The sequence below is a fragment of the Emys orbicularis genome, chromosome 10 (genome assembly GCF_028017835.1).
Source record: "Emys orbicularis isolate rEmyOrb1 chromosome 10, rEmyOrb1.hap1, whole genome shotgun sequence".
NCBI classification, from domain to species: domain Eukaryota; kingdom Metazoa; phylum Chordata; order Testudines; family Emydidae; genus Emys; species Emys orbicularis.
This window is the reverse complement of record NC_088692.1, coordinates 33,868,836-34,152,233: the sequence shown is the minus strand read 5'-3', so window position 1 is coordinate 34,152,233 and position 283,398 is coordinate 33,868,836. Positions and strand designations below refer to the sequence as shown.

The following is a 283,398-nucleotide window of genomic DNA, read 5'->3' as shown; positions in this document are numbered from 1 at the left end:
ACGCAGAGCATCTGTGGCAGAGCTGGGAAATGACCATGGGTCTCGTGGGTCCCAGGCTGCCACCTTCTCTTCCATCCTCCTGCCCCCTTTGTCCCTGGTTCAGTGTAAGCTGTGAGAGCTCTCTGGGGCACAGGAGCTGGCTGGTGCCCAGATGGAACTACATTGCCTATTGCACATATCTCGCTTTTCCCGAACATTGAGTCTGCTGCTACAACCATACCAGGGCCCGCCAGGATCCTTGCAGCTGGTCAGTGCTAAGTTTTGAAATGTGCTAAGTAGGGAAGACAAAATAGATCTTCCATCACTAGCGCAGCTCTGTGTTACTGGGGACTCACTGCTGGCTCAACCCAACCAGCCCTCCTCACACAGAGCCTGTAAATCCTCCAGCCCTGCTGTTCTCCTTTGTATTTCGGCAGTGCCCAGAGGGCTCAGTCCCTGATCAGGGCCCTGCGGTGCTAGACATTGTACACACACAGCCCGATTCCCCCCACGCAGGGTCTCCTGAATGGCTCCTGCCCGAAGGCGGGACGGCTCTATTCCTCACCCAATGTCTCCTGCTGGCAGAGATGCTCAGAGAGACGTCTACGCTCTGGGTCTCTGGGCTTCCCGGGCTGGGAGGCAAGCGTGGCTGTCTCCGGGCGGTTCTGCTGACTCTCCAGCAGCTGTACTTCAGGTGTCCTAATGCAGCCCTAGTCCTCTCCAGCGCTCAGGGGCACTGTCCTGGCATCGGACTGTCCTGGTAAATAGAACAATGGCTCCTGGCACCCTGAGAATGCCTGTTCCCCTGGCAACCTCAGTGCCATTTCCTATGGAAGTGATGGTGTCAGTAAAGGTGATGGAGGTGGTCAGGCCTAGTGGTTGGAGCTGGACTCAGGGGGCGGGGCAGGGCATGGGTGGAGCAAGGCTGGAGCGAGACCAGGGCTGGAGTAGGACTAGGAACAGGGCTGGAGCAGGCTCAGCCTGTTGCCTATGTCAGGCAGGAGCGAGTTCCTGGCCCTGGAGTGATGTTGAGCAGACTGAGCTGCTGCTGTGAGACTGATATACCTGCTCTGGGAGTCACAAGGCCAGTTCCTGGCTTGTGGATTGGCTGGAGCCCAGCACAGGAGGGAATCAGCACCTTACAGATGGCTCCCGGGACGCTTGGCTCCCGGCCCCGCTGGGTATTGACATGCCAGGTGCAGGGGGCGAGGTGCAGCGCCAGGGATTTGATTGGGGAGGCAGGAGCACTGAGGTGGGGCTGAGCGGGCAGGTGCTGAGGCGCTGCGGCTGGCTGGCCAGCAGAGAGGAGGAGCAGCAGCTCGGCTCTGGAGGGCCCAGCTGCAGCTCCACACAGGGCGCTGCCAGAGCCTGGCAGGCGTCTGGCTGAAGTGGCACTTTGTGATCTGGCACGGGCGGGAGCTAGCTCCCCACATCTGAACGCTCCGCAGCGCCGGTGGATTCAGCTCCAAACCAGGATCTGGCTCCAAATTCACAGCTGGCCCCTTCCCCCGATCTGGAGCGGCCCGCACCGTGTGGGGGTGGTTGATTTCACAAGAGAGGGGGCTTCCCACAGACTCTCCAACTCCCTCACTGTGACAAAGTGGGACTGTTCTTAATGTTTCCTCTGAATACTGTAGGGGTGCCTCAGTTTCCCCTATGCATTTCTTAAGTCTCTGGGTGGGGGGATAAAGGCCAGTGTGCATAAATGGCCAACACTCTGTCTCCTGGCAACTAATGTCCGGGGCCCTTCCCCCATGCAAGGGGATAGCTAAAGGTGTTGGAGAACAAAGATCAGGTGACCTCCTGGCCCGGGAAAGAGACAAAGGCCAGAGAGAAGGGGCTGGAGAGTTTCAGTTTGGAGCTGCCTGGGGACGAGGAGTGAAGTGCAGATGTGGGTGTCTGGCTCACTGCCCCCCAACTCCCTCACTGTGATGAAGTGGGACTGTTCTTAATGTTTCCTCTGAATACTGTAGGGGTGCCTCAGTTTCCCCTATGCATTTCTTAAGTCTCTAGGTGGGGAGATAAAGGCCAGTGTTCATAAATGGCCAACACTCTGTCTCCTGGCAACTAATGTCCGGGGCCCTTCCCCCCTGCAAGGGGATAGCTAAAGGTGTTGGAGAACAAAGATCAGGTGACCTCCTGGCCCGGGAAAGAGACAAAGGCCAGAGAGAAGGAGCTGGAGAGTTTCAGTTTGGAGCTGCCTGGGGACGAGGAGTGAAGTGCAGATGTGGGTGTCTGGCTCACTGCCCCCCAACTCCCTCACTGTGACGAAGTGGGACTGTTCTTAATGTTTCCTCTGAATACTGTAGGGGTGCCTCAGTTTCCCCTATGCATTTCTTAAGTCTCTAGGTGGGGGGATAAAGGGGCACTTGGTAGACATGCGCCGCCCAGCCAGGAGCTCGGGGAAGGCTCGGTGTGGCTGGCGATGCAATGGAAAAGCAGAGGCGGGCAATAGAAGATTCTCCTACCTGGAGTCAGGAGTGGGCAGAAGCCAGCGTGTATATGGGCCACCCACTTTCTGCTACCAGTGGCGGAGCTGAAACGGCCGGATCAGCTTTCCCAGCGGCACGTGCCAGCTCTCGCTCTGCCAGAGCCTAGCCTGGCAGTGAGGGGATGAGGCTTTGGCAGCCAGCAGGGGGCGTGTCACAATGGGCAGGCGAGTCACAAGCCAGCCAATGTGTGACTGCCCAGCCATGGGATGCCCCAGCCCAGATTACTTTTGGCCTGACCGGGGCTTTAGAGCCTGTCCTTCCCCACCCAGAGCAGCCTGTCAAAGGCCAAACCCCTCTCACCACCGGCTCTGTAGCTCCCCCTTGCTTTTGGTCTGTCTTAGGCACCATCCTGGCCCTCATCCCCGTGGCATCAGAGCACTGCCCAACCTCGATTGCATTTATTCTAACCGCCCCCTGCAGGGCAGGGCCTGGCTGCTACCCCCACTGAACAGACAGGGAACTGCAGCACAGAGGGAATAAGGGATTTGCCCAAGGCCACGCAGAGCATCTGTGGCAGAGCTGGGAAATGACCATGGGTCTCGTGGGTCCCAGGCTGCCACCTTCTCTTCCATCCTCCTGCCCCCTTTGTCCCTGGTTCAGTGTAAGCTGTGAGAGCTCTCTGGGGCACAGGAGCTGGCTGGTGCCCAGATGGAACTACATTGCCTATTGCACATATCTCGCTTTTCCCGAACATTGAGTCTGCTGCTACAACCATACCAGGGCCCGCCAGGATCCTTGCAGCTGGTCAGTGCTAAGTTTTGAAATGTGCTAAGTAGGGAAGACAAAATAGATCTTCCATCACTAGCGCAGCTCTGTGTTACTGGGGACTCACTGCTGGCTCAACCCAACCAGCCCTCCTCACACAGAGCCTGTAAATCCTCCAGCCCTGCTGTTCTCCTTTGTATTTCGGCAGTGCCCAGAGGGCTCAGTCCCTGATCAGGGCCCTGCGGTGCTAGACATTGTACACACACAGCCCGATTCCCCCCACGCAGGGTCTCCTGAATGGCTCCTGCCCGAAGGCGGGACGGCTCTATTCCTCACCCAATGTCTCCTGCTGGCAGAGATGCTCGGAGAGACGTCTACGCTCTGGGTCTCTGGGCTTCCCGGGCTGGGAGGCAAGCGTGGCTGTCTCCGGGCGGTTCTGCTGACTCTCCAGCAGCTGTACTTCAGGTGTCCTAATGCAGCCCTAGTCCTCTCCAGCGCTCAGGGGCACTGTCCTGGCATCGGACTGTCCTGGTAAATAGAACAATGGCTCCTGGCACCCTGAGAATGCCTGTTCCCCCGGCAACCTCAGTGCCATTTCCTATGGAAGTGATGGTGTCAGTAAAGGTGATGGAGGTGGTCAGGCCTAGTGGTTGGAGCTGGACTCAGGGGGCGGGGCAGGGCATGGGTGGAGCAAGGCTGGAGCGAGACCAGGGCTGGAGTAGGACTAGGAACAGGGCTGGAGCAGGCTCAGCCTGTTGCCTATGTCAGGCAGGAGCGAGTTCCTGGCCCTGGAGTGATGTTGAGCAGACTGAGCTGCTGCTGTGAGACTGATATACCTGCTCTGGGAGTCACAAGGCCAGTTCCTGGCTTGTGGATTGGCTGGAGCCCAGCACAGGAGGGAATCAGCACCTTACAGATGGCTCCCGGGACGCTTGGCTCCCGGCCCCGCTGGGTATTGACATGCCAGGTGCAGGGGGCGAGGTGCAGCGCCAGGGATTTGATTGGGGAGGCAGGAGCACTGAGGTGGGGCTGAGCGGGCAGGTGCTGAGGCGCTGCGGCTGGCTGGCCAGCAGAGAGGAGGAGCAGCAGCTCGGCTCTGGAGGGCCCAGCTGCAGCTCCACACAGGGCGCTGCCAGAGCCTGGCAGGCGTCTGGCTGAAGTGGCACTTTGTGATCTGGCACGGGCGGGAGCTAGCTCCCCACATCTGAACGCTCCGCAGCGCCGGTGGATTCAGCTCCAAACCAGGATCTGGCTCCAAATTCACAGCTGGCCCCTTCCCCCGATCTGGAGCGGCCCGCACCGTGTGGGGGTGGTTGATTTCACAAGAGAGGGGGCTTCCCACAGACTCTCCAACTCCCTCCCTGTGACAAAGTGGGACTGTTCTTAATGTTTCCTCTGAATACTGTAGGGGTGCCTCAGTTTCCCCTATGCATTTCTTAAGTCTCTGGGTGGGGGGATAAAGGCCAGTGTGCATAAATGGCCAACACTCTGTCTCCTGGCAACTAATGTCCGGGGCCCTTCCCCCCTGCAAGGGGATAGCTAAAGGTGTTGGAGAACAAAGATCAGGTGACCTCCTGGCCCGGGAAAGAGACAAAGGCCAGAGAGAAGGGGCTGGAGAGTTTCAGTTTGGAGCTGCCTGGGGACGAGGAGTGAAGTGCAGATGTGGGTGTCTGGCTCACTGCCCCCCAACTCCCTCACTGTGACGAAGTGGGACTGTTCTTAATGTTTCCTCTGAATACTGTAGGGGTGCCTCAGTTTCCCCTATGCATTTCTTAAGTCTCTAGGTGGGGAGATAAAGGCCAGTGTTCATAAATGGCCAACACTCTGTCTCCTGGCAACTAATGTCCGGGGCCCTTCCCCCCTGCAAGGGGATAGCTAAAGGTGTTGGAGAACAAAGATCAGGTGACCTCCTGGCCCGGGAAAGAGACAAAGGCCAGAGAGAAGGGGCTGGAGAGTTTCAGTTTGGAGCTGCCTGGGGACGAGGAGTGAAGTGCAGATGTGGGTGTCTGGCTCACTGCCCCCCAACTCCCTCACTGTGACGAAGTGGGACTGTTCTTAATGTTTCCTCTGAATACTGTAGGGGTGCCTCAGTTTCCCCTATGCATTTCTTAAGTCTCTAGGTGGGGGGATAAAGGGGCACTTGGTAGACATGCGCCGCCCAGCCAGGAGCTCGGGGAAGGCTCGGTGTGGCTGGCGATGCAATGGAAAAGCAGAGGCGGGCAATAGAAGATTCTCCTACCTGGAGTCAGGAGTGGGCAGAAGCCAGCGTGTATATGGGCCACCCACTTTCTGCTACCAGTGGCGGAGCTGAAACGGCCGGATCAGCTTTCCCAGCGGCACGTGCCAGCTCTCGCTCTGCCAGAGCCTAGCCTGGCAGTGAGGGGATGAGGCTTTGGCAGCCAGCAGGGGGCGTGTCACAATGGGCAGGCGAGTCACAAGCCAGCCAATGTGTGACTGCCCAGCCATGGGATGCCCCAGCCCAGATTACTTTTGGCCTGACCGGGGCTTTAGAGCCTGTCCTTCCCCACCCAGAGCAGCCTGTCAAAGGCCAAACCCCTCTCACCACCGGCTCTGTAGCTCCCCCTTGCTTTTGGTCTGTCTTAGGCACCATCCTGGCCCTCATCCCCGTGGCATCAGAGCACTGCCCAACCTCGATTGCATTTATTCTAACCGCCCCCTGCAGGGCAGGGCCTGGCTGCTACCCCCACTGAACAGACAGGGAACTGCAGCACAGAGGGAATAAGGGATTTGCCCAAGGCCACGCAGAGCATCTGTGGCAGAGCTGGGAAATGACCATGGGTCTCGTGGGTCCCAGGCTGCCACCTTCTCTTCCATCCTCCTGCCCCCTTTGTCCCTGGTTCAGTGTAAGCTGTGAGAGCTCTCTGGGGCACAGGAGCTGGCTGGTGCCCAGATGGAACTACATTGCCTATTGCACATATCTCGCTTTTCCCGAACATTGAGTCTGCTGCTACAACCATACCAGGGCCCGCCAGGATCCTTGCAGCTGGTCAGTGCTAAGTTTTGAAATGTGCTAAGTAGGGAAGACAAAATAGATCTTCCATCACTAGCGCAGCTCTGTGTTACTGGGGACTCACTGCTGGCTCAACCCAACCAGCCCTCCTCACACAGAGCCTGTAAATCCTCCAGCCCTGCTGTTCTCCTTTGTATTTCGGCAGTGCCCAGAGGGCTCAGTCCCTGATCAGGGCCCTGCGGTGCTAGACATTGTACACACACAGCCCGATTCCCCCCACGCTGGGTCTCCTGAATGGCTCCTGCCCGAAGGCGGGACGGCTCTATTCCTCACCCAATGTCTCCTGCTGGCAGAGATGCTCAGAGAGACGTCTACGCTCTGGGTCTCTGGGCTTCCCGGGCTGGGAGGCAAGCGTGGCTGTCTCCGGGCGGTTCTGCTGACTCTCCAGCAGCTGTACTTCAGGTGTCCTAATGCAGCCCTAGTCCTCTCCAGCGCTCAGGGGCACTGTCCTGGCATCGGACTGTCCTGGTAAATAGAACAATGGCTCCTGGCACCCTGAGAATGCCTGTTCCCCCGGCAACCTCAGTACCATTTCCTATGGAAGTGATGGTGTCAGTAAAGGTGATGGAGGTGGTCAGGCCTAGTGGTTGGAGCTGGACTCCGGGGGCGGGGCAGGGCATGGGTGGAACAAGGCTGGAGCGAGACCAGGGCTGGAGTAGGACTAGGAACAGGGCTGGAGCAGGCTCAGCCTGTTGCCTATGTCAGGCAGGAGCGAGTTCCTGGCCCTGGAGTGATGTTGAGCAGACTGAGCTGCTGCTGTGAGACTGATATACCTGCTCTGGGAGTCACAAGGCCAGTTCCTGGCTTGTGGATTGGCTGGAGCCCAGCACAGGAGGGAATCAGCACCTTACAGATGGCTCCCGGGACGCTTGGCTCCCGGCCCCGCTGGGTATTGACATGCCAGGTGCAGGGGGCGAGGTGCAGCGCCAGGGATTTGATTGGGGAGGCAGGAGCACTGAGGTGGGGCTGAGCGGGCAGGTGCTGAGGCGCTGCGGCTGGCTGGCCAGCAGAGAGGAGGAGCAGCAGCTCGGCTCTGGAGGGCCCAGCTGCAGCTCCACACAGGGCGCTGCCAGAGCCTGGCAGGCGTCTGGCTGAAGTGGCACTTTGTGATCTGGCACGGGCGGGAGCTAGCTCCCCACATCTGAACGCTCCGCAGCGCTGGTGGATTCAGCTCCAAACCAGGATCTGGCTCCAAATTCACAGCTGGCCCCTTCCCCCGATCTGGAGCGGCCCGCACCGTGTGGGGGTGGTTGATTTCACAAGAGAGGGGGCTTCCCACAGACTCTCCAACTCCCTCCCTGTGACAAAGTGGGACTGTTCTTAATGTTTCCTCTGAATACTGTAGGGGTGCCTCAGTTTCCCCTATGCATTTCTTAAGTCTCTGGGTGGGGGGATAAAGGCCAGTGTGCATAAATGGCCAACACTCTGTCTCCTGGCAACTAATGTCCGGGGCCCTTCCCCCATGCAAGGGGATAGCTAAAGGTGTTGGAGAACAAAGATCAGGTGACCTCCTGGCCCGGGAAAGAGACAAAGGCCAGAGAGAAGGGGCTGGAGAGTTTCAGTTTGGAGCTGCCTGGGGACGAGGAGTGAAGTGCAGATGTGGGTGTCTGGCTCACTGCCCCCCAACTCCCTCACTGTGACGAAGTGGGACTGTTCTTAATGTTTCCTCTGAATACTGTAGGGGTGCCTCAGTTTCCCCTATGCATTTCTTAAGTCTCTAGGTGGGGAGATAAAGGCCAGTGTTCATAAATGGCCAACACTCTGTCTCCTGGCAACTAATGTCCGGGGCCCTTCCCCCCTGCAAGGGGATAGCTAAAGGTGTTGGAGAACAAAGATCAGGTGACCTCCTGGCCCGGGAAAGAGACAAAGGCCAGAGAGAAGGGGCTGGAGAGTTTCAGTTTGGAGCTGCCTGGGGACGAGGAGTGAAGTGCCGATGTGGGTGTCTGGCTCACTGCCCCCCAACTCCCTCACTGTGACGAAGTGGGACTGTTCTTAATGTTTCCTCTGAATACTGTAGGGGTGCCTCAGTTTCCCCTATGCATTTCTTAAGTCTCTAGGTGGGGGGATAAAGGGGCACTTGGTAGACATGCGCCGCCCAGCCAGGAGCTCGGGGAAGGCTCGGTGTGGCTGGCGATGCAATGGAAAAGCAGAGGCGGGCAATAGAAGATTCTCCTACCTGGAGTCAGGAGTGGGCAGAAGCCAGCGTGTGGAAGTGGGACCGCTGAAGCATGTAAATGGAGTGGAGATTAAGGATAATCTAGGCATGGCACAATATCTAAATGAATATTTTGCGTCGGTATTTAATAAGGCTAATGAAGGGCTTAGGAATAGAGGGAGCGGGATAGAGGGGAATAAAGGAGGGGCGATTGACATTACAGTATCAGAGGTGGAAGCCAAACTTGACCAGCTAAATGGGACTAAATCGGGCGGACCGGATGATCTCCATCCTAGAATATTGAAGGAGCTGGCGCGAGAAATTGCAAGCCCCTTGGCGATAATTTTTAATAAATCTGTAAACTCGGGGGTGGTACCGGTGGACTGGAAAATAGCTAATGTGGTTCCTATTTTTAAGAAGGGGGAAAAATGTGACCCGGGTAACTACAGACCTGTTAGTTTAACTTCTGTAGTATGCAAGGTCTTGGAAAAAATTTTGAAGGAAAAAGTAGTTAAGGACCTTGAGGTGAATGGCAATTGGGACAAATTACAACATGGGTTTACGAAAGGCAGATCGTGCCAAACCAACTTGATCTCCTTCTTTGAGAAAGTAACAGACCTTCTAGATAAAGGAAATGCGGTGGATCTAATTTACCTTGATTTTAGTAAAGCGTTTGATACTGTCCCACACGAGGAATTATTGGTTAAATTGGAAAAGATGGGGATCGATATTAAATTCCAGAGGTGGATAGAAAACTGGTTGAAAGGGAGACTGCAGCGGGTAGTACTGAAAGGTGAACTGTCGGGTTGGACGGAGGTCACCAGTGGGGTTCCTCAAGGTTCGGTTTTGGGTCCGATTTTATTCAATCTATTCGTTACTGACCTCGGAACCGAATGTAGGAGTGGGCTGATAAAGTTTGCGGATGACACAAAGTTGGGAGGTATTGCCAATTCGGAGAAGGATAGGGATATTCTGCAGGGAGACTTGGATGACCTTGTAAATTGGAGTAAAAATAATAGGATGAGATTTAATAGTGAGAAGTGTAAGGTGATGCATTTAGGGATGACTAATAAGAACTTTAGTTATAAGTTAGGGACGCATAGGTTGGAAGTGACGGAGGAGGAGAAGGACCTCGGAGTCCTGGTTGATCGTAGGATGACTATGAGTCGGCAATGCGACGTGGCTGTGAAAAAAGCTAATGCGATTTTGGGATGCGTTAGGCGAGGTATTTCTAGTAGGGACAGGGAGGTGCTGCTTCCGTTATACAAGGCGCTGGTGAGACCTCATTTGGAGTACTGTGTGCAGTTCTGGTCTCCTATGTTTAAAAAGGATGAACTGAAACTGGAACGGGTACAGAGAAGGGCCACTAGGATGATCCGAGGAATGGAAAACCTTTCCTATGAAAGGAGACTCGAGGAGCTCGGTTTGTTTAGCCTAACCAAAAGAAGGCTGAGGGGGGATATGATTGCTCTCTTTAAATATATCAAAGGGATTAATACCAAGGAGGGGGAGGAATTATTTCAGCTGAGTAGTAATGTGGACACGAGAACGAATGGATATAAACTGGCCGTGGGGAAGTTTAGGCTTGAAATTAGAAGAAGGTTTCTAACCGTCAGAGGGGTGAAATTTTGGAACAGCCTTCCGAGGGAAACGGTGGGGGCGAAAGACCTTTCTGGCTTCAAGATTAGGCTTGATAAGTTTATGGAGGGAATGGTTTGAAGGGATTATGTGATTTTAGTCAATTAGTCATTAACGTGCCATCGCGGGTAAAATGAGGGTCCGGCTGTAGAATCTTGCCTGTATGCTCGGGGTACTGCTGATCGCCATATTTGGGGTCGGGAAGGAATTTTCCTCCAGGGTAGATTGGCAGAGGCCCTGGAGGTTTTTCGCCTTCCTCCGCAGCATAGGGCAGGAGTCGCAGGCTGGAAGATTCTGTTGTGGGTGGGTCAGCTTTTGTGGCCTGCATCAAGCGGGAGGTCAGACTAGATGACCATATTGGTCCCTTCTGACCTTAAAGTCTATGAGTCTATGAGTCTATGAGTGTATATGGGCCACCCACTTTCTGCTACCAGTGGCGGAGCTGAAACGGCCGGATCAGCTTTCCCAGCGGCACGTGCCAGCTCTCGCTCTGCCAGAGCCTAGCCTGGCAGTGAGGGGATGAGGCTTTGGCAGCCAGCAGGGGGCGTGTCACAATGGGCAGGCGAGTCACAAGCCAGCCAATGTGTGACTGCCCAGCCATGGGATGCCCCAGCCCAGATTACTTTTGGCCTGACCGGGGCTTTAGAGCCTGTCCTTCCCCACCCAGAGCAGCCTGTCAAAGGCCAAACCCCTCTCACCACCGGCTCTGTAGCTCCCCCTTGCTTTTGGTCTGTCTTAGGCACCATCCTGGCCCTCATCCCCGTGGCATCAGAGCACTGCCCAACCTCGATTGCATTTATTCTAACCGCCCCCTGCAGGGCAGGGCCTGGCTGCTACCCCCACTGAACAGACAGGGAACTGCAGCACAGAGGGAATAAGGGATTTGCCCAAGGCCACGCAGAGCATCTGTGGCAGAGCTGGGAAATGACCATGGGTCTCGTGGGTCCCAGGCTGCCACCTTCTCTTCCATCCTCCTGCCCCCTTTGTCCCTGGTTCAGTGTAAGCTGTGAGAGCTCTCTGGGGCACAGGAGCTGGCTGGTGCCCAGATGGAACTACATTGCCTATTGCACATATCTCGCTTTTCCCGAACATTGAGTCTGCTGCTACAACCATACCAGGGCCCGCCAGGATCCTTGCAGCTGGTCAGTGCTAAGTTTTGAAATGTGCTAAGTAGGGAAGACAAAATAGATCTTCCATCACTAGCGCAGCTCTGTGTTACTGGGGACTCACTGCTGGCTCAACCCAACCAGCCCTCCTCACACAGAGCCTGTAAATCCTCCAGCCCTGCTGTTCTCCTTTGTATTTCGGCAGTGCCCAGAGGGCTCAGTCCCTGATCAGGGCCCTGCGGTGCTAGACATTGTACACACACAGCCCGATTCCCCCCACGCAGGGTCTCCTGAATGGCTCCTGCCCGAAGGCGGGACGGCTCTATTCCTCACCCAATGTCTCCTGCTGGCAGAGATGCTCAGAGAGACGTCTACGCTCTGGGTCTCTGGGCTTCCCGGGCTGGGAGGCAAGCGTGGCTGTCTCCGGGCGGTTCTGCTGACTCTCCAGCAGCTGTACTTCAGGTGTCCTAATGCAGCCCTAGTCCTCTCCAGCGCTCAGGGGCACTGTCCTGGCATCGGACTGTCCTGGTAAATAGAACAATGGCTCCTGGCACCCTGAGAATGCCTGTTCCCCTGGCAACCTCAGTGCCATTTCCTATGGAAGTGATGGTGTCAGTAAAGGTGATGGAGGTGGTCAGGCCTAGTGGTTGGAGCTGGACTCAGGGGGCGGGGCAGGGCATGGGTGGAGCAAGGCTGGAGCGAGACCAGGGCTGGAGTAGGACTAGGAACAGGGCTGGAGCAGGCTCAGCCTGTTGCCTATGTCAGGCAGGAGCGAGTTCCTGGCCCTGGAGTGATGTTGAGCAGACTGAGCTGCTGCTGTGAGACTGATATACCTGCTCTGGGAGTCACAAGGCCAGTTCCTGGCTTGTGGATTGGCTGGAGCCCAGCACAGGAGGGAATCAGCACCTTACAGATGGCTCCCGGGACGCTTGGCTCCCGGCCCCGCTGGGTATTGACATGCCAGGTGCAGGGGGCGAGGTGCAGCGCCAGGGATTTGATTGGGGAGGCAGGAGCACTGAGGTGGGGCTGAGCGGGCAGGTGCTGAGGCGCTGCGGCTGGCTGGCCAGCAGAGAGGAGGAGCAGCAGCTCGGCTCTGGAGGGCCCAGCTGCAGCTCCACACAGGGCGCTGCCAGAGCCTGGCAGGCGTCTGGCTGAAGTGGCACTTTGTGATCTGGCACGGGCGGGAGCTAGCTCCCCACATCTGAACGCTCCGCAGCGCCGGTGGATTCAGCTCCAAACCAGGATCTGGCTCCAAATTCACAGCTGGCCCCTTCCCCCGATCTGGAGCGGCCCGCACCGTGTGGGGGTGGTTGATTTCACAAGAGAGGGGGCTTCCCACAGACTCTCCAACTCCCTCACTGTGACAAAGTGGGACTGTTCTTAATGTTTCCTCTGAATACTGTAGGGGTGCCTCAGTTTCCCCTATGCATTTCTTAAGTCTCTGGGTGGGGGGATAAAGGCCAGTGTGCATAAATGGCCAACACTCTGTCTCCTGGCAACTAATGTCCGGGGCCCTTCCCCCATGCAAGGGGATAGCTAAAGGTGTTGGAGAACAAAGATCAGGTGACCTCCTGGCCCGGGAAAGAGACAAAGGCCAGAGAGAAGGGGCTGGAGAGTTTCAGTTTGGAGCTGCCTGGGGACGAGGAGTGAAGTGCAGATGTGGGTGTCTGGCTCACTGCCCCCCAACTCCCTCACTGTGATGAAGTGGGACTGTTCTTAATGTTTCCTCTGAATACTGTAGGGGTGCCTCAGTTTCCCCTATGCATTTCTTAAGTCTCTAGGTGGGGAGATAAAGGCCAGTGTTCATAAATGGCCAACACTCTGTCTCCTGGCAACTAATGTCCGGGGCCCTTCCCCCCTGCAAGGGGATAGCTAAAGGTGTTGGAGAACAAAGATCAGGTGACCTCCTGGCCCGGGAAAGAGACAAAGGCCAGAGAGAAGGAGCTGGAGAGTTTCAGTTTGGAGCTGCCTGGGGACGAGGAGTGAAGTGCAGATGTGGGTGTCTGGCTCACTGCCCCCCAACTCCCTCACTGTGACGAAGTGGGACTGTTCTTAATGTTTCCTCTGAATACTGTAGGGGTGCCTCAGTTTCCCCTATGCATTTCTTAAGTCTCTAGGTGGGGGGATAAAGGGGCACTTGGTAGACATGCGCCGCCCAGCCAGGAGCTCGGGGAAGGCTCGGTGTGGCTGGCGATGCAATGGAAAAGCAGAGGCGGGCAATAGAAGATTCTCCTACCTGGAGTCAGGAGTGGGCAGAAGCCAGCGTGTATATGGGCCACCCACTTTCTGCTACCAGTGGCGGAGCTGAAACGGCCGGATCAGCTTTCCCAGCGGCACGTGCCAGCTCTCGCTCTGCCAGAGCCTAGCCTGGCAGTGAGGGGATGAGGCTTTGGCAGCCAGCAGGGGGCGTGTCACAATGGGCAGGCGAGTCACAAGCCAGCCAATGTGTGACTGCCCAGCCATGGGATGCCCCAGCCCAGATTACTTTTGGCCTGACCGGGGCTTTAGAGCCTGTCCTTCCCCACCCAGAGCAGCCTGTCAAAGGCCAAACCCCTCTCACCACCGGCTCTGTAGCTCCCCCTTGCTTTTGGTCTGTCTTAGGCACCATCCTGGCCCTCATCCCCGTGGCATCAGAGCACTGCCCAACCTCGATTGCATTTATTCTAACCGCCCCCTGCAGGGCAGGGCCTGGCTGCTACCCCCACTGAACAGACAGGGAACTGCAGCACAGAGGGAATAAGGGATTTGCCCAAGGCCACGCAGAGCATCTGTGGCAGAGCTGGGAAATGACCATGGGTCTCGTGGGTCCCAGGCTGCCACCTTCTCTTCCATCCTCCTGCCCCCTTTGTCCCTGGTTCAGTGTAAGCTGTGAGAGCTCTCTGGGGCACAGGAGCTGGCTGGTGCCCAGATGGAACTACATTGCCTATTGCACATATCTCGCTTTTCCCGAACATTGAGTCTGCTGCTACAACCATACCAGGGCCCGCCAGGATCCTTGCAGCTGGTCAGTGCTAAGTTTTGAAATGTGCTAAGTAGGGAAGACAAAATAGATCTTCCATCACTAGCGCAGCTCTGTGTTACTGGGGACTCACTGCTGGCTCAACCCAACCAGCCCTCCTCACACAGAGCCTGTAAATCCTCCAGCCCTGCTGTTCTCCTTTGTATTTCGGCAGTGCCCAGAGGGCTCAGTCCCTGATCAGGGCCCTGCGGTGCTAGACATTGTACACACACAGCCCGATTCCCCCCACGCAGGGTCTCCTGAATGGCTCCTGCCCGAAGGCGGGACGGCTCTATTCCTCACCCAATGTCTCCTGCTGGCAGAGATGCTCGGAGAGACGTCTACGCTCTGGGTCTCTGGGCTTCCCGGGCTGGGAGGCAAGCGTGGCTGTCTCCGGGCGGTTCTGCTGACTCTCCAGCAGCTGTACTTCAGGTGTCCTAATGCAGCCCTAGTCCTCTCCAGCGCTCAGGGGCACTGTCCTGGCATCGGACTGTCCTGGTAAATAGAACAATGGCTCCTGGCACCCTGAGAATGCCTGTTCCCCCGGCAACCTCAGTGCCATTTCCTATGGAAGTGATGGTGTCAGTAAAGGTGATGGAGGTGGTCAGGCCTAGTGGTTGGAGCTGGACTCAGGGGGCGGGGCAGGGCATGGGTGGAGCAAGGCTGGAGCGAGACCAGGGCTGGAGTAGGACTAGGAACAGGGCTGGAGCAGGCTCAGCCTGTTGCCTATGTCAGGCAGGAGCGAGTTCCTGGCCCTGGAGTGATGTTGAGCAGACTGAGCTGCTGCTGTGAGACTGATATACCTGCTCTGGGAGTCACAAGGCCAGTTCCTGGCTTGTGGATTGGCTGGAGCCCAGCACAGGAGGGAATCAGCACCTTACAGATGGCTCCCGGGACGCTTGGCTCCCGGCCCCGCTGGGTATTGACATGCCAGGTGCAGGGGGCGAGGTGCAGCGCCAGGGATTTGATTGGGGAGGCAGGAGCACTGAGGTGGGGCTGAGCGGGCAGGTGCTGAGGCGCTGCGGCTGGCTGGCCAGCAGAGAGGAGGAGCAGCAGCTCGGCTCTGGAGGGCCCAGCTGCAGCTCCACACAGGGCGCTGCCAGAGCCTGGCAGGCGTCTGGCTGAAGTGGCACTTTGTGATCTGGCACGGGCGGGAGCTAGCTCCCCACATCTGAACGCTCCGCAGCGCCGGTGGATTCAGCTCCAAACCAGGATCTGGCTCCAAATTCACAGCTGGCCCCTTCCCCCGATCTGGAGCGGCCCGCACCGTGTGGGGGTGGTTGATTTCACAAGAGAGGGGGCTTCCCACAGACTCTCCAACTCCCTCCCTGTGACAAAGTGGGACTGTTCTTAATGTTTCCTCTGAATACTGTAGGGGTGCCTCAGTTTCCCCTATGCATTTCTTAAGTCTCTGGGTGGGGGGATAAAGGCCAGTGTGCATAAATGGCCAACACTCTGTCTCCTGGCAACTAATGTCCGGGACCCTTCCCCCCTGCAAGGGGATAGCTAAAGGTGTTGGAGAACAAAGATCAGGTGACCTCCTGGCCCGGGAAAGAGACAAAGGCCAGAGAGAAGGGGCTGGAGAGTTTCAGTTTGGAGCTGCCTGGGGACGAGGAGTGAAGTGCAGATGTGGGTGTCTGGCTCACTGCCCCCCAACTCCCTCACTGTGACGAAGTGGGACTGTTCTTAATGTTTCCTCTGAATACTGTAGGGGTGCCTCAGTTTCCCCTATGCATTTCTTAAGTCTCTAGGTGGGGAGATAAAGGCCAGTGTTCATAAATGGCCAACACTCTGTCTCCTGGCAACTAATGTCCGGGGCCCTTCCCCCCTGCAAGGGGATAGCTAAAGGTGTCGGAGAACAAAGATCAGGTGACCTCCTGGCCCGGGAAAGAGACAAAGGCCAGAGAGAAGGGGCTGGAGAGTTTCAGTTTGGAGCTGCCTGGGGACGAGGAGTGAAGTGCAGATGTGGGTGTCTGGCTCACTGCCCCCCAACTCCCTCACTGTGACGAAGTGGGACTGTTCTTAATGTTTCCTCTGAATACTGTAGGGGTGCCTCAGTTTCCCCTATGCATTTCTTAAGTCTCTAGGTGGGGGGATAAAGGGGCACTTGGTAGACATGCGCCGCCCAGCCAGGAGCTCGGGGAAGGCTCGGTGTGGCTGGCGATGCAATGGAAAAGCAGAGGCGGGCAATAGAAGATTCTCCTACCTGGAGTCAGGAGTGGGCAGAAGCCAGCGTGTATATGGGCCACCCACTTTCTGCTACCAGTGGCGGAGCTGAAACGGCCGGATCAGCTTTCCCAGCGGCACGTGCCAGCTCTCGCTCTGCCAGAGCCTAGCCTGGCAGTGAGGGGATGAGGCTTTGGCAGCCAGCAGGGGGCGTGTCACAATGGGCAGGCGAGTCACAAGCCAGCCAATGTGTGACTGCCCAGCCATGGGATGCCCCAGCCCAGATTACTTTTGGCCTGACCGGGGCTTTAGAGCCTGTCCTTCCCCACCCAGAGCAGCCTGTCAAAGGCCAAACCCCTCTCACCACCGGCTCTGTAGCTCCCCCTTGCTTTTGGTCTGTCTTAGGCACCATCCTGGCCCTCATCCCCGTGGCATCAGAGCACTGCCCAACCTCGATTGCATTTATTCTAACCGCCCCCTGCAGGGCAGGGCCTGGCTGCTACCCCCACTGAACAGACAGGGAACTGCAGCACAGAGGGAATAAGGGATTTGCCCAAGGCCACGCAGAGCATCTGTGGCAGAGCTGGGAAATGACCATGGGTCTCGTGGGTCCCAGGCTGCCACCTTCTCTTCCATCCTCCTGCCCCCTTTGTCCCTGGTTCAGTGTAAGCTGTGAGAGCTCTCTGGGGCACAGGAGCTGGCTGGTGCCCAGATGGAACTACATTGCCTATTGCACATATCTCGCTTTTCCCGAACATTGAGTCTGCTGCTACAACCATACCAGGGCCCGCCAGGATCCTTGCAGCTGGTCAGTGCTAAGTTTTGAAATGTGCTAAGTAGGGAAGACAAAATAGATCTTCCATCACTAGCGCAGCTCTGTGTTACTGGGGACTCACTGCTGGCTCAACCCAACCAGCCCTCCTCACACAGAGCCTGTAAATCCTCCAGCCCTGCTGTTCTCCTTTGTATTTCGGCAGTGCCCAGAGGGCTCAGTCCCTGATCAGGGCCCTGCGGTGCTAGACATTGTACACACACAGCCCGATTCCCCCCACGCTGGGTCTCCTGAATGGCTCCTGCCCGAAGGCGGGACGGCTCTATTCCTCACCCAATGTCTCCTGCTGGCAGAGATGCTCGGAGAGACGTCTACGCTCTGGGTCTCTGGGCTTCCCGGGCTGGGAGGCAAGCGTGGCTGTCTCCGGGCGGTTCTGCTGACTCTCCAGCAGCTGTACTTCAGGTGTCCTAATGCAGCCCTAGTCCTCTCCAGCGCTCAGGGGCACTGTCCTGGCATCGGACTGTCCTGGTAAATAGAACAATGGCTCCTGGCACCCTGAGAATGCCTGTTCCCCCGGCAACCTCAGTGCCATTTCCTATGGAAGTGATGGTGTCAGTAAAGGTGATGGAGGTGGTCAGGCCTAGTGGTTGGAGCTGGACTCAGGGGGCGGGGCAGGGCATGGGTGGAGCAAGGCTGGAGCGAGACCAGGGCTGGAGTAGGACTAGGAACAGGGCTGGAGCAGGCTCAGCCTGTTGCCTATGTCAGGCAGGAGCGAGTTCCTGGCCCTGGAGTGATGTTGAGCAGACTGAGCTGCTGCTGTGAGACTGATATACCTGCTCTGGGAGTCACAAGGCCAGTTCCTGGCTTGTGGATTGGCTGGAGCCCAGCACAGGAGGGAATCAGCACCTTACAGATGGCTCCCGGGACGCTTGGCTCCCGGCCCCGCTGGGTATTGACATGCCAGGTGCAGGGGGCGAGGTGCAGCGCCAGGGATTTGATTGGGGAGGCAGGAGCACTGAGGTGGGGCTGAGCGGGCAGGAGCTGAGGCGCTGCGGCTGGCTGGCCAGCAGAGAGGAGGAGCAGCAGCTCGGCTCTGGAGGGCCCAGCTGCAGCTCCACACAGGGCGCTGCCAGAGCCTGGCAGGCGTCTGGCTGAAGTGGCACTTTGTGATCTGGCACGGGCGGGAGCTAGCTCCCCACATCTGAACGCTCCGCAGCGCCGGTGGATTCAGCTCCAAACCAGGATCTGGCTCCAAATTCACAGCTGGCCCCTTCCCCCGATCTGGAGCGGCCCGCACCGTGTGGGGGTGGTTGATTTCACAAGAGAGGGGGCTTCCCACAGACTCTCCAACTCCCTCCCTGTGACAAAGTGGGACTGTTCTTAATGTTTCCTCTGAATACTGTAGGGGTGCCTCAGTTTCCCCTATGCATTTCTTAAGTCTCTGGGTGGGGGGATAAAGGCCAGTGTGCATAAATGGCCAACACTCTGTCTCCTGGCAACTAATGTCCGGGGCCCTTCCCCCCTGCAAGGGGATAGCTAAAGGTGTTGGAGAACAAAGATCAGGTGACCTCCTGGCCCGGGAAAGAGACAAAGGCCAGAGAGAAGGGGCTGGAGAGTTTCAGTTTGGAGCTGCCTGGGGACGAGGAGTGAAGTGCAGATGTGGGTGTCTGGCTCACTGCCCCCCAACTCCCTCACTGTGACGAAGTGGGACTGTTCTTAATGTTTCCTCTGAATACTGTAGGGGTGCCTCAGTTTCCCCTATGCATTTCTTAAGTCTCTAGGTGGGGAGATAAAGGCCAGTGTTCATAAATGGCCAACACTCTGTCTCCTGGCAACTAATGTCCGGGGCCCTTCCCCCCTGCAAGGGGATAGCTAAAGGTGTTGGAGAACAAAGATCAGGTGACCTCCTGGCCCGGGAAAGAGACAAAGGCCAGAGAGAAGGGGCTGGAGAGTTTCAGTTTGGAGCTGCCTGGGGACGAGGAGTGAAGTGCCGATGTGGGTGTCTGGCTCACTGCCCCCCAACTCCCTCACTGTGACGAAGTGGGACTGTTCTTAATGTTTCCTCTGAATACTGTAGGGGTGCCTCAGTTTCCCCTATGCATTTCTTAAGTCTCTAGGTGGGGGGATAAAGGGGCACTTGGTAGACATGCGCCGCCCAGCCAGGAGCTCGGGGAAGGCTCGGTGTGGCTGGCGATGCAATGGAAAAGCAGAGGCGGGCAATAGAAGATTCTCCTACCTGGAGTCAGGAGTGGGCAGAAGCCAGCGTGTATATGGGCCACCCACTTTCTGCTACCAGTGGCGGAGCTGAAACGGCCGGATCAGCTTTCCCAGCGGCACGTGCCAGCTCTCGCTCTGCCAGAGCCTAGCCTGGCAGTGAGGGGATGAGGCTTTGGCAGCCAGCAGGGGGCGTGTCACAATGGGCAGGCGAGTCACAAGCCAGCCAATGTGTGACTGCCCAGCCATGGGATGCCCCAGCCCAGATTACTTTTGGCCTGACCGGGGCTTTAGAGCCTGTCCTTCCCCACCCAGAGCAGCCTGTCAAAGGCCAAACCCCTCTCACCACCGGCTCTGTAGCTCCCCCTTGCTTTTGGTCTGTCTTAGGCACCATCCTGGCCCTCATCCCCGTGGCATCAGAGCACTGCCCAACCTCGATTGCATTTATTCTAACCGCCCCCTGCAGGGCAGGGCCTGGCTGCTACCCCCACTGAACAGACAGGGAACTGCAGCACAGAGGGAATAAGGGATTTGCCCAAGGTCACGCAGAGCATCTGTGGCAGAGCTGGGAAATGACCATGGGTCTCGTGGGTCCCAGGCTGCCACCTTCTCTTCCATCCTCCTGCCCCCTTTGTCCCTGGTTCAGTGTAAGCTGTGAGAGCTCTCTGGGGCACAGGAGCTGGCTGGTGCCCAGATGGAACTACATTGCCTATTGCACATATCTCGCTTTTCCCGAACATTGAGTCTGCTGCTACAACCATACCAGGGCCCGCCAGGATCCTTGCAGCTGGTCAGTGCTAAGTTTTGAAATGTGCTAAGTAGGGAAGACAAAATAGATCTTCCATCACTAGCGCAGCTCTGTGTTACTGGGGACTCACTGCTGGCTCAACCCAACCAGCCCTCCTCACACAGAGCCTGTAAATCCTCCAGCCCTGCTGTTCTCCTTTGTATTTCGGCAGTGCCCAGAGGGCTCAGTCCCTGATCAGGGCCCTGCGGTGCTAGACATTGTACACACACAGCCCGATTCCCCCCACGCAGGGTCTCCTGAATGGCTCCTGCCCGAAGGCGGGACGGCTCTATTCCTCACCCAATGTCTCCTGCTGGCAGAGATGCTCGGAGAGACGTCTACGCTCTGGGTCTCTGGGCTTCCCGGGCTGGGAGGCAAGCGTGGCTGTCTCCGGGCGGTTCTGCTGACTCTCCAGCAGCTGTACTTCAGGTGTCCTAATGCAGCCCTAGTCCTCTCCAGCGCTCAGGGGCACTGTCCTGGCATCGGACTGTCCTGGTAAATAGAACAATGGCTCCTGGCACCCTGAGAATGCCTGTTCCCCCGGCAACCTCAGTGCCATTTCCTATGGAAGTGATGGTGTCAGTAAAGGTGATGGAGGTGGTCAGGCCTAGTGGTTGGAGCTGGACTCAGGGGGCGGGGCAGGGCATGGGTGGAGCAAGGCTGGAGCGAGACCAGGGCTGGAGTAGGACTAGGAACAGGGCTGGAGCAGGCTCAGCCTGTTGCCTATGTCAGGCAGGAGCGAGTTCCTGGCCCTGGAGTGATGTTGAGCAGACTGAGCTGCTGCTGTGAGACTGATATACCTGCTCTGGGAGTCACAAGGCCAGTTCCTGGCTTGTGGATTGGCTGGAGCCCAGCACAGGAGGGAATCAGCACCTTACAGATGGCTCCCGGGACGCTTGGCTCCCGGCCCCGCTGGGTATTGACATGCCAGGTGCAGGGGGCGAGGTGCAGCGCCAGGGATTTGATTGGGGAGGCAGGAGCACTGAGGTGGGGCTGAGCGGGCAGGTGCTGAGGCGCTGCGGCTGGCTGGCCAGCAGAGAGGAGGAGCAGCAGCTCGGCTCTGGAGGGCCCAGCTGCAGCTCCACACAGGGCGCTGCCAGAGCCTGGCAGGCGTCTGGCTGAAGTGGCACTTTGTGATCTGGCACGGGCGGGAGCTAGCTCCCCACATCTGAACGCTCCGCAGCGCCGGTGGATTCAGCTCCAAACCAGGATCTGGCTCCAAATTCACAGCTGGCCCCTTCCCCCGATCTGGAGCGGCCCGCACCGTGTGGGGGTGGTTGATTTCACAAGAGAGGGGGCTTCCCACAGACTCTCCAACTCCCTCCCTGTGACAAAGTGGGACTGTTCTTAATGTTTCCTCTGAATACTGTAGGGGTGCCTCAGTTTCCCCTATGCATTTCTTAAGTCTCTGGGTGGGGGGATAAAGGCCAGTGTGCATAAATGGCCAACACTCTGTCTCCTGGCAACTAATGTCCGGGACCCTTCCCCCCTGCAAGGGGATAGCTAAAGGTGTTGGAGAACAAAGATCAGGTGACCTCCTGGCCCGGGAAAGAGACAAAGGCCAGAGAGAAGGGGCTGGAGAGTTTCAGTTTGGAGCTGCCTGGGGACGAGGAGTGAAGTGCAGATGTGGGTGTCTGGCTCACTGCCCCCCAACTCCCTCACTGTGACGAAGTGGGACTGTTCTTAATGTTTCCTCTGAATACTGTAGGGGTGCCTCAGTTTCCCCTATGCATTTCTTAAGTCTCTAGGTGGGGAGATAAAGGCCAGTGTTCATAAATGGCCAACACTCTGTCTCCTGGCAACTAATGTCCGGGGCCCTTCCCCCCTGCAAGGGGATAGCTAAAGGTGTCGGAGAACAAAGATCAGGTGACCTCCTGGCCCGGGAAAGAGACAAAGGCCAGAGAGAAGGGGCTGGAGAGTTTCAGTTTGGAGCTGCCTGGGGACGAGGAGTGAAGTGCAGATGTGGGTGTCTGGCTCACTGCCCCCCAACTCCCTCACTGTGACGAAGTGGGACTGTTCTTAATGTTTCCTCTGAATACTGTAGGGGTGCCTCAGTTTCCCCTATGCATTTCTTAAGTCTCTAGGTGGGGGGATAAAGGGGCACTTGGTAGACATGCGCCGCCCAGCCAGGAGCTCGGGGAAGGCTCGGTGTGGCTGGCGATGCAATGGAAAAGCAGAGGCGGGCAATAGAAGATTCTCCTACCTGGAGTCAGGAGTGGGCAGAAGCCAGCGTGTATATGGGCCACCCACTTTCTGCTACCAGTGGCGGAGCTGAAACGGCCGGATCAGCTTTCCCAGCGGCACGTGCCAGCTCTCGCTCTGCCAGAGCCTAGCCTGGCAGTGAGGGGATGAGGCTTTGGCAGCCAGCAGGGGGCGTGTCACAATGGGCAGGCGAGTCACAAGCCAGCCAATGTGTGACTGCCCAGCCATGGGATGCCCCAGCCCAGATTACTTTTGGCCTGACCGGGGCTTTAGAGCCTGTCCTTCCCCACCCAGAGCAGCCTGTCAAAGGCCAAACCCCTCTCACCACCGGCTCTGTAGCTCCCCCTTGCTTTTGGTCTGTCTTAGGCACCATCCTGGCCCTCATCCCCGTGGCATCAGAGCACTGCCCAACCTCGATTGCATTTATTCTAACCGCCCCCTGCAGGGCAGGGCCTGGCTGCTACCCCCACTGAACAGACAGGGAACTGCAGCACAGAGGGAATAAGGGATTTGCCCAAGGCCACGCAGAGCATCTGTGGCAGAGCTGGGAAATGACCATGGGTCTCGTGGGTCCCAGGCTGCCACCTTCTCTTCCATCCTCCTGCCCCCTTTGTCCCTGGTTCAGTGTAAGCTGTGAGAGCTCTCTGGGGCACAGGAGCTGGCTGGTGCCCAGATGGAACTACATTGCCTATTGCACATATCTCGCTTTTCCCGAACATTGAGTCTGCTGCTACAACCATACCAGGGCCCGCCAGGATCCTTGCAGCTGGTCAGTGCTAAGTTTTGAAATGTGCTAAGTAGGGAAGACAAAATAGATCTTCCATCACTAGCGCAGCTCTGTGTTACTGGGGACTCACTGCTGGCTCAACCCAACCAGCCCTCCTCACACAGAGCCTGTAAATCCTCCAGCCCTGCTGTTCTCCTTTGTATTTCGGCAGTGCCCAGAGGGCTCAGTCCCTGATCAGGGCCCTGCGGTGCTAGACATTGTACACACACAGCCCGATTCCCCCCACGCAGGGTCTCCTGAATGGCTCCTGCCCGAAGGCGGGACGGCTCTATTCCTCACCCAATGTCTCCTGCTGGCAGAGATGCTCGGAGAGGCGTCTACGCTCTGGGTCTCTGGGCTTCCCGGGCTGGGAGGCAAGCGTGGCTGTCTCCGGGCGGTTCTGCTGACTCTCCAGCAGCTGTACTTCAGGTGTCCTAATGCAGCCCTAGTCCTCTCCAGCGCTCAGGGGCACTGTCCTGGCATCGGACTGTCCTGGTAAATAGAACAATGGCTCCTGGCACCCTGAGAATGCCTGTTCCCCCGGCAACCTCAGTGCCATTTCCTATGGAAGTGATGGTGTCAGTAAAGGTGATGGAGGTGGTCAGGCCTAGTGGTTGGAGCTGGACTCAGGGGGCGGGGCAGGGCATGGGTGGAGCAAGGCTGGAGCGAGACCAGGGCTGGAGTAGGACTAGGAACAGGGCTGGAGCAGGCTCAGCCTGTTGCCTATGTCAGGCAGGAGCGAGTTCCTGGCCCTGGAGTGATGTTGAGCAGACTGAGCTGCTGCTGTGAGACTGATATACCTGCTCTGGGAGTCACAAGGCCAGTTCCTGGCTTGTGGATTGGCTGGAGCCCAGCACAGGAGGGAATCAGCACCTTACAGATGGCTCCCGGGACGCTTGGCTCCCGGCCCCGCTGGGTATTGACATGCCAGGTGCAGGGGGCGAGGTGCAGCGCCAGGGATTTGATTGGGGAGGCAGGAGCACTGAGGTGGGGCTGAGCGGGCAGGTGCTGAGGCGCTGCGGCTGGCTGGCCAGCAGAGAGGAGGAGCAGCAGCTCGGCTCTGGAGGGCCCAGCTGCAGCTCCACACAGGGCGCTGCCAGAGCCTGGCAGGCGTCTGGCTGAAGTGGCACTTTGTGATCTGGCACGGGCGGGAGCTAGCTCCCCACATCTGAACGCTCCGCAGCGCCGGTGGATTCAGCTCCAAACCAGGATCTGGCTCCAAATTCACAGCTGGCCCCTTCCCCCGATCTGGAGCGGCCCGCACCGTGTGGGGGTGGTTGATTTCACAAGAGAGGGGGCTTCCCACAGACTCTCCAACTCCCTCCCTGTGACAAAGTGGGACTGTTCTTAATGTTTCCTCTGAATACTGTAGGGGTGCCTCAGTTTCCCCTATGCATTTCTTAAGTCTCTGGGTGGGGGGATAAAGGCCAGTGTGCATAAATGGCCAACACTCTGTCTCCTGGCAACTAATGTCCGGGACCCTTCCCCCCTGCAAGGGGATAGCTAAAGGTGTTGGAGAACAAAGATCAGGTGACCTCCTGGCCCGGGAAAGAGACAAAGGCCAGAGAGAAGGGGCTGGAGAGTTTCAGTTTGGAGCTGCCTGGGGACGAGGAGTGAAGTGCAGATGTGGGTGTCTGGCTCACTGCCCCCCAACTCCCTCACTGTGACGAAGTGGGACTGTTCTTAATGTTTCCTCTGAATACTGTAGGGGTGCCTCAGTTTCCCCTATGCATTTCTTAAGTCTCTAGGTGGGGAGATAAAGGCCAGTGTTCATAAATGGCCAACACTCTGTCTCCTGGCAACTAATGTCCGGGGCCCTTCCCCCCTGCAAGGGGATAGCTAAAGGTGTCGGAGAACAAAGATCAGGTGACCTCCTGGCCCGGGAAAGAGACAAAGGCCAGAGAGAAGGGGCTGGAGAGTTTCAGTTTGGAGCTGCCTGGGGACGAGGAGTGAAGTGCAGATGTGGGTGTCTGGCTCACTGCCCCCCAACTCCCTCACTGTGACGAAGTGGGACTGTTCTTAATGTTTCCTCTGAATACTGTAGGGGTGCCTCAGTTTCCCCTATGCATTTCTTAAGTCTCTAGGTGGGGGGATAAAGGGGCACTTGGTAGACATGCGCCGCCCAGCCAGGAGCTCGGGGAAGGCTCGGTGTGGCTGGCGATGCAATGGAAAAGCAGAGGCGGGCAATAGAAGATTCTCCTACCTGGAGTCAGGAGTGGGCAGAAGCCAGCGTGTATATGGGCCACCCACTTTCTGCTACCAGTGGCGGAGCTGAAACGGCCGGATCAGCTTTCCCAGCGGCACGTGCCAGCTCTCGCTCTGCCAGAGCCTAGCCTGGCAGTGAGGGGATGAGGCTTTGGCAGCCAGCAGGGGGCGTGTCACAATGGGCAGGCGAGTCACAAGCCAGCCAATGTGTGACTGCCCAGCCATGGGATGCCCCAGCCCAGATTACTTTTGGCCTGACCGGGGCTTTAGAGCCTGTCCTTCCCCACCCAGAGCAGCCTGTCAAAGGCCAAACCCCTCTCACCACCGGCTCTGTAGCTCCCCCTTGCTTTTGGTCTGTCTTAGGCACCATCCTGGCCCTCATCCCCGTGGCATCAGAGCACTGCCCAACCTCGATTGCATTTATTCTAACCGCCCCCTGCAGGGCAGGGCCTGGCTGCTACCCCCACTGAACAGACAGGGAACTGCAGCACAGAGGGAATAAGGGATTTGCCCAAGGCCACGCAGAGCATCTGTGGCAGAGCTGGGAAATGACCATGGGTCTCGTGGGTCCCAGGCTGCCACCTTCTCTTCCATCCTCCTGCCCCCTTTGTCCCTGGTTCAGTGTAAGCTGTGAGAGCTCTCTGGGGCACAGGAGCTGGCTGGTGCCCAGATGGAACTACATTGCCTATTGCACATATCTCGCTTTTCCCGAACATTGAGTCTGCTGCTACAACCATACCAGGGCCCGCCAGGATCCTTGCAGCTGGTCAGTGCTAAGTTTTGAAATGTGCTAAGTAGGGAAGACAAAATAGATCTTCCATCACTAGCGCAGCTCTGTGTTACTGGGGACTCACTGCTGGCTCAACCCAACCAGCCCTCCTCACACAGAGCCTGTAAATCCTCCAGCCCTGCTGTTCTCCTTTGTATTTCGGCAGTGCCCAGAGGGCTCAGTCCCTGATCAGGGCCCTGCGGTGCTAGACATTGTACACACACAGCCCGATTCCCCCCACGCAGGGTCTCCTGAATGGCTCCTGCCCGAAGGCGGGACGGCTCTATTCCTCACCCAATGTCTCCTGCTGGCAGAGATGCTCGGAGAGACGTCTACGCTCTGGGTCTCTGGGCTTCCCGGGCTGGGAGGCAAGCGTGGCTGTCTCCGGGCGGTTCTGCTGACTCTCCAGCAGCTGTACTTCAGGTGTCCTAATGCAGCCCTAGTCCTCTCCAGCGCTCAGGGGCACTGTCCTGGCATCGGACTGTCCTGGTAAATAGAACAATGGCTCCTGGCACCCTGAGAATGCCTGTTCCCCCGGCAACCTCAGTGCCATTTCCTATGGAAGTGATGGTGTCAGTAAAGGTGATGGAGGTGGTCAGGCCTAGTGGTTGGAGCTGGACTCAGGGGGCGGGGCAGGGCATGGGTGGAGCAAGGCTGGAGCGAGACCAGGGCTGGAGTAGGACTAGGAACAGGGCTGGAGCAGGCTCAGCCTGTTGCCTATGTCAGGCAGGAGCGAGTTCCTGGCCCTGGAGTGATGTTGAGCAGACTGAGCTGCTGCTGTGAGACTGATATACCTGCTCTGGGAGTCACAAGGCCAGTTCCTGGCTTGTGGATTGGCTGGAGCCCAGCACAGGAGGGAATCAGCACCTTACAGATGGCTCCCGGGACGCTTGGCTCCCGGCCCCGCTGGGTATTGACATGCCAGGTGCAGGGGGCGAGGTGCAGCGCCAGGGATTTGATTGGGGAGGCAGGAGCACTGAGGTGGGGCTGAGCGGGCAGGTGCTGAGGCGCTGCGGCTGGCTGGCCAGCAGAGAGGAGGAGCAGCAGCTCGGCTCTGGAGGGCCCAGCTGCAGCTCCACACAGGGCGCTGCCAGAGCCTGGCAGGCGTCTGGCTGAAGTGGCACTTTGTGATCTGGCACGGGCGGGAGCTAGCTCCCCACATCTGAACGCTCCGCAGCGCCGGTGGATTCAGCTCCAAACCAGGATCTGGCTCCAAATTCACAGCTGGCCCCTTCCCCCGATCTGGAGCGGCCCGCACCGTGTGGGGGTGGTTGATTTCACAAGAGAGGGGGCTTCCCACAGACTCTCCAACTCCCTCCCTGTGACAAAGTGGGACTGTTCTTAATGTTTCCTCTGAATACTGTAGGGGTGCCTCAGTTTCCCCTATGCATTTCTTAAGTCTCTGGGTGGGGGGATAAAGGCCAGTGTGCATAAATGGCCAACACTCTGTCTCCTGGCAACTAATGTCCGGGACCCTTCCCCCCTGCAAGGGGATAGCTAAAGGTGTTGGAGAACAAAGATCAGGTGACCTCCTGGCCCGGGAAAGAGACAAAGGCCAGAGAGAAGGGGCTGGAGAGTTTCAGTTTGGAGCTGCCTGGGGACGAGGAGTGAAGTGCAGATGTGGGTGTCTGGCTCACTGCCCCCCAACTCCCTCACTGTGACGAAGTGGGACTGTTCTTAATGTTTCCTCTGAATACTGTAGGGGTGCCTCAGTTTCCCCTATGCATTTCTTAAGTCTCTAGGTGGGGAGATAAAGGCCAGTGTTCATAAATGGCCAACACTCTGTCTCCTGGCAACTAATGTCCGGGGCCCTTCCCCCCTGCAAGGGGATAGCTAAAGGTGTCGGAGAACAAAGATCAGGTGACCTCCTGGCCCGGGAAAGAGACAAAGGCCAGAGAGAAGGGGCTGGAGAGTTTCAGTTTGGAGCTGCCTGGGGACGAGGAGTGAAGTGCAGATGTGGGTGTCTGGCTCACTGCCCCCCAACTCCCTCACTGTGACGAAGTGGGACTGTTCTTAATGTTTCCTCTGAATACTGTAGGGGTGCCTCAGTTTCCCCTATGCATTTCTTAAGTCTCTAGGTGGGGGGATAAAGGGGCACTTGGTAGACATGCGCCGCCCAGCCAGGAGCTCGGGGAAGGCTCGGTGTGGCTGGCGATGCAATGGAAAAGCAGAGGCGGGCAATAGAAGATTCTCCTACCTGGAGTCAGGAGTGGGCAGAAGCCAGCGTGTATATGGGCCACCCACTTTCTGCTACCAGTGGCGGAGCTGAAACGGCCGGATCAGCTTTCCCAGCGGCACGTGCCAGCTCTCGCTCTGCCAGAGCCTAGCCTGGCAGTGAGGGGATGAGGCTTTGGCAGCCAGCAGGGGGCGTGTCACAATGGGCAGGCGAGTCACAAGCCAGCCAATGTGTGACTGCCCAGCCATGGGATGCCCCAGCCCAGATTACTTTTGGCCTGACCGGGGCTTTAGAGCCTGTCCTTCCCCACCCAGAGCAGCCTGTCAAAGGCCAAACCCCTCTCACCACCGGCTCTGTAGCTCCCCCTTGCTTTTGGTCTGTCTTAGGCACCATCCTGGCCCTCATCCCCGTGGCATCAGAGCACTGCCCAACCTCGATTGCATTTATTCTAACCGCCCCCTGCAGGGCAGGGCCTGGCTGCTACCCCCACTGAACAGACAGGGAACTGCAGCACAGAGGGAATAAGGGATTTGCCCAAGGCCACGCAGAGCATCTGTGGCAGAGCTGGGAAATGACCATGGGTCTCGTGGGTCCCAGGCTGCCACCTTCTCTTCCATCCTCCTGCCCCCTTTGTCCCTGGTTCAGTGTAAGCTGTGAGAGCTCTCTGGGGCACAGGAGCTGGCTGGTGCCCAGATGGAACTACATTGCCTATTGCACATATCTCGCTTTTCCCGAACATTGAGTCTGCTGCTACAACCATACCAGGGCCCGCCAGGATCCTTGCAGCTGGTCAGTGCTAAGTTTTGAAATGTGCTAAGTAGGGAAGACAAAATAGATCTTCCATCACTAGCGCAGCTCTGTGTTACTGGGGACTCACTGCTGGCTCAACCCAACCAGCCCTCCTCACACAGAGCCTGTAAATCCTCCAGCCCTGCTGTTCTCCTTTGTATTTCGGCAGTGCCCAGAGGGCTCAGTCCCTGATCAGGGCCCTGCGGTGCTAGACATTGTACACACACAGCCCGATTCCCCCCACGCAGGGTCTCCTGAATGGCTCCTGCCCGAAGGCGGGACGGCTCTATTCCTCACCCAATGTCTCCTGCTGGCAGAGATGCTCGGAGAGACGTCTACGCTCTGGGTCTCTGGGCTTCCCGGGCTGGGAGGCAAGCGTGGCTGTCTCCGGGCGGTTCTGCTGACTCTCCAGCAGCTGTACTTCAGGTGTCCTAATGCAGCCCTAGTCCTCTCCAGCGCTCAGGGGCACTGTCCTGGCATCGGACTGTCCTGGTAAATAGAACAATGGCTCCTGGCACCCTGAGAATGCCTGTTCCCCCGGCAACCTCAGTGCCATTTCCTATGGAAGTGATGGTGTCAGTAAAGGTGATGGAGGTGGTCAGGCCTAGTGGTTGGAGCTGGACTCAGGGGGCGGGGCAGGGCATGGGTGGAGCAAGGCTGGAGCGAGACCAGGGCTGGAGTAGGACTAGGAACAGGGCTGGAGCAGGCTCAGCCTGTTGCCTATGTCAGGCAGGAGCGAGTTCCTGGCCCTGGAGTGATGTTGAGCAGACTGAGCTGCTGCTGTGAGACTGATATACCTGCTCTGGGAGTCACAAGGCCAGTTCCTGGCTTGTGGATTGGCTGGAGCCCAGCACAGGAGGGAATCAGCACCTTACAGATGGCTCCCGGGACGCTTGGCTCCCGGCCCCGCTGGGTATTGACATGCCAGGTGCAGGGGGCGAGGTGCAGCGCCAGGGATTTGATTGGGGAGGCAGGAGCACTGAGGTGGGGCTGAGCGGGCAGGTGCTGAGGCGCTGCGGCTGGCTGGCCAGCAGAGAGGAGGAGCAGCAGCTCGGCTCTGGAGGGCCCAGCTGCAGCTCCACACAGGGCGCTGCCAGAGCCTGGCAGGCGTCTGGCTGAAGTGGCACTTTGTGATCTGGCACGGGCGGGAGCTAGCTCCCCACATCTGAACGCTCCGCAGCGCCGGTGGATTCAGCTCCAAACCAGGATCTGGCTCCAAATTCACAGCTGGCCCCTTCCCCCGATCTGGAGCGGCCCGCACCGTGTGGGGGTGGTTGATTTCACAAGAGAGGGGGCTTCCCACAGACTCTCCAACTCCCTCCCTGTGACAAAGTGGGACTGTTCTTAATGTTTCCTCTGAATACTGTAGGGGTGCCTCAGTTTCCCCTATGCATTTCTTAAGTCTCTGGGTGGGGGGATAAAGGCCAGTGTGCATAAATGGCCAACACTCTGTCTCCTGGCAACTAATGTCCGGGACCCTTCCCCCCTGCAAGGGGATAGCTAAAGGTGTTGGAGAACAAAGATCAGGTGACCTCCTGGCCCGGGAAAGAGACAAAGGCCAGAGAGAAGGGGCTGGAGAGTTTCAGTTTGGAGCTGCCTGGGGACGAGGAGTGAAGTGCAGATGTGGGTGTCTGGCTCACTGCCCCCCAACTCCCTCACTGTGACGAAGTGGGACTGTTCTTAATGTTTCCTCTGAATACTGTAGGGGTGCCTCAGTTTCCCCTATGCATTTCTTAAGTCTCTAGGTGGGGAGATAAAGGCCAGTGTTCATAAATGGCCAACACTCTGTCTCCTGGCAACTAATGTCCGGGGCCCTTCCCCCCTGCAAGGGGATAGCTAAAGGTGTCGGAGAACAAAGATCAGGTGACCTCCTGGCCCGGGAAAGAGACAAAGGCCAGAGAGAAGGGGCTGGAGAGTTTCAGTTTGGAGCTGCCTGGGGACGAGGAGTGAAGTGCAGATGTGGGTGTCTGGCTCACTGCCCCCCAACTCCCTCACTGTGACGAAGTGGGACTGTTCTTAATGTTTCCTCTGAATACTGTAGGGGTGCCTCAGTTTCCCCTATGCATTTCTTAAGTCTCTAGGTGGGGGGATAAAGGGGCACTTGGTAGACATGCGCCGCCCAGCCAGGAGCTCGGGGAAGGCTCGGTGTGGCTGGCGATGCAATGGAAAAGCAGAGGCGGGCAATAGAAGATTCTCCTACCTGGAGTCAGGAGTGGGCAGAAGCCAGCGTGTATATGGGCCACCCACTTTCTGCTACCAGTGGCGGAGCTGAAACGGCCGGATCAGCTTTCCCAGCGGCACGTGCCAGCTCTCGCTCTGCCAGAGCCTAGCCTGGCAGTGAGGGGATGAGGCTTTGGCAGCCAGCAGGGGGCGTGTCACAATGGGCAGGCGAGTCACAAGCCAGCCAATGTGTGACTGCCCAGCCATGGGATGCCCCAGCCCAGATTACTTTTGGCCTGACCGGGGCTTTAGAGCCTGTCCTTCCCCACCCAGAGCAGCCTGTCAAAGGCCAAACCCCTCTCACCACCGGCTCTGTAGCTCCCCCTTGCTTTTGGTCTGTCTTAGGCACCATCCTGGCCCTCATCCCCGTGGCATCAGAGCACTGCCCAACCTCGATTGCATTTATTCTAACCGCCCCCTGCAGGGCAGGGCCTGGCTGCTACCCCCACTGAACAGACAGGGAACTGCAGCACAGAGGGAATAAGGGATTTGCCCAAGGCCACGCAGAGCATCTGTGGCAGAGCTGGGAAATGACCATGGGTCTCGTGGGTCCCAGGCTGCCACCTTCTCTTCCATCCTCCTGCCCCCTTTGTCCCTGGTTCAGTGTAAGCTGTGAGAGCTCTCTGGGGCACAGGAGCTGGCTGGTGCCCAGATGGAACTACATTGCCTATTGCACATATCTCGCTTTTCCCGAACATTGAGTCTGCTGCTACAACCATACCAGGGCCCGCCAGGATCCTTGCAGCTGGTCAGTGCTAAGTTTTGAAATGTGCTAAGTAGGGAAGACAAAATAGATCTTCCATCACTAGCGCAGCTCTGTGTTACTGGGGACTCACTGCTGGCTCAACCCAACCAGCCCTCCTCACACAGAGCCTGTAAATCCTCCAGCCCTGCTGTTCTCCTTTGTATTTCGGCAGTGCCCAGAGGGCTCAGTCCCTGATCAGGGCCCTGCGGTGCTAGACATTGTACACACACAGCCCGATTCCCCCCACGCAGGGTCTCCTGAATGGCTCCTGCCCGAAGGCGGGACGGCTCTATTCCTCACCCAATGTCTCCTGCTGGCAGAGATGCTCGGAGAGACGTCTACGCTCTGGGTCTCTGGGCTTCCCGGGCTGGGAGGCAAGCGTGGCTGTCTCCGGGCGGTTCTGCTGACTCTCCAGCAGCTGTACTTCAGGTGTCCTAATGCAGCCCTAGTCCTCTCCAGCGCTCAGGGGCACTGTCCTGGCATCGGACTGTCCTGGTAAATAGAACAATGGCTCCTGGCACCCTGAGAATGCCTGTTCCCCCGGCAACCTCAGTGCCATTTCCTATGGAAGTGATGGTGTCAGTAAAGGTGATGGAGGTGGTCAGGCCTAGTGGTTGGAGCTGGACTCAGGGGGTGAGGCAGGGCATGGGTGGAGCAAGGCTGGAGCGAGACCAGGGCTGGAGTAGGACTAGGAACAGGGCTGGAGCAGGCTCAGCCTGTTGCCTATGTCAGGCAGGAGCGAGTTCCTGGCCCTGGAGTGATGTTGAGCAGACTGAGCTGCTGCTGTGAGACTGATATACCTGCTCTGGGAGTCACAAGGCCAGTTCCTGGCTTGTGGATTGGCTGGAGCCCAGCACAGGAGGGAATCAGCACCTTACAGATGGCTCCCGGGACGCTTGGCTCCCGGCCCCGCTGGGTATTGACATGCCAGGTGCAGGGGGCGAGGTGCAGCGCCAGGGATTTGATTGGGGAGGCAGGAGCACTGAGGTGGGGCTGAGCGGGCAGGTGCTGAGGCGCTGCGGCTGGCTGGCCAGCAGAGAGGAGGAGCAGCAGCTCGGCTCTGGAGGGCCCAGCTGCAGCTCCACACAGGGCGCTGCCAGAGCCTGGCAGGCGTCTGGCTGAAGTGGCACTTTGTGATCTGGCACGGGCGGGAGCTAGCTCCCCACATCTGAACGCTCCGCAGCGCCGGTGGATTCAGCTCCAAACCAGGATCTGGCTCCAAATTCACAGCTGGCCCCTTCCCCCGATCTGGAGCGGCCCGCACCGTGTGGGGGTGGTTGATTTCACAAGAGAGGGGGCTTCCCACAGACTCTCCAACTCCCTCCCTGTGACAAAGTGGGACTGTTCTTAATGTTTCCTCTGAATACTGTAGGGGTGCCTCAGTTTCCCCTATGCATTTCTTAAGTCTCTGGGTGGGGGGATAAAGGCCAGTGTGCATAAATGGCCAACACTCTGTCTCCTGGCAACTAATGTCCGGGGCCCTTCCCCCCTGCAAGGGGATAGCTAAAGGTGTTGGAGAACAAAGATCAGGTGACCTCCTGGCCCGGGAAAGAGACAAAGGCCAGAGAGAAGGGGCTGGAGAGTTTCAGTTTGGAGCTGCCTGGGGACGAGGAGTGAAGTGCAGATGTGGGTGTCTGGCTCACTGCCCCCCAACTCCCTCACTGTGACGAAGTGGGACTGTTCTTAATGTTTCCTCTGAATACTGTAGGGGTGCCTCAGTTTCCCCTATGCATTTCTTAAGTCTCTAGGTGGGGAGATAAAGGCCAGTGTTCATAAATGGCCAACACTCTGTCTCCTGGCAACTAATGTCCGGGGCCCTTCCCCCCTGCAAGGGGATAGCTAAAGGTGTTGGAGAACAAAGATCAGGTGACCTCCTGGCCCGGGAAAGAGACAAAGGCCAGAGAGAAGGGGCTGGAGAGTTTCAGTTTGGAGCTGCCTGGGGACGAGGAGTGAAGTGCCGATGTGGGTGTCTGGCTCACTGCCCCCCAACTCCCTCACTGTGACGAAGTGGGACTGTTCTTAATGTTTCCTCTGAATACTGTAGGGGTGCCTCAGTTTCCCCTATGCATTTCTTAAGTCTCTAGGTGGGGGGATAAAGGGGCACTTGGTAGACATGCGCCGCCCAGCCAGGAGCTCGGGGAAGGCTCGGTGTGGCTGGCGATGCAATGGAAAAGCAGAGGCGGGCAATAGAAGATTCTCCTACCTGGAGTCAGGAGTGGGCAGAAGCCAGCGTGTATATGGGCCACCCACTTTCTGCTACCAGTGGCGGAGCTGAAACGGCCGGATCAGCTTTCCCAGCGGCACGTGCCAGCTCTCGCTCTGCCAGAGCCTAGCCTGGCAGTGAGGGGATGAGGCTTTGGCAGCCAGCAGGGGGCGTGTCACAATGGGCAGGCGAGTCACAAGCCAGCCAATGTGTGACTGCCCAGCCATGGGATGCCCCAGCCCAGATTACTTTTGGCCTGACCGGGGCTTTAGAGCCTGTCCTTCCCCACCCAGAGCAGCCTGTCAAAGGCCAAACCCCTCTCACCACCGGCTCTGTAGCTCCCCCTTGCTTTTGGTCTGTCTTAGGCACCATCCTGGCCCTCATCCCCGTGGCATCAGAGCACTGCCCAACCTCGATTGCATTTATTCTAACCGCCCCCTGCAGGGCAGGGCCTGGCTGCTACCCCCACTGAACAGACAGGGAACTGCAGCACAGAGGGAATAAGGGATTTGCCCAAGGCCACGCAGAGCATCTGTGGCAGAGCTGGGAAATGACCATGGGTCTCGTGGGTCCCAGGCTGCCACCTTCTCTTCCATCCTCCTGCCCCCTTTGTCCCTGGTTCAGTGTAAGCTGTGAGAGCTCTCTGGGGCACAGGAGCTGGCTGGTGCCCAGATGGAACTACATTGCCTATTGCACATATCTCGCTTTTCCCGAACATTGAGTCTGCTGCTACAACCATACCAGGGCCCGCCAGGATCCTTGCAGCTGGTCAGTGCTAAGTTTTGAAATGTGCTAAGTAGGGAAGACAAAATAGATCTTCCATCACTAGCGCAGCTCTGTGTTACTGGGGACTCACTGCTGGCTCAACCCAACCAGCCCTCCTCACACAGAGCCTGTAAATCCTCCAGCCCTGCTGTTCTCCTTTGTATTTCGGCAGTGCCCAGAGGGCTCAGTCCCTGATCAGGGCCCTGCGGTGCTAGACATTGTACACACACAGCCCGATTCCCCCCACGCAGGGTCTCCTGAATGGCTCCTGCCCGAAGGCGGGACGGCTCTATTCCTCACCCAATGTCTCCTGCTGGCAGAGATGCTCGGAGAGACGTCTACGCTCTGGGTCTCTGGGCTTCCCGGGCTGGGAGGCAAGCGTGGCTGTCTCCGGGCGGTTCTGCTGACTCTCCAGCAGCTGTACTTCAGGTGTCCTAATGCAGCCCTAGTCCTCTCCAGCGCTCAGGGGCACTGTCCTGGCATCGGACTGTCCTGGTAAATAGAACAATGGCTCCTGGCACCCTGAGAATGCCTGTTCCCCCGGCAACCTCAGTGCCATTTCCTATGGAAGTGATGGTGTCAGTAAAGGTGATGGAGGTGGTCAGGCCTAGTGGTTGGAGCTGGACTCAGGGGGCGGGGCAGGGCATGGGTGGAGCAAGGCTGGAGCGAGACCAGGGCTGGAGTAGGACTAGGAACAGGGCTGGAGCAGGCTCAGCCTGTTGCCTATGTCAGGCAGGAGCGAGTTCCTGGCCCTGGAGTGATGTTGAGCAGACTGAGCTGCTGCTGTGAGACTGATATACCTGCTCTGGGAGTCACAAGGCCAGTTCCTGGCTTGTGGATTGGCTGGAGCCCAGCACAGGAGGGAATCAGCACCTTACAGATGGCTCCCGGGACGCTTGGCTCCCGGCCCCGCTGGGTATTGACATGCCAGGTGCAGGGGGCGAGGTACAGCGCCAGGGATTTGATTGGGGAGGCAGGAGCACTGAGGTGGGGCTGAGCGGGCAGGTGCTGAGGCGCTGCGGCTGGCTGGCCAGCAGAGAGGAGGAGCAGCAGCTCGGCTCTGGAGGGCCCAGCTGCAGCTCCACACAGGGCGCTGCCAGAGCCTGGCAGGCGTCTGGCTGAAGTGGCACTTTGTGATCTGGCACGGGCGGGAGCTAGCTCCCCACATCTGAACGCTCCGCAGCGCCGGTGGATTCAGCTCCAAACCAGGATCTGGCTCCAAATTCACAGCTGGCCCCTTCCCCCGATCTGGAGCGGCCCGCACCGTGTGGGGGTGGTTGATTTCACAAGAGAGGGGGCTTCCCACAGACTCTCCAACTCCCTCCCTGTGACAAAGTGGGACTGTTCTTAATGTTTCCTCTGAATACTGTAGGGGTGCCTCAGTTTCCCCTATGCATTTCTTAAGTCTCTGGGTGGGGGGATAAAGGCCAGTGTGCATAAATGGCCAACACTCTGTCTCCTGGCAACTAATGTCCGGGACCCTTCCCCCCTGCAAGGGGATAGCTAAAGGTGTTGGAGAACAAAGATCAGGTGACCTCCTGGCCCGGGAAAGAGACAAAGGCCAGAGAGAAGGGGCTGGAGAGTTTCAGTTTGGAGCTGCCTGGGGACGAGGAGTGAAGTGCAGATGTGGGTGTCTGGCTCACTGCCCCCCAACTCCCTCACTGTGACGAAGTGGGACTGTTCTTAATGTTTCCTCTGAATACTGTAGGGGTGCCTCAGTTTCCCCTATGCATTTCTTAAGTCTCTAGGTGGGGAGATAAAGGCCAGTGTTCATAAATGGCCAACACTCTGTCTCCTGGCAACTAATGTCCGGGGCCCTTCCCCCCTGCAAGGGGATAGCTAAAGGTGTCGGAGAACAAAGATCAGGTGACCTCCTGGCCCGGGAAAGAGACAAAGGCCAGAGAGAAGGGGCTGGAGAGTTTCAGTTTGGAGCTGCCTGGGGACGAGGAGTGAAGTGCAGATGTGGGTGTCTGGCTCACTGCCCCCCAACTCCCTCACTGTGACGAAGTGGGACTGTTCTTAATGTTTCCTCTGAATACTGTAGGGGTGCCTCAGTTTCCCCTATGCATTTCTTAAGTCTCTAGGTGGGGGGATAAAGGGGCACTTGGTAGACATGCGCCGCCCAGCCAGGAGCTCGGGGAAGGCTCGGTGTGGCTGGCGATGCAATGGAAAAGCAGAGGCGGGCAATAGAAGATTCTCCTACCTGGAGTCAGGAGTGGGCAGAAGCCAGCGTGTATATGGGCCACCCACTTTCTGCTACCAGTGGCGGAGCTGAAACGGCCGGATCAGCTTTCCCAGCGGCACGTGCCAGCTCTCGCTCTGCCAGAGCCTAGCCTGGCAGTGAGGGGATGAGGCTTTGGCAGCCAGCAGGGGGCGTGTCACAATGGGCAGGCGAGTCACAAGCCAGCCAATGTGTGACTGCCCAGCCATGGGATGCCCCAGCCCAGATTACTTTTGGCCTGACCGGGGCTTTAGAGCCTGTCCTTCCCCACCCAGAGCAGCCTGTCAAAGGCCAAACCCCTCTCACCACCGGCTCTGTAGCTCCCCCTTGCTTTTGGTCTGTCTTAGGCACCATCCTGGCCCTCATCCCCGTGGCATCAGAGCACTGCCCAACCTCAATTGCATTTATTCTAACCGCCCCCTGCAGGGCAGGGCCTGGCTGCTACCCCCACTGAACAGACAGGGAACTGCAGCACAGAGGGAATAAGGGATTTGCCCAAGGCCACGCAGAGCATCTGTGGCAGAGCTGGGAAATGACCATGGGTCTCGTGGGTCCCAGGCTGCCACCTTCTCTTCCATCCTCCTGCCCCCTTTGTCCCTGGTTCAGTGTAAGCTGTGAGAGCTCTCTGGGGCACAGGAGCTGGCTGGTGCCCAGATGGAACTACATTGCCTATTGCACATATCTCGCTTTTCCCGAACATTGAGTCTGCTGCTACAACCATACCAGGGCCCGCCAGGATCCTTGCAGCTGGTCAGTGCTAAGTTTTGAAATGTGCTAAGTAGGGAAGACAAAATAGATCTTCCATCACTAGCGCAGCTCTGTGTTACTGGGGACTCACTGCTGGCTCAACCCAACCAGCCCTCCTCACACAGAGCCTGTAAATCCTCCAGCCCTGCTGTTCTCCTTTGTATTTCGGCAGTGCCCAGAGGGCTCAGTCCCTGATCAGGGCCCTGCGGTGCTAGACATTGTACACACACAGCCCGATTCCCCCCACGCAGGGTCTCCTGAATGGCTCCTGCCCGAAGGCGGGACGGCTCTATTCCTCACCCAATGTCTCCTGCTGGCAGAGATGCTCGGAGAGACGTCTACGCTCTGGGTCTCTGGGCTTCCCGGGCTGGGAGGCAAGCGTGGCTGTCTCCGGGCGGTTCTGCTGACTCTCCAGCAGCTGTACTTCAGGTGTCCTAATGCAGCCCTAGTCCTCTCCAGCGCTCAGGGGCACTGTCCTGGCATCGGACTGTCCTGGTAAATAGAACAATGGCTCCTGGCACCCTGAGAATGCCTGTTCCCCCGGCAACCTCAGTGCCATTTCCTATGGAAGTGATGGTGTCAGTAAAGGTGATGGAGGTGGTCAGGCCTAGTGGTTGGAGCTGGACTCAGGGGGCGGGGCAGGGCATGGGTGGAGCAAGGCTGGAGCGAGACCAGGGCTGGAGTAGGACTAGGAACAGGGCTGGAGCAGGCTCAGCCTGTTGCCTATGTCAGGCAGGAGCGAGTTCCTGGCCCTGGAGTGATGTTGAGCAGACTGAGCTGCTGCTGTGAGACTGATATACCTGCTCTGGGAGTCACAAGGCCAGTTCCTGGCTTGTGGATTGGCTGGAGCCCAGCACAGGAGGGAATCAGCACCTTACAGATGGCTCCCGGGACGCTTGGCTCCCGGCCCCGCTGGGTATTGACATGCCAGGTGCAGGGGGCGAGGTGCAGCGCCAGGGATTTGATTGGGGAGGCAGGAGCACTGAGGTGGGGCTGAGCGGGCAGGTGCTGAGGCGCTGCGGCTGGCTGGCCAGCAGAGAGGAGGAGCAGCAGCTCGGCTCTGGAGGGCCCAGCTGCAGCTCCACACAGGGCGCTGCCAGAGCCTGGCAGGCATCTGGCTGAAGTGGCACTTTGTGATCTGGCACGGGCGGGAGCTAGCTCCCCACATCTGAACGCTCCGCAGCGCCGGTGGATTCAGCTCCAAACCAGGATCTGGCTCCAAATTCACAGCTGGCCCCTTCCCCCGATCTGGAGCGGCCCGCACCGTGTGGGGGTGGTTGATTTCACAAGAGAGGGGGCTTCCCACAGACTCTCCAACTCCCTCCCTGTGACAAAGTGGGACTGTTCTTAATGTTTCCTCTGAATACTGTAGGGGTGCCTCAGTTTCCCCTATGCATTTCTTAAGTCTCTGGGTGGGGGGATAAAGGCCAGTGTGCATAAATGGCCAACACTCTGTCTCCTGGCAACTAATGTCCGGGGCCCTTCCCCCCTGCAAGGGGATAGCTAAAGGTGTTGGAGAACAAAGATCAGGTGACCTCCTGGCCCGGGAAAGAGACAAAGGCCAGAGAGAAGGGGCTGGAGAGTTTCAGTTTGGAGCTGCCTGGGGACGAGGAGTGAAGTGCAGATGTGGGTGTCTGGCTCACTGCCCCCCAACTCCCTCACTGTGACGAAGTGGGACTGTTCTTAATGTTTCCTCTGAATACTGTAGGGGTGCCTCAGTTTCCCCTATGCATTTCTTAAGTCTCTAGGTGGGGAGATAAAGGCCAGTGTTCATAAATGGCCAACACTCTGTCTCCTGGCAACTAATGTCCGGGGCCCTTCCCCCCTGCAAGGGGATAGCTAAAGGTGTCGGAGAACAAAGATCAGGTGACCTCCTGGCCCGGGAAAGAGACAAAGGCCAGAGAGAAGGGGCTGGAGAGTTTCAGTTTGGAGCTGCCTGGGGACGAGGAGTGAAGTGCAGATGTGGGTGTCTGGCTCACTGCCCCCCAACTCCCTCACTGTGACGAAGTGGGACTGTTCTTAATGTTTCCTCTGAATACTGTAGGGGTGCCTCAGTTTCCCCTATGCATTTCTTAAGTCTCTAGGTGGGGAGATAAAGGCCAGTGTTCATAAATGGCCAACACTCTGTCTCCTGGCAACTAATGTCCGGGGCCCTTCCCCCCTGCAAGGGGATAGCTAAAGGTGTTGGAGAACAAAGATCAGGTGACCTCCTGGGGAGGCAGGAGCACTGAGGTGGGGCTGAGCGGGCAGGTGCTGAGGCGCTGCGGCTGGCTGGCCAGCAGAGAGGAGGAGCAGCAGCTCGGCTCTGGAGGGCCCAGCTGCAGCTCCACACAGGGCGCTGCCAGAGCCTGGCAGGCGTCTGGCTGAAGTGGCACTTTGTGATCTGGCACGGGCGGGAGCTAGCTCCCCACATCTGAACGCTCCGCAGCGCCGGTGGATTCAGCTCCAAACCAGGATCTGGCTCCAAATTCACAGCTGGCCCCTTCCCCCGATCTGGAGCGGCCCGCACCGTGTGGGGGTGGTTGATTTCACAAGAGAGGGGGCTTCCCACAGACTCTCCAACTCCCTCCCTGTGACAAAGTGGGACTGTTCTTAATGTTTCCTCTGAATACTGTAGGGGTGCCTCAGTTTCCCCTATGCATTTCTTAAGTCTCTGGGTGGGGGGATAAAGGCCAGTGTGCATAAATGGCCAACACTCTGTCTCCTGGCAACTAATGTCCGGGGCCCTTCCCCCCTGCAAGGGGATAGCTAAAGGTGTTGGAGAACAAAGATCAGGTGACCTCCTGGCCCGGGAAAGAGACAAAGGCCAGAGAGAAGGGGCTGGAGAGTTTCAGTTTGGAGCTGCCTGGGGACGAGGAGTGAAGTGCAGATGTGGGTGTCTGGCTCACTGCCCCCCAACTCCCTCACTGTGACGAAGTGGGACTGTTCTTAATGTTTCCTCTGAATACTGTAGGGGTGCCTCAGTTTCCCCTATGCATTTCTTAAGTCTCTAGGTGGGGGGATAAAGGGGCACTTGGTAGACATGCGCCGCCCAGCCAGGAGCTCGGGGAAGGCTCGGTGTGGCTGGCGATGCAATGGAAAAGCAGAGGCGGGCAATAGAAGATTCTCCTACCTGGAGTCAGGAGTGGGCAGAAGCCAGCGTGTATATGGGCCACCCACTTTCTGCTACCAGTGGCGGAGCTGAAACGGCCGGATCAGCTTTCCCAGCGGCACGTGCCAGCTCTCGCTCTGCCAGAGCCTAGCCTGGCAGTGAGGGGATGAGGCTTTGGCAGCCAGCAGGGGGCGTGTCACAATGGGCAGGCGAGTCACAAGCCAGCCAATGTGTGACTGCCCAGCCATGGGATGCCCCAGCCCAGATTACTTTTGGCCTGACCGGGGCTTTAGAGCCTGTCCTTCCCCACCCAGAGCAGCCTGTCAAAGGCCAAACCCCTCTCACCACCGGCTCTGTAGCTCCCCCTTGCTTTTGGTCTGTCTTAGGCACCATCCTGGCCCTCATCCCCGTGGCATCAGAGCACTGCCCAACCTCGATTGCATTTATTCTAACCGCCCCCTGCAGGGCAGGGCCTGGCTGCTACCCCCACTGAACAGACAGGGAACTGCAGCACAGAGGGAATAAGGGATTTGCCCAAGGCCACGCAGAGCATCTGTGGCAGAGCTGGGAAATGACCATGGGTCTCGTGGGTCCCAGGCTGCCACCTTCTCTTCCATCCTCCTGCCCCCTTTGTCCCTGGTTCAGTGTAAGCTGTGAGAGCTCTCTGGGGCACAGGAGCTGGCTGGTGCCCAGATGGAACTACATTGCCTATTGCACATATCTCGCTTTTCCCGAACATTGAGTCTGCTGCTACAACCATACCAGGGCCCGCCAGGATCCTTGCAGCTGGTCAGTGCTAAGTTTTGAAATGTGCTAAGTAGGGAAGACAAAATAGATCTTCCATCACTAGCGCAGCTCTGTGTTACTGGGGACTCACTGCTGGCTCAACCCAACCAGCCCTCCTCACACAGAGCCTGTAAATCCTCCAGCCCTGCTGTTCTCCTTTGTATTTCGGCAGTGCCCAGAGGGCTCAGTCCCTGATCAGGGCCCTGCGGTGCTAGACATTGTACACACACAGCCCGATTCCCCCCACGCAGGGTCTCCTGAATGGCTCCTGCCCGAAGGCGGGACGGCTCTATTCCTCACCCAATGTCTCCTGCTGGCAGAGATGCTCGGAGAGACGTCTACGCTCTGGGTCTCTGGGCTTCCCGGGCTGGGAGGCAAGCGTGGCTGTCTCCGGGCGGTTCTGCTGACTCTCCAGCAGCTGTACTTCAGGTGTCCTAATGCAGCCCTAGTCCTCTCCAGCGCTCAGGGGCACTGTCCTGGCATCGGACTGTCCTGGTAAATAGAACAATGGCTCCTGGCACCCTGAGAATGCCTGTTCCCCCGGCAACCTCAGTGCCATTTCCTATGGAAGTGATGGTGTCAGTAAAGGTGATGGAGGTGGTCAGGCCTAGTGGTTGGAGCTGGACTCAGGGGGCGGGGCAGGGCATGGGTGGAGCAAGGCTGGAGCGAGACCAGGGCTGGAGTAGGACTAGGAACAGGGCTGGAGCAGGCTCAGCCTGTTGCCTATGTTAGGCAGGAGCGAGTTCCTGGCCCTGGAGTGATGTTGAGCAGACTGAGCTGCTGCTGTGAGACTGATATACCTGCTCTGGGAGTCACAAGGCCAGTTCCTGGCTTGTGGATTGGCTGGAGCCCAGCACAGGAGGGAATCAGCACCTTACAGATGGCTCCCGGGACGCTTGGCTCCCGGCCCCGCTGGGTATTGACATGCCAGGTGCAGGGGGCGAGGTGCAGCGCCAGGGATTTGATTGGGGAGGCAGGAGCACTGAGGTGGGGCTGAGCGGGCAGGTGCTGAGGCGCTGCGGCTGGCTGGCCAGCAGAGAGGAGGAGCAGCAGCTCGGCTCTGGAGGGCCCAGCTGCAGCTCCACACAGGGCGCTGCCAGAGCCTGGCAGGCGTCTGGCTGAAGTGGCACTTTGTGATCTGGCACGGGCGGGAGCTAGCTCCCCACATCTGAACGCTCCGCAGCGCCGGTGGATTCAGCTCCAAACCAGGATCTGGCTCCAAATTCACAGCTGGCCCCTTCCCCCGATCTGGAGCGGCCCGCACCGTGTGGGGGTGGTTGATTTCACAAGAGAGGGGGCTTCCCACAGACTCTCCAACTCCCTCCCTGTGACAAAGTGGGACTGTTCTTAATGTTTCCTCTGAATACTGTAGGGGTGCCTCAGTTTCCCCTATGCATTTCTTAAGTCTCTGGGTGGGGGGATAAAGGCCAGTGTGCATAAATGGCCAACACTCTGTCTCCTGGCAACTAATGTCCGGGACCCTTCCCCCCTGCAAGGGGATAGCTAAAGGTGTTGGAGAACAAAGATCAGGTGACCTCCTGGCCCGGGAAAGAGACAAAGGCCAGAGAGAAGGGGCTGGAGAGTTTCAGTTTGGAGCTGCCTGGGGACGAGGAGTGAAGTGCAGATGTGGGTGTCTGGCTCACTGCCCCCCAACTCCCTCACTGTGACGAAGTGGGACTGTTCTTAATGTTTCCTCTGAATACTGTAGGGGTGCCTCAGTTTCCCCTATGCATTTCTTAAGTCTCTAGGTGGGGAGATAAAGGCCAGTGTTCATAAATGGCCAACACTCTGTCTCCTGGCAACTAATGTCCGGGGCCCTTCCCCCCTGCAAGGGGATAGCTAAAGGTGTCGGAGAACAAAGATCAGGTGACCTCCTGGCCCGGGACGAGGTGCAGCGCCAGGGATTTGATTGGGGAGGCAGGAGCACTGAGGTGGGGCTGAGCGGGCAGGTGCTGAGGCGCTGCGGCTGGCTGGCCAGCAGAGAGGAGGAGCAGCAGCTCGGCTCTGGAGGGCCCAGCTGCAGCTCCACACAGGGCGCTGCCAGAGCCTGGCAGGCGTCTGGCTGAAGTGGCACTTTGTGATCTGGCACGGGCGGGAGCTAGCTCCCCACATCTGAACGCTCCGCAGCGCCGGTGGATTCAGCTCCAAACCAGGATCTGGCTCCAAATTCACAGCTGGCCCCTTCCCCCGATCTGGAGCGGCCCGCACCGTGTGGGGGTGGTTGATTTCACAAGAGAGGGGGCTTCCCACAGACTCTCCAACTCCCTCCCTGTGACAAAGTGGGACTGTTCTTAATGTTTCCTCTGAATACTGTAGGGGTGCCTCAGTTTCCCCTATGCATTTCTTAAGTCTCTGGGTGGGGGGATAAAGGCCAGTGTGCATAAATGGCCAACACTCTGTCTCCTGGCAACTAATGTCCGGGGCCCTTCCCCCCTGCAAGGGGATAGCTAAAGGTGTCGGAGAACAAAGATCAGGTGACCTCCTGGCCCGGGAAAGAGACAAAGGCCAGAGAGAAGGGGCTGGAGAGTTTCAGTTTGGAGCTGCCTGGGGACGAGGAGTGAAGTGCAGATGTGGGTGTCTGGCTCACTGCCCCCCAACTCCCTCACTGTGACGAAGTGGGACTGTTCTTAATGTTTCCTCTGAATACTGTAGGGGTGCCTCAGTTTCCCCTATGCATTTCTTAAGTCTCTAGGTGGGGAGATAAAGGCCAGTGTTCATAAATGGCCAACACTCTGTCTCCTGGCAACTAATGTCCGGGGCCCTTCCCCCCTGCAAGGGGATAGCTAAAGGTGTTGGAGAACAAAGATCAGGTGACCTCCTGGGGAGGCAGGAGCACTGAGGTGGGGCTGAGCGGGCAGGTGCTGAGGCGCTGCGGCTGGCTGGCCAGCAGAGAGGAGGAGCAGCAGCTCGGCTCTGGAGGGCCCAGCTGCAGCTCCACACAGGGCGCTGCCAGAGCCTGGCAGGCGTCTGGCTGAAGTGGCACTTTGTGATCTGGCACGGGCGGGAGCTAGCTCCCCACATCTGAACGCTCCGCAGCGCCGGTGGATTCAGCTCCAAACCAGGATCTGGCTCCAAATTCACAGCTGGCCCCTTCCCCCGATCTGGAGCGGCCCGCACCGTGTGGGGGTGGTTGATTTCACAAGAGAGGGGGCTTCCCACAGACTCTCCAACTCCCTCCCTGTGACAAAGTGGGACTGTTCTTAATGTTTCCTCTGAATACTGTAGGGGTGCCTCAGTTTCCCCTATGCATTTCTTAAGTCTCTGGGTGGGGGGATAAAGGCCAGTGTGCATAAATGGCCAACACTCTGTCTCCTGGCAACTAATGTCCGGGACCCTTCCCCCCTGCAAGGGGATAGCTAAAGGTGTTGGAGAACAAAGATCAGGTGACCTCCTGGCCCGGGAAAGAGACAAAGGCCAGAGAGAAGGGGCTGGAGAGTTTCAGTTTGGAGCTGCCTGGGGACGAGGAGTGAAGTGCAGATGTGGGTGTCTGGCTCACTGCCCCCCAACTCCCTCACTGTGACGAAGTGGGACTGTTCTTAATGTTTCCTCTGAATACTGTAGGGGTGCCTCAGTTTCCCCTATGCATTTCTTAAGTCTCTAGGTGGGGAGATAAAGGCCAGTGTTCATAAATGGCCAACACTCTGTCTCCTGGCAACTAATGTCCGGGGCCCTTCCCCCCTGCAAGGGGATAGCTAAAGGTGTTGGAGAACAAAGATCAGGTGACCTCCTGGCCCGGGAAAGAGACAAAGGCCAGAGAGAAGGGGCTGGAGAGTTTCAGTTTGGAGCTGCCTGGGGACGAGGAGTGAAGTGCAGATGTGGGTGTCTGGCTCACTGCCCCCCAACTCCCTCACTGTGACGAAGTGGGACTGTTCTTAATGTTTCCTCTGAATACTGTAGGGGTGCCTCAGTTTCCCCTATGCATTTCTTAAGTCTCTAGGTGGGGGGATAAAGGGGCACTTGGTAGACATGCGCCGCCCAGCCAGGAGCTCGGGGAAGGCTCGGTGTGGCTGGCGATGCAATGGAAAAGCAGAGGCGGGCAATAGAAGATTCTCCTACCTGGAGTCAGGAGTGGGCAGAAGCCAGCGTGTATATGGGCCACCCACTTTCTGCTACCAGTGGCGGAGCTGAAACGGCCGGATCAGCTTTCCCAGCGGCACGTGCCAGCTCTCGCTCTGCCAGAGCCTAGCCTGGCAGTGAGGGGATGAGGCTTTGGCAGCCAGCAGGGGGCGTGTCACAATGGGCAGGCGAGTCACAAGCCAGCCAATGTGTGACTGCCCAGCCATGGGATGCCCCAGCCCAGATTACTTTTGGCCTGACCGGGGCTTTAGAGCCTGTCCTTCCCCACCCAGAGCAGCCTGTCAAAGGCCAAACCCCTCTCACCACCGGCTCTGTAGCTCCCCCTTGCTTTTGGTCTGTCTTAGGCACCATCCTGGCCCTCATCCCCGTGGCATCAGAGCACTGCCCATCCTCGATTGCATTTATTCTAACCGCCCCCTGCAGGGCAGGGCCTGGCTGCTACCCCCACTGAACAGACAGGGAACTGCAGCACAGAGGGAATAAGGGATTTGCCCAAGGCCACGCAGAGCATCTGTGGCAGAGCTGGGAAATGACCATGGGTCTCGTGGGTCCCAGGCTGCCACCTTCTCTTCCATCCTCCTGCCCCCTTTGTCCCTGGTTCAGTGTAAGCTGTGAGAGCTCTCTGGGGCACAGGAGCTGGCTGGTGCCCAGATGGAACTACATTGCCTATTGCACATATCTCGCTTTTCCCGAACATTGAGTCTGCTGCTACAACCATACCAGGGCCCGCCAGGATCCTTGCAGCTGGTCAGTGCTAAGTTTTGAAATGTGCTAAGTAGGGAAGACAAAATAGATCTTCCATCACTAGCGCAGCTCTGTGTTACTGGGGACTCACTGCTGGCTCAACCCAACCAGCCCTCCTCACACAGAGCCTGTAAATCCTCCAGCCCTGCTGTTCTCCTTTGTATTTCGGCAGTGCCCAGAGGGCTCAGTCCCTGATCAGGGCCCTGCGGTGCTAGACATTGTACACACACAGCCCGATTCCCCCCACGCAGGGTCTCCTGAATGGCTCCTGCCCGAAGGCGGGACGGCTCTATTCCTCACCCAATGTCTCCTGCTGGCAGAGATGCTCGGAGAGACGTCTACGCTCTGGGTCTCTGGGCTTCCCGGGCTGGGAGGCAAGCGTGGCTGTCTCCGGGCGGTTCTGCTGACTCTCCAGCAGCTGTACTTCAGGTGTCCTAATGCAGCCCTAGTCCTCTCCAGCGCTCAGGGGCACTGTCCTGGCATCGGACTGTCCTGGTAAATAGAACAATGGCTCCTGGCACCCTGAGAATGCCTGTTCCCCCGGCAACCTCAGTGCCATTTCCTATGGAAGTGATGGTGTCAGTAAAGGTGATGGAGGTGGTCAGGCCTAGTGGTTGGAGCTGGACTCAGGGGGCGGGGCAGGGCATGGGTGGAGCAAGGCTGGAGCGAGACCAGGGCTGGAGTAGGACTAGGAACAGGGCTGGAGCAGGCTCAGCCTGTTGCCTATGTCAGGCAGGAGCGAGTTCCTGGCCCTGGAGTGATGTTGAGCAGACTGAGCTGCTGCTGTGAGACTGATATACCTGCTCTGGGAGTCACAAGGCCAGTTCCTGGCTTGTGGATTGGCTGGAGCCCAGCACAGGAGGGAATCAGCACCTTACAGATGGCTCCCGGGACGCTTGGCTCCCGGCCCCGCTGGGTATTGACATGCCAGGTGCAGGGGGCGAGGTGCAGCGCCAGGGATTTGATTGGGGAGGCAGGAGCACTGAGGTGGGGCTGAGCGGGCAGGTGCTGAGGCGCTGCGGCTGGCTGGCCAGCAGAGAGGAGGAGCAGCAGCTCGGCTCTGGAGGGCCCAGCTGCAGCTCCACACAGGGCGCTGCCAGAGCCTGGCAGGCGTCTGGCTGAAGTGGCACTTTGTGATCTGGCACGGGCGGGAGCTAGCTCCCCACATCTGAACGCTCCGCAGCGCCGGTGGATTCAGCTCCAAACCAGGATCTGGCTCCAAATTCACAGCTGGCCCCTTCCCCCGATCTGGAGCGGCCCGCACCGTGTGGGGGTGGTTGATTTCACAAGAGAGGGGGCTTCCCACAGACTCTCCAACTCCCTCCCTGTGACAAAGTGGGACTGTTCTTAATGTTTCCTCTGAATACTGTAGGGGTGCCTCAGTTTCCCCTATGCATTTCTTAAGTCTCTGGGTGGGGGGATAAAGGCCAGTGTGCATAAATGGCCAACACTCTGTCTCCTGGCAACTAATGTCCGGGACCCTTCCCCCCTGCAAGGGGATAGCTAAAGGTGTTGGAGAACAAAGATCAGGTGACCTCCTGGCCCGGGAAAGAGACAAAGGCCAGAGAGAAGGGGCTGGAGAGTTTCAGTTTGGAGCTGCCTGGGGACGAGGAGTGAAGTGCAGATGTGGGTGTCTGGCTCACTGCCCCCCAACTCCCTCACTGTGACGAAGTGGGACTGTTCTTAATGTTTCCTCTGAATACTGTAGGGGTGCCTCAGTTTCCCCTATGCATTTCTTAAGTCTCTAGGTGGGGAGATAAAGGCCAGTGTTCATAAATGGCCAACACTCTGTCTCCTGGCAACTAATGTCCGGGGCCCTTCCCCCCTGCAAGGGGATAGCTAAAGGTGTTGGAGAACAAAGATCAGGTGACCTCCTGGCCCGGGAAAGAGACAAAGGCCAGAGAGAAGGGGCTGGAGAGTTTCAGTTTGGAGCTGCCTGGGGACGAGGAGTGAAGTGCAGATGTGGGTGTCTGGCTCACTGCCCCCCAACTCCCTCACTGTGACGAAGTGGGACTGTTCTTAATGTTTCCTCTGAATACTGTAGGGGTGCCTCAGTTTCCCCTATGCATTTCTTAAGTCTCTAGGTGGGGGGATAAAGGGGCACTTGGTAGACATGCGCCGCCCAGCCAGGAGCTCGGGGAAGGCTCGGTGTGGCTGGCGATGCAATGGAAAAGCAGAGGCGGGCAATAGAAGATTCTCCTACCTGGAGTCAGGAGTGGGCAGAAGCCAGCGTGTATATGGGCCACCCACTTTCTGCTACCAGTGGCGGAGCTGAAACGGCCGGATCAGCTTTCCCAGCGGCACGTGCCAGCTCTCGCTCTGCCAGAGCCTAGCCTGGCAGTGAGGGGATGAGGCTTTGGCAGCCAGCAGGGGGCGTGTCACAATGGGCAGGCGAGTCACAAGCCAGCCAATGTGTGACTGCCCAGCCATGGGATGCCCCAGCCCAGATTACTTTTGGCCTGACCGGGGCTTTAGAGCCTGTCCTTCCCCACCCAGAGCAGCCTGTCAAAGGCCAAACCCCTCTCACCACCGGCTCTGTAGCTCCCCCTTGCTTTTGGTCTGTCTTAGGCACCATCCTGGCCCTCATCCCCGTGGCATCAGAGCACTGCCCAACCTCGATTGCATTTATTCTAACCGCCCCCTGCAGGGCAGGGCCTGGCTGCTACCCCCACTGAACAGACAGGGAACTGCAGCACAGAGGGAATAAGGGATTTGCCCAAGGCCACGCAGAGCATCTGTGGCAGAGCTGGGAAATGACCATGGGTCTCGTGGGTCCCAGGCTGCCACCTTCTCTTCCATCCTCCTGCCCCCTTTGTCCCTGGTTCAGTGTAAGCTGTGAGAGCTCTCTGGGGCACAGGAGCTGGCTGGTGCCCAGATGGAACTACATTGCCTATTGCACATATCTCGCTTTTCCCGAACATTGAGTCTGCTGCTACAACCATACCAGGGCCCGCCAGGATCCTTGCAGCTGGTCAGTGCTAAGTTTTGAAATGTGCTAAGTAGGGAAGACAAAATAGATCTTCCATCACTAGCGCAGCTCTGTGTTACTGGGGACTCACTGCTGGCTCAACCCAACCAGCCCTCCTCACACAGAGCCTGTAAATCCTCCAGCCCTGCTGTTCTCCTTTGTATTTCGGCAGTGCCCAGAGGGCTCAGTCCCTGATCAGGGCCCTGCGGTGCTAGACATTGTACACACACAGCCCGATTCCCCCCACGCAGGGTCTCCTGAATGGCTCCTGCCCGAAGGCGGGACGGCTCTATTCCTCACCCAATGTCTCCTGCTGGCAGAGATGCTCGGAGAGACGTCTACGCTCTGGGTCTCTGGGCTTCCCGGGCTGGGAGGCAAGCGTGGCTGTCTCCGGGCGGTTCTGCTGACTCTCCAGCAGCTGTACTTCAGGTGTCCTAATGCAGCCCTAGTCCTCTCCAGCGCTCAGGGGCACTGTCCTGGCATCGGACTGTCCTGGTAAATAGAACAATGGCTCCTGGCACCCTGAGAATGCCTGTTCCCCCGGCAACCTCAGTGCCATTTCCTATGGAAGTGATGGTGTCAGTAAAGGTGATGGAGGTGGTCAGGCCTAGTGGTTGGAGCTGGACTCAGGGGGCGGGGCAGGGCATGGGTGGAGCAAGGCTGGAGCGAGACCAGGGCTGGAGTAGGACTAGGAACAGGGCTGGAGCAGGCTCAGCCTGTTGCCTATGTCAGGCAGGAGCGAGTTCCTGGCCCTGGAGTGATGTTGAGCAGACTGAGCTGCTGCTGTGAGACTGATATACCTGCTCTGGGAGTCACAAGGCCAGTTCCTGGCTTGTGGATTGGCTGGAGCCCAGCACAGGAGGGAATCAGCACCTTACAGATGGCTCCCGGGACGCTTGGCTCCCGGCCCCGCTGGGTATTGACATGCCAGGTGCAGGGGGCGAGGTGCAGCGCCAGGGATTTGATTGGGGAGGCAGGAGCACTGAGGTGGGGCTGAGCGGGCAGGGGCTGAGGCGCTGCGGCTGGCTGGCCAGCAGAGAGGAGGAGCAGCAGCTCGGCTCTGGAGGGCCCAGCTGCAGCTCCACACAGGGCGCTGCCAGAGCCTGGCAGGCGTCTGGCTGAAGTGGCACTTTGTGATCTGGCACGGGCGGGAGCTAGCTCCCCACATCTGAACGCTCCGCAGCGCCGGTGGATTCAGCTCCAAACCAGGATCTGGCTCCAAATTCACAGCTGGCCCCTTCCCCCGATCTGGAGCGGCCCGCACCGTGTGGGGGTGGTTGATTTCACAAGAGAGGGGGCTTCCCACAGACTCTCCAACTCCCTCCCTGTGACAAAGTGGGACTGTTCTTAATGTTTCCTCTGAATACTGTAGGGGTGCCTCAGTTTCCCCTATGCATTTCTTAAGTCTCTGGGTGGGGGGATAAAGGCCAGTGTGCATAAATGGCCAACACTCTGTCTCCTGGCAACTAATGTCCGGGGCCCTTCCCCCCTGCAAGGGGATAGCTAAAGGTGTTGGAGAACAAAGATCAGGTGACCTCCTGGCCCGGGAAAGAGACAAAGGCCAGAGAGAAGGGGCTGGAGAGTTTCAGTTTGGAGCTGCCTGGGGACGAGGAGTGAAGTGCAGATGTGGGTGTCTGGCTCACTGCCCCCCAACTCCCTCACTGTGACGAAGTGGGACTGTTCTTAATGTTTCCTCTGAATACTGTAGGGGTGCCTCAGTTTCCCCTATGCATTTCTTAAGTCTCTAGGTGGGGAGATAAAGGCCAGTGTTCATAAATGGCCAACACTCTGTCTCCTGGCAACTAATGTCCGGGGCCCTTCCCCCCTGCAAGGGGATAGCTAAAGGTGTTGGAGAACAAAGATCAGGTGACCTCCTGGCCCGGGAAAGAGACAAAGGCCAGAGAGAAGGGGCTGGAGAGTTTCAGTTTGGAGCTGCCTGGGGACGAGGAGTGAAGTGCAGATGTGGGTGTCTGGCTCACTGCCCCCCAACTCCCTCACTGTGACGAAGTGGGACTGTTCTTAATGTTTCCTCTGAATACTGTAGGGGTGCCTCAGTTTCCCCTATGCATTTCTTAAGTCTCTAGGTGGGGGGATAAAGGGGCACTTGGTAGACATGCGCCGCCCAGCCAGGAGCTCGGGGAAGGCTCGGTGTGGCTGGCGATGCAATGGAAAAGCAGAGGCGGGCAATAGAAGATTCTCCTACCTGGAGTCAGGAGTGGGCAGAAGCCAGCGTGTATATGGGCCACCCACTTTCTGCTACCAGTGGCGGAGCTGAAACGGCCGGATCAGCTTTCCCAGCGGCACGTGCCAGCTCTCGCTCTGCCAGAGCCTAGCCTGGCAGTGAGGGGATGAGGCTTTGGCAGCCAGCAGGGGGCGTGTCACAATGGGCAGGCGAGTCACAAGCCAGCCAATGTGTGACTGCCCAGCCATGGGATGCCCCAGCCCAGATTACTTTTGGCCTGACCGGGGCTTTAGAGCCTGTCCTTCCCCACCCAGAGCAGCCTGTCAAAGGCCAAACCCCTCTCACCACCGGCTCTGTAGCTCCCCCTTGCTTTTGGTCTGTCTTAGGCACCATCCTGGCCCTCATCCCCGTGGCATCAGAGCACTGCCCAACCTCGATTGCATTTATTCTAACCGCCCCCTGCAGGGCAGGGCCTGGCTGCTACCCCCACTGAACAGACAGGGAACTGCAGCACAGAGGGAATAAGGGATTTGCCCAAGGCCACGCAGAGCATCTGTGGCAGAGCTGGGAAATGACCATGGGTCTCGTGGGTCCCAGGCTGCCACCTTCTCTTCCATCCTCCTGCCCCCTTTGTCCCTGGTTCAGTGTAAGCTGTGAGAGCTCTCTGGGGCACAGGAGCTGGCTGGTGCCCAGATGGAACTACATTGCCTATTGCACATATCTCGCTTTTCCCGAACATTGAGTCTGCTGCTACAACCATACCAGGGCCCGCCAGGATCCTTGCAGCTGGTCAGTGCTAAGTTTTGAAATGTGCTAAGTAGGGAAGACAAAATAGATCTTCCATCACTAGCGCAGCTCTGTGTTACTGGGGACTCACTGCTGGCTCAACCCAACCAGCCCTCCTCACACAGAGCCTGTAAATCCTCCAGCCCTGCTGTTCTCCTTTGTATTTCGGCAGTGCCCAGAGGGCTCAGTCCCTGATCAGGGCCCTGCGGTGCTAGACATTGTACACACACAGCCCGATTCCCCCCACGCAGGGTCTCCTGAATGGCTCCTGCCCGAAGGCGGGACGGCTCTATTCCTCACCCAATGTCTCCTGCTGGCAGAGATGCTCGGAGAGACGTCTACGCTCTGGGTCTCTGGGCTTCCCGGGCTGGGAGGCAAGCGTGGCTGTCTCCGGGCGGTTCTGCTGACTCTCCAGCAGCTGTACTTCAGGTGTCCTAATGCAGCCCTAGTCCTCTCCAGCGCTCAGGGGCACTGTCCTGGCATCGGACTGTCCTGGTAAATAGAACAATGGCTCCTGGCACCCTGAGAATGCCTGTTCCCCCGGCAACCTCAGTGCCATTTCCTATGGAAGTGATGGTGTCAGTAAAGGTGATGGAGGTGGTCAGGCCTAGTGGTTGGAGCTGGACTCAGGGGGCGGGGCAGGGCATGGGTGGAGCAAGGCTGGAGCGAGACCAGGGCTGGAGTAGGACTAGGAACAGGGCTGGAGCAGGCTCAGCCTGTTGCCTATGTCAGGCAGGAGCGAGTTCCTGGCCCTGGAGTGATGTTGAGCAGACTGAGCTGCTGCTGTGAGACTGATATACCTGCTCTGGGAGTCACAAGGCCAGTTCCTGGCTTGTGGATTGGCTGGAGCCCAGCACAGGAGGGAATCAGCACCTTACAGATGGCTCCCGGGACGCTTGGCTCCCGGCCCGGCTGGGTATTGACATGCCAGGTGCAGGGGGCGAGGTGCAGCGCCAGGGATTTGATTGGGGAGGCAGGAGCACTGAGGTGGGGCTGAGCGGGCAGGTGCTGAGGCGCTGCGGCTGGCTGGCCAGCAGAGAGGAGGAGCAGCAGCTCGGCTCTGGAGGGCCCAGCTGCAGCTCCACACAGGGCGCTGCCAGAGCCTGGCAGGCGTCTGGCTGAAGTGGCACTTTGTGATCTGGCACGGGCGGGAGCTAGCTCCCCACATCTGAACGCTCCGCAGCGCCGGTGGATTCAGCTCCAAACCAGGATCTGGCTCCAAATTCACAGCTGGCCCCTTCCCCCGATCTGGAGCGGCCCGCACCGTGTGGGGGTGGTTGATTTCACAAGAGAGGGGGCTTCCCACAGACTCTCCAACTCCCTCCCTGTGACAAAGTGGGACTGTTCTTAATGTTTCCTCTGAATACTGTAGGGGTGCCTCAGTTTCCCCTATGCATTTCTTAAGTCTCTAGGTGGGGAGATAAAGGCCAGTGTGCATAAATGGCCAACACTCTGTCTCCTGGCAACTAATGTCCGGGACCCTTCCCCCCTGCAAGGGGATAGCTAAAGGTGTTGGAGAACAAAGATCAGGTGACCTCCTGGCCCGGGAAAGAGACAAAGGCCAGAGAGAAGGGGCTGGAGAGTTTCAGTTTGGAGCTGCCTGGGGACGAGGAGTGAAGTGCAGATGTGGGTGTCTGGCTCACTGCCCCCCAACTCCCTCACTGTGACGAAGTGGGACTGTTCTTAATGTTTCCTCTGAATACTGTAGGGGTGCCTCAGTTTCCCCTATGCATTTCTTAAGTCTCTAGGTGGGGAGATAAAGGCCAGTGTTCATAAATGGCCAACACTCTGTCTCCTGGCAACTAATGTCCGGGGCCCTTCCCCCCTGCAAGGGGATAGCTAAAGGTGTTGGAGAACAAAGATCAGGTGACCTCCTGGCCCGGGAAAGAGACAAAGGCCAGAGAGAAGGGGCTGGAGAGTTTCAGTTTGGAGCTGCCTGGGGACGAGGAGTGAAGTGCAGATGTGGGTGTCTGGCTCACTGCCCCCCAACTCCCTCACTGTGACGAAGTGGGACTGTTCTTAATGTTTCCTCTGAATACTGTAGGGGTGCCTCAGTTTCCCCTATGCATTTCTTAAGTCTCTAGGTGGGGGGATAAAGGGGCACTTGGTAGACATGCGCCGCCCAGCCAGGAGCTCGGGGAAGGCTCGGTGTGGCTGGCGATGCAATGGAAAAGCAGAGGCGGGCAATAGAAGATTCTCCTACCTGGAGTCAGGAGTGGGCAGAAGCCAGCGTGTATATGGGCCACCCACTTTCTGCTACCAGTGGCGGAGCTGAAACGGCCGGATCAGCTTTCCCAGCGGCACGTGCCAGCTCTCGCTCTGCCAGAGCCTAGCCTGGCAGTGAGGGGATGAGGCTTTGGCAGCCAGCAGGGGGCGTGTCACAATGGGCAGGCGAGTCACAAGCCAGCCAATGTGTGACTGCCCAGCCATGGGATGCCCCAGCCCAGATTACTTTTGGCCTGACCGGGGCTTTAGAGCCTGTCCTTCCCCACCCAGAGCAGCCTGTCAAAGGCCAAACCCCTCTCACCACCGGCTCTGTAGCTCCCCCTTGCTTTTGGTCTGTCTTAGGCACCATCCTGGCCCTCATCCCCGTGGCATCAGAGCACTGCCCAACCTCGATTGCATTTATTCTAACCGCCCCCTGCAGGGCAGGGCCTGGCTGCTACCCCCACTGAACAGACAGGGAACTGCAGCACAGAGGGAATAAGGGATTTGCCCAAGGCCACGCAGAGCATCTGTGGCAGAGCTGGGAAATGACCATGGGTCTCGTGGGTCCCAGGCTGCCACCTTCTCTTCCATCCTCCTGCCCCCTTTGTCCCTGGTTCAGTGTAAGCTGTGAGAGCTCTCTGGGGCACAGGAGCTGGCTGGTGCCCAGATGGAACTACATTGCCTATTGCACATATCTCGCTTTTCCCGAACATTGAGTCTGCTGCTACAACCATACCAGGGCCCGCCAGGATCCTTGCAGCTGGTCAGTGCTAAGTTTTGAAATGTGCTAAGTAGGGAAGACAAAATAGATCTTCCATCACTAGCGCAGCTCTGTGTTACTGGGGACTCACTGCTGGCTCAACCCAACCAGCCCTCCTCACACAGAGCCTGTAAATCCTCCAGCCCTGCTGTTCTCCTTTGTATTTCGGCAGTGCCCAGAGGGCTCAGTCCCTGATCAGGGCCCTGCGGTGCTAGACATTGTACACACACAGCCCGATTCCCCCCACGCAGGGTCTCCTGAATGGCTCCTGCCCGAAGGCGGGACGGCTCTATTCCTCACCCAATGTCTCCTGCTGGCAGAGATGCTCGGAGAGACGTCTACGCTCTGGGTCTCTGGGCTTCCCGGGCTGGGAGGCAAGCGTGGCTGTCTCCGGGCGGTTCTGCTGACTCTCCAGCAGCTGTACTTCAGGTGTCCTAATGCAGCCCTAGTCCTCTCCAGCGCTCAGGGGCACTGTCCTGGCATCGGACTGTCCTGGTAAATAGAACAATGGCTCCTGGCACCCTGAGAATGCCTGTTCCCCCGGCAACCTCAGTGCCATTTCCTATGGAAGTGATGGTGTCAGTAAAGGTGATGGAGGTGGTCAGGCCTAGTGGTTGGAGCTGGACTCAGGGGGCGGGGCAGGGCATGGGTGGAGCAAGGCTGGAGCGAGACCAGGGCTGGAGTAGGACTAGGAACAGGGCTGGAGCAGGCTCAGCCTGTTGCCTATGTCAGGCAGGAGCGAGTTCCTGGCCCTGGAGTGATGTTGAGCAGACTGAGCTGCTGCTGTGAGACTGATATACCTGCTCTGGGAGTCACAAGGCCAGTTCCTGGCTTGTGGATTGGCTGGAGCCCAGCACAGGAGGGAATCAGCACCTTACAGATGGCTCCCGGGACGCTTGGCTCCCGGCCCCGCTGGGTATTGACATGCCAGGTGCAGGGGGCGAGGTGCAGCGCCAGGGATTTGATTGGGGAGGCAGGAGCACTGAGGTGGGGCTGAGCGGGCAGGTGCTGAGGCGCTGCGGCTGGCTGGCCAGCAGAGAGGAGGAGCAGCAGCTCGGCTCTGGAGGGCCCAGCTGCAGCTCCACACAGGGCGCTGCCAGAGCCTGGCAGGCGTCTGGCTGAAGTGGCACTTTGTGATCTGGCACGGGCGGGAGCTAGCTCCCCACATCTGAACGCTCCGCAGCGCCGGTGGATTCAGCTCCAAACCAGGATCTGGCTCCAAATTCACAGCTGGCCCCTTCCCCCGATCTGGAGCGGCCCGCACCGTGTGGGGGTGGTTGATTTCACAAGAGAGGGGGCTTCCCACAGACTCTCCAACTCCCTCCCTGTGACAAAGTGGGACTGTTCTTAATGTTTCCTCTGAATACTGTAGGGGTGCCTCAGTTTCCCCTATGCATTTCTTAAGTCTCTGGGTGGGGGGATAAAGGCCAGTGTGCATAAATGGCCAACACTCTGTCTCCTGGCAACTAATGTCCGGGACCCTTCCCCCCTGCAAGGGGATAGCTAAAGGTGTTGGAGAACAAAGATCAGGTGACCTCCTGGCCCGGGAAAGAGACAAAGGCCAGAGAGAAGGGGCTGGAGAGTTTCAGTTTGGAGCTGCCTGGGGACGAGGAGTGAAGTGCAGATGTGGGTGTCTGGCTCACTGCCCCCCAACTCCCTCACTGTGACGAAGTGGGACTGTTCTTAATGTTTCCTCTGAATACTGTAGGGGTGCCTCAGTTTCCCCTATGCATTTCTTAAGTCTCTAGGTGGGGAGATAAAGGCCAGTGTTCATAAATGGCCAACACTCTGTCTCCTGGCAACTAATGTCCGGGGCCCTTCCCCCCTGCAAGGGGATAGCTAAAGGTGTTGGAGAACAAAGATCAGGTGACCTCCTGGCCCGGGAAAGAGACAAAGGCCAGAGAGAAGGGGCTGGAGAGTTTCAGTTTGGAGCTGCCTGGGGACGAGGAGTGAAGTGCAGATGTGGGTGTCTGGCTCACTGCCCCCCAACTCCCTCACTGTGACGAAGTGGGACTGTTCTTAATGTTTCCTCTGAATACTGTAGGGGTGCCTCAGTTTCCCCTATGCATTTCTTAAGTCTCTAGGTGGGGGGATAAAGGGGCACTTGGTAGACATGCGCCGCCCAGCCAGGAGCTCGGGGAAGGCTCGGTGTGGCTGGCGATGCAATGGAAAAGCAGAGGCGGGCAATAGAAGATTCTCCTACCTGGAGTCAGGAGTGGGCAGAAGCCAGCGTGTATATGGGCCACCCACTTTCTGCTACCAGTGGCGGAGCTGAAACGGCCGGATCAGCTTTCCCAGCGGCACGTGCCAGCTCTCGCTCTGCCAGAGCCTAGCCTGGCAGTGAGGGGATGAGGCTTTGGCAGCCAGCAGGGGGCGTGTCACAATGGGCAGGCGAGTCACAAGCCAGCCAATGTGTGACTGCCCAGCCATGGGATGCCCCAGCCCAGATTACTTTTGGCCTGACCGGGGCTTTAGAGCCTGTCCTTCCCCACCCAGAGCAGCCTGTCAAAGGCCAAACCCCTCTCACCACCGGCTCTGTAGCTCCCCCTTGCTTTTGGTCTGTCTTAGGCACCATCCTGGCCCTCATCCCCGTGGCATCAGAGCACTGCCCAACCTCGATTGCATTTATTCTAACCGACCCCTGCAGGGCAGGGCCTGGCTGCTACCCCCACTGAACAGACAGGGAACTGCAGCACAGAGGGAATAAGGGATTTGCCCAAGGCCACGCAGAGCATCTGTGGCAGAGCTGGGAAATGACCATGGGTCTCGTGGGTCCCAGGCTGCCACCTTCTCTTCCATCCTCCTGCCCCCTTTGTCCCTGGTTCAGTGTAAGCTGTGAGAGCTCTCTGGGGCACAGGAGCTGGCTGGTGCCCAGATGGAACTACATTGCCTATTGCACATATCTCGCTTTTCCCGAACATTGAGTCTGCTGCTACAACCATACCAGGGCCCGCCAGGATCCTTGCAGCTGGTCAGTGCTAAGTTTTGAAATGTGCTAAGTAGGGAAGACAAAATAGATCTTCCATCACTAGCGCAGCTCTGTGTTACTGGGGACTCACTGCTGGCTCAACCCAACCAGCCCTCCTCACACAGAGCCTGTAAATCCTCCAGCCCTGCTGTTCTCCTTTGTATTTCGGCAGTGCCCAGAGGGCTCAGTCCCTGATCAGGGCCCTGCGGTGCTAGACATTGTACACACACAGCCCGATTCCCCCCACGCAGGGTCTCCTGAATGGCTCCTGCCCGAAGGCGGGACGGCTCTATTCCTCACCCAATGTCTCCTGCTGGCAGAGATGCTCGGAGAGACGTCTACGCTCTGGGTCTCTGGGCTTCCCGGGCTGGGAGGCAAGCGTGGCTGTCTCCGGGCGGTTCTGCTGACTCTCCAGCAGCTGTACTTCAGGTGTCCTAATGCAGCCCTAGTCCTCTCCAGCGCTCAGGGGCACTGTCCTGGCATCGGACTGTCCTGGTAAATAGAACAATGGCTCCTGGCACCCTGAGAATGCCTGTTCCCCCGGCAACCTCAGTGCCATTTCCTATGGAAGTGATGGTGTCAGTAAAGGTGATGGAGGTGGTCAGGCCTAGTGGTTGGAGCTGGACTCAGGGGGCGGGGCAGGGCATGGGTGGAGCAAGGCTGGAGCGAGACCAGGGCTGGAGTAGGACTAGGAACAGGGCTGGAGCAGGCTCAGCCTGTTGCCTATGTCAGGCAGGAGCGAGTTCCTGGCCCTGGAGTGATGTTGAGCAGACTGAGCTGCTGCTGTGAGACTGATATACCTGCTCTGGGAGTCACAAGGCCAGTTCCTGGCTTGTGGATTGGCTGGAGCCCAGCACAGGAGGGAATCAGCACCTTACAGATGGCTCCCGGGACGCTTGGCTCCCGGCCCCGCTGGGTATTGACATGCCAGGTGCAGGGGGCGAGGTGCAGCGCCAGGGATTTGATTGGGGAGGCAGGAGCACTGAGGTGGGGCTGAGCGGGCAGGTGCTGAGGCGCTGCGGCTGGCTGGCCAGCAGAGAGGAGGAGCAGCAGCTCGGCTCTGGAGGGCCCAGCTGCAGCTCCACACAGGGCGCTGCCAGAGCCTGGCAGGCGTCTGGCTGAAGTGGCACTTTGTGATCTGGCACGGGCGGGAGCTAGCTCCCCACATCTGAACGCTCCGCAGCGCCGGTGGATTCAGCTCCAAACCAGGATCTGGCTCCAAATTCACAGCTGGCCCCTTCCCCCGATCTGGAGCGGCCCGCACCGTGTGGGGGTGGTTGATTTCACAAGAGAGGGGGCTTCCCACAGACTCTCCAACTCCCTCCCTGTGACAAAGTGGGACTGTTCTTAATGTTTCCTCTGAATACTGTAGGGGTGCCTCAGTTTCCCCTATGCATTTCTTAAGTCTCTGGGTGGGGGGATAAAGGCCAGTGTGCATAAATGGCCAACACTCTGTCTCCTGGCAACTAATGTCCGGGGCCCTTCCCCCCTGCAAGGGGATAGCTAAAGGTGTTGGAGAACAAAGATCAGGTGACCTCCTGGCCCGGGAAAGAGACAAAGGCCAGAGAGAAGGGGCTGGAGAGTTTCAGTTTGGAGCTGCCTGGGGACGAGGAGTGAAGTGCAGATGTGGGTGTCTGGCTCACTGCCCCCCAACTCCCTCACTGTGACGAAGTGGGACTGTTCTTAATGTTTCCTCTGAATACTGTAGGGGTGCCTCAGTTTCCCCTATGCATTTCTTAAGTCTCTAGGTGGGGAGATAAAGGCCAGTGTTCATAAATGGCCAACACTCTGTCTCCTGGCAACTAATGTCCGGGGCCCTTCCCCCCTGCAAGGGGATAGCTAAAGGTGTTGGAGAACAAAGATCAGGTGACCTCCTGGCCCGGGAAAGAGACAAAGGCCAGAGAGAAGGGGCTGGAGAGTTTCAGTTTGGAGCTGCCTGGGGACGAGGAGTGAAGTGCAGATGTGGGTGTCTGGCTCACTGCCCCCCAACTCCCTCACTGTGACGAAGTGGGACTGTTCTTAATGTTTCCTCTGAATACTGTAGGGGTGCCTCAGTTTCCCCTATGCATTTCTTAAGTCTCTAGGTGGGGGGATAAAGGGGCACTTGGTAGACATGCGCCGCCCAGCCAGGAGCTCGGGGAAGGCTCGGTGTGGCTGGCGATGCAATGGAAAAGCAGAGGCGGGCAATAGAAGATTCTCCTACCTGGAGTCAGGAGTGGGCAGAAGCCAGCGTGTATATGGGCCACCCACTTTCTGCTACCAGTGGCGGAGCTGAAACGGCCGGATCAGCTTTCCCAGCGGCACGTGCCAGCTCTCGCTCTGCCAGAGCCTAGCCTGGCAGTGAGGGGATGAGGCTTTGGCAGCCAGCAGGGGGCGTGTCACAATGGGCAGGCGAGTCACAAGCCAGCCAATGTGTGACTGCCCAGCCATGGGATGCCCCAGCCCAGATTACTTTTGGCCTGACCGGGGCTTTAGAGCCTGTCCTTCCCCACCCAGAGCAGCCTGTCAAAGGCCAAACCCCTCTCACCACCGGCTCTGTAGCTCCCCCTTGCTTTTGGTCTGTCTTAGGCACCATCCTGGCCCTCATCCCCGTGGCATCAGAGCACTGCCCAACCTCGATTGCATTTATTCTAACCGCCCCCTGCAGGGCAGGGCCTGGCTGCTACCCCCACTGAACAGACAGGGAACTGCAGCACAGAGGGAATAAGGGATTTGCCCAAGGCCACGCAGAGCATCTGTGGCAGAGCTGGGAAATGACCATGGGTCTCGTGGGTCCCAGGCTGCCACCTTCTCTTCCATCCTCCTGCCCCCTTTGTCCCTGGTTCAGTGTAAGCTGTGAGAGCTCTCTGGGGCACAGGAGCTGGCTGGTGCCCAGATGGAACTACATTGCCTATTGCACATATCTTGCTTTTCCCGAACATTGAGTCTGCTGCTACAACCATACCAGGGCCCGCCAGGATCCTTGCAGCTGGTCAGTGCTAAGTTTTGAAATGTGCTAAGTAGGGAAGACAAAATAGATCTTCCATCATTAGCGCAGCTCTGTGTTACTGGGGACTCACTGCTGGCTCAACCCAACCAGCCCTCCTCACACAGAGCCTGTAAATCCTCCAGCCCTGCTGTTCTCCTTTGTATTTCGGCAGTGCCCAGAGGGCTCAGTCCCTGATCAGGGCCCTGCGGTGCTAGACATTGTACACACACAGCCCGATTCCCCCCACGCTGGGTCTCCTGAATGGCTCCTGCCCGAAGGCGGGACGGCTCTATTCCTCACCCAATGTCTCCTGCTGGCAGAGATGCTCGGAGAGACGTCTACGCTCTGGGTCTCTGGGCTTCCCGGGCTGGGAGGCAAGCGTGGCTGTCTCTGGGCGGTTCTGCTGACTCTCCAGCAGCTGTACTTCAGGTGTCCTAATGCAGCCCTAGTCCTCTCCAGCGCTCAGGGGCACTGTCCTGGCATCGGACTGTCCTGGTAAATAGAACAATGGCTCCTGGCACCCTGAGAATGCCTGTTCCCCCGGCAACCTCAGTGCCATTTCCTATGGAAGTGATGGTGTCAGTAAAGGTGATGGAGGTGGTCAGGCCTAGTGGTTGGAGCTGGACTCAGGGGGCGGGGCAGGGCATGGGTGGAGCAAGGCTGGAGCGAGACCAGGGCTGGAGTAGGACTAGGAACAGGGCTGGAGCAGGCTCAGCCTGTTGCTTATGTCAGGCAGGAGCGAGTTCCTGGCCCTGGAGTGATGTTGAGCAGACTGAGCTGCTGCTGTGAGACTGATATACCTGCTCTGGGAGTCACAAGGCCAGTTCCTGGCTTGTGGATTGGCTGGAGCCCAGCACAGGAGGGAATCAGCACCTTACAGATGGCTCCCGGGACGCTTGGCTCCCGGCCCCGCTGGGTATTGACATGCCAGGTGCAGGGGGCGAGGTGCAGCACCAGGGAGGAGATTGGGGAGGCAGGAGCACTGAGGTGGGGCTGAGCGGGCAGGTGCTGAGGCGCTGCGGCTGGCTGGCCAGCAGAGAGGAGGAGCAGCAGCTCGGCTCTGGAGGGCCCAGCTGCAGCTCCACACAGGGCGCTGCCAGAGCCTGGCAGGCGTCTGGCTGAAGTGGCACTTTGTGATCTGGCACGGGCGGGAGCTAGCTCCCCACATCTGAACGCTCCGCAGCGCCGGTGGATTCAGATCCAAACCAGGATCTGGCTCCAAATTCACAGCTGGCCCCTTCCCCCGATCTGGAGCGGCCCGCACCGTGTGGGGGTGGGTGGTTGATTTCACAAGAGAGGGGGCTTCCCACAGACTCTCCAACTCCCTCACTGTGACAAAGTGGGACTGTTCTTAATGTTTCCTCTGAATACTGTAGGGGTGCCTCAGTTTCCCCTATGCATTTCTTAAGTCTCTAGGTGGGGAGATAAAGGCCAGTGTTCATAAATGGCCAACACTCTGTCTCCTGGCAACTAATGTCCGGGGCCCTTCCCCCCTGCAAGGGGATAGCTAAAGGTGTTGGAGAACAAAGATCAGGTGACCTCCTGGCCCAGGAAAGAGACAAAGGCCAGAGAGAAGGGGCTGGAGAGTTTCAGTTTGGAGCTGCCTGGGGACGAGGAGTGAAGTGCAGATGTGGGTGTCTGGCTCACTGCCCCCCAACTCCCTCACTGTGACGAATTGGGACTGTTCTTAATGTTTCCTCTGAATACTGTAGGGGTGCCTCAGTTTCCCCTATGCATTTCTTAAGTCTCTAGGTGGGGGGATAAAGGCCAGTGTGCATAAATGGCCAACACTCTGTCTCCTGGCAACTAATGTCCGGGGCCCTTCCCCCCTGCAAGGGGATAGCTAAAGGTGTTGGAGAACAAAGATCAGGTGACCTCCTGGCCCGGGAAAGAGACAAAGGCCAGAGAGAAGGGGCTGGAGAGTTTCAGTTTGGAGCTGCCTGGGGACGAGGAGTGAAGTGCAGATGTGGGTGTCTGGCTTACTGCCCCCCAACTCCCTCACTGTGACGAAGTGGGACTGTTCTTAATGTTTCCTCTGAATACTGTAGGGGTGCCTCAGTTTCCCCTATGCATTTCTTAAGTCTCTAGGTGGGGGGATAAAGGCCAGTGTGCATAAATGGCCAACACTCTGTCTCCTGGCAACTAATGTCCGGGGCCCTTCCCCCCTGCAAGGGGATAGCTAAAGGTGTTGGAGAACAAAGATCAGGTGACCTCCTGGCCCGGGAAAGAGACAAAGGCCAGAGAGAAGGGGCTGGAGAGTTTCAGTTTGGAGCTGCCTGGGGACGAGGAGTGAAGTGCAGATATGGGTGTCTGGCTCACTGCCCCCCAAAATGGACCCAGCTGAGGGGTCCTGTTCTCTGTACCTACAAGCTGTTTTAGACCATGTTTCTATCATCTAATAAACCTCTGTTTTACTGGCTGGCTAAGAGTCACGTCTGACTGCGAAGTGGGGGTGCAGGACCCTCTGGCTTCCCCAGGATCCCACCTGGGCAGACTCGCTGTGGGAAGCGCAAGGAGGGGCAGAGGATGCTGAATGCTCCAAGGTCAGACCCAGGAAGGTGAAAGCCCTTTGAGCTTCTGGCCCAGAACACAGTCTGCTCACAGAGAGGAGACTTCACCAGAGTCCTGACTGGCTTCATAGGGAGCAGCTCCAGAGCTTTGTCTGGGGACTCCATGACACACACCTCTCATGCTTCTTCCCATTTGCCTTTAATCACCCCCACATGGCCCATGTTGGCCACCAGCTACCTCCCTGTCTGGACCCTTACCTGGCCCCATCATGGCAGTGGCTGAGCACGCGGGTGTTGTTGTATTTAGCCTCTCAACCCCCCGCATGGAGCAGGGACGTGCTCTCCCTAGTTTGCTGAGGCCCAGAGCAACAGGGACTCACCTGATCTCACACAGAAGACTTACAGCAGAGCTGGGAACTGAACACCGCTCTCCTGAATCCCAGCCCAATGCCTCATCTACCAGCCTGTGTCGCCTTCCCGTGCCCTGCCACCAGCCCCGCCAAACCCTCCTCCCTGTCTCCGTCCCCTCCGGGCTGGACTGGTGTGACCCCTTCTGTCTGGCCACCGCAGACTCCCTCCTGTGCGCATGCCACTGCCCACTTCCTCACTGGCACCAGGCTAGACAGCCGGCACCGGGGCACTTGGTAGACGTGCGCCGCCCAGCCAGGAGCTCGGGGAAGGCTCGGTGTGGCTGGCGATGCAATGGAAAAGCAGAGGCGGGCAATAGAAGATTCTCCTACCTGGAGTCAGGAGTGGGCAGAAGCCAGCGTGTATATGGGCCACCCACTTTCTGCTACCAGTGGCAGAGCTGAAACGGCTGGATCAGCTTTCCCAGCGGCACGTGCCAGCTCTCGCTCTGCCAGAGCCAAGCCTGGCAGTGAGGGGATGAGGCTTTGGCAGCCAGCAGGGGGCATGTCACAATGGGCAGGCGAGTCACAAGCCAGCCAGTGTGTGACTGCCCAGCCATGGGATGCCCCAGCCCAGATTAGTTTTGGCCTGGCCGGGGCTTTAGAGCCTGTCCTTCCCCACCAGGGTCATGGGAGGGACCTGTGATGGGTTGGATCACAGAAACCCCCCGGGAGCTGCCACCTGATGTGCCAAGACTACCTCTGCTCCTGTTTTCCCTGCCAGCTCAGGACTCCAGCGCCCTGTGTTGCTGAGCCAGACACTCCTGTCTGCTCCAACAAAGACCCAGGGTCTGAATTACTTGCACCAAAGCTGCAGGTTTACCTGAAAGCAGCTCACAGAAGTGTGCTTGTCTTTAGCACTCAGATGCCCAACTCCCAATGGGGTCTAAACCCAAATGAATCCGTTTTACCCTGTATAAAGCTTATGCAGGGTAAACTCATAAATTGTTCGCCCTCTATAACACTGATAGAGAGATATTCATAGATTCATAGATTCTAGGACTGGAAGGGACCTCGAGAGGTCATCGAGTCCAGTCCCCTGCCCGCATGGCAGGACCAAATACTGTCTAGACCATCCCTGATAGACATTTATCTAACCTACTCTTAAATATCTCCAGAGATGGAGATTCCACAACCTCCCTAGGCAATTTATTCCAGTGTTTAACCACCCTGACAGTTAGGAACTTTTTCCTAATGTCCAACCTAGACCTCCCTTGCTGCAGTTTAAGCCCATTGCTTCTTGTTCTATCCTTAGAGGCTAAGGTGAACAAGTTTTCTCCCTCCTCCTTATGACACCCTTTTAGATACCTGAAAACTGCTATCATGTCCCCTCTCAGTCTTCTCTTTTCCAAACTAAACAAACCCAATTCTTTCAGCCTTCCTTCATAGGTCATGTTCTCAAGACCTTTAATCATTCTTGTTGCTCTTCTCTGGACCCTTTCCAATTTCTCCACATCTTTCTTGAAATGCGGTGCCCAGAACTGGACACAATACTCCAGCTGAGGCCTAACCAGAGCAGAGTAGAGCGGAAGAATGACTTCTCATGTCTTGCTCACAACACACCCGTTAATACATCCCAGAATCATGTTTGCTTTCTTTGCAACAGCATCACACTGTTGACTCATATTTAGCCTGTGGTCCACTATAACCCCTAGATCCCTTTCTGCCGTACTCCTTCCTAGACAGTCTCTTCCCATTCTGTATGTGTGAAACTGATTTTTTCTTCCTAAGTGGAGCAATTTGCATTTGTCTTTGTTAAACTTCATCCTGTTTAACTCAGACCATTTCTCCAATTTGTCCAGATCATTTTGAATTATGACCCTGTCCTCCAAAGCAGTTGCAATCCCTCCCAGTTTGGTATCATCCGCAAACTTAATAAGCATACTTTCTATGCCAATATCTAAGTCGTTAATGAAGATATTGAACAGAGCCGGTCCCAAAACAGACCCCTGCGGAACCCCACTCGTTATACCTTTCCAGCAGGATTGGGAACCATTAATAACAACTCTCTGAGTACGGTTATCCAGCCAGTTATGCACCCACCTTATAGTAGCCCCATCTAAATTGTATTTGCCTAGTTTATCGATAAGAATATCATGCGAGACCGTATCAAATGCCTTACTACAGTCTAGGTATACCACATCCACAGCTTCTCCCTTATCCACAAGACTCGTTATCCTATCGAAGAAAGCTATCAGATTGGTTTGACATGATTTGTTCTTTACAAATCCATGCTGGCTGTTCCCTATCACCTTACCACCTTCCAAGTGTTTGCAGATGATTTCCTTAATTACTTGCTCCATTATCTTCCCTGGCACAGAAGTTAAACTAACTGGTCTGTAGTTTCCTGGGTTGTTTTTATTTCCCTTTTTATAGATGGGCACTATATTTGCCCTTTTCCAGTCTTCTGGAATCTCTCCCGTCTCCCATGATTTTCCAAAGATAATAGCTAGAGGCTCAGATACATCCTCTAGTAGCTCCTTGAGTATTCTAGGATGCATTTCATCAGGCCCTGGTGACTTGCAGGCATCTAACTTTTCTAAGTGATTTTTAACTTGTTCTTTTTTTATTTTATCTGCTAAACCTACCCCCTTCCCATTAGCACTCACTATGTTAGGCATTCCTTCAGACTTCTCGGTGAAGACCGAAACAAAGAAGTCATTAAGCATCTCTGCCATTTCCAAGTTTCCTGTTACTGTTTCTCCCTCTTCACTAAGCAGTGGGCCTACCCTGTCTTTGGTCTTCCTCTTGCTTCTAATGTATTGATAAAAAGTCTTCTTGTTTCCCTTTATTCCTGTAGCAAGTTTGAGCTCATTTTGTGCCTTTGCCTTTCTAATCTTGCCCCTGCATTCCTGTGTTGTTTGCCTATATTCATCCTTTGTAATCTGTCCTAGTTTCCATTTTTTATATGACTCCTTTTTATTTTTTAGATCATGCAAGATCTCGTGGTTAAGCCAAGGTGGTCTTTTGCCACATTTTCTATCTTTCCTAACCAGCGAAATAGCTTGCTTTTGGGCCCTTAATAGTGTCCCTTTGAAAAACTGCCAACTCTCCTCAGTTGTTTTTCCCCTCAGTCTTGATTCCCATGGGACCTTACCTATCAGCTCTCTGAGCTTACCAAAATCCGCCTTCCTGAAATCCATTGTCTCTATTTTGCTGTTCTCCCTTCTACCCTTCCTTAGAACTGCAAACTCTATGATTTCATGATCACTTTCACCCAAGCTGCCTTCTACTTTCAAATTCTCAACGAGTTCCTCCCTATTTGTTAAAATCAACTCTAGAACAGCTTCCCCCCTAGTAGCTTTTTCAACCTTCTGAAATAAAAAGTTGTCTGCAATGCAGTCCAAGAATTTGTTGGATAGTCTGTGCCCCGCTGTGTTATTTTCCCAACATATATCTGGATAGTTGAAGTCCCCCATCACCACCAAATCTTGGGCTTTGGATGATTTTGTTAGTTGTTTAAAAAAAGCCTCATCCACCTCTTCCACCTGGTTAGGTGGCCTGTAGTAGACTCCTAGCATGACATCACCCTTGTTTTTTACCCCTTTTAGCCTAACCCAGAGACTCTCAACACTTCCGTCTCCTATGTCCATCTCTACCTCAGTCCAAGTGTGTACATTTTTAATATATAAGGCAACACCTCCTCCCTTTTTCCCCTGTCTATCCTTCCTGAGCAAGCTGTATCCATCCATACCAACATTCCAATCATGTGTATTATCCCACCAAGTTTCAGTGATGCCAACAATGTCATAGTTGTATTTCTTTATTAGCACTTCCAGTTCTTCCTGCTTATTACCCATACTTCTCACATTTGTATATAGGCATCTAAGATACTGGTTTGATCTTTCCTCCCAGTTTTGTCCTGACCCTCCTTTCTATCTGCCAATATAGCCCACACTCCCTCTCGTTTCCGACCCATCTCCCAGGTCTCCATGTTCCCCACTTACCTGCGGGCTTTGCTCACCTGTCCCCGTCGAACCTAGTTTAAAGCCCTCCTTACTAGGTTAGCCAGTCTGTGTCCAAATAGGGTCTTTCCCGTCCTCGAAAGGTGAACGCCATCTCTGCCTAGCAGTCCTTCCTCAAATAGCATCCCGTGGTCTAGGAAGCCAAAGCCCTCCTGGCGACACCATCTTCGCAGCCAGGCATTCACCTCCATGATGCATCTGTCTCTGCCCGGGCCCCTACCTTTGACAGGAAGAATCGAAGAGAATACCACCTGCGCTCCAAACTCCTTCACCCGTACTCCCAGAGCCCTGTAGTCACTCTTGATCCGCTCAGTGTCACACCTCGCAGTATCATTTGTGCCCACATGGATGAGTAGCATGGGGTAGTAGTCAGAGGGCTGGATAATCCTCGACAATGCCTCCGTAACGTCTCGGATACGGGCTCCCGGCAGGCAGCATACCTCCCGAGATGAAATGTCAGGGCGACAGATGGGCGCCTCTGTCCCCCTCAGCAGAGAGTCTCCGACCACCACTACCCTACATTTCCTATTCGCAGTGGTGGCAGCAGACCTCCCAGCCTTAGGGGTACGAGGCTTCTCCTCCTTTACTGTAGGGGGTGATGCCTTCTTTCCTGTATCAAGAAGAGCATAACGGTTACCTATTACCACAGCGGGAGGGTTCGGAGCAGGGGTGGAGCACTGCCTGCTGCCAGAAGTAACCAGCTGCCAGTGTCCACCCTGAGCCATCTCCTCCTCCACCAGTGGTGTATCAGCAGTCCTGTGTACTGGGACAGCTACCTCAGCTGTCTCCACATGGACACTGTCCAGGAATTGCTCGTGGATTCGGATGCTTCTCAACCTAGCCACCTCCTCCTGTAGCTCTCCCACTTGCTGCCTGAGAGATTCCACCAGCAGGCACCTTTCACATTGGATGGTCCCCCCAGCCTGGATATCAGTAAGTGGAAATTGCAAGTTACAGTCTCTGCAAAACCACACCAGGATCTGGGTAGAAGCATCCATGCTTAGGCGCTCTGTCTGGCTACAGGCGTAGGTGGAGGAGACAGAAGCAGTGCTGGCACAGGTGTTGCGGGTCTTCCTAACCATCGTAAGCCTCCCTCTGTCAAACTCCCGTCTGCAGCCCCCTGTCTGCCGAAAGGGTTGTTTAAGCAAGAAGTTTTAGGTTTTAAGGGGAATAAAGGGAAAACAGATAGAACCGGCAAGGGACCTGCGCCCCTTCCCACTCCCCTTGCGAAACTCCCTTGCGAAACTCCCTGTTAGCAGCCCCTGTTCGCAAAAGCTCCCTGGTCGCTTGTGCGCTGCTTTATAAAGCCCTGGCCTGTATGAATGCCCTGCCCACTGATTAAGGCTCAGCCAATTACCAGAGTAGGGTTACCATACGTCCGGATTTTCCCGGACATGTCCGGCTTTTTGGGCTCCAAATCCCCGTCCGGGGGGAAATCCCAAAAAGCCGGACATGTCCGGGAAAATTGGGGTGGGGGCCGGGCCGGCGGTGCGGTGCCGGGCCGGCGGCCGGGCCGGCGGTGCCGAGCTGGGGGCCGGGCCGGGGACCAGGCCGGCGGTGCTGAGCCGGGGGCCGGGCCGGCGGTGCGGTGCCGAGCCGGGGGCCGGGCTGGCGGTGCCGAGCTGGGGGCCGGGGGCCGGGCCGGGGACCGGCAGTGCTGGGCGGGCCGGGGGTGCTCAGCCGGGGGCCCGGGGGCCGGCAGTGCTGGGCGGGCCGGGGGTGCTCGGCCGGGGGCTGGCCCGGGGCCGGCACCCCAGAGCCCGAGCCGACCCAGGCTGGAGACGCCGGGGGGGCCAGACTGGGCCGCGCCTCCTCCCCCCACACCCCTCTTACCTGCTTCAGGCTTCCCGCGAATCAAATGTTCGCGGGAAGCAGGGGAGGGGGCAGAGTTGGGGCGGGGACTTTGGGGAAGGGGCGGAGTTGGGGCGGGGGCGTGGGCGGGGCTGGGGCGGGGCCGGGGCCCCGTGGAGTGTCCTCCTTTTGGAGGCTCAAAATATGGTAACCCTAGTTCTGGCCCACTCAAGGTAGCATTTGCTCAAAGGTCAGGCCGGTTGCTTGGTAGGGGGTTAATTGTAACCGTGCTTTGTGAGCATGCTGGGGGTGTACGGAGTGGGGTTTGGGAGTGTTGGGGCGCTGGGGGGACATGTGCCCCATTACAGGTATACACGGCACCTGGACTCCACCCTCGCTTCACAATGCTCAGAAGGCAGGTTGCTTATCCGGTGCCCAGTGGAGCTTGCTCCCTGTCATGCCCCAGAGAACCTGGCTATAAAAGCCAGCAAATTTCCAGGCCTGGTGTGATTTAGGCTGCAGCTAGAGACAGGTTTATGATGCATGCTGCTGCTGCTGCCGCCAGGGCTGAGCTGATGCTCTCAAAGGGCTTCGCCGGAGTCATAAATGGAGAGAAGCCAGGAGGGAACCCTGCCCCCACAGGATCCCAAACGGCTGTATTGGTTTAACTTGGCTGCATTTCCTGCCAGCAAAAGGGGCCAGGCTGGCACCCCTCGGCACTTCAGCCACAGACGAGTTAAGACCCGAGCATGCAGCAGGTTAGGACCAGAATTAGGGACAGAGCTCCTGGCTCCCAGGCCCCTGCTCCAACCACTAGGTAATACTTCTCTAGGGAGTATCTGGGAGGGAACTACATAGAGTAAATCCCCAAATGGCAGAGGCACAGAGAACAGTCCCAGGCTCCTTCCATCCTTGCGGGACAAAAGGCAGCGCATGCAGTGGGCGAAGCAGGGGACTAGGAGTTCCTGGGTTCAGTTTCCATTTCTGCCGCTGACTTTGGGTGTGACTCCAGGCGGGTCGCTCGATCCCTGTGTCCCTCCTTTAACTCCTCTGGAGAAGGGGAGAAAAACCCGAGGGAAGGGCGGGTTTCGTTCTCTGTAACAACTCATGAGCGCTTTCCCTCTGCAGATCTCCACGCAGGGCAGCACCGTTATTTCCAGGGAGCAAATGAGGGAAACGAGATGGTGGGGAAGGGACTTGAGTTTTTCAAGGCCCGAGAGCCTGGGATGGAAGGGCTATGGGAGGCTGATGATGGTGATTGACAGTGAAGTGTGGGGTGAAATATACAGACTGCCAGCATGTCCACCTCGGGCACGCGACTAAAATTAAGGCAGCAGAGGATCATCTTTAGCAGCCATTGGCCTCCTTGTCAGCTGATTACGGCAGGTCTAGGCAGCAGGCGGATGCTGAACGGCCAGGAGATTTTATCCACGGGACGAAGGGGTTGGTTCGTCGTCGAAAGACATCGTCGCAGATATACATGGCTTCCTTTACCAAAGATATCTAAAGAGTTCATTTGGCCTGTGTAACAGGGCAGCTTGCCCTGTTAAGGGCTGCAGGCCTGTGGCCAGCTGGCCCTGTTCACTAATAAGACCTAGCTGAGGAGAGACAGGTGCTTAGTTCACTCTAAGGAGGGGCAGGGAGGTGGGGTCTGCAGAGAGATGTTGTAGCAAAGGACAGTTGCTTGCAGGAGCCGCTGGAGAGAGGCCCTAGGTGCTGTGGCTGGGTAGAAAGCCCCAGCTGGGGCAGTTTTGTTTTCCTGGGGTGAGTTTGTGGTTGTTGGGATAATAAATGGAGCCCAGAGGGAAGGGACTAAGGATGGGGGCATCAGACCTTGTCCTCAGCGTTGCTTATGCTTTACGCAGTTACCCCCGGGTGCAGGAGCGCGTGTGAAATTGCTGCAAGACAGGCCAGCACGCGGTAATTGAAAGCTGACTCCTATCAATCCCTCCCCCTCCCCACAGCCCTCATCAGGCAGGTGCCCTGGCAGGCAGAGACTCGGGTTGGGCCCAGGTGTATTCCAGGGAGGGGAGGAGTGCCTTGTTGGGGAGCCCGGCCCCGGGGAGCCCCACTCTGAGGATCAGGCGCCAGCTAATGTCCCCTGCAGTGTGAGTGTCCCAGGAGCAGCGCGGCCTCCCGGCCGTCGGGGCCCAGCCTGTCATCACTGTGGATGGTCTCCAGCCACGCAGTAACCTCAGGTGTGATGTGATCTTTAGCCCAATGGCTGGGACTCTCCGGCTGTCACTGTCTGTAGCAGCTGACGTGTCTTAGGCCTTTGCCTCATCCCCTAGCCAGGCCACGCTGCTTCCCCCGGATTGAATCTTCGCCGCCTTGTTCTCAGCTTGGCCCCATGAAAGCAAACCCAGCACGCTCCGTGGGTGGGATGACAGAGGGACACGAGCTGTGTGTCCTGTGACACCCTTTCCCCCAGCCTCCCCCGCTATCTCCGATCCACCTCCACATACACGGCAGGCGCAGGATGGGCAGCCGCTGGGGAGCAAACCCCCAGCACCATCCCCCCAGGCTGTCGAGCAGAGGGGTGACTGGATCTGTTAAATGGCTGGAGAGCATTTGGATTGGTTTGCCTTGCAAAATTGCCCGGCGAGCATCATTTCCCAGCCCTCCCCGCTTCCCGGGGCTCTGGGTCCTGCTGCGGCAGAGGAACAAGTGGAGACGTTTGTGCAAGACCCTGCTTTTGTTTTGCTTTTCCTGTCTCTGTTACTAGGGAGCCGAGAGCAGTCCTGGGCCAAACAGGGGGCAGGTAGGTGCTAGACAAACCCCACACACCCAGCCCTGACCTCCAGCTCCCCTGCTATCCCAGCCAGCAGACCCCCAAACACAGCTCTGCCACTGCCCCTCAATCCTGACCTGCAGCCCCCAGACTTGGCAACGCCTTGGGGCCAAAAAGCAGCAGAGTTTGAATTTGCGCAAACTTGGACAAATGTGCATGAAATACTCCCTGGCGTGGGGGTGGGGACACTTCCAGCCTCTCCCTAAATGCAAATGAATGAATTCTGTGCCCAGCCGTGACACTTCACACGGGTACCCGGGGTTGGGAGGCACCTTGCTACAACCTGCCCTTTGCATGTGGGAGCCTTGTCTCTGCCCACCGGGGGTCAGCTCCTCACCTCCACTGGCACCCCAGGCCCTACCCTCTAGGCCTCTGCAGGTCCTGCTGTCACTGAAGGGTTAGCAATTGGCACACGCCAAGAGGACACTGGGAGGTTGGAGTGTGCTGATCGCTCACTGAGTGTTCCCAGGTTCGCTGCACCCAAAGCAGCTGTATACCACAACCCCCACAGCTCCCCAGTCCCACCTCCAATCGCTGCCCTGCTTTGCACACACTGGGTGTATCCAGAGGGACACACGCAGCAGTTTATTTGATGCAGATCGTGTAGCACGTACAGGACGCTCCCTGTTATCCGAATAGCAGGCGGGACACGGATTTTATTTGGATAATCTAGCGGGCAGGAGCCACTCAGCAGCCGGGTGACCTCTCTTGCAGCTAGGGCTTGTCTTTCTCCTCCTCCTCTCAGTCCTGGCTGGGGGTCTCTGCGCTGCTCCGCTCGCTCCCTCCCCTGACAGCAGGGCAACAGAGGAGCTCTATTGTCTGAACTGCTGTGTTAGCCAGCCTGTCTTGTCGCCCAGCATGGGAGACGTGCTGTGGGGGGCGTGTATTGGAAACCAATGGTTACATACAACGTAAAATCAGAGCGCGCATTCTAGAACCTAGACTCAATACTTTCATGTCGTACAGAGCAATGCTCACCCCAAAATCCTTCCAACCTTTTACAGCCTGTGATCCTTGTTTCATGAGACAAGTCATGCTGGCAGCTTGCCTCCTAAGTAAAGAAGCCCCCAGTGTCTCTTTTGCAGCCCAGGCTATCTCAAAACAGTCCTTTGATCTTTATTCGTAACCCAGACCCCCTGGTGCTAATTGCTCCTCCTGGTAGGTTTCAGAGTAGTTGCCGTGTTAGCCAGTATCAGGGCCGGCTCTGGCTTTTTTGCCGCCCCAGGCAAAAAAGCCTCCGGCCGCCTCCCCCCCCCCCCCACGGGGGGGGCGGAGCCCGGGGGGGAGGGCGGCCGGAGCCGGGGGGGAGGGTGGCCGGAGCCCCGGCGGGGGCTCCGCTCTCCCCCCGGCGGCCGGGGGCAGGGCGCCGGAGGGGAGGGCGGCCGGAGCCCTGGGAGGAGGGCGGCGAGCCCCGGCGGGGGCTCGGCTCTCCCCCCCCGGCGGCCAGAGCGCCGGGGGCAGGGCGGCGAGCCCCGGTGGGGGCTCGGCTCTCCCCCCGCCCCCCCCCCCTGGCGGCCAGAGCGCCGGGGGCAGGGCGGCGAGCCCCGGCGGGGGCAGGGCGGCGAGCCCGGGGGGGGGGAGGGCGGCCGGAGCCCGGGGGGGGGGGAGGGCGGCCGGAGCCCCAGCGGGGGCTCCGCTCTCCCCCCGGCGGCCGGGGGCAGGGCGCCGGAGGGGAGGGCGGCCGGAGCCCTGGGAGGAGGGCGGCGAGCCCCGGCGGGGGCTCGGCTCTCCCCCCCCGGCGGCCAGAGCGCCGGGGGCAGGGCGGCGAGAGGGCGGCGAGCCCCGGCTGGGGCTCGGCTCTCCCCCCGGCGGCCAGAGCGCAGGGCGGCGAGCCCCGGCGGGGGCTCGGCTCTCCCCCCGCCCCCCCCCTGGCGGCCAGAGCGCCGGGGGCAGGGCGGCGAGCCCCGGCGGGGGCAGGGCGGCGAGCCCCGGCCGGGGCTTGGCTCTCCCCCCCCCCCCCGGCGGCCAGAGCGCCGGGGGCAGGGCGGCGAGAGGGCGGCGAGCCCCGGCTCTCCCCCCGGCAGCCGGGGGGAGGGCGCGGGGGGAGGGCGGCCAGAGCGCCGGGGGGAGGGCGGTGAGCCCGGCTGTGGTCCCGCTCTCCCCGGCGGCCCGAGCGCCGCGCCGCCCCCCTCCAGGTGCCGCCCCAAGCACCAGCTTGGTTGCCTGGTGCCTGGAGCCGGCCCTGGCCAGTATCAGCAAAAACAACGAGGAGTCCTTGGGGCACCTTAGAGACTAACACATTTATTTGGGCATAAGCTTTCGTGGGCTAGAACCCACTTCATCGGATGCATGGAGTGGAAAATAGAGGAGCAGGTATAAATACATGAAAGGATGGGGGTTGCTTTGCCAAGTGTGAGGTCAGTCTAACGAGATAAATCAATTAACAGCAGGATACCAAGGGAGGGAAAATAACTTTTGAAGTGGTAAGAGAGTGGCCCATTACAGACAGTTGACAAGAAGGTGTGAGTAACAGTAGGGAGAAATTAGTATTGGGGAAATTAAGTTTAGGTTTTGTAATGACCCAACCACTCCCAGTCTTTATTCAGGCCTAATCTGATGGTGTCCAGTTTGCAAATTAATTCCAGTTCTGCAGCTTCACGTTGGAGTCTGTTTTTGAAGTTTTTTTGTTGAAGAATTGCCACTTTTAGGTCTGTTATTGAGTGACTAGAGAGATTGAAGTGTTCTATTGGTTTTTGAATGTTATGAATTCCTGATGTCAGAGTTGTGTCCATTTATTCTTTTGCATAGAGACTGTCCAGTTTGGCCAATGTACATGGCAGAGGGGCATTGCTGGCACATGATGGCATAGATCACATTGGTAGATGTGAAGGTGAACGAGCCCCGGATGGTGTGGCTGATGTGGTTAGATCCCTATGATGGTGTCCCGCGAATAGATATGTGGACAGAGTTGGCACCGGGGTTTGCAGCAGGGTTTGGTTCCTGGGTTAGTGTTTTTGTTGTGTGGTGTGTGGTTGCTGGTGAGTATTTGGTTCAGGTTGGGGGGGCTGTCTATAGACGAGGACTGGTAGATTTTGCAGTCTCTTGTCAATTTTGTAATCTAGATTAGTTGCATACTGAGCCACAAGCTAGACTCCTGTTGTGAAGGGACTGTACACAATACAGACAAGGACCAGACGGGGAGATACGTGTCTGTAACCCCTTCCCGAAAGGAACCTGTCTGAGATATGTCTCCTCCTGATTACCTGCCACAGCTCCCGAGGCTTTAAGAACATAATTTTAAGTATAGAGACATAATTCCTTAAATATTATCCATGCATACATTTCAAAATGATTGTGATGACCAGCGGGCTACTGGCTGTTGCTGGAGACTGTCTTCTGGAGTACTAACGTGCATAGAACTGACCCAGGAGAGCCTTGTAAAACCCCCTGCACCTGCTGTGCCAGTTGGCATCAAGAGGTCACTGGGTCACAGCAGCCCCACAGCACTTACTAATGTGCTCCCACATTTCCCCACATCAGCTCTGTGCCTCCCCATCAGTCTTGTGCTCCTCTAGCTGCCCAATCTTCCCCAGCTCCCCCTCACTGCTGAGCCCCTCCCCCAGCCCCACATTTGCCCCTCTGCTCCTTATGCAGAGGTTCTTCATCCCCCCCCTCAAGCTTCCCCTGCCCCAAGCGCCGCCCCCGCAGCTCCCATTGGCCGGGAACCACAGCCAATGGGAGCTGCAGGGGCGGTGCCTGCAGACAGGGCAACATGCAGAGCCACTTGGTTGTGCCTCCGCATAGGAGTCGGAGGAGGGCATGCCACCGCTTCTGGGAGCTGCTTGAGGTAAGTGCCGCCTGGAGCCTGCACCCCTGACCCACTCCCCGGCCCCAACCCCCTGCTCCAGCCCTGATCCTCCTCCTGCCCTCAAAACCCCTCAGTGCCAGCATGGAGCAGCCTCCTAAACCCCAAACCCGTCATTCCCAGCCCCACCCCAGAGTCCTCACCCCCCCCTGCACCCCAACCCCCTGCCCCATCCCAGAGCCCCCTCCCACACCCTGAACCTCTCATTTCTGGCCCCATCCTGGAACTTGCACCCCCAGCTGGAGCCCTCACCCCCTCCCACACCCCAGCCCCCTGCCCCAGCCTGGTGAAAATGAGCGAGTGAGTGAGGGTGGGGAGAGCAAGCAACAGAGGGAGGGGGGGATGGAGTGAGCAGGGGCGGGGCCTTGGAGGGGGTGGGGCAGGAGGTGGGGCAAGGTTGTTCGGTTTTGTGCGAGTAGAAAGTTGGCAACCCTAGGGTGGGAGGGAGATGGGGAGAAGCGGAGGCAGGATCCCATCCCCGTTCACAGGAGAGGATAGGGGGAGCCTTCCCCAAGGGGTGGGGCAGTAGGGAAGGCAGCCAATCGGAGGCTGATTTCCCTTTAGACTGATGGGCTGTGCCCCAGATCTGTAAGAGGCTCTGAAACTGTGGGAGTGTTGGCAGGTCTGTTGGCAACCGCACCCCGTGTTATTGCAGCCCTGGGTGTCCCCCCCAGCTCTGCCAGTGCCCCCAGCCCCCCTGGCTAGTCCATCCCTGGGCCTCTCCTGTGTAAATATGGCCGGTGCCATGGCATTGTACCAGCTGACGAGGTGGTTACCGTTAATTGGTGCATATGCAGGGACTGTGCCTCAGCTCTGTGCTTCTCCTTAATGCCCACCCACAGACCCTTCGAGATCATTATCCTGATGACCATCTTTGCCAACTGCGTGGCGTTGGCCGTCTACCTGCCCATGCCGAACGATGATACCAACGCTTCCAACTCCAGCCTGGTAAGAGACAGCCTCGTCCTCGTGTTGTACAAACCCGCCCGGCGCCGCCTCGCTCACGGCAAAGCCCCCGAGGCAAACCTTTTTCTTTCACTTGTGTTCCAAACTAACCTTTTAAAAATAGCCTGGGCATCAAGTCGAGGCAGCATGAAGGGGCTGAGCCCCTCGCCCACGAATGTTAGCGCCTGCCTGGCACTGAAATTTCACCCTCCAAGCCACCAGCACGTGAGCTGCATGATCTCCAGTTATGTAGTCGTGAAATTTGCACCTGAGCCTCTGAGTCCATAAGCAGGAAGGGAAGCTGGGACCCACAACACCAAGATACAGGCCTCTGCTCCCTGTTGCGTTGGGATGGGAGTGGCTGGCCCCACAAGTAAGAAGCTGTTTAGGGGGCTGAAATAATTAGGGGGCTGGGGCACATGACTTACGAGGAGAGGCTGAGGGAACTGGGCTTATTTAGTCTGCAGAAGAGAAGAGTGAGGGGGGATTTGATAGCAGCCTTCAACTACCTGAAGAGGGGTTCCAAAGAGGATGGAGCTCGGCTGTTCTTGGTGGTGGCAGATGACAAAACAAGGAACAATGGTCTCACGTTGCAGTGGGGGAGGTCTAGGTTGGATATTAGGAAACACTGTTTCACTAGGAGGGTGGTGAAGCACTGGAACGGGTTACCTAGGGAGGTGGTGGAATCTCCATCCTTGGAGATTTTTAAGGCCAGGCTTGACAAAGCCCTGGCTGGGATGATTTAGTTGGGGTTGGTCCTGCTTTGAGCAGCGGGTTGGACTAGATGACCTCCTGAGGTCTCTTCCAACCCAAATCTTCTATGATTCTATGTTAATAAAACATCTCTGTTGACTGTTAACAGCACTAAACCACTCCGTTATCCCCTTTGACCCGAGCAGCTACTCAAATTCTGGGGCCCTGCGGGTTGTCCAGTTGAGAACAGAAATTGACGATGGAATCTGAGATTATCTTCAATCGATGCAGTCTTGTGTGTTTGTCCCTTCCTTGTAAAGTCCTGCGTCCCTGAACACAGGAGGCACCAAAGTGGCCTCACTCATAGCACCCATTCAGCCAGCGCCCCACAAGCCCTCTCTAGGCTTTTTCCAGGGGGTTGGGGTGCAGGGGGTGGTGAGGGCTCTGGGGTGGGGCTGGGAATGAGGGGTTTGGGGTTTGCCGGCTCTTTGCTCAGCATCCCTCTCTTTCTTGTCTCTCATTCTGCTCCTCTCTGTCTCTTCCCCCGCCCCCCAACAAACAGCTCCCAGTACAACCCTCTGCCCCCGTGGTGCTAATTTATGGGAGGGGGGGGCTACCCCTTAGGTGGGGGCTTGTGAGTAATTCATTTTAAATGAAGGCTGGTGGTGAAGCTTGTAACCAGTCTGTGTGGGCCAGAGGCTCATGTCAAGTTCCTGGTCACGACTCCTATTCTAGCAACCATCTTGTAAGGCTTTCATCTGAACCATTTCCCATATTCGCTTTAGCTCTAGAGCCTTTTCTAGGGGAAAACCCTGCTTGACGGTCTTTTAGATCAGTGGTTCCGCAACTTTTTCCATCCTGCCCCCCCTTACCCATAGTGGAACCTGTCCACATCCCGCCCCTGAGAACTGGAGCTGAGGCCGGGGCCGGAGCTGGGGCTGCAGCCGGGAGCAGAGCCATGGCTGGGGTCGGGAGCGGGGCCATGGCTGGGGCCCGACCTTCAGCTGGGGCTGGGATTGGAGCCAAAGTGGAGCTGGGGGCAGAGCGGGGCGGGGTGGCATTCCCCCCCCCCTGCGCTCTGCCCCCCCCAAATGTTCCTCTGTGCCCCCCTCAGTTTGGCCACTTAAGAACTGCATAGTTGTCCCTCTGTTTCACACCGTGAGCGCTTAGAATTTCATAGTGACGGCGGGCTCCTAATTCAGATCATCTTGCTTCAGAAAGCCCAGGCCCCTACTTTCAGAGCAAAATGAAAATCTCCATTAGCTGTAAGCAGAGTAGGGGCTTGGGCACACAGTTGAGCAGTTGTGATTGCATCCAGTAGAGGGCAGTGGTCTCTCTCTCTCTCTCTCACACACACACACACACACTTGCTGCACCTGCTGTGTGGATACAAAAGAGCGAAATCCCCGGAGATCTCAATCCAGCCGCTAGAGTCCCATGAACCTTGAAACAAGAAAAGGAATCCACACGCTCCTCTGCCTGCTCAGACCTCCCCGGAGATGATAGAGTGTCAGAGCCAGGGGCACGTGCAGGGGCTGCTATTGTTGCTTTTAAAGTGAATAAATAACTGGTAGCTGACAGTCCTGCAGCCTACCTCGGGGATCTGAGCGGGCAGCTAAGTTATGGCTGGGGGTCCCGTGTAGGTCCCAGAGTTAAGGCCCCGCTGACAGGGTTACAGAGCCCAGCCCTGACGGAGAAAAGCGGCAAGGTTTATGACTGGGAGCTAAGGAGTCCATAAAGGGAAAGGCTCCTTATCGGAAGTGGCACCTCCACTCGCTCAGCTCCCAGGGAGAGTTATTGCTGCGTTGCAGCCTGTCTCAGGAGCCCTGGGATTCATCAAGCAAGGCCCCGTCACTTGTTTATGGGAGCAGAGGAGCAGTGGATGAGGGGGCCAGAGCTCTGGGGAAAGCTGAGTGTACAAGCCAGGAACTGGTCCTCAGCTCTTTCCTATGTGTTCCCCTGTACGCATTCCTCGCCGAGATACCCCGTGATCTGCGTAGGGAGCCGTTCGAACAGGCAGCCTTCCAGCCGGGGTCTCCTAGCATCGAGAGGCTGTCTGGGTTGGAAATACTCCCCCTGGGTTCCCGCCTCCTGGGCACCGTTGGAAAAACGTCCGCCACGTGCTCTGGACCTAATGCCTGGTGCGTCCGTTCCTGCACTGGGAGCAGGGGATCAAAACCCGCTGTGTTCTCAGGCGCCACCCTGGCCCGCAGTGGAACTTAGAGCAATCTCAGGGCTCTGTGGACTTGCATTCTGCTTCTAGTGCCTCCCTATGGGCCCAGGGAAGCAGAGAATAGCTGTAGTGCAGTGCTTGCGGGTCACTCCCCGACATGCTCCACATCCCCCCCATGCCGGGCCCTGGGGAGCTGGGAGCAGAGCCTGTATAGTGAGCCAGCTCTGCCCTGGCTGGCGAGGGAGTCCCCGTTCCCATCACCCACGGCCCCTTGGCAATGCCAGACCAGGAGCTGCAGTCCGTGCCCCGGAGAGCTGACAGTTTAAGCTGTTAGGTTTGTTCACAGGCATCCTGGCAAAAGAGAGTGTTGCGGAGGGACATGAAGGAGAAGAGGGAGCTTTGCGGGTGTTTACAGGGAGCTCCGCCCCAGCGGGAGAGGAAAGCACAAAGGGGCTTGTTAGAAAACGTAACAGGAGGGCGATGGAGGCTGCCGTCATGTAGGGTGACCAGATGTCCCAATTTTATAGGGACAGTCCCGATTTTGGGGGTCTTTTCTTATATATGTAAGCGGGGGAATGGTCCCGCTATTGTGGGGAACTTTCCTGGCTTCTGCACTACCCCGGTGAAGTGGGCTAGCGAAAGGATCTGAGTCCTCGCTCCCACTTCCTTTACCCAGAGGCCTCCCTGTCCTTGAGGACTCCCCTTCCACTCTCCTGTCTGGCAGAGTCCTCGTAAACCCCGACAAGGCTGGGCCCATGATTCCTGGGGGGCTCGATCCCCAACCCTGCTGTGGTCACCCAGGCCAGGGGCTAGGGTGTCCCCACTCCGGGGTACTCTCTCTGCTCTGGGCACCTCCCTGACCCACTGATCATTTCATACAATTTAAAGCAAATACAAGTTGTTTAATTAACAATTAATTTTAAAAAAGAATAAGGAAAAATGGGAAAGGTTAAAGGAAACACATCACCCTGCTCTGTAGCAGGGAACATCACAAACAGTGTCTCTGGAACGTCAGGGCAGTTCACAGTCTGTTCCTTGTAGGTCCCAGGTCTCCTTCTCAGGCCCTGGCTGTGCTGCAGAGACGCTGCGGGTCGGACATTTGCTCTGGCGGTGGCCACACGCTCTCAGGCTCTAGGTGGCAGGACCCTTTTTCCCAGCATTGCCCCTGCCCTGACAGGGTTACGATCCCCCTTCAGGGGAGGGATAGCTCAGTGGTTTGAGCATTGGCCTGCTAAAGACAGAGTTGTGAGTTCAATCCTTGAGGGGGCCATTTAGGGATCTGGGGCAAAAATCTGTTTGGGGATTGGTTCTGCTTTGAGCAGGGGGTTGGACTAGATGACCTCCTGAGGTCCCTTCCAACCCTCATATTCTATGACCCAGAACCCATTGCAAGTCTGGCCTGCAGAGCCTCTTGGCTGAGGTGTCTCCCTGCACTGGGCCTGCTGCCCAGGGTCCTGCTCACCGCACCCAGCTCCACGCTGCTGCTGCTCTGCCTTCAGCTCCCTGGGTGGCCTCTCTGGCTCTGGTTGCTACAGGTCTGCTCTGCAGGCTGCTTCTGTGACTCTGCTCCCAGCTCTGACCTGCTTTCTGGCCCCTCTGGCTTTTGGGCTGCAGCTCTGCTTCCAGCAGCTTAGCTTGGGCCCCTGCTTTCTCCTTCGCTCGGCCCCACTCTGTCTGACTCGGCAATTCCAGTTCACACGGAGGACAGGACCCCTCCTGGCCTCCTGACTCTCTGATTAGCCTGCCCGCCCTGTCAATCAGGCTGATCTGGAGCATTGGCCTCTCCCCATTGTTCCTGGGGACTGTCAGTCTCAGGCTCCTGATTTGCCATCGACCCTTCCCCTTTTAGTGCTGGGAGCTAGCCAACCAAAACACCCCACTGAGTGTTAGTAAGGGGGCAACAGTCCCCTTACATATAGGTTCCTATTACCCCCCACCCCTGTCCCGATTTTTCACATTTGCTGTCTGGTCACCCTACCGTCATGGTCCAGTCGGAGGCAGGAGTCGCCGTCTGGAATCTCGGGAGTGGGTGAGAGGGAGGGTGGGGAGAGGCCCTGGGGCCGTTGCCAATGAAGACAGTTAGCTTACCTACGATGCAGTAGAGACGAGGGAGGCAAAGAGAGGGGCAAGATGGCCCAAATGACGAGCTAGGACAGGGGTGGGCAAACTTTTTGGCCCGAGGGCCACATCGGGGTTGCGAAACTTTATGGAGGGCCGGGTAGGGAAGGCTGTGCCTCCCCAAACAGCCTGGCCCCTGCCCCATCCGCCCCCTCCCACTTCCTGCCCCCTGACTGCCGTCCTCAGAACCCCCGACCCATCCAAGCCCCCCTGCTCCTTGTCCCCTAACTGCCCCCTTCCAGGACCCCCCGTCCTAACCACCCCCCCGGTACCCCACCCCCTATCCAATCCCCCTGCTCCCTGTCCCCTGACTGCCCCGACTGCTATCCAACTTCCCCCTCCCCCCAGCCCCCTTACCACACCGCTCAGAGCGGCAGGAGCTTGCAGCTATGCCACCGCGCTGCCCAGCTGGAGCAGCGGGCCAGAGTGCTGGCGGCGCAGCACGCTGAGGCTGCGGGAGAGGGGGGACAGCGGGGGAGGGGCCGGAGGCTAGCCTCCCGGGCCAGGAGCTTGGGGCCGGGCAGGACGGTCCCGCAGGCCGATGTGGCCTATGGGCTGTAGTTTGCCCACCTCTGGGCTAGGAGGTGATCTCTGCAGCAGCACTCTGCATGGACGTGAGCAGGGCTGGAGGGCATAGCTGGGAAACGCAGTGGCCCATCTTCTCAACCACTCTGTCCGCTGTGGGCCACTGGCCCCCTACAGCTGGGCTGAGGGGCCCTCTCTTTATCCTGATTCTGTAAAGTCCCTGCAGGTCTCCCCTCCAGGGCCTGCCTTAGCTTTGCATGTGAGACCCCTCCCAGCTCTGGGTGCTGAGGCTCCAGGAAAAGATGCCAGGGTCTGGTTCTCCTCTCGCTCCCCATTCACACCGGCGTAATCCGATTGGTGTCACACCTGATTGACAGTGGGCTGAGTAAGGAGCACAGGACCATGCTGTCCACAGACGCTCCTATCCTATCCCAGCTCTGCCACTGCGCTGCTGGATGCCCTTGGGCAACCTGGGGGTTGCAATGCCATTCACTGACATGGCCTGCCGCCCCCCTGTGCTGACAGATGGCGTTGTGACCTGGCACACAGGGCGTCTGTTGCTGTGCCGTGGAACACAGGGGAGTCCACCAAGAACTTGACCCCTGGCAGCACTGGCTCATACACTGTGTGGGTCAGAAAGTGGGGAGACTTCCCAGCCGAGGGAGACCCAGGGTCCCTGCAGGAGGAGGGGGTGGGATGAGCGGGGACTGGAATTTACACCCCTCCCCAATATCTGAACTGCCGTCACTGCTAGAGGGGCATTTTGAGCTGAGGTGCCTGGCACAGACTGGCAGGTTGGTGTGACTCACACACCCAGGGGGTGTGTTGGCCTGGCAGGAGGGATGCTTACATGTGTACTTGACACATAGGACGAATGGGTATCAGAGGTGTGAGGGTCTATCCTATCTATGCATGTCTGGATCCTGCAGGTCAGCACTCTGGCTGCCAGATTTAACTGGGCCATGGCCCATGTATGAGCAATTCCCTGCATACATCCTACCCTGGAAACCCCAATGCCTGCAGTGTCACCTACCTCCCTGCCTTGTCCCCTGTGTGTTGCCAGCGTGAATACTGTGGCAGAGGGGATAGTAGTCCACTGGCAGTAGGAGGTGTGGCCTACTGGACAGCTATGAGACAAACATGTGCCACATGGCTAGCCAGTGTTGGTCTATAAGACAGTACTTCCTTGCTACATGGAGTGTATGGGCTGTGGTACAGACTCAAAGAGACTTGTAAAAAGCAGAGCCGGGGAGGGGACTCTGCTCTGCTTAAAAAGACTATAGAGACAAGGCGGGTGAGGGAATATCTTTTATTGGACCAACATCTGTTGGCGAGAGAGACAAGCTTTGGCGCTACACAGAGCTCTTCTTCGGGTCTGGGAAAGGTGCTCTGTACTAAATACAAGGTGGAACAGATGGTTTAGCATAAGTAGTTAACACATTCACCCACCTAGTCTTGCACATATTCTAAGGGACCATTCAAGGTGAAGTGGCCCGTTACCACCTCTGCAGTCATGGGACAAACAAAGGGGGTTAGTGCGCGGAGTCAAGAGGTTTGTCAAGCAGGCGTCCCGAGCTCTTTTGAGCTGGGGTTTTTATTAGTAATTAGATTAAAAGGCATGAGATCATAGTTACTTGTAACATATTGATTGGTTCACCCATAGCCATCTCCCCTTGTGCAATAAATCATGATTGGTGAAGGGACTACGTGAACTATTCAAGGGGACTACGTGAGCTATTGCCTAGTCTATGCTTAATCAATAACCTGAGCATAGCTTTACCTTGCATTGCTTTACCTTGAGAATAAGCCAGGAGTAAATGTAATAAACACGTGTGTGGTTTGCCAGCACAGCATGTTTCACTACACCTCCCCCTTTTTGTTTTTAAGCAATTTGCAGGCATAATGAATGCTCTGTTTAGTATTAAGTCGTTGCCAAGGGCAGCCTTGGACAAATAGGCTAATAAGGGAAGGAATACACTGTAATATGCAACAACAAACTATTAATCCTATAACTATAACAATAACATATGCAAACATTTGCTTTAGCCAGTATAGGTCTGGCAGCCACCCAGTAAGCCAGTCCCAGAATCCTGAAAAACCAACATCCATTGTAACTTCTTTTGTTAAAGTATGTAGTTTTACAATTTGGTTGTCCACTGCTTTTTTATTATTGCTTAGGTTAAAGCAACACATACCATCCAATTTTTCACACCCATAATGATGTTGCATTAAAAGATAATTTATGGCCGCTCTGTTTTGCAAAAGTCCATGTCTTAATTTGCTCTGTTCCTCATTTAACAAGGCTAGAGCTCTAGAAGTTGTATTTAAGGCTTTTACTGCTGAGCAGGTTTTTCCAACAGTTGTTCAGCCTGATTAGCTAGGTTCTTCACTTGGCCCCATGTGGCAGGTGCATTTCGTTGGCCCCCTCGTTTTCGGCCCGTTGTCACTTTTCCTTGTTCATCATATAAGTGTATGTTGAAGTCAGGGATGGGGTTGCTCAGTCCCTGATGCCACGCCATCCTTGTATGGTCGAACGTATCGTGCAGGTACCCAGAGCGGGCCGCTTGGTGTTGATACAGCTGCGTAACCGCGCCCCCAGGTGATTAGTGGCACAGGTTCGCTCCACTCCGGGCCAGGTAGCTGACGATAGGTTACCTTTGGAGCAGGAAGAACTTTGGTCGTCCGATAATGCCGTTGTGCCCTGGTGAAAAATTGAGAATTGAAAGGTAATAGATTTAAATGATTGAGTGTAAACAGTACTTGAGCCAGCCATTCTTCCTTTTCTGTCAGGCTGCCGGGGACAATTCCCCCTTTTTGTTTTTGCCGCAGGAGAGCGTTTTTTAATGTGCGATTAGCTTGTTTTACAATGGCTTGTCCTTGGGAATTGTATGGGATGCCAAAGGTATGCTTGATTTTCCATCGCGTGCAGAACGCTGCCATTGCTGAAGAGCAATAGGCTGGGCCGTTGTCAGTTTTTAAAGCTGATGGCTTTTCCATCACTGCAAAGGAACGAATGAGGTGATTACAGACGTGTTTTGCCTTTTCCCCTTTTTGTGGCGTTGCCCATATATATCCAGAATAAGTGTTTATGACTACATGCAAATAGGACCAGGGAGCTAATGGTGGGAACCGAGTGACATCCATTTGCCACAATTGGTTTGCACCTAGCCCCCGAGGATTTACCCCGATAGCGGGTCCTGCGAGGTTTCCAGTACACTTAGGGCACTGCTGAATAACAGCTTTTGCATCAGATAGTGGTATGGAAAATTGCTTGGCCAACGCCCTAGCATTTTGGTGATGTAAGGAGTGACTTTCCATAGGAGAGCAGGGGAAAGCCTTTAAGGCGTTATCAGCATAGGCATTGCCTTGCGAGATTTTTCCGGGGAAAGGCTGATGACTTTTAACATGTGCGATAAAAAATAGATGTCGTCGGTGACGTAATATTAGTTGTAGGGAAAGAAATAAACCAAGCAAATTATTATCCAAAGATGCAGTAACACAACTAGAAGCAATATTACTAACAACATTTGCAGCATACAAACTGTCTGTTATGAGGTTAACTGGTTGATCAGAAAATGTGTTAAAGGCAAGAATTAACGCAGCTAGCTCCGCACGCTGAGGAGAGCGTTGCGGTAAGGTAAACTGGGATTGCCACTGGTCATTTTTCTTTCAAGCGACCACCCCTCTGGAGGGGCCACCATCGGTGAAAATGGTAAGAGCTTCTTTTATGGGAACGGGAGATACCAAGTAGAATACTTTTAGTGGAATATGTTGAGCAACTTGGAGACGAGGATCCTTTGGAGTATGGTAAGTTACGCACCCAACATAATTGGCTAGTGCTATTTGCACCTCCTCCGAGTGCATGCATGCAACTTCCCAGGTGGCGATGGGGATGGGTATAATAATGTTTACTAAATTCATGGCAAACAAGTTTAATGCTCGATTGCGTCCTTTAGTGATTAATTGAGCAATCATTCCAGACAATGGGACGAGTGTGTTTTTGTGTGTGTGTGGTAAATACATTCACGCGAGGATAAATTTTTTTTTATTTGTATGTTGAAGTAATGCCCCCATGAATTGCTTAATGTCCCCAAGAATGATTAAGGACGGGGGCACATTAGGTACTGCTCTATTTACCCACCTTTTTGCCATGGCTTCGTTGACCTTATGCACTACCTCCTGTTGTTCGTTTGTCAGTGATATTATGTCTCCCGGTTGCTTTCCTAATTTTTGGGCATTAAACAGTGGAGTTAGCATAGATGTGGGAATCTTGTAATACGGTCTTATCCAATTTATGGATCCCAGAATTTGCTGTAGCACTACATATGTTAATTTTTTTGGCAAGGTAAGTTTTGGAAGTATGGGCATGGAGTATGCTGCAAGCATTTTATGACCTAAATATTGAAAAGGTTCGGCTTCCTGTATTTTTTCCGGGGCTACTACCAGACCCGATTGACTTAAGATATCCGTTAACTTACTTTTCCATGTGGTGGGTAGGGGCCTACCGGCTATTAAGATATTGTCCATATAATGGTATACAAGTAGCTTTTTGAACTTATTTCTGAAAGGTTGAAGAGCAGTGTTTACAAAATACTGACACATGGTAGGGCTATTTAACATGCCCTGGGGTAACACTTTCCAATGATAACGTGTTGTAGGTTGGGCATTGTTTAGGACTGGCACTGTGAATGCAAAATATTTTTTATCCTTTTCCTGTAATGGTATCGTAAAGAAACAATCCTTTAAATTAATTATTGCTACCTGGTAGTCATATGGGATTAAATTTGGATTGGGGAGGCCACACTGCAGGGGGCCCATTGGTTCTAGTATTTTATTAATTTCACGCAAATCATGAAGGAGCCTCCATTTTCCTGATTTTTTCTTAATTACAAAAACAGGAGTATTGTACGGGCTTGTAGTATGCTCAATGTGTTCATCTTTTAATTGTTGCTCAACTAATTGCTGCAAAGCTTTTAATTTTTCTTTAGGTAATGGCCATTGTTCTACCCAGACTGGCTTATCAGTTTTCCACTGTAACGGAAGAGCCTGAGGCTTACTCATCTTCCAAAACCAGTTTTGCCCCTATCTGTTCTAACAAATCTCTTCCCCAAATGTTAAACTGTAAAGGCAATATGCAGGGTTGAATATATGCTATTATGGGGCCTTGTTCCTGGGATTTTACAGGTAACCATTGAGAGCTTTTTTGAGATGCTTGGCTTCCTCCTACCCCGAATACCGCAGGGGCTAGCTCAGAAGGCCATGTAGGCTCCCAATCCTTTTCAGCTATGACAGAAACATCCGCCCCTGTGTCCAACAAACCGGTCAGCCACTTACCTTGGAGTATATACTTACGTTGAGGTTTTTGCAGGGATATTCGGTGTACCAATGCTGCCACCTGTGGGTGAAAGGAAGAATCGCTGTCGCCTTCAGTACGGGTGGATCCGAATCCTCCTGTGCGTGTTACCTGTGATTTTTCTCCAGGGAGCTCATATGGCAACAGTATCATCTGTGCCCAGGAGTCCCCTTGTCTTAAAGTAAAAGGCAGGTGACTCCAATACTGAACATATATTTTTCCCTGATAATCAGCATCAATCACTCCTGGAACTACCATAATTCCTTGTTTACTTGCTGATGACCGAGGGAGTATAATGCCCACCGTCCCTTCAGGAAGGGGCCCTTTCAGTTGAGTAGGCATTAAAAGAACTTCCCCCGGTAAGAATGAGGATTTTTCTTCTTGATTATACAAGTTTATTCCAGCACTGCCGGTCGTTGCCGGTTGTGCCCTAGTTAATTCTTCCGCCCCCGTTGTTTTTCCGGGGCCCGGGGAGGGCCCGATTACTGGTTTTCCTGCCCTAGTCCTGATCGACATTGATTTGCCCAATGATACCCCTTGTTGCATTTAGGACATTTTTTGGAGGGCCTACCCCCTTCCTGGGGTCTTCCTTTATGTGCTCCTCCCCCGGGTGCCCTACACTGGCTTTTAAAGTGTCCCGGTTTTTTGCAATTAAAACAATTTCCTGCTGGTTTATTACCTTGTCTTATAGCCCCCGCCAAAAGAGCCATAGCATGGGTTTGACTACCGACATCAGCGCAAGCCTGAATCATGTCCGCTAAAGTGTACGAGGGGCGATGTATTATAGATTGCAGTACTTTTTTGCAATCAGCATTAGCCTGCTCATAAGCCAGTCGCCGTAAAAGCTCTGTCTGTGCCTCCTCGTTATCGATCTGCCGCTGTACTGCTTCCTTGAGCCTATCTATGAACTGCGGATACGGCTCTGTAGGCTGCTGCCGGGTGGCTGTGAAAGACCTAGTCGGTTTCCCACTTACAGGAACCCTTCTGAAAGCTCTCATAACACTAAGTTTAGTACGAATATATGTGTCTGGGTCTAACTCCAACTGTCTCTCTATAGTGCTAAATTGGCCTGCTCCATAAATCTGGTCGGGTATGGCAGCTGGGGTTGAGTAACCTACAGCAGCTAACCTGAACTCACTATCCCACACCATATACTGGGCGGGGGTCAGCACCATACGAAATAAGTCTTTCCAATCTTGTGGAGCCATTGTGTAGCCATTTCCAATTCCTTCTAAGATGCCTGTCACGAAATTAGACCTGATGCCTGTCTCCGTGATAGCTTTTCTCACCTCCCTCAGTACTGTATACGGTAGCGCCGTCCACTGTCTGGCGGCATTGCCCTGTGCATCGACTTCTGCCGTTATAGGCATTAGCATGGGCAACTCCCCCTCCCACTGATGTTCTTCCTCCAAACTTAATTCCCCTGTCTCACGCGCCAACGCAACCGCCGCCCGGACGCAGCCCCCACGATTCCCCCGGAAACAAGGCTGATCAGTTCCTTTATCAATGGGGGGATCCGAGGGCCGCTGCCCCGTATCCGACACCGCAGGCGCTGGTGGTAGCACCCGCGGGTACGGAGGCGGTGTCGTCAGCGTGAGAAGCGGGGCGGCAGTGAGAGACGCCTGTAGCCCCAGTTTTCCCACTGCCTCAGTACAGCGCTGCCACATGAGCAGGTGCTGCACTGCTGCTCTCGGTTTCTCAAAGAGCTGTGTTCCTATTTTTTGCCAATCTTCTTGCTGCAGGGACCCCTCTTCGGGGTACCAGGGGCATTGACATTCTATTTCCTTAACAAAATCCTCTACATGCCGCAGCGTAACCGCTGGGCAACCGCTCCCCTCAATGAGCTTAAATAATTCCTTAGCATGAGCCTTTTGTGGCACTGATAAATCACCCCCCATACTCACGAGTGGCTGTTTCCAGCGGGTGCACCTAGACTATTCCAGTCGGATGAGCAGGGGTCCTCGGGATCCGGTGAATCACGTCGGGGTCACCAGATGTTGGGATCAAGGAGACGCGGAGTCAAGAGGTTTGTCAAGCAGGCGTCCCGAGCTCTTTTGAGCTGGGGTTTTTATTAGTAATTAGATCAAAAGGCATGAGATCATAGTTACTTGTAACATATTGATTGGTTCACCCATAGCCATCTCCCCTTGTGCAATAAATCATGATTGGTGAAGGGACTACGTGAACTATTCAAGGGGACTACGTGAGCTATTGCCTAGTCTATGCTTAATCAATAACCTGAGCATAGCTTTACCTTGCATTGCTTTACCTTGAGAATAAGCCAGGAGTAAATGTAATAAACACGTGTGTGGTTTGCCAGCACAGCATGTTTCACTACAGGTTAGTGGGTAACAGATTGTTGTAATAAGCCATAAATCCAGTGTCATAGAATCAAAGACTTTAAGGTCAGAAGGGACCATTATGATCATCTAGACTGACCTCCTGCACAACACAGGCCACAGAATCTCACCCACCCACTCCTGTATCAAACCTGTGTCTGAGCCACTGAAGTCCTCAAATCATGGTTTAAAGACTTCAAGATGCAGACAATCTTCCAGCAAGTGACCCATGCCCCACGCTGCAGAGGAAGGCAAAAAAACCCCAGGGCCTCTTATTAAGATGGTGATTTTTGGTGTCTAGCAACGTTATGAATTTAAGCTCCCAGGCCTGGTCTACACTGGGGGGGGTGTCGATGTAAGATATGCAACTTCAGCTACAGGAATACCGTAGCTGAAGTCGACATATCTTATTCCAACTTACCCCCCGTCCTCACGGTGCGGGATCGACGGCCGCGGCTCCCCCGTCGACTCCACTACCGCCGCTCACTCCGGTGGAGTTCCGGAATCGACGGGGAGCGCGTTTGGGGATCGATATATCACGTCTTAACGAGACTCGATATATCGATCCCCGATAAATCGATCGCTACCCGCTGATACGGCGGGTAGTCTGGACGTACCCCCAGGCTCGTCTTTTGAAAGCGTCGTGCAGGTTTCCTTTGAGGTCAACAACTGAGAGGCCAGATACGGAGTGGTCGTTTGGTGAAAAGTGTTCGCCCGCAGGTGATTGGGTGTTTTTGTTTTTTATCATTTTACTGTGCAAATTCATTCGAGAGTGTAGTGATTGTTTGGTTTCACCCACATAGTTGTTGTTGGGCACTTAGTGCACTGGGTGAGGTACACCACTTGTTGTGATAGGCATGTGTAGGACCCATGGATCTTGAAAGGTGTGTTGTGTGGGGTGTTGGTCATCGCAGCAGTGGAGCTATGTCTGCAGGTTTTACATCTGTTGTTCTGGCAGTTCTGGTGCCACTTTGAGTCGGTGTGTCCTGGTCTGTGGGGAGCTTGCTTCTGAGGATGAGTTTGGAGAGGATGGGGGGTTGTTTGAAGGCCAGAAGAGAGAGTTCAGGAAAGCTCTTTCAGGATGTGGACCCCATCGAGTATAGGTTGTAACTGTTCGATGATGTCCAATGATATGGGTTCCAGTGTGGGGTCGTTCCTTGATGTGATCTGTTTCTCTGGTGGAGTGCCCTTGTTTGGTGAAGGCAGTTTTAAGTTTGTAGCCCAGACTTCATAGATTTCCACCACACCTTAATCCATTCTATAAGACCATGTTTTCAGTATATATACTTTGGTCCTGCTTTGAGCAGGGGGTTGGACTAGATGACCTCCTGAGGTCCCTTCCAACCCTGATATTCGATGATTCTATGATTCTAACTCCTTACATAATATCAGTACATACATCTCACAATGATATCAATAACCAATGTGACACCGGCTTTCAGTGGAGACCTCTCATGACATTCTTGGGTGAATGAGAAGGTGCATACTGGCCTCAGGGTACACCTGTACCCCTCTGTACCTCCTTGTTGGTTGGCATTAACAGGTTCTCGGGTCACAATATGGAATGGGGCTGCTAGCTATAAAGTGATACCTGGCATGTTCGCTGTGTGTGTGGGGGTGAAAAGGGAGCTACGTGGGCTTTGGCCTGATTTCTTGCACTGCACCTAGAGGTGGGAGATTTCAATCCTGGGTCCCATCCTCTATTAGGGTGAATTCGCTCTTTCAGTTCTGGCATTTTCTAATCTACCAGTCAAATGAATACTTAGGAAGATATGTGTGGGCCAAACCTGGCATGCACCCCTATTGATGGCAGCAGGAGATGGGCATCTGTCTTAGAGTCTGGCCCCGAAGAGCATTCAGGGTGTAATTCCAGGTGGGGTCAGGATTTCAGCGGCCCCCAGAGCAAACTGAAAGTGGGGAATCTCCCTGCCCTGTTATTGTGGGGTGTGAATGTAAAAACATCAATATAAATACCCCCCCCCCCCATATCTGGCTGGTTCTAAAGTATTTAAATCCTGACCTGGAAGAGGCCCCAGCAACAGGCAGTGATTAGCGTCAGCTGGGGTGATGGACAGGCGGCCGGCACTGCTGTGCCCGGTGCAAAACGCAGCAACTATTCTGGGCCCTGATGGCCGCAGGCAGCTGCGCTGAGTCAGCTGAAGCGCCAGACAGCAAAGCCTCTGGACGAAGGCAGGAGAGGAGGGGGGCAGCATCCTCTCTGCCCAAATGGAGTTTAAAGTTCTCTCCCCTTCCCCTGGTTTGCCAAACCTCAGTTTCCTGCCACGAGTGGCAAGAGGGGCTCACAACACAAAGGGAGCTGGAATTAGGGTGACCGGACAGCAAGTGTGAAAAATCAGGACAGGGGGTGGGGGGTAATAGGTGCCTATATAAGAGAAAGCCACAAATATTGGGACTGTCCCTATAAAATCAGGACACCTGGTCACCCTAGCTCAAACCCATCAAGTACAGCCATGGGCAAAACCAGGGTTCAGTTTGGGTTTCGATGGGAGCGAGGGGCCCCACTGATGGGAAACTGGCTGAAGTGGGGGAAAGGGGCTCTGCTGGGGGGCCTGGCCAGAGTGGAGGTGAGGGGCCCAGATGGGAGAATTGGCCTCAGTGGGGCTGGGGGCAGCTGGGGGGACTGGCCGCAGTGGGGGTGAGGGACCCAGCTGGGGGGACTGGCCAGAGTGGGGGTGTGGGGCTCAGATGTCATATTCAACTGTACTTAATAAAGAGGGACAAGATCACGGTGGAATGGATCAGAGGGGGCCGGGCTCAGGAGGGAGACAGAGGCTACTTCTGGGGGGATTCTGCACCGAAATTTTAAAAATTCTGTGCCAAAATTTTAAAAATTCTGCATATTTTATTTGTCAAAATGACACAATATAATCACTTTAGTTTCAATTATTTTGGTAATTTATTTCAAAATACCTGTCAACAAGTATGTCAACAAAATACAGACAACAGCAAAAAAGATTCTCCCAGGAGTAGAGAATTAAAGAAACCCCTATGATGACCCAGTTCCAGTTGAGGGGTGCTGGAAGGAGTTGTGTGGGGCCCCCCCAGAGCCCAGACACCTGCACTCCCATCCCCCCAGAGCCAAGCCACACTGCACCCCCTGGCCCAGACACCAGCACCGCCTCCCCGCAGAGCCCAGCCGCAGCGCAGGGCCGTCCTTAGCCATAGGCAGAACAGGCAGCTGCCTAGGGCACCACTCTACCTGGGGGCACCGTTCTGCCCGGAGCCCGGACAGACGGGAAGCAGTGGAGCATGTAAGAGCAGGGCTGCTGGGTCCTAGAGAGAGCCGAATGCAGCACAGTCTGAGGGAGGGAATTGGCTGCTGGGGTCTCTGGGAAGGGAAGGGGAGGGGTGGGGGAAGGAACTCACCTGTGATGTGACTCTTTCCCCCGGCGTGAGGTGAGGCAGGCTCGGCAGCTCTGGCACCAGTATCCTTTGTTGTCCCCCATAATGTCCATTCTTCTCCCCCCTCCCCACCCCACGGAGCACTCCCCCTTTCTCCCCCCCCCCAAGGAGCACCCTTCTCTCTCTCTCTCCTCCCCTCCGGCAGGGCTGGGTTGGGTGAGGTGCTGCAGGGGGAGGCTGTCTGGCTGCCTGCTGAGGAATGAAAGTGAAAGTAACTCACTTCCTGGGCAGCCAGCCAGGATTGGAAAGGTCACGCGTGGCTGGGCTGGGGATAGCCAGATAGCATGTGTGAAAAATCAGGACAGGGGGTTGGGATAGGGTGAGCAGATGTCCCACTTTTATAGGGACAGTCCCAATTTTTGGGTCTTTTTCTTATATAGGCTCCTATTACCGCCCCCCCCCCCCCGTCCTGATTTTTCACACTTGCTGTCTGGTCACCCTAGGTGTGGGTAATTGGTGCCTATATAAGACAAGGCCCCAAATATCGGGACTGGCCCTATAAAATCAGGACATCTGGATCTGGTCACCCTAGCTGGGGAGCGCGTCTCTCCCCCGGGCTGGCAGCGATCCATCTCATCCGGGGGGAGCTGCGCAGGGCAGGATGAGCTGCTGTGGCTCCATGGGTGCCCCGTCCCTGAGATCAGATGCTGTGCTAACTTCACCATGGTCCGTGGGGCTGGCGGTGGTGCCCATTGGCGTGTGATTGGACCTGAGGGTTTGCTGCTGCTGTTGCCACTCTGCACCCCAAGAGGTGGATTTTGGGGTCCTGCAGTTTTCCACCTATCTCCTCCTCTACTGCAGCTGTTGGACCAGCAGGCTGGGGGGGTGAGCCAAGCATGAAAGCAGTACTGTGTTGCCATTTAGATTGTCATTTAACAACTTTGTTTGCCAAAAATGCTTGCTAACAATCCCTGAATTCAATTTCAATATTTTTTTTAAAAAAATCAATATCTTAGCCAAAAACAGAAAATTAAGTTGTTGACAATTATTTGTGACAAGTTTGGTTTGGGGCAGGGAGTGGGCCAGTTTTCATCAGAGAAACAAAAAATGTTGACTGACTTTCCTATAGCCCTGTTACTGCTAAATAGAGCCCTCCAACAACTGTAATATGCTCATCTCCTTACTAGTGTATAGAGCAGGGGCCGGCAACCTACGGCACACGTGCCAAAGGTGGCACACAAACTGATTTTTGATGGCACGCCGCGGCGGGCTGAGCGGCTCAGCCCACCACCGCTCTGGGGTTCCGGCTGCTGCCCCATTGCCAGCCGGGGTCCCAGCTGCCGGCCCCACTCAGCGCCTGCTGCTGGCCTGGGGACCCCCAAGGAACCCCAGGCTGGCAACGGGCTGAGCAGGCCTGCGGCTGAGACCCCGGCTGAGCCGCTCAACCCGCTGCCGGCCTGGAGTTCCATTCACTCAGCCGGCAGCGGACTGAGCGGGGCCGGTGGGGGGCTGAGCGGGGCCGGCGGCTGGGACCCCGACTGGCAAGGGGCCGGCAGCCGGAACCCCAGAGCAGCAGCAGGCTGAGTGCTGCTGGCACCCCAGACTGGCAATGAACTGAGCCACTCAGCCCCCCCGCCGGTCCCGCTCAGCCCGCCACCGGCCCACTCAGCCTGCTGCCGGCTGAGTGAATGGAATCCCTGACCGGCAGTGGGCTGAGTAGGGCCAGTAGCTGGACCCCAGACCGGCAGTGGGCTGAGCGAACCCCAGACAAGGATCCCAGGCAAGGATCACACTAAATTGATAAGATCTGCATTTTAATTTGATTTTAAATGAAGCTTCTTAAATATTTTAAAAACCTTATTTACTTTAAATACAACAATAGTTTATATAATATAGACATAGAGAGAGACCTTCTACAAATGTTAAAATGTATTACCGGCATGGGAAACCTTAAATTACAGTGAACTTGGCACACCACTTCTGAAAGGTTGCCGACCCCTGGTATAGAGTGACCATATGTTGTACTAAGATTCTCTTGCTTTTTTTCCCAGTGAGTCAGTATAGCTTTTGCCAGCCCAGAGGTTGGGCAGCCAATGTCTTACGTTTTCACAATGTTTTGTCCAACTTTCATAAAGTAAATACATGGTTAATATGAGTTAAAAAGGCCAGGGACACTTCCTTGTGAAGAATCTGTGTAGCAGATCATGCTAGAGCTGTGAAAATGTCAGTTTTTGATGGAACTTTAGAGGCAGTGATTTATCATGTATTTCTGGCAGTGCCCAAAATGTGCTGCTATTGCTAATGTCTTTCCAAACAAAAATGAGGTACAATAGGATTTCTGTAACATTTCTGTGCTACCTTAATCTAGATGAGATGATTCTGTGCTGACTTCATTTTGGTCACTTTGTGCTTTACCTAGGAGTAAAACTAGGGGTTATATTTCCCCACTGCTTGGAAACCCAGCTTGTTAAACTGGATAATGCCATTGATCTATTTACAGTAGAAGGTTGATATAGAGTTGTAACTAACATTAAGACTGATGCCCACTATACATTTAAAACTAAAAAGTGGCTTTGTAAAAATGACATGGGTTTCCAACTCTATTGTGTCTCAGTCAGGGCGGAGCGCCTTGTGAGGTGTCTTCACACTAGCTCAAGGTCACAGCGCAAGAACCTAGGGTATGTCTACACTACGAGAGTAGTTCGATTTTAGTTAAATCGAATATGTGGAATCGATATTACAAAGTCGAACGTGTGTGTCCACACTAAGGACAGTAATTCGACTTTGTCAGTCCACACTAACGGGGCAAGCGTCGACATTGGAAGCGGTGCACTGTGGGCAGCTATCCCACAGTTCCCGCAGTCCCCGCTGCCCATTGGAATTCTGGGTCGAGCCGCCATTGCCTTCTGGGTAAAAAAATGTGTTGAGGGTGCTTTTGGGTAACTGTCGTCATCCAACCGTCACTCCCGCCCTCCCTCCCTGAAAGCGCCGGCGGGAAATCAGTTCGCGCACTTTTCTGGTCAGTGACAGCGCGGACGCCACAGCACTGCGAGCATGGATCCCGCTGTGACCATCGCTGCAGTTGTGGCCGTTGTCAACGCATCGCAGCTCATCATCGACCTTTCACTGAGGCAGATAGAGAGAAATCAGGCGAGGAGGCTACGGCACCGGGGTCAGGACCTGAACTCCGAGAGTAGCACACGCCTGTCTGAAACCACGACACCCAGTGCCGAGGACATCACGGTGGCAATGGGTCTTGTGGATACTGTGGAACGGCGATTCTGGGCCCGTGAAACAAGCACGGACTGGTGGGACCGCATAGTGCTTCAGGTCTGGGATGAATCCCAGTGGCTGCGAAACTTTCGCATGCGGAAGGGGACTTTCCTCGAACTTTGTGAGTTGCTGTCCCCTGCCCTGAAGCGCAAGGACACCCGGATGCGAGCAGCCCTGACTGTCCAGAAGCGAGTGGCCATAGCCCTCTGGAAGCTCGCAACGCCGGACAGCTACCGGTCAGTCGCGAACCAGTTTGGCGTGGGCAAGTCTACCGTGGGGGTTGTTGTCATGCAAGTAGCCAAGGCAATCGTGAAGGTACTGCTGTCAAAGGTAGTGACCCTGGGAAACGCGCAGGCCATCATAGATGGCTTCGCCGCGATGGGATTCCCAAACTGCGGTGGGGCTATAGATGGGACTCACATCCCTATCCTGGGACCGGACCACCAGGCCAGCCAGTACATCAACCGAAAGGGCTACTTTTCAATGGTGCTGCAAGCACTGGTGGACCATAAGGGACGTTTTACTAACATCAACGTCGGATGGCCGGGCAAGGTTCATGACGCTCGCGTGTTCAGGAACTCTGGTCTGTTTAGAAGGCTGCAGGAAGGTATTTACTTCCCGGACCACAAAATAACTCTTGGGGATGTGGAGATGCCTACAGTGATCCTCGGGGACCCAGCATACCCGCTAATGCCCTGGCTCATGAAGCCCTATACTGGCGCCCTGGACACAGAAAAAGAACTGTTCAACTACCGGCTCAGCAAGTGCAGAATGGTGGTGGAGTGTGCTTTTGGCCGTCTCAAGGGGAGATGGAGAAGCTTACTGACTCGCTGTGATCTCAGCGAAACCAATATCCCCATTGTTATTGCAGCTTGCTGTGTGCTCCACAATCTCTGTGAGAGCAAGGGGGAGACCTTTATGGTGGGGTGGGAGGTTGAGGCAAATCGCCTGGCTGCTGATTACTCCCAGCCAGACAGCCGGGAGATTAGAAGAGCCCAGCGGGACGCACTGTGCATCCGGGAGGCTTTGAAAGACAGTTTCCAGACTGAGCAGGGTCACCAGTGAATTTTAAGTTTGTGGACTCAGAACCTGAACTTGCCACCGTTTCTTTACCCAGTTACCGTTGACTATCCTCTCCAGTTACATACCCCCTTCACCCCCTTCCCAAAAAATAAAATCTGTTCTGTTTTGTTAATGAACACCGTTGTCTTTATTACTGTTTTCGCGGGAATGTTTTAAACCTGGGACGCAGACTGTGGCGGGGTGCGGGTTTACTGTTGTGATGCAAATGATGCTTCTAAACTCCAGGAATGACGGGTTCCGCAGTGGTGGACTGGTTGTTTCAACAGAGCCTGCCAGCCCTCCTGGGCGGGACAGCGTGTATGTGTCGGCTATGTGACTGTCTGGCAGGGGGAGGAGGGTTACAGCTCCCCTGCTGCGGGGCTCTGTGATGCATTAGATCTGTAACTGCCCTCCCCCGCCACAAAGTCACAGAGCAACCCCCCCCCCCACAGAACATGAAAACCACCTCCCAGATTGAACAGGGTCACTAGTCACTGCACTGGGTATGTGTCCTGATCCTGGACCTGACCCCGCCTCTGTACCCTGGTAAAGGTGACTGTCCTGTCCAATTACCATGCCCCTTCCCCTCGTTCAGACAGACTCTCCTCCAAAATAAAATCATGGAAACAGTAATTAACAGAAACGAATATTTTATTATGAACCAGACATGAAACGTGGGGGTTGAAACTTGCACGGGGGCTTCTGTGAGGTGTGTAGGAAAGGACTTTTAAAATTTTGGGGAATGAGAGCCTTCTAGTGCTAGAGCAGTCTGCAGGGGTTGACTGAAAGTTTTAACGGCCCTTGCCGCCCCTCCTTCTTTGTACTTTGGGTGAGGGGGGGTGTGGGACTTGGTGGCGGGGGAGGGCGGTTAGAGATAGACTGCAGCGGGGCTCTGTCCTCCTGCCTCCGGTCTTGCAGAACATCCACAAGGCGCCGGAGCGTGTCCGTTTGCTCCCTCAGAAGTCCAAGCAGCTTTTCAGTAGCCTGCTGGTCCTCCTGACGCCACCTCTCCTCCCGTTCCATGACTGCTCGGTGCATTTGGGACAAGTTCTCCCTCCACTGTGTCTGCTGGGCTGCCTGGGCTCGGGAACAGCTCATTAGTTCTGAGAACATGTCCTCCCGCGTCTTCTTCTTCCTCCTCCTAATCTGCGCTAGCCTCTGGGACTGTGCTGACAGGCTGGGTTGGGAGACAGTCGCAGATGTGTCTGTGTGAATGGGAAAAATGGAGTGAATTCCTGAGACAGATAAATGAAGTTGTGTACAAAGAACCTAGTCTTTCTCTGTGAACAAGACCATGCACTGCACCTCTCACATGCGCACTCAGGACAAGGTCGAATTTTCGGCCATCGTCTTCAGTGCCTGGGGTCCTGCAGTGGTCTTGCAGTTATCTGAGAAGCGTGGCAGGACACCTGAACTTCTGTAGCGTGCAATCATGGTAAGCCGTAGACTTCTGGCTGCTTAAAACTGTACTAATAGCACTGGCCTCCTTTCACATTGAAAGCAATGCCAGTCTCTGCTGCCAGCAATCAGGACAGCATGAACTATGCCCCTGTCCCACCCCCTCGCGGCTGTTCCAGGGAAAGATCCCTGTATGCTGCCCCTCTCCCTCCACCGCGTGGCTGTAAAGCAGTCCCAATACTAACATTCCCCTCCCTAATTCAAAGCAGGGCGTAATGAGCGACATCACCCTGCTGAGGATCTCGGAGTCCCAGAGGGAAAGGATGTTTCGAGAAAGCCTTCAGAAACCAGGGCCGTTTGCCGCTATGCTCTGCAGGGCGATGATACCAGAGTATCTGATGGTGTCGTGGCGCGGTAACGTGTCCTACCACGGAGGGCCCACTAAGATCGCCCTACCCAGGAACCTGATGAACAGGCTGGAAATTTACCTTCATGAGACCTACGAGGAGTTCTCCTATGAGCATTTCGCCTCCATCCCCGGCCATATTGACCGGATTTTCGCGTAGGTGCACTGGGACTAAAGAGTGGAGCGTCTTGGGCAGCATAATCATGACTTACCGGACATTGTAAAAAAAATTTTAAATACTTGGGACTAAATTGTGAAGAGCCTAAGGCAGACAAATCATGAAAAACCCTTTGTTACTATTGTAAATATTCCAGTTTTTTTGCAGATAATTGTTTACATGTTTAAGCACTTTAATAAACAGCCATTGTTAATATTATAAATATTCCAGTTCTTGTAAAAATAAATGTTTAGATATTTAAAGCACTCACTGCTTGATCCTTCCCCTGATTCTGTCTCCGGGGTAAGGGATGGGGACGGTTGGTAGGGGATCTCGGTAAGGGTGATGAAGAGCTCCTGGCTGTCGGGGAAATCAGCGGTGCCAGCGCTGTCGACTGCCTCGTCCTCCTCATCTCCTTCTTCATCTTCCCCGTCCGCTAACATGTCCGACGAGGAACCTGCCGCGGACAATATCCCATCCTCAGAGTCCACGGTCAGTGGTGGGGTAGTGGTGGCGGCCGCACCTAGGATGGAATGCAGTGCCTCGTAGAAACGGGATGTGTGGGGATGGGATCCGGAGCGTCCGTTTGCCTCTTTGGTTTTTTGGTAGCCTTGTCTCAGCTCCTTGATTTTCACGCGGCACTGCGTTGCATCCCGGCTGTATCCTCTCTCTGCCATGGCTTTAGAGATCTTCTCGTAGATCTTTGCATTCCGTCTTTTGGAGCGCAGCTCTGAAAGCACGGACTCATCGCCCCACACAGCGATGAGATCCAAGACTTCCCGATCAGTCCATGCTGGGGCCCTCCTTCTATTAGATTGCACGGCCATCTCTGCTGGAGAGCTCTGCATCGTTGCCAGTGCTGCTGAGCTCGCCACGCTGTCCAAACAGGGAATGAGATTCAAACTGCTCAGACAGGAAAAGGAATTCAAATTTTCCCGGGGCTTTTCCTGTGTGGCTGATCAGAGCATCCGAGCTCGGACTGCTGTCCAGAGCGTCAACAGAGTGGTGCACTGTGGGATAGCTCCCGGAGCTATTACCGTCGATTTCCATCCACACCTAGCCTAATTCGATATGGCCATTTCGAATTTAGCGCTACTCCTCTCGTTTTGGAGGAGTACAGAAGTCGAATTTAAGAGAGCTCTATGTCGAACTAAATAGCTTCGTGGTGTGGACGGGTGCAGGGTTAATTCGATGTAACGGCGCTAAATTCGACATAAAAGCCTAGTGTAGACCAGGCCCTAGAGAGCCTCCTGAAGCACGGTAATAGTTTTGATTTAAATGGACTTGAACTGTACGAAGAATTGAGTACACTGTCATCACCAATGTTGCCACATGCAAAATCGGTGATGGACATTGTACAGTTTATTCATACCAGCAAACTTGTTGACATATATCCTAATGTGTACATTGCCACTCGTATTCTACTGACAATTCCTGTAACAGTAGCATCAGGAGAACGGAGTTTCTCAAAACTAAAGCTCATTAAAAACTATCTCCGTTCTACAATGAGTCAGGAATGCTTGACTGGTCTTGCTATTCCTGCAATCGAACAAGACATCACTTTGTCTTTGTCATACAATGACATTATTACTGATTTTGCAGCCAAAAAAGCCAGAAAGATTGCTTTTAATTAAAAACAAATCCTTGTTTCAATACCTCTTCATATAAATTTCCAATAAAATGTTGACAAATTAAAAAAATTATATTATTTGCATCATTCTGTCAAATCAGAATTTTTTCTGTAGCGCTACTTCTTTAGTGCTAGTCCATCAGCATTACAGTGTGCTTAATTAAGTTAAACTGGGTTTAATAACGTGCATGTGGCAAGTTTTCCAATACTGTAAGCTTATGTTTGTGTTGTTAAGAGCAAGTCAGGCACAGGGGCACCAGTTTAATAATCCCCCCTAGGGCACCATAAATCCTAAGGACGGCCCTGGCTGCAGGGCACTCCCTGCCCAGAGACCAACACCCCCTCCCCCCAGAGCCCAGTCGCGGGGCAGCCCCCGGCACAGACACCAGCACCCCCAGAGCCTTTACTCCCCCCAGCTTCTTTACTGTCCCACCGGGGGACATGGTGTGGTGCAGCCCTGTCCTTCCTCAGCCTTTGCCAGAGCTGGCTGCGTCTCCAAGGCCCTCTCCATCCCTGGGAGAATGAGGATCAAAGTGCTCCACTCTGCAGTGTCCAGCAGCCCCTAGTGGCAGTTAGAAATTCTGCAGTGGCAACAGGGAATTCTGCAAAATTTTGCATTGTGTGGCAGCGCAGAATTCCCCCAAGGAGTAAGAGGCTGTGCGTGAGCAGGAGCAGCAGGTGTGGAGGTGACCTGGGAGTTGGCTGTGGAAGGAATGCTAGCTGGGTACAGAGTTATTGGGAGGCTATGGATGCAAATCACATGCAGATCAGCAAGCCACTTAGTGAGAGAGTGGGGGGCTTCTCTCAAAGAGTATTAAACTGGTTTGCTCCATTTTCCCTCTTAACAACAGGGGATACGTGAATTAGAGATTCTCACCCAATGGCAGTATTGCCAACCTCAAGAGATCAAGAATCATAGAAGATCAGGGTTGGAGGAGACCTCAGGAGGTCATCTAGTCCAACCCCCTGCTCAAAGCAGGATCATGACTCACATCCTCTAAAATCATGTGATTGGCCACACAATCAGTGACATTTAAAAAAAAAAAAAATCAAACTCTGTTTTTCAATCTGTCTTTTGCCTTTCAAACTCTCCTCTGCTTGTGTGTGTGTGTGTGAGAGAGAGAGAGAGAGAGAAAGAGAGAGAGATAATGTCCGGTTGACAAGTCAACCTTTAATGAACACGTGCCTCTCTCTGGCTGCTTGAATGGAAGCTGCAAGTAGACAGACATACTTCAGGAGAATTCAAAAGGAGAAGATGCAGAAGATGTTGTATTTAGGCTAGTCCTCAGTACCAAGAGATTCATTTCAATATAATAGTCGTGCTTCTGGTAATGGTATCTCCTTATGAGGATGGAGCCCCTCAAAAGTATCCATTCCAAAATGGAGAGCTACCGTAGAGGGAAGGCATCCATGCTGGTTGGAAAAAGGGGAGGATGTATGGGAAGTTCTTGTACACAGGTATAACCCTAAGTACTCAGTGGAGAGCTCTGTCGTGTGACAAAGTTACAATATGATAGAAAAACCTAATTCACACACATTTAGAAATAGACTGAACAAGGCCTATAACATGGAGCCGGCAAATGAGCAATGAACAGCTGAGAAACACAAAGCATTCTCTCTGTGCAGCACGTTTTCCAACGATTTTTGAATAATGAGGTGAGCTGTAAAGATCTTGACACGTAAGAAGATCTTTACAACAACAAGCCCCTTTCAGAGCTTTCCTTAGCTCAGTGCAGTAGTTACAGTCATAATCCCTGAATATGATTTTTTTTAAAAAATAATCAATTCAGTCACATTCAAAGCATTTCGACCGTCTTCTGTTGTTGTATAATTTTGATAACTACATACATATGTACACGATCCAGTAATTACAATGAATAATTTGGTTTTTAATTAATAATTGTCCAAATAACTAAAAATAAATCATTTTTTATTTTAAATAGTCTTCTCTTTCGCAGCCTCCCCATCCCCCCATCAGTTCAGGCCCCCCATCAGTCCCCAACCCCTCAATCCAGCCCCCGGAGCCTCACCTCTGCTCCTCCTAGGTTTCCTCACCCCCCTTTCCCAGGCCTGGGGGTTGTAGTGGGGTCCCCTCTCATCTCCCCTTTCCCAGGCTGGGGGGTTAGGGATGGCTCCCTCTGTCCCTTTCCAGGCCAGGTGCTGGAGGGGAAAAGAGCAGAGGTCCTGCCCTGTCCATGTTTTTCACAGGATGGGAGGAGGGAACGGAGCCAGTGCTGGCTCAGCCAGCTTCCAGCAGGACCAAACTTCGCAAGGGGGCTGTAGCTTCTTGCGTCAATGCCAGACAGGCTCCAGACCCCACTGAAATCCGGTCACCCACTATAAAATCAGAAGCTGCACTTTGCTGCATGACTGCTGTGGGGGGTCCCAGGGCTGCTGGGTCGTTCCCCCTCACTAGGCATCGCTGGTCTGTTATCCACCTCACTCCTGGTTCCCTTCTGCCCTTTGTCTCTCATAGGAGAAGATAGAGTACGTCTTCCTGATCATCTTTACCATTGAAGCCACACTCAAGATCATCGCCTATGGGTTTCTACTTCACACGGATGCCTACCTCCGAAACGGCTGGAACGTGCTGGACTTCGCCATTGTCTCTTTGGGGTAAAGGAGAGCTGGTTTGGTGGGGTGGGCAGAAGGTTTCTTAGAAAATGTCCTGTTTGTTCTTGGGGCGGGTTGTGAGACCACGGTAGGGAGAGCGTGACCAGGCCCGACACCTGGAGTTGGAGCCAAAGCCCACTGAAGCCGGTGGGAGCGTTTCTAGTGACTCCCCTTGGAGGAGGCTCACTTGCCTTTTCCCACACGGCGCCCCTCTGCCTGAGACGACTCCCCTGAGCTCGCCCGCACGCCCTCTCCACTTTTAAGTCCTCCTTCGAGACCTACAGGTTCTGCACACGGGCTGGCTTGAAATCAGAGCTGGGAGAATAACCGATCTTTCGATTCACTGGCCATGCCGAAAAACAGAAAAAAAGCCGCACTGAACCGGTCTGAGATGAGGTTATGGTTTAGCTGTGCTGGCAGGGGCTCTGGTGTGAACTTCCCTGGTCCGGCCTGTACAGGGTGAAATTGACTTTCCTTGCTTGGATTTTTTTTTTTTACTGTCTCCTTCCCCCCTTTCCCTCCCCCTCCACGTTCCTTCTCTCGCCCCCCTCTTCCCCTTTCCCCTCTCTTCCCTGTCCCACTCCCTTCCTCACCTGCTCTGGCAGGCTGGTCACGGTGGTTGTGGAGCAGATCAACGTGATGCAGGGCATACTGCCGTCGGGGAAGGGCGGCTTTAACATGAAAGCCCTGCGAGCCTTCCGCGTGCTGAGACCCCTGCGCCTGGTGTCAGGAGTGCCAAGTGGGTGAAAGCTGCCCGGACGGCAGGCGGCTCGCTGGCGGGAGGCTAGGGTCACAGCAGCTGCAGTAGGCTTCCCCTTCGCACGGGTCTGTGGCCAGCCCCCAGCTGGGCCTCAGCGGAATTCCAACCGATCAGCAAAGTCTAGATCAGGGGTGGCCAACCTGAGTCTGAGAAGGAGCCAGTATTGACCAATGTACATTGCCAAAGAGCCACAGTAATACGTCAGCAGCCCCCAATCAGCTCCCTCCCCCCCCCCGCTCCCAGAGCCTCCCACCCTCTTGACAGCCCCGCCGATCAGCATCTCCCCCTACCTCCCCGCACCTCCCGATCAGCTGTTTCGTGGCGTGCAGGAGGCTCTGGGGGCAGGGCCGGCTCCAGGGTTTTGGCCGCCCCAAGCAGCCAAACAAACAAACAAAAAAGCCGCGATCGCGATCTGTGGCAGCAATTTGGCGGGAGGTCCTTCGCTCCGAGCCGGAGTGAGGGACCATCCGCCGAATTGCCGCCGAATAGCTGGACGTGCCGGCCCTCTCCGGAGTGGCCGCCCCAAGCACCTGCTTGACAAGCTGGTGCCTGGAGCCGGCCCTGTCTGGGTGGGAGGGGGAAGAGCGAGGGCACGGCAGGCTCAGGGGAGGGGGCAGGAAGGGGTGAAGTGGGGGCAGGGCCTATGGCAGAGCCAGGGGTTGAGCAGTGAGCACCCCCCGGCACACTGGAATGTTGGCGCCTGTAGCTCCAGCCCCGGAGTCGGTGCCTATACAAGGAGCCGCATGTTAACTTCTGAAGAGCCGCATGTGGCTCCGGAGCCACAGGTTGGCCACCCCTGATCTAGATAGTCCCAGTGCTAGTGCCCCTCGCGGAGACAACATAACCCACCAAGACCCAGCATGCGCCAATCCCACCATAGCCTGTTGTGAAAGGAGCTGGTGGGGGTCACCCCAGTGTCTAGGAGCCAGATGCCCCCATCCTGAGACCATCTCCCAAGGAGATGGACTGCGGGGACTCAGCCTTCCCCAATCCCTCTGGGGCAGTGTGAGGGGGCCTGGAGCTGCTGCTGCCTGTAATGGGATTGAGAGATTTCAGTCACCAGGGCTTTCCTTCTCACACACACCCCTCCTGGGACATGTAGGGACACATGCTGGGGAGGAAGGATGGCCTAGTGGTTGACACCCGTGAGAGCTGGGCCCAGGTCCCTCCCTCTCTTCCCTGCCATGTGCTGCAGTGGCGAAGCGGTTCAATGTGTCTGTGAGACGCCGTGCTGCCAGTTAGGAGGGGAGGGGGTGTGACATGTTACCCTTCTCTCTCTCTCTCTCGGCTGCAGGCCTGCAGGTGGTCCTGAACTCCATCATCAAGGCCATGGTGCCCCTGCTCCACATCGCCCTGCTGGTCCTCTTCATGATCATCATAGGGCAGGAGCTGTTCAAGGGAAAGTTGCACAAGACCTGCTACTACATCGGGACAGGTCTGGAACGTGGGCGACCCTCCCACCACCGGGGGGCCATGCCATAACCCTCCCAGCCACACCATATAGCCATATAACCATATGACGTGGCTGGGAGGTGTATGCCATATCTGGGGGCGTTATATGACTACATGGCATGGCTGGGAGGTGTATGGCATGGTTGGGGGCATTATAAGGCTATATGGCATGACTGAGATGTGTATGGCATATCTGGGGGCGTTATATGGCTGTATGGCATGGCTGGGAGATGTATGGCATATCTGGGGGTGTTATATGGCTGTATGGCATGGCTGGGGGCATTATATGGCTATATGGCATGGCTGGGAGGTGTATGGCATGGCTGGGGGCATTATATGGCTATATGGCATGGCTGGGAGGGTTATGGCATGGCTGGGGGCGTTAAATGGCTATATGGCATGGCTGGGAGGGTTATGGCATGGCTGGGGGCATTATATGGCTATATGGCATGGCTGGGAGGGTTATGGCATGGCTGGGGGCGTTATATGGCTATATGGTGTGGCTAGGAGGTATATTTCACTGCACCAGAGCCCTCCTCTGGGTGGGGCCTGGGGCTAAGGCACAAGCAGCAGCAGGAGTGTAGTTGTCCTTCTCCTCTGCTCAGCCTGACTTCTGTGCTTCGGTTTCACCCTCAGATATCATTGCCAAAGGGGAAATGGAGAAGCCATCCCCGTGCACCAGCACCGGCCACGGGTATCACTGCACCCTCAACGGCACTGAGTGCAGGAGCGGGTGGCCGGGGCCCAACAACGGAACGGTATCACCCATTTTGATAATTTTGGCTTCGCCATGCTGACCGTGTACCAGTGCATCACCATGGAGGGATGGACGGAAGTCCTCTACTGGGTAGGTGCAGGCCTGAGCCCGCTGGCTGCGAGGGAGGAGACGCCGGCACGCTCTTTGAGCAAGAACATGGTACTAAGCGGGTTGGGCTGGCCAGGCTTCCCAAAGGGTGGGAATCTTTCCGGGGCAGCGAGCCCCGCAGACTCTGCAGCTACTGGATGATGCATCCACTGAGCAATGAGCTCCCAGGGAGAAGGTGGCACCCGCCAGTGCAGCAGAGTGTTTGAACCCTGCCTAGCCAAGAGAGTCCCTGTCCAAGTACCACTGAGACTCTCAAACGAACCCCACCCTTGCCTTAAAAGACAGGAGCCTGGTGGGAGCGAGTCCTCGGACGGCTCCTCAGCTCTGGAGCTCAGGTATAAGCGACCATAAACTTGCCCTCCAAGCCACGAAGAATGGTAGGGGAGGAAGGATGGTGTGACGGCTCAGGGACAGGCTGGGAATTGCAGAGCTGAGTTCCAGTCCCGCCTCTGCCTCTGGAAAGCGCTTGGTGTGTTACCCTTCTGGGCATCCTTTGTTCCCAGGAGTGTGGGCTGAGGGCAGCTTGAGACACAGGTTGCTGGGCCAGTGTCTGATATTGTATCTGGTGGCTTTTAATAATAACACCACCTAGCTCTTATACAGTGCTTTTCACCATTAGATCTTAAAGCATTTCACTGTCGTTAACCCCCCCTGCCCCACACCCCCCCTCCCCGGGAGGCAGGCAGGACAGTGCTATTATCCCCATTGCACAGATGGGGAGCTGAGGCCCAGAGGCTAAGTGACTTGCTCAAGGTCACACAAGGAGTCTGTGGCAGAGTAGGGAGTTGGGTCTTCAAAGCCTTAAACTAGTGCCCTAACCACTGGGTTCCTGGGAGGAAGGCTGGTCAATGAGTAGGGACAAGTCTGAAACCTGGGAGACCCAGGTTCTATTCCCTGCTCTGCCACAGACTCCCATTGTGACCGTGGGCAAGTCTCTTAGTCGTTCTGTGTTTCAGTTCCCCATGCGTAAAGACTGTGAGGTGCTCAGCTACTCCAGTAATGGGCTTACCTGCGCCAGGTGGATTTGGTTCTCTCCCTGGATCTTCATCTGCCTCTGTCCTGCTCAGGTGAACGACGCCATCGGGAACGAGTGGCCCTGGATCTATTTCGTCAGCCTCATTCTGCTGGGCTCTTTCTTCGTTCTCAACCTGGTGCTGGGCGTGCTCAGCGGGTAAGGCGTGTGGGCTGCATGGTGCCGCTCTCCTTTCTCTCTGTCCCAGCAGGGGTCTGCCCCGAGGGAGGGGCCGGGCCCTTATTGAATTTGGGGATATGAACAGAAAGTCTGAAGGGGGTTTTTAACCTTTTTCTTCCCTTTTCTTCTTCCTTGGTACCTTGGCTACCAAGGCTATCAAGCCTTGTCTTCCCTTTTCTCTTGGAGAGCTCTTTGGATGACTCAGGAATGTGGAGCAGGGGCGCTCTCAGCCCTTAATTGAAGGGACAGGATGGTGGAATTCTTAACACAGAGAGCTTTTCTCCCCAGCCTTAACAAAACCAGACAATGAACACATTGTAATTATTCAGTTGTATTGTGGTAGCACCTAGCAGCCCCCATCCTGGCCCAGGACCCCATGGTGCTAGGTGCTGTGCAAACACAGAACAAAAAGACAGTCCCTGCCCCAACAGCAGTTTTAAATAGTCCCTGTAAAATTCCCTTCCCTTCTCAGTTAACCAGGTGTCACTTCCTTGGTCCCTGCAGTGTCACAATCTTAGGCTTTGTCTTCACTACCCGCCGATCCGGCGGGTAGCAATCGGTTTATCGGGGATCGGCTTACCGCGTCTAGTGAAGACGCGGTAAAATCGATCCCTGATCGCTCTGCCGTCGACTCCGGAAATCCACCTCGGCAGAAGGCGGCAGCGGAGTCGGCGGCAGCGCGGCAGCGGTCGACTTTCCCGCGTCCTCACCGCTAGGTAAGCCGACCTAAAATACGCAACTTCAGCTACGGTATTCACGTAGCTGAAGTTGCGTATCTTAGGTCGGACCCCCGCTGCAGTGTAGACCTAGCCTTACTAGTCCTCGAGTCTTCCAGCATAGCCAAGACATGAATTAAAGCAAACGGGTAAAATACCACTGAAAACAAACCCACCCGTCCTTTCCAGGCCTGCTTTATCCCTCAGAAGGGAGCAAAAAAAGGCCAAGCCCGATGTTTTTCCCCCTTGACAGATGGGAAAGTGGGCACAGCTGGCAATCTCTCTGCACCCTCCAGCTGTGTGAGCTTCCCCTTTAGCTCTGACACTCTGTTATGATTTCCTCAAGGCTTTCCAGTATCGGATACTCCTGTGTGCCTCAAAGCAGCAGTGGGGACAGCCATTAGTGCTCCTAATGTTAACCTGCCCTCTTTACAATCTAGCTGTAGTAGTTGGTTCTGTGGTGTCCTGTGGCAAGGAGTTCCACAGGATGATAAAAAAATGAGGAATAAGGAAGCATTTCCTGTTATTAGGTCTGTATTCCTCCCCCTCCCCCCCGCAATTTTGTATTATATAACAAAGGTAAAAGGCAGGACTGATCCATTCTCAGTCTTCAGTTGAGTTAAAGGAGTAATTCCACCAGCTGGCAGCAGTAGTAGGCTCTTATCCTCTCTGGGGACTAGCCACTAGAATAGGACGTGGCACACACTTGATGAGTGTGTCCCATGAGCAAGGTTTGGATTGAAGCTGCCCGCAGAGCCCCCTCTCCATTGGCCTCATGCCAACCATCTGGGTTTGTTCCAGGGAGTTCACCAAGGAGCGTGAGAAGGCCAAGTCACGGGGCACGTTCCAGAAGCTGCGGGAGAAGCAGCAGCTGGAGGAGGATCTGAAGGGCTACATGGACTGGATCACCCATGCCGAAGTCATGGACAGCCACCGGGCCAGGGGAGAAGGTACCATCCTCACCTGGGCAAAGCCAGGCAGGACACGCCCAGGCCTGGCTTCCCTCTCGCTTCTGGAGAATGGTTAAATCCTCCACCGGGGGGGGGGGGGGATGTCTGTGGGATGAGCGGGGTGGGAGGCTGGGGGAAGGTGTGCACTTGCTCCTAGTTTACTCATTGAGGGAGGCTGCCCCTCCCTTGACATTATCCAGGTTCAAGGATTAGAAGCTGCTTCAGACCCGCCAGAGATGAAGAGTTTTTGGAGAGGAAAGACAGTCTTATGGCATAGGACAGGCCAAGGTCTTGGGAAGCCTGTAGGCTGTTCCTGGCTCTGCCACTGACTTACTGGGTGACCTCAGGCAAGTCACTTCACCAATCCGTGCCTCCGTTTCCCCATGTGTAGTGGGATGTACTAACACTTGCCCATTTTGGGCTGAAATTAGTCACATATGCTAAGGGCTTTTGAGAACCTGAAGTGGAAGTTGCTATAGAAGAGAGTTATTGGCCCCCTTCCCCATTACCTCCCTGGGATGCTGTTATGTGCTTGGATATAATCCCTTGGCTCTTTGTTTACTCTGTGGGGCATTTTACACAGCTGTGGAGCTATATGTAATGATCACAATTCTGAACGCCATCGCTGGTCCCCTGCTCTCTATTGCCACCGGTTACACTCCCGTGGTGTCTAGTATCGCTCCATTTCTTCGCACATTACGATGCCAAAAAAACCCTCCTTCCCAAACTTGTTCTCTTGAGCGCGGACATGTCTCTTGAGGAGGTTTGTGTCTCTTAGGGAGTTATTAGATGGGAACCCTTCCTTTGCAGATGTGCTTCTCAGGGTATACCTACACTGCAATCACTTTCATCTAGCCAGCTCGGTCACCAGAGTGGGTGAAGCCGCAATAGCCCCGTGAGTGATTATGCGCCGATTTCACCGCTCCAGTATCGGAGCTAGTGAGATTAAAGTTCGCTCGGGTGCATCTGCACAAGCTGCGATCACACCTCCGATTGCAGTGTGGACATACCCTTAGAGTTCCCCTTCCCTCTCCGGTGGGAATCCATTGCCGACGTCCCCATGTGTCTCTTGAGGGGGTCCCCAGCTCACTGAAGATCTCTCTCTTTCATAGGGATGCTGCCATCAGAGGAAGGGGGTTCAGAGACCGAGAGCCTTTATGAAATTGAGGGCATGAACAAATGGATTCTCTTCTTGTGAGTACACACACACACACACACAGTCTCTCTCTCTCCTGCCTGATCCTGACTCTCCTGCTCTTGGAATCAATCCTGTTGTAAGAGCCCCTATCGGAAGAGCTGGTAGTTTTGTTGGGGGCGGGGGATACACCATGTTCAGTGCAGCCCACGCAAAGGTGGATTTTGCTATGTCCGGCTCTGGAAAAAGGCTAGTTCAGGTGGTATCCCACCTCTTCTTTTGGGGGGCCATGCGTCAAGCTCCTCTCCACTATCCCTCCTCCTACCCAGCACACCCCAGGGCTCTGGGAACTGCGTGAGTGGTGTCAGGAAATCCAAGGTCATTCCGACTGATGAACAGGTGAGGCCAGCGCACTCTTTAAGGGGCAGTGTCCTCTCCAGAGCATGCACAGGACCGGCCGCCATGCGGAAGGGAAGGCATCTCATGGATCCTGCGCTGGGCGAGCAGCCCGGACACCTGGGTTCTATTCCTTGGGCAAGTGCCTTAGTTTCACCATCTGTAAAATGGGGATAAATGAAGCACACTTCCCCAGGGCTTTGAAACAAGTTGTTCATTAACACACCAGCGTCTCCTTTGTTACCCTGGTGCATCCCCATTTGGCGTCGTGGTGATTGAGTGGGGACTTTGACCCCGTGCTGGTAATAGTTTGGGATGGAGGAAAGGTGGTAGAGAGGAGCAAAGCGGAATCCCTGCCTGCAGAACCCCTCTCCTATGCATTTGCGTGGGTCCATAGGAGCTGGTGGGCAGGGCGCTTTGCAATGACTTTGCCCTCTGGGGCTGGGTGCTGGGGGGGCAGGGAGCCCTGAAGTCACCCCTCTTGGCCCATCTCTCTAGCCGGCAGTGGAGGTGATGGAACCGCCTGTTCCGCAGGAAGTGCCGCGAGGTGGTGAAGTCCAAGTTTTTCTATTGGCTGGTGATCCTGCTCATCTCGCTGAACACCCTGTCAATCGCCTCCGAGCATCACTGGCAGCCCGAGTGGCTGACCCATGTGCAAGGTGAGCAGGGCGGCCCGGGGCTGGGGAGCCGCTGCCGGTTCAGTGCATCCACGGGCGGGCGTGCGCACACGCCTGCCCACACGTGAACACCCACATAGACACCCACACACACCAACGCACATACGTGCATGCGCCTGCGCACCACACACACACGCAAAAGTGCACGCACACCCCCGTGCCTGTGTGCACATGTAGTTTCCTCCCGGTCTTGTGTTTCCCCTCCTGCGCACAGACCCACCTCTTGCTGGGGTGGGGAAGGGAGCGTTCTGCTGCCGCTGCTCAGGGCTAGGAGCTGGGCAGGTAAGTGTGAGTCAGGCTTCTCTTCCTCCCTGCTGCGCTGCCCCAGGATTGTAGGCTGGGGGAGAGGGAGGCAGCAGGGGGTGTAGTGAGAGGGTGGAGGAGGATGTGGTCTCATGAGCAGCTGCTAGTGGCCATCGGGGGATCTGCCGCCTCAGTCCAGAGCGCTGACTGGCTGGGTTCGCTGCTTGCAGACAGCGCCAACCGGGTGCTGCTGGCGCTCTTTGTGGCCGAGATGCTGCTGAAGATGTACGCGCTGGGCCTGCGCCAGTACTTCATGTCCCTCTTCAACCGCTTCGACTGCTTCGTGGTGTGCGTCGGCATCCTGGAGATTATCCTGGTGGAGATCAACGTCATGTCACCCCTGGGCATCTCTGTCCTGCGGTGCATTCGCCTGCTGAGGATCTTCAAGATAACCAGGTGGGGGCACCTCTCCCCAGGGCCTGGGGTCAGGCAGTACAGGCAGGGGGGCTTGCACTGGGAGGCTGGGCTGTCCTTACCCCTTCTGAGGCCTCAGGCATGACTACAACTATGAGCTGCCGGAGGCTGAGGAAGGGGAACTGGTGAGTTCTCTGGCCTCTGTGTGGCCAAGGTCAGGATACCTAGTGTCTGTTTACAACTCTGGGAGGGGAGTGGGGTCTAGTGGTTAGAGCAAGGGCTTAGGAGTCAGGACTCCTGGGTTCTATCCCAGCCACAAGAGGGGGGTGGGGTCTAGTGGTTAGAGCAGGGAGGCTGGGAGTCAGGACTCCTGGGTTCTGTTCCCAGCTCTGGGAGGGGAGTGGGGTCTAGTGGGTCAAAGCAGGGGGCGGGGAGCCAGGACTCCTGGGTTCTCTCCCTGGTCTGGGAGGGGAGGGGGGTCTAGTGGATCAGAGCAGGGGAGGTGGAGGGCTGGGACACAGAACTCTGGGGCTCTAATCTGATACTGACTCACCGCTATCAGCCCACAGCTGATCAGGCTGTCCTGTGAGTGGTGGGGCAAACCACACTCTGAGGGTATGTCTACACTTACCCGGTAGTTCTGCGGCGAGCGATCGAACTTCTGGGTTCGACTTATCGCGTCTTGTCTGGACGCGATAAGTCGAACCAGGAAGTGCTCGCCGTCGACTGCGGTACTCCAGCTAGACGAGAGGAGTACCGCGGAGTCGACGGGGGAGCCTGCCTGCCGCGTGTGGACCGAGGTAAGTTCGAACTAAGGTACTTCGAACTTCAGCTACGTTATTCACGTAGCTGAAGTTGCGTACCTTAGTTCGAATTAGGGGGTTAGTGTAGACCTGGCCTAAGTAGTTACCTGCGGCCCTGCTGGAAGGAGGGCGTGGAGAGTGCAGGGTCTGAGCCCTCCTGCCAGGAGACAAACCAGCAGCTCAGCCTGTCTTTTGGGACCCAGCGAGGCTCCTCCCAGCTACCCGGAGCAGGAGCAGGAACCTGCTCTGCCAGAGGGGTCCCGGAGACACAACAGAGCTGGGAGCTGAGAATGCCACAGGATTCCTGAACCTCACTTCCCTAGGTTGGGATATTTGGTGGCAATAATGAAAATGGGGGGAAGCTGGGCATGGGGTTCACCTGGCTCCCCAGATCTATCTAGGTAGATACTTATCTGCCCTCATCACCATAACATCAGAGCAACGGATTCCTCCTCATGCCCCCTGTGCGGCAGGGCAGCATCCTTATTCCTGTTTCATGCATGGGGAACGGAGGCACGGAGGGGCTAAGTGCCAGGCCCATGGTTGCACAAGACATCTGTGGCGAAGCCAGGAACTGAGTACTAGGATGTGTTTCCTAATGGAGAGCACACTTGAATGGGAATCAGGAGACGTGGCTTCTACTCCCAGCTCTGCCACTGGCCTGCTGGGGGACCTGGGGCAAGTCATAACCCTGCCCAGTGCCTCAGTTTCCCCACTTGTGAGATGGGGACAAGGAGTCTGGCCTCCTTTGCAAAGCACTTTGAGATCTACTGATGAAAAACTGCACAGAAGAGCTAGGCATTATTCTTATCATCTCCTGTCTAACACCTGGTCCCAGGACCACACGGGAGACATTTGGCCAAGCGGAGATGAGATGATGGAGTGTCCCCCTCGAACTGAGCAGGGCATTCCCCTCATCACCCTGCCCCCCATTTCTGCTTGTGCGCCCCAGCGGCGCCCCTCGACGTAAGCAGCCTGTGTGCCTCTCCTCACGCTAGGTACTGGACCTCTCTGAGCAACCTGGTGGCATCCCTGCTAAACTCGGTCCGCTCCATCGCCTCCCTGCTCCTCCTCCTCTTCCTCTTCATCATCATCTTCTCCCTGCTGGGGATGCAGCTCTTCGGCGGGAAGTTCGACTTTGAAGACATGGAGGTGCAGCGCAGCACCTTCGATAACTTCCCCCAGGCGCTCATCAGTGTCTTCCAGGTACGGGGCATGGGGTGCAGCGGGCATCAATCCCGCTGGTCTAACGCATAGAGGAGGGGCTGAAGTCAGGATACCTGGGTTCTTTTTTGGGCTCTGGGGGACAGTGTGACTTAGTAGTTAGAGCAGGGAACAAGAAGTCAGGACTCCTGGGTTCTGTTCTTTCTGGTCCAGTGGAATGGTTCTACCTGACCTGTTCTTTCACTCACCCCGTCTCCCAGATCCTGACCGGAGAAGACTGGAATTCAATCATGTACAATGGGATCATGGCTTATAAAGGGCCCTCCTTCCCCGGCGTGCTGGTATGCATTTACTTCATCATCCTCTTTGTCTGCGGGAACTGTATCCTCTTTCTAGTCAGTTGGGGAGTAACAGCTGGGCGTTTTCTTGTCTTATCCAGCACAGTCACATCTAGGTTCAAGTACACATCGGGGAAGGGCTATGGGGCTGGGTATGGTATGTTCAGACATCATAGTACCAGGAGTGAGGGAAATGGTGAAACAGGAGTGGGGGTTAAAAGGGATGAAAAAATCAGTTGGGTAGCTCTCTTGGTCTCATGGCTTTGGATCCCACTGCTAACACCAACAGAGATTCACTGGTGACAGCCAAGCGGCAGCTGTCATGGGTACACAGAGGGCTCGTTGCTGAACCTGGGGTTCTCCCCAGCTGCCTGCGTACATTGCTTAGTGTCACCACACAGGCTCTCGCTAAGCCTGGGCCATGGAAGGGACTCATTCCTTACATGCTCATATGCTCCTTACATTCCTTACATGCTCTCTAAGCTCCTTAGCCCCACCCCCTCTCAGATATCCTGCTCAATGTCTTCCTGGCCATCGCTGTGGACAATCTGGCCGAGGCCGAGAGCCTGACGTTGGCCCAGAAAGCCAAAGCTGAGGAGAAGAAGCGGAGGAAAATGTCCAGGTCCTGCTCTCTGCTGCTTAAAAGCGGGAACCCCCAAGGGCCCAGGGCTTGCAAATCAGTGTGAGCTGCTGGTCTTGGGCATCATCTCAGCAGCATTCATTGCGTCTCTGCCATGGCCTCACTCCTCACCTCTCCTTTTCGGTTCCCCTGTCCAGAAGTTACCCAGAGAAATCTGAGGAGGAAAAGCTCCTGCTGGCCAAGAAGCTGGAGCAGAAAGCCAAGGCTGAAGGAATCCCCACCACAGCCAAGGTCAGTGCCGCGACCCCTCTGAGCTCGTCTGAACAAATGTCTAGGGGAACTTTCCCTGGCAGTTGAGGAGTATGGTACCGAGCAGTAATGTCTTCCCATTATTTGTCCTGTCGTGCATGAAAGGTGGATGGCCATGGGGGGAGGGAGGGAGATTTCCCCAGGGCCCACCGAATGACTGGGGACAAAATCCTGAGCTTCAGCAGACGCATCTCCAGAGACTTGTAGCAAGACATCCATTCTGTATGCCCTGTAGGCCCGGATCATTCCTCTGACGAGCGAGCCTGCTTTCCCTGCCCCTCCCAAAACGCGTGGTGGGGGGACGGGGAGTGGGACTCAGTGGGTACAGGCCCAGGATCAAAGGACTGTCTCGGTGGAGTTTCCACTCAAGATCTTTCTACACACACGTGTTCACAGACACACACACATGTAGGGCCCGTCAGAGGCCCTTGTCCAACTGGCCAGTGATCCTGGCTCCCCTGCCTCGTGTTGTTTATTATTAATTATTTCTATTATGGTAGCGCCTAGGAGCAGTGGCAGATTAGTCACTGGGCCCGGGGCCCCAGCCAACTGGGGGGCCCCCGGAAAAAATCTGCCGGCGGCAGCGAAAGCCTGGAGCTGCGGCCGCCGGGCGGGTGAGGCTGGAAAGCCCCCACGCACTGACCCTGTTCCATGGCAGAAGTGTTGGGCAGGGGAAGCCCCCTCCACAGCAGCCAGACCCTGGTCCCACAGAGAAGCACGGGGGTGGCGGGGGAAGCCTCAGCATCCAGACCCTGGGACTGAAGGAGCTCTCACACCCTGCTGTGGCCCCAGGGCCGTGGCACGGGACAGAGCTTCTTGGTCTTGGGGCGCAGTGGGGGGGGGCAGAAAGGAGCAAAAGGGGTTGTGGGGCTGCAGTGGGGGGGCAGAATGAGGAGGACCCTGGGTGGAACAGGGGCGGGCCCCAGGGGAAGGGGCAGAAAGGGGTGGGGCTGTGGGTGGGGCCACAGGCAGAAGGGGTGGGGAGGGGCCCCCCACTTGCTCTGGCCCAAGGCCCCAGGGAACCTTAATCCGCCTCTGCCTAGGAGCCTCCATCGTGGGTCAGAGCCCCATTGTGCCAGGCACTGTACAAACACAGAACAAACAGATGGCTCCTGCCCCAATGGGAGATCGGGGGAGCTCTCCCTGCCTCTCGCCTGCAGCATTGTCCCGCTGGCCTGGGGAAGGCTGGCACGCAGAGCCCTGGCAGTGCCACGGGTGGTGTTTCTGGGATGCTCAGCTAGTCGCCTCTCTCTCTCCTTCTCAGTTAAAAGTGGACGAGTTTGAATCAAACGTGAATGAGATCAAAGACCCCTACCCTTCTGCTGACTTCCCAGGTAAGGCTCTGGCTTGATCCTTGCCTCCAGCCGGAGAGATTGAAGGAGCGATGGAAAGGGTTGGGGTGGCTTGCAGAGAGAAATCCCATTGGAGGGCTCTGGTCCCAAGAGTGCAGCTCAGCTAGTGGCTTATTACGATGCAGAAAGCCACATGGTTTGTTTCCAGCAGACGCCGAGCTGGAATAAACTCTGTGCAGTTCTCTGCAGCGCTTGGTCTGTGTATGAGGGTAGGGGCGTGATCAGGGAGTTCTACCTCTCTCTGGGGAGGATACCAGACTCTGCACATGCCTCTTCCATTGCTTGTGGGGTGTTACTTGCCTCACTGACGGGTGAGTCCTGCTGGCCACTAGGGGGCGCACTAGGAGACATAAGATGGGGGACCCCCCCCACACACTGAGAACAATGGGAGCTGGGAGCTGGGTTTGGCCAGGAGGATTTGAAGTCAGGACGTCGGGGGATACCCCAGGGTTTTGTCCTATGGGTCTCTAATGGCAAGCAGCATCTTGCTCCACAGCGGGAGTGTGAGTACCCCCAGGGGCTGTGGGGTGCGAGGGGAGCCACAGCCCTTCATCTAACTGTGGTGGCCACAGTCTCTCTGCCCAGCATAAAAGGAAACATGGCCAGATGTCAGGTTCCTGATCCCTGCATGGAGGGTCAGAGCTGTTCTGCTGACTCATCCTGCAGTTGGACCACGGGGGTCTCATCATCCCCAACTCCGGATGGTTAAGGAAACAATCCCTCATTGGCTGCCCAGGATGGAGAGGGGCCACGTGATCCTTCTCTACCTCTAAGTTTCAGCTTCTGCTAAGTTGTTGGGTTTTTTTTTGGCTGCTGCTAAGTGAATGACCCCAACATGCGAGCTCAAAGTGACTGACTATGTTTCCCTCCCTCTGGCTGCTCCACAGGTGACGATGAGGAAGATGAGCCCGAAATCCCTGAGCCCTCGGCCACGCCCCCTGGCAGAGCTGCAGCTCAAGGAGAAAGCAGTACCCATGCCCGAAGCCAGTGCCTTCTTCATCTTCAGCCCAACCAACAAGTAGGTGCTGCTTCTCCTCCCATCTGTCAGAAACCCAGCAGTGATCAGCGAGGATAGAACCTGGAACCTCCCGACTGAGCTATAAAGTAACACCTTTAACTATAATGGGCTGTTACAGCCTCTGGAGCCAGCTGTGCCCACAAGCTGTCCCAGGGTAGAAGCATGCCGGGCACACAGAATGAGGGGTGCCACCCCCGAGACTCACGCAGGGATCTCCCCAGCTGCACCACTCCCCAAGCTCTAACCTGGGCTGTCACTCAGCCCCTTGGAGCTGACAATGCTTTGACTGCCTGCCTCCCCTCTCTCCTTTCCCCAGGATCCGAGTGCTGTGCCACCGAATCGTCAACGCCACCTGGTTCACCAACTTCATCCTGCTCTTCATCCTGCTCAGCAGCGTCTCCCTGGCGGCTGAGGATCCCATCCGGCCTGTGGTCCTTCAGGAACAAGGTTCCCAGGATGGGCTGTTGGGGAAAGCAGTTTGAGCCACCAGAAACGTGCAGCTTCAGGGGAGCTGCTTGCCAGGCTATTGCCTTGTGCCCAAGGAGAGTTTAGTGCAGGGGATGAGGAATCAGGAGTCCTTGGTACTTTTCCTGGCTCTGGAAGGAAAACCTGTTCCAGGGCTGCAGCAGGGGATTCTGGGTTCTCATTCCTGGCCTGGCACTAACTTTACTTTGTGGCCCTGGGCAAGTCACTTCCTCTCTGTGCCTCACCATCCCAGTCTGTAGCAGAGGGATAATAAAGCTGCCCTGTGAGGTTACATTCGTTCCCCGCTGGGATCTGCTTGGCCCCTGTGGTGCAGGGAGCGGTAGGGATGCCCGCAGAGCAGTCCATTGCCCTGTGAAGCACTCGGAGACCCCACAAGTGTGGATGGAGTTATTCATCAGAACTCCACAGCTGGAGGTGGGCCATTGGGCAGGGTGCAGAGGTGGCACCGAGCATTCGTGCTCTCAGGCGCTCGGCTGGCTGGTTCTTGCTCACGTGCTCAGGGTCCAACCGATCACCATACTTGGGGTCAGGAAGGAGTTTCCCCCCAGGTCACACCGGCTGGCATCTTGGGGCTGGCTGGTTTTGCCTTCCTCTGGGGCACAGATCACTTGCAAGGACCCGCTGGGTATGTCTCAATAAAACAAATCCCTGCCATTGCAGGGGCCTGAGCCATTGGTGGGCCCCTCGATCACTGGACTGCTGGCTCAGGTTTCCGTGGAAACCTCAGCAGCATGGGGCACACAGCTGAGGTAAAATGGGACTGCTCTAAAAAACTGGAATCAGGACTCCTGGCTTCTGCCCCTAGCACTGCCACTAACTGCCTGTGTGATCACTGGCAAGTCACTTAACATCACTCTGTGCCTCAGTTTCCCCACCTTTAAATTGTCTTGGATTGTAATACTGTGGATGTACAGAGCCTTTCATCTGAGGACCCCAAAGCACTGTCACTAACCTCGTTTTACACATAGGGAAACTGAGGCCTGGAGAGGGGAAATTACTTGCCCAAGGTCACCCAGCTAGATGCTTACAGAGCTGGGGAAAGAACCCAGGAATCCTGACACCTTAGGCCATGGTCCTTTCCCAGAACCAGGAATTGAACCCAGGAGTCCTGACCCTAAATCGCCAGCATTAACCACTAGAACACTGACTGGCGAGGCCACATCTGGAGTACTTTGTCCAGTTTTGGGCCCCCCACTACAGAAGGGATGTGGACAAATTGGAGAGAGTCCAGCGGAGGGCAATGAAAATGATCAGGGGGCTGGGGCACATGACTTACGAGGAGAGGCTGAGGGAACTGGGCTTATTTAGTCTGCAGAAGAGAAGAGTGAGAGGGGATTTGATAGCAGCCTTCAACTACCTGAACAAGGGTTCCAAAGAGGATGAAGCTCGGCTGTTCTCAGTGGTGGCAGATGACAGAACAAGGAGTAATGGTCTCAAGTTGCAGTGGGAGAGGTCTAGGTTGGATATTAGGAAAACCTATTTCACTAGGAGGGTGGTGAAGCACTGGAATGGGTTCCCTAGGGAGGTGGTGGAATCTCCATCCTTAGTGGTTTTTAAGTTCCGGCTTGACACAGCCCTGTCTGGGATGATTTAGTTGGGGTTGTTCCTGCTCTGAGCAGGGGGTTGGACTTGATGACCTCCTGAGGTCCCTTCCAACCCTAATCTTCTATGATTCTATGAACACTCTCCCCTCCCAAAGATGGGAACAGTAGCTAGGAATCCTGGCTCCCGGGCTCTAACCCTTGGACTGCTGTGCTCTGCCAAGGATAATCCTTTCCTGACTGCTGTGGGGGCTGGGAGGCTTAATTCATTAGTGTCGTAAAGATGCTGGTGCGAAAGGAGCAGTCACAGTGCAAAGCATGTATGTATTATTGTTGTATTTATTATTAGCACCAGGTGTGCAGTTTCCATTCAGCGGGGCAGTGTGCCGTCTGTCTGCCAAAGCTCCCGGTTGTAGGACGTTCAAATAACATCTGGTCTCCCGAGTTACCAAAACCTCTGCCTGATTTTTATCTTCAGATTCTGGGATATTTTGACATCGGCTTCACCCCCGTGTTCACAGTTGAAATAGTCCTGAAGGTGAGTCACACCCCATCTTTCTGGAGACGGTGCATAATGGGGTGATGCCGTGAGGGGAGCCGCTGATCGGGGCAGAGCAGAGGCAGGCGTCAGAAGTGGCTGCAGTGAATGGGGAATCTTTGATTGAGGCTGCTGCACACAGACAGACACTGGGGGGGTCGCTGGCCAGCCTGTGTCACTTACTGTCACCACTAGGACGGCCATCTCCGTACAGCTGGTCAGAACATTTTCCTCAAACGTTTTTCGTTAGTTTCTCCAAAACTGAAATTTGTCATGAAATTGTGTTGATTCTGACAAAAATTCCTGCCAAAAAAAAGAGGTTTGGAAATATTCAAAATGTTGTTTAGAATTTGATGTCCTTTCTTTTTTCACGTTTACATTATTTCATACCATGGCAGGAGTAACAGCACATAATAGGTTTCCATCAATACGAACTAGCAACTGCCATTAATGTACGCCCATAATATGCCCTATTACTGTGACATGTCATAATATAATAGAAATTAGTGCTGTCAATTAATCGCAGTTAACTCATGCGATTAAATAAAAAAATCACGATTAGTCGCAGTTTTAATCGCACTGTTAATCAATAGAATGCCACTTGAAATTTGTTAAATATTTGTGGATGTTTTTCTACATTTTCAAATATATTGATTTCAATTACAACACAGAATACAAAGTGTACAGTGCTCACTTTATATTATTTTTGATTACAGATATTTGCACTGTAAAAATGATAAATAAAAGAAATAGTATTTTTGAGTTCACCTCATACAAGTACTGGAGTGCAATCTCTTTATTGTGAAAATGCAACTTACAAATGTAGATTTTTTTGGTTCCATAATTGCATTCAAAAACAAAACAATGCAAAACTTTAGAGCAGGGGTGGCCAACCTGTGGCTCCGGAGCCACATGCAGCTCTTCAGAAGTTAATATGCAGCTCCTTGTATAGGCACCGACTCCGGGGCTGGAGCTACAGGCGCCAACTTTCCAATGTGTTGGGGGGTGCTCACTGCTCAACCCCTGGCTCTGCCACAGGCCCTGCCCCCACTCCACCCCTTCCCGCGCCCTTCCTTGAGCCTGCTGTGCCCTCGTTCCTCCCCAGAGCCTCCTGTATGCCACGAAACAGCTGATTGGGAGGTGCGGGGAGGGAGGGGGAGGCGCTGATCGGCGGGGCTGCTGGTGGGCGGGAGGTGGGGGGGGAGCTGATGGGGGGCTGCTGACATATTACTGTGGCTCTTTGGCAATGTACATTGGTAAATTCTGGCTCCTTCTCAGGCTCAGGTTGGCCACCCTTGCTTTAGAGCAGTGGTTCTCAAACCTTTTTTACTGGTGACCCCTTTCACATAGGAAGCTTCTGAGTGCGACCCCCATTATAAATTAAGAACACTTTTTTATATATTTAACACCATTATAAATGCTGGAGGCAAAGCGGGGTTTGGGATGGAGGTTGACAGCTCACAACCCCCCATGTAATAACCTTGTGACCCCCTGAGGGGTCCCAAACCCCAGTTTGAGAACCCCTGCTTTAGAGCCTACAAGTCCACTCAATCCTACTTCTTGTTCAGCCAATCACTCAGACAAAAAAGGTTTCAAAGTAACAGCCGTGTTAGTCTGTATCCGCAAAAAGAACAGGAGTACTTGTGGCACCTTAGAGACTAACAAATTTATTTCAGCACAAGCTTTCGTGGGCTACAGCTCACTTCTTCGGATGCATAGAATGGAACACACAGACAGAAGATATTTATACATACAGAGAACATGAAAAGGTGGAAGTATGCATACCAACTGTAAGAGGCCAATCGATTGAGATGAGCTATCAGCAGCAGAAGAAAAAAAATCTTTGAAGTGATAATCGAGATGACCCACAGAAGGTGTGAGGAGAACTTAACATGGGGGAAAAAAATTCAATTAGTGTAATGACCCAACCATTCCCAGTCTCTAAAGTTTGTTTACATTGACGGGAGATACTGCTGCCTGCTTCTTATTTACAATGTCACCAGAAAGTGAGAACAGGCGTTCACATGGCACTTTTGTAGCTGGCATTACAAAGTATTTATGTGCCAGATATGCTAAATATTCGTATGCCCCTTCATGCTTCAGCCACCATTCCAGAGGACAGGCTTCCATGCTGATGACGCTCGTTAATAAAATAACAGGAGTACTTGTGGCACCTTAGAGACTAACAAATTTATTAGAGCATAAGCTTTCGTGGGCTACAACCCACTTCTTCGGATGCATATAGAGTGAAACATATATTGAGGAGATATATATACACACATACAGAGAGCATGAACAGGTGGGAGTTGTCTTACCAACTCTGAGAGGCCAATTAAGTAAGAGAAAAAAAACTTTTGAAGTGATAATCAAGATAGCTCAGTACAGACAGTTTGATAAGAAGCAAGTGGGAAAATACTTACAAGGGGAGATAGATTCAATGTTTGTAATGGCTCAGCCATTCCCAATCTTTATTTAATCCTGAGTTGATTGTGTCTAGTTTGCATATCAATTCCAGCTCAATTCTCTCCTCAGACCCTACGCTACCAGCATTCCTAGCTATCTTCGAGACACCACTGACTTCCTGAGGAAACTACAATCCATCGGTGATCTTCCAGAAAACACCATCCTGGCCACTATGGACGTAGAAGCCCTCTACACCAATATTCCACACAAAGATGGACTACAAGCTATCAGGAACAGTATCCCCGATAATGTCACAGCTAACCTGGTGGCTGAACTCTGTGACTTTGTCCTCACCCACAACTATTTCACATTTGGGGACAATATATACCTTCAAGTCAGCGGCACTGCTGTGGGTACCCGCATGGCCCCACAGTATGCCAACATTTTTATGGCTGACTTAGAACAACGCTTCCTTAGCTCTCGTCCCCTAACGCCCCTACTCTACTTGCGCTACATTGATGACATCTTCATCATCTGGACCCATGGAAAAGAAGCCCTTGAGGAATTCCACCATGATTTCAATAATTTCCATCCCACCATCAACCTCAGCCTAGATCAATCCACACAAGCGGTCCATTTCCTGGACACTACTGTGCTAATAAGCGATGGTCACATAAATACCACCCTATACCGGAAACCTACTGACCGCTACACTTACCTACATGCCTCCAGCTTCCATCCAGGACACACCACACGATCCATTGTCTACAGCCAAGCTCTAAGATATAACCGCATTTGCTCCAATCCCTCAGATAGAGACAAGCATTCTTAAAACTACAATACCCACCTGCTGAAGTGAAAAAACAGATTGACAGAGCCAGACGAGTACCCAGAAGTCACCTCCTACAAGACAGGCCCAACAAAGAAAATAACAGAACACCACTAGCTGTCACCTTCAGCCCCCAACTAAAACCTCTCCAGCGCATCATCAGAGATCTACAACCTATCCTGAAAGATGATCCTTTACTCTCGCAGATCTTGGGAGACAGACCTGTCCTCGCTTACAGACAACCCCCCAACCTAAAGCAAATACTCACCAGCAACCACACATCACTGAACAAAAACACTGACCCAGGAACCTATCCTTGTAACAAAGCCCGATGCCAACTCTGTCCACATATCTATTCAAGTGACATCATCATAGGGCCTAATCACATCAGCCATACCATCAGGGGCTCGTTCACCTGCACATCTACCAATGTGATATATGCCATCATGTGCCAGCAATGCCCCTCTGCCATGTACATTGGCCAAACCGGACAGTCTCTACGCAAAAGAATTAATGGACACAAATCTGACATCAGGAATCATAATACTCAAAAACCAGTGGGAGAACACTTTAACCTGTCTGGCCATTCTATGACAGACCTGCGGGTGGCTATCTTAAAACAGAAAAACTTCAAAAACAGACTCCAAGGAGAGACTGCTGAGCTGGAATTGATATGCAAACTAGACACAATCAACTCAGGATTAAATAAAGATTGGGAATGGCTGAGCCATTACAAACATTGAATCTATCTCCCCTTGTAAGTATTTTCACACTTGCTTCTTATCAAACTGTCTGTACTGAGCTATCTTGATTATCACTTCAAAAGTTTTTTTTCTCTTACTTAATTGGCCTCTCAGAGTTGGTAAGACAACTCCCACCTGTTCATGCTCTCTGCATGTGTGTATATATATCTCCTCAATATATGTTTCACTCTATATGCATCCGAAGAAGTGGGTTGTAGCCCACGAAAGCTTATGCTCTAATAAATTTGTTAGTCTCTAAGGCTTTGTCTTCACTACCCGCCGATCCGGCGGGTAGCAATCGGTTTTTCGGGGATCGACTTACCGCGTCTAGTGAAGACGCGGTAAAATCGATCCCTGATCGCTCTGCCGTCGACTCCGGAAATCCACCTCGGCAGGAGGCGGCAGCGGAGTCGGCGGCAGCGCGGCAGCGGTCGACTTTCCCGCGTCCTCACCGCTAGGTAAGCCGACCTAAAATACGCAACTTCAGCTACGGTATTCACGTAGCTGAAGTTGCGTATCTTAGGTCGGACCCCCGCTGCAGTGTAGACCTAGCCTAAGGTGCCACAAGTACTCCTGTTCTTTTTGCGGATACAGACTAACACGGCTGCTACTCTGAAACTTGTTAAAAAAATAATGCGTTAATAAAATTTGTGACTGAACTCCTTGGGGGAGAACTGTATGTCTCTGGCTCTGTTTTACCCGCATTCTGCCATATATCATGTTATAGCAGTCTCAGATGATGACCTAGCACATGTTGTTCATTTTAAGAACACTTTTGCTGCAGATTTGACAAAACGCAAAGAAGGTACCATGTGAGATTTCTAAAGATAGCTACGGCACTCAACCCAAGGTTTAAGAATCTGAAGTGCCTTCCAAAATCTGAGAGGGACAAGGTGTGGCACATGCTTTCGGAAGTCTTAAAAGTGCAATATTCTGATGCAGAAACTACAGAACCCGAACCACCAAAAAAGAAAATCAACCTTCTGCTAGTGGCATCTGACTCAGATTATGAAAATGAACATGCATCGGTCCGCTCTGCTTTGGATTGTTATCAATCAGAACCCGTCATCAGCATGGACGCATGTCCTCTGGAATGGTGGATGAAGCATGAAGGGACATATGAATCTTTAGCGCATCTGGCATGTAAATAACTAGTGACGCCGGCTACAACAGTGCCATGAGAACACCTGTTCTCACTTTCAGGTGATATTGTAAATAAGAAGCGGGCAGCATTATCTCCTGCAAATGTAAACAAACTTGTTTGTCTGAGCGATTGGCTGAACAAGAAATAGGACTGAGTGGACTTGTAGGCTCTAAAGTTTTACATTGTTTTATTTTTGAATGCAGTTATTTTTTGTACATAATTCTACATTTTTAAGTTCAACTTTCATGATAAAGAGATTGCACTACAGTACTTGTACTGGGTGAATTGAAAAATACTATTTCATTTGTTTTTTACAGTGCAAGTATTTGTAATAAAAAATAAATATAAAGTGAGCAGTGTACACTTTGTATTCTGTGTTGTAATTGAAATCAATATATTTGAAAATGTAGAAAACATCCAAAAATATTTAAAGAAATGGTATTCTATTGTTTAACAGCAAGATTAATCAATATTAATTTTTTTAATTGCGATTAATTTTTTTAATTGCTTGACAGCCCTAGTAGAAATATTATTTTAATATAGTTTATTTTAAAACTTATTAAGGGCAGCTGCCACTTAGCATGGATTGAAACAGCTTCGCTTTTCTTTTAGATCAAAATGTCTCCTGTTTGTGTTGTAATGAAATAGTTTGACACTGGAGTTACAATGCAAACAGCAGACGTTTTGACCTAGAAGAGAAGAGAAGATGTTTCAATCAGTGCTAAGTAGCAGCTGCCCTTAACTGTTTTAAAAATGCACAGATTAATCCATTCCAAGGCCAGAAGGGACCATTACGATCATCTGGTTTGACCTACTATGTGACACAGACCATAGAACCTAGAGAATGCCTTTAGAAAAACATCCCCTCTTGATTTAAAAATTGTCAGTGGTGGAGTCTCCACCACGTCCCTGGGTAAATTGCTCCAATGATTAATTACCTTCACTGTAAACAATTTACACCTTCTTTCCAGTCTGAATTTGTCTAGTTTCAACTTCCAGCCATGGGACTATATTATGCCTTTCTCTGCTAGACTGAAGCACCCGTTATTAAATATTTAAAATAAAATCAATAGAATAATTAAACGATTATGTCATTTTACGACACCAGTAGTAGTAGTGTATGCCACAGGCATGTCATTAAATAATAGAAAAATAAAAATATTAAACAAACAAAAAAAGAAATAAAATAAAATAAAACAAAACAAAATTTCAGTGTTCCAGAACCAACATTTTTCAAAACTTCCATTTCATGCGATATTTTGAAAATATTTTTTTTGTTCCAATCGGGACCAAAACCAAATGATGATGTGTCGAAATTTCCCCCGAAACAGAAATGCTGAGTTTTGACCAGCTCTGCTCCTGAGTCCCGCCCTAGACTGAGCAGTCAGAGAAGGCCCTGTGGGCCGTGCTCTACTGTGGCCGGTTGGGCGCCCAGGGAAGCATTTGTTTAGTGGCTGTCAGCCCAGTTCCTAGGCCACAGGTGTCTGCGTGAGAAAAGCACCATCACAATTGGCAGCTGGGCCAAGAACGGGCTGTGGAGAATGAACTCCCTGGAGAGACTCCTGTGGGGTGGGGCTGAGGCTCGCTGGCTCAGTGGTACATGATAAGCTTCCTTTACTGTGCCTATTCTGTGGATCTAGAGAGGACTTAAGTGTCCAGGGCTCCAATCTGGCTTCTTTCATGAGCAGCAGTCACTAAAAAGAAAGAGGATCAGAGGTGATCTGCCCCGTTCCCATTAACTCCCCTCTGCTCCCCTTCAGATGACTGCATAGGGTGCATTCCTTCACAAGGGGTCCTTCTGCCGGAACTACTTCAACATCCTGGATCTGCTGGTGGTTGCTGTCTCCCTCATCTCCATGGGAATTGAGTAAGCACCCGTTGTAGCAACAGGTCTGCCTGTTCAGCAGAGGATAGGGCCATCTGCTGTGCTGTCATCTACGTTGGCAATAGAGACGTAGGATGGGTTAGGCCATTGGTCTGTCTAGCCTAGTATCTCACCTCCAGCAATGACCAGTAACTGATGCTGCAGATGGTAGGGATGCACCTGGGCAGATGCAGGGCTGTAGATGGAGGGTGGGGAGTAATTCCCTCCTGATCCCTGTGACAATCAGCCTGTGCCCAGAAGCATGTGAGTTGGTTGATTCCCCTTGCATTAGCATTCATATATTATTCAGTGCCACAAAGTCATCCAGCCACGCTGTTGGGAGTAAGGAAATAAACAACCCCTGAGAATGGGGAGGAGAGGCTATGCCATGAATTGGATACGCAAGGATTTTGTGGGCAGGCACCCACTTCAATCTGGAATTGCCTTCCTCCTCCCCCAAGTTCCTTCAGGACCCCTGGGTTCTGTTCCTCATGGTGGGTGGGAATGTGGCCTAGGGGCTAGGGCTCAGGACAGGGATGTCAGCGATCCTGGGGGCTAGGCCCAACTCTGCTACTGATGTACTGTGCAGCCTCCTGCCCCTTTCAGGAATGGTGGGAAGCGCCTGGAAGTGCTGCCCTTGGGGAGCTCTGTCAAACTGGATTGCAATCCCCTCCTAGAACACATGACAGCCTGGCCCCGCCAGAGCATGCTCCCGGCCTGTCCTCCTGCCCCTGCCGCTCCGCCCCCCCCGGCCTGCCCCCTGCAGCACACCGTCAGCCTGCCCCCCAGCGCGCCCCCTCCCGCTCCGCACCCCCCAGCCTGCCCCCTGCAGCACACCGCCAGTCGGCCCCCCCAGCACGCCCCTTCCCGCTCTGTACCTCCCGGCCTGCCCCCCAAGCATGCCCCCCAGACTGCCCCCTCCTGCCCCTGCCCCTCCACACCCCCCAGCCTGTCCCCTGCAGCACACCGCCAGCCTGCCCCCCAGCATGCCCCCTCCTGCCCCTGCTGCTCTGCAACCCCCGGCCTGCCCTCCAAGCATGTCCCCCAGCCTGCCCCCTCCAGCATGCCCCGTCCTCCCCTGTCTGTCCCCCCAGTCTGTCCCCTCCTGTCCCTGGCAGGTACAGCTCCCCTGCCCATGTTGGAGGGGCACAGGTGTTGGCTCTCCCCCGATGCATCGCTGCAGGCCGGTTTGGCTCCTGACGGCGTGTGAGGAGCTGATTTGTCTGGCCAGACCCCAAGCTGGCTGAGTCACCCCGTCTCCCCCCGCCCTCCCCAGGTCCAGCGCCATCTCCGTGGTGAAAATCCTGAGGGTGCTGAGAGTCCTGTGGCCACTGCAGGCCATTAACAGAGCGAAGGGGCTGAAGGTGAGAGCAAGGCGGGGACAAGGGCCCTCCATAGGGGGTGGACACGGCCCCCCTCAGATCTGCCACAGGAATCCAGGGCCTGCCAGATCATGGGCCATCTGAGCAGGATCCCAGGACTGCACGTCCCAGGGCTCAGGCCACCTGATTTCACTCTCACCCGGGTGTTTTGTTAGGTGTCTGTGGGCAGCTGGGAGGCAACCCATTGGTTTTGTACTAGGTCCCCTGGCTGCATCTGGAACAGCCGTTTCCCCTGCACACCAGTGTGGTGCCAGGTCCCCCGTCCGTGTCTGGGACGGCCGCGTCCCCTGCACACCGGTGTGGTGCTGTGTCCCCCGTCCGTGTCTGGGATGGCCCCTTCCCCTGCACACGGGCACGGCCGATACCCACAGCAGGTCGTGGTGCTGCAGGCCTGGCCCATCTCTGCATTGGCCTCTCTCTCTCTCTAGCACGTAGTCCAGTGCGTGTTCGTGGCCATCAAGACCATCGGCAACATTGTGATTGTCACCACCCTGCTGCAGTTCATGTTCACCTGCATCGGGGTGCAGCTCTTCAAGGTGAGAGCCCCTCCCGGCCAGAACCCAGCGCTGGTATCCCCCAACCCTCCCTGTCCTGGGGAGAGCTGGGGTGGAGCTGAGCTCAGGGAAGCGCCAGGAAGTGGTTCCCCTTCGTTTCTTTTAAGAGAGGGGATTCTCCCATGTCAGAAATTCAGAGGGAGGCCGAGGACCATCCCCGGCCATCCCCTTGGGGGTACCAGCACGCTGCAGGCAGAACAGGGCAGTGTATGCATAATCTGTGCCCAAGCAAGGCAGCCCCATGGCCCAGTGGGAGTCAGCCAATTTGGGGGTCTCTTCCCAGCTTTGGTGCTGACCAGCCAGGTAGCCTTGGGCCAGTCCCTTCCCCACCTGTGACTTGGTTTCCCCCGCCCGCTCCAGCTCCCCACCGTGTTGCAGGATCACAGGTGTTTCCTCCTGACCACCCGTGGCACTGCAGGCAGGTCTGCGCTTGCGCTGTTGTGCGAATGGATGAGGTTGACGTGACTCTTTGGCTAGAAGTGCTACGGGTTGCTGCAGCAGTGGTCTGGCCTTCGGGCCCTGCAGGACTCCTAGGGGTTGTTGGTGCTGCTGACTGCGCAGGGAGAGTTGAGGGCTGGCACATCTGGCTGGGCTCTAACCACCTCTAAGGAAAGGCCCAGCTGGGGTAGGGCCCAGACGCTCACGGCCGGCACTAACCAGCCCCCTTTTAGGCTGGAATGGGCCATGGAGATGCTGCCCCCTGGGTCGGGGCCAAGCTGTGGGGTCATGTCAGGATGTACTGCAGTTGCCAGCAGCCGCCCTTGTCCTTGCTCCCCAGGTCTATCAGTCAGGCCCCCTGCGGTTCACAGTACAATCCCTGATTCTTCTGCTCTCTGCTTAAACCTAGGGGAAGTTTAGCAGCTGTACGGATCCGGCCAAGATGACAGAAGAGGAATGCAGGTAGGCGCCCCCTGTCGTCACTGCATGTACATCGCAGCCAGAGCGCAGGGACTGGGGGTGTCATTGCCTGAGGGGGGACTGGTGGGGAAGGCGAGGAACCAGTCCTGGTCTCTTGTGCTCACAGCCTGTTCCCGGGAGCCTGCTGAGCAGAGGAGCCCAGGCGTGGGTCTCTATGCAGAGCAAAGCCTGCAGCACAGGGCAGTTTGCTCTAGGGGGCAGAGAGCCGAAGGGAGTGTTGAATGGCCAGGACCCAGGAGGAGTTGGGCTCGTAAGCCAGAGGAAGGCCAGGCCAACGGTTAAGGCACTAGCAGTGTGGCCAGGTGTCCGGGTTTTGACCGGAACGCCTGGTCGAAAAGGGACCCTGGTGGCTCCGGTCAGCACCACTGATGAGGCCATTAAAAGTCCGGTCAGCAGCACAGCGGGGATAAGTCAGCTGCGGCTTCTGGAAGCAGGAGCATGTCCCCCCTTTGGCTCCTATGCATAGGGGCAGCCAGGGGGCTCCGTACGCTGTCCCCGCCCCAAGTGCCAGCTCTGCAGCTCCCATTGGCCAGAAACTACAGCCAATGGGAGCTGCAGGGGGGGTGCCTGCGGACAGGGCAGCGCGCAGAGCCACCTGGCGGCGCCTCCGCGTAGGAGCCAGAGGGAGGACAAGCCACTGCTTCTGGGAGCTGCTTGAGGTAACTGCCGCCCAGAACCTGCACCCCTGACCCCCTCCCACGCCCCAACCCCCTGCCCCAGCCCTGATCCCCCTCACGCCCTTGGCTCGGAGCACCCTCCTGCACCCCAAACCCCTCATCCCCAGCCCCACCCCAGAGTCTGCACCTCCACCCCCCAACCCCCTTTCCCAGCCCGGAGCCCCCTCGCGCACCCTGAACCCCTCATTTCTGGCCCCACTCCAGAACACACACCCCCACGCCAGAGCCCGTACCCCCTCCCACCTCCCGGTCCCCTGCCTCAGCCCGGAACCCCCTCCCATACTCCGAACCCCTCAGCTCCATCCCCCAGCCCGGAGCCCCTCCTACACCTCAAACCCCTCATTTTTGGCCCCACCCCAGAACCCGCATCCCCAGCCGGAGCCCTCACTCCCTCACGCATCCCAACCCCCTGCCCCAGCCCGGTGGAAATGAGGGAGTGAGTAAGGGTGGGGAGAGCGAGTGACAGAGGGAGTGAGTGGGAAGCGGGGCCTGGGAGGCAGGGCAGGGCTGTTCAGTTTTGTGTGAGTAGAAAGTTGGCAACCCTAAGCCTGGGACTGTCTTGTGTTTTATGGAACGACCTGGAAAAGCTCTTTCAGGCCTTCTTCACTCATCATCAAAAGCAGGAGCAGAAGATGGCAGCCCCCAGGCATGGGTGGTGGGTATAAGAGGCCAGAGGGGGCTAAGCCTCCCCAAACAGACGGCCTGCCGCCTTTGGAGCGCACTGCTGCCAAAAGGGTGGGCACCCCGGCTGTGGTCCTGCCCGCACTCCATTTGAGCTCCCGCTCCCACTCATCCTCTTCCTGTCCCCAGTCTGCTTGCAGGGGAGCCTTGCGGGAGGGGGTGAAGAGACACACGCATGCACGAGGGGTGAGCGGCCGGAAGCCAGTGGGCAGGCAGGGGAACCCCAGGGGAGGGGCCAAAGAGGCGCAGGCGGGGATGAGTGGGGCAGGAGCTGGAGCAGGGGCAGGGCCATGGTCTGGGCACACGCAGCCTCCCCAAATGGAGGAGTCACGTGCCGCCCATATCCCCAGGTGTTATGTCACCTTTGCAGGTCCCCTTTCAGACACCCTAGTGGGTGGAGTACGTGTCTGGGTGTATAGGGGGCTGCCCTGGGGCATGAGTCTCCCTGGCTGTGGAAGGGCAGAGCTCATCCCGGACGGCAGGATTTGCCATGCATGTGGTGGGATTTGCCAAGCTGCTCCAGCCTGTAGATCCAGGCTGCCACCTGATCCCAGGTACTCCGGGGAGAGGCACCAAGGGTGGATCTTGGTGAGGCTGCTGGGCAGGTTGTAGATGGGTTGTAGCCCTGGCATCCACAGGTGATCCTTCCTCAGCACACCCTGATTGCATGACTGCCGATTCCTGTTATTGTCAGAACTCGCATACTCGGCCATGGTGCTTGTCGCGACCAGCACTGGCCTCTGGCTTCCTGCAGCTGTGAGTTCCCCAGGTTGATTTGGTGAGACAGTAACGTGCTCTGAGCAGGATGGAGTCTTCAGCAGGCGGGCACATGTGTGTCATGGGCAAGGGGACTGGAGAGTTTCTGGGCCCAGTCCCCCGCTCGCTCACCCCTCGTCTGTAAATGCGCCGCTGCCTCCCATTCCAGAGGCAACTTCATCGTGTACATGGACAGCGGCCCCAAGCAGCAAGAGCTGTACCCGTGCAAGTGGGTGCACAACGACTTCCACTTCGACAACGTCCTCTCAGCCATGATGTCGCTCTTCACCGTCTCCACCTTCGAGGGCTGGCCGCAGTGAGTCCGCCGGGGGGAGCACGCAGCATGGGGGCCGGGCACTGGGTCAGGCTGCACGGGGGGAGATCCCAGCACCTCACTGGTGCTGCTGCCTGGCTGGGGAATGCCATGTGAGGGGACTTCTCCCGAAGATGGAGAGAGGGGTCAGACCCCCCCACTCCCGATCAGGGGCACAGAGGTGCCAGTGCAGTCAAAGGGGAAGCAGCTGTCTGGGATGTCCTGACCTCTCTGCCTTAGCTCAGCTGGACTGAGCCACCCCATCATGCAGCCTGGTATACTTCATGCTCTCTACTCGCCACCCCCCCAGGCTGCTGTACAAGGCCATTGACACCCACACCGAGGACATGGGCCCCATCTACAACTACCGGGTGGAGATTGCCATCTTCTTCATCATCTACATCATCCTCATTGCCTTCTTCATGATGAACATCTTCGTCGGCTTTGTCATCGTCACCTTCCAGGAGCAGGGCGAGAGCGAATACAAGAACTGCGAGCTGGACAAGAACCAGGTACTCCCCGTGGAATCCCCCCCATGGAACCTCCCCCACCCTGCAGAGACCTCCCTCCAACCCCCCAGTCTCCTCCCACCCCAGCCCCCATGACATGGGTAACTCCCGGTTCCAGGGATGCCCAGGCTCTGGGTGCAAGGAGCCAGTTGTACCAGAGCTAGGTGCCAGGGTCTGGACATGGCTAAGCGTGCGGGATGAGTGCCAGACGGACGAGAGCCGGGGTGCCCTAGCTGGGTGTGAACTAGGCAAGACCAAGGTGCAGGGGACCCCAGGCAGGAGAGGCCGGGAGCCCAGGAATGAGGGTGTGTCCAAGCTGCAGAGTTGAAAGATGAGACCCCCTGTTCTTCTGTGCCTCTCTCTGTCTGCTCTCTGACACCTTCACCGACACATCCAGGCTTGGCCACCACACTGGGAGCCCAGGATGGTTCCCATAAGCCAGGCTGCATAGACCACTAACTTAGGGTTACCATATTTCCACAATCAAAAAAGAGGACACTGGGGGGGGGAAGTCCCGCTCTAGCCCCGCCCTGCCCCCATCCACTCCAACCCACTTCCCACCCCCTGACTGCCCCCCTCAGAACCCCCAACCCCCCCCCGCTCCTTGTCCCCTGACTGCCCCCTCCTGAGAACCCCCCACCCTAACTGCCCCTCTAGGACCCTACCTGTCCCCTGACTGCCCCGACCCTTATCCACATCCCCACCCCATATTCACACCCCCGCCCCCAGATAGACCCCCGGGACTCCCATGCCCTATCCAACTGCTCCCCGCCCCCTGACAGGACCCCCAGAACTCCCGACCCATCCAACCCCCTCTGCTCCCTGCCTGCCTCGACCCCTCTCCACACCCCTGCCCCCCTGACAGACCCCCAGAACCCCCGACCCGTCCAACCCTCCCCCCCGCTCCCTGTCCCCTGACTGTCCCCCTTCTCCAACTCCCCGGCCCCCTTACCGTGCCGCTCGGCTTAGAGCAGGTGTCTGGCTCCGCCCCGCCCGAGCGGCGTGCTGAGGCTGTGGAGGAGGGGGGAAGCGGGGGAGGGGCTCTGGCCACCGCTGCCAGCCCCGCCGCCGCGTTCCCTCACAGGCGCACAGCCCCACCCCCCAGCACTGCCGGGCGGCATGGTAAGGCTGCAGGGGATGGGGGGAGCTGGGAAGGAGCTTTGACTTCCGAGGCCCCAATGCGAGCGGCTCTCGGCCGCCCTGTCAGCCGCTTTTCGCTCTTTAAATAGCCGACCGGGGGAAATCCCGGACATTTGTAGATTATTAGAAATCCCCCCCGGACGGCTATTTAAAGAGCGAAAAGCCGGACATGTCCGGGGAAACCTGGACGTATGGTAACCCTACACTAACTAGTTGTGATGGAGCGAGACTCACCACCATGGCGCCTCCTGCTGGCCGTTCTGGAATTAGCTCAAATCCTTCCACAGGGCGGCCTCCTCCGGTGGTGTCTCGCTCGCCGTTACTCCCGCTTTGCTGTCTCCACCACCCTGTGACCCGCGTTGCTCCCCGGCGTCCTCTTCTCTCCGCTGTCTCCCACCCCTTTCGGGGGGACTGGCAGTCTATAGTCCAGCCACTCGCCTCAGTGGCCTGCTGCAGTCACCAGTCTAGTCCCTTGCTCCAGGGGCAAACTGCAGTCTGTGTGGGCCACTTCCCTCAGGGCAAGTGGGGGGCAGCCCTAGCATGTTGTCTGCCCTTCCTCCGGGGCCTCAGTCTGGCAACGGTCAGCCAGAAGCTCCTTCTGCTCTGCTACCCTGCCCAGCACTGCTCTAGCCACGGTGCTCCTAGTCACCCAATCCTTCTCCCTAGCAGGCCAGGGAGAGACTGCCTTTTGCTCTGTTGAGCAGCCCTTTATATATGGCTTCTGCTGGCCCTGATTGGCCGCTGCAACAAGCCACCTCCTGATTGGCTCGCCTCTCTAATGGGAGGGTTCTGCGCAGGCTCCCTCTGGCCTGCTTTAATCCTTCCTCCCTGTGTGGGGCAGCCGCCCCACCACACTAGCGTATTGGCTATGTGGGAGCAGCACAGTATCGACCCTTTGAGCTGCAGTGGGGGCCTGCCCCAAGTCAGTAGGGTGACCAGACGTTCCGATAAAATCGGGACTTTCCCGATATTTAACTCTCTGTCCTGTGTCCCGACCGATGTATGATGGACATGAATCCTGCATGACAGTCGTGGCGGGAACTAGCACCACTGGGAATGCTGGAGGTCCCTCATGCGGTGTGGCTCGGGCCCAGCTGCGAGGCCAGTGTGCAACGGTGGGAGCATTTTCTGCACCTTCTTAAAGGGAGCAGCAGGTCCCACTCCCGAGGGGGCTCCTCACCCCATTTGTCCCAATATTGTAGGGCTGCCAGGCTTCCGGTTGGTGCAGAGCTGGTAGGCTCCCTACCCAGATGGCTAGTGGTAAAATCTCCCTCTGGGTCCTAGGTGCAGGGACGGCCGGGGGCTCTGCGCACTGCCCCGCCATGAGCACCGGCTCCGCAGCTCCCATTGGCTGGGGACCGCGGCCAATGGGAGATGCTGTGGCGGCACCTGTGGGCGAGGCAGTGCACAGAGCCACCTAACCGCCCCTCTGCCTAGAAGTCAGAGGGAGATGTTGCCACTTCTGGGGAGCTGCCTGATGTAAGCGCCGCCCGGAGCCCGCACCTCTGCCCCAGCCCTGAGCCCCCTCCCACACCCAAATTCTCTCCCGGAGTCAGCACCCCAAACCTCCTTCCTGCGCCCCAACCCCCTGCACCAGCCCTGTGACCCCCTCTTGCGGCGGGGGCCAGAGCAAGGCCGTGCGTCCCCGACCTGCGGCTTGCAGAGGGGGCCGAAACCGGGGCCGTGCGTCCCTGACCTGCGGCTTGCAGAGGGGGCCGGAACCGGGGCCATGTGTCCCCGACCCGCGGCTTGCAGAGGGGGCTGGAGCTGGGGCCATGCACCCCCCTCGCAGCTTCCTAGAGTTGTGCACTCCCCTCCCCCATGCCTCCGGTGTGCCCCCCCCATGTGTCCTGATATTTTACTCTTGAGATCTGGTCACCCTACAGGTCAGTGACTGGCGGTGGCCTGCCAACAAGGGGTGGCGGTGGGCTGGGGAGCCCCCTCGGGAGTGGGACCTGCTGCTCCCTTTAAGAAGGTGCAGAAAATGCTCCCACCGTTGCACACTGGCCTCGCAGCTGGGCCCCAGCCACACCCCATGAGGGACATCCGGCATTCCCAGTGGTGCTAGTCCCCCGCCACGACTGTCATGCAGGATTCTTGCTGCCCCCGTGACCTCTCCCCCGCCCAAGGAAAGCTAGAATATGGCCCTATATGGCCCATTCCTGCCTGGGAGTGCAAGGGGCTCCGGCTTCCCACCCAGACTAATAACTGGTTAGAACTGGGTCCAGGGAGGACAAAGTCCAGGAATGAGCCGAGGGTCAGAAGCCAAATGCCACAGCCGAAGGCGTGGTAAGCCACGGGCAGAGCTAGGGATCGAAGCCAGAAATTTGAAGCTGGAAGGGAGCAGGGACTGGAACAAGGGCAAGTGCTGCTGCAGGCAAGGTACCCGGTAAGCAGCCGCTGATCTGCAGTGTGGGCCGGGCTTAGAACCGTCAGGGGCTGTGACCTCTCTGTCAGTTCCAAGGTAGTGCAGATAGGCTCACTGGATTGCTTTGCAGCGAAGTTAGTCAGGGACTAGGCCAGCGGCTGGTCCTAGCTGGTCTGATACCTGACAGCACCCCGCTTCTTTTAGGGTTGCCTCCCTGGAGCCCTTGGGCTGGATTTCTTGGGGAGCCTGCAGGAGGTCCAGGGCATGGACGTGTTCCAGGGATTCCCACAAATGCTCTTCTGGGCCGCATCCCTCCCCATCACTCAGCTATTGGAGTCGTCCCCGGACTCAGCGGGAGTCCCGAATCCGCTGGCCCATGTGTTCCTCTTGGCCCAGCCCAGTTATTGGCAGAGGGGGAGGAGTAGCATGGGGTGGGAAGGGATTCTCGGTGAAAGGTTTCAGGAAGGAGATGTGGAACAAGGGGTGGACCTTGAGGGATTCTGGCAGCTGCAATCAAAAGGTTACCGGGTCAAGTTTTTCTGTGATCACAAATGGCCCTATGGACTTGTGGTCCAGCTTCACAGATGGATGGGTGGATTCCAGATCCTGAGCTCCTGAGGTTGTTATGAGTCTCATGCCCAATGTGCAAGAACAGAGGGAGTTAACCCAGGCGACCTGGGCCAGAAGGGGCCGAGAGCAGAATGCCCAAGCGATTGCTGGTAACCGTGCACCAGGGCAGGCTGGAGTCAGAGAGGGGCAGAAATGTTTCATCACAACAATTCTCCTGTGGAAAATGCTGATGCTGTTGAAAACGTGTCCCTTCTGATGAAATATCATTTGGAACCCCCTCCCGCAATGAAGCGTTTTGCTAGCGTCAGCCATTCAGCCATTTTCTGAATGGAATGTTTGGGGGGGTTTTGGTTTGATTTTTCATTTCGAACCAAACCACAGATTTAAGCTGACGAAGGTCGAAGGCGGCGGGAAACATTCCCGTTTTCTCAGAGCAAAACATTTAGATCGGCTCCAAACACAACTTTTGTTTCATGGGAACTTTCTAATTTTTATGTTTTCAGAACAGGGGAAAAAATGTTCAAAATCACAGGATTTCCTGCGCAGTGAGAAATCGGGTCTGGCCTGGCTCTGCAGGGGAGAGGGGCAGGGAGCGGAGCTGGAGGTTTTATAGCTGGGAGTGTTTCATAATTGCCCACGGTGCCACCTCTGCTCCACGGGTGTCAACGCTTGACCTTTTTCCTCCTGTTGCCCCAGCGCCAGTGTGTCCAGTACGCGCTGAAAGCCCGCCCTCTGAGACGCTACATCCCCAAGAACCCCTATCAGTACCAGATCTGGTATGTGGTGACCTCCTACTACTTCGAGTACCTCATGTTCTTCCTGATCATGCTGAACACCATCTGCCTGGGCATGCAGGTGAGGAGGGAGCAAAGCTAACGACCTCGCTGTTGGGTGGCAACCTTTGATCACTGTCCATGGGGCCTGGGGGTGGGGTGTCCGAGACCACCCTGCTCTTGGTAGCAGACTAGCAAGCCATCAAAGTGAGACTCAGGCTGGGCCACTGGTCGGGTGCCCCTGGATATCTGGGTTTGGATCTTGGCTTGGAATACTTCAGGCAGTTCAGCAGTTCAGCTCCAGGGAGGCCCCTCCTATGGAAAAGCCGTGGGTGCTATAGGTGAGGAGGGAGGGACGGTGGCACAGCTGTGTGTGAGTGCGGAGATGCCCCGGGCTGCGGATCAGGAGTCAGGAACACCTACAGAGCTGTGGGGCAGGACCCAGGGCTGGAACAGGGAGGGGGCTAGGGGGCAGGACTATTGGCAGAGCTGTGTGTGGAATGGGGGAAAGCATCACAACTTCTGCTCACATTCCAACCCCGCCAGAACTCTAGGTTTGTATGTTGGTCTCAGGCTCTCACATCTGGCCCAGAATCTGAGAGCCCAGCCCCATACCTGCTCCCCATAGCCCAGTGGGCTAACCTGTGCCTCTTCCTGGCTCCCCAGCACTACAACCAGTCAGCTGAGATGAACCACCTCTTGGACAACTTGAACGTGGCCTTCACCATCCTCTTCACCCTGGAGATGTTCCTCAAGCTCATGGCCTTCAAAGCCAAGGTGAGTGTGGGGTGAAAGTCTGGGGGGCATGAGTCTGGAGAGGGGTGCTGGGGGGGTGCATAATGTGACCAGGATGTGGGCAGCCGTGCCCAGTGGTTGGAGCAGGAGTCAGAGTCCAGTGTCAGAACCGAGTTACCTGAGCTGAGACAAGGCAGGAGCTGTCCCAGCCATGGACAAATGCTTTGAGTAGCCACTGGACTGCTGCTACTGCCGCTGCTGGACTTAAGAGCTTGTCTGCTGGCTCTCCCCACCCCTCAAGCGCAGTATCCACAGGCAGCCTGCTGCAAGCCAGCTGTGCTCGTTGGGTTGCCTGGAGACTGGCTCCGCTGCAGACCCCGATTCCTGACTGGCAGGTGCGAGTCCGGAGGGGGGCCCAGGGGGTGTGAATCTGGAGGAGGGCAGGGGCTCACCCCAAGCAGTGGGCATGGCATTTTCTCCCCATGCGGCGTCCCGGGAACACAATCCCCTCGGAGCCTGGGGCCCCGGAGAGACCTGCTCACGCCCAGTCACTCATGTGGACAGTGCCACTGAAGTCACCTGGGCAAGGGCTGCAGGCTAACCTGGCAGCTCCTGAGGGGAAGAGCAGGGCCAATCCAGGCCACAAGGGGGAGCCCTTCCTCCAGCTACCTGTTCGCCCAACACCCCCACCCCCACTCCGCTGCTCTCACTGTCCTGGGTGTCTCTCCAATGGGGGTGGGAGGCTAGTGGTCCTCCCTGGAGCTCTCCGGACCCCCCATCAAACCAGGCTTGCGTGTGAGCGGCCCTGGGAGAGCCCCTGAACCTCCCCCCACCACAGCCACTGAGCCATGTGAGAGGCGAGGCAGAGCCCCCCGCCCCGCCCCGCAGGCCTGTCCCCAATGCCACTGAGAGACGGCCATCACCTCCGTGGTCCCCGTCGATGTGCCCGGAGGGGAATCCCTCCCCTGCCCGACCTCACGAGCGATTCAGTCACGTGAGCCGCTGCTCCATGGGCTGCCTTGGCATCCAATGGTCGCTTTTCCCTGAACCCCACCAATGCCAGCCCTCGGGGGTAGAGAACCCCAAATGTGGATGGTCCTCTGGGAACCAAGCCCCCTCCAGGTCATCCCTCTGAGCGTAAGGGATAATCACAGGTTGTCTTGCTGCCACTTGGTTCAAACAGATCCATGCCCACCGGGCACTTACCTAGTACAAGAACAGCCTCCTCCAGCCTCCCCCTGCCTTCAATTTTCCTTCCCTCCTATTTCTCCTCTTTCCTTTCCCTCTCCTTTTGCCTTCTGTTTAGTAAGAGTCTGGCTGAGCTGGGCAAAACTGCATATTTTGCAACACTGCTGTGATCCTGTGATTAAAGAGGCAGCAAAAAGCAATATTCTAAGCAGCCCAGTGCTGGTACAAGTTTGCCAGGTCTCAGAGTGGCTGATGGGACCGTGTGCTGTGCCTTTAGTTTGCCAGCAGTAAGGCTGCAAATGAAAGTCAACACCAGAAACTGAAGCTGCTTTTTCAATCTTCCCCTTTTTGTGTGTTTTTGGCTTGTTCTGTCTTTTCGGAAACAGCAGCCGTCTGCAACAACAGATCCAGCCCATCTCAACTAACTCCTTCTCTTTACCAAAACCAACCAAACAAAAGCAAACAAAAAACCCAAAATAACAAAGAGAAAAACAAAGGACAGTTATTACCATCTTTAATACCATCAAAGAGACCTCCAGACAGGGCTTTTCCCTTCTAAAAACTCTCTATAGCAAAAGAATATTGTTAAAACAAAAGCCTCACTCAATACCCTACATTTCAAATGTGTGAACTGTTTCCTTCTTGTTTTGTGTCTTTAATAAAAGGTTACAAAGATTTTTAAGGGGGTGTTTGCTGTGAGACTAAGCAGACCAATGTCTGTGTGTTCCAAAATCCCAAGCCTTTCACTGTTTAGTGCTGTACAGTGGCAGGAGTCATGTTAACACCTTTCAATCTCTAGGCCAATATATTCCATTAAACCGAATACAAAAACCTTCCAGGCTATGGCTGCCTCTCTGCCCCCACCTCATACTAGCCCTTGGGAGAGCTGCATTGCCCAGCTGCCCCACACCCTCCCCTCCTAGTGCCGGCCCCACAGCCACCCTCCTCTCCATCAACCCCACGGTCTGAACCTTGGGGTCAGCTACAACTCTACCCTTCCCCCTCCCCCAACCCCACATCCAGGCTTCTGCCCAATCTTGCCAGTCATAGAATCATAGACTATCAGGGTTGGAAGGGACCTCAGGAGGTCATCTAGTCCAACCCCCTGCTCAAAGCAGGACCAATCCCCAACTAAATCATCCCAGCCAGGGCTTTGTCAAACCTGACCTTAAAAACCTCTAAGGAAGGAAATTCCACCACTTCCCTAGGTAACCCATTGCAGTGCTTCACCACCCTCCTAGTGAAAAAGTTTTTCCTAATATCCAACCTAAACCTCCCCCACTGCAACTTGAGACCATTACTCCTTGTTCTGTCATCTGCTACCACTGAGAACAGTCTAGATCCACCCTCTTTGGAACCCCCTTTCAGGTAGTTGAAAGCAGCTATCAAATCCCCCCTCATTCTTCTCTTCTGCAGACTAAACAATCCCAGTTCCCTCAGCCTCTCCTCATAAGTCATGTGCTCCAGCCCCTAATCATTTTTGTTGCCCTCTGCTGGACTCTTTCCAATTTTTCCACATCCTTCTTGTAGTGTGGGGCCCCAAACTGGACACAGTACTCCAGATGAGGCCTCACCAATGTCAAATAGAAGGGAACGATCACGTCCCTCGAACTGCTGGCAGTGCCCCTACTTATACAGCCCAAAATGCTGTTAGCCTTCTTGGCAACAAGGGCACACTGTTGACTCATATCCAGCTTCTCGTCCACTGTAACCCCTAGGTTCTTTTCTGCAGAACTGCTGCCTAGCCATTCGGTCCCTAGTCTGTAGCAGTGCATGGGATTCTTCCGTCCTAAGTGCAGGACTCTGCACTTGTCCTTGTTGAACCTCATCAGATTTCTTTTGGCCCAATCCTCTAATTTGTCTAGGTCCCTCTGTATCCTATCCCTACCCTCCAAAGTATCTACCACTCCTCCCAGTTTAGTGTCATCTGCAAACTTGCTGAGGATGCAGTCCATGCTATCCTCCAGATCATTAATGAAGATATTGAACAAAACCGGCCCCAGGACCGACCCTTGGGGCACTCCGCTTCATACCGGCTGCCAACTAGACATGGAGCCATTGATCACTACCCGTTGAGCCCGACGATCTAGCCAGCATTCTATCCACCTTATAGTCCATTCATCCAGCCCATACTTCTTTAACTTGCCGGCAAGAATACTGTGGGAGACCGTATCAAAAGCTTTACTAAAGTCAAGGAATAACACATCCACTGCTTTCCCCTCATCCACAGAGCCAGTTATCTCGTCATAGAAGGCAATTAGGTTAGTCAGGCATGACTTGCCCTTGGTGAATCCATGCTGATTGTTCCTCATCACTTTCCTCTCCTCTAAGTGCTTCAGAATTGATTCCTTGAGGACCTGCTCCATGATTTTTCCAGGGACTGAGGTGAGGCTGACTGGCCTGTAGTTCCCCAGATCCTCCTTCTTCCCTTTTTTAAAGATGGGCACTACATTAGCCTTTTTCCAGTGATCTGGGACCTCCCCCGATCGCCATGAATTTTCAAAGGTAATGGCCAATGGCTCTGCAATCACCTCCGCCAACTCCTTTAGCAGGGCTGGCTCCAGGCACCAGTGCAGGAAGCAGGTGCTTGGGGCGGCCAATGGAAAGGGGCGGCACGTCCGGGTCTTTGGCGGCAATTCGGGGGCAGGTCCCTCAGTCCCTCTCGAAGTGAAGGACCCGCTGCCGAATTGCCGCCGAAGAATGAAGCGGCGCGGCAGAGCTGCCGCCGAAGTGCCGCCGATCGCGGCTTTATCTTTTTTTTTTTTTTCCCCACTTCGCCGCTTGGGGCGGCAAAAAACCTGGAGCCGGCCCTGTCCTTTAGCACCCTCGGATGCAGCGCATCTGGCCCCATGGACTTGTGCTCGTCCAGCTTTTCTAAATAGTCCCAAACCACTTCTTTCTCCACAGAGGGCTGGTCACCTCCTCCCCATGCTGTGCTGCCCAGTGCAGTAGTCTGGGAGCTGACCTTGTTCGTGAAGACAGAGGCAAAAAAAGCACTGAGTACATTAGCTTGTTGCTAACATACCTGAAGAAACCCTTCTTGTTACTCTTAACATCTCTTGCTAGCTGCAACTCCAAGTGTGATTTGGCCTTCCTGATTTCACTCCTACATGCCTGAGCAATATTTTTATACTCCTCCCTGATCATTTGTCCAATCTTCCACTTCTTGTAAGCTTCTTTTTTGTGTTTAAGATCAGCAAGGATTTCACTGTTATTTACTATTCTTTCTACACATCGGGATGGTTTCTTCCTGCAACCTCAGTAAGGATTCTTTAAAATACAGCCAGCTCTCCTGGACTCCTTTCCCCCTCACGTTATTCTCCCAGGGGATCCTACCCATCAGTTCCCTGAGGGAGGCAAAGTCTGCTTTTCTGAAGTCTAGGGTCCGTATTCTGCTGCTCTCCTTTCTTCCTTGTGTCAGGATTCTGAACTCGACCATCTCATGGTTACTGCCTCCCAGGTTCCCATCCACTTTTGCTTCCCTACTAATTCTTCCCGGTTTGTGAACAGCAGGTCAAGAAGAGCTCTGCCTCTAGTTGGTCCCTCCAGCACTTGCACCAGAAAATTCTCCCCTACACTTTCCAAAAACGTCCTGGATTGTCTGTGCACCGCTGTATTGCTCTCCCAGCAGATATCAGGGTGATTGAAGTCTCCCATGAGAACCAGGGCCTGCGATCCAGTAACTTCTGTTAGTTGCCGGAAGAAAGCCTCGTCCACCTCATCCCCCTGGTCTGGTGGTCTATAGCAGACTCCCACCACGACATCACCCTTGTTGCTCACACTTCTAAACTTAATCCAGAGACTCTCAGGTTTTTCTGCAGTTTCATACCGGAATTCTGAGCAGTCATACTGCTCTCTTACTTACAATGCAACTCCCCCACCTTTTCTGCCCTGCCTGTCCTTCCTGAACAGTCCTTCCTGGAATAGGGTTACCATTCGTCCAGATTCCCCCGGACATGTCCGGCTTTTTGAGCTAAAAATAGCGTCCGGGGGGAATTTGTAAATGTCCGGACTTCCCCCCCCCCCCCCCCCCATGCAGAGCGTGCGCGGCTAACAGGGCAGCCAGCCGGATGGTGCCACTTACATGGGGCTCCGACAGCCAGAGAGAGCCCCTCCTCCCCCTGCAGCTGAGATCACTCCCTCCCTCCCTGCATTCGCAGATCGCCTCCAGCAGTCTGGAGCTCCTCCCCCGCTCCTCCCTCGCTCCTCCTCCCCTGCTCCCCAGAGTGCCCGGACGAACGGCTCAGGCCGTTCCTGAGCAAGCTCACAGAGACTTTAGGCGAAGGCCATCAACAAGGGGGCCAGGGGGTCGGAGAAGGGGCAGGGGGGTTCTGGAGGGGGCAGTCAAGAGACGAGGGGGGGGATTTCTGGGGGTGGGGGTGTGGATAAGGTTTTGGGCAGTCAGGGTACAGGTAGGGGGTAGGGTGCTGGGGGGCATTTGGGGGGGTCTTAGGAGGGGGCAGTTAGGGGACAAGGAACAGAGAGGCTTAGGTAGGGGGTGGGGTTCTGGAGGGCAGTTAGGAGCAGGGGTCCCAGGAGGGGGCAGTCAGGGGACAAGGAGCGGGGGGGGGGGTGTTTGGGAGTTTTGGGCGGGGGCTGTCAGGTGGCAGGGGTGGGGAGAGGGATCGGAGCAGTCGGGGGACAGGGAGCAGAGGGGTTTAGATGGGTCGGGAGTTCTGGGGGGGGGGCTGTCAGGGGGTGGGGAGTGGTTGGATGGGACGTGGGAGTCCCAGGGGTCTGTCTGGGGGTGAGGGTGGGGGTGTGGATAAGGGTTGGGGCAGTCAGGGGACAAGAGACAGGGAGGCTTAGGTAGGCGGTGGAGTCCTGGGGGGCAGTTAGGGGCAGGGGTCCCAGGAGGGGGCAGTCAGGGGACAAGGAGCGGGGGGAGGGTTGGGAGTTCTGAGGGGGGGGAAGTGGGAAGGTCAGGGGCGGGGCTAGGGCAGGATGGGGCGGGGCTAGGGCAGGACAGGGGCGGGGCTAGGGCGGGGCTCCTCCCGTCCTCTTTTTTGCTTGCTGAAATATGGTAACCCTACCTTCCTTTACCTTGTCTCTACAATCCCCCTCATCCTCTCCAGCCCACCTGCTCCAGGCCTTGATCACCCATCCCATTAATTCTGCCCTCCCCCCACATCTCCTCTCATTCCCCTTCAGAGCCCTCTGTAAAATCATCTCACCCGTCAGACCAGCCCATTCTGATCCCTCCCCATGCTCCCTCGCAGGTCCTACGCTAGAGCTAGCAAATTCCCCAAAAATGCATCTCTCAGGGCCACCCAAACCAGGTGCGAATTCAGCAAATCCTTTCAGCCACACACAAAAAGGGAATGTTTTGTTTTAAAAGTCAAACCAGTCTGTTTGGACCATTCCACAGCAAAATGTTGTCACTTTTCATTTTGAAATTGAGGCAACTTTAAAAAAAAGTGGGGGGAGGGTTGAAAAACACCCACAAACAACCTGAAACGAAAAACCAAAACAATTTTGTTTCAGGCCAAACCGAACCAATATTTATTTTTTTTGTATTTCTCCAACTGGCCCCCAAACTGAAAAGTCACTGATTCACTCAGCTCCATTCAGCACCCGAGTGCAGCTCCTTGTTGAGTCTTTGCAAACTTCTTCCCCACCTAGCTCTCCGGGCTCATTCCCCCGCCACTCTCCCAGCCATTCCCTTTGTGTCCTTCCCTGGCTCTCCCTTGCCAACCCCCTGCCATGCTGCTCCTCAGGCTAACATTATTCTCCCTTTCTCCTGCCCCAAACTTCCCTCTCTTCCTTCAAGTTCCTGCGTAAACAAGATCCTGCTCAGGAGAATGGGAAATCAAATAAACCAAGCAAGAGATTCGCTGCTCTTTGGGGTCAGGCCTGTGCCCTCCCCTGTGTTGTACAGCCCCCAGCATGCTGTTGGGACTCAATAAATACCCACGGGTCCTGCGCTCTGACTGCCTTTTATTGCAGACTTTAGGAATGGGATTTAGTGTCTGTGTGTATCCTTAGGAAAGAATCTTCTCAGCCCTTTTATTCTCTCGGCCCAGGGCACCGATGCAGCTGTGGCTGGACTAACAATTGGAGCGCCTCACGCTGAGACAGACGGCCAGTCCAATCTCATGCTTCAGGGATTCCATGGTCACTGAGGGGTGAGGAAGGAATTTTTTACCCATATGTCAGAGAATAGCAAAGCTGGCCAGGTGCATTGTGGGCATTTCACCTTCCCCTTTGCTGCTGCAAGAGGCAAGATACTGGAGTGGACTGACACAGAATGATTTTGCACCTTGTGGTCGAATCTCCTTTTCTCATGGCACATTATACAGACAGGGTTTGTGGGGAGGCCCCGGGGCTCCCTTGGATTAAAATTCCCAACAAAAGCCAAGAGCAATCCTCCCTTAATCCAATCTGGGGGATGCAAACCCCAAGGGCCCTAGCCAGACAGCCCCAGCCCACCTTGCCTCTGTGATGTCAGCAGTGGCCCTGTGTCACAAAGGGGGCAGGCAGCCTGTGGCTCAGTGTGCTCTGGGAGCTGGAGGAGGGAGCACACGGCTGTCTGGGCTCTGCTTTTCAGACAGTTGGGAGCGTTTTTTGGAGCGCATTGCATCTGTTTACACAGAACTCGTGGAGGAATCCACATCCTCACTGTCATCTGCGATTATATGTGAGACATCAAAATTCTTCTGTGGCTCGACCATCCCAGCACAGGGGTGAGGGACCTTTCCTAGTGTATCCTCAGGGTTAGGAAAAAGAAGTACGAAATTATACCAAGCTCTGAGAATCAGCCTTTCTTTAGGTAAATATCTAAAAAGCAAAAATGGAAAACAAGTTTAAAATCACTGATTTAAATCAAGATTTCCTGTGCTTGCTGATTTAAATCACAACGAAAATCATTGATTTGACTCGCTCTGATTTAAACCAGTCCATACTGCCGTGAACTCGGTGTGGGGTGGAAAGGGGTCATTTTAAATTGTGTTGGATGTCAAGTAATTTTATCCCAAAACTTAGTACAAATATTTAGTTTAGAGAAACAAGAAATGCTAGGCTAGTTCTTACTCTCTCTTTTTCTGACAATTCAGGGTGTGACTCCACTAGTTTAGTCACAGGGGCTCTTTTACATACCTTAGGGGACACCGTGATTAAAGCCAAGCAAAATAATCACTGTTATTAATCATGGCTATTTAAAGAAAAGAAAACACTAAACAAAACAACAAAAGACAGAACACAAATGATAAAAGGCTGATTTCTGTCCAGTCTCATCTGTATGCTTCTCTCTGGAGAGCTTTTAACAGATTACACCTTTGTGAGCAGGCTTGCCTTTGATGGGGCACTTTTCTTTTGGTAAATTGAAACCAAGGTCTTCTTTCAAAATTATTGTGAGTCATAGATACTAAGACTGTTTATGGATGGGCAACATAATTTTAAGAGCAGGCGGATCCTATTAATAACTAGACTGTTTATATAGATGGGCAAAGTAAGCAATTTTAACTCAATCCTCTGAAATAGAAGAAAGTAGTAAAATTACTTAGTTAGAAGAAACCATTTAAGGAGCTGTCTTGAGACTGGCCAATTAACAAAATATTTAGAATCTTAAATTCAGTTAAATCCCACTATTTCTCCGTTTCCCAATGATTAGCCCTTGTCTCTTTCCCAAATGCATGGTCTAAGCATTTAGTGGTTAACAGGAGAAACTGTTAACATCTTAAATTATAACAGCATTTCCATATCACAACAAAACTGTTGCAAGAGTTTATAACTCTAATCCCTTGGCAGGGTTTTAGTTAACTTCTCTTACCAACACATGCTGAAGTTTTGGGGAGGTTTCCTTGGGCTGGTTTCTTCCCGAGTCTTCTCTCTTCTGTCTGTGTCAGCTTGCTTGTAGAGAGGGAGAGGATGAGTTGAGTTTGAGCAGGGTAGCAGAGCGTGTGCAGGGTGCTCACTTAGAGTTTTTATACTCGTCTCTTCCCTATTTCCATGCAATTTTAGAAAAACACACCTCTCTCACCCTTTCATTGGCTCCCTACATTCATGGAGCCTCTTCATCTTATGGACAGGTAGTTTGTTAATGTGTATGTGTGTTAGGGTTGTACGTCTTTCTTGACAGTTATATTTCCTTTGTTTTTGTTGGAGAGATTCTCAGAACATCTTCAAATTTAGTCTTTTAACTCTTAACTTATTCAGTTCATTTTCTGAGATATTTCTTCAGTTTCATTAGGGTTCAAAATTCTGTTTTTAAAAAGTCCAAACCTGTGGTTTATGTACAGGTTTTTAGTTCTCGAAGCAGTCTTTTAAAATTAAATCATTCTTAACGAGTCTTTAGCTTAAATACGATTGAAGAAGTTGTTGATTCTCTAGAACAATTGTTGATGATGATTCTTCTTATCTTTCTGAGTTGGGGGAAGGAGTGGCTAGAGCTCTGCCAGTAACTAATTACTTCCCCATTAATATAATAAATAGTCTAGACTTAAATGTCTTCTTATATTGGTAATCAGCTGAGCAAGGTCATTAGATTTCATGTTAGTACATAATGCATTTTACCACACGTAGTAATGATATTAGAAAACCACATTAGATACTTTGCATTCAGTTAAAATACTTTGCAAATATGCAAATATGCCCTCCAAAACAGTTTGTCATTTCAATATTTTAGAAATCAACTAAGGTTTTCTACAAAACTTTTTCTCAACTACACGCATTCTTCTCTAAAGTTTTAAGGACACAAGCAGAGGGTTTTCTTGCAAAGAGGGGCTGGTAGAGCCCACTTTACAGCCTAGATTTATTGTTCTAACACATCCCTACATTCATTTTGGAATATCCAACATAAATAACATCCTCACCTTCTCCTACAGGGCCAGATCTTTCCTAAAACATTTCTCTTTATAACATTTGTTTTATTGAGATAAAGGATTAGATCTATAATAAACTGGCAGCTTATAGAAGACAGAAGTGTTCTGGTGTAGATAAAACACTCTTTTGGTTGGTTTGACTCTTGACCCAAGTTCCTTAGAGTTACAAGCGGTTTGTTGTAGCAATTAAACTTCTCTTAAATATTTTGTGCAAAGCACAAATGCCAATAATCAACACATATTTTAAACATAGCACAAAAAGAAACTAGTATAAAAGTTAAAGCAGATTAAAATGAGCACAGCTGCCTTTTAAAGTTTGTACAGACACTCTTGGGGGACATAAACAGTTTTGTGGTCAAGGAGATGTTATTTTCCGGACATTTGCATGTTTCTGGATGACAGAAAGCTGAAGACTTCTGCAATTTCTTTGATTAGCGTGAACATTTTATAACCTAGCTAACTAAAACTGGGCTACTGTTCTATTTTCAAGCCTCCTGGTGACAATATACTTATAGCTATGTTTGAATGTTCAGTAAAGGCACAAACATGTTTGTAATGACCTAACATTATAAAAAGAAGTGATAATAATGCTATTAATAAAATTTTACATCAATATTGATGTCTCACCACCTCATAGCAGTCTTGTCTCCAGCCAGGCAGGCAGCAAAAGAACTACGCCTGGGTCCCCTTGGCCCACCTAGAACCATGTGTGAGTATGGTGGGGTCTGTGTCATGGGAAGGAAGCCCCAGGGACTCATTCATGTTGGTTCTTGTCTTAGGAGCCGATATGGATCTTTACGGCCACCTCCGCCGACTGCTGCTCCGGTCTGGAGGTGAGTAGGAATTCTCCCCAGAAATGGACCCTCCTCTCCCCCCATTGCTGTCCTGTCCAGAGCTACCTGCAGGGGACCACTGGGAATCTGCATGGAATCTCCATGTGCTTGGGGAGTCAGGGTCTCCTGATGGAGGAGGTTTGTTTTCTCCAAGGTTCCTTGCAGCATTTTAGCTTTATTTAAACCCCCAGACATTTCTAGCCCTTCTGGACTGGCAGGGAATTCTCTGGTGGGACCCCAATGCAGCACTGCCATCCCGGCCTTGTCTGCACTCTCCTTGTCTCCTGAGGGAGATCTGTTATTAACTAGAGAAGCGGGGACAAGCAGAGCTGGGGAAGTCCTGGCCTCTTGGGCTAAAATCTCTAATGGAATCCTGCTGGTTAGGGAAGAATTTGGGGCAGATTCTCCCCAAATTTCCCCCTGGCCCCTATTGCCCCTGCCCATGTTATCTCAGCTCCCTACCTGTGGGGTGAGGTGTTTGTCAAATGCCTTGGCAATGGGTGTGCAATATAAATGCTCTTGGCTGTGACTGGTGGAAGTCCCTCTCCAGAGGTGCCCTGCAGTGTGATTTGTTCCCCACACAAATGTACTGTCTACCTCACCCCCCTGGGATTTCTATCAGTGACCTGGAAAGGAGGAAATGACCCCCACCCCTTTGCACTTATCCACAGCCACAGACCAGGGGAAGGAGGATACAGCAGCAACTGAGTGTTGCAGCCCTTCCCTGTCTGGGCCTGCTTCAGGTAAGTAGGAAACAGGGGTACCGACTCCTCAGATTCACCCCTTTTCCTGCGTAACCTTCTGGAACCTTCATATTGAAATGTTTCCAATTCATAGTAAGTTGTTACAGATAAGGCTGCAACAAAACCCAGGTTCAAGCCACTAGGTCATTACAGAAAATGTATTTAGGCGACACTATGAATGATAAAACCAAACTTCATTCAAAAATAAAATGATTAGTTAAGCAAACAGGTGCGCAATTACCACCTACACTGTCAACACTAACTGTTGTATTGTGGATCAATGCGGGATCAGTCCACTGACAACAGCGTGAAGTACAGCCTTAGAACCCTGGGACATAACGGTATCCTTGGGGCGTTAATTGGAGCGCTCACCGAATTAACAAAACAACTCCCAGTAGAAGCCATTCTCATACTATTGAACGTGCAACTGCCCCTTACACTAATTATATTTCCATCACCTCCTTATTGACTCTTTACATTACACGTGGTTTACATTAACATCTGCACCAATATCCTTCCCATACTATTAGTATAGATAACATTTTAATAAAACAGTCACAATTCTCAGAAACACTCATTAAAAGCCCTGCTTAAGCCAGTTATAACCAAAACCTAACAGTAGCATAACCCCGGGCCATGTCTTTGCTAACTCTTACTTTCCCATAACAGGATCTCCAACTTATGGCTAACTTTCCTCACACTAACAACTTCAGTTTTCTAAACTCTTCTATACTTAAGCTAACTTAGGCCCCAGACCTATTTTCTACTTATTTCTTAACCTAAACCATCCCATAGGTAGGCCAAATTCACAGCCATGAAAAAGCCATGGACCATGAAATCAGACTTCCCCCATGAAATCTAGCTATTGGAGGGTTGGGGAAGGGCAGGCTACTACCATGCCCCTGGCTCCAGCTGCTAGTCCCCTCTGGGCTGGGGAGGGACGGAACTGGCACTTCCCCTGCACAGCCGCCCTCGCGGGGGAGATCAGACCCCCCTCCGGGCACATACCCCGGTTGCTCGGAAGGCAGCGCAGAAGTGAGGGTGGCAATCCCACAACCCCGCTACAACAGTTTTGCGACTCCTCCGCAACTCCCTTTTGGGGCAGAACCCCCACTACAACATTGTGACATTTCAGATGTAAACATCTGAAAACCTGAAATTGAGTTTCAAATCCTATGGCCATGAAATTGATCAGAATGGACCGTAAATTTGGTAGGGCGCTACCTATAGGCTATACCTGCCCTTTGCCAACTCCCTCCAGTGGGTCGGCCCCCTCCTTCCCATTACTGAGGTTCTGCTTGTGCCTGGCATTCGACTTTTCCAGAGGCCTTGTGGTCTGCACTGCCTGAATGAGGAGGGCTCTTGGAGTCTCCATCTCCCTGCGGTTCTCCCTCCCCAGGCACTGCACGCGCTAGATTTCTAAATCCTCCAAGCTGTGTTTGCTGCAAACTAGTCCCCACCCCCTGCACTGCTGAGACCCCATTGCGCACTGTGTGGGAGTCGGGGGCTGTGATTGTTGGCCCCAACCTGTGACAGTGAGAAGGAGAGCTGGGGTGGCTTTGCCTCTGTTTAGAGAATCGCTCCTTTCTGGGTCACACAGGTGTTCTCTGTAACTGAGAAAGTTCTTTGGTGACCCAGGTGTGACTGTATTTGTTACTCAGTGAAATCAGGTTCATTGAAGTGTCACAAGAGGACTGGAACCTGCTGCTTTGGGTACAGAAAACTCCCTTCCCCTCAGCACTATCATTCACATCATTCCCCTGGCGGTTCAACCAGAGACCTTTAATGCAGAAATTTAACCCTTCTCTTCTATTGACAGACACAGCAGTGCAAGAGACTGCAGTGTCAGCCAGAGATGGCAACCCACCTGTCACAGAGTCTCCTGGTCCAGGTAGGCAGAAAGCGGCGTGATACACAGCCAGAATTCCTTTCCAAGGCCAAAGTTGCTGTTCATCTGCACTGTCTTTTACAGAATCAACATAATGTTTAGTATCGGGAGCAGCCATGTTAGTCTGTATCCACAAAAACAACAAGGAGTCCGGTGACACCGTAAAGACTAACAGATTTATTTAGGCATAAGCTTTCGTGGGTAAAAAAACACTTCTTCAGATGCACAGAGTGAAAATTACAGATGCAGGCATTATACAATGACACATAAACTAACATAATGTTTAGTTCTAGCTTGTGCAAACAGTATAATTCCCGTGGGATCCTTCTGGGTGAACAGTGGTATATTAACACAGGGTGCTATATTAGAGAATCACAACAGTTATTATGAGAGTAAACGTCTCATTAGCCTCAAAATTCAGAAGGATGTCCACAACTTTAAACTAGCTTTGACGGGGACAGGTGAGCAAAGCCCACAGGTAAGTGGAGAACATGGAGACCTGGGAGATGGGTCAGAAATAGGAGGGAGCGTGGGCTATAATGGCAGAGAGAAAGGAGGGTCAGGGCAAAACTGGGAGGCAAGATCAAATCAGTATCTTAGATGCCTATATACAAATGCGAAAAGTATGGCTAACAAGCAGGAAGAACTGGAAGTGCTAATAAAGAAATACAACTATGACATTGTTGGCATCACCGAAACTTGGTGGGATAATACACATGATTGGAATGTTGGTATGGATGGGTACAGCTTGCTCAGGAAGGATAGACAGGGGGAAAAGGGAGGAGGTGTTGCCTTGTATATTAAAAATGTACACACTTGGACTGAGGTGGAGACGGACATAGGAGACAGAAGTGTTGAGAGTCTCTGGGTTAGGCTAAAAGGGGTAAAAAACAAGGGTGATGTCATCCTAGGGGTCTACTACCAGCCACCTAACCAGGTGGAAGAGGTGGATGTGGCTTTTTTTAAACAACTAACAAAATCATCCAAAGCCCAAGATCTGGTGGTGATGGGGGACTTCAACTATCCAGATATATGTTGGGAAATTAACACAGCGGGGCACAGACTATCTAATAAGTTCTTGGACTGCATTGCAGTCAACTTTTTATTTTGGAAGATTGAAAAAGCTACCAAGGGGGAAGCTGTTCTAGATTTGATTTTAACAAATAGGGAGGAACTCGTTGAGAATTTGAAAGTGGAAGGTAGCTTGGGTGAAAGTGATCATGAAATCATAGAGTTCACAATTCAAAGGAAGGGTAGAAGGGACTACAGCAAAATAGAGACAATGGATTTCAGGAAGGCGGATTTTGGTAAGCTCAGAGAGCTGATAGGTAAGGTCCCATGGGAATCAAGACTGAGGGGAAAAATGACCGAGGAGAGTTGGCAGTTTTTCAAAGGGACACTATTAAGGGCCCAAAAGCAAGCTATTCCGCTGGGTAGGAAAGATAGAAAATGTGGCAAAAGACCACCTTGGCTTAACCACGAGATCTTGCATGATCTAAAAAATAAAAAGGAGTCATATCAAAAATGGAAGCTAGGACAAAGTACAAAGGATGAATATAGGCAAACAACACAGGAATGTATGGGCAAGATTAGAAAGGCAAAGGCACAAAATGAGCTCAAACTAGCTACGGGAATAAAGAGAAACAAGAAGACTTTTTATCAATATATTAGAAGCAAGAGGAAGACCAAAGACAGGGGAGGCCCACTGCTCAGTGAGGAGGGAGAAACAGTAACAGGAAACTTGGAAATGGCAGAGATGCTTAATGACTTCTTTGTTTCGGTCTTCACCGAGAAGTCTGAAGGAATGCCTAACATAGTGAATGCTAATGGGAAGGGGGTAGATTTAGAAGATAAAATAAAAAAAGAACAAGTTAAAAATCTCTTAGAAAAGTTAGATGCCTGCAAGTCACCAGGGCTGATGAAATGCATCCTAGAATACTCAAGGAGCTAACAGCGGAGGTATCTGAGCCTCTAGCTATTATCTTTGGAAAATCATGGGAGACAGGAGAGATTCCAGAAGACTGGAAAAGGGCAAACATAGTGCCCATCTACAAAAAGGGAAATAAAAACAACCCAGGAAACTACAGACCAGTTAGTTTAACTTCTGTGGAGTCATAGAATATCAGGGTTGGAAGGGACCTCAGGAGATCATCTAGTCCAACCCCCTGCTCAAAGGGGGACAACTCCCCAGACAGTTTTTTTTTTTAAACTGTAGTTCCCTAAATGGCCCCCTCAAGGATTAAACTCACAACCGTGGGTTTAGCAGGCCAATGCTCAAACCACTGAGGTATCCCTGTGCCAGGGAAAATAATGGAGCAAGTAATTAAGGAAATCATCTGCAAACACTTGGAAGGTGGTAAGGTGATAGGGAATAGCCAGCATGGATTTATAAAGAACAAATCATTTCAAAGCAATCTGATAGCTTTCTTTGATAGGATGACGAGTCTTGTGAATAAGGGAGAAGCGGTGGATGTGGTATACCTAGACTTTAGTAAGGCATTTGATACGGTCTCGCATGATATTCTTATCGATAAACTAGGCAAATATAACTTAGATGGGGCTACTATAAGGTGGGTGTATAACTGGCTGGATAACCGTACTCAGAGGGTAGTTATTAATGATTCCCAATCCTGCTGGAAAGGTATAACGAGTGGGGTTCCGCAGGGGTCTGTTTTGGGACCGGCTCTGTTCAATATCTTCATCAACGACTTAGATATTGGCATAGAAAGTACGCTTATTAAGTTTGCAGATGATACCAAACTGGGAGGGATTGCAACTGCTTTGGAGGATAGGGTCAAAATTCAAAATGATCTGGACAAGTTGGAGAAATGGTCTGAGGTAAACAGGATGAAGTTTATTAAAGACAAATGCAAAGTACTTCACTTAGGAAGGAACAATCAGTTTCATACATATAGAATGGGAAGAGACTGTCTAGGAAGGAGTATGGCAGAAAGGGATCTAGGGGTTATAGTGGACCACAAGCTAAATATGAGTCAACAATGTGATGCTGTTGCAAAAAAAGCAAACATGATTCTGGGATGCATTAATAGGTGTGTTGTGAGCAAGACACGAGAAGTCATTCTTCCGCTCTACTCTGCGCTGGTTAGGCCTCAATTGGAGTATTGTGTCCAGTTCTGGGCACCGCATTTCAAGAAAGATGTGGAGAAATTGGAGAGGGTCCAGAGAAGAGCAACAAGAATGATTAAAGGCCTAGAGAACATGACCTATGAAGGAAGGCTGAAAGAATTGGGTTTGTTTAGTTTGGAAAAGAGAAGACTGAGAGGGGACATGATAGCAGTCTTCAGGTATCTAAAAGGGTGTCATAAGGAGGTGGGAGAAAACTTGTTCATCTTAGCCTCTAAGGATAGAACAAGAAGTAATGGGCTTAAACTGCAGCAAGGGAGGTTTAGGTTGGACATTAGGAAAAAGTTCCTAACTGTCAGGGTGGTTAAACACTGGAATAAATTGCCTAGGGAGGTTGTGGAATCTCCATCTCTGGAGATATTTAAAAGTAGGTTAGATAAATGTCTATCAGGGATGGTCTAGACAGTATTTGGTCCTGCCATGAGGGCAGGGGACTGGACTCGATGACCTCTCGAGGTCCCTTCCAGTCCTAGAGTCTATGAATCTATGAAAAACTGCTTATTAACTCGTGTGCATGGTTGCAGCACTTAGCTAAGCAGTTGCAGTGACTGCTTGTGCAAACGATCATTGTGATCTGTAACTGGCTGACTGTGTGTCAAGCAACCATGGCTGTGGTTGGAACTGTGGGTGCTACTGAGCACACACATTCCATTCCTGGAAACAGACACCAATGCATTTTTCATGACTGAGATGCCCACGTTTTTCATATGTATATTACAAATGGCTTTGTGAGTCATGATCAGATTCTGTCTCAAGCACTGCTGGTTTGGTGGCTGTGCAGTGAGGTGGGCCAGAATAGGTAACTTCTTGGTCAGAACATACCTCATAAACTCAAATACCTCATGGAACCAAATGCTCTAGGTGATAGAGCCGCCTTGCTGAATCCCAAGGAAGAGGAGAGGTACCACAAAGATTTTATCCCCAAGGAAGAGGGATCCCACATTTCAGTGCTGCAGCTCTGTACATCTACCTCCATCCGAGCCTTGCAATGTCTCTGTCTCCTTGGGGTTCTCCATCTCATGAGTTACGTCCTTCTGGCTGAGGGGGACCCAATGGAATCCCCTTCAAAGCCCCTAGTCAAGCAGAGAGCCTCCCCATGTAAATGGAGGTTCCCCCCCACCTGGAGCAATTCCAGCCATCTTGGGAGCCGCAGACCAGCACAGAGAATTGAGCCTGGGTCTCATTCCACATGGCAATGCAGAGCACCGGGCACCAGAGCACTAGCTTGGCCTCCCAAGAGTGAGGTGTGAATGTTCTGAGGTCTGTGCAGTAGAAGAGAAACTCCTGTGATCTGTTTACATTGGTTCTTGTCTTAGGAGTCAATATGGGGTTTTTGGACCGTCTCTGCCAAAGACTGACTCAGACTATTGGTGAGTAGGAATTCTGCCCAGAAGCGTCCCCCACGATACAGATTTACCCCAGTTCCTCTCTGATTCCTATTGCCCTTACATAGAATCAGTCACATGACACCTCACCCCACCACTGCCCTTCTGAATTACAGGATGGACACCTTTCCGAACGGACAGGACAAATCTGGACTCCAGCCAGCCAGGCCCCACTGACTCTTCTGTCCCAGGTAGGAGTCAACAGCCTTTCGCTGTGACAAATCACCACATGTCTATTTCTGTCCCATCAGGAAGTTCCATCCCAGTGCACACGGGATCATTCAGTGCCTCAGTTTTCCTAGCTTCATAATGGGGCTAACAAGACTGACAATCTTCACTGGGGTCTGGAAGGTGTGGGTAATGTTTGTAAAGGGACTGGAAGAGGAAATGCCCGATCTCAGTGTTAAGTAACATGACACTGTCTGGGCAGTGATTGGTGGAAATCCCTCGCCAGGGGTTCCATAAGGTGCAGACAGTTCCCACACAGTTGTATGTCCCTGTCGCCCCCAGGGCATTAGTGACCATGATTGCGGGAAATTAACCCACCGTCTGCCTGTATCCACAGACACAGAGGAGCAGAAGGCAGCCCCAAAACAAGACCCAGCGCCACAAACCCTGGCTGCAGGAGCGGGCAGCCACTGCAGCACTTTCTGTGCTGAGCCTCCTGATGCAGGTAGGCCCATGCCCAGTATTGAGTGCCAGGAATAAAGGGGGGAAAGCAGCCACAGTGACAGCCAAACCCCAGTGCTGGGAGGGCAAGAAGAGACTCCACCCAGGCTCTGTGCCCTGCTCTGCACATGCACATAAGCCACTGCCCTGTGCTCCACCTTACACGCCAGCCTCCGTGCCATCCCACGCTGGGCTAAAGCCCTGCTGCCACAGGGCAGCACTGGAATCATCACCGGGCAGCCTGGGTGCCAGTAAAGGGGGAACTGACCCACCAGGCAGCTCCCTCTACCAGCTCAGCTCCCCAGTGGCTCTTCATAAGAATATAAGAATGGCCATGCTGGGTCAGACCAATGGTCCATCTAGCCCGGTACCCTGTCTTCTGACAGTGGCCAATGCCAGGTGCTTCAGAGGAATGAACAGAACAGAGCAATTATCAAGGGATCCATCATCCCCTGTCATCCAGTTCCAACTTCTGGCCATCAGAGGTTTAGGGACACCCAGAGCATGGGATTGCATCCCTGACCATCTTGGCTAATAGCCATTAATGGACCTATCCTCCTTGAATTTATCTAGTTCTTTTTAAACCCAATTATACTTTTGGCCTTCACAACATCCCCTGGCAATGAGTTCCACAGGTTGATTGTGCATTGTGTGAAGAAATACTTCCCTTTGTTTGTTTTAAATCCACTGCCTATTAATTTCATTGGCTGACCCCTGGTTCATGTGTTCTGTCAAGGGGTAAATAACACTTCCCTAGTCATTTTATGATATTATCGGTCTTATTATCTATCCCTTTCCTAATGATTCCCAACATTCTGTTAGCTCTTTTGACTGCCGCTGCACATTGAGTGGATGTTTACGGAGAGCTATCCACAATGACTCCAAGATCTCGTTCTTGAGTGGTAACAGCTAATTTAGACCCCGTCATTTTGTATGTGGGATTATGTTTTCCAATGTGCATTACTTTGCACTCATCGACACTGAATTTCATCCGCCATTTTGTTGCCCAGTCACCCAGTTTAGTGAGATCTCTTTGTAACTCTTTGCAGTCTACCTGGGACTTAACTATGGTGAGTAATTTTGTATCATCCACAGATTTTGCCACCTCACCATTTTACCCCTGAACAGCAAAGGCCCCAGTACAGATCTTTGGGGACCCCACTATTTACCTCATTGTGAAAACTGAAAATATATTCTTACCCTGTCTTTTAACCAGCTACAGTCCATGAGAGGACCTTCCCTCTAATCCCATGACTGCTTACTTTGCTTAAGAGCAACCTTAGTTTCCTTCTGTTCATTTTAGGCACCAAGCGAAAGGCCTATTCGTCACCCAGGGGACAGCTCGCCCCAATCAGCAAGGAGGAGGAAATGCCAAGGAAGACCACAGTGAGTGAGGAGAGAGCGGGAAATCCACAGCACACTGGGGAAGTGCCCATGGCACAGATGGTACAAGGTTCCCTCCATCACCAACTCAGCCTGGACTCCCGCCCCCTACTGCCTTTCCCACGACACACTGACCCTCTAAGGCTCTGACCCCCTTTCCTCATCTCTTGCTCCCAGATTCACTGCCATTCTCTGGCCCTAGAGAACATGCTCTGACCCCCCCTTTGCCAGGGCAGGTGTTGCAGACAGGAGGAGAGAGGCGACTCCATTCCCAGCACCTGGCTCTGCTTTCTTTCTTCTTTGCTGGCTGGTCAGCAATGGGCTGCATTAGGGAACCAGGGAGAGAAATAATCCTGAGCTTCACCTCTCCCCAGAGTGTCCCGCGCACTCACCTCTCCCTGGGCCCGGGGCAGGGTTAGCTGTTAGCCCAGCCTATACCTGCGGAGAGCAAGGCTCCGGGAGGGAAAGTGGCTGGCCCAAGGCCAGAAAGCAGGAGTATACATCCCTGGTACACTCTGGAAGTGACCATTGTAGGAGGTGAGCAGGCAGAGACAATGGGCCAGATCCTTGGCCCCTGGTAAGGCCGCATGAAGGGACATTAAGCTCTCCCTTCCAAGCTCCCGCGTGGTTTCCTCAGCCCAGCACGGGGGCAGGGAGGAGCCCTTGGATGCTGTCTCCCCATCCCTGACCTGTCTGCGTGGGTCTCTAGACTGTCAGCCCTTCAGGACAGACATTGTCTCTGGCTGCGTTGTGCTGCACCCAGTGCAACAGGGTCTGATCCTGACTGGAGCCTCTGGGCACTGCCATAACATCAGTAGTGATAAGTAATCAGGGCAGGCCCTGCTCTTCCAAACTGGGCCCCGCCATCCCTGCCATCCTCTCAGCACACACCACCCCAGCTGGCGCCAGGTACAACTATCCTGTTGAACCAACCATAAGTGATACTAGGCTAGTGCAAACCAAGGGGTCAAATGCCCCTCCCAGAGAAGGGAGAGTCCGGCACCAGCTGGAAGCTGCTCTCCACCAGGGCCATAACTTTATTCCTTCCAAGTCTGGGTTGTGGTAACCCAGCTGCTGATGGAGACTCTACACATTGGGGCTTGTCTGCCTGACACGTCATTGCCATGTCCTGCGTCTCTTCTCTTGCACAGGGCCTTGCTTGCGTGAGGGACATGGATGAGGCTGCCCTGAGGAAGGACATTGGCACCCTCTTCCCAGCACTCCACTCCATGGTAAGAGATGCTGGGATCACTCAGGCAAAATCCCGGGGCCTGTTGGCTTAAACTGGGTAGGCTGTGGGAAGAGCTGTCCCTGCCTCATCCTGTTCCCATTGGGGGATGGATCCTGGAGAACTCTCCTTTGGTTTCTTTTCCTCCCACTCACCCCACCCCCTTTGACCGGGAACATCAGCATCCCGCACCTTGTTCCAAGGCTCCACATCTTCGGTTCCTGACCCGTCAAACTCTGCTTCTACATGAGCCACGGCCCCCGAAGCCTCGGCGTCACTCATAGACTGATCCAGCTTGCTGGCCTGTTCTTTAGATGGGAATTAGAATCTGCCTCTCCACCCTCACCCCTTCACTCTGCCATCCGAGGGCTTGGCCTGAGAGACACTTGATCTAGTTTGCCTTTGCTGGTGTTGCTTTCTTCCCTTAGGTGTGTCATCTCCCCAGAGAGCACCTGGAGGAGCGGAGAGAGGCCCTGGACTCTCTGGTCCATCTGGGTAAGAAACCCATTCACCTTTCCCAGAGAAGGAGATTTCCCAGAGCCTGCAGAATTTCAGAGCCCAGGCATAGAACTATATTCCCTTCCCCTTTATGATTCACCCACCCCATTCTGATTCACTCCTCTTCCTGCAGCTCGCTTGTTCCTGGTGGAGCTGCTTGTGTTCCTGTTCAGGAGGCTGAACAAGGACGAGGAAGAGGAGACCTGTGCCAGTCTCTTCATTCTGGACCGGATAGTCCGATCCAACGGTAAGTGACCCCACAGCGAGGCCTCGTCTTTTGATGTCTTATGGCCTCTTGTGCAATTAGCAGCGCTTAGCACTGGGCCTCATTGGGGTCATTTATACCTGTCTGCAGTAGATAATCCAAGTCCTGCAGCCCCTCAGCCGATGCTGCGGCAATGAGAGAGGACAGTCACTGCTGGAACTGCAAGCATGGGCAGATGCAGCTGGTTACCCATGGGAGTAACCTGCCAGGCGGGTCATGTAGGGACATTGAGGTTGCTCTAAGGTTCCTGAGATCTCAGGTCCCTAGACACCCCGGTTTAACATCAGCCCTGCCGAGCCGTGTGTCTGTGTCTCTTACAGTTTCCGAAATGACGCACAATACTGAGAAGCTGTTCATAGCCCTGGGGCCAATCCTGCAGAGCACAAGCATACGGGTGAGTCTGGAACCATGGCCAACGCGGCCAAAGCTAGTGAATGTCTGCCTGCCAGTGCAGAGCCTGCCGGGACCCTGTGCATCGAAACACATGACCCATCAGTGCTCCATAGTGTAGGGCAGAAGGTGGGGGAGAGAATCCCTGCAGGGCTCCGGCTGCATTGTCATCTCTGGGCTGCCTAGCAGTATTTCACCAAACCTCCCGCTGAGAAAGGATCCCAGCCTGGACTGGGAGGGGACAAGGTCCCTCCACACTGTGTGCAAATCATTTCTGTTTCTGTCTGGGTCTGGCAGGTCAGAGAAGCCCTTGCTTATTTTATAAGGACAATGGGGGCGCATGGGCTCTTGGAGAAATCTGCCTCAAGACCCTTAATTGACTTCTTGGTGCGTCAGTGCACCCTGACCCTCGACAGCACGGTAAGAATCCGCAGAGACCTTAGTGTCGGGAGTCCGTGAACAGGGCAGAACATGGGGTCAAGGGATAGGGAAGGGGGGCAGCTGCAGATGGGGAGGGGCAGGCGATGGGCAGCAAATAGGACTTGGGAAGCAGATGGAACTGGGGACGGCACCCTCCGTCTACTGATGGAAGATGATGACAAATAGAAGACAGTGTTTTTTCCTCCCAGCCCATTCTCTCTGATCCCTCTCCCAGCTGCCATCCGGGCTCTGTCCCTCGCGCAGGGAGGGCAGGACCCCTGGCTTCCTCCTTCTCTCGCCTCACTGTGATCATCCACCTTAGGAGACTAAGCCATGATGGATCTGGTTTTCACCAGGCAGAGGGTTGGAGCCTAGAACTGGCTCCACACAGACCCTGGGCTGCTTATGGCACAGTCACAACCAGGGTTGCGCCTTTTCTCTTCAAGCCCCATTTTCACCCCCTGCCATGCCCACTAGAGTTACCGTGCCACGGAGGTCTCCACCGAATCTAAATCTCCCTGGTGTCTCCCTTACTTCTCACCATCAGGAGGAAGCAGACGGGAGGCGCACCATGGAGCTCGAGGTCCGCCAGCTCTGCTCCAGCACCCTGCAGTCCCTGGCTAACTCCCCCAGAATGGCCAATGTAAGTGACCCTGCCCCTCTCCATTGGACACAGGCCTCTCTGGGTCTGAGCTTTTCGATGAGACAGGCCCCAACCAGACTTATTTATCTGAGCCTCCTCACTCCAGAACATCATGGGGTTGGGTAAAATGGACCCCGGATCCGAGCCAGACCTGGGTCTTTGGAACAGGGAACACTCACCGTCTGAGTGCCCCTGCACGCCAGCGTTTGGTGTCACAGGGGCTCTTCCGCTCGAGTATCCCCTGTGGTCAGTCATGCTGGTTCTGCAGCTTCCATAGCTCAGTCCCTCTTCATTGGTCCTTCTGTTAACTTTTCCCTGGCTGTTACAGGGTGGGGTCTATACAGCCCATCACATTCTTGTTTTGCAAAAGCCAACCCTAGCCCAGGAGTTCCTGCCTCTCACCCACACTACCCTGGTGCCTACGGGAGAGTCCACTGAGCTGGGAGACACTACATCCAAATCTCATCTCTGCCGACTATTGCTTAGGTTTCCACACACTGCACAGACCTGATTACTGACCCAGGCGTCAGAACGCAAGCCTAAGCAGTCAAGTATTAGCCAGCCCCCTTCCCACACGGAACAAATTAACAGCGAGGTTGCGCACGGTCACTTCAGGCAGAGCTGAGACTAGAAGCCACATTTCTAATAAGGCAGACCCAAGTATTGTGCACTCAGCTACACTGTCTTTCAGATTGAGCATGCCCAATATACGTGCTTTAGTTACTACAGGTGGGGATAGACCCCCGGGGATTCCTGATCTCCACTGTTCTATACTGTCTAGCAAAGAGTTGTGTAACCCTCTGGCACAGTGTGTGTTAAGTCCCCCTCTTGTCCACACAGCAGACAGCAATTGCGTCTGTGCTTCAAGTGGCGCAGGTCTGTGTGGGGATGTGAAGGTCAGAGCTCAAACCTCCCTGAGCGCCTGTCATGGTTTCACTTGATAGTATTGGGTTTCCTAGTCTCCTCTTTATTTATCAAGCTGGTGTATTGCGTTTCTGCCATGAGAACACAGCCTTTCCCAGTGGGACTGGAGTTAGGAAATACTGTGCTGTCAATGATGATGCTACACTCAACAAAAGGCGGGGGGTCAGTCATGTGTCACTTGATTTGGTGCTGGAGGCAGACACTGATAGGTGTGAAGGGGAGGGGGTGGGGATCGCTGCATGGTTCAGGCTGGGTAGAGAGGTCTGGCTGGCGGTGGCGAGGCCAGGGGTCCTGTCTAGTGTAGGAAAGAGAGAGCTGGTGCAGGAAGAGGATATTTCCGTACTGAGATGGCTTTTCTCTGCTCTGCAGGTTTTATGGCCTGGGCTGCTCCTTCAACTGAGCCCAGCAGCCCATGGGCCAGCCCTGCCTCTCCTCCTGCAGACCTCGGTCGAGGTGGTAAAGAGGATGCAGGAGGAAGGCAGGCTGCCCTTGGCCAGGAGGTGCGGCAAGGCGAACAGAGGTGAGTCCCAGTATTTTATCCACCCGCTCTTAGTCCTTCTGTGGCGAGAGGCGTCTGCCCCCAGGTGAGGGTGGGGATCAGCTCTTGGCTCTGGTTCCGGCTCACTGCAAGGACACAGCCAGCCGTCAAGGGCACAGGTAGAGCTCAGAGACGAATGCAAAAGATCCCTCCAGAGCCTGATGGGATGTCCCCCCTTTCTGTTCACAGGGTGTCGGTCAAGCCCCAAGTCCACTCTCCCCCAGGAGCTGCTGGCTCGGCTGCTGGTGAGTAACCCGCAGCCAGGAGGTTCCTTATGCTCAGTGGGAAGGGGCCGCTCCTGGAGCTGGCGTGCAGTGTGTGGTGGCTCTTCTCCCCGCAGCCCCCAGAGGAGCTGGCTCATCACATTCCTCGCGTTCATTGCACATCGACCCAGCGCCTCTCGGCATTTAACAGAACCAGCGAGCTCTCTGAGCCAGCCACCTTCCTGGCTCCCCAATCCTGGGGCTGGACCAGGTCCCCCAGCACCAGTCAGTGCAGCCCTCGGACGGCTCCAATAGAAGGCAGCTGGAATGAGCCCTTAGGGACTGTTGTGCAGGCCCCCTCCTGCCCCCTAGCCTCCAGCATCCTCCCTTACCAAGGGGCAGCTGGGGATTCCCTTTATGGCCCAGCTGCCTCTTTCGGGCTGCTTCAAGCTCCCCTTGTGCTGCTCTAACCTAGGCCAAGGATCTGACTCAGCAGCTGCCTGACGGCCTCTGGATAATCCTGTCTCCCTTCATCTGAGCTAGAGCCAGCCCAGGAGTGAGAGGATGGAAGGAGCCAATAGCTGGTCCATGGAGTGTCCCTGATCAACTGAAATATCCATCTCAATCCTGTCCTGGTTGTCAGCTCCACCTCCCTGCTGTCTCCTTCCCTCCATCACTGAGCTCTCCCCCTGCATCTGTAGGGAGCTCCCTTCTCACACTGCCTCGCAAGGGAGGGGTACAGCCACCTCTGCCTCTTTGTCCGCCAGGTGCTCGGTGCGTCTTCGTTTATGACGGTGCAGGTCAGAAGGGCAGCCATGTTCCTCCTCTTCCAGCTCATGAGCATGTTCCAGGCCGGGTCGAGCCGGTTCTGGAATAGCTACAAGACGGAAATGCTCCTCTATGTGGAAGGTGAGGAGGGAGTGTCTCCCCTTGCAGGAGCAAAGGGAGGGGACACCGTGATGCTGGGCTCAGAGAGGGAGAGGCCAGGGCCTCCCTCTGAATCCAGTATAATATGATGCTGTGACCTTGGAATCAGAGAGGATCACGTCAGGATCATATCCCTTGGTTCATCTAGCCCAGCCCCCCATGCCTAGACAGGCAGGATCCTTTCCAGGACCGTATCTAACCTTCATTCGACATCTCACACCCTGGGGAAGGATCTTGGCAAGCAGAACTCCTGGGTATTTCACATCAAGGGGTTTGGGTCTGAGGAGCATTGTTGTCCATCAGCAATTTTCAAAGAGCCATGGGTCCCCTCGGGGCCCGTGAGTTGGCAGCTCCTCCCCACCCCCTGCCAAACAAGAGCCAAGTTGAAGGCTGCTCCTCAGTAGAAGGGTCTAAACACAAAGGAAACTGACCTGCCCATCTCTTCCAGATCACAAGACCTGCTTCTGCCAGAGGGAGTGGGAGCAGCAGCTGCTGCAGGTAAGGGTCAGAGAAATGGAGGGCTGGAAAGGAACTCAAGAGGTCATTTAGTCCAGCCCCCTCCACGCTGAGGCAGGATTAAGAGGCCCCTCAGCAGCACTACATTGTGGGACAGAGGAAGCAGCTGAGTCCAGCAGATGCAATTGGAGAAGCACCAGGGGCAGCTCACAAGGATTCAGAAGCATTAGGAGACACGTGGGGGGTGACAGTGCACGCTCCCTCTTCCCCTCCCCTCCCAGCTGTGGTGGGTTCCTGGCTGGAGCTATTGAGAGGACCAGTTTCTTGGCCCCTCTCGGTTCTAACTGGCTCTTCTTTCCCTGGCAGTTCCTGGAAGACCTTCTCTTCTTCATCTCGGACCACACCTGGCTGGGCTGTTTCATCACTAGTATCAGGCGCCAGCTGGCCTACGGTGATAAGCAGCCCGGTGACAAGGTCAGTGTCCTGGAAGGAATTGGGGTTCAGTGCCTAGTTCAGAACAGCAGTCGCTAACCAGGGGCAGCTTGGGGTCAGTGAAGCAGACAGCTATACCCAGTGGGCTCTGTGCATGCCAGGCTGTGCCCAATGCATCCAGCATGATGGTGTCTCTTTCGCAGAGCTTTCTCTACAAGTGCTGGGGCACCGTGCTGATGTTTTTTCCAGCAGAGAGCATCAAGCCCCAGCTATGGCTTCTGGTGGAGATGGTCGATTTCCGAGAAGAAGAGGAAAGAGAGGTGAGGTCTTTGCTCCTCCACTGTCAAGTGATCCCTCATTCTTTGTCAATCCCCTATGCTACATGTGTATGTTCTGCCTTGGACAAGGTCCAGTGGATTGAAAAGATCTTCCTTATACCCATGTCCATGGCAATGACTTGGAGAGCCCATCCTGGCCCCTTGGCTTGTTGCTCAGCATTCCCAACCTCCATCTTTCTGTCTCTCAGGGATTCGCCCGAGCGCTTGGGCTGTGTGCCAGGCAACAGCTATATGAGGTTTTCGCCATCCTGGAGCACTGGGAAGAGTTTGTCAGCAGGGTGCAGCTCCAGCCTTCTGCCGGTGGCTCTCTGGAGGTACGGTCCCACCTAGCATCTCTGCTCTTTCATCCATCCCTTCACCAGCCTTTGCAGGTAAAGGGACCTGCCAGGGAGGACCCTGCTTCCCAGAAGCCTGTTCAGCGAAGAGCTGAATTTCCAAGCAGTGGCTCAGCCTCCGAGGAGGGAGCCCTTTCCTTACTCCTCTGTGGAGTTGCAATCTCAGCACAATGGGGTGGATCCAGGGGGGAAGGTGGGTCGTGTTGTCTAAGCTCTCCAGGGTATCTCCTGGGGAGCTCAGACATGCTCCACGCAGCCCCATAAACAAGGCTCAGAGAGGTCCCAAAAGACACTGCCATGCCATCAGCTCCAGCTGACACATTTCTCAGCAGAACAGACCCTTGGTCTTCCCCTGAACTGGGCTATTTCACAGACTTTCCTGGCAGACTCACCAGGGCTGGCATGTCTGACATTAACCTGCGTCCCCCCTCTCCCCGCACCACCACCACCATCTTCCCAGTAACTCTCTGGGCCAGTGCAATCCACTGTAGTCCCAGTGACATCTCTGGAGCTAGGCTGAATTAAAGCAGCTGCTAGTGCGTCCCCTTCGGCTGCCGGGTCACCTCAACCACCCAATCCTGGGGAGCTGGGAAGGGCCTCGGAGTCCAGGCAATTCAGCTCAGCAGAGTAGCCTTTGGTGGCTAAGCCGGCTGGATGAAAAATCCTCCCCTGGCCCCATTTGTAAGTTAGGAGCAGCTGGAGGCCATCCCTTCTCCTCACTCTTTCCTTTGCAATTCTCAGGAGCCAGCTTCCATCGAGCAGCTGAGAAGCCTCCTGCTCCTCACCTATGGGCACGTGGTCCACTCACGCCCCACGGATCTCATCCTAGAGACCATAGGCTTCAATATCCTGGCTCCCATGCGACACCACTATTTTCTGAGCCCACACGTAAGTCAGAGCCCTCCCCTGACCGCCCACACAGCACCTACCCGGGCTATGCACAGCAGCACAGAGCTATGTCTTTGCATAAACTCAGCTCAGAGGGCTGGCCCTTTGCCCCAGGAGGGACAGGAGACATGGGAACAGCACCACTCTCTGTGACTGCCCCATCTCAATTAGCTTCTCTGATTCCAGGCCCATGGAAGCTAATGGAAGGACTCCCATCTGGGCCTTGTTAGAGTGTAACTGAGCATCACTTGGTGCTATTGTCCCAGAGACGACTGTACCCTGTTTGGTACCTCTAGGCTTGTGCTGCACTCAGGGATCAGAAGATAAAGATTTAGGGCCCGTTTCCCCACACACTGCAGTCGATGGTGTAGCTGGGCACAAAAGGCGCATGGAGGGATTCAGGCCCCTAGCCCGGTTGACAGGCTCTGGTGCTGAAGGGGGATTTTTGAGATAACTCTAGGTTGTTTTCTTGCCATCGGAGGTTTGAGGCCGACGTTCAGTCCTACACTGGTTACGATGCCCATATGCGCGTCCCAGCGAAAAGGAGAGGGGATGCTACTTTGGTTTAACTGAATGTTCTCCTTGGAGAACGGATGCCTTGGTAGGGAGAGCCCAGCCAACTGCAGAGAGCAGCAGATTCCTGTCCCAGATCAGACAATTACGACCTGAGTGTCAGGGGAGCTGAGCAGCCCCAGGGCCCACTGACAGCTCTGGGAACTGCAAGTGCTCAGCACCTCTGGGAATCAGCCCATTCCTTGCATTCATCTCCAGAGATATTCCCCTAGGCCAGGGGTTCTCAAACTGGGGGTCGGGACCCCTCCGGGGGTCACGAGGTCATTACATGGGGTGTCGCGAGTTGTCAACCTCCACCCCAAACCCCGCTTGCCTCCAGCACTTATAATGGTGTTAAATATATTAGAGAGGGTGTTTAATTTATTAGGGGGGTCACACCCAGAGGCTTGCTGTGTGAAAGGGGTCATCAGTAAAAATAGTTGGAGACCCACAGGCCTAGGGAATGCAAAGATGTTCCACTCGGCAAACCAGGTCCTTTCCCTTAGGGCGTGAGGGCAATCCCGCCTAGGACAGCAGCTCCCTTGTAGAGACTCGCCCTGTAGCCTTGTGTCTCAGCTCTCTATTGCCTGTGGCTGTTTCCTCATTGTTCTCTCCCCCTCCTGCCTGTGAGCCCAGGACCCACTGGTGAGATCTGCTTTTCTGAGAAGCCTCGCGCTGGTGGGTGAAGCTGTCACCCAAGTGAGCAGGATTCCCTTGGTGAGCCAGGACACATACACCGTGCTGTCCCCCCTGCTGGTGAGTGAGCATGCTTGGGTCCTGGGAGGGGTCCCTAGGGCAGATGCACATGCCACAGTCTCTGGCGTTTAAAGGCCATGTGCTGGGTTTGCGACCCGGTGCCCAGGGCTCTACATTGTGCACTGCAAACCCAGTGCTGATGCCAGATTCTTCTGGTGCGATTCCAGCCCAAGGAATTAAATGACACTATTTTCCATTAGCGGATTCATGCTGCTTACACCTGGGACCATTCCCCATCCCACTTCTGAGGGATCTGCCCGGCACCCAGAAAGCGCCCTGGGGATTAACTCCAAGGGTTTTCACTCCGGGACATGATCCTGAGGAGTTAACAGGCGCAGCCCTCCCTTGGTTTGCAGGAAAATATTTGACCTCAGCTTTTCAGGACTCTAATGCTCCCCGTCACAAAATCGCCTCTGCCCAGATCCCCCTTCCCTGCTCCGTGGCAGATGCTGAAGTTTCCAGATGTGCCGTCAGGAATGGCGAAATAGGGGCTCTGGTGAATGTCTCCTGCATTATGGCCGCTCCCAGGCCATCTTCCCAGCTCCGTGCCCCAGTGCACTGCACGCTGGGGCTGAGGGTCGGTGGGGGCGTCAAACTGCGTTTGGAGATTCCACGTCTTGCTGAGGAACCGGGCACCCCCAAATTCTTTTGCCTTTGACTCTCTGCTTTGTGCTGCAGGAGATGCTCAGAGTCAAGGACCGGGCCCGGCTGCAGAGCCCCGATCACCAGCATGCCCTGCTGGCCATCTCATACATAGGGTACGTCCATGGGGCCTGACTCAGCTGCGGAGCCCAGCAGCCGGGGAGGGGCAGATGGAGGGAGAGGAAGTGGGGGAGGGACGAGCTGCAATAAGAACCGGAGGATGTTTCTCCCTGGTGGCTCACTAACGGGCCATACCCTCCTCGGCCTCCGGGTCACTTTATCCAGCCCCCATCTCTGCGTATTGCCTGGTAAGAGGGAGCCCCTCCCGTCAGCATGAAGTGCTGTGAATGGGTGCAGGCGCAGAGCAGGGCCCAGGATCAGCCCCGGAGAGCAGCTTCCCCAGCAGAGCCCCTGCCGGGCCCAGGGGGCATAGGCATCTCCAGACAGGACCATTCCCTAGGCGGTGGCTCTGCTGGAGATGCCCCCTGGAGCTCTGCTGCTAAGGGAGGGAGCTGTCCCTCGAGCCATCAAACTCAACCTGACTCATGCCAGGACCTGTCTCCGTTCTAATGGCCCCGCCTGCTCCGTTCCTTCCAATCAGGAAATTTGAGCCTCGCCTGTCTAAGGAACAGGAGGCTGAGACCATCAGCACTTGTATCACCAGCGCCATGATTCAGCGCCCAGCCCTGGCGAAGCTGAGAGGGACTGAGGTGGCAAAAAGCTCCGCTATCCGGGCAGAGGTTAGTGAGGCATGGACAAAGCTGCAGCCTCCACCTGGCTCCTTGGCTGGGAAACTCAGCCACCCCCCTGGCTGAGTAGCTGGACCCTGGCCCGATGCAGAGAGCTGCGTGTCCAGCCGAATCCAGCCCCTCGGTTTATTTTCCAAAGGGCTGGTGACAAGTGGCTACGCAGTTAACTCTGCAGTGGGGTTGGCAGGGAGAACAGCTGTAGAGGTGAGTGTCTGTGAGACTGTACAGAATTACCCTGGATTCTTGGCACAGGGAACTAGAAGCTACCCCCAGTTTACACCAGCTGAGGCTCTGGCCCAGAGCGTTAAATAGCATTTGGTGCAGAGGGAGCAAAGCATGGATTCGGGACAGCCACACGGCCAGGCCATGACTCGCCCTGCCACACAAACAGAGATTGGCTGGAGCGGGATGAACAGCTCAGCCCTTGGGGAGCCAGCGGGGTGTTGGGGGGCAGCTGGGGCCCCTCCAGAGCGGGAGGGAGGAGGCCTTCCCTCCAGAGCCCAGCTCAGTACATGTGTTGGGGAGCCCAGGTGGGAGGAAGGATTCTTTGGGGTAGGGCAGACCGTGGTCCAGGTGAGACCCATGTCTATGTGCAGGGAGATCAGTATCACCTGGGTAAAGGGACCCCGAATACCAACAGCACCTGGCTCCAGACCGGGGGATCCACTCGTCCCCCTGCCTCGTGCACCCCACCTCCCTTGCTATTTACTTCCCTGCTTCTCTCTCTGCTCCAGTCTCTCCAAGAACTGCCCTGGGAGGGCCTGGATCTTGTGCTGCAGACATTCCTGGAGCAGCACCTGACCCCCACCATGCTACTGCATCTCTTTCTGGTATGATAGGGAGGGGGGAGGGGCCCATTCGCACTGGCCATCTGGGGATGGGCCGGCTGGTCAGGTTCTACCCGAACCACAAGAGGGAAGGCTCCAGTTGATCCCGAGGGGGCTGAGCAGGCCTCCCAGCTGCTGTGAACTAGCCAGTCCCCATGGGGCATACACCCAACCCTGGGATCCAGCAAGACAATTCTAGTCCTGCTCCAGGGGTGTCACTTTGGCCTCCTACATTTGGCCTGGAGCCCCTGTTCCCCTGAAGGAAACAGCCCCGAGACCCTACAGGATCAATGGGGAGAATCCTCAAAGCGCTGAGCCCAAGACCCTCAGACCTGTGCCAACGCCCCCCAGACAGGAGAGGAGCGCTGAGTTCCAGTGTCCGGAAGTGGAGGAGAAGAGGTTAAATGCTCCATGTCCTCTCCCTGCTGGGGCGGGAAGCAGGTTCTGGAGGTCGCCCCGGCATTGCTGCCGCTCACACCACTTTCTCCCTGCTCCCCAGCACTTGCAGCCGTGGATCTGCTCTCCCCGGGCCCAGGAGAGGAGCCGAGCTGTGAGAGCCAGCGCCCGGCTCTTCATGTTCTACCGCTTCAAAGCCATCACCGAGGTGAGCAGCGCAGACCCTGCTGCCCCCCGCCCCCTCCCAGCACTCACGGGAAGCGGGGGGGGGGGGAAATACAGACAGAGCTGGGCTCGCCCCGACCTATGTCCTCAATTTCTGTTTGGTGGCCCATTAGGACCTGAAACCCATGGCAGAGCAGGGCTACATGGCCGGGCTGCTGACAAGCCAGGCCTTCGATGCTCAGGAGGCCACCAGATACTGGGCATCTCAGGCTCTCTACTGGCTCTTCACGCCTTGCAAAGGTAAGATAGAGCGGAAGCAGTCGCCACTTCTCAGCCTTCACAGCCCCGGCCGTTACCTAGCGAGCAGGGCTGCAGAGAGAACATGGCGCCTTCATCGCAGCCCTGACCAGAGGGACACAGAGCAGAAGTGGATTGGTACCTACCAGGCTGACCTGGCATCTGCCCTTCACCAGGTGCCTGGGACCATCTGGGACCTCCCCTGATCCCACCCCAGCCCCAACACACCTTCTACATCAGTGTGAAGGGTGGGCAGTTGGCCCAGAAGCCAGCTGAGAGCTCACCCTAGCTGGTCGTTCCCAGCTGCGGCCGGAGTCTGGCTCTTTGGCACCTCTGATCTGTCTCGAAGGGGAGGGGGAAGAATCCGGCCCCGAGAGCTCTGCCTGAGCACTGGTGGTTTCTTGTGCAGCTGTCGTGTACACCAAGACCGGGGCGGTGGTGAGCGTGCTGAGCAAGACGCAGAAGGATGCCAGCTGCAGAGAGAACCCTGTCCATGTTGCTATGGTGAGTAAAAGACTGTGGCTGGAGAGACAGACACACACATGGGAAAGGGGGGTTATTGTCTCCTTCCCTCGATGAGGAGCCGGCAGATGGAAATTCTTGGGTATGGGCTCCAGTGCCCACTCACATAGCCCTGGGCACAGGCTGCCAGTGCCTCTGTCCCCGTTCCCCGAAGAGCAAACCCACCTCCCCGGGCCGGGGCTCGCTGCTCACACTCGGCCTGTGCCTTTCCCTGCAGCTCATCGCGAAGCACCTGCAGTCGAGTGACCTCATGCCCTTCAGCTTCACCCTGCTGGTGGGCCTGCTGGAGAAGGAGGAGTGTGCAGACCAGCTGGCTGGTGTCATGGAGGCGGTGCTTGGAGAGCAAGAATCAGAGCTGCAGGGCCAAGTAATGGCTGGGCATTGGAGGCACCATGCTGACATCTCGAGCAGCTCCATCTTGCCCCGTGCCTAGAATTCCTGGGGCACGAGGGAGGATGTGGAGGGGGAGACATCCCTTCTCACCATCATTGATCAATGGGACCCATCCATGCCCTGTCTGCAAGGGGGCCGCTGGGCACGGCCCTGTAATGGTTTTCAGGCTTTGATCCCAGGAGTCTGGCTTGCCCAGCTCACTCCCAGGGAAATGTGCCCTATCTCCAGACCCATCCCCCAGCTGGAGGAACAGAGCCTGCGGTGGGGTCCCCCGTGTCCACTGACTCTTTGCCCAGTGGGCATGGATTGACGTACAGGATGGAAATGCATCCCAGACGCTTAGATCCCACTCTGGTGCTGAAGCAGCCCAGGCATGTTGTCACAAGGGGAGGTACAGCCGGGATATCCGGGGGGTGGGGTGTCACTGGGCAGCGGGATTGGGACCCTTAGTTCTACCGTGCTGGATCACGGGTGGGGGTTTCAAGGTACCGAACCCAGAACCCCCCTCGGCTCAGTCACTCGCTAGGAGAGTTTATCCATGGCCTCAGCCGGGCCATGTGACCGCTGCCTTGTTTCTGAGCCTGCCCAGTTCCTCCTGGCCCTTGCCTGCCACCCACCTACAGCGGGGGTAGGGTCTCAGCTCCTGCTTTGCCTCCGCAGGTGCAGGATCTCCAGGCGGCTCTTTCCTACACACTGAGCCCACCCCGGGGGGGGCGGCTGAGTGATGGGACGAGAGACATTCTCCACCTACTGGCCAGACAACACACCAAGACCGCGGTCAGCATCCTCCTGAAGATGCCCTGGCCTTACAAACGGTGAGCGCCGGCCCCAGGGAAAGGATAGAACACCCCCCTCCGGCCTCCGAGCCCCCCCTTAATGGGGTCACTCCACAGCACCACGGTTACATGCAGCACAGCCCCTCCCCTTGCACACAGGCCCCCAGGGAACAGCCCTGCCCCGGCATGCTGTCACCATTAGCCTCCCTGTCCCTTGGAGGGCTCCGTGTGCTCTGGGACCCCCGGCTCAGGGCTCCCCCAGCTGAGCTATTCCTAACACAGCTGTCACCCTCCCCCACTTCGTTCTGTGCACTGCTAACCAGTCCACCCCATCCCGGTTCGGCTGTGCAATGGCTTGGCTGGCTGGAGGCCAGAACAGTCTTCCAGCCCCCCCCCCCCCCCCCATCACTACACAGACCAGGAGAGACCCCATGTGAGCAGGGTCACCCCCTCTGTCAGCATGGCCCCCCGCTCCCGGCAGGGCATCCCTCCAGGCTGAGGCAGGAGAGGGGCCAACCTAACTGCATTGCCCCCACAGACGCCCCTACACTGAGCATGTCCCCGCAGGGGCACCCCCTCCCCCCAGCTGGGAAATGCCCTCTCCCCCCTGGAATCCCAGCCTGGTATCTTCCCCATCACCGCACGCTTTTAGACGTCTCATCCCACCCCTAGGGGCTGGTCTTTTCCGATTCACCAGCCTGCCAGGTTCCCCTGGGCCAGCAGCGCCTTCCCTGCATCCTGCCCAGAGCTGACAAGCACAGAGCCCATTTTACAGCCTTCTCCAAACCCCCCACCCCAGAGCCATGGCGTGGCCAGAACTGGAGCCTTGTTCCTCCTGAACCCCCCACTCTCTGCCCCATGGGGAAGGAGCTCCTGCTCTCCTTGGCCGCAGCTCCCACTCTGTGCCCCCCCCCCCCCCCCCGCAGTTCAGGAGATCCAGCCCAGCACCTAGCCCTAGCCCCTCCCAAGGGTGGGCACCTCCTCACACCAGCCCCCACCCCTGAGCCCAGAGTCACTGCTTTCCCCCATGGGGGCTCTAACCCCAGCCCCTCTGGTTCCCATCAGGAGAAGGCAGCAAGGGAGGGAGGGGGCCCCCGAGCTGGGAGAAGTGAATCTGGCCATGTCCACCCATCCCTTTCTGTGACACAGCGCCCCCTGGCAGTGCCCAGGCAGGAGGGTATGAACCCCTTAGGACTGGACAGTGCCTGAAGGGCCTTGAGGTCAGCCACCAGCAGGCTCAACCTGCTGCTTCTGGCCCGTCACCCCTCGGAGGGCATCATCCCCGGTGTGTACCAACTGGGCCCGTCCTCTGTGTGAATTCCTTACCTGCCGTCCCTCTGTCCGTCACAGCCACATCAAGGCCATCTGGAGATTCCTAGGTGCAGACCCCATGCTGACCAGGGAGGTACTGCACATCCTGCTTTATGACAGCCCGGAGAAGAGCCGGGCTAACCTTGGACAGACCCAGGACAGGAGCTGCCCCCAGCCAGCCCGGCTGCCCCCGGCGGTAAGTTCCCATCGCTGGCATTTCAGCCCTCTTTCCCGGCTGCATTCTGCGCACGGCCACGGTCTTCTGACTGTATCTTTTCCCTTCCAGACCACATGCGGCCTGTGGGAGCTGATCGGGGCCTTGGGGCAAGCGGACACGCTGGAGGGACGCGAGGACGACCTGTTCGCCTCTTGTTTCCTCGCCATCGCCTGCCCCCCGGCACGGCACCTCTCGGGAGCCCAGCAGGACTTGCCCAGTGACACCAGTCCACGCAGGTAATGTGTGGGGCCGATGGATCCCAGCACCCACGCAGTGTCTGGGCTAGCCCCTAGGAGGGGGAAGCTTCCTGCTTGGACCTTCGTTGTCCAGGGACCCCCGACACCTTCGGGGGACCGAGGGTTCAGATCAGCCAGGCTTCTCGTGCTTAGGAGCGGGCAGAACTGCTCCCGGATACTCAGGGAGCCAGAGAGCTCCTCAGAGTGGGTAGCTCAGCAGGGTGATGAGGGAGCTGAGCCGGGGGCGGGGGGAGGGGGAGCAGAGCTGGGGAGCAGGGCAGAACTGGCTGCTGTCTCTATTTACTGTCTACTTTGAAGGCTTTGGGACAGGCCCGGCCTGTCACTGAGCCACTTCACCCCTTTTCTGCAGTGGGCCCTGGGGGGCAGGGCTCAGGGCAGCAGGGCATTCAGGGGGGCACTGCATGTACTTTTCTCCCCAGGGTCAGTTTCCTGGGCGGGGTAGGGGGGGCAATTTTCACATCTTTGGAGGAGAGCGAAGGTCACATCTGCAGACACTCCCCCCTGCCCCCACAGTTGCGGGGGGAGAACCAAAGGCAGAAGTGGGGCAGCTTCTAGGCTCACCCTGATCCCTTCAGTGCTGCAGCAAGGGAGTCCTGCCCCCCCCCACCCCGCCCAGAGAGCAGGAATCCCCGCATCACCATCTCCTGCCTCCTTCTCTTCCCAGCATGGCCGTGCAGGCCCTGGCGCGGGTGCTGCGCCTCAGGGGCAGTCAGCCAGCTGTGGAGCTAATGGACCAGGAGCGAGGCTGGCAGCTGCTGGAGGAGGCCCAGCCCGAGGGGTTCACTCTCCTTAGCAGGTGAGGACAGAGGCTGGAGGAGTCACGTTCTCGCTCTGGAGCCCAGTGGGGCAGAGATGGGAGGGGGTGGCCGGGACCGGGCCGGATTCCGGCATGTGCAGGGTTGTCATGCACACGTCAACACGAACTCTTGTTCTCTCCCAGGGCCATAGTGACCCACCCAAACCTGGCCCTGAAGAGCATCCCACAGCTTCTCCTTCCCAGCCTCCAGGCCAGTCAGGAGGGCGAACGCATGGCCTGCACCGCCCTGTTCGCAGAGGTGAGCCTGGAAGACCAGGGGGGAGGGTTAGCCAAGCCCAGAAGCTGATGGAACAGGGGGCCAATAGCTGGTCAGCCAATGAGAGATGGTCCTGGTGGTGTATTGCTTGTAAATTAATCCCTCTGCTGGGGGCTCTGTGGTGGGATTTGGGAGCACCCCACTGGAAGCAGAGGGAGCGCTCTGCCCTGCACATGTCACTTCTGTTAAGCTCAGCTGAAGCCAGCCCCTCGTGAACAGCAGTCGGTATGGATCTATGTCACCTCCTGGCCCCTGATCATACTCCCTTCCCCTTGCTCCTGCCGGGCTAGGACCCACTGGCCTCACCCAGCCCTCTCTGACAGCTCCTTTCGGTCCCTTTAGTTCCTCGGCAGCCCCCTGCTGATGGAGAATGAGCCCAAGGCAATGCGGAAGCAGGTGGTGAAGGCCATGCTGCAGCGGACAGAGGACAGCAACATCCACGTTCGAGGCAGAGCGCTGCACGGCCTCAGGAACGCAGTGACCGAGTTCCCGGACAAGGTGGGTCTGGAATGGCAGGAGACTAGGCAGAGAGGGCTGGGTAGGAAGCGCCTGGTTCCCCTTCTCCCCAGCCTGTGGCTCCTATGGAGCAGACTAGGCTGTAGGCTGACTTGCCCAGACTCTGGTTACACTCAGGCTGACAGAGCGTTGCTCACCGAGTGGCGTCCAACCCCTTCTCTGCAGGTCAGGAAAAAGCGAGACCAGATCCTGGAGAGCTTTGTCCGCGCCGTGTGCGAATGTTGCGACCCCCGCACCATTCTGGAAGCCATGGAAGGGCTCTGCTGGATGCTGCGGGACCCCAAGGCGCCTCTGAAGGCTCACGTCGCCGTCCCGCTGGCCCTGCAGGCGAGAACGTTCTTTGAGGATGTAAGTACCAAGCAGGGCAGGCCCCATGGCACTATAGGGCACCCCATAGGGGGAGATGCTCAGGACCTGCCCTCACGTGGAGGGGGCTCAGTGTCCGATGCAGGCACATTCCTGGATTTGTGGGGCAGCTCAGCTCCTCTGCTAGGGAAGGCAGGGATACAATCATTCTTGGGCCCTGGGCCCACAATTGTTCAGCAGCCCTGGGGCCCAGCAGGAAGGAGGGGAGTTTGCAGAGAATTGTCCTGTCATTTGAACTAGCTGAAACCTCTCCGGGCTCCGCAGCTGCCAGGCTGATTCCCAAAGCATGTGAGGGCCTGAGCCTGTCCCCTCTAACCACGCTGCACCCCTGTCTGCAGGAGAACAGCGACCTGAGGCGGGCCTCCATGGAGCTCTTTGGCCACCTCAGCAAATTTGTTTCCAAGAAGTCATCCCTCTTTGGGGCTGAGGTGGAGAAGAGCATGGGGACGCTGCTCATCCACCTACAGGACGGGGACCCCCAGGTGGCCCAGGTGAGTGCAGCTGAGGGCTCATAGGGGCAGGGGTGGCTGGGGGCATTCTAACAACATGGCAAGGGTGGTGCAAACTCCCCCCTCCAAGCCCCAGATCTCCTCAGTGCTGCCCTGTGGCACCCAGGACCCCCCACTAATCCAGCCCTCCCCCACCCCACACAGAGCTCTGCCAGCCCTCAGAGTGTAGCTGTGGGGTAGATCTGTGGGGTTTCCGTCTCCTCCTCCATTCCCCACAGGCACCTCCAGCCTCCCTGCCCAGCCAGCCTCTCCACGGCTGTGGCTCCATTTTACATCCTGCCCTGTTTAGTGGCCAGGTCCAGGTCTATCTCTGGCCCCTAGCAAGTGACCTAACCCAAGCAGGGCCACAGGGAAGGGCAGGTCGCTGAGGCCGACTGGGTCTCCATTGCTGCTGCCCTGCCCTCACTTGTGTGCTAGCTCCTGTCTGGGAATGACCAGTCTCCTGCAGAAATCCCACCACCACCTGCACCCCAGCCCAGTAGCAGCCCCCAATAGTGCCTGGGATTGAGGGGAGGCCAAGTACGTTGGTCACTGGGCAGTGCTGTTAACCACCCACCGGGGACCCACAGGGAATGGCCCCTTCTCTGTTCCAGGAGTGTCCCTCCCCGGCCCCAGCACTCAGGCCTGGCTCCCCTCAACCCCTCAACCCAGCCAAGCTGGAGATGGGGGGTTGTGGGGGCCTGGGGAACAACCGTCAGGCCAGAGGAGTTTCTGCAAAGAGGTGGCTCCTTGCTGCTCCGGCACAGCGGAGTCTCCCCAAGCCACGCAGAGCCTGCGAGTTGGCAGCCCGTTGCGCTCAGGAACTCACCCAGCTCCCTTCTCGCCCTCTCCGGCAGGCGTGCAGGGTGGCATTGCTGCACTGCGCACCCTTCCTCAGTTACCAGCCCCTGCGCACGCTCGTGCAGAGCCAGCTAGCTGAGGGGGCGGCCCCCGCCATTCCCGCCTTCCTGAACGAAGCCTGCAGGACCCTGGTGAGTGAGCTCTGGGGTGTGGGCCCTGCAGGACATGGGGGTGGGAGGACCTAAGCACACAGGGAGCTTCCCTGCTCCAGGGAGCCCCCTCACTGACTCAGCCCCATCCCCTGCCCTTGAGGATGGCTCCTGTACAAGTCATCTCTGTCCCATGGGAGGAGTCAAGGGGGAGAGGGCTCTGACAGCCAGGGGTTCTTCACCTCCCTAGCAGGCAGCTCCCCTCAGCCTGGGGAGGATGTGTGGCTTGGGACTAACTGGGTTCTTGGCTTCCCAGCTCCAGGACTGCCCAGGGAGGCTGAGCAAGAAGGCTGCCCTGAGAGCAGCAGCTGCCCAGCAGCTGATAGGTAAGAAAAGAGCTGGAGCTCTACTTCCTATTATCCCTCCCTGGCCCACGAGTCCGGGGCCCAGTGCCACATGCACACTGCCAACAGCGGGGAGGGGCTGGCCTCCTTTGTCCACACACAAACACACCCAACTCCCCCCCACCCCTTCCCATCTCCCTGGGACAAAGGGGGAAGCAAGACTCCCTGCAGCCAGATGCGGGAGGGCTCTGCGGCCAGAGGGTCTCCTCTGTCCTGGCCCTGGGCAAGCCCGGCACCTGCAGCAGGAGCAGGCCCGAGGGAGAGATCCTGCCTCCCAAAGGTCTCACCCTGGTTCCCCCCCACCCCACCCCGCACGAGGCACTGGCCCCAGCCAGGTCCCCCTGCAGCCTGTACAGGGAGGGCAGAGATTCACAGGAAGCCCCAGCCCTGCCCACCCCAGCTACCACCAGCCATGCAGGCAAAGAGCCAGGGCAGCAGCTCTGTCACACTGTGCTTCACGCCAACTCCCAGTGGGGCTTGTGTGCACAACACCTCTCCTGGCCTTTGTGGGGCACGAGGCCAAAGGCAAAATGATCCTAATAATCTTGGAGACTGACTCTCCACCCAGCTCCTTCCCCTCCTCTGCCCGGATGGATTGGGGGTGGGGGGCACCTTGAAAGACAGAAATACAAGCGGTGGCTGCTGCCCTGCATGCTGTTAAATAACCAGGCCCGCCTGCCTCCCCTAGGATACATGATGGGCAATTGAAGCCAGAGAAGAGCAGGAGGCTTGGACCACCCACCCTGCTGTGAGTCACGGCTGAGGGGTATTGCTGTGCTGGGAGGAGGGGCGGGGGGAAATCGGGGCAGGGTTCTAGGGGCAGGGGGCAGCAGCCACATCGCATGGTGGCTGGGAGCCAGAACCCAGTTGGAGTGACCTGCAGAGCATAGGAGCAGGGAGAAAACCCTCGGGGCTGGTTCTGGGGTATCTTCTCCCCGGCTATAGTTTGAAACTCCCTGCCCTGTGGGGTGTTCCCATCCTGGCCCAGGCAGGAGCCATGGCTGGTCAGCAGGATCTGGGAGTCAGAAGTGAGTCGTTCCTGGCAGGCAGGGGGCAGTGGCAAGCAGAGAGGGGGTGGACTCCACAAGAGGGAGGGAAACCACCTCCTGTGGGAGACCCGGCTGCTGGAGGAGACTTTTCCCCCTAATCCCTCACCAGCTGCGGTGCCGCGGGCAGGGACTCTGAGCAGCCCCAGCCAAGGGCGAGGCCGGGGGTTGCTCCGAGCCTCATTTGGTGCTAACTGTGCAGAACCCAGCCTGGATTGCTGCCCGCCCCCTGCAAGTGGCAGCTCCAAGAGCCCCTGCACGCACGGAGCAGCTGACCCCACCCCAACCCCCCACCCCGCCCCAGCTATGCTTATGGGGATACGAAATTCTAGCTCTGAGCCTCCCTGTCTTCAACAGCTGATCATGCCCCAAAGGGCTGCACCAGAGCTGAGGAAACAGAGCCAGGTGCTGAGGAAACACATCCCAGGGCTGGAGTGTGCAGTCCAACCCCTCCACCGCATCACGGGCATTAGTTCTGTCAGAGGCTGACCCTGCCAGCTGCTCACTAGGCAGAACCCAGCCAGGTGCTGAGCAGGCTAGCCTAGGCCTGGTGCTTAAATACCTGGAGAGGCTGCAGTCAGCCCAAGAAGGGTGGGCAGGGGGTGGCGTAGAGTCGCAGGCTGAACTGCAGGCCGCAAGCAGACCCAGCGTCACTTCTCACAGCCCCAATCCACACAGCAAGAGAGGAATAAGGCTGCTGCAGCCAGAATTTCCTTCACTCCGGCTGCAGGGCCTGGGCTCGCCCAACATGTGACCCTGGCTGTCAGAAAACTCCCTTTAAAAAGCGACTCTCCTGCCCCCCTCGGAGCACAAACTGCGGGGGGCCAGCTCTTGCTTAGGGAGAGGGAGTTTGAGCTCTTTACATTGGCTTTGTAGTGAAGCGAGCTCCTAACCAGCAAGGCCACTAATAATAGCAAGAGTCACGAGTTTATTTGAGCTGAACAAGTTCTTTAAAAGATGCAGGATGGGGAGTAAACAGAAGCCTAAATTACAGCAGGTAGCATGTAAGCGGGAAAGTAGAAGTGCTAAGATGGCTTGTGAAGAGCAAATAACTGAAGGGCTATAGACAAACCCTAAAAAAAACACTTTAAGGAGATCAGAAGCCTGTGAAAGAAGGGGTGGATTCAAGAGAGCAATTAAAGACGACAAGGACATTGCTGAGAAGCTAATATTTTTGTGTGTGCATCTTCTGCCTTTATCACACAGGTTGTTGGAGAGAGATCTGTCCCAGACCGGTTCTCTTCTAGTACTAGAGGTACCATCAGGGCTTGAGATAGCAGCAGAGGCGGGCCTGGACCAAGCTGATAATTTACAAAGTAACCCCCGCACACACACTTCTTCGAGCTGGATGGGTTTCGCCCCTGTAGGACCGCCCCGAGAGGAGATTTAACCAATCAGGGGGCGTACCGGGGCGGAAGTGGGTCATGTAACCCCTCTAACAACTCCTTCCATCTCCCTCTACCAATCAGGAGGAAGGGCCCTATCGTCAGTCAAACCCTAACCCCACCCCTTGACCCCTTAAAACCTGCCCATCTGTCACAGAAGTCCTGCCCCATGGGGGTAGTACTTCCATGGTCAAGGCAGCCACATGACTGGATGCAAGGTGTGTCATGTGACCCCTCTAAGAGCTCCTCCAACTGCCCTCTACCAATCAGGATGGGTTTCTCCCCCATAGCTCTGCCCCGAGAGGAGATTTGACCAATCAGGGAGAGTTCCGGGGCGGGGCGACCTGTCCAGAAGTGGGTCATGTGATCCCTCTAACAACTCCTCCCACCTCCCTCTATCAATCAGGAGGGGTTTCAGCCGTTGTGGCCCACCCCGAGAGGAGATTTGACCAACGGGGAGGAATTTGGGGGCAGGGTGGCCCGTCCAGGAGTGGTTCGTGTGACCCCTCTAAGAACTCCTCCCATCGCTCTCTACCAATCGCGATGGGTTTCGGCTGCATAGGACCGCCCCGAGAGCATATGTGACCAAACTAGGGCAGGTTCTGGGACAGGGTGAACTGCCCAGAAGAGGGTCGTGTGACCCCTCTAAGAACTCCTCCCAGTGCCCTCTGCCAATCAGAGCGCAGCACCATCACCCCATAACTCCCAGCGCCAGGCAGAAGAGGCCATCTTTTACCAAGAACGCGTGTTTTAGAAATCGTGGAAACATGGACTCCTCCACCACCCCCGTGAGAACTTCGGACTTAGTTTTACCCCCGAGCACCTTTGGACTTGTGTGGAGAAAACGCTACATCAGCAACAGTTCCGACGGGGGCCCTTTGACTCAACCGTTGATGGATACACAGGAACCTGACCCGAAACCCAAACCTTCGTGAGGCACCCCGATGAGTGTGACGGCCTCTCATTGTCCACCCCCCTAGAGGTGGAAGGCGATCATGGCTTGGAGGAGTCACCGGCGGAACAGGTGAACGGAAAAGACTTCGCTCAGGTAAAGGAATGATTAAGAAGTGATGGTTGAGAATGGGGTGTAATGGGGTTAGGAACCGACCCGGGATTACGTAAATCTAAAAACAAGCGGTGGGGGTGCTTACACTGTTTCTTTTCTGAAAAATCTCTCAACAGCTCGACGATGCCTTTCTAGAGGCCTTTGAGAACTTACACATTGGAAGAATGAACCAGCTCAGACTCCCTTATGGTAGGGGTTATGGCGTCCATTTTTACAGGCGGCTGTAAAAGGTTGTGTTAAACCAGGCCATTAATAAAACTTATTTAAATGTGTCAATATGAATGTGTCCCCCTCCATACTTGTGTTAGTAAAAGACGGTACCAGTAACAGTCATGTCTACACACACGGCTCTGTTAAAGAAAATATATTACACCCCCGGGGAAGTTGGGAGCTTCGGCGGGGTGAACCCTCTTTTTCAAGTGATCAAAAGGCATAGTAAAACTTTAAATAGAAGACAGGTAAGTGCTTGGCTTTGAAACCAGGATGCTTACACTTTACACAAACCGGCTCGAATACGTTTTAAAAGAAACAAGACCATTGTTTCAGATGTGGATGCGCAATGGCAGGCAGATTTGGTGGATATGCACCGGTTCTCCAAACACAACAGCGGTTTTAAGTACATGTTAACAGTGATAGACATTCTATCCAAATATGCCTGGGCCTAAAAGACAAGACGAGTGGTGAGGTATCCAAGGCCTTTAAAGCTATTTTCAGCGCAGGTCGCGTGCCTCAAAAATTACAAAGCGATCGGGGGAAAGAATTTTTAAACAAACCTTTAAGCAGATTGTTAAAGCGGCATGGAGTTCACCATTTTGTTACTAATAATGAAGTCAAAGCACGGGTTGTGGAGCGATTTAACAGAACTTTAAAAACTAGGATGTGGAGATATTTTACAGCCCATTACACTTTTCGCTACATTGACGTGTTACCTGATTTTATAAAGAGTTACAACCAGAGCTTTCACAGAACTATACATACCAGACCCGCTGATATTAATCCTTCAAATTCTCTGAAGGTATGGAAAACGGTTTACGGAGATGGTTTTAAAATAAAACCGGTTGTTGCCCCTTTTAGAAAAGGTGACCACGTAAGACTATCTAAAACCAAAGGAGCTTTTGAAAAAGGTTATGAACAGACGTTTACCGATGAGATATTCATAATGGATGAAGCTGTAACCAGGGGCCAGAGACCTGTATACCGATTAAAAGATTACGAGGGTGAGACAGTTACTGGATCTTTTTACCCTGAAGAATTACAAAAAGTAAACCCCAAACGAGACAGGATTTACAGGATTGAAAAAGTTCTAGCGGAGAAAGGAAAAGGGAGAAAAAAGCAGCTACTGGTGAAATGGTTGGGGTGGCCCGATAAGTTTAATAGCTGGGTGGAAGCTTCTCAACTCTGTGACATTTAGACACGAACAAAAACGATTCCTCCTGCAAAGACAGAGAGAGAGAGAGAGAGAGAATTGAGCGATGGCGGGTTTTACATTACTTTGCCCAGCAATGCCAGCTCTGCAGTTTTCCCCCAAAACACCAGCTCGAACTTTACAATACGGCTAATTAAGCCCTTGGATCTCCCGGGTGCCTGGGAGGTGGGGTTAGTGGAAATACAATACCCGCACAGCTGGAATACTATCAACGAAGACACCCCTTTCGAAATCACCTTTGGAGCTATAACGTGGAATTTCATCCTACGACGAGGTTATTACTCGACCATACCCGAATTACTGGAGCATATGAACAGCAACGTGGCTCGTCATCCCGGACCGCCTGAGGTGGTCATGAACTACGACCCTGTGGGTAGAAAAGTGAGACTTAAATCTACCGATTTTATGTACGTGTTTTCTACTGGTGGGGAGCTAGCTAACATTCTGGGTTTGGGCCACAAACGCAACGTCCAAAAATTTCCCTTCTCGGCAGACATCACAGGAGGTTTTAACTCCTTGTATGTATACACGGATATCATAGAACACCAGTTTGTGGGGGACTTTTCTGTTCCCCTGTTACGCTGCGTCCCTGTCCGAGGAAGGAACAACGAGTTTGTTACCATCACCTACGACAAACCTCATTACGTCCCTGTCAGTAAACACCACATCGACACCATCACCATTGAAATAAAGACAGATCAGAACAGAGATGTCTCATTTCGCTTTGGCAAGGTGATCGTCAAGCTGCATCTGCGGCCGCGGAGAGAGCGAGGTTTCTAAAAAAGCAAAACCCTATTATGGCGATCCCAAAAAATTATGGCGACCCCACCATCTACAGGAACTATTACAAAGCCCAGGCTGGATACGCCCTTCCTGGATATCATGGGGCCCCCGTGATGTACGGGGCGGGTGTGGGTGGAATATTTCGTAGCCTCTTTCGAAAAGCCGTACCGCTTTTGAGGAGGGGACTAGAGATTATTAAACCCCACGTAAAAACCGCCGCTCAAAACATAGCTAAAGATGTGGTAGGTCATGTCTCCCGTGCTGTTCTGGAGAAGGTGGGGAATACAGCTTCACAGGAAGGATCGGGGGTGATGTACATTAAAAGGAGGAAGAGAAAGAGAAATACATCATACCCGCGACGCACAGGTCCCCCGAAACCCTTTAAAAGAAGGGCTTTGACACGCAGGGCTGGCCATAAGCGAAAGTCCAAGAGGAAGCCTGGGCGAAAGAGGAGACGCGCTCTGCCTGGTAAAAGAGACATATTTTAATCAACATGGCTTTTGTTCACTGCGGGTCTGAAGAGTGCACCAAATCCGAACTAGACTTGTTTCAAATAGCCCCTACGCAGACCAGCATCGAGAAAAGCATCTACATCGAGGTGCCGCCTCTATCGGCCATTACGGAGTCTGCCCCCATTGACTTTTTTATAGCAGGGAATGGCATAGATTATATGGATTTAAACAACACGCTGCTGTACCTGTGTTGCAAGATTGTAAAAGGAGACGGAACTGAACTCGCCGCGGACACCGAAGTGGGTCTGGTGAATTACCCCGTGGCCTCTATTTTCAGTCAGTTGGATGTCACGCTGCGAGACCGCCTCATAAGCCAAAGCAACAACTGCTACCCTTACAGGGCCTTTATAGAATCGGTGCTCAATTACAGCGACGACACCCTCGCCACGCAGTTTTCCACCGGCCTGTTTTACAAAGACACTGCTGGACAACATGAAGAAATGGAGTTGGATGGCGGGAATCTAGGGTTTGTGAGGCGTGCAAAGCTGACGGCCCAGAGCAGAACGGTAGAGCTGCTGGGTCATCTACACAGCGACCTGTTTTTCCAAGAAAAACTTTTGTTGAACAGAGTAGATGTGAAAATTAAACTGACGCGCAGTAAAGACGCTTTCTGTTTAATGGGCAGTGCGGCTGAATGCTTTAAACTGCGCATTGTATCAGCGTCCCTTTTTGTGAAGAAAGTACAGGTGGCCCCGAGTATCCATCTGGGGCACGCGGAGGCCCTGCTTACCGCTAATGCTAAATACCCTGTGGACCGTGTGGGAATGAAAGTGTTTAGCATCCCCGCGAGCAGCAGGATCAGTAACCAGGAGAACCTGTTCTTGGGACAGTTCCCAATATGCTTGTCCTAGGGTTTGTGGGTAATGATGCCTTTAGTGGAAGTTACGCTAAAAATCCCTTTCATTTTAAACATTATGATATTAATTTTGTGGCTTTGTATGTGGATGGTGAACAGATACCAACCAAGCCTCTGGAACCAGACTTCAAGGCAGGACACTGCGTAAGAGAATACATGAATCCAGGGCCGGCTCTGGCTTTTTTGCCGCCCCAGGCAAAAAAGCCTCCCGCCGCCCCCCCGCAGCCCCGCTCTCCCTGACCGGCCGGAGCGCCGGGAGGAGGTCGGCGAGCCCGGCTGGGGCCCCACTCTCCCCGACCGGCCAGAGCGCCGGGGGAGGGAGGCCCCGCTCTTCCCTGCCGGCCGGAGCGCCGGGGGAGGGCGGCCCCGCTCTTCCCTGCCGGCCGGAGCGCTGGGGGGAGGGTGGCGAGCCCGGCCGCGGCCCCACTCTCCCCGGCCGGCCGGTGCGCCGGGAGGAGGGCGGAGAGCCCGGCCGGGGCCCTGCTCTCCCTGACCAGCCGGAGCGCTGGGGGGAGGGCGGCGAGCCCACCGCGGCCCCGCTCTCCCCGGCCGGCCGGAGCGCTGGGGGAGGGCGGCGAGCCCGCCGCGGCCCCGCTCTCCCCAGGTGAGCGCCGCCCCCCTCCAGGTGCCGCCCCAAGCACATGCTTGGAGGGCTGGTGCCTGGAGCCGGCCCTGCATGAATCTGGTACAGATGGCTGGTAAACACATGAAAGATCATTCTCTGTTAATCGACCGTGAGGAGTTTGCACAGGGTTACACCTTGTATGCCTTTGACCTGTCTCCCAACCAGGAATGCGCCAATCACTATTCCCTGATTAAAACCGAGAACCTGAGAGCAGAAATACGTTTTGGGAAGGCTTTAAGGGTCATCGTCAATATGATCGTGTTTGGGGTTTTTGACAATGTCATAGAGATAAATCAGAGGAGAAACGTTCTGTTTGACTACATGTGAACATGGACACTGTGCTGCTCTCACGTGTCTTATCAACGGACCCTTACACGAAAAAGAATTTCTTAGATGTGTTCCCTTGCGACTGGCTCCCTGGAGGCAAGCTGTCTCAGAGACCCCTAGGTTTGGTGGTCAACACGCATCCACACAACCAACCGGGTCAACACTGGCTCGCCTTGTATCTGGCGGAGCGTAACCGTGGAGCGTTTTTTGACTCATATGGGCATCCCCCGAACAGTGTGTTGTTTCCTAAAAGCATTATGAAATTTTTAAACATAAATGCCACAGACATTGTGTTTCACAATAGACAATTACAAGGCCCCACTCCGTCGCCTGCGGCGATCACTGCGTGTTTTTCTTACATCATCGTCACAAGGGTTTATCTTTTGACCGGATTTTAAAATTGTATTCTAACGACTTAGTGCAAAACGACCGACGGTGATGAATTTTGTAAAAAATAAATTTAAATTCTTGGGCATGCCTAGCCTTGCTCAAAACATGTTTCAACAAGCCCAGATATGTGTATCTTGCAATGATTTTCATAGCCATGTTACCCAATAAAGCACTCCAGGTGAGGGGTTTAAAGACAACTGATATTTGGTGGGGTTTTTGTTCTTTTAAAAAACAAAACAAAAAAAACAATATTTTTTACACAGATCATTCTGATATTTTCCTCTGCCGGAGGGGGAGCCCTTAATTGCTCCAATTGGCGGCTCGGTACCAGGTATATTTTTTCTGCATACTCCATTATTCTTTTAAGTGAAACCCTTTTATTACACCCTCGCCACGCAATTTTCCGCCGACCTGTTTTACAAAGACACAGCCGGACAACACGAAGAAATGGAGTTGGATGGAGGGAATCTAGGGCTGGATGAAGCAGCACTTCCAAGCTGCCTCTCCTTATATGCCCCTGGGCTCCATGGACTGGGTCAAGCAGCACTTTCAAACTGTTACCCTTATGTGTCCCAGATTCAGCACATCCCTATCCCCACTCTCCCATCACAATTGTACTGGCAGTAACCTACTTGATGAGCAAACCCCACAGTATTTTGGGCGCTGCCGGGATCTTTAGCTTACGTAAAAGAAGACAAGTTATTTATTGAATAATAGTGATCACTACACAAGGAGAGCTAAACCAACATAACATACATAATTAAAGGTTAATACCTAAGGTAGAGAGGAAAACAGAGAGAGAGAGAGAGAGAGAAAGAAGGGGATCTCACCACTCCCTGAAGCTTGAACTGGTCAGGGTTCCCAGGGGATGGTGGTAGTTCAGGGTCCTGAGGGCAGGAGACAGGCAGAGCCCCCAGCACGATCAGTCAGGAGATGGAGTCCCAGTGGAACTGATGCAGAGCTTGGGTCTATGCATCAGAACCCTTACTGGAGGGTGAGTAGGGATTTTTGTAGAGAAAATACAATGGTTCAAGGAAGAACACTAGATTTGTTTCTAGGTAAACTGATGACTCAAGGGGTTTTTTTTTAGGCTAGACCAGGGGTAGGCAACCTATGGCATGCATGCCAAAGGCGGCACATGAGCTGATTTTCAGTGGTACTCACAGTGCCCGGGTCCTGGCCACCGGTCCGGGGGGCTCTGCATTTTCATTTAATTTTAAATGAAGCTTCTTAAGCATTTTAAAAACCTTATTTACTTTACATACAACAATAGTTTAGTTCTATATTATAGACTTATAGAAAGAGACCTTCTAAAAAAATTAAAATGTATGACTGGCACGCGAAACCTTAAATTAGAGTGAATAAATGAAGACTCGGCACACCACTTCTGAAAGGTTGACGACCCCTGGGCTAGACAATAGGAGCTGATCACTCTTGGCTATGGGTGATGTTCTCTTCCAGGGAGCTCACAATGCAACTAGGCTGCTTCAGTATTTTGGAGATCAATCAAAGATTCCTTACTAGAATTAGTCTGATAACTGCTGAGCTGGGTGTGGGCAGGCATAGGTTCATTAACATCTGGAGCAGAGATTCCCATGATGCAGTGCTTTCCTGCTTTTTCTGGTCCCAGAGTTCAGTGCGGTTCTCTGTTCTCCATTCTGTATGCAAATTGAGATGTCTCCCTGTCCATCTTTCATGCAGATGAGGCTAGGGGAGTTGTCTCTGTTCTTCATTCTGTATGCTAATGGAGATGTCTTAATCTCATCACCCTTGTCAGGAGGGGTCTAGGTGTGTCTCCCATCCTCCCTTCACTGCTCTCTGCAAGTTTTTTCCTCTGATGGGTTTTGGTTTAAGCAGAGGCTGGTGGAGGGGGTGTATGTGTCTTTCATGAGTCAGACTGGATACTGCACCCTGGTTCCCCAAGAACACAGAGCTGATTGGTATCAATTCCCCCCGTTGATGGGGTGCTTGTGCTGAGCGAGTATCCCCATCACATCCTTACACCGTGGTACCGGATCTGATCTTCCATCCATTGCAGCTGCCGCATCAGTCGTTGTATCCAATAAACCAGCAGAACCAGACCAATTGCGAGTATAATTTGGAAACCAATGATCAACACAATGGGGTGAAGCATGAGATTCAAAAGACTTGTTGCACTGGGTCTCCACCCAAGCAAGGTCTCCCACCAGGCGTGATGGCCTGTGTTTTTACCTTAATGGCAATGAGACCCATTCCCAGTGAAATGGGGGAAACCTCCTTGTAGAGCTCAGGATAGGCTTTTAAATGTTGTACAGTCCATATAGGCACAGTAAACTTAATATCACAACTAACAATGGTGGTTACATTACAGAAACAGCAATTAACGTAAGGCACCATGGATTGGATCCAATGTCCATTAATCAATACAATATTACATCTTGTCCTTACACACACACATGCTTTACTAACATAGACAATACCAGACCCCTCTTCCTGGATAACATTGAAGGAACAGTGAGACTTATCCCCAGATTACCCATTCATCCCAACCCTTATGGCTAGTTCCAATCAAGGGAGCGCTTAGAGGTGCAATGTGAGAGATATTCATGCCCTCTAAGTGGCTTTGAACCTGCTTCTGGGAAGTCTGAGGTTGAAGAACCAAATGTTCTTGTTGATCGAATTTCAACACACGGGGTCCTGAAAGTGGGGCTCTTAAACGTCAGAGGGGAGCAAGGTTTGTAATCAGAGGGTCAACATTTAAAACTGTTTTTTTGTTGTTGGTCCAATTCCACTCTGTACAAACTGGGCTCATGAAATCCCCCCGAAACGGCAATATGCCCATAGAATTTAAACCAAAATGCTGGCATGAGCTTGTCACAATGTGTGCCCTTTAATGGAACTACCCAGTCTGGGGGACCTTGCTGAATCAGGTCATGTCCAGCTAAAGTCCAGTTCAGCGGTTCCCAGTTTATGAGGAACCGTGTGATACTGTTGTCTGTTGGCGTGATCAGAGACAGCTGCAGTTCATCTCCGGGTAACGGAGGTGTCTGAGTTCCAATGACAATGATGACATGTAAGGGCATGGTTGTTCCCCAAACAGCGGAGGAAACCAGGGCTACCCTGCACCTTCCACCACCCAGGAGGCTGTCACTGGGTGTGTTTGATGGTGTACGTCCCGTTGGAGACCACAATGGCTTACAGAAGAATGGGACGGAGTCTGGGGTGGTCTTAAGTCTCATAACAAAACTTGAGTGACTCTCCGGTGGCACTCTGCATGCAATTGGCAATGCTGTCCCAGGGGCAACCTGAGGAGGTGCCAACAGCGTAGAACTGGTAGTGGACAGCATCAGACTCCTGACACTTATGAACAAAGGGGGGTGCTGGTGCACCGGTGGGATATCAAGGCTCATGTATGGGACCTGTGAGGGGGCAGAGAAGAGAGAAAAACTTCCCACATTCCCCCCATATATACTGGGTGTACGGAGAGTGGGGGGACACAAGGCCCTGCACCCCCGGCTTCCTGCGATTCACCATGACTCTCAGCCAGCCAGTAAAGCAGAAGGTTTATTTAGACAACAGGAACACAGTCCAAGACAGGTCTTGCAGGCACAGACAACAGGATCCCCCCAGTTAGGTCCATCTTGGGGTCCCAGGGCACCCCAGCCCCCTTGGGAGGTCAGAGCCCCGTCTGCCTCCCAGCCATATTACCAGCCAGCTCCTGAAACTCTCCCTTCAGTGACCCCTCCCACACCTTTGTTCAGTTTCCCGGGCAAAGGTGTCACCTGGCCTCTAACCCCTTCCTGGGTTCTCACATTACATGCTCAGGTATTTTCCCTCGGTCAGTCTCCATCCCCCAACGCAGACCATCCTAGCCACACTCCCCTGTCAGCATTCAAAGACCACAGTAAGAACAGTCCCAGTTCGTCACACTGGGAGAATCTGGGACCAATATTACAGGGTGAACATGAAGCAGTGACCTATGTGAGGGTGGCCATAATAAGTCAAGGACTTTTCTGGCCTTTTCCTGTCTTAACATCGGGGTAGGCACTGACCAGCCCACTCGATGCATATTTTCCAATGGCTCAAAGCCGTTCCTTCTTGCTGGCCAAGAAGGGTGGCCGACAGGATGGAGAAGACAATCTTGAGGGTCAGGTGGTTTATCCTTCCATTCTTTGAGCTTTGAAGAATGAAACCATTTCCGCCAGGGTTTTCCATTTTTCCCATTTAGGATTTCTACCTGACAAACACTGGGGCTGGCCCGATTCACAATAGAGCAGCGGCCATCCCAGGTGTGTGTAAAGAGCTGCTTAGCAGTGACAGAGGCAGTGTTGGTTTTAATAGGGATGGCTTCCACCCTGGATCTTTCTAAAACAAAGTCAGTGGATTTATACACAGTTGAGGAACTTTGGCAGCTAGAAACTGAACCAAATTTCTCAGCACCTGCACTGTTGCTTGCTACAGGCAATGATTCTGAGCTAACTCAATTAACTCACTTCCACACCCTTCAGTTGCAGCAAACTGCTTGCAAAAGCTAGCATGAGGTTTTATTCCTTCAGGAGCACTTCTAGGCAACAATTCATTTCCCCCAGAAATTTTGTCCTTTCCCTTTTTAGTTAGGGGTTGCTCTACAGAAACATCTTTCTGGGTTTTAGTTGAGTCCAGAACCACCTCTGGCACAACTGACAAATCCTCCATCAGCATAAACTGAGAGGTACTTTCTGCTAGCTCCACAGACAGAAGATTGGAGACATTTTCTCCCCCAGCAGTTAAACTGCTTTTCTGACTAGATAAACAGTTTGAACTTCCCTCTCCCTTGTCACAGACCACATGACTGTTCACAGACAAACACTGGGAGATTGGGATGGCTTTTCTAACAGGCAAATCGCCACTCCCAAGAGACAAACCATGGGAGACAGTTAGGGTGACCAGATGAGCTGAAGAAAATATCGGGACATGGGGGGGGGGTGTGCAAAAAAAAAAAAAAAAAAAAAGCTGAGTGCTGCCGGCCGGCGCAAAATATCGGGACAAAAATTGCGTCCTGACCAGAGATCGGTCGGGACGCGGGACAAACAGTTCAAAATCGGGACGGTCCCGATTTTATCGGGATGTCTGGTCACCCTAGAGACAGTTTCTCCCTCCTACCCGTTGAGCTGAACCTGTTTAGTGGTGGGTCTCCCTTCGGACATCCTATCCAGTAGCAATTGAGCTAACATCCCTGGGGTCCCCACTGTAGCCCTCACAATGGGTCTCCTCCATACGTCGCACTGACGTCTTGCGATCAGCTGGGGAGGCCCGTGGGGAACCGGGCACCCCTACTGATCGTCAGTCTCCCAGAGCCTCCACTCAGAAGAGGGGACAGGGATCTGGCTTTGACAGGGAGTGGGTGTGGGGGATGCACTCCATACCAGGGCAGTGGGTTGTGCGGGAGCTCCCTGCATTAACTCTGTTTTCCTCATGACCTAAGACAAAGCATTAATCAGGATGCTGAGGGGCTGGCGATCATATTGTCCCATAGCCTCCCCTAAATTCACCAGCTCCTGCCAAAGCATGTTCCTAAGGGTCTCCTTGGGTCAGCGCTGCCCAGGGTTGTGGGAGATAGGGGAATTAAGATTGGGAGGGTGCCTGGCGGAGTGGGGACTATTATTTGTAAATGCGATAGCCTGCACGGGCTCTGAGGTAGTCTTTTTGCTGACTTGTCTTTTTAAGACACCAGTTTCTTGCAGCAAATCTCCTGCCTGTTTGATTTTTGCCACTAGTTCACTCCAGGTTAGGTGTTCTAAATCCACAGTCCCCATGGTCAATTTTGTCTGAGAATTTAGTCCTGCATAAATGCTCTGTACTAATTCATGTCCCAGATACTGGAAAGTGATAATCCCATTCTCTTCTGTCTGGGGTAATGAATCAGAGAGAGCTGCCAGCATTTTCTTTCAAGTTAGGTAAGCTTCTGGGGCCTCTCCTGGTTTCTGATCTTCCATTATATACAGTTTCTTAAGGGAAGACGCAGGCAGTAATATTTTAAGAGCACTTATCATCCATTCCTGGGGTCCAGCGGCAGTCCGCTCCCAAGAACCTATGCCTATGTCTAGCGCATCTGCATCACAAGGAAAGGCGCATAACTGAGCCAATTGGGTTAAGTCCATGCCATCAGCAGAGGGGTACATTTGCCAAACACGGGCCAGCCATGCAACGGCTGTGTCACAGTTCAGTGGCCCCAGTCTCTCAGCAATAGCCTTGGCTTGACTAGGAGACCACCTTACTATGTCCAGGACCAGCTCTGTTGTGGGCAGATCAGCTCCTGCAACTATGTGTTTAACCTCCCTTGTGGACACAGGGGCAACATTATGCATGTGTGGCCAATTGGGGTTAAATGGGTTTTTGGGGAGAGCATCGTGGGGGATCTTTATTTTCCCAGGGGGCTCCAAATCACAATCTTCTCTCAACCTCACAGCTGCTACCACCCCCTTATGGGCACTAAGTTGGGCTCGCAATTTATTAATCTTTGCCTCACGCTCCTGATGGTCTGCTGCTGCCTTTGCTGCCCTGTTCTCTTCTGCCAAGAAGAGAGTTGCAGCTCTTGCTTCTTCTAACACAACTTGTGTGTGTGTTAACTCTTTTCTATGCTGTTCTGCATTCCTGCTTGCCTTGGCTCTCTCCTCTTGTATATCTCTGAGAACAGTCACCATTCTGAGCTTTTCTGCTATCAATTCACACCCGTCGGTCTCACATTTATTCAAACACTGTTGTAACTGCTTTTTCTCAAGCTCTAGTTCCTGCCCTCTCTTTACCATTTCAACCATGTCCAGACATGCATAAACTAATGCCCATGCAGCAGCTGCATCCTTTACACTACCACGTGGCTTAAAGGTTGTGCAATATTGTTCAAAGCTCAGACTAGCTTCACTCAGGGGATTCTCACCCTTAAAACACCCCCTTTCCCAGGGGCATTTCCCCTTCTTCATTACCCATCTCTCTAACCTGTTCGTTTTCTCCTGTTGGTTTTTTCCAGCCATCTCTGTTTCCTTATTTCATTAATGATCCCCACCAACAGCTCTTTCTAAAACCTTTATTGTTAAGGCACTACTCTTAACTCCTTATTTCACAGTTCTACAGGTATTCTAAGCACGATTCGTAACAGAAGGTCACCAAATAGTCTATGAGAGAGAGACCTTGCTAAAGGAGCTTGGTCTGAAAAAGGAAAAGAAAGCAAGCTTACTCAAGTTTGTGCCTCAGTTTCTCTGCTCCACAGCAACTACTCAACAATTACCATGTGATTAGGGTCACGTGCTGCTCGCATTCTCCACCAATTTGTTACCAGCAAAAATACAATGGTTCAAGGGAGAACACTAGATTTGTTTCTAGGTAAACTGATGACTCAAGGGTTTTCTTTAGGCTAGACAATAGGAGCTGATCACTCTTGGCTATGGGTGATGTTTTCTTTCAAGGAGGTCACACTGCAACTAGGCTGCTTCAGTACTTTGGAGATCAATCAAGGATTCCTTCCTAGAATTGGTCTGATAACTGCTGAGCTGGGTGTGGGCAGGCATAGGTTCTTTAACATCTGGAGCAGAGATTCCCATGATGCAGTGCTTCCCTGCTTTTTCTGGTCCCAGAGTTCAGTGCGGTTCTCTGTTCTCCATTCTGTATGCAAATTGAGATGTCTCCCTGTCCCATCTTTCATGCAGATGAGGCTAGGAGAGTTGTCTCTGTTCTCCATTCTGTATGCTAATGGAGATGTCTTAATCTCATCACCCTTGTCAGGAGGGGTCTAGGTGTGTCTCCTATGTGCCCTTCACTGCTCTCTGCAAGTTTTTTCCTCTGATGGGTTTTGGTTTAAGCAAAGGCTGGTGGTTGGTGGGGGGGAGGGGTGTCTTTCATGAGTCAGGCTGGATACTGCACCCTGGTTCCCCAAGAACACAGAACTGACTGGTATCACTATGGGGGGAGGGGCAATTTTACAAAACGGAACTTTACCATCTTTCTCACCCACACCTATGTATTTACTTACAATACAAAACCTCATAAAACCACCAAACCAATAAGCAAAATATATTTTACTGGGCTTCATCCATCCATCACTGATGCTGGTGAATTTTCCTTTTCAGCTGTCTCTTTCCTTTTTCTTTTGAGCTTGTTTACCCTCTGGTCTAAGCATCTCTCATGTTTTGACCGTACTGTGGAGCAAACAACAGCACATGAAACCGGCTTATAAACTTAAAAAAATAAAATATTCATTAGGGTGTTTTTCTATTTAAAAAGTCATAGCTTTAAAACAAAATAATCCATTTCAGGCTGTACAGCAAACGCAGGTTTTGAGTTTATTTCTACCACTTAAAAAAACAACAACCCACAGACATTTTTTTAAAAATACATCTCATTTTGCAGAATAAAAACCAAACTGCTTTTAAAATCCATTTTAAAACACATTTTGCACAGAAACCCTTGTTAGTTTGAAACACACATACCACCAGTTTAAAGCACTCACAGTTTGCAACCAAATACTTTTCAATAAACGCACATGCATTTAAAAGGCACATGGATGTTCTGTCCCCATCCCCCCGCCCTCCCAAATGTGTGTTTGGGCCTTCAGGTTAAAGAACAAGCAAAAATGTTAGTATTATCCCCAAATGCTTCAAACCCCTATAAACAAACAACCCGTTTTAAAAACACAGCACATTTGCACAGTAAAAAAAGTCCTGTTAGTTTAAAACAAACAGTTTGCAACCAAATACTTTTAAAATACCCACACCTATTGTGACGGTACCTCCCATAAGGCTTTATGGAAATATGCTTAGAATGTGTTTTATGCTACATATGCCATGTAACATATCTCCGTAAAGGTTATGATCTACTGAATGTATTAATCCTATTTGTATGCATGTATCATTTTTGTATTCAAAGTTATTAATGTTATGAATGTTGGCTGTGTACTGGCTTGATTTCTAAATAACCTTAGTAGAGCATTTGGTCAGTTCCTGGAGAAAGGAATGTTGAAATTAAGTACCTAATCAAGAAACACTTAAAGGACAATGGATCTTGGAATGCTCCAATCCACATAAGAAGTCTACTTGAGGACGTTCAAGGTAGCATGTAAACAATGGATGCTACCTGTAAAACCTGAGTCATGCATGGACATGTGACTTGCCCGGGTGACTCCAAAACTCCATCTTGGAGCTGGACTTTGCATAGGAATGAGGAGGGGGGTCTCCACCCACACGAGAAAGTCTATTTAAACCCCTGGGAGACCCCTCCATTTTGTCTTCAGCTGGCTAAAGAGAGAGCCTCTCCACCCCCCAGGATACTTGAAAGAAACTGGAACAAAGGACAATGTGCAAGGGGTGTGAGTGATTTCTGGACCCAGGCTAAAAGGAGATTAGTCTGTAAAAGGGAGCATTCTGGACCTGGTGAGGATCTTATCTCTATTCAGTTCGTTTAGACATAGATTTGCGCATTTTATTTTATTTTGCTTGGGGACTTACTTTGTTCTGTCTGTTGCTACTTGGAACCACTTAAATCCTACTTTCTGTATTTAATAAAATCACTTTTTACTTATTAATTAACTCAGAGTATATATTAATACCTGGGGAAGCAAACAACTGTGCATCTCTCTCTATCAGTGTTATAGAGGGCAAACAATTTATGAGTTTACCCTGTATAAGCTTTTGTGACAAAGTTCCTCCTCTATCTTGGTGGGTCCTGCGCTTATTGGCGGATTTTCTTGCCTCAGAGATTCACCATGTGGGTTGGGGAACAGCCCAGAGACCTTCCCCTCTGGGAGAACCCACAGTCCAGGTCAATTGGGAGGTTTGGGGGGAACCCGGGCCCGCCCTCTACTCCGGGTTCCAGCCCAGGGCCCTGTGGACTGCAGCTGTCTATAGCGCCTCCTGTAACAGCTGCATGACAGCTACAACTCCCTGGGCTACTTCCCCATGGCCTCCTCCAAACACCTTCCTTATTCTCACCACAGGACCTTTCTCCTGGTGTCTGATAACGCTTGTGCTCCTCAGTCCTCCAGCAGCGCACTCGCTCACTCTCAGCTCCTTGCGCCTCTTGCTCCCAGCTCCTCACACTCCCACCACAACTGAAGTGAGCTCCTTTTTAAAACCCAGGTGCCCTGATTAGCCTGCCTTAATTGAGTCTAGAAGCTTCTTCTTAATTGGCTCCAGGTGTCCTAATTAGCCTGCCTGCCTTAACTGGTTCTAGCAGGTTCCTGATTACTCTAGTGCAGCCCCTGCTCTGGTCACTCAGGGAACAGAAAACTACTCATCCAGTGACCAGTATATTTGCCCTCTACCAGACTCCTGTACCCCACTGGACTGGGTCTGTCACACTTCATACAGGGTAAAACGGATTTATTTGGGTTTAGATCCCATTGGGAGTTGGGCAGCTGAGTGTTAAAGACAGGAACACTTCTCTTAGCTGCTTTCAGGTAAACCTGCAGCTTTGGGGCAAGTAATTCAGACCCTGGATCTTTGTTGGAGCAGACGGGAGCGTCTGGCTCAGCAAGACAGGGTGCTGGAGTCCTGAGCTGGCAGGGAAAGCAGGGCTAGAAGTAGTCTGGGCACATCAGGTGGCAGCTCCCAGGGGGTTTCTGTGATCCAACCCGTCACACCTATGTCTTGCACAGACCCCTATCTCACACACATACACATACAAACACAAACACACACACAAAAACCCAGCAGCTTTATAAACACACCAAACCAAGTTTGCAACCAAATACTTTTTAATATACCCACATGCATTTAAAAGGCACATGGTTGTTCTGTTCCCCCCCATGTTTGTTTGGGCCTTCAGGTTAAAGAACAAGCAAAAATGTTAGTTAGTATTACCCCCTAATCCCTATACAACCTGTGTAATACCTGAAGTTTTTTGTTTTTTTTTAATTTAACATTATTAAGCACAACTATAGTGAAAAATGGTTTTTACCTTGGCCTAGTTGTGAAATGCTGCTTAAAGTTACTGGTTCCATGCTAAACAGATCACACTGCAATAAAGACAGGCACCATTATTTACTAAGACAGCATGGCCAAAGAGTGGCATTACAAAATATATATTTTCAGAGTTAAAAACAGGGAGCAAAGCTCCTCCTCTTGCAGTCCAGCAGCAATTCAAGAGAGTTTCTGTTGATACCTGAGGTTTTAATACCATCTAACTTAGGGGGTCTCAAACACGCGGCCCAGGAGCCGCATGCGGCCTGCGGGGTTGTTTTCTGCGGCCCGCAAGCTCCTTGTGCCCCCCCCCCCCCAGCATTTACCTAGAGCGGCTCCAGCCCGACGTGTACCGGGGGCAGGGCAGGCTCCCTGCCTGTCCTGCTCCCGCGCCGCTCCGGGAAGCGGCCGGAACGTGGGGAAGGGGGGCACAGGGGTCTGTGTGTTGCTCTTACTTCAGGCAGCGCCCCCAGCAGCTCCCATTGGCCGTGGTTCCCCATTCCCGGCCAATGGGAGCTGCTGGGGGTGGTGCCTGAAGCAACAGCAACACACAGACCCCTATGCCCCCCTTCCCCAAGTTCCGGCCACTTCCCGGAGCAGCGTGGGGACAGGCAGGCAGGGAGCCTGCCCTGCCCCCGGTGCGCGTCGGGCTGGAGCCCACCCCCCGAACCTCTCCTGCAGCCGAGCCCCCTGCCCTGAGCCCCCGCCACACCCCACACCCCTCCTACACCCCCTGGGAACAGGAAGGGGGCAGAGTTGGGGTGGGGATTTCGGGGAAGGGGTTGGAATGGGGGCGGGTCTCATGGAAGGGGTGGAGTGGGGGCGGGGCCGAGGGCAGCGGGGGGGGAGGTGTCAGTAATGCGGCCCTCGGGCCAATGTACTAGTCCTCATGTGGCCCTCGTGGTCATTTGAGTTTGAGACCCCTGATCTAACTCTTTGTTTCAAACAGACTTCAAAATAGTAGTTAGCAGGTTAATTTAATCACCACAGCTCTGAAATAATAGATACTTAAGGACTTTAGGCACCCCTCCCCTAGCATTCCCTTTTGCCATCTGGGGTGGGGGAACCAAGTTGTCTGCACAACTGGGCTTTATTTTTTTCCTTTTAGTTAAAATACATTTTTCTGTAGGGCCTTCTTACAGTATTAAACATTTCCAAGTGGGGTCCCTTTGCAGAGATCAATGAATGTCTTGGGGCTTGTTTTTTTTTTAAAAAAACATGTTTCTTTCATGCTTCAAGTTTGGGGTGGGGGTGTTTTCTAGAACGAATGACCCATAACATTCCACCAACTCCTGGGGTCCTATTTAAACTGTCCAATAGCATCTGCGAATTCCTGAGGTTTTATTTCATTTCATATTAATCAGAACTCACCATCTTCACCCACCCACTCCCCTTACTGTGGGTGCACACCCATCAAATGTAACCCTATGACAACAAGGGTGAGTAATCACAGTCACCCTGGCTATTCAGTGGCGGTGTGGTTAAAACCATTCAGTTCAACAGGATAAGTCAGCTCTATTGTATTCAAACACATGTCTGAACTATCCCTGGTGGTTTTTTTGTTTGTTTGTTTGTTTTGTTTTTTGTTTTATTGTAAACACATTTTTAGGATTTTTTCCCTCCCACAACATACATTTCAGCTTTTTGCGGTAAATGGTTCTCTTTTACACAAAAACACAAGAGCTACGTTCTCACAAACAATTTATTTTTTATGTAAAAGACATACAGCTTCTTGAAAACAAACTAAGATGCTTCATTAAAACTTTTAGCTCACTTAAGGGCCAGAGACCTTCTAACAGAAACACAGATAGTCACAAAGCCCTTTTCAATGTTTTTTTTTTTTTTTTTAATTTACAGCTACCAAGTTTTATATCGCATGTTTGTCCCCTCACCATTCTCTAACTTAATCCTTTTAGATTTCTTACAAATAGTCTTTTTCTTAAGCAGGGTTCTGTAACTTTTTGTGCGGACTAGACGGTCAATATAACGCTGTAAGCAGGCATCTTCCAGTTTGGTCGTTTTCTTTAAAACACCGTCAGGGTCTCCACTGAATTGAACAGCATTTAACAAGGTCACCCCTTGCGCTAAATGTTCTTGGGTCAGGCACAGACATTGCATAGCATAACCTATGGCAATAACAGTGTTTAATAAACTTTCCAAACACAGCTCAGCACACAGGCCCCGGAGCTTGCACTTTATATCCACTGAAGTCCAAGTCACACAGCCATGGTGCCGTTGGGCTGGCGCATCTATGACACAGCCCTCACAATCTTCTAAAAGCTTTTCCCTAAGGCAGTGTTTAAGGACAGCATAAACAGTAACGCGTACAATAGTCCGCATGACTTTTTTACGCTCATGACGTGGCAGTGGCTCAGTTAGTTCCATGCCAAGCCTCCTCCTAAACTTCTCATAGCCGTCATCCTCGGAGTCCTCTTCAACAATTTGTATCAGCGTTTGGGTTCCGGCGTGTCCATCAATGGCTGGGCCAAAGGGCTCCTCTCGGTCACTCCCGCCTCCTCCTCGGAACTGTCTCTGATGTAGCGCTTTCTCCGTGGATGGTCGAAGACCCTTGGGGCTAAAACAAAGTCCAAAGTTCTCATCGGGGTGGTGAAGGAGTCCATATTTCCACGATTTCTAAAACATGCGTTCTTGGTAAAAGATGGACTCTTCTGCCCGGCGCTGGGACTTATGGGGTGATGGTGCTGCGCTCTGATTGGCAGAGGGCGCTGGGAGGAGTTCTTAGAGGGGTCACACGACCCTCTTCTGGGCGGTTCACCCCGTCCCAGAACCTGCCCTGTTTTGGTCAAATCTGCTCTCGGGGCGGTCCTATGCAGCCGAAACCCCGTCGCGTCTGATAGAGGGCGATGGGAGGAGTTCTTAGAGGGGTCACATGAAACACTTCCGGACGGGTCACCGCGCCCCAGAATTCCTCACCATTGGTCAAATCTCCTCTCAGGGGTGGTCCCCAACAGCTGAAACCCATCCTGATTGGTAGAGGGAGGTGGAAGGAGTTGTTAGAAGGGTCATATGACCCACTTCTGGATGGGTCACCCTGCCCTGGTACTCCCCCTGATTGGTCAGATCTCCTCTCCGGGCGGTCCTATGGGAGCAAAGCTCATCCTGATGGTAGAGGGCAGTGGGAGGAGCTCCTAGAGGGGTCACATGACACACCTTGCTTCCAGTCATGTGGCCACCTTGACCCCAGAAGTAATACCCCCATGGGGCGGGACTTCCGGTGACAGGTGAGCAGGGTTTAAGGGGTCAAGGGGTGGAGTTTAAGGGGTCATGGGGTGGGGTTGGGGTTTGTTTGACGGTAGGGCCCTTATACTACTAAGAGCAGGATGAAGTCCAGCTCGAAGAAGTGTTTGGGGGAGTTACTTTGTAAATTATCAGCTTGGTCCGGGACCGCCTCTGCTGCTATCTCAAGCCCCGATGGTACCTCTATTACTAGAAGAGAACCGGTCTGGGACAGATCTCTCTCCAGCAACCTGTGTGATAAAGGAAGAAGACACACACACACAAATATTAGCTTCTCAGCAATGTCCTTGTCATCTTTAATTGCTCTCTTGAAGCCACCCGTTCTTTCACAGGCTTCTGATCTCCTTAAAGTGTTTTTTAGTGTTTGTCTATATCCCTTCCAACTACACACTCAGCCCGGCAGAAGAGTCTGTCCTATCTCAAGGATTCTCTTTCTGCCCTGCCACCCCCACAAACATGATACAGTTCTGCGGCGATCTGGAAGCCTACTTTCGCCGTCTCCGACTCAAAGAATACTTTCAAGATAACACTGAACAGCACACTGATACACAGATACCCTCCCACCAACAGCACAAGAAGAAGAACGCCACATGGACTCCTCCTGAGGGTCGAAACGACAGTCTGGACCTATACATAGAATGCTTCCGCCGACGTGCACAGGCAGAAATTGTGGAAAAACAACATCGCTTGCCTCATAACCTAAGTCGTGCAGAACGCAATGCCATCCACAGCCTAAGAAACCACCCTGACATCATCATCAAAGAGGCTGATAAAGGAGGTGCTATTGTCATCATGAACAGGTCTGACTACCAAAAGGAGGCTGCCAGACAACTCTCCAATACCAAATTCTACAGGCCACTTCCCTCAGATCCCACTGAGGAATACACTAAGAAGAAACTGCACCATCTACTCAGGACACTTCCTACACCTACACAGGAACAAATCAACATACCCTTAGAGCCCCAACCGGGGTTATTCTATCTACTACCCAAGATCCACAAACCCGGAAATCCTGGATGCCCCATCATCTCGGGCATTGGCACCCTCACTGAAGGACTCTCTGGATATGTGGACTCCCTACTCAGACCCTACGCCACCAGCACTCCCAGCTATCTCCGTGACACCACGGATTTCCTGAGAAAACTACAATGCATTGGTGACCTTCCAGAAAACACCATCCTAGCCACCATGGATGTAGAGGCTCTCTATACAAACATCCCACACACAGATGGAATACAAGCTGTCAGGAACATTATACCTGATGATGCCACAGCGCAACTGGTTGCTGAGCTCTGTGACTTTATCCTCACACACAACTATTTCAAATTTGATGACAATATATACCTCCAGACCAGTGGCACCGCAATGGGCACCCGCATGGCCCCACAATATGCCAACATTTTTATGTCTGACCTGGAACAACGCTTCCTCAGCTCTCGTCCACTCATACCCCTTCTCTACCTACGCTACATTGATGACATCTTCATCATCTGGACCCATGGGAAGAAGACGCTGGAAAAATTTCACCACGATTTCAACAGCTTCCACCCCACCATCAACCTCAGCCTGGACCAATCTACACGGGAGGTCCATTTCCTAGACACCACGGTGCAAATAAGTGATGGTCACGTTAACACCACACTATACCGAAAACCCACCGACCGCTATGCCTGCCTTCATGCCTCCAGCTTCCATCCGGGACACACCACACGATCCATTGTCTACAGCCAAGCACTGAGATACAACCATATCTGCTCCAACCCCTCAGACAGAGACCAACACCTACAAAATCTTCACCAAGCATTCTCAAAACTACGATACCCGCACGAGGAAATAAGGAAACAGGTCAACAGAGCCAGACGTGTACCCAGAAGCCTCCTACTGCAAGACAAGCCCAAGAAAGAAACCAATAGAACTCCACTGGCCATCACATACAGTCCCCAGCTAAAACCTCTCCAACGTATCATCAGTGATCTACAACCCATCCTGGACAACGATCCCTCACTTTCACAGGCCTTGGGTGGCAGGCCAGTCCTCGCCCACAGACAACCCGCCAACCTGAAGCATATTCTCACCAGTAACCACACACCGCACCACAGTAACTCTAACTCAGGAACCAAGCCATGCAACAAACCTCGATGCCAACTCTGCCCACATATCTACACCAGTGACACCATCACAGGACCTAACCAGATCAGCCACACCATCACCGGTTCATTCACCTGCATGTCCACCAATGTAATATACGCCATCATATGCCAGCAATGCCCCACTGCTATGTACGTCAGCCAAACTGGACAGTCCCTACGTAAAAGGATAAATGGGGACACAAATCAGATATTAGGAATGACAATATACAAAAACCTGTAGGAGAACACTTCAACCTCCCTGGACACACAATAGCAGATTTAAAGGTAGCCATCCTGCCGCAAAAAAACTTCAGGACCAGACTTCAAAGAGAAACTGCTGAGCTTGAGTTCATCTGCAAATTTGACACCATCAGCTCAGGATTAAATAAAGACTGTGAATGGCACCAGGCCTAGGCTAGCCTGCTCAGCACCTGGCTGGGTTCTGCCTAGTGAGCAGCTGGCAGGGTCAGCCTCTGACAGAACTAATGCCTGTGATGCGGGGGAGGGGTTGGACTGCACACTCCAGCCCTGGGATGTGTTTCCTCAGCACCTGGCTCTGTTTCCTCAGCTCTGGTGCAGCCCTTTGGGGCATGATCAGCTGTTGAAGACAGGGAGGCTCAGAGCTAGAATTTCGTATCCCCATAAGCATAGCTGGGGCTGGGTGGGGGGTTGGGGTGGGGTCAGCTGCTCCGTGCGTGCAGGGGCTCTTGGAGCTGCCACTTGCAGGGGGCGGGCAGCAATCCAGGCTGGGTTCTGCACAGTTAGCACCAAATGAGGCTCGGAGCAACCCCCGGCCTCGCCCTTGGCTGGGGCTGCTCAGAGTCCCTGCCCGCGGCACCGCAGCTGGTGAGGGATTAGGGGGAAAAGTCTCCTCCAGCAGCCGGGTCTCCCACAGGAGGTGGTTTCCCTCCCTCTTGTGGAGTCCACCCCCTCTCTGCTTGCCACTGCCCCCTGCCTGCCAGGAACAACTCACTTCTGACTCCCAGATCCTGCTGACCAGCCATGGCTCCTGCCTGGGCCAGGATGGGAACACCCCACAGGGCAGGGAGTTTCAAACTATAGCCGGGGAGAAGATACCCCAGAACCAGCCCCGAGGGTTTTCTCCCTGCTCCTATGCTCTGCAGGTCACTCCAACTGGGTTCTGGCTCCCAGCCACCGTGCGATGTGGCTGCTGCCCCCTGCCCCTAGAACCCTGCCCCGATTTCCCCCCGCCCCTCCTCCCAGCACAGCAATACCCCTCAGCCGTGACTCACAGCAGGGTGGGTGGTCCAAGCCTCCTGCTCTTCTCTGGCTTCAATTGCCCATCATGTATCCTAGGGGAGGCAGGCGGGCCTGGTTATTTAACAGCATGCAGGGCAGCAGCCACCGCTTGTATTTCTGTCTTTCAAGGTGCCCCCCACCCCCAATCCATCCGGGCAGAGGAGGGGAAGGAGCTGGGTGGAGAGTCAGTCTCCAAGATTATTGGGATCGTTTTGCCTTTGGCCTCGTGCCCCACAAAGGCCAGGAGAGGTGTTGTGCACACAAGCCCCACTGGGAGTTGGCGTGAAGCACAGTGTGACAGAGCTGCTGCCCTGGCTCTTTGCCTGCATGGCTGGTGGTAGCTGGGGTGGGCAGGGCTGGGGCTTCCTGTGAATCTCTGCCCTCCCTGTACAGGCTGCAGGGGGAACTGGCTGGGGCCAGTGCCTCACGGGCTGGGGTGGGGGGGAACCAGGGTGAGACCTTTGGGAGGCAGGATCTCTCCCTCGGGCCTGCTCCTGCTGCAGGTGCCGGGCTTGCCCAGGGCCAGGACAGAGGAGACCTTCTGGCCGCAGAGCCCTCTCGCATCTGGCTGAAAGGAGTCTTGGTTCCCCCTTTGTCCCAGGGAGATGGGAAGGAGCGGGTGGGGGGGGAGTTGGGTGTGTTTGTGTGTGGGCAGAGGAGGCCAGCCCCTCCCCCCTGTTGGCAGTGTGCATGTGGCACTGGGCCCCGGACTCATGGGCCAGGGAGGAATAATAGGAAGTAGAGCTCCAGCTCTTTTCTTACCTATCAGCTGCTGGGCAGCTGCTGCTCTCAGGGCAGCCTTCTTGCTCAGCCTCCCTGGGCAGTCCTGGAGCTGGGAAGCCAAGAACCCAGTTAGTCCCAAGCCACACATCCTCCCCAGGCTGAGGGGAGCTGCCTGCTAGGGAGGTGAGGAACCCCTGGCTGTCAGAGCCCTCTCCCCCTTGACTCCTCCCATGGGACAGAGATGACTTGTACAGGAGCCACCCTCAAGGGCAGGGGATGGGGCTGAGTCAGTGAGGGGGCTCCCTGGAGCAGGGAAGCTCCCTGTGTGCTTAGGTCCTCCCACCCCCCAGTCCTGCAGGGCCCACACCCCAGAGCTCACTCACCAGGGTCCTGCAGGCTTCGCTCAGGAAGGCGGGGATGGCGGGGGCCGCCCCCTCAGCTAGCTGGCTCCGCACGAGCGTGCGCAGGGGCTGGTAGCTGAGGAAGGGTGCGCAGTGCAGCAATGCCACCCTGCATGCCTGCCGGAGAGGGCGAGAAGGGAGCTGGGTGAGTCCCTGAGTGCAACGGGCTGCCAACTCGCAGGCTCTGCGTGGCTTGGGGAGACTCTGCTGTGCCGGAGCAGCAAGGAGCCACCTCTTTGCAGAACCTCCTCTGGCCTGACGGTTGTTCCCCAGGCCCCCACAGCCCCCATCTCCAGCTTGGCTGGGTTGAGGGGAGCCAGGCCCGAGTGCTGGGGCCGGGGAGGGACACTCCTGGAGCAGGGAAGGGGCTATTCCCTGTGGGTCCCTGTTGGGCGGTTAAAAGCACTGCCCAGTGACCAACGTTCTTGGCTTCCCCTCAATCCCAGGCACTATTGGGGGCTCCTACTCCACTGGGGCGGGGTGATTGCTGCAGGAGGCTGGTCATTCCCAGACAGGAGCTAGCACACAAGTGAGGGCAGGGCAGCAGCAATGGAGACCCAGTCGGCCTCAGCGACCTGCCCTTCCCTGTGGCCCTGCTTGGGTTAGGTCACTTGCTAGGGGCCAGAGATAGACCTGGGCCTCGCCACTAAACAGGGCAGGCTGTAAAATGGAGCCATAGCCGCGGAGAGGCTGGCTGGGCAGGGAGGCTGGAGGTGCCTGTGGGGAATGGAGGAGGAGACGGAAACCCCACAGATCTACCCCACAGCTACACTCTGAGGGCTGGCAGAGCTCTGTGTGGGGTGGGGGAGGGCTGGATTAGTGGGGGGTCCTGGGTGCCATAGGGCAGCACTGAGGAGATCTAGGGCTTGGAGGGGGGAGTTTGCACCACCCTTGCCATGTTGTTAGAATGCCCCCAGCCACCCCTGCCCCTATGAGCCCTCAGTTGCACTCACCTGGGCCACCTGGGGATCCCCGTCCTGTAGGTGGATGAGCAGCGTCCCCATGCTCTCCTCCACCTCAGCCCCAAAGAGGGATGACTTCTTGGAAACAAATTTGCTGAGGTGGCCAAAGAGCTCCATGGAGGCCCGCCTCAGGTCGCTGTTCTCCTGCAGACAGGGGTGCAGCGTGGTTAGAGGGGACAGGCTCAGGCCCTCACATGCTTTGGGAATCAGCCTGGCAGCTGCGGAGCCCGGAGAGGTTTCAGCTAGTTCAAATGACAGGACAATTCTCTGCAAACTCCCCTCCTTCCTGCTGGGCCCCAGGGCTGCTGAACAATTGTGGGCCCAGGGCCCAAGAATGATTGTATCCCTGCCTTCCCTAGCAGAGGAGCTGAGCTGCCCCACAAATCCAGGAATGTGCCTGCATCGGACACTGAGCCCCCTCCACGTGAGGGCAGGTCCTGAGCATCTCCCCCTATGGGGTGCCCTATAGCGCCAGGGGGCCTGCCCTGCTCGGTTCTTACATCCTCAAAGAATGTTCTCGCCTGGCTGGGTTCTGCAGAGTTAGCACCAAATGAGGCTCGGAGCAACCCCCAGCCTCGCCCTTGGCTGGGGCTACTCAGAGTCCCTGCCGGCGGCACTGCAGCTGGTGAGGGAGTGTGGGGGGGGAAATCTCCTCCAGCAGCCGGGTCTCCCATAGGAGGGTGTTTTCCTCCCTCTTGTGGAGTCCACCCCCTGTCTGCTTGCCACTGCCCACTGCCTGCCAGGAATGACTCATTTCTGACTCCCAGACCCTGCTGGCCAGCCATGGCTCCTACCTGGGCCAGGATGGGAACACCCCATGGGGCAGGGAGTTTCAAACTATGGCCGGGGAGAAGATAGCCCTCGGTTCTGGGGTTTCTCCCTGCTCCTACGCTCTGCAGGTCACTCCAACTGGGTTCTGGCTCCCAGCCACCGTGCGATGTGGCTGCTGTCCCCTGCCCCTAGAACCCTGCCCCGATTTCCCCCCGCCCCTCCTCCCAGCACAGCAATACCCCTCAGCCGTGACTTACAGCAGGGCAGGTGGTCCAAGCCTCCTGCTCTTCTCTGGCTTCAACTGTCCATCATGTATCCTATGGGAGGCAGGCGGGACTGGTTATTTAACAGCATGCAGGGCACCAGCCACCGCTTGTATTTCTGTCCTTCAAGGTGCCTCTTGCCCCCAATCCATCCGGGCAGAGGAGGGGAAGGAGCTGGGTGGACAGTCAGTCCCCAAGATTATTGGGACCAGCAGCTGCGGGATGGGTGTTGGGTTCTCAGGGCCTCGCTGCAGGGTCTATCCTCACAGCAATTGCTGCTCCATACTCGAGCCTAGCGAAGGGGTAGGAAACATCCTACAGAATCAGGCGTATATATTCTGTTGCACCGTCATTACAGGTCAACTGTATAAAGCAACACACAAGGGCATAACTGCCTTTCATAAGTGAGGGTACTCCTAAGTCTGGGGGTAGCTGCATGCTCATGACTGCATAGGGATGTTACCCAAGATCTCATGTTCACTCCCCAGACAGAGACTTGCACACCCACAGTAAACTCCTCTCCCCACATTTCCTGACACCCTCCCTATTTACAACCAATGCAGTTGGCTGCTTTTTAAAGATAAGTGCATGTTGCAAACTCATGTTTTGTTATCCATTTCCTTCTTTGCAAACAAAGCTTCAGGCGGAGAGAAATTCAGGCATAGTTCTTCCCGCAGGTCTAGCTACTTAGATGCTCTGCTCACACAGGCAGGCTGATCATATGGGCTGGACCACGCTGCTGTGTGGATGAGGGAAGCCTATGGAAGGTGGGGTGTAAAACAGCAGCTGACGTAGCCTAGATGGGCACATACTCACTGAAGATGCTCAGACCAAACTTGGGTCAGGATGCAATGCTGAAACAGTCCAGCAGAGGGAGCCACCGCAGGAGTAATGGGCAGGCTGCCAGTAGATGTCCCCATATAGGCAAGAGAGCACTTGCAGAGACCTGTGAGAAAGCAGGAGGATACCCAGGTTACTGCCTTGCAGAGTTCCAGAAGGGAGGGGTCTCTTTCTCACCAAGATCTACCCGAGCTCTGATCTCTAGGGCAGGAGCCTTTTATTTGGCTCCACAGGCCTCACTCATACACCTGCCAACCAAGCAAGGCTTTCGAGCTCAGTTTGCACCATACAGAATGAACGGGTGGTCAGACTCACTCACCTCTAGGGCGCCCTTTTTGTATGTCTAGGACTTTTCCATCTTCTCCTCCTCCACCGAGGGGAAGAGGATAGAAGCTCCAGCTCCTGAATTGGGCTATTAGGGACACACACTGATCACCAGTGACTTATTGGGGAACTAAATAGGGAACCCTGGGGACAAGGGTATTTCCCCGACCTGCCTATGGTGGAGAAACATTAAGATTCAGGTCCCAGGAGTCCAGAACCTCTCTTGAGTTTGCCCTCTGCAATCCGTTATCTCTGGATGGAGCCTAACAGAAAAACAAGAGATTAGTGGCCAAGGGCACAGAGGGCTGCCATGTATACCCTCCGGGAACCAAGGCTCAGGAGAAAAGGCTAGTGGCCTGCCAAGCAGCAGCAGTCAGGCTTGGCCTTCTCTGGCCCCTCAACAAATCTTCCCCAGAACCTCTGAGTTACATGCAGGCTGCCTGGAGGGTATCGCTCAGTGAGAATTCACCTCTGGCAGGCAGCCCTATCAAGAGGGGGCGGGATCAAAATTACATGAGCCCAGGATGAGCTTCCTCTCTTGGACAGTAGAGCTGGGCAACCTGCTGCAGAGGCGAACGCTGCAAATCCAAAAAACATCATCATCATGTTCAGCCTCACCTCCACGAGCAGACGCCTGGCATGTAATCAAGTCTCCATTTTGTCCTCATCCAAAACCTGAAATCAAACTCTTACCTTCTCAACATTAAAGACAGTGATAGATGTCCTTGTTGTGTAAACAGGCAGAGAGGTTATGCAACTTGGGCGGAAACAGGCACTCAAATAATGCACTGATGGGGGCCTTATAAAGATGTAGACAGATGATAAGTAGCATCTTTAGATCCTTGAACAATGCACCAAGCTATTGGACTCAAAGCAAGAACAAACTTCTCTTGTTCACCTCTCAGTAGGAGAGCTCAGGGAAGAAAAGAGTGAAGCCACAGCTCGTATCGAATCTGCTCTTCAGCAGACTACACGCTGCACATCAGACGTACAGCAGCAGTGTTGATGAATTAATCTAGTACAGTGGTTCCCAAACTGGGGTTCGCTAAATGTTACAGGTTGTCCGCGGGGAAAAAATTCCCTAATGGCGGACAGAGCTGTCCCTAGGGACCCCGGGCAGCACAGGGCCAGCAGCCCGGAGCCCCTGGACTTCCAAGAGCTAAGCAGATCAAAGCAAGCATATCTATCACACTGAGAAGATTTAAACTTCAAAACTCCTTATAAGAAATGCAAAGGGAGGTGGATATTTTTTCCTGTTTTTAAAATTAAATAGGCAGCTAATATTGTTTTTAAAATTATTAGGAAGAACAAGTTTAAGCTTTGTTGTAACGTGCATTGTTTGTCTGGACTGCTCAAGACCTGAATGCTTGTGTAGGAGGAACTCTAAGTTGACTTCTTAAATACCTTCATCAAGGAGTATCAGAGGTGAAACAGCATGAAACGTAGGAGCCTTGTCTTATAACAGGCTTATTCAAAGTGATACAAGCTATGAAAGTAAGATCTTGGAAGAGTGTTGCCGTTTTCATAATGTAATAAAAATACTGTAATGATAAATAATTAATAATGAAGTGTGTAATAAGCTTGTCATCAAAACAAATTTTGTATTTCCAAGATTACTGTTTTTATAATTTATACTCAGGTAAAGGAGAAAATCCCTGGAAATATTCATTTTGAGGAGGGGGTTCGCGAGACTTGACATTTTAGTGAAAGGGGTTCTGTCATAACTATAAAGGGAAGGGTAACAGCCCTCCTGTGTACAATACTATAAAATCCCTCCTGGCCAGAGACTCCAAAATCCTTTTACCTGTAAAGGGTTAAGAAGCTCAGGTAACCTGGCTGACACCTGACCCAAAAGATCAATAAGGGGACAAGATACTTTCAAATCTTGGTGGGGGGAAGGCTTTTGTTTGTGCTCTTTGTTTTTGGGGGGAGTTCGCTCTTGGGACTAAGAGGGACCAGACATCAATCCATGCTCTCCAAATCTTTCTGAACAAGTCTCTAATATTTCAAATTTGTAAGTACAGCCAAGCAAGGTGTGTTAGTTTTATCTTTGTTTTCTCAACTAGTAAATGTACCTTTCGCTAAGGTGTTTACCTCTGTTTGCTGTAACTTTGAACCTAAGGCTAGAGGGGGATCCTCTGGGCTCTTTAAGTTTGATTACCCTGTAAAGTTATTTTCCATCCTGATTTTACAGAGATGATTTAGACCTTTTTCTTTAATTAAAAGCCTTTTTTAATAACCTGATTGGTTTTTCCTTGTTTTTAGATCCAAGGGGATTGGATCTGGATCCACCAGGAGTTGGTGGGAGAAAGGAGGGGGGATGGTTAATTTCTCCTTGTTTTAAGATCCAAGGGGTTGGATCTGTGTTCACCAGGGAGTTGGTGGAAGAGTCTCTCAAGGCTACCCAGGGAAGGGAGTTAGCCCATTGGGAGTGGTGGCAGCGGACCAGATCTAAGCTGGTAGTTAAGCTTAGAAGTTTTCATGCAGACCCCCACATCTGTACCCTAAAGTTCAGAGTGGGGAAGGAGCCTTGACAGGTTCACAGGTTGTTAAAGTTTGGGAACCACTGATCTAGAATGAGAATACAGTATCTGCACCATCCGGGTCCAAAATAGGGTAAATGCACACAAGGCAGACTTTTAATAATGCTTGGACAATACAAAGCCAACTCCCTCCTCCATGCAAGTTCTGCTGGTTGGATGTGAAGATACGAGGGTGGGGTTGCAGTCATGGAGGTGATGTTTTATAAACATGCTCCTGGAAGACCAATAGACTGCTTCTACTACACAGCCACTTCCTAGGGGAATCCAAAGAGACTAGGTTTCATTTGGGACACCTTCCAGAAAGCAGCTTAGGAGAGAGGTGCTACAGCTGCCTTGGGAACATGTACTTCCAACAGATTCTCTACCACCCAACTGGGAAAAGTCTCCATGTGTGTCAAAGACGGGACCGCTTACGGGCCGAAACATCAAATTCCTGGAAGCTGAGAGTGAGAAGTTTTAAAGCACCCCTTGGTGAAACTCCTCTGATTACCAGACAATGCCAGGATTAATTGCCTCAAGTACCATGTCACTAATCCAGCATGCCAGGGACATCACAAAGTGCAAAGGCAAACACGGTGGTTTGCGAGCAGCTGTTTTGCTTGACCTAGATACAGAAATCTGGTTTTGCCTGGGAGGGGAAGGAACAACAGATTCTTTAGAACCTTTGACAGCGCTGCAGCTTTAAGCACCAGAGAGGCAAATGCTTCCTCAGATTTTCAGCCTTCAGTAAGACGTGGCAGCCCTTACAGAGACAAGCAAGAAACTGCCTGGAGACACAGAATGGCTACCCTGAAGTCACAAACCTTTGCTGACCTGTCACCAACTGCTGGCGAAGGAAGCTGCACACGCTGCAGTGCTCCTGGTCTGGCCACACAAACACGCTTGGCAGCATCACTGAGTCAAGACAGCACTCACCAGATCTTCTGGCTCCCTTGAAAGTACTCCAACGGCCCAGCTTTACAGACATGCATGTGGGGCAGTGGGCTGCACTTCCACACGCATCTTTGGGGGATTTTTTTTTTTTAAAAAGCTGCAGTTCCAAAGGAATGTTTTGGGGGAAGTTCTGGGTTATACAGGCAGTCAGACAAGATTCTAAGGCCAGAAGGGATCATTGTGCTCTATGACCCTTGCTTGCTGGCATCCCTAAATTCAGAGTCCAAAAGGGATGACTTCAAAGGGAGGCTCAAAGCACTGTTGAAAACCAGACAGGCTATCCAGTAACTTAGAGAACCTTCCGACATTGCCATTATTTGCATCTCTCGGGTCCCCCTATTCGTTATTAATAGACTTACAGTCTGTATTCAGTGCTCCTTAGCTTATGGCTTTGGATACCCAATGACAGCTGGTTGAGCTTTTCTGGTAGTTTTACCTGTGTACAGTATTTATACAACACAAGTACGCCATGGGGCTTCCTCACCCAACGGGAAGAGACAGAAAGCAGGGAGGAAAAACTGTTAAACTCTTCCACAAAATACTGAGCCATATAAAGTGCAATGTTACCATTTAGGCTAAAAAAATGCAACGTTCACGTCAAGGGGGCTGGGTGTTTAGTGGCCCTAAACACCATGACTGTGTATGTGATAGACCTCAATCTCGAAGCACTGGATGTAGGCAAAGGGAGTGCTGAAGACAGCTCTAAATCAAAAAAGAATCAGGCTAAAGAGAACTGTTAATTTGTTAAGGAACCAAAAAGGATTGATTTGTTATTTAACAGCCCTGCTGCTAACAAGACGGAGGGATAGATTTTTTTTTTTGACATTTCCACTGGCTGGTAAATTGTATTACCCCATTTCCCAGAATGACTCAAGGGATTTGGGGGGAGGGGGGCAACCCCTTCCCCCAGCAGCTTTAGCAGAACTGAAATTTACAGGGCTGATAACTTCCTTATTTGTTCTGATCTATAGCAGCTGGGATGACCTCCCAACTCCAGCGGAAGAGGTGGCTAATTATTAGCTCTCGACCACCACAAAATGTTGCAATTGCTACAAAATAAAAAGAGTTTAACACCTCTGAACAGGAACTGGGAATTGCTTACAAATTAGTATCTGGAATCCAGAGGCGATACCCTTACATTTATCTGCTAGGGTAAGTCAAACATTGGTCATTTGTGAGTGTCCTAAACAGAGATCAAACTTTCAGGTCTACTACTATCTTCTCCCACCACCTCTACTTCTGTTTTTATTAAAGGAGTGATTCCATCAGAAGCATCTTCCTCCCTTCCCTCAGGAGAGTGTGTGTCAAAATCTCATTGTGTATGATCAAGAAGGAAGAAAAATCTGTACACAATGATTAGCCCTGATATTTTAATGGAAATACTGCACTACAGTCAAGTTTACAACATTTGTATAGAAATCATCACATGGATAGGTGGCCAAGGATCACATTACAGAATACAAAAAGCAATTTAAAGTAAAAATAAATCTTGCTATTGTACAGGCTGGGATCAGAGCTTGGAGCTCAGAAGTCCGACATCGGGAGGGGTGAAAGCTGTAGGTGAAAACCCTGCTGCAGGAGGAGATCTCCTTGTGTTTTATTGGGTTTTTTTCCCGGGTACCTTGAACAGCAGGAATCCCGCCATGTTAACCCCATTCCGCTCAAATAACATGCAGGCACAGACTCTTGGACAAAACACCCACAAAGCAGCAGCAGCTGTTACTTCCAAGCTGGTAAAGTCTAAATCATCCTGACTTCCACTTCCAGATCAGCTTTAACATACATTAAAAAGAAACACCTGAGGGTGGGGTGAGGCACAGGGGAGCATGTGTAAAACCTTTGAAATGGAAGAGGACACAATAAAACTCCCTTCCTGTCTGAACACAGCAAAAGGAGGAGAAACGGGACAGGTAACTTATTGCTGGCAAACTCTGAAAACTCCCCTGTGGGCTCTTTACTCTCTTTTCCTCTCTCCATAGGAGGCTCCCATTCATCACAATGGCTGGAATTACTCTCTGTACATTGGCTGCCAATGACTAGTGACCCTTATAGGCCATGCATTTTCACCACTCTGCTCTCCCAGGCTGCACAAAGGCTGGAGCGATTGCCCTCCCCCGACCCTCTCTCCCCAATTTCTCCATCTCTCTGCCGGGGAAGGTAAGAGAGCTCAGTTCTGAGGGGACAACCAGTTGTCTTGAAATCTCTGGGACAGATTTCAGAAGTGGACTTTGAAAAGCAGCAAAGATGCATTCACAGCTCTCCAGCTGGGACAACGGAAGCTGTTCGGGCACAACTGGCAGCACTGTTTTGTGCAAGGAAAGGCTGCCTCCTTTGAGGAGGAGAGACAGTGCAGTTGGGTCTGTCGTGGCTTACGAAGTCCATGCCAACTTGTCTGAAAACCAAAATCTTCCAATGCTTAAATATCTGCCAGCACTAAACTTCTATGCTTAAATATATATATATATCCCATTTGTGGATTTCACTAGTGAAATGCATCACACAGCCTACCCGCCTTGCCGTTCTCTCTCTCACACAGACACAGACCTAGACATAGATACATACACAAAGCAGCTCTAATGAAATACTGGTTTGGTACTTAGGATGTTTTCTCCAATACTGAGAGGGAAAATACATAAGCACAATCAACCCCAGCTAGGTAGCTCAGCAACACTTCAGATTATGAAGCCAATAATAAAATGGTCAAATGTCCCCTCTCCGCACTGCAAACTGCATGCTGCATGGTGCCTTTCAGAACAGGAGCAGGGCCGTGGGTGAGCGAGTGTCTTCCTCAATAAGAACCAAGATGTATTTTTATTTACAAAAGAAAGGAGAGAACAGTTTCCACACAAAAGCACTACAACGATAACTCCCTTTGGTAAAAAGTGTAATAAATGTCTCCATAGGTCTGTTTGTTGGTACTAACTCTCAAGCCACCTGGTACTATGGTACACAAGAAGCTGGTACAGTTATGCTAGCACATCAAGCATACTTCCTTTAATAAAAAAAGGAAAAAAATTGACAATATGTACATTTATTTACAAAAAAGGAAGGGGAACATGTTAAAATTGTGTTGTTTCTGCTGTGTGTGCGTATGTGTGTGAAAAGCTGGTGCATGGCACTAGGAGAGACTAGTAAAGAAGCAGGTACAAAACAATCCCGCTGGCACTAGAAAGGACAGACCAATCTGAGCTGGTTGAATCAGGAGTCCAGCAGGGTGAAGGAGGGAGGAGTCGAGGGTCAGATCCAGGAGATGCTGTTCTCAACAGCCGGACTGCAGAGCTGGGTGACCCCGGGTGAGATCCTGGCAAACCTGCAGCAGTCTAACAGAGGAGAATCCAGTTGTGATAGGCACCTCTGGGTTTCACGACATATCTGAGCATATAACTTTAAATGCACCACTCCGGTCAGGATGTATGCAACATCCAGTTCTCTTCCCTTGAAGTTCAGGCCATTGAGGAGTTAGTCTCAAAAGTGCTGGTGCATATGAGCTAGCTGCATTTCTCTAGGATCACTCAGTTCTGAAAAGGGTCCTTCCCTCCACAGTGCACGCTGAAGTCAGAGGCCTGTTGGCAACAGTTCCAGCTTAGGTTTGTAGAGATCCGTTTTCCTAAACCGAATCCCGCTGGTGACAGGCTGTACCAGCTGTGCACTAGTCAACTGGCCATGTTACGGAGATACACAGTGAGGGGAGAAAGGCATCTTCCTCGTTTCCTTGATACGCACACACATACACACACCACGTGATCTTCCCTCACTCAGGGACTTTACGGTGTCTTGAATATTGTGCCGTATTTGACACGGCACTTGTTAATGCTCACAAAGTGCAGGGTCTCTGTATCACAGGTAGTGGTACAGGGCACCAAACCCTCCAACCCTTCTCCCATTAGCCACTTGTTTGTCTCAGCTGCCATTTCACGGGTTACATGCTCCTTGGTCCATTTGTCCACCCAGGCTTGGAACCGCTGGTGCAGCCGCTTGCTCACTCTTTCATGGGACTACAGAAATGGGAGAGACAAAAGATCACGAAACACTTAAAAAGCGAAAACAAATCCACTTCCCTAGGCCAACAGATTTGAGATGTTTAGCTCTGCTGGGGAACTGGCAATACAAACACTGACCCTTGCCGACTGATCAAGGGAAAGCGTCAGTAAATTGGAGGCAGTGTATGAACAAGCAGGCACAGCCATCCTTATTCCCCAACTGGAAATCCCCCAAAGCCTAGTGTTAATGAAAATTAAGTCCGTGAAATCAAGTGCTCAGAAGTCATCAAATTCAAAAATCATCAAATGTTTGTTGAACTCTGAACTAGAATGTTAACTCTGCCACAGTGTATATCCTGTATATCGTATGAAATGGATTCAACACTCTACTAATGATCAAAACAGGGACACACAAAACATACATGTGCACCAGAGCAGAATTAAACACTCAACAGAAGTAATTTCCAGAAGTTCCTGACTTGACTGCTTGATTAGAACCCTAACGCTGCAATAATGCTAAGCTTCTCATATCTTTTCCCTGATTAATGGCAGTGTCAGGTGATGCAAGACTGTGTTCAGCCTTCAATGCAGGGGTTTATAAAAAACAATACAGAAACAGTCTCACGTGCGTGCAAGAATTCCAGCTGGAATAGAAGAGGGGAGTGCTCAGACGGATATATTTGTTCCCAACCTCTCACAGCACATGCGCGCTTGCACACGGCAGCCCCACTAAAATAAAGTTATTTTTGGACCGAAACAGAGCCTAAGAAATTTCAAACCAAAAAGGAATCGGAGTAAAGTTATGAGTAATTTAATAAAGGGTTAGTTAAGTTTAACACTGACTTAATTACAGTAGTCAGTCCCAGTAACTACTACACATATTCCCATAGCTGTGCTATTCTGTTAGAACCTGAACTTCTGAGTCCTGGGAAAATATGCACTGTGACATTTCCAGGGTGGACTGATTTCAATCAGCATTTGTATTTCAGCTGTTTTCTAAAGAAAGATGCACTCATTAGTTGATATACCCATTAAACACCTTGACTTACAACTAAATAGACACTTTACAGTAGCTTTGGTACATCTGTTTGCTACCTAGAAGTGTACACCATAACTATATTTTCAGATTCTTATTAACCAAACACTTTTAGTATGTTAGAAAATGGTGAACGATATATTGCTTATTTACTAGATTAACTTATTGCTCATGTTTTGTGTCAACCTGCATTAGAATGGTAACTGGAATTTAAACAACCAAAACAGTATATAAAATGTATTTGTATTAGACAAGACAACCTTAAATGTTTTAGACACAAACTTCTCTTATCAAAAGATGCTTCACATTGACAATTAAATAATTTATTAAATAGAGGGATTAACTGTAGTCAGTGAATTAAACTGATTATTTCAGGTTGGTCTGGGAAAATTTTCAAATATGCCTAAGTGAAAGTAACTGGGGCTTAAATTTCTAGTCTCGCTTATGTCTCTTGAAAAGAAGACAATCTCCTAAATTACCTACGCTAACCAACTGTACCATATTTTTGAAACTTGACCTCAAAAGTTAGATGCTTTCCCTGACTCTTTCTTTATATAGAAATGAAGCCTTTAATTCAAAGGGGTTTTTTTGTTGTTGTTTTTTAAGAGAGGGTCATGGATTCAGCATATTTATTTGTTATTTAAATGTCTTATTATAATCTTCTAAGTTTAGGCCTCAACATATTTTGTATTAAATTCTGATTTCATTTTAAACTGGCTCATTTTTAAAAAAGAAAAACTTGTAAGTAACAAAAAATTTTAAAAAGGAATTTTATTTAATTTTTAAAAAAGGTCTTCCAATTTTTATCCACCTTGGACCTTTCTGTAATTATGACATCACTGCGGCTATCCTAGTCCCAGACCCAGCACTTTCAAGCAGCTGGTATATTCGTTTGCAGTGCTCCGCTGCCCGGGAGCAACCCTAGACTCCCACTCTGACTGCAGGGACGAAGCACAGCTCCTTGATGAGATGAGCTTGGAGGGCTATGTCAGAACACGGGTCAGTTTTTCAGCATTTCAGTTCTTTGCTATCCCCCTTTTTAGGCCCACCCTAACAAGGGGGATTACCAACCAATGTGAGGTGCCCCTAGGCAAGAAACCTACGAGTAAAAGGATGCTAACAGCTGCCTACTCTAACAGGAGAGTTTGGAAAATGGAGGGAGAGGAAAGGAAGGGTTACATCTCAGGAACATTCAGAGGAAGTTTACAGCGTCCAGTGTCCAGTCCTCAAAGCAATATGAAGACTACTAAATGTTACAGGAGAACAACCCCTCCCCCGCCACCCCGGACACTTTATCTGACTCTCCCCAGATGCCCTTTGGGAGCAAGAGGTTCAGAGAAACACCAGCTGCTCATCCCATTCCTTTCACTCAACTCCTACCTGCTGAGCACACAGCAGAGCAGTCCTCCTGTACATGTAATCCTCTGATTTGATCATGTACACCAGAGGTCGGCAATCTCTGGCACGCGGCTCGCCAGGGTAAGCACCCTGGCGGCCGGGCCAGTTTGTTTACCTGCTGCGGCGGCCGGTTCGGCCGATCGCGGCTCCCACTGGCCGTGGTTCGCCGTCCCAGGCCAATGGGGGCTATGGGAAGCAGCATGGGCCGAGGCATGTGCTGGCCGCGGCTTCCCGCCGCCCCCATTGGCCTGGAGTGGTGAACCGCGGCCAGTGGGAGCCGCGATCGGCCAAACCTGCCGACGCAGTAGGTAAACAAACTGGTCCGGCCGCCAGGGTGCTTACCCTGGCGAGCCGCGTGCCAGAGGTTGCCGACCCCTGACGTGCACCATCTTATAGGAGTTCAGTTTGAATTTACACTCCAGCTTGTCCAAGCTCTCCTCATTCTCCATGGACTTCTTACTGTTTCCCTCCTTCCCTTCCTTCTCCTGCTGCTCCCGATCACGCTGACACTTACGGATCCGCCTCAGGTTCCTGTAAACCAGAGAATCCCTGCTGGGATTAGTGCTCATTCTCTGTCCACTAGGCTGGGCATATCTGGTGGCTCCAGGCCAGCCCTTCGGAACCCAAAGTATTGCTTAGAGTGGAATGGTCACAAATTAAAGTCGGTTAGGCTCATGTGCCTACCATAAGCCAACCCACTGATCTCAGCTGTTTACAGAGAGTGAGGGCCTTTCAAAGCTATTTTGCAACCAACTTCCTGCTAGCGAAAAGCACTGACTCAGCACCTTCCGCACTCAGCTAGAGGGCTATTGTAAGCAAAGGCAGGATTGCCAAAAAAAAAAAAAAAACAGGGCTGGTGACTCCCCAAACCCTGACCTCTCTGTTGCCTGTGGACTATGCCCTCTCTTAGTCACTGGAGAGCAGGAGCCCAGGGTGGGCTCTTGCAATAAACAGCTGCACTGTGTCTCCATATGCTACTCCCAGGTTAATGTCTTCTAAAGTGGCAGAGTACTAAAAACAAACCAGAGACTGCAATAGCCAACATTGACAGAGTAAGAATTTCTCCCTCTGCTGACATGGGTACTTGTGGTCTGTGTGTCACTTTTCACAGCCACAGCTTGTTCACTCACCTTGGCAGGAAAACCGGTTTCTGGGCCAGGTGTTCCCGAAGTTCCGGAGAGGTAGAATCAGAGCTGACGTACCGTTCTACGTAGTCTGACCAACCCTGAAATTGGGCACAGAACACAAGGGGTTAACCAACATCTGCCAAATCAAACAATTCAAACCCAACTCTGAAGGGGTTTGGTTGGAAGTGGATGAAAGAAAAGCAATCTTTGGAGACTCCATATATTTCACACAGGTCCCACTCACTCTCCCCCCATGGATGGATATACCTATACCTATACCATAGAACTGGAAGGGACCCTGAAAGGTCATCGAGTCCAGCCCCCTGCCTTCACTAGCAGGACCAAGTACTGATTGTTGCCCCAGATCCTTAAGTGGCCCCCTCAAGGATTGAACTCACAACCCTGGGTTTAGCAGGCCAATGCTCAAACCACTGAGCTATCCCTCCCCCTATATGCACCTGCACTGTCTGGTTTTTGAAATTGTTAATAAGAGATGCCAACAAGGCTTGTTCAACCCAATTCACTGAGTGCATTGTGTCACATAATCAATGTGTCCTGTAGGACTAGAAGCAGGTCATAAACTATAGCATCTGAAACACTGACAGCTCTGCCATCTTCATCCAGTTATACCCCCATTTAAACTTTACATGCTTAATAGCTGCAGCTGAACTCCAAGGACAATCGGCTCTTACCTCTGCCTCTACGGAGTCATCCGAGTTCTCCTCTTCGGTGTCCAGCAGCTCGATAGTTAATTGGACCTGTCCTCTGCTCTGAATGAACATCAGCTACAAAGCAGAATGCGGAAGGGGACTTAGTAACCAATTATTCAGAAAAATAAATCCAATAAACTTTATGCAACTCTCCAGCATAATACTGTGCCTTCCACTTTGCTGGGAACAACGGGGGGATACTAGCCCCAGTTACACAATCTGAACACAGAAGGAGTTTTGACAATGAGTGGAAAGTTCTAGATCACTAAGGAGCTAATCTAACAGAGGGTAAAAGGATAAAGAAATTATTCTACATATAGGGGCAGAAGAGAATTCCTGGATAGAGAACCATGACATACTTAAAGAGAGGGGGAAGAAAAAAGCATGAATTGCTGCAGTGAACGGTTGGTATTTTATTAACGATCAGACAAAATCTCTCTGTTACCCACAGAGTTTGCTCGAAATTGGGATGTTTATAAAGGCAAAGCAAGGAGCTGGACCCCTTTTAGCAGCATGCTGTTTTCTGATCAATTTGTGCAGTTTCAATTCTTTGCTTCCCTGCTTATTTTGAGACTCTCAGCGGGAACACAGAGACGCCCTATAACTATCAAAGCCATTATCAATGAATTTCACTAGTTCAAGATGGGCCCGGCCACTTCTGATTTCACAGTGACAAGAAGTATGAATTTGATTTGAACTGTGAGTCAGGTTTATTTAACGCATAGATGACAAATATTAGTAAGAGACCGTTACAGTCTACAATAGATGAGATGGAGAAAAAGGTGGAAAGCGTCAGTGACCCACCCCAAGGGAGGGAGGGAGACACAGAGATTAAAAGCCTAGTGACAGCAATCACTCAATACAGTATTACTCTGGCTTTGGGACACTGGGAAATACAGGGACAAATCCCAGCTTTACTTCAGGATACGTATTTTTCCATCTTCCTTGCAAATGTCCCATTTCCGAGGAACTCTTTATAGAAATATTTATCTGTTTTTTCTGTTCGTTCTACAGTTCCTGTCTGGACTGATGCAAGCCCCGCCAAGGGCTATGTTAAGACCGACAGTCACAGAGCAGGTACTCGGCAGCTCCACCAGGCTAGAATGCACAATCAGGTCGCCCTGTCAAGCTCTATGACAGCTGCGGAGCACACAGGTGTCCAGAGATCCTTGGGATATTTGGATAGTTACGTAAAATGAAAAGCTGAGCCCATTCTCCTTTCTCAGCGAGCCTTCGTACTTCCCCTCCTCTCTCAGCAAGCTCCTCCAGGAGTCCTCCTCCAAGCGTCACTGCAGGCAGATATGGTTTTTTACCTTGAAACAGTTCTCGTCTGACATGGGCTGCTCGGCTTTGCGCTGGTACATGGCCTCCACAAGGGCCCGAGATGACTGTGACGACAGCAGGCCTCCGGTAGCTCCGTTGCTATTCTCCGACAGGTAAAGCTCTGTCACCTGCATGCAGATCTCCTCGCTCACTGTGCTGAAGCTGGGAGCAGGAAGGACACAGAGAAGAGGAGTTAGTGAAGTGGTTTTAAATGCCTCTGGACTTGGTGCACTGTATACTGCAGTAGCCCCCTTTCCCCAACCCAAGTCAGTCAGAGGGCTTTGCACTAGTGTGCACTACGGACAACCTGCCTTCTGCAGTCAGGCCGTAGACAAAATAGAACACTAAGAAAATCTCCAAAATAAACTTCTCCATGTGGCAACAAGCAGAGTTTGACATTAATCAAAACAAGCCAGGCTGAGCCTTCATCATTTGCCTGCACTTCTAGACTTACATGTTTGCATGCAAACACTTATGTCAAAAGCTATAATTGATGAGAGAGGAACTATTTTATCTCCCCTACATACATATACGCTGTGGCAGAATTGGTCAGATTTCCAGTTCTTCTCCACTATGCACCATGCAAGTCTCAGAACCAGCTAAAGAATATGTCCATCAATGCAGATTAGAAATGAACATACCCTTAAAAATTCCTGCTTCAAACCTCTGTCTGGTCAAACCACAGCAAAAAAAAATTCTAGCCATCTAAGTATTAAAACTAAAAAACAATTATTTAGGTTATGAACATAGTAGCCTCTTCTATTGTGAATTACTACTACACCCATTGGAAAACATTGGGTCCTTTAAAATAAATAATGATGCTGGCAAAGTACAGTTACACATACAAAGTAACTACGGATTAATAACCTTTAAGTGAGCATTATGAAGGAAATGCCTGACAGCTGGCAAAGATTTAGACCATCGAGGTACGCGGGAAGGGCTTGTTAGGCAGTTCTCTTGCCATGGAATCGCTACACCAAATCCAAAGGTTGATTAGTTGGTTGTTTGTGGAGGGGAAATTAAAAATAATTAAATCAAATTCTAATTATTAATTATATTCCCAAATTGAAATAAAGAGCCGGTTGACTGCCGATTTCCTGTCAAAACTGAAATTAAGAACTTGTTTTTAGCCCTGTCTTTATACTCTAATTTGTGCTTAACAATTCTCCATAGAAATTGGATCATCGAGGTAGCCAGCATGTGAGAGTTGACACTTGGGCTTACAGAGTTCAAGTGACAACAAGCAGCTGAAAGCCACAAATATACCAGCTTCAAGAGCCAGCCAGCGTGTGTGAAATCCAGAAGGAAGTTGTTATTCAAAAGAAATACAGAACCTTTTCCAAGAGTCCTTACAGTTTTGGTTCTTGTGTTTACAAATGCTTCAGGTTTTCTAAGAGCAAGAGAACACTTCAAATGTGGTCCCATCTGATACTAGGCATCTCTTGGATAGTGGAGGACAGTCTGCACTTGGTAAGGCAACTCCCATCTTTTCATGTGCTGTATATTTATACCTGCTTACTGTATTTTCCACTCCGTGCATCTGATGAAGTGGGTTATAGCCCACAAAAGCTTATGCCCAAATAAATTTGTTAGTCTCTAAGGTGCCACAAGGACTCCTCGTTGTTTTTACTGATACAGACTAACATGGCTACCCCTCTGAAAGCTGGGTAGTAATCCTCCACATCAATATCCACTAGAGGAAGAGAAGGTGCAACATGAACTACATTGTAACACCCCACAAAGGCAGTTCCTACAGGCCCACTATGAGTTCTGGGAGCAAAAGGGCCACATGTTGAAGGTCTCAGACAAATTGATGAATTACCAGAATGGTCAATAAAATGAGGAACAGCACTGTAAGACTTTAAATGAGAGCTTTTCAAATTAATGCCAGGTCTGTAACCCGTCAGAGGCCTCACGGAGGAGGGCAGAGGTGGTAAAATTCTCAGAACTAAAGAGGTTCTTGCTACCAAAACAACATTATGCACACCATTAAAGCAGAGACCTCACCAAAAAGATATGAACGCAGATATGTCCTAAGGCTCTTATGAAATATACCCGTTGCACATTATTATTAACTTGTATTTCACTAGCACCCAGAGGTCCCAAACTATATCTGCGACCCCTCTGTGCTTGCCACCATTCAGACACACAACCAACTAGTCCCCGCCTTGAAGAATGTAAAACAGAGACCAAGGGGGTTGGGGGAAGCAACTTGCCCGAGATCACATAGTAACTAAGTAGCAGAGCTCAGACTAGAACCCAGGTCTCCTGTTTCTCCAGCACCTTATCCAGAGCAAACTACACGGACAGTTACCGCCTTTCCAAAGCTGAATGTGCCAATGTAGCTTCTAAAAGGTTTTGTGGGCTGTAGCAGAAACACAGTAAAAAGGGGAAGAAAATGAAAAAGCCATTCAGGGTACACCCAGTTTTGAACTAACACTCATCACTGCGGTATAGGCATCAAGGGAAGATGAAAATAAAGTTGTTAAAAATACTGGTTAAGGAACAATGCCATTTTAAAGGGAATTTGAAAAGTTCTCTGTGTTTTCTGTTTGTTTTTAATTGTTATAGGTTCAAACACCTCTGCATCCCTCAAGGCCAACAAAGCCCTGGTCTACACTACGAGGTTATGTCGACTTTAGCCGCGTTAAACCGAATTAAGCCTGGACACGTTTACACGACGAAGCCCTTTCTTTCGACTTAAAGGTCCCTTTAAACCGGTTTCTTTACACCACCTCCGACGAGGGGATTAGTGATAAAATCGGCCTTAGGGAGTCGGAATTGGGTTAGTGTGGACGGAATTCGATGTTATTGGCCTCCGGGAGCTATCCCACAGTGCTTCATTGTGACCGCTCTGGACAGCACTCTCATCTCAGATGCACTGGCCAGGTAGACAGGAAAAGCCCCGCGAAGGTTTGAATTTCATTTCCTGTTTGCCCAGCGTGGAGAGCACAGGTGACCATGCAGAGCTCATCAGCACAGGTAACCGTGATGGAGTCCCAGTCCCAGTCCCAGGATCGCAAAAGAGCTCCAGCCTGGACCGAACGGGAGGTACGGGATCTGATCGCCATCTGGGGAGATGAATCAGTGCTGGCCGAACTCCGAAGCAGTAAAAGAAATGGCAAAATAATAGAAAAGGTCTCCAAGGCCATGAAGGACAGAGGCCATAACAGGGACGCACAGCAGTGCCGCGTGAAAATTAAGGAGCTAAGGCAAGCCTACCACAAATCCAGAGAAGCAAACGGAAGGTCCGGGGCTGAGCCGCAAACATGCCGCTACTACGCGGAGCTGCATGCCATTCTAGGGGGTGCAGCCACCACTACCCCAACCGTGTGCTATGAGTCCCTCACTGGAGAAAGACACAGGGAAGCGGGTTCGGCGGACGAGGAAGATGAGGATGGAGAGAACATAGATAGCTCACAGCAGCAAGGAAGCAGAGAAACCGGTTTCCCCAACAGCCAGGATATGTTTATCACCCTGGACCTGGAACCAGTAACCCCCGACCTCACCCAAGACCCTGTGGGCACACAGGGGACCTCTGGTGAGTGTACCTTTGTAAATATTACACATGGTTTAAAAACAAGCGTGTTTAATGATTAATGATTAATTTGCCCTGGCAATCGCGGCCAGTACAGCTACTGGAAAAGTCTGTTAACGTGTATGGGGATGGAGCAGAAATCCTCCAGGGACATCTCCAGAAAGCTCTCCTTCATGTACTCCCAAAGCCTTTGCAAAAGGTTTCTGGGGAGGGCTGCCTTATCCCGTCCGCCATGGTAGGACACTTTACCACGCCAGGCCAGTAGCACGTAGTCTGGAATCATTGCATAACAAAGCATGGCAGCGTATGGTCCCGGTGTTTGCTGGCATGCAGACAACATCCATTCCTTATCGCTCTTTGTTATCCTCAGGAGAGTGATATCATTCACGGTCACCTGGTTGAAATGGGGCGATTTTATTAAGGGGACATTCAGAGGTGCCCCTTCCTGCTCTGCTGAACAGAAATATTCCCCGCTGTTAACCACGCGGTGGGGGGGGAGGGGTGAAGTGACCATCCCAGAGAATTGGGTGTGTGGGGGAGGGGAGTTAGTTGGGTTTGTGCTGCATGTTAAACCTGAAACCGCAGCCCCTCCTTTTACATTGCAAACCCCTTTTTAAATGGCCAACCCAACGGGTGCTTGGTATGGTTAATGAGAGCAGTACTGTTTTAAACCATCCCCACTTGTTAACAAAGTTAAAAAAGCCAAAAGACTGTGTCTTACCATGGCTGCCTGCAAGCTGAAATCTGTGGCCTGGCACTGCGTGAGTGATCTCTCACACCAAACCGGCAGGCCCTCAATATAAGAGGAAAAATGCGACCTTGTAACGAAAGCACATGTGCTGTGTGATGTGAACAGCAAAATCTAACGTGAAAGAGTGTACCCATTGTTCTCTAAAATGTATCTTTTTTAAACAACTCTCCCTTCTCCTCCACCAGCTGCAAATGTTTCACCTTCACAGAGGCTAGTGAATATTCGAAAAAGGAAGCGAAGGACGCGTGACGAAATGTTCACTGAACTACAGACTGCCTCCCACGCTGACAGAGCACAGCAGAATGCGTGGAGGCAGTCAATGACTGATTTTAGAAAAGCCCAATATGAGCGAGAGGAGAGGTGGCGGGCTGAAGAGCAGAGGTTGCGTGCTGAAACGCGGGCTGAAGAGGAGAAGTGGCGTCAACTTGTACTCAGAAAGCAAGAGTCGATGCTCCGGCTGCTGGAGCATCAAAGTGATATGCTCCTGCGTATGGTTGAGCTGCAGGAAAGGCAGCAGGAGCAGAGACCGCCGCTACAGCCCCTCTGTAACCAACAGCCCTCCTCCCCAAGTCCCATTGCCTCCTCACCCAGACGCCCAAGAACACGGTGGGGGGGCCTCCGGCCACCCAATCACTCCACCCTAGATGATTTCCACAGCAATAAGTTTTAAAGTTTGAAAGTTTTAAAGTGCAGTGTGTCCTTTTCCTTCCCTCCTCCCCCACCCATCCCGGGCTACCTTTGCAATTATCCCCCTAGTTGTGTGCTGAATTAATAAAGAATGCATGAATGTGAAGTAACAATGACTTTATTGCCTCTGCAAGTGGTGCTTGAAGAGGGGAGGGTAGGGGAGGGTGGGGTGCTTGGTTTACAGGGTAGTAGAGTTAACCGGGTGGGTGGGGGTGCGGCGATTTCATCAAGGAGAAACAAACAGAAGTTTCCCACCATAGCCTGGCCAGTCACAAAACTAGTTTTCAAAGTCTCTCTGATGCGCACCGCGCCCTGCTGTGCTGCTCTAACCGACCTGGTGTCTGGCTGCGCGTAATCAGCGGCCAGGCGATTTGCCTCTACCTCCCACCCCGCCATAAATGTCTCCCCCTTACTCTCACAGATATTGTGGAGCGCACAGCAAGCAGCAATAACAATGGGGATATTCTTTTCGCTAAGGTCTGAGCGAGTCAGTAAGCTGCGCCAGCGCGCTTTTAAACGCCCAAATGCACATTCCACCACCATTCGGCACTTGCTCAGCCTGTAGTTGAACAGGTCCTGACTCCTGTCCAGGCTGCCTGTGTACGGCTTCATGAGCCATGGCATTAAGGGGTAGGCTGGGTCCCCAAGGATAACGATAGGCATTTCAACATCCCCAATGGTTATTTTCTGGTCCGGGAAGAAAGTCCCTTCCTCCAGCTTTCAAAACAGAACAGAGTGCCTGAAGACGCGAGCATCATGTACCCTTCCCGGCCAGCCCACGTTGATGTCGGTGAAACGTCCCTTGTGATCCACCAGGGCTTGCAGCAGCATTGAAAAGTACCCCTTGCGGTTTATGTACTCGGTGGCTTGGTGCGCTGGTGCCAAGATAGGGATATGGGTTCCGTCTATCGCCCCACCACAGTTTGGGAATCCCATTGCAGCAAAGCCATCCACTATGTCCTGCACGTTTCCCAGAGTCACTACCCTTGATATCACCAGGTCTCTCATTGCCCTGGCAACTTGGATCACAGCAGCCCCCACAGTAGATTTGCCCACTCCAAATTGATTCCCGACTGACCGGTAGCTGTCTGGCGTTGCAAGCTTCCACAGGGCTATCGCCACTCGCTTCTCAACTGTGAGGGCTGCTCTCATCCTGGTATTCTGGCGCTTCAGGGCAGGGGAAAGCAAGTCACAAAGTTCCATGAAAGTGCCCTTACGCATGCGAAAGTTTCGCAGCCACTGGGCATCGTCCCAGACCTGCAACACGATGCGGTCCCACCAGTCTGTGCTTGTTTCCCGGGCCCAGAATCGGCGGTCCACGGCATGAACCTGCCCCAGTAACACCATGATTTCCACATTGCTGGGGCCTGTGCCTTGTGAGAGGTCCATGTCAATTTCCTCATCACTATCGTCGCCGCGCTGCAATCGCCTCCTCCTCCTCAGCTGGTCCTCCTGGTTTTGCTTTGGCATGTCCAGGCTCTGCATATACTCCAGGACAATGCGCGTGGTGTTCATAGTGCTCATAATTGCCGCGGTCATCTGAGCGGGATCCATGATCCCAGTGATAGCTATGGCGTCTGGTCTGAAAAAAGGCGCGAAACTAGTATCTAAAGACCAGGGGAAGAAGGGAGGGAGGGAGGGGCGAGTGACGACATGGCGTACAGGTACAGGGAATTAAAATCAAGAAAGGTGGCTGTGCATCAGGGAGAAATACAAACAACTGTCACACAGAATGCCCCCCCCCCAGAGATTGAACTCCTAAGCCTGGGTTTAGCGGGCCGTTGATTTGACGGAGGGAGGAGGGAAGGAAATGAATACAGAACAAATCTATTTTTTACATCTTAAGACGACAGTGCAGCATGACTGATAGCCCTCGGCATTGTCTGGGTGCTTGGTAGCAATGTAACCCTACGTGTGCCAGCCACATCTCTGCCAGCACCCAGATCGCCCTCGCCCTTTTCTGGGTGCTTAGCAGACAATACTTGGCAGAAAATAGTATACTACGACTGGTAGCCATCATCGTCCAACGAGGACGGTTAAAGGCAGTAGCCAGAAGGATCGGTAAAGGATCGGTAAAGGCGCTCAGGCTACAATAATCTATGAGCATTTCAGGCAACCTGTAAATTTGTCCGACGAGGACGGTTACCAGTCGTAATAAACCATCTACTGCCAAAAGGCAAGGGGCTGGTGCAATGCAGCCCTACGGCTGCCAGCCCCACAGCTACCAGCATCCCGATCGCCGATGAAGGCTACCACTCATGCTGCACCGTCTACCGCCAAAAGGCAGTAAGCTGCTGCTGCTGTTTAGCAATGCAGTCCCACGTTTGCCGGCACCCGGAAGACATATGGTGACGGTGAGCTGAGCTGAGCGGGCTCCATGCTTGGCGTGGTATGTTGTCTGCACAGGTAACCCAGGTAAAAAGGCGCGAATCTATTGTCTGCCGTTGCTGTGACGGCGGGGGAGGGGCCTGACGCAATGTACCCAGAACCCCCCGCGGCACTGTTTTGCATCATTCGGGCATTGCGATCTCAACCCATAATTCCAATGGGCGCCGGAGACTGCCGGAGACTCCGGGAACTGTGGGATAGGTACCCATAGGTACCCATAGTGCAATGCGCCGGAAGTCGACGCTAGCCTCGGTACTGTGGACGCGGTCCGCCGACTTCATGCACTTAGAGCATTTTATGTGGGGACACACACAATCGGCTGCATACAACCGGTTTCTATAAAACCGGCTTCTATAAATCCGACCTTAGAGTTTTACTTAACTCACTGACTTAAAATTTACAATTAAGACCTAACAGACTAATAGACAAAATGATAATAAACAAAGAACTAAGAATGAAGAAGCCTCCGTGACATGATGGGTCACCCCTCTTACAGAGCTTGAACCTTCTATGTCCAAACTTAGTTTCCTCACCCACAGAAATGTTGGGGTATACTTACTCCATAGGCTGGTATGTTCGTACATACTGATGACATATACATACATATTAATGACCTTAGCTCATTCTCACATCTGTTATTTCTGGCCTAACTGGTTATTTCGGTTCTTTCCAAGTTCTTTGTGGTGTATCTGTTAAGTTTAAAGAGGGCATGAATTTAGGAAGTCCCCTTATACCAACCTGCTTCAACGCATCCTTTATCTATCTGTGTTATAGGCCACAGCCATATATGGATCTTAGGCTTTAGTTCATCACCACCTATCTAGGTGAAAGGTCCCACACCTATGTACGCTAACTTTGCCTTAGCTCAATGTACAAGATGTGGCCTGTAGGTCCCTTGTATTACAGCCAAAAATATTCTAATATAAACCTATAATAACCTATTATAATAAAACAAATAAACCCATAAGAAAAGAGATATATACAGTAACTCCTCACTTAACGTCGTTCCGGTTAATGTTGTTTCGTTGTTATGTTGCTGATCAATTAGAGAACATGCTCGTTTAAAGTTGTGCAATGCTCCATTATAACGTTGTTTGGGCAGCTGCCTGCTTTGTCTACTGCTTGCAGAAAGAGCAGCCCAGTGTAGCTAGCTGGTGGGGGCTTGGAATCAGGGTGGACCAGCAGCCCCACTATCAGCTCCCCTAAGTTCCCTGTGCGGCAGCTGCCCAGAAGGCTATCAATTGCCGGGCAGTTCAGCTGTCCCTCCCCCCACTGCTGTGTGCTGCTCCTGCCCTCTGCCTTGGAGCTGCTCCTGGGAACCTCCTGCTTGCTGTGCAAGGGTGGGAGGAAGAGGGGTGCTAATGTCAGGGTGTCCCCCTCCCCCCGCTCCTGTACCCCATCTCCATAGAACGGGATTGGGGGGAACATGACAGGGCTCAGGACGGAGGGAGCTTGCTGGCAGCAGCTGCTGTCTCAACTTGCTGATCTACTTAAAAAGGCAATGTACTTAGAGAGGGGTCAGTGTACTTAAAGGGGCAATGCGTGTCTCTCTCTCACATGGTGTGTGTGTGTGTGTGTGTCTCTCTCTCTCTCACACACACAAAACATACATATATATGGTGTGTGTCTCTGTCTCTCTCTGCCATGCTATGTCTCCTCCCTCATTTGTGTTGCCTTGTAGAGTGTGAGGCTACATTAACAGCAGTGTGTTAACCTTTGAGGGCTCAGCCGAGTGCTATTTCATCATTTAGCACAGACCCCTTTCACATCGCAAGCCTCTGAGTGTGACCCCCCTCCCCAATAAATTAAACACACTTTTTAATATATTAAACACCATTATAAATGCTGGAGGCAAGCGGGGTTTGGGGTGGAGGTTGGCAGCTTGAACTGCCCATGTAATGACCTTGTGACCCCCTGAGGGGTCCTGACCCCCAGTTTGAGAACCTCTGATTTAGCAGTAAGGCATTCCCTGGGAAATATTCCATCCTCTTTCACCCTCTGACTCCATCACCTCAACCAAGCTTCACCATCATCATTGCTGTGTACAGTATTAAATTGTTTGTTTAAAACTTATACTGCGTATATAATAAAATATAGTCTTGTCTGGTGAAAAAAATTTCCCTGGAACCCAACCCCCCCCCATTTACATTAATTCTTATGGGGAAATTGGATTAGCTTAACATCATTTTGCTTAAAGTAGCATTTTTCAGGAACATAACTACAACATTAAGCAAGGAGTTACTGTATAGGCAAGCAAGCTACATCAGAGAGGATGGGGACAGGTGATCCTATGTGGTGGTATGGCTGCTGTTTAAAGAGTCCTAGATATCTTTTTTCTCCAGTGTTTAAAGACAGAGTTGATTAGACTCATTTGTAGTCCTTGTTTCTGCTTATCAATCACTGGTGCTGAAATCAGTGATCTAGGGGGATGAAGCTTAAACCAGTGTTGTGATGAAAGGCAATATAGTGAGGGAAGCAGCATGAGGTTCCCCATTACCCAGAGAAATCAATAAGAGCTGACCTCATGGGTGGTGGGTGAACCACGGGCTCGGGGAAGCTGGTCCCCGGACTACCCCTCCTGCCCCCTGGCCTACCTGACGCCCAGAGTCGTCCATCCATCCCCCCCCCTCACCCCGCCATGGCTGCCAGCCCCCTCCTCCCATCCCCGGGTCACACGAGTGTCTCCAGCCCCAGAGTGCCCGGTGGGAAGCAGGCAGTCCCACCCCCCCCCAGCCCCGGAGCGCCGAGCAGGAAGGCAGCGCACAGTCTCCCCTCCCCCGCAGCCCTGGAGTGCTGGGAGGCACAGCCCCAGCCTTCCCAAGAAGTCCCAACCACCCTAGCCCCAGCCCCAGCCCCAGCCCCAGCCGGCTTCCCAGGAGAGAAGCAGCCTGCCTGGGCTGGGGCTTATTTTTCAGTCTGAATGTGTCTAGCTTCAACCCAAACCATGCTGCTTGCTGTTTGAATAGTGGCAGAGAGGCAGAACATTACTCCATGTGTTTCCATTACACACTGATCATCAGTGCCTCCAGACTGAGCTGGAAAATGAGAACTGGCCTCTTGCTTCTGGTTAGAGTGACCATATTTCCCTATGAATAAGGGACACCTGGTAAAATTACTCATATTCAAGCAAGTTCAATGGCATTCAATCAGAACTATGCAGTACAAATGTTCAAATTAACATCAAGTTGACTGAACTTCCGTTAAAAAGAAATACTGAGTACTTGGATTCTTTATATTTACCTTCTTATCTTTAAGGCTTTAGGGTTCACACTGGGAGAGGTGACACATACACACTCCCATCCACCTCTCTCACACAGGGGGTGGGTGACTGACTGACCCAACCCTCCCTACCCAGGGCTCTCTGCCCTCCATGCCTGGCTGGGCCCCCAGGACTGACCTGCCTCTCCTAGTACCCGGTGCCATGTCTTCCCAAGGCAACACATGGGGAAGGGCATTGAGGGTAACATGCCCCCCTTCCAGATTTCTGCCAGGGTTCACACCAGAATGTGGCCAGCAGCCCCCTTTTGGCACTGTGCGGGAGGAAAGGGATGGGAGCTGCTTCCAGCCACAGGGGAGCAGGAGGTGGGGAAAGGATGACCTGGCCCATGTCTTTGCGGAGCTCATCTCTCCTTCCTCCCACCCCATGTGGCTGGAAGCTTATCCCTTCATGCCAAAGGCAGCTATCACCTCCAGGCTGCTGCTGGCCACTGACATAACCCAGCCGCCTCCTGTTCCCTGGCTACAGTGCGGCCAGGAAGGTGTTAAGCCCTCAGGATGCATGGTGCACCAGAGCTCAGGGAACCTGACTGCAGGGGCTTCAGTGAACCTGGCCAGAGAGGTGGCTCAGCAGGGGAGAGTGCCTAGGGGACGGGGCAGCCCCGTGCTCCCTGGGGGCAGGACCCTGGGGTGGGGGGGGGGGGGGGGCGGCACAGGTGAAGAGGATGCTAAGCCCCTACCCCAGGGGCTGCTGTGGAGCCTGCAGGTTCGGGTCATGAAGAGGCTGGAAATCGCTTCTTTTCCCCACCACTCCACAGCTTAGCTGAGGGGCAGAGAGGCTTCTCTGTGCCAGCGCTGTGCAGGGCTCTGGCTTCTCCTGGCCAGCGCCCCAGGCCAGAGGGTTTGGGGCTTTCCCGGGGTGCTGGGCCAGCTAGAGGCAGTGGGGGAAGGAAGGAGCCTGCCGGCCAGGCTATTGGTGAACTGAGCACTCCCACCAGGGGCTGGTTCTCCACACAGTGCTGGGAATGGGATGCTCTCCACAGGAGGGGATATGGAGGAGCAGCGGGGCTGGAGTGGGGACAGAGGGGCAAAGCACAGAGAAGACAGTGAAAGGGGTAGCACGTAAGGACCAATGGGTGGGTGGCAGAGGCAACACGTAACCGGCTGCCACCTGGCGCCTGCCTGCACTCACCAGCTACCGCAGCTCGCAGTGCACAGCCAATGCCGGCCGGAAATGGGATGGGGCCCTGCTGGCCGAGAGCTGGCATGCAGCAGGGGCTGCGCTGACGGACCGGTGGAGGAGCGGCCAGCCCCACATGCTGCATCTTCACCACGCCACCAGCCTTGCATACCCACCCGCATCATCGGCCACTGGACCCTCCCACTCACCACTGGTGAGTGGGCGGCTGGCAAGCAGGGATCTGGACAGCAGCCAGTACTGATGGGAGGAGACAGAAAATACGGAACAATTTGACAGTTTTAAAGAAAAAGTCAGGACACTTGCAGGAGGGCTTAAATACAGGACTGTACCTTTAAAAATGGGGTGTCTGGTCACCCTACTTCTGGTTCCTTATAAACAGCAGGAGAAATAGATTTGCCCTGCCCAACTCCCTGTTTGATGAATTCCTCCTCTGAGTCTCCTTGGCCAGCTGGACACTGAACTGCACTTGGGGAAGGGAACAGGGACAGTGCTGCATTCTGGGGTTGTCTGCCATTTGGTGGCATTTACAGGGAAACTAAGGCAGGAATCAGTGTTTGTTCTCAGGCTGAGGCTAGGTGCCCCAATTAGTCTATGCAGCCAGAATTTATTTAGTGCAGCTCAGATCAGAGCAACAGCTTGTCCATGAGAGACAGTAGTAGTCTTTCCATAGTCAAGATTGAATCATGATTTTTAAACCCTCTTCACCACACCTTCCCCCTCACACACTCAAGGCTTGTCCATGAGAGAGGGACATGTAACCTGGATACAGAACAAAGGATGGCTGGTGTCACTGAGTAACTGAGCGTCAGGGAGAGTAAAACGGCAAATCCTGGTCTGTATCTACCTGGTCTGTTAGCAACCTTCACCACCTCCCATGCACAATTGTCTGCCCCTCTCCTTTCCCTCATCCCCCTATATTTGCTAGAAAACAGACTGATTTCCTCGTCATTCAAAATCATATATAATCTCCAGGGCAACTGACGAAATTTCTTACAAATCACCTTCAGTGTTTGTTTATTTTTAATTTCCTCTAATGGAATATAAGAGCTGACAAAAAGAAGAACCAGCAGCATGTAACCAGCCAACTCTGTGTGGGTGCCCTGCAAGGACCACAGATTGTGAACTACTGTTTTAATATGTTTAAAATCAGTGGGGGGAAGGGAAAGGATTTTCCCTGGGAGGCTGACGAGGAGCTTGAGAGAGGAAGCATTCTTCCAGGGGGCAGAGAACCATGGGGCCAAGGAATTCACTAAGGGCAGAGGATTCCAGAAATATCCAAAACACAAAACCTAGTAATAATGCGGGATTTTAACTACCCAAAAATCTGCTGGAAATGTAATATGGGAAGACACAAAATTTCCAGTAAGTTCTTGGAATCTATTGTGGATAATGTTTTGTTCCAGAGAGTGGAGGAAGTAACCAGGGGGGACAGTCATTTTAGACTTGATTCTGAGGAACAGGGAGAAATTGGTAGCGAATCTGAAAGCGGAAGGCAATTTGAGTTAAAGTGACCCTGAAATTATAGATTTCATGATTCTAAGGAAAGGAAGGAGTGAGAGCAGCAGAATAAGGCCGATGGATTTCAAAAAAGCTTCCTTTAGCAAATTCACTCAAAGAACTGGTAGATAAAGTCCCATGGGGAGGAAATCTAAGAGAAAAAGGAGTACAGGACAGCTAGCTGGTTCTCAAGGAGACAACATTAAAGGCACAACTGCAAACTATCCTGCTGCGAAGGAAAGACAGGAAGACTATTAAGAGGCCAATATGGTTCCATCAGGAGTGCTTTAATGACCTGAAGATCAAAAAGGAATCCTACAAAAAATGGAAACATTGACAAATTGCTAGGGAGATATACAAAAGAATAGCACAAGCCTGTAGGAACAAAATCAGAAAGGCTAAGGCACTAAATGAGTTAACTTAGCAAGGGCCATAAAAGGCAATAAGAAGTTCTTTAAATACATTAGGAGCAAGAGAAAGACAAAGGAAAGTGTAGGTTCCTCTACTTAAAAGGGAAGGAGCGCTAATAATGGATGCATCAAGAAAGATACTGGAAAAAATTATTAAACAATCAATTTGTAAGCACCTGGAAAATAATAGGCTTATAAGGACTAGCCATCATAGATTTGTGAGAACAAATCATTCCAAACCAACTTAATTTCCTTCTTTGACAGGGTTAATGGCCTAGTGGATGGGGGGAAGCAGTAGACGTCATATATCTTCATTTTAGTAAGGCTTTTGGCACAATCCCACATGACATTCTCATAAACAAACTAGGGAAATGTGGTCTAGATGAAATTACTATAAGGTGGATGCACAATGTGTTGAAAGGCTATACTCAAAGAGTAGTTATCAATGGTTCGCTGTTCAACTGGGAGAGTGTATCTAGTGGGATCCCTCTGGGGTCAGTCCTGTGTCTGGTACTATTCAATATTTCATTAATGACTTGGATTATGAAGTGGCAAGTATGCTTATTTATTTGCAGGTGACACCAAGCTGGGATGAGCTGCAAGCACTTTGAAGGGGAGGATTAGAATTCAGAATGACCTTGATAAATTGGAGAAGTGGTCTGAAATCAACAAGTTGAAATTCAATAAAGACAAATGCAAAGTACTACACTAAGGAAGGACAAATCAAATGCACAACTTCAAAATGGGGAATAACTAGCTGGGTGGTGGTAGTACTACTGAAAAGGATCGGGGGGGTATAGTGGATGGCAAATTGAGTATGAGTCAACAGTGTGATGTAGTTGCGAAAAAAGGCTAATGGGATGTATTAACAGTAGTGTCATAAAACATGAGAGGCAATTGTACTGCTCTACGCAGCACTGGTGAGGCCTCAGCTGGAGTGTAGTGTCCAATTCTGGGCACCACATTTTAGGAAAGATGTGGATAGACTGGAGTCTAGATGAGAGCAACAAAAATAATAAAAGATTTAGAAAACCTGACCTCTGAGGCAGGGCCGCCCGGGGGGGGGGGGGGGGGGGGCAAGTGGGGCAATTTGCCCCAGGCCCCACAGGGGCCCCCACGAGAGTTTTTCAGGGCCCCTGGAGCGGGGTCCTTCACTCGCTCCGGGGACCCTGGAAAACTCTCGCGGGGCCTGGGCCCCTGGAGCTTCTTCCGCTCTGGGTCTTCGGCGGCAATTCGGCGGCGGGGGGGTCCTTCCACTCCGGGACCTGCCGCCAAAGTGCCCCGAAGACCTGCGGCGGGGGGTCCTTCCGCCCCGGGACCGGCCGCCGAAGACCCCAGGCCCCCTGAATCCTCTGGGCGGCCCTGCTCTGAGGAAAGGTTAAAGAAAGTGGGCATGTTTAGGCTTGAGAAAAGAAAACTGAGGAGGCACCTGAAAACAGTCTTCAAATATGCTAAGGGCTGTTATAAAGAAGACAGTGATCACTTGTCTTTCCACTGAAGGTAGGACAAGAGGTAATGGGCTTAATCTGCAGTAAGGGAGGTTTAGGTTAGATATTAGGAAAACTTTCTAGCTGTAAAGGCAGTTAAGCTCTGGCATAGGCTTCCAAGGGAAGCTATGGAAAATAGTTTGGACAAACACCTGTCAGGGCAGGGCTGATCTAGGTTAGTTGGTTCTGCCCCAGTGCAGGGGGCTGGACTTGATGACCACTCAAGGTCCCTTCCAGCCCTACATTGCTAAGGTTAAGATGATTTTGTCACAGTTATTTTTAGTAAATGTCACAGACAGGTCACGGGCAATAAACAAAAATTCATGGAACCCCACGATCTGTCTGTGATTTTTCCTACAAATAATGGGAGGGTGGGGGAAGCGGGAGGGCTGACTGCTGGGGGGGGGGGGGGGACACTGAAGCCCAAGCCCTGAGGCAGGGAGGGACTGACAGCTCCAGCCCCCGCTGCAGCCATGGCAGCTAACAGCCATGGGGTCCCGCCACCTCCTGGGGGCTGACAGTTCCAGCCCACTGCCTTGGGGCGCGCAGCTGAAGCTGAAGAAGTCACAGAGGTCTCTTAAAGTCATGGGATTTGTGACCTCAGTGACAAAATCATATAAGGATATGATTCTGTGAGCTTGGGGATAGGGGTAGAACAGAAAAGGGAAGACACTTTATTCTAGGATGTGTGTATAGTACCCACCGCAGTGAGGCGCCAGCCCTGACAGGGAACTCTGGGCACTCATTAATGGTGACAATCAGGGCCAGCGTGTTGGCTGGGGCAAGGGAGCACGTGCCATCCAGGAGCCGCAAAGCCAGAGACTATCGTCGTGGAACGCTCCGGATCCACGGGCTGAAGGCGGGGCCAAATGAGGGGCGGGCCTCTGCAAAGAGGTGGGGACTGTTACGTCAGGGATACGTCACGTCAGCCTGGGCTGAATTACCTATAAACTCGCCGCTGCCCCGCCTGCTCATGAATAATTAATTATCCTGATGGGCCTTTGTCCCACCTTTTCCAACAGGCCGAGGCGGCTGCAGCGCTGAGAGGAGCTGCTGCGGGTGAGTGCGGGGGCGGGATTAGCCCAGCGGGGACGCGGGCTCGGGGTCAGGGGGTGCCGCTATGTCCCCCCAGGGCCCGCTCTGAGCGTCTCTCGGCTGGGTCGGTGCCGCGGGGTGAGGCTGGTGCCCTCCCCGCCGGTACCGGCCGCGCGGCCCCAGCCTTGGCGTGCGCTGCGGGCGGTGCAGGGTCCCTGACAGGTGGGGGTGCGGAGGCGCGGGCTGGCTTGACGCGGGGAGCAGTGTTCAGACCGCCCCGCCACGGAGCTGTGTCCGCGGGTCTCTAGGGCTCACTGCCCGGAGCCGCCTCTGGCTGGCGAGTGATCGAGGGCGGGCGTCCCTCGGAGCCCGGTTGGGACAGGCGGGGCCCCGGGGTGCTGGCTCCGCCGAGCTGTGCCTCGGCAACGGGCGTCCAGCCTGGAGCGCGCGAGGTGACCCGCTGAGCGGCCTGGGTAACCGCCTCGGCTTGGAACCGCGTCTCCTCAGCCCGAGGGGGGTAGGTGGAGACCTTGACGGGCGGGACGAGACGTGCCCGTGTGAGCACATCCCGCCAGTATGTCCCGGGGGGTGTCACCGGGCACGTGCCGGGGACTGAGCAGCACCGTCTGCGTGGGCTCTAGCCCTTGTGTCCTATTGTCATTGTCCCGGCTGGTGTCTCTCCTTTCTCCCAGGGCTAGGCGCAGCTTTTCCTGCCGCTTCTTAATGGAAAGGGCGGTGCCATTTCTGGGAGTTTGAGGAAACGCTTCTCTTGCACTCATCTTTTGGGATGCTTTAGCGTCCATCTCCTGTCACACTGGTTGTCCAGTTGTTGGTCTCTGGGAGTGGACCGTTTTTCTCTTCCTCATCTGGTTTTGGTTACTGACTCTCTATGATGAGTCTCCCTGAGTCACTGGCTGTCAAGCACTTCCCTCCTCCTTATCATTATTGCTTAAATCATTCCCATAAAACACACAATAGGGCATGCATAATCTGAAATTAAGAACAGAAAAGGTTTAATTTTACTTGTGTAACTAAAAGTCTGGGACTAATCTCACTGTTACATGTCTGGATCTGGGTGCAAGAGGAGCTGATATACTCATCACTGCTGCTTTGTGCAATAAAGTTTTTTGATGCCATTGTTTCCTGGGAACTAAAGAATTGTCAAAGGTGAAGGGGAGTGGGGGGAAATCTGACTTTGACTTCAGTAAAATGAAATGGCTATTGTGTACATTTCTATGTGCATGTCACATCTTAAGTTAAAAAGCAACAGAGGGTCCTGTGGCACCTTTAAGACTAACAGAAGTATTGGGAGCATAAGCTTTCGTGGGTAAGAACCTCACTTCTTCAGATGCAAGTAATGGAAATCTCCAGAGGCAATACTTCTGTTAGTCTTAAAGGTATCTTAAGTTAAAAGTCCCAACACCCATCACTATGTCTACATGGGACCTCACAATTTAGCACTGAGTTAAATGGATTTTATTGAATATTAAGTTTGCGTTACTAGGTGACATACCGGTTTTGGACTGCAAAACTGACAAGTTAGGGGAGGATGTTCATGGAGATTTTAAAAAAAATGTAAATATAGAAAATACCAAGTCCTTGTACTGTCATTTCTCTTCATGTCCATGGGGAGTGAAGGAAGGTGATACTATTTTGCTCTCTTCCAGCTGAGCTCATTGCAGCTTTGAAAGCAGGGCTGCATGTTTGTGGCTCTTCTCCTCCCAAACCTTCACTGGAGCACTTGTCCTGAGGTTCATGTCTGTTTGTTTTATAAAGTCAGGCTAAAATCTTTTCATGGTAACGGGAGAGCGAGCATTGCTTGCTCTGAATGAGCAAACATTTGACAAGTATCATGTATGGAAGAGAGGGTGCACTTTTATAGAAGCACAGAATTGTAGGACTGGAAGGAGACACAAGAGGTCATCTAGTCCTGTCCCCTGCACTCATAGCAGGACTAAGTATTATCTAGACCATCCTTGACAAGCGTTTGTCTAACCTGCTCTTAAAAATCTCCAACGATGGAGATTTCACAACCTCCCTAGGTAATTTAATCCAGTGCTTAACCACCCTGATAACAAGTTTTTCCTAATGTCCAACCTAAACTGCCCTTACTGCAGTTTAAGCCCAAGGCTTCTTGTCCTATCCTCAGAGGTTAAGGAGAACAATATTTCTCCCTCCTTCTTGTAGCAACCTTTTATGTACTTGAAAACTGTGATCATGTCCCTCCATAGTCTTCTCTTCTCCAGACTAAACAAACCCAATTTTTTCAATCTCCCCTCATAGGTCATTGTAGCAGAGTGCAGCAGGGCCCCCTTGACTTCTGCCACTGCTAGGTTCACAAAGTCACACTGAGACCCTTGGTTTAGTAGCCACTGATGCACTTTGTTCTCAGGCTTGTTCCCACCACTGTTTCACCATGTACAAGTAGCCTTTCACTGTCTGCAGGAGGGAGCGCTACCTCCTACCTTCCATTCCCTGCCTTTCCTTTTTTCCTGCTCTCCCCTGGCCTTCCTTCCCTGAAGGCTTTTATGCAGCCCCAAGCTAATTAGGTAGCAGCTGTCTCCCTAATTAGGGTCAGGTTATCTCCAGCCTGCTCTAATTTGTTCCCCTAACGAGGAGCAGGTGTGACAGAGGGCTGGATCTGCAACCCTTTGCCCAGCACCCTGTCAGTCATGTTTTCTAGACATTCAGTCATTTTTTGTTGCTCTTCTCTGCTTTCTCCAATTTCTCCACATCTTTCTTGATATGTGGTGCCTGGAACTGGACACAGTGCTCCAGCTGAGGCCTAATCAGCACAGAGTAGAGCGTAAGAATTACTTCACGTGTCTTGCTTACAACACTCCTGCTAATACATCCCAGAATGTTTGGTTTTTGTTTTTTTGTTTTTTGTGCAACAGTGTTACACCGTTCACTCCTATTTAGCTTGTGATCCACTATGATCCCCAGATCCCTTTCTGCAGTACTCCTTACTGGGCAGTCGTTTCCCATTTTGTATGTATACAATCGATTGTTCCTTCCTAAGTGGAGTACTTTGCATTTGTCCTTATTGAATTTCATCCCATTTCTCCAGTTTGTCCAGATCACTTTGAATTTTAATCCAGTCTGCCGAAGCACTTGCAACCTCTCCCAGCTTGGTATTGTCCACAAACTTTATAAATGTACTCTCTATGCCATTATCTAAATCATTGATGAAGATATTGAACAGAACCGGATCCAGAACCGATCCCTGCGGGACCCCCCATTCAATATGCCCTTCCAGCTTGACACTGAACCATTGATCACTACTCCCTGGGCATGGTTTTCCAACCAATTATGCACCCACCTTTATAGTAGCTTCATCTAGGTTGTATTTCCCTAGTTTGTTTATGAGAAGGTCATGTGAGACTGTATCCAGAGCCATATTAAAGTTGATATACCACATCTACCACTTCCCATGGGATCTTACCTACAACAGTTTCTTGAAATCCATTATCTTCATTGTGCTGTTTTCCCACCCCTTACCATTCCCTAGAATCATGAACTCTCCATTTCTAAGCTGTCTTCCACTTTCAAATTCTCAACCAGTTTTTCCCTATTTGTCAAAATCATATCTAGGACAGCCTCTCCCCTAGTAGCTTTCTCCATCTTCTGAAATAAAAAATTGTCTCCAGTACATTTCAAGAACTTGACATCCCACATCACCACCAAGTCCAGGACTTTGAATGATTTTTAGTTGGCTTTTTAAAAAAAAAAAAAAAGCCTTATCCACCTCTTCTTTCTGGTTAGGTGAAATGTAGTAGACCCCTACCATATCACCCTGGTTTTTTAACCCCTTTATCCTTATCCAGAAACTTTCAACAAGTCTGTCTCCTATTCCCATCTCAACCTCAGTCCAAGTATATACATTTTTAATATATAAGGCAGCACCTACTCCCTTTTTTCCTTACCTGTCCTTCCCGAGCAAGCTGTAGCCTTCTATACCAATATTCCAGTCATGCGTATTACCTATGATGCCAAGTATGTCATAGTTGTTTGTTAAATAGCATTTCAAGTTCTTCCTGCTTATTCTCCATAGTTCTTGCATTAGTGTACAGACATCTAAGATACTGATTTGATTTCCCCCCCCCCTGTTCTCTTCTCTCCCTTATCCCTGCTATAACAGCCCATGCTTCCCCAGATTCTGACCCTTCTCCAAGTTCTCCATGTTTTTGACTTATCTGTGGGCTTTTGTCATCTGCCCCTGTTGAATCTAGTTTAAAGCCCTCCTCACTAGGTTAGCCAGTCTGTATCCAAATACATTTTTCCCCTTCCTCGATAGGTGGACCTCACCTCTGGTTAGTAGTCCTTCCCAGAACAGCATCCCATGGTCCAAAAAGCTGTAGCCCTCCTGGCAACACCATGCTCGCAGCCAGGCATTCATGGGCAGCAGATAGAGGCTAGCCCCCGGCTCTGTCCCTTCCATGCCCTCCCCTCCACCCCATGTCCAGAGGAGCTCTGGGCCAGCTGGAGCCCGAGCACACCCACCTCCCCAGCCTGCCCGGAGAGGTCCCGGGCTAGCTGGAGTTGCTGCAGCTGTGCCTCCCTTCTGCAGAGTCAGACCCTAAGCTGCCCTGTGGGAAAACTCAGAAGCTCTTCTCTTCTCTCTTCTGGAAGAAGAACCTGAGTTTTTGATATGTCCCATGCAGGTTCCAGGGCAGCTGAGGAGGCAGTATGTGTTACTGATGAATCCAGGAAGCTAAGTATAGCATTTACCATCTCCTCAGCCACCCCGGAACCTGCATGAGGTATAATAAAAAGCAAAAATTCCCTCCTGCCAAATCTGCAACCAGGGTCCGGCAGCAGAGCCTCCCCAGGCCTATTTTATATCTGCTGCCCATGCACACATTAATCTTCAGGATGCATCTGTCTTTGACTGGAAGAATCGAAGAGAACACCACCTGTGCCCCGCAACTCCTTCACCCGTACTCTCAGAGCCCTGTAGTCACTTCTGATCTTCTCAGGATCATACCTTGCAGTATCATTAGTGCCCACATGGATGAGTAGCATGGGGTAATAGTCAGATCCTCGATAGTCCCTCCATCATGTCTCAGATACAGGTCCCTGGCAGGCAGCATACCTCCTGGGATACCATGTCAGGCCGACAGATGGGTGCCTCCATCCCCTCAGAAGAGAGTCACCAACCACATGACACTGTTTTCCTCCTGGAAGTGGTGGCTGTGATCCTCCCAGCCTTGAGAGTACATGGCTTCTCCACCTTCGGGGGTGATTCCTCATTGCTCGTTGCCAGGGCAGCATAACAGTTCTTCATCACTGTGGTGAGTGGGTCGGGAGTATGGGTGAAGCACTGCCTGCTGCCAGAAGTAACCAGCAGCCAGTGTCCTCCCTGTGACAGAGCCATATCCTCCCCGCACAGTGGCATGACTCCAGTGGACTTCTTTTCACCATTTCAGCTTTGACTTTTAGCATTGCCTTGTGTGCACTGAAGGCTCTATTTTCTGTCTAGGGTGGCTAAGTGCTACTGTAACTTCAGATTTGTCTCTAACAGGAACATCCAACCTTTGTTATGTAAGAGGCCCATTAACATTTTGTCAGGACTCCTTATTTCAGACCTGGAGCTGACTGCAGCTGCCCTCATATATATATATTTTTTAATCTGAAGGCCCAATCTGGATGGGTATATTAAAGACATGGACAGGATTAGTGATGGTGCATTAAAATGGCTTGAATGTTCCTCTACATGGAGTTGTGGTGGACTCCATTATTATTTATAATTTGTATTACCACAACATCTAAGAGCTCTAGTCATGGACAAGAACCCCATTGTGATACAGTGGCTCTCAACCTTTCCAGACTATTGTACCCCCTTTCAGAAGTCTGATTTGTCTTGCGTACCCCCAAATTTCACCTCACTTTAAAAACTACTTGCTCACAAAATCAGACATAAAACTACAAAAGTGTCACAGCACACTGTTGCTGAAAAATTGCTTACTTTCTCACTTTCTCATTTTACTATATAATTATAAAATAAGTCCATTGGAATATAACTATTGTAATTACATTTCAGTGCATAGTATATAAAGCAGTGTAAAGTCATAGTCTGAATGAAATTTTAGTTTGTACTGACTTCACTAAGGCTTTTTATGTAGCCTGTTGTAAAACTAGGCAAATACCTAGATTAGTTGATGTACCCCCTGGAAGACCTCTGCATACCCCCAGGGTACATCTGGTTGAGAGCATTGCTGTACAGTCTCTGCCATATCCAGGATCTTCCTCCTTGGGGGTCATTTCTTCTCTAAAGCAAATCACTTTTTTTTTTTTTTTTTTTTTAAGTATGGGCTTAAGTCATCAATAAGCGGACAGATCCCTTCTGTTGCCTTGACATCAGTGCTAGATAGCACCTTCTTTAAGTTCTAAGCGCCTGGCTGAGATCTGCAGCTGGCTGAAGCTAATTCTTGGAAAGACTGAGGTGAAGCTAATAGAAGAAAATATTTCTGAAGAACTCTCCACTTCTATAACATCACCTTCTTTTGAGGGTGTTTACCCTCTGATTGTTAATCTACAGCTGACAAGAACTCCACGCACTCCTGTTGGAATCAACTCAGTCACACCTCCAGGTCTGATAGTCAATTTTCTGTAGGATATTTCATACCTAAACATTGCAATCTAAAAAAATAAAACATGAAGACTTGACACAGGATATAACAATGAGGTTTCTCAACAATGCAAGCAGCCAAGAGCATGAAAATCCTTGCTGTTTTCTGCAGTTGCTTCCCTGTTAACTTAGATTTGACTCAGCATTTTTCAGTTCTCATCTTAAGTCCTCCAGGAAATTGACCCATATCAGTACAGGGACCACTTACTGCTGCAAAATCAGGCACTCCTATGATCGCCAAGTTGCTCTGGAACTGTCAGTTTCAAGATCTGAACTCTTGTATGTAGAAGGCTGAGCTTTCTCATTGAACAGCCTGTGAGTTTGGAATGCGCTCTGGGATGACTGAATGTTTGCATTTTCTGATCCAACTGCAAAACCCACTTCAACCAAGCCTTCCCATAATAACTCAACTCACACATCTGGTCCCAGTTGACTACAGGAAAGAGTTACATATCTTTGTATACTCCTAATTTTTGTGAAACATTTGGATTCCACTGTGATGGGTGCCATGTAAGAATCGAGATTTGGGCAACTGTGGGCAATATGATAAAGTCCAAGGATAACATTTTGCTCCCCCCAGTCTTAAAATTCCTCACTTTCTATTAGAGCTGGTGTTTCCAGTCCTAGAGGACAGTGGAGAGTGCTTGGCTGACTCTGTTAATGTCTGCCGTGATATGGTTCCAAACAGTAAATTGACCTTCAACATGCATGTCCTGAAACATCGCTCATAGCTGTCCCTTCAGTTCTAAGCCTTTGTGTCTCAGTGAGAAGCAACAGCTGCTGGGCAGCTTATATTTTATTTTTAATAGGACTGCAGCTTTTTAAATAATGGCTTGAACAAAGGGCCAGGAATCAGCAGCTCCAGAGTTCCAATTCCTATGCTGACACAAACTTCCTGTGTGCCCTTTGGCAAGTTCTAATCTCTCCTTATAAAATGAGGATAATTCTTGCTTCCGTCATAGGGGTGTTGAGAAGACAGATTAGTTGACTTTTGTAAAATGCCATGTCACTGCAAGTAGAAATGCCCAGAAAACACACTGCCTGCTTTCTTATTGCATAAATGACTCAAGTGATTTTATATTTTTATCTGTATCTGTAAACAGTTATAAAAATGTACTACTCAAGAAACAAAGCTGAGCAGAGGGCAACCAGGCACTAGAAATGTATTTAATCTGCTAACCATGGTAATCCATTAACAAGATACAAATAGTGCATTGCTCTTTTCTACATGCCTTATTTCTGGAAATCACTCAGGGCCTAGCAACAGCAATCTTCTTACTGCAATGAAATTGGTTGGTACAACAAACATTGCTAGGCCTTGTTAAATTTCTAATATGCTAGTGCATCAATCATAATGAAGACTGCTTGAGCAGTGGTTAACTAATCCAGAGTAATTTGTGGCCTAGCAGCAACAGATATTTTCCTACAGTAAATGGCAAAAAATTGCTGCTGGGAATTTAGTTTCCTCAATGGGATTAACCTTCTGGTGTCTAGTCAAACCACAGGATATACTTGGACAACTTAAAAATAAACCAATAATGATTGTGATTTTTATATTATTATTTTTTTAATGTTGCAGGATTTCCAACTTTCCCCTTTGTCAGCATTTCAGTATGCAATCACAATTCATAGATGTGTTCCTCTTTGCACAATCACTGCTGGTCAGAGGAGACCTCTGCAGTTTAATTCCAGCTGACTCCTGGAGAAACTGGCTGCTGTACTAGATACTAGAAATGTTGTCTTTGGAATATCCTTATTCTGAAATCAGTTGTAGGCATACATCTCTGAATGTATCCAGTTGGCCTGTTTTTGTTTAATGTTGGCCTTACTAAGTATCTAGTCCAACTAGATGATTAACAGCTTACTCCTCTACCATTTAGGAATTAAAGATCACCTCTTGTTTGTACTGAGACAAGGAAGCATCCATCCCAGATGTGTTCCTTCCCAGGATCTTGAACAGAGGATGGGAAGGTCCACAAATATCTACCCTTAGCAATCATAGGAAACCTTCCACCTGTTCCCAACAAAGGAGAACAATAAAAGGTCATCAGGTCCAGTCTTCTATTTCTGGCTGTGGTTGTTTTATATTTTTATGGGAAGTGTCATACCCCTATGATGCACCTGGCCAACTGCAACACTGTACACGTGGGCTTGGAGGAGACACAATCATGTGAGGAAACAAAGTTCTAGCTGCCATACTGGAGTGACAATAACACCTTCCCATGATATCATGGAAAGCCTTGTCACATCCATTTTTTTTTTCTTACATTAAAAAGCTCTTCTGCCCATCTTGTATCCTATGTTTTCAAAAGAGATGGTGGAACTGATCTTCTATGGCAAGTCCGGTAACTGTAATTTATATTGTCAAATAGGTAATCATGTACAGGTTTTCATGGGTAACTGGACTCCCCAGGCCACTGCATGCTTGTTTTGCTAGCTTTTCTCAGAGAACTGGGGTAGCTTCATTTAGAATGTTGCAGCCTCACTACTTACCTGTATGTGCAAATTTTATCCTTTCACCTCTGTTTGTGGAGGAACCTACGTTGCTTTCCTATCTTCAACAAAATTTCTATTTTCTTGGTCCTTTGTGGTCTCTTCCCATTTCAGTTTTGCCACATCTGGCCTGCTTTCCACTGTCAGAGGTTAGCTCTAATCTGGTGCGGCATCAGCTAAATGAGGAAGAATCTTTGTTTTCTTTCAAACCAACACAAAACCTTCTGTGCTGCCTGCAGCAACCTCACCTTGTGCTGCAGCTGGTTATTTAGCACACTATTCAGGGTTGTGCTAGTCGGCACTTGGAAGTAGTACATTGTTTATTCCTCTGTGTGTGTCAGACAGTCAGGAAGTGGTTTTGGTGCTTTTCTTCCAGAGTCAGTACTGAACCAATGCCCCTGTATTATACTTTGGGGGCACTGTGTTGCTGGAAATGCTCTCTTTTGGGTAAGATCTAAATCTAGGTACTGACTAGTAAAGAATTCTTCGACCCTTTTCACAAGGGTAATATGGCTATTAGTGCAGTGTTCTGACTGAATTGCAACATTGGTAATTATTCTACCTTCCTAAATTTACCCTTCAGTTTCCTTTGGGTAGCATTCCCGATCATCCTACACTATTGTGTAATGTGGTTAGATGATTGCATGTTCCATCTCCAAGATGGCTGCAGTTAACGGGTAGATGGAAGATATCCTTGTGTTTTACTGTAATTGTTAGTAAAGGACTTTTAAGGTCCTTCAGTATGGAAGTATTTATAGTATTCTAGAATCTATTATATCAGTGTGCTGTTAACAGTACACACAAGTGTGAAGAACTGGCATCAGCCACTTCTACCTCTAACTCCCTGTCCAAATTTAATTCTGCAAAGAGCTTTGAAAATGGCATTTCTCTGAGACCTCTTACTGTCCCTACCTCACTGTAATGCTTCCATTGTGAGATACATGAATAACACATTTGTCATAACTGCTATGTATTGAGACTTGTTACCAACATAGTTGAATTGTTTAATGCATTGTAACTGTCTGTTACTGGCCCCACTTGATATCTCTTGTGCACATCTGGCTTGATGGAAGCTTCCTGTTCTAAGAACAATGGAGGATTTAATTTGATGTAATATGTATCAAAAGCATTAGAAAGCTGGCCAATCAAATAGTACAGTTGCGCAAGGCCTTGCCTCAACACTCATTGGTACCGCCCATGTGCTTTTATGAACAGGACAGCAAAATTAACCCTAACTGTGCTTTGTTTATTGTGGTCACTGAATCACTGGGCAAAACTGACTAAGGAGAGTATATAGACTCTTGTTACAGTGCTTGTGACTGAAACACTGCAAAGTAAGGCCATTCTTAGCCCAGCAGCCTCGTCTCTGACCTGAACAGAGCCTGTAACAAGGGCTGCCTCACTTCACTACATAGGCAACTTGGCAGGGGACATTGCTATTGCACTCTGAAGAAAATACTGCTCAGTCCTGTCTGGCCAGTGGCATGTGGCTGAGACTTAGAGTTAGAAACACTTCCCTGAAGTACAATACATATATATATATATATATATATTTTTTAAGGGGGGGTAAGTGTGTGGAAACACCCATTCTTTATTCTGCACGTTACCTAAAACTACTTTGGTTAGAAGCTGCAATTTGGGGTTGGAAGTGCTACTATTTCATGCCTCTGTGCAGAAATATTCTATACTGGTTCCCATAGGAACTTGCACACTGGTACAGGCCAAAGATCTGCCTAGGCAGGCATCCCAGTTGGGCATCCTGTCTCAGTGACCAATTCCAGATACTAGAAAGGAATGTGTAAAGTTCTCATAATGCACTTCGGCCTTGGCTACACTTGCAGATGTACAGCGCTGTGAGTTAAACCTGACTTCGTGCAGCTGAGTAGGGAAAGCGCTGCAGTCTGTCCACACTGACAGCTGCCCAGCGCACTGTCGTGGCCACATTTGCGGCAATTGCAGCGCTATTGGGAGCGGTGCATTATGGGCAGCTATCCCACAGAGCACCTTTTCCCATTCTGGCGCCGTGGGTTGTGGGAAGGGGGCGTAGGTGCGGGGGATTCTGGGTCCTGTCCCAATGCCCCGTGATGCATTGCTTCGCATCCCAGAAATTCCTTTTTCCTTCCACCTTTGGTGCCATCTTTCAACGGTTTCTGTGCAGCGCGATCTGTCTGCGGGAAATGGAGTCCGAACTGCTGAGGCGTATGCTGACGAGTCTCACCAGCACGTCACGTTTGGCTGTCGAACTATTCCTTAAGATCCAAAGTGACAGTGAGAGTGAGGGTGAGGAGTCCGACGATGCTATCGAGCTGCGTAACGTGTACAACACGAAATTGCTTGTGGCATTCACGGACATGCTCAGCACCGTGGAATGCCGCTTTTGGGCTCGGGGAAACCAGCACCGAGTGGTGGGATCACATCGTCATGGAAGTCTGGGATGACTAGCAGTGGCTGCAGAACTTTCGGATGAGAAAAGCCACTTTCATGGAACTGTGTGGGGAGCTTGCCCCCACCCTGCGGCGCAAGGACACGAGATTGAGAGCTGCCCTGCCAGTGGAGAAGCGGGTGGCTATTGCAATCTGGAAGCTGGCAACTCCAGACAGCTACCGGTCGGTCGCAAACCAGTTTGGAGTGGGAAAGTCGACCGTTGGAATCGTGTTGATGCAAGTTTGCAAGGCCATTAATCGCATCCTACTCAGAAGAACCGTGACTCTGGGTAACGTGCAGGAAATAGTGGATGGCTTTGCACAAATGGGGTTCCCTAACTGTGGAGGGGCGATAGATGGGACGCACATTCCTATTCTGGCACCACCCCACCTAGGATCCGAGTACGTTAATCGGAAGGGGTATTTCTCTATGGTTCTCCAGGCGCTTGTGGATCACCGTGGGCGTTTCATTGACATTAACACAGGCTGGCCCGGAAAGGTGCATGATGCACGCATCTTTCGGAACACTTGGCTGTTCAGGAAGATGCAGGCCGGGACTTTTTTCCCAAAGCGGAAGATCACGGTAGGGGAAGTTGAAATGCCCATTGTGATCCTTGGAGATCCCGCTTACCCGTTAATGCCATGGCTCATGAAACCCTACACAGGGAGCCTTGACAGCAGCAAGGAATGGTTCAACTACAGGCTGAGCTGGTGCCGAATGACTGTGGAGTGTGCCTTTGGCCGTTTAAAGGGCTGCTGGCGATCTCTGTATGGGAAGCTGGACTTGGCCGAAAACAGCATCCCCGCAGTTATATCCGCGTGCTGTGCCCTCCATAATATTTGTGAAGGGAAGGGTGAAAGCTTCACTCAGGCATGGACCTCCGAGGTTCAACACCTGGAGGCTGAATTTGCACAGCCAGAGAGCAGGGCTATTACAGGGGCCCAGCGCGGGGCTGCAAGGATTAGGGATGCCTTGAGGGAGCAATTTGAGGCTGAAAACCAGCAGTGATATCTGGTGCCCTGCACGGGAGTGAAGTGCAGTAGTTCCAATCTTTAGGAATCAGTGTTTGCTAAGCAGACAAGCAGACCTGCAGTGCCTGTTTATTTCCTGGGCTAAGGAGTCTTTTACTTTATGCAATAATAAAGAATGTTTTCAAAGCCAAAGAATCCATTTATTGAAAAGAAAAAAAAAATTTATTGAAAAGAAACAAGGGGGTGGAGTGGGGAACAGTACAATCACAGATTCGCGTATGTCCTGTCTGGTGTGCTGTGCAGTGAGTGCTGCACTTCAGGACAGCTATACTGCATGGTGATGGGGGTTGAGTGCAGAGGGTAAGGGTCGTGGTTTTCAGGGCTGGGTGGTGAAGATACTGGTGTTGGAGGCAGTGGGTGGCGTGAAGAACACGGAAGTTGGGGAAAGTGGGTTGGAGGTGACAGTGGGGCACAACGGAAAGAGTTTTGGGACAAGGGCTGTGGGGGGGGGGGGTGGCGTTTGCGGTACTGCTCCTCTTTCTGCATGGCTACCAGCTCCTGGATAGCATCTGCTTGGCGCTCCAGGATGCTTATGAGCCTATCAGTGCTTTGCTGCCGGTGCGCGGTGCTTTGCCGCCGGTGCGCTGCGTTTTCCTGGCAGATCCTGCTTTCTCTCTCCCTCCAGTCCTGTGCTTTCTCATTCTCTTTAATAGATTGCCGCATCACTTCTTGCAGCATGTCTTCTTTGCTTTTTCGCGGTCTCTTCCTGAGTCTTTGCAGTCTCTGAGCAGGCGATAAGAGGGACGGCTGAGGTCTCAAGGTTGATGCAGCTGTATAGGCAAAATGCAACATTTAACAAAGGCAGCATTGTTTATACCAGACAGAGTACTGATTCCCCCCGCACTTAAGGAGTAGAAAACACACAGGGTCTACACAATAGCATAATTTTCCCGTCCGAAACAGAGCACACATCCCATGGGAGCCTCAAAATGGTGAGTAAGGGGGACTGATTGTTTCAGGGCTGCACTGACCTCTGGGTTTCTGTGCCTTGGGGAGAGCCAACAGCTTCAGGGGGCACCTACACTGAACACTGTCCCAACATTTTCCACAGGAGTTCATCCTGGACGATATCTCGCTGCTGAGGGTGACCTAGGAAGCAAGGGAGGGTCTTCTACTGCAATGCGGCTTCCGCCCTGGCCCATATGCAGCTTGCCTGTGTGCAGCAATGGTCCCCCCGCCCCTCGCGGCACAGTGGCATGGACACGTTAGCCTGGCTGGGACAAGGACCACGGTGGCTCTCCCGATAAACCTGCGCAAGCGCATTGCACACGTTCTGGATGAGACATTCGAGGAGATTACTGAGGCCGATTACCGTGATGTGATAAACCACATCAATGCACTATTCCGCATCTAGGCATGTATGCCTAACCCTCCTCTCCCAAAGAGCCCACACTGAAAAAATTCCTTCCCGAAAAAAATAACCGCTTACCGGGAACGTGCTCTTCTGTTTGTCCTCCAAGTACCGGCCGCTGCGACTGGCTACCTTCCTCCTGGCTCGAGAAGAGCTCCTGGCTGCATGGCTCCAGGGATTCCGGGGTGTCTCCATCTGGCCCACCACCATCACTCCCGTTTTCCTCCTCCTCCTCTTCCCTCCCCCCCCCCCCCCCCGGCTCTGAAGTGTCCATGGTGGTGCTCGGAGTGGAGGTGGGGTTAACCCCAAGTATCGCATCCAGCTCTTTGTAGAATCGGCAGGTCACGGGGGGAGCGGCCGTTTGCGTCGCGGGCTTTGCGGTAGGCACTCCGCAGCTCCTTCACTTTAATCCTGCACTGCAGGGCGTCCCGGTCATGGCCCCTTTCCATCCTGTCCTTTGATACCTTCCCGAAGGTAACGTAATTCCTACGGCTGGAGCGCAGCTGGGACTGTACAGCTTCCTCCCCCAAACACTGATGAGGTCCAGCAACTCGCCATTGCTCCATGCTGGGGCTCGCTTGGCGCGTGGAGGCATGGTCACCTGGAAAGATTCGCTGATAGCACTCCACACCACGCCGGGCTGAGCAAACAGGAAGGGGATTTTTAAAATTCCCGGGGCATGTAAAGGGTCGGTCACATGGTTGGTTACCTGAGGCCAGGGCAGTAAAGTTTGAACTGATGACCAGAGTGGCTAGAACAGGCATTGTGGGATACTGCCGAATAATTCTGGAGGCCATTCACAGCGCATTGGGCGGTCACACTGGCGCAGCAGCGCTGCAGCAGCAGCACTGCACTCACTATTCCTCTCGGAGAGGTGGAGTACATGCAGCGCTGCAACCACGGAGATACAGCGCTGCAAATGCCTTGCCAGTGTGGACGGGGAGTGAGTTACAGCGCTGGGGGAGCCTTTACAGCGCTGTAACTCGCAAGTGTAGCCAAGGCCTCCTGCATCAGGGATTTTCTTTCCTGACTTCAGCTGTTGATTAGACTGTACCCAGAAGCATGTGGCTCGACAAGCCTGGCTGGTAGCTTTAGTCCTAGCTGGAGATGCAGATGTTCTTGTTCACAGGTGTCAAATCTTTCTCTAGTCGTGCTCTAATACTTGTTCCTGCTTAAAATCTTGTAGTATTAAATAGCATTTTTTTGGTCAGAGTATTATACTCATTTAGTATTAATATGAACATCTATAGCACTATACAGAAATAACTGCACCAGATTGCTCAGTTTTTTTGCTCTGCTCATACCAGACAATACCTGGACAAACTTGGGGTTTGGATCTTGCAGTCTTAATCCCCTCACTACTTGACCAGCTTCTGAGCAGTTAATCTCAAGCCTCTCTGGAATGAGGCATTATGGTAATGTTGTCTTTAATAAGTTCCATAGAATGAATGGGATATGACACACAAATGCTCATGGTTCTTTGGGACTCAGTAAAGTAGGACAGTTATTACCTTAACACAAAACAGAAATGATAGAGACAAGACAGTACAAATGTTGGGCACAAGCACTCTTAATGGATCTCAAAGAGCTTTACAAGCCTCAAAGCATGAATCGGGTATCGTTTTTGCTTTTTATGGATGGGGAAACTGAGAGACAGTCCATAAATGACTCCCCAAGTCACATGGCATCAGAGATCGAGCCAGGAACAGAACTTTGTAGACCCATACTCTAACAACTAAACCTAAGTATTTGTTTTAGTAACTTCACTGGGAATTCATAGAGTAAACCTGATGAGTACTCAAATTGGAGTGAAGTTAGAGATGCCTGTAATTTTGGATGGATTGTTCAGAAAGGGTTTACACTTATTCCAGACGTATACAGCTTTTGTCCTGGAAAAGGCTGTTTTCAGAAGCATAGAATTCTCAACTTCCTTTTTTCCACAGGCTCTCTCTTGCTTATCAAGCCCCTCTGTGTGAATGGTACAGAGGTGTACTATAATGTTGTAGTGCAGGGAAGCATTAGATGTGGTATATTTTTGACTTTAGTAAGGCTTTTGATATTGTCTTGCATGACCTTCTCATAAACAAACTAGGGAAATATAGCCAAGATGGAGCTACTATAAGGTGGGTACATAACTACTCTCTGGGAATGGTTTTCCAACAAGTTATCAGTGGTTCACAGTCAAGCTGGAAGGGCATATCAAGTGGGGTCCCACAAGGTACTGGGTTCGGTTCTGTTCAATATCCTCATCAATGATTTAGATAATAGCATAGAGAGTACACTTACAAAGTTTGCAGATGATACCAAGGCAGGAGAGGTTGCAAGTGCTTTGGAGAACCAGATTAAAATTAAAAATGATCTGGACAAACTGAATTTCATCCCGTTTACTTCAGATCATTTCTCCAGTGAGGACAAATGCAAAGTATTTGACTTAGGAAGGAACAATTAATTGCACACATACAAAATGGGAAATGACTGCCTAGGAAGGAGTACTGCAGAAAGGGATCTGGGGGTCATAGTGAATCACAAGCTAAATATGAGTTAACAGTGTAACACTGTTTGCAAAAAAGCGAACATCATTCTGGGATGTATTAGTAGGAGTGTTGTAAGCAAGACACGAGAAGTAATGCTTCTATTCTATTCTGTGCAGATAAGGCCTCAGCTGGAGTGTTTGTATTCAGTTTTGGGTGCCACATTTCAGGGAAGACGTGGACAAATTGGAGACAGTCCAGAAGAGAGCAACAGGAATAACTAAAGGTCTAGAAAACATGACTTATGGGGGAAGATTGGGGAAAAAATGTTTGTTTAGTCTGGAGAAGAGAAGACCAAGGGGGAACATGATAGTATATAAAAGGTTGTTACAAGGAGGAGGGTGAAAAATTGTTCTCCTTAACCTCCTGAGGATAGGACAAGAAGCAATGGGCTTAAATTGCAGCAAGGGAGGTTTAGGTTGGACATTAGGAAAAACTTCCTAACCATCAGGGTAGTTAAGCACTGGAACAGATTGTATCGGGAGGCTGTGGAATCTCTGTCACTGGAGGTTTTTAAGAACAAATTAGACACCTGTCAGGAATGGATTAGTTATTACTTAGTCCTGTCTTGAGTGCTGGTTACTGGACTAGATGACCTATTGAGGACCCTTCCAGTTCTGATTCTGTTTACAGCCATGAGTAGCTGCCTGAGAATCCGGCTACCACCCGGAAATCGGGAGGATAGGCATTTATTCTAGATCTTGGCCAGGTCCTTTGGGGAGTATCATTACTAAGGGCTGGTCAACAATGGGAACTTACATCGGCAGAGCTATGCCTCTCAGGGGTCTGAAAAATCCACACACCTGAGCAATATAGTTAAGCTGACCTAAACCCCTGTGTAGACAGCGCTAGATTGATGGTGCTGCCTAGCTAGGGCAGGCTAGTTCCTACCTGTTCTGACACTGTGCTGTGCCCCGAACCCAGCAGCAGGTTCGGCTCCTAGGTGGGGTGGCCATGGAGCTCCATGCACTACCCCCGTCCCGAGCACCGGCTCCGCATTCCCATTGGCTGATTCCCTGCCAATAGGAGCTGGGAGGGGGCTGTGCCTGTGGACAAGAGCTGCAGGGAGCTGCTTGCATGCCTCCACCTAGGAGCCGGACCTGCTGCTGGCCACTTCTGGGGTGCAGCATGGTCCGCGGTGCCAGGACAGGCAGAAAGCTGCCTTAGCACCCCCGCTGCGCCACTGACCGGGAGCCATCCAAGGTAAGCCCATGCCCCAATTCCCTGCCCCAGCCTTGAGCCCTGCCAAATCCAGAGCCCCTTCCTGCACCCCAAACTCCTCCTCCCTGGCTCCACCCCAGAGCTGGCACCCTCAGCCCAGAGCCCTGAGCCCCTCCCACATACCAAACCCCTCATCCCCCAGCTCCGTTGGGTCATCGTGAGCATCAACAATTTTCTCCAACTGGTCACCAGAAAAAAAAATTTGAAAACCACTGCTCTAGGGAATGGGAATCTAGTCTGTTCCGTTCACTCAGCAGCCAGAGTCTAAAACCGATGGTATGAGGGTAAATATGCCAAGTTAGTATGACTCCTTATTTTCAAGTTCCCATGCCCCATGAATGAATTCAAGCCTTGGAGAGGGTTGGCCTCCTTCCTAGGCTGTGCTGGCCTGGGACTTTGACAAACACTATGGAGGTATTTCAGTTTTTTTAAATTATCAGTTTACCCTTTGGAAGCTTAGTGTTTTGAGAGAGGTTTTCTCCAGCACATGGCTCTACATCGTATGCAGGTCTACAGGAACTGGTGCCCTTTTTAAAGGATAAATTACATGAAAATGGAGCTAGAAGAACCCTGTTATCAGTTACATGAAAATGTAAAATGAAGGTGCTTTTTTGGGACTTATCAATCTTTCAAGGTCTGTTTGCCTCTACAACACTATCTCCTGCACATGCTATATGCTTCATAACTAACAGTGCTATGCTATACCATTTTTATTCCTCCGGCGCACAAGCTATGGGAAAGTGCCTGTGTTAAAGAAAATCGGATACGTGTATGGAGAGGAGACTATAAAGTTTCGTAGCAGCAAGTACTTGAAAGCAACTAAACCGTATTGTGAATTTGCCAAGGAAAATGCTGGTCTTAGAAAATCTGTGAGAGGAGTCCAAAGGCCACTCTGGGTCTATTTTGTAAATAAATAATCCCACCAAGAGTCACTGTTGTATAAAACCTGGTTGCTAAGAACCTTTATCAAACCATGTTACTGTGGCTTATCTCATGCAGTTCCTCTTGCCTGTCTTTTTCATCTATTCTTGTTCAGTTTGCTTCCCTTTACACTAAAGATTTTGCTTGGGATTTTTTTGTTTTGTTTTTAACCTCTGTATAGTTGAGTGAGTGGAAGTGGTGCTAGAGCAGCTCTCTGAACACTGCCCCTGCCTTTGTGAAGAGTACTGTGCAATCTCTTCCCTACCAGATGTGCTGCATTGCAAGGGGAAAGGCTTTACTCCCCTGCTGAAATGGCTTAACTGGTGTAACTTGCTGCAGTGCCAGAGACGCTCTGCTTCCATATCAGTAGCGGTTCTAGATCTGTATACGGAGGTGACATACCATTTCTCCAGAAGTTTGGTTTATTTTCTGGGGAACATAAGACTGAACTCTTTGAACGATTGGGCTTGGATGCAAATTTCTGACTTTAAAATCTGAATTTTGAAATATTGGAGCAGAGACTAGAGCAAGTTAAACTGTTAAATCAAATGCTGTCTGAGATCTCAGCTGTAAGGAAGCACTATGCAGACAAGGTTGACCTGCTGCTGTCTCTATGCATGTGTCTAGAGCAGGAGACATTTTATTTCCATCCCCATTTTGGCCAGACTTCCTTGTGTGAGCTTGGGCAAATCACTTAACCTCTCTGCCTCAGTTCCTCCTTGTAAAGTGAGATTAATTAACGCCTCAGAGGGGTGTTAAGCAAAATTAAATATCTGTGTAGCACTTGCAAACAGTATGTGTTCTACTTATTAGGTAGCTGTTAGAGCATGCATGTTTGCTGTTGGAACTGAGGAGGGAATCAAAGAAAGGGAATGAGGAAAATAAGGACATAGTTGCAGAGACAAAGCTCGGAAAGCTTTGTAACTCAGACAGGCTTACCATGTCCAACAGAAAACCTGTGAAGTAGGCTGGTTTTCCAGGAGGAGTGAAGATTGGGGGCACTGCCCGGCTTGTGGGGGGGATTGATAATAGAGAAACAAGGCTGTGACCTCTAAGTCAGAAATTTGAATCTGGCTCAGTTTGACATTGCCAACACTCTTCGTATGGTAATTTTGTCAATCTGTATGAAATGAGATGCTGGGTCTTAGTCCAGTTCCCATTAGGCAAGTGTCTTCAGCATAATAGCTATCGCAATTTGGGACAGTTGGTATTCTTAGTAGAGGCCAAAGATTGCATGAATTATAATTGTGGTCACTGTAGGTATGTCTACACTGTGATTAGACACCCGCAACTGGCGTGTGCCAGCTGACTTGGGCTCCCAGGGCTTGGGTAGACCAGGTGTCGGCAACCTTTCAGAAGTGGTGTGCCAAGTCTTCATTAATTCACTGATATTTAAGGTTTCGCATGCCAGTAATACATTTTACAGGGGCCAGCGGACGGAACCCCAGACTGGCAGCAGGCTGAGCGGGCTGGTGGCCAGGACCCCGGCTGGCAGGGGCTGGTGGACGGAAACCCAGACTGGCAGCGTGCTGAGCAGCTCAGCTCACTGCTGGCCTGGGGTTCCGGCTGCTGGCCCTGCTCAGCCCACTGCCGGCCTGGACAGACGGAACCCCGGGCTGAGCATGGACGCCGGCAGCAGGGACGCCGGCAGCAGGGACCCCAGCTGGCAGGGGCCAGCGGACGGAACCCCAGACCGGTAGCAGAGTGCTACTGAAAATCTGCTTGCGTGCCGCCTTTGGCACACGTGCCATAGGTTGCCAACCCCTGGGCTAGTCCCTCCCATCTCACAGGATCCTGGAGCCCAAATATCTGTACTGCAGTTAACAGCCCCTTAGTGCAAGCCCGAGTCAGGTGGCACAGGCCAGCCATGGGTTTTTAATTGCAGTGTAGACATACCCTGTGAGTGGTGGTGCCTTCAGGTTTAGGCAAGGCACATTGTGCAGGGCTGGCTTATCTGGCTATTGCTTGTGCTGTACGTGTTGTGTATCGCTTAAGGCTTCAGTCTTCAGGACATTCCAGCTGGAACCTCTTACTTGGAAAACTTTTACTAAAAAGTTAGAGAAAGTAGTGGGGGAGGTAGGGCAGTTACTGGAAGGCTGAAGGAGAGGGTTAGGAAACCAGAGGTCATTAACTGGAAGGGCAGTTTATCAATTTATAATTGATCCATCCTTTTTATGTGTTTGTGCTTCAGACTGGGAGCTGGGGTCAGAGCTGCCAATTCTGGCTTCACATTAACTAGCTTGGCCTGCTCTGCACAGTCTTATCTCATTTACTGTTTTCCCAGCCTCAGAACATAGACATGTAGGATTAAAACAAGCTTTCTTAAGGTGAGTGGTGACCTACATATCAGGCTCATAGTGATGTGATTGGGAGACACAGTATAAGAGGATGAAATGTGTTTGGTCAGACAGTGTTTAGCACAGATGCTTTCTAAATAATAAGCAGTGGGCTTGGTCTGTGCCCAGCTGCCTTCTGGCATTATCTGTCAGCTCTGCCATCTTCTACTCTTAACTTAGTGGTGATTAGTGTCTATCAGCTAATTGGTTTATTTCCCATTTTACAGATTGGGGGGGGGGGGGGTGGGGAAACAGAGGCTGAGTGGTTTACCCAAGGTGTCAGTGAGTCAAAGCTGGTAATAAAAGCCAGATGTTTGGCTCTTAGTCCTTAATATTGCATCTGTTGCACGGCATACTACTTTATCTCAAGCTTTTTCAAATAGTCCTTTTTTTAAGCCTATTGAATAATTGGGATATATTATTTGGGAGAGTCCATGCTGGAACAGAATAATTTAAGGGGAACCAAATAAAAATGCTTCAGCTGCATAGGAGTTTTGCTTTCTCATGCTCTTTGGACAGGTGTGGAGGCTGTCCCAGAAAGCCAGGCCAGTGAACTCTGCCCCTGCCTTTGTGAAAAGAACTGTGCAATTTGGAGGCCTGTTTTGCTAGCATTGTTTTGCGGTCCCATGACCCATTTCTCTTCCCTTCCAGATGTGCTACGTTGCAGAGGGAGAGGCTTTGTTAATTCCCTGCCAAGCTGCCTGCCTTTGTGGCTTAGCTGGGGTAACTTACTGCAGTGCTAGTAGGAAAGAGGAGAGGCTGCATGTTGCTGATTGCAGCTCAAATCCCAGAAACTAAAGCTGAAAAAGATCTAGGGAGGAGGGTTGTTTCCCTTCCTTCCCCAGGTCAGTCACTCTGCTCTAAATCTTACCTTTCTGCAGATGGCCTAGGGATTTTTTTTTTATTTTTTTAAGTCCTGGTGGAAAAGTGTTATTTTGCTCAGAAGTATCATCATGCAGGCTGGTGAAATACAGGTCTTCTAGTCTGCTCAGCTGATCCACCGAACCCTGAGTGGGAAGCCTAACTTGGATTGCTTGCTGAGTCACGGTTGTCTTTCTTGCACAAGGTTATGGTTTATTAGTATGCGAGCTGCTTTGTTATGCACTGTATGTAACTCTGAGCTGAGGCTGTCAGTGCCTTTGCTTAGAGTTGCCAGAGGGGACACAAGGTTCTGTGTTTTCTAAGGCAGTGTTGGACCATAAACAGGTAAGCTTGTATTCTGCTGTATATCCTTGAGTCCACTGAGGGAGAATGTCAAGTGCACAGCTCTGTCGACTGACCATGCATGTGTTTGAGTGAGTTAAGGCTTTTGCAGCTTTGCAGCATTTGGTGCTTTCCTTCACCCCCACTCCTCATTCAGGAATCTTCTGCTTTATTAAAGTCAAGTTTTTGCTCTTCAGTCACTTAGTGTTGCTGAAATAACTGGATGATGAACTCTGGCTGTTTCCAAACAGGACTAGAAAAGTGAAGAGAACATTAGGAAGATCAGGTCTCTGGAGAGATGCCGTCTGATGTAACGGAAGCCTCTGAGGGGGTAGATGAGGCAGAGAATGTCCGCTATGAGGAAACAGAAGAGGATGACAACGTCAGGTGAGTCCTGTTGGGGCCCTCCTGGCTAGTGAGAGTGGGGCTTTGTTACCTGGAACAACTTGTCTTCTAGAAGTGTATCCCTGCATGTGGGTCCCAGGCAGGAATGTGGTGCTTGCTGTCCCCTCTCTTCCCCTCCCCCCACTTTCAGTAATGTGGGAACACTTTAATATTCATTCCACCCCCATTCAGGAGAGAAGGATGTCTGTAAATGGCTGAAGTGAAGGGCTAGTGATGAGGCTCTATTGGGATGTGAATAGATAATCCAGCTCATCTCCCTGGGGCCAGCACATTTATTTCCTTACAATAAACTTTTTAGTGTGTTATCCCATCCAGTTTCAAATGACGAGTTAATAGGGTTTCTTCCACTTACTGTAAGATTCTTCCACAGCCTAATTGCTCTTTGCCAAGAAATAATTCCTTCTAGTCTGATTGAGATTTTCCTTTCCTTGTTTATTTTGGAGTGCAATAATCTATCCCTCCTGAATAACTGGGCAATTCAAAAGTCTTGTCTTGTGCATTCCTGGGGTGAAGCAGCTGCAAAGCTGAACCCTTTCATTAAGGAACAAAGAGTTCTGTGGCACCTTATTGTAGTAGGGTTGAGCCGGGGCTCTACCCTCCGAGATGGAGGGGTGCCACACCGGCTCACTAAATTGCAGACAGTCTAGCCTCAGGTCCCTTTACGCAAGGGCTGAGCGGCTCACAGTTCCGGAGCTCAGGACCTTAGGTAGGGGCTGACTGCTAACTAACCGTCTAAGCAGGCCCAGGCCCTGGGTCAGGGCGGGGCACAAACAGTCACAGCTCAAGCCCTTTGGGGCAGGGGTTGAGCAAACAAGCAGTTAAGGGGCCCAGGCCCTGGGTCAGGGCGGGGCACAAACAGTCACAGCTCAAGCCCTTTGGGGCAGGGGTTGAGCAAACAGACAGTTAAGGGGCCCAGGTTCCTACCTGAGCGTTGGGTGAGGGGGAAGCCTGCCACCCGTGAGTGCGGGTGGCAGGGGGGGACGCAGGCCCACCCACTCCACTGTGTCCCAGCCCGGGGCCCTAGCAGCGGCTACTGTCGCTGCCGGTCAGTGGGGTATCCTGACCGAAACACACTGACATCGGCTCACAGGCCTCTGCAGCCTGACCGGGGTCGGCTATCCCCGGGCTACTTCCTTGTTCCCCCTCGGGGCCTACCTCCTTGGCGATGCCGGGTTCGGGCCAGTCCAGGAGCATCGGTTCCTCGGGTGCGGGGCTTGGGGGCCGGTCCGGCGGCTCTCCCCCAGGGTAGCTGGCCCGGGGCAGGCTTGACTCCTCCTCGGGGCAGCTGGTCCGGGGCAAGCTTGGCCAGTCCTCCTCAGGGTAACTGGCACGCGGCAGGCTGGGCCAGCCCTCCTCGGGGTAACGGCTCCGGGGCAGGCTGGGCCAGTCCTCCTCGGGGTACCTGGCGAGAGGTAGGCTTGACCGGCGCGGGGGTGTAGCAGGCGGCTCTCGGCCTGCGGCAGTCTCCCAAGCGGGAGCTCGGCCCGGGACGTCTGCTCTCTCTGGCGGTCTGGGCCTCACTGAGTTCTGCTGGCGGGCTTTTATACTTCCGGGTCGGGGCCGTGACCTCGGAGGGGCGGGCCCCGGACCCGGTGGCTCCGCCCACGCTGGGATTGGAGGAAGGTCGGCCCTGTCGGAGACGGAGGGGTGCCACACCAGCTCACTACACTTATAGACTAACAGATGTATTGGAGCATAAGCTTTCGTGGGTGAATACCCACTTCGTCAGACACATGCATCGCCCACGAAAGCTTATGCTCCAATACATCTGTTAGTCTATAAGGTGCCACAGGACTCTTAGTCTGGATCTGTAAAAAGCAACAAACACGGCTACCCCTCTGGTACTTTCATTAAGGATCCACCAGGAGATGCTGTGACTTGATAAAGTGCATCTATTCACTTTACTAAAAACCAAAAATCCTCTAGTGAGATGAAAATGCAGTGCACGTCTATAACAAGGAGTATATTAACTCTTTTTGTTATGCACCAACAGTGTTTTCAGTAGGTACAACACCCACAGTCCCTGCCCCAGAGAGCTTAGTCTAAAAGATATAGATAAAATCAGATGCACTAGGAGACCCAGAAAGAGCCTTTCACAGCTTCTCCCTTATTGAAGGTAGGGGTGGAGAGTGCATTTGAGTAATATTTGTGGGGCTACGTGGAGGAAATGGACCTTAAACTGGGATTTGAATGAGAGGCTTGGGACGTGGCATGGAACACTGGGATCGGGAGGCTGGTCCGTGCATTGGAAGCATGGAAGACCTAGAAGGAAGTGAATGTGGTGGTGAGGCTGGAATCATTGCTGGACTGAAGGGTGGGAGTGTTTTTTTTGTTTGTTTGTTTTTGTTTTTATTAAACTGCTCTATAGGAGATATTAGAGTGGATCAAAACTGACTTTAAAAATCAAATTTTTTGACTTAATTTAAATTCAGTTTTCATTTGAAAAGTAAACCCATTTACCATTGGCAACCAGTGTTAAGGCTTAGACTGTAGTCTATTTAATTTATTTGATTTTAATAAATACAAAAATAATATTCAAGCAGTACATGTTTGCTGTTGAGCTTTTAAAGAAAGTCAAGTTACAGAACTGGTGGAAGTCACTGGCTAAGCACCTGGAACCAGGTTTCTGCAGTGTGGTTGCAGCCATGTTGCTCCCAGGATATTAGAGACACAAGATGGATGAGGTAATAACTTTTATTGGACCAGTGTCTGTTGGTGAAAGAGACAAGCTATCAAGCTGACACAGAGCTCTGTTTACTTTCCTTAACAGAAGTTGGTCTAATAAAAGATACTGCCTCACCCACCTTGTCTCTCTAAATGAGCTCTTGATGGCAGTAGGCTATTCTACAGATGCAAAGAATATTTTCTTAATTTCAGTTTATCCAACTAATTCATTCATTTTCATAAAGCCTCTGACAAAGCCCCTCACCAAAGCTCTTTAGCAAAGTAAGCTGTCGTGGGATAAGAGGGAAGGTCCTCTCATGAAATGGTAACTGATTAAAAGATAAGAATCAAAGGGTAGGAATAAATGTTCAGTTTTCAGAATGGAGAGCGGTAAATAGTGGTGTCCACCAGGGGTCTGTACTGGGACCAGTCCTATTCAACATATTCATAAATGATGTGGAAAAAGTGAGGTGGCAAAATTTGCAGATGATACAAAACTACTCAAGATAGTTACGTCCCAGGCAGATTGTGAAGAGCTACAAAAGGATCTCTCAAAACTGGGTGACTGGGCAACAAAATGGCAGATGACATTCAATGTTGATAAATGCAAAGTAATGCACATTAGCAAACATAATCCCAACTCTACATATACAATGATGGGGTCTAAATTAGCTGTTACAACTCAAAAAAGAGATTTTTGGAGTCATTGTGGATAGTTCTCTGAAAACATCCACTCAATGTGCAGCGGCAATTAAAGCGAACAGAATGTTGGGAATCATTAAGACAGGGATAAAAAATAAAACAGAAAATATATTGCCTCTGTATAAATCAATGGTATGCCCACATCTTGAATACTGTGTGCAAATGTGGTCGCCCCATCTCAAAAAGATATATTGGAATTGGAAAAGGTACAGAAAAGGGCAACAAAAATGATTAGGACATTGGAGCAGCTAATATGAGGAAAGATTAATAAGTCTGGGACTTTTCAGCTTGGAAAAGGGATGACTATGGGGGGATATTCTAGAAGTCTATAAAATCATGACTGGTGTGAAGAAAGTAAATAAGGAAGTGTTATTTACTCCTTCTCCTAACATAAGAATTAGGGGTCACCAAATGAAATTAATAGGCAGCAGGTTTAAAACAAACAAAGGGAAGTCCCCCCCCATCCCATACAATGCACAGTCAACCTGTGGAACTCCTTGCCAGAGGATGTTGTGAAGGCCAAGACTATAACAGGGTTCAAAAAATAACTAGATAAATTAATGGAGGATAGGTCCATCAATGGCCAGGATGGGCAGGAATGGTGTCCCTAGCCTCTGTTTGCCAGAAGCTGGGAATGGGTGACAGGGGTTGGATCACTTGATTACCTGTTCTGTTCATTCCTTCTGAAGCATCTGGCATTGGCCACTGTCAGAAGACAGGAACTAGAGCTATTTGTCGTAGTAAATTATTAAAATCTGCCATTTCGAGGCACTAGTACCAGAAACAAAAAAGTCCTGTGTCATTGGGAAGGAGGAGTTCCTGTTTCCTACCTGTGATGGGTCACAAGCTGAGCGGTCTTTGAGTTGGCACTAGTTTAGTCCTGAACTAGTGCCCTGTCCTGCATCATAGGCTAACTGTGACAATTCCACAACTGGGAGTATGGAAAGCATTGAGGGCAGGTTGTTTTTTAACTGAAGCAGCTCAGAGGTTTGGAATGTTAATAGTCATGAGTGAGATTAGATTAATGGGCAGAGTGCAGTTGAGGCTGTCAAAGGTGCACTGCTAATACAGTGATCACAGGGAGATCACCACCCATGTTTTGAAGGCTGGGTTACTATTCTGAGATTACATTAGAAGCTCAGTTACGAACACCTCAGAGTTGCAAACAATCTCCATTCCTGAACAAAACATTGTGGTTCTTTCAAAAGTTTACAACTGAACATTGACAGCTTTGAGACTTTACTATGCAGAAGAAAAATGCTGCTTTTAACCATCTTAATTTAAATGAAACCAGCTCAAACAGTTTCCTTACCTGGTCAAATCTTTTTTTAGTGGTTTACATTTAACACAGTACTGTACTGTATTTGCTTTTCCTCCCTCCCCACCTCTGCTGCTGCCTGATTGCGTACTTCTGGTTCCAAACAAGGGGTGTGTTTGACCGGTCAGTTTGTAACTCTGGGGTTCTACTATACTCTAAAAATTCACAGTAGGGGAATTTGTGCCAAAAAGTCAGGTTTAATGACTCAGTATTTGGGTGTCTGAATGTGGTGAATGGACCATACCTGTTAGCCTCTCTAAAATGAATGAGACTCCTGCCAGTATTGCTGCCTGTCACACACTCAAGGCACAACCAGACTGTGCTGGAGATGTGGATTCACACTACCCTAGCTCAGTAGTATATTCAACATCTCTTATGAGCTGCTGTCACCTTTGTGCTTGACCTTATTCTCTTAGCATTGTCGGTAGGATTTCTATTGCATCTGGGGTAATCACTGATGATGATGACTTTGTGGGACAGTCCTGGGTTTGATGAGACTACCTGTTTCAGAGGCTAACATTCTGGGACTGGATGTTAAAAGCAACCCAAAATATCAACAGGACAAGTGTAATGTCATCACGCTGTGGTGATTGTTCAGCATGTTTTGTATGGTGGTGTTTGTACTTCCATGCTGACAGTCTGATGATGTGATGGCACAGTCCTATTCCCAGAGACAGCATTTTAAGAGACCATGCTAGTGGTGTCCAAAACCTCACTTATAGTGGGACCTTACAGCACAGGTTTATGTAGTATATTTCATGTAAACTGTCACCCTGAAGCTTAGGGGTGTGCACAAGAATAAAAATTTGGCTGATTTTTGGAGGGGCACTTCCTGTGTCCCCCATGGCCAGAGGAGCTGGCTCTCCTCCTCCCCACCCCCACATTTTGAGCCAGAGAATAATTCTGTCTTGAGTTGGATGTCAATTAGCACTAATTGACAAAAAGACACAGATGGCATCTTCCTGGAGCTTGCCATCAGCAAATAGGAATTCACAGTTTCTACCCAGTCTAATGCAGGACTGGCCTGAAGCACAGATAGCTGCCTTGGTCCAATGTATGGGCCTGGCCCTGGCCTTGTGTAGTTTAAAAGTTGCTCTTAAGACCTACAGAATCTTCCTGGGATCCTTTGGGCATGTTCCCCATCTCATGCCCTATGTGAATTTCTGTTCTTCACAGTCCCACTGACCTCTCAGAGATGCTTAAAGAGGGGACCAAAGAGTCTCATGATCGTGCAGAGAACACTCAGTTTGTCAAAGACTTCCTGAAAGGACGGATCAAGAAGGAGCTATTTAAGGTTTGCACTTTCTAGCTCTGTTTCCTTAACAGTATGTGAGATGAGATATTGAGCTGTGGAGTTGGAAGCTGTATCCCAAATTGGAGACACGACATGTTGTTACAATGAGGGAAAGGATGGCCCAGTGGTTAGGGCACTAACCGGAGACTTGGGTTCAATTCCCTGCTCTGTCAGAAACTTCCTGGGTGACCTTGGGCAATTTGCTTAGCCTCTCTCCCTCAATTCCCAGTCTCTAAAATGGGGATAATACTTCCCTGCATCAGACTGTGAAGCCCTTTGAAATCTACTGATGCCAAGGGCTACATAAGAGCCAGGTAATATTATTAAATCCCAATCAAAAAAATGTATCTTTATGTTCTGGGTGTGGATTTTTACTTGTCATGGGCAAACTAAATCAAACTAAACTGCTGGAAACCTGACTTGCCTAGTAGTGACACTGTGTGTAACATGTCAGGGAATCCAGCATGGTGTCTCACTCCCAGAGTTAGCAGTACCTTGTAGTGCTACAGAATTGGCATAGTTAGCAATTTGGGTTGGGAGTCAGCTTAATGTTGCTCAGCAGCACCACCTGCTGGCTGGTCTGGAAAACAATTAATGGAGAGCTAAAACAGTGGGTCCCAACAGACTAGGGTGACCAAACAGCAAGTGTGAAAAATCGGGGCGGGGGCGGGGGGGGGGGGGTTAATAGGAGCCTATATAAGAAAAAGACCCAAAAATTGGGACTGTCCCTATAAAATCAGGACATCTGGTCACACTACAACAGACCAGTGGGTTGCAAGAAGGTTCTAGATGGGTTGTAGGCCTGGTGCGGAGGGGAGGCCTCGGGAAGAGGTTGTAAAGTGAGCTCACCTCACATGCATCATCCAGCAGCAGCAGAAGGTCATGTCCCACAGGGCTGGGCCTGCCTCCCTGCTCTTGGTGTTTGTGACCTGGTGCACAGCATCGTAATTCCACTTGCTTGGCTCAGCCACCCCTCTATTGTCATGACTGCGTCTGGAAGCCCCTTAACGTCATGCCTCGGGTCTATAAATGCCAGTGCAGTTGAAATTGTCAGAAAGTATTGGGAATTATGTTAGCTATTTAAACTAAGGTGTTTTAATTGCCAGTCCTTTGTGGGCAGATCAGAGCATTCAGCATAGATGTATGAACATCATCTTTTGATCATAACGGTCTGCAAATCTAAATAGTGCCTTCCCTTAGAGGGGCTTAAAGCAGTAATGAATTAAGCTTCTCTACACCTTTTTGAAGTAGGATATGTTGTCCCCATTTTACAGATAGGTATTGAGGCATAGGGGTTCAGATACTTGTCTATGGTGATGCCTGGATGTGTCCCAAGCAAAGGGACGTCACCATTTCCTTTTAAGATTCCTTCACAGCCTAACAGATAATATGCTGGGAAAAGTGTGGTCTGTATGGAGTGTAGTTTATTGGGAGGAATGCATGGGTCTGTACATAACCTGTCTAAATACATCATTCTTTCTGGCAAGTGGTCTCTCACATATATTGTGCTTTTGTTCCTAGTTGGCTACTGTGGCACTTTACTACACATACTCTGCCCTGGAAGAGGAAATGGACTGCAACAAGGACCATCCTGCATTTGCCCCTTTGTACTTCCCTCTAGAACTTCATCGGAAAGAGGCATTGGCTAAAGACATGGAGTATTTCTACGGGGAAAACTGGAAAGAGAAGATTCAGTGTTCAGAGGCAACTAGGTGTTACGTAGACAGAATCCATCATGTTGGGCAGTATGAACCAGAACTGCTGGTAGCCCATGCCTACACACGGTACATGGGGGACCTGTCTGGGGGCCAGATACTCAAGAAGGTAGCCCAGAGGGCCTTGAAGCTGCCCAGTACTGGGGAAGGGATCCAGTTCTATGTGTTTGACAATATTTCCAATGCACAGCAGTTCAAGCAGTTCTACAGGGCCAGGATAAATGCCCTGGACTTGGACAAGAAAGCCAAGGAGAGGATTGTGGAGGAAGCCAATAAGGCATTTGAATTCAACATGCAGGTACCATGCATCCCCAAACTCTTGTAACTGCCTGTACTTAAGTAAGCTACATTGCTTTAATCTTCTGCCTGGTTTAGACGGAGTGTTAATGTTCCTGATAATGCAGGACTGATGGCGTTCGCTAAATCCAGGGGAAGGAGGAAAGAGTAGAGCTATAAGCCTTTTAAACAGGAAATGCAAACGGCATCTGATGTCTCTACTAAGGACACATAGAGCACACTACCATGCTAGGGCCCAAAACTTCGTTGGGGGCCCCAGGAGTTATTGTAATGCCAATAATTAATACATGCTTAAGTAGTCGGTAAGATAAGGGGAAGAAACCAGGCCTCCTCCCATGGGGAAAACCCCACAAACTTATCTGAACCTACTCCTAACCTTTGGAGTGCCAAGGAAGCACTTAATTAGCCAAATGCATCATACACTCAGGGGCTTCCACACTCTGGCCATCTAAAGGCTGACTTGATGATTTAGCAGGGTCCTGAAGGCTGCTCTGTTTTTATATAAAACAGAGCAGACTGCAGCTATTTTACCTCTTTAACCTGAAGGTATAACCCAGAGACTAAACATTCTAGTATGCAGTGTGTCATCAGGACCACACAACCTGTTTTGACTCCCTATCAATCAGATGGTAGAGTACAAGAGTTTTGATGTACAGGTTCTACCTGATTTGGCCTCTATGCACTTAAGTATTGTTGTATTAATTTAGATGGAATATAAGGGCCAAAGGAGTTAACATGACCCAGTCACTGTCCAACATTAAATAGTATTAAACAAGGTTTGGGGTTTGATATACAGAGACCTCCGCCTACTTAGTATCATGGCAAACAGCCCACTAAATATCCTTTTACTTAAGATTAAAGAAAAGAAGGGAAAATGGCTAAAACATTTGAAATGTAAAGTATTAATTAAGGCTTTCATTTTAACAGCATCCCTTGTTCCCTTTCCCTTTGACTGGAGAGAGTTCTTAGAGGGAAAAAAACCCTTGTTCGGCAGTCTCTTAGGCAGTAATAACTGTCCTGTTTGGCGGGGGGGAGAAGAGAAGAAGTTAGGCTGAAGCTGCTGCTGTTCAGCTGTCTCCAGTCCAGATGGTATTTGGGATTCAGCGGGAGCTGGTGGCAACATCCTCTAGGTTCCTCTCTGGCCTAGTCTGGACAGGACAGGACAGGACATCTCGGGACTGGGATGACAAAGGCTCAGGGTCCCAGGAGATAGTGGGTGTGGCACCATGATGGTGAAGCTTGCTCAAGTAGCCAACTTGCCCCCCTCCCCCCAAATCGTTCTTTAAAGACCCACAAAGGGCCTATCCCCTACTTGTTTTGTCCATCAACTGGGCCTAGTCTTTGACACATCTATTTTGTTTCACTGATTTTCTGAATCCATGCTTGTTTACCAGGCATGATCTTAACACAGTCTTGATTTACATCATTAGGTCTTTTCGTTTGGAGTAATTCAGTCTGCCCCCTCCCTTTCCCCTGCCTTTCATATCTTTTGTTGTCAACACTCACTTCCTCCAGTTGAACTCACAATTAGGGTAAATTTGTAGGCCCAATTATCCCAACAGCGCCCACCTACCCTGTTGAGCATGCTGGGTTGTACCTTCTACAAAGTTAAATGCAAACTATTTTGAGCCTCCTCTCCAAGCTTCACACCAAGCAGCAGGATGTTTTTGTAGTAGTCTTGCCCTATTTGATTGTGTTCTTCGATGTCATATTGAGACCTTGGCTAAGTCTGTGTGAATCCCTACCTGACGCTTTCCCCTGTTGGCTGGAGTGTGAGAGCACAGAGGAGCACCAGTTATGATTTCATTCATTCCCAGTTCAGTTCTACCAAAAGTAGTTCCCCCTTTTTAAAAAAACAAAACAAAAACCCTGGAATAAAACTATCCAAGTACTCTCTTGCCTTGTTCAAGCTTTGATGGCTGGGTTCAGAACATAGGGGACACAGGTCCCAGCAAATGGTGCTGTAGTTCTCCTTAACTTTTTTGTTTTAGACTAAAATTCCCTCACACTCCAAGTTGGGAGGGGTGCTCTGCCAGCAGAAAAATCAAGGGGAATGATGAAGCTCAGCACTCTGTTTGGGGGGAAGGGTGTGTGTGCAGGGCAGGGGGAAACAGAAAATGTGTTCAGAGGGAGTAAAGGGAGCAGAGCGAAGCTCGCAGGAATGTCTGCGGAGAGAATGGATTGGGAAAGGTGTTTTTCAGTCCAGAGTCTAAAGGGAAAGGAACGGCAAAGCCTGGTGGCCTCAACCCTTCTACAATACTCCAGGCTGTTTTGAGTTGCTAATACACTTCACTGACATCTCCCAGTTTTTCCTCTAGACACTTGGGAGAGGCCTGGGAACACTGCTGGTGAAAGCAGTATTCTCATCTGTGCAGAGTAGAATTCCACCTTGCCCTGCAGTGTCTTACCTGGGACTCTGGCTTGTTTGATTCCTGTAACAGTAGCTCCCAGAACATGCTTGGTGCTGTGCAGGCATTTCACCTTCAGCGAAACCCTGTAAGATGAACAGGAAAGATCTCTTGAATCTCTTACTTGCAAACAGGGCAGAGTTCCAGGCTGTAACGTTCCCATCACCCAGCCAGCTCTGGAGAAATCGGTTTTAAGCAGGGCTGTAAATGGAGCTGACCCCTCCAAACTGACATTTGCCCTCCTTGGGAGTACACAGGAGTGGAGATACCGTGGATTTCACGTGATGCACTAGAGAACAATCAGTGCTGTTTGTGACAGTCAGATGTTGGCACTTCTCCTGTGTTTGTTTTTCAGGGGCCTGTAGGCACAGATGGTCCCCAGTAGGCATTTCAAGTTTTTTGTTTTTTAGGACTGCCCTGTATGTAAACATAATGGGGGGAAGAAGAACCAAGGTCCCCACATAATGCTGTGAACTGACCGTGTGGGATGTGCCCTCTTGCTGGTGATCCCTGCTTGAGGTTTCAGAAGGCAGGGAAATAACCCTAGATACTTGTTATGACTCTCACGGGAGGGTGGAGGATGGGATTTCTTCACAACCTCTAGGATTTAAGCATCCACTCGTTTCAGTACAAGAGGGGCAGGACCCTGTCCCTCCAGTTTCACAGGGCTCACGGAAAGTTTGTGTTGCTACCTCTGTTGCTGGAGGGAGTGCTGTGTCATGTAAAGGCCACACAAACCACAAGATTCACCTGCAACCTAGATAACTTGCTGGCACCTGCAACAGCAAGAGGGGCCCATCCTATTTTACAGTGCTGTGTGAAGCTGTTCTGTTTAATGAGTAACATTGCTGGAGTAAGCTGCACAGTAGCATTTCAACAGAGAACTCGTTATTAGACAGCCTCAGAGTGCTTGGAGTTGCACACTTCATTTACTAAATATTGAACTAAAAATAAACCCTAGTACTCTGTTCAAGGGTTTTGTTCTAGTCTGAAAAGTTTACTGAAAATGGCACCCACTCGCCAAGTACATCAGAGGTGGAAGAGAGAATTTAATTGTATCATTAGCCTTGCAGAGTAGCCCTGCCCTGGGGGAGTGAGCTAGAGCAGTGGTTCTCGGCCTGTGGCCCCCTGGGAGGCTGTGAGCAGGTTTCAGGGGGACCACCAAGCAGGGCCAGCATTAGACTTGCTGGGGCCCAGGGCAGAAAACCGAAGCCCTACTGCACGGGGCTGAAGCCTGGGGCCCTGAGCCCCACCACCCAGGGCTGAAGCTGAAGACTGAGCCACTTAGCTTTGTGGGCCCCTTGTGGCTTGGGTCCTGGGCAGTTGTGCTACTTGCTACCCCCTAGCGCTGGTCTTGGCTTTTATATGCAGAAAAACAGTTGTGGCCCAGGTGAGCCATGGAATTTTTATAGCATGTTGAGAGGGCCTCCTCAAAAAAAGTTGAGAACCCCTGAGCTAGAGTATATTGGTTTGGTTCTCCAACAAAATTCATAATTCAGCTGATGTATTCAAGGCAGGAGCCCAGCTTTAATACTTGAGCCTCAGACTGAGTTTGCAGGGCTGGCAGCTAGGAAAAAACAGCAAAGACTTTCAAAAGTGACTGGGTTGGTGTGTTGTTGTTGTTGTTGTTTTTTTTTTTTTCTTTTTTTCTTTGGGGTGTCCAACTTTTGAGAAGATGGGTGATCAGCATATTCTGAAGACCCAGGCCCCTTTAAAATGTCAGGTTGGGCACCCAAATTACTAGTCCCTTCTGAAAACCTTGCTCAGCAGCTCTTGTTAGCTGAGCGAATTTGATCTGGAAACTGAGAATAATAAATGTGAGATGACACTTCAGATTCAAACTGCACTTAAGTGAAATTTACAAGAATGGCTGTGAAGTGCTGTTTGCTCTTGGTGACTCTCACTGAATCTTCACTTTCCCTGGCAGGTATTTGATGAACTGGACAAAATTGGTGCATTGTTAACGGAAGAAGCCCAGGATGGAGGGCTCCCAGTGCATGATGGAAAAGGAGACCTGCGCAAGTGCCCATACTATGCCACAAAACTAGGTAGTTTTTCTTTTATTACAAGTACATTAATCTGCATCTCTGGGGTAATACAGCTAACAGTGCTTTCTGCCCTTCCCTGCAGGCAAGGGGGACCCTGGCTGCCCCTATCACATTGGCATGGCTATGCTGAAGCAGCCCACTGTGCAGTTTGTCCTTGCAGCTTGCATTGCCTTGGCTGCAGGCATTGCAACCTGGTACATGATGTGATGGATGGACACTAGATGGAGTTCTCATGGTGACTCAAGAAGATGAACACACCCTTTTGGGACTGCTCCTCTGGTGGTGGTGGTGGAGTTTTTAAATGCAAGATTTAAGTAAACAAACCAGAATCTGCAGTGAATGCCTAGGACTATTTGCATACAAATAACCCAAATACTGCATGGTACCACACCTAGTAATCTATATAATTACCCAGCAGGGTTCTGAGCTAGTAACTTAATGCAGGAATTGTAGTCTAGCTCCACAACTGCCACGTGGAGCCAAAATCTATAGTGACCTGGTACGGGTCTTAAATCAGGGAATGGCTTTAGCCAGCTATTGTCAAATGATCAGCTCTTCATATCCCTGACCAGGCTGGGGTTTTCTCCCCAGCTGCCTGATGGAGTTTTCTTTGCCCCTTCCAACATAGTATTGCGCCTCACATGCTGATCAAGCACTTAGCTTGTGACACTGGGACAGAGCATTCAGAGCTAGCTCAAATCAGGAATTGCACTTTGTCCTGGTGAAGGTGGTGGGGAATTCAAACTGCTCTGAAACCACTCTTATCTCTGATGCTGTGGCACAGCGTCAGTTGCCCCAAAGGCAGAATAACTTGCTGCTCATGTTGCAAGGGCCATAGGCTCAAAACCAGTTTTATAAATTAGGGCCCTTTTGCCCTGGCATGTAGCAATTGCTGAGCAAATAGTTTCCCATGGGCTGGGGGAGCAAGTCCTTGTATATATTAAAGTTAATGGTTTACTTTTTCATGTAACTTATATTGTGATAGAGCCTTTGACCCAATAAAGTTTATACTCTGAAGTCTTCATAAGGGAGTCTTTCTTCATGCAGAGAGAAGTCCAGCCCCTGAGAACTTCATTGCAACTGGCCTTTACAGTCAGTTCTTCTCTGCAAGGATGGATGCAAGGTCACACAGGCAGCATGAATTCACAGCACGGAATTCATTTAGGAGGCTCAGTTTGGGACTGGTAACCACTATGTGCAGTGTTGTGAAACCTTGACTTTCCACTCACTCCTTTCAACTGGCTTGCCAACTGTCATGTTCTTCTGGGCACTCTAACCAGACTAGCTTTGATTTTTGCCTCCAAAACTATTCTATGTCTGATGGTATTAGAGTGACTGCAAGAGCTGGAATTGCTTACTTACATCATAGCTGTATGTAAAACTCTGACATTCTTTCCTGCCTGAGAACCTCAAAGGAAGTAGTTTGCCTTCTGCTCCTTGTGCCCAACAGACACCTGCTTGTTCAAAAGTGCGGGCTGCTTTTATCACAAAGGAACAGATCTTCCCCCTAAATTGCAGTGTAGATGTTATTGGAGGAGCCCTGTCCAAGGGCTGGGTACGGTTTTGGAGGGATCGTCCAGCACATGAATTGTAACTGGTTTACTAAAGAAACCAAGCTTCCTCATGCTGCACAGAATGCAGATGAATATAGATTTCTCCCTCCCCCCCCCCCCCCCCCCCCCGTAGCTTTAATAGGTAATTTTCTGTCTTTGTTCAGCTGAGATTGCTTGATGTATTATCCTCCAAAACCATGGGGCATAGCAGGATCAGGTCTCCTAAACCTTCACAGCAGGGAGTGGTGCTATCAAATGCACCATAGTAACGGTTATGCCATTGTATCTTTACACCAAGCCCACCGTGGGCAACCTGAATGCCTTTCGAGGAGTGGTGTCCAAATGCAGCCAGGTCAGTGCTGTAAGGCAGAGGCCTTTCCTTGTAACCAGACTGATTCAGGATGAGCTCTCCCCACCCCTGCTGAGGAGAGGGAGTGGTGGGGGGAACACAGAGAGCCTATGGCTAGGGGAGAAGTACTCTCCCCTGCTGACAAAGCTCTGTTCATCAGTAGCCGCACAAGTGTGTGGGGTGGGGGCACAGGGGCTGAGAGATGCTATGCTATGGGCAAAGCAACTACCCATTGCGGAGTGGATTAGACCCAGAGCCTCAGTGAAATTGTGGGTTTCTTCTGCACAGGCTAACAAATCTTGCTGTCTATGGCAGGGGTCGGCTACCTATGGCACACTGCCCGGGTCCTGGCCACTCTGCATTTTAATTTAATTTTAAATGAAACGTCTTAAACATTTTAAAAACCTTATTTACTTTACATACAACAATAGTTTAGTTCTATATTGTAGACTTATAGAAAGAGACTGTCTAAAAACGTTAACATGTATGACTGGCACACAAACCTTAAATTAGAGTGAATAAATGAAGACTCGGCACAGCACTTCTGAAAGGTTGCCGACCCTTGGTCTATGGGGACAAAGTGGCTGTGGTGCGGACAAGGTGGGTTAATGCTTACTACTTTTGCTGTAAGCTGCTGGCCTGCATTTCAGAATCCAGCCAGCAGGGGTGGCTGCACAGCCCAGTCCAGTCTGTGGAAACTACCTCTTCCTTATAAGGGCTGCACTCTCATTTGTGCTGGTGGCTGGATTCCATGAGGGGAGCTGGCTTTTACACTTCAGGCTCCTCAGCCCCTTTAAAACAAGGCAGAGCTGTGGTGGTACCTCTGCAGGAGGGCAACAATGTTACAGTACCCGGTTTACAATGGCTCCATGGAGCTGGGTCCATGCTCAGAAGGGGCCCCAGCCTGCTCTGTTTGCATTGTGCCCCAAGACCCCACTAGCTCCCCCTGCCCACCACTTGCTGCTCTTGGCCTGGCTGCCAGCTGGCCCCACCCCCTGCTCCTCTCAGCCCCCTGGCTGGACCCCAGTGCACCTCTGGCTCTGGGCAGTCTCTGCTTCCCACCACCTGTAGGGCCCCAGCCCCCACCTGTCTCCCCAGAGCTGAGCTGCCTGGGACTGGTGCAGAAGCCTGGCCAGTCTCAGCCGGGGGGGGGGGGGGGCGGAGGGCTTGGCTGAGCCCCTCCATGCAAGTACATCTTGAGGGACCCTGGCAGGGGCAGGTCCTGGCCTGGCTGATCATGCCACTCCCAAGGGGCTGGAGTGATTCCCGGCCCTGGGACCAGCCCTGGCTGCGCTGCCAGATTAGCCCAGCAGACACGGTCACCTCCCAGCAAGGCCAGTGAGTGCGGCTGGGAGGCAGGGCTTGGGGGAAGGGGTGCCAGGCTGTGAAGGGGCAGGGAAGATCTGTGTGTGTTGGCGCACTAGGGAGTGGGGTTCTGTGTGGTGGGGCTATGGGCAGGGGTGGTGTTGTGCAGAGTGCTATGCATTTGTTGGTGGGTCTTGGGGTGGTGGTGCTGGGAATAGTGGGTCCAGGGGGCCTCAGGCCCTAGGAAGTTTGGCAGGGGAGGCTGTGTGGTGTGGTACAGGCCTGCCCCCAAGAGGAAGGGGTATGCTGGGAGCACAGGGCCAGGCCGGCCACTGTGCATCTGGCAACTGTCAGTTTGTAAACAGTGCCCTTGCACTGGGTGAAGCAGGGCCACCCCTGCCATGCCCCTTTGTATTTAGCTGGCCCCTCACTCCAGGGAACTGACCTCCCCCCACCTTGCTCCATTGCCTCCATGGGGGGCCTACAAAAGGTTAATCCAGCCCTGACAATGTACCCCAATTTAAGCACCAAAATCTGTATTTGTCCCAAATGACATGTGAACTGCAGCTGTCCTGGGCCTAAGCCTTTATAATCCCTTTAGCAGCTGTGCTCCCTGGTGCTTAACTGCTTGTATCTCCCCTCCAACAGCTGTAGACCCCCCAGCTCCAGCCCTGTGCAGTCACTGTAGAGGCAAAAGTGGCTGCTTGCATTTTTTGTGTAGCCTATCTCCTAGTGCCCAGTTGCTACTGGAGGTGTATGTCCAGGACCATGGCTGCTGACCACAGTCCACCATGGGCTATGGCAGAAGATTGAGGGGGCTGGGTGTATTACCATTCACCAAGTGCAGTTTGTACAAAATGGGGACTCTACTCACAGAAGGAAACCTCCTTTCCATAGGCTGCTGTAGCTTAGAGGAGGGGAGGGTTGGGACTATCAGTGAACTGGAGCTAAAAAAGCAGGGGGTGGTTCAAATTCAGCCCCTCAAACAGCTGTTCATTCAGTGAGTTCTGCAGGCCTCTTCCAGGGAGGAGACCAAAAAGTCTCACACAATACTGCACTAGCTGGGATGGTAGTTAACTCATCCCTTCTAAGTGTTGTAGGAGCACCAGTGATCTGTATGCTCAAAGGGTCTGTTACACTTCTCTTCCCCTCCCCCTGCCTCAGGTCTCCTCTTCCAATACCGGTGAAGTGGCTTTCCCCCTCCCTCCTGGAATGCTTGTGGAATGAATGGGCTGCTTGAACAGCTGGAAGATCAGAAGAGCTTCCAGGTAGACAAGGCATCTGGGACCCTAATTAGGCAGCACTCACACTCAGTGCATGGACACTGCCCATGGAGTGTGACTGCAGGTGGAGTGTGACGAACCAGATGCGGCCAAGTCATCTCTAGTCGCAGGCCATGGGGGGAGTAGGTCCTTAAAAGGGGAAGGGGCCATGTGCTCAGCAGTGCACTCACAAGCTTGTACCTCTTGTGAAGGCCCTTTGCCCAGACCGCCTGGCCAGTGGTTTGCAGCGTTGCATTCCATCATGCCTCAGGAAGACTTACCTTCATTGCACCGTCCATTGCTGTGCTCTGGGACACTTACCTTGAAGAATCCTGACCTCTCCAGTGCTGTGCCTGTCCTGGGAGCGTGAGTATGCGAATGTGAGTATGACACCCCCCCCCCCCTCTTCTTTTGAGCTTAGCTATCGGTATAATAAACATGCTACTTTCTGCCAAATTCTGGTGGGTCATTAGTCCTCCCTAAGCTTACTAGCTGGCCCAATTTTGGGTAACAGTAAGCCTCAAGGCCCCTGAGCTAAAGCAGCCATTGCATGCTGAAGTCAGCTGTCTGTTTTCCAGCATCATAGCTGACACTACCACAGCTGTTAGCCAGGCTGTTAAATGTTTGAGTGGGGGAAGGCAGAGGATTGGCAGTTTCTCCATGCCTGTAGCAGGGAGGGTGCTGTCCACGCTAGGCTAGCAGGTGAAGCACACAGCCGTCTAGCCTAGTCCCATTCAGCTTAGAAAACAGCTAATTCTTCAGTGTTTGGTCAGGTGCCAGCAGTGGCAAATGTTCATCTCCCAAGTTGGACACCACCATGTGCAGAAGCTCATTCAGGTTCTCTAGTGATAACTGCGGAAGAGGTCTTCATTCCGTTCGCAGAGGAGTGTTGGTTCAGGTCATGCTGCCAGGGCCACTGCTCTCCCACTAACATGCAGCATTTAACCTCAGTCTCAAGGGAAGCTACAGCCTTCAAAGACAGCCACCATTGAGCTACAGCATTCTCCACAACATCGTATAGCCATGAAGTATTGCCCAGCCTGTGCCTGACGCCATGCTGGCCCATGTCAGAGGCTGGAATATTTCCCAGTGAAAGAACTGCTTTCTTTGTTATTCACACTTAGTGCAAGCCCCACTGTAAATCAGAGCATTAGATTCAGTGAGTAATATATTGGCTGCTAACGGAGTTTCGCAAGGGAGTTCTCCAGGTGAAGGAGGAGCTAATACAGCATCTGTGGGGTAAGTGACTGTCTGTAGTGTGTGTTTGTTTGTGTTTGGGGGTTACTTGCTGAGTGCTGAGCTTGTGTTTGGTTGTTTGGTTGTTTGAGGGACCGTGTGCTCTGGCTGGCAGTTGGAGGCAGGTTTGAAAGCTCGAAGCCTCTGGTAATTGGCTGAGCCTTAATCAGTGGGCGGGGCATTCACTCAGGCCAGGGCTTTATAAAGCCGCGCACAAGCGACCAGGGGCTGCTAACAGGGAGTTTCGCAAGGGAGTTTAGAAGGGGCGTGGGAAGGGAGTGGGAGTCCCTCGCCAGCCGTAACCCCATCCCTGTGGCCCCCCCCAAAAACCTATAAACCAAACCACATTCCAAAACTCCCTTCTGTAAACCACCCTTTCACTAACTCGGATACAATGCAGGCAGAAGCCCAGCAGCAGAGTGGGGGCTATCCAGTTTATTGCACCAACTGTTGCATGTATGATTACCTGCCCTGTGGGTGGGTGGCGTATGTGTGCAGTCGGTGCAAGGAGCTCCTGGCCCTCAGAGACCATGTACGGACTTTGGAGGCCAGGGTGGCGGAACTGGAGGAGCTGAGAGAGGCAGAGAGGTATGTTGATGAGGCTTTCCGGGACACTGTAGAATTGTCCCACCTCCACTTAGACAGCACCTGTGCTGTTAAGGAGGAAGAAGGGCCCAGGGAAGTAGAGCAGTCAATGGGAGCAGAGGGAAACTTTCCTGTAGTTGGGACCCTCCTTCCAGATGGTTCTGGGGTTGCCTCTCGCACTGAGGTTGCCTCTCCGGGGGAGGGAACTCCAGTTTCTAGGAAAAGGCAGGTGTTAGTAATGGGAGATTCGATTATTAGAAATGTAGATAGCTGGGTCTGTGATGACCGGGAGAACCATATGGTGACTTGCCTGCCTGGTGCGAAGGTTGCGGATCTCTCGAGGCATCTAGATAGACTTATGTGTAGTGCTGGGGAGGAGCTGGTGGTCGTGGTACATGTAGGTACCAATGACATAGGGAAGGGTAGGAGAGATGTCCTGGAAGCCAAATTTAGGCTGCTAGGGAAGAGACTGAAATCCAGGACCTCTATGGTGGCATTTTCAGAAATGCTCCCAGTTCCACGCGCAGGGCCAGGTAGGCAGGCAGAGCTTCAGAGTCTCAATGCGTGGATGAGACGATGGTGTAGAGAGGAGGGGTTCACGTTCATTAGGAACTGGGGAAACTTCTGGGATGGGAGGAGCCTATACAGGAGAGATGGGCTCCACCTAAACCAAAGTGGAACCAGACTGCTGGCACTAAACATTAAAAAGGTTGTAGAGCAGTTTTTAAACTAGGAGATGGGGGAAAGCCGACTGCTGCAGAGGAGCGTGTGGATCGGACACAGACTTCTCTTAGGGGAGAGTCTGATGATAGAGAATCTCCAGGTTATAGTCAGGAGCAGAGGACTGAAAAGTATAATGTAAGGGCCGGATCAGATGATAAACAGTCACATAAAAAAGAATCTGGCACATCAGAAAAAGGCAGGCTAATAAACAGGGACAAGTTTTTAAAGTGCTTGTACACAAATGCCAGAAGTCTAAATAATAAGATGGGTGAACTAGAGTGCCTTGTGATAAAGGAGGATATAGATATAATAGGCATTACAGAAACCTGGTGGACTGAGAGCAATCAATGGGACACAATCATTCTGGGGTACAAAATATATCGGAAGGACAGAACAGGCCGTGCAGGGGGAGGAGTGGCACTATATGTTAAAGAAAGTGTAGATTCAAATGAAGTAAAAATCTTAAGCGAATCCACAGGTTCCATAGAGTCTCTATGGATAGAAATTTCATGCTCTAGTAAAAATATAACATATGGGATCTATTATCGACCACCTGACCAGGACAGTAATAGTGATGATGAAATGCTAAGGGAAATTAGAGAGGCTATCAAAATTAAGAAGCCAATAATAGTGGGGGATTTCAATTATCCCCATATTGATTGGGAACATTTCACTTCAGGACGAAATGCAGAGATAAAATTTCTCGATACTTTAAATGACTGCTTCATGGAGCAGCTGGTACGGGAACCCACAAGGGGAGAGGCGACTCTAGATTTAATCCTGAGTGGAGCGCAGGAGCTGGTCCAAGAGATAACTATAGCGGGACCGCTTGGAAATAGTGACCATAATACAATAGCATTCAACATCCCTGTGGTGGGAAGAACACCTCAACTGCCCAACACTGTGGCCTTTAATTTCAAAAGGGGGAACTATACAAAAATGAGGGGGTTAGTTAGACAAAAGTTAAAAGGTACAGTGACTAAAGTGAAATCCCTGCAAGTTGCGTGGGCCCTTTTTAAAGACACCATAATAGAGGCTCAACTTCAATGTAGCTATGTAGACATTTGTGCTCAGTCTGGCACTTCAGCTCTGAAGCTTAGGGAGTCGGGTGGGTTCCATGCCCCTGCTACTTACTTCTCAGTCATGGAGAAGTGGGTAATAGGCAGACCATCAGTAAGTTTTATTAGATTCCCTTTACAGCCCAGCATGCAGATGATCCACACCAGATAATTCATTGCTGCCAGAGTTTCCAAATAAATACTCACCCACTTATCACGTTTATTCTTGACAAGGTCTTTGTTGCATCTCAATCCCAGGTGCTGAAATTTTTTTTTATTCTTGCTAATCTCCAATAGCAGTGCTATAGCTCATCTGTTCTCCACATATTAAATTTCACTTCCCTCATTTATTAGTGATTCTACTTTTCCCTTAGGTAGGATTTTATTTGCCCCTTCCACTTTAGGAGGGAGGAACGGATTTAAATCTAGTATGCATCAGTCAGTATTTGTCAATTTCTCCCTCCAACCAATATGCAACTTTCTCTGACATTTCAATTACCGGTTGCCCTTGTGTCAATTCAGAGATTATGAAGTATCAATATGATTTGATTTCAGAATGTGTAACCAATCTGTATTTCCGTATTCATTTGAGTGAGTTAGTGATAGGTTTTCAAAATGATCCCTGGAAGTGA

General features: G+C 52.7%; 4 protein-coding genes across 4 annotated transcripts; 3 read left to right on the top strand and 1 right to left on the bottom strand.

Annotated features, from left to right (window-relative positions):
• The first annotated feature begins 77,486 nt into the window (after positions 1-77,486).
• On the top strand, positions 77,487-140,051 carry LOC135884600 (voltage-dependent L-type calcium channel subunit alpha-1S-like). Its single transcript, XM_065412027.1, is given in 29 exon segments — positions 77,487-77,606; positions 104,570-104,709; positions 105,312-105,445; positions 106,761-106,901; positions 107,555-107,670; positions 107,673-107,765; positions 108,851-108,954; positions 110,493-110,641; positions 111,754-111,835; positions 112,671-112,831; positions 113,323-113,548; positions 115,308-115,515; positions 115,734-115,854; positions 116,319-116,433; positions 116,589-116,682; positions 117,965-118,034; positions 118,940-118,970; positions 118,972-119,070; positions 119,387-119,501; positions 119,503-119,517; positions 121,576-121,635; positions 128,515-128,621; positions 129,895-129,982; positions 130,429-130,536; positions 131,402-131,454; positions 133,756-133,902; positions 134,210-134,411; positions 139,183-139,341; positions 139,926-140,051. Coding segments are annotated over 29 exon segments (3,384 nt in total).
• Positions 140,052-150,788: 10,737 nt separating this feature from the next.
• On the top strand, positions 150,789-188,214 carry LOC135884599 (maestro heat-like repeat-containing protein family member 1). The gene is made up of 36 exons (XM_065412026.1): positions 150,789-150,834; positions 159,967-160,049; positions 161,198-161,278; positions 161,703-161,769; positions 161,906-162,019; positions 162,358-162,431; positions 162,725-162,847; positions 163,395-163,490; positions 164,856-164,934; positions 165,142-165,197; positions 165,923-166,064; positions 166,531-166,580; positions 166,905-167,012; positions 167,174-167,290; positions 167,497-167,622; positions 168,385-168,531; positions 169,720-169,839; positions 170,518-170,597; positions 171,083-171,221; positions 171,965-172,060; positions 172,557-172,661; positions 172,792-172,918; positions 173,325-173,419; positions 173,655-173,804; positions 174,491-174,645; positions 175,957-176,113; positions 176,204-176,370; positions 177,056-177,187; positions 177,332-177,446; positions 177,807-177,962; positions 178,146-178,328; positions 178,685-178,837; positions 179,692-179,826; positions 180,101-180,170; positions 183,600-183,667; positions 188,053-188,214. The coding sequence occupies exons 1-36, from the start codon at positions 150,789-150,791 to the stop codon at positions 188,212-188,214; spliced, it is 4,074 nt and encodes a 1,357-aa protein (XP_065268098.1).
• Positions 188,215-217,610: 29,396 nt separating this feature from the next.
• LOC135884595 (paired amphipathic helix protein Sin3a-like) lies at positions 217,611-223,867 on the bottom strand. The gene is made up of 7 exons (XM_065412023.1): positions 223,800-223,867; positions 223,483-223,654; positions 222,152-222,244; positions 221,463-221,557; positions 220,719-220,863; positions 220,315-220,404; positions 217,611-217,913 (listed from the first exon to the last, which is right to left on the bottom strand). Exons 1-7 carry the CDS (start codon positions 223,865-223,867, stop codon positions 217,683-217,685), a joined length of 894 nt encoding a protein of 297 aa, XP_065268095.1. The 3' UTR covers positions 217,611-217,682.
• A 15,795-nt stretch (positions 223,868-239,662) lies between these two features.
• HMOX2 (heme oxygenase 2) lies at positions 239,663-275,708 on the top strand. Its single transcript, XM_065411826.1, has 6 exons — positions 239,663-239,726; positions 262,096-262,231; positions 268,110-268,227; positions 269,749-270,240; positions 274,575-274,695; positions 274,778-275,708. Exons 2-6 carry the CDS (start codon positions 262,143-262,145, stop codon positions 274,900-274,902), a joined length of 945 nt encoding a protein of 314 aa, XP_065267898.1. The 5' UTR covers positions 239,663-239,726; positions 262,096-262,142; the 3' UTR covers positions 274,903-275,708.
• The last annotated feature ends 7,690 nt before the right edge of the window (positions 275,709-283,398 follow it).

Bases quoted from the DNA above. Each gene is read 5' to 3' on its own strand.
- LOC135884599 (XM_065412026.1), top strand. From the start codon at position 150,789: ATGGATCTTTACGGCCACCTCCGCCGACTGCTGCTCCGGTCTGGAG. The intron at 166,581-166,904 runs GTAAGGGTCAGA...TTTCCCTGGCAG, and splicing joins GGGAGCAGCAGCTGCTGCAG to TTCCTGGAAGACCTTCTCTT. The intron at 171,222-171,964 runs GTTAGTGAGGCA...TCTCTGCTCCAG, and splicing joins GCTCCGCTATCCGGGCAGAG to TCTCTCCAAGAACTGCCCTG.
- LOC135884595 (XM_065412023.1), bottom strand. From the start codon at position 223,867: ATGGAGAAGTTTATTTTGGAGATTTTCTTAGTGTTCTATTTTGTCTAC. The intron at 223,655-223,799 runs GTTGTCCGTAGT...TCCTGCTCCCAG, and splicing joins GGCCTGACTGCAGAAGGCAG to CTTCAGCACAGTGAGCGAGG. The intron at 220,864-221,462 runs GTGAGTGAACAA...TCTGGTTTACAG, and splicing joins AAACCGGTTTTCCTGCCAAG to GAACCTGAGGCGGATCCGTA.
- HMOX2 (XM_065411826.1), top strand. From the start codon at position 262,143: ATGCCGTCTGATGTAACGGAAGCCTCTGAGGGGGTAGATGAGGCAGAG. The intron at 262,232-268,109 runs GTGAGTCCTGTT...TGTTCTTCACAG, and splicing joins GAAGAGGATGACAACGTCAG to TCCCACTGACCTCTCAGAGA. The intron at 268,228-269,748 runs GTTTGCACTTTC...TTTTGTTCCTAG, and splicing joins TCAAGAAGGAGCTATTTAAG to TTGGCTACTGTGGCACTTTA.